The sequence below is a fragment of the Cervus canadensis genome, chromosome 6, assembly GCF_019320065.1.
Source record: "Cervus canadensis isolate Bull #8, Minnesota chromosome 6, ASM1932006v1, whole genome shotgun sequence".
In the NCBI taxonomy this organism is placed as follows: Eukaryota; Metazoa; Chordata; class Mammalia; order Artiodactyla; family Cervidae; genus Cervus; species Cervus canadensis.
Window position 1 is genome coordinate 37,029,696 of NC_057391.1, and position 264,445 is coordinate 37,294,140.

The following is a 264,445-nucleotide window of genomic DNA, read 5'->3' on the forward strand; positions in this document are numbered from 1 at the left end:
CTGGAGATCCCTTTAAGGAGGGGGTTTCGATCCCTTTAAGAGGGAGTGGGTCAGATAAAAAGGACTATAAAAGTCCAGCTTCCTTTATTTCCCAACACCCCCCCCCCAAGATGGGGGAGGGGGCAAGTGCTGCGGCCGCTTTTAAATGGTGTGCTGGTATCCCTGCCCTAAGGCACCTTGACCTCCAGTTTGTCCAATGGGGCTGAGGGACTAGGTAGCTCAGTTAGTGATCCTGACTCCTAAGAGTTCAGGCGTTCTTGGGCGGGGGATGCAAGGGAGCTGCTGCCCCACTCTCAGGAAAGATGGGACCAGGGCGTGGAATGGAGGGGGAAAGTGGTTACCGCCACCACTGCAAAGACTGCGCTGCCCCGGTGGGGTGCCTTGCCCGGTGCCAGGTGGTTGGAACCGAGGGCAGGCGGTCTGCAGGGACTGCGGCGGGCAGTGGGGGAGGTGCCTGGCTGCTGGACTAGAGATGACGGAGCAGCCAGTCTGTCCCGGCTGTCAGTCTGGTCGTACGTGGTGGGGGAGGGGTGTGCAGCGTGTTTTCTCTCAGCCCTGGATGTTTTCCCTCTCCGCATCTCCCTCTCACTGAGCAGTTCTCATCTCCCGTTCTGAGGCAGTTAACCCTTCGTGATGGGTCTGAAGGGGCAGGGAGAGTCCCTGCCTCCAGGCTCCAGGCTCCAGAGACCTGATGAATCCAGTCCTCTCTCCAGATGAAGCAGCAAATCCTTTTCAGTGGGGGACCCCCTGGGCTGCTGGGTGTGCCAGGGTGAGGAAAGGTTAGGGGTCCCCCTGGCCTAGGCACAGCCTTGGTGGAATGGGGTGGGGGCAGCATTCATTCAGGAAAGGTTTAGAGGAAGAGGTGGAGCCCTTCCACACCTGGGACTGGAAAGGAAGGAAGCCTAGGTGAAGAGGTCCCTGGAAGTGGGGTGAAGGAGAAGGAAGACCAAAAGTTCCCTTGAGGAACAGGCATGGTGTGCAGCCCCTGGCCTTTTGGCTGGCTTGTTGACCAGCGCTGACAAAGGGGATGCGGAACAGAGATAGATTGGGGGACTGGCATAGGAAGAACATCAAGTGCCTTTTGCCAGCCTGTCTCCAAACCATAGCTCATTCAGAGCCTCCTGGGGCAAAGGAGACAGCCACCCACATGGGGGAGGCTCTGAGAGTAGAATTCCTCCAGCTGCTGGGCAGGCTGGGCAGGCTGGGTAGGCTGGAATGGGCTCTCATGACCACTCTGCCTCCTCTCCAATCAGTGGTCCCTTTTATTCCTCCTACCAGGGCCCCAAATAAAGACAACTCTTTCCCCACTCCCCCAGCCCAGGGCCATTAGATCTTCACTCCTACATGCTGGGGGAAAGTCCAGTCCTCCATCTTCACCCTGCAACTACTTCTTAGGCCGAGCTCGGGCTTCGTGCCACTTGGGTCTCCTTCCCTGTGACTAGGTACATTTTTCTGAACCTCTTGGCCTCGATCTCTGCCCATTAGTGGGCATGAAGCCAAGGTCACCATAGGCTGAATTGCTGACGGGGGTCCCTTCCCCTCTTCTGCCTTGGCTCTAGGCTGCTAGAATGGCGTGGCTTAGCTCCAGCGGTCACTTCTGCTGTTACCCTCTACCATCGGGCTCTGATGAGGGATGGGGGGGTGTCATCCTAAGGGACAGACTGTGAAAGGGGGAGGATGTATTTTGTGATGTGGGGGTAGGGCTGGCCTGATGGTAATGGGGGTACCGCTAGGAATCTTTGTCCTGGGAGGCTCAGAGAGGGGGAAAATCCCTTAGTGATGTTCTACTTTTATAGTTTTAGAGACATTGCTTTCCATAAGGGTGTGAGGTAGGAGAAGTAGGGGATGGTTGTCTGAGAAGGACCTGGCCCTTTGAGAAGAGGTTGTGCTACTGTCTTAGCTTTCAGCTTCCATTCACACCTTGTTCAGTGGCCTTCTCCTTTAAACTTGTCCCCCGACACAGCAAAGACAGTCTGGGCCCCATTGACAGCTCTACAGGCAGACGACGAACCGTCTTTAGAGTTCTATTTCCCAGCCATAGGGGCTGGCCGCCCTGATCTTCATAGAGAGCTGAGTCTCAAGGTCTAGGAAAGCTAGGCATAATGTGTGGTGCAGGAGGAGAAACACGCCAAGGCTGGGTTTCTCCTCTTGCCTAGGAGCCCCAGCACTGGGGTCCTTCTCTCTGTCAGAGGTGTTCCTCCACCCAGTCTCTCCCTGGGCTACTCCCAGCCTCTGGTGACTCGATACTACCCTTTTTGCTGCGCCTCCTTTCACCTCCCAAAGCTCCCCTCCCCCGCCTGAATTGGGAATGAGGCTTTGTTCTAGGGTGGACTCGGCATTTCTCAAGAACCTACTATGTGCGCATCCAGTGCTTGCTGAAGTGAAGCCCTTTGCTGGCTCTGGCACTACAAGGTGCCCAAGACACAGCCCCTTCCCGCACCTCCCAGGGACTCCCACACCTCCGTGTGACCTCAGCCTGCTGTGCCCACCCACCCCGCTGACCCCGCGGAGCGTGCTCGGGCTTGGAAAGGCACGTCTGTGGGTGTGAGACGGAGCCACAGCATTCGGTGATGAAGGGGAAGCCAGGTAAGTGTCCACACTTGGTCCCATCCTCGCTTGGGGACGCGAGGGAGGGAGTCCAGCCTGGGCTGTCAGGCTGCCCGCCCCCACCTCCCTCCCCCGGAGAGCTCCGATGTTCCCCGCGGTGGTGGAAGAGGGTGTGTGGGTGTCAAGGACTCACAGACCAGGCTCTGCTGTCGGCTGCAAATGGATGAGGGTTCCACACTCTGCTTCTGAGGGTGAATTAGGAGTGGGGGGTGGTAGGTGAAGGGGAGAAAGAGGAAAAAGAGATGCGGGTGAGGGGTTACCAAGCCAGGACCGACCTTGCTTGAAAGGAAAGGAGACGTGGCAGGCAGGGAAGTCGGAAAGATGAGGCAAGGGCGGGAGGGGCTTCTCAGCAGTCGGGGCCCTTTCGTTGGAGTCTGGGGCCCTTTCTGCAGGAAAGGGGGGTTGTCCTCGCTTGATTTTCAGCTGGTCTTCCCGAAGCTTTGCCCTGGGGGCAGCAGCCGCTGGCGAGCGTGGGGGTGGTCCTCGGCCCGCAGTTTTCTCCAGAGGGTGTTGGAGAGGAGAAGGGGGACGAGGGATGTAGAGAGGTGACGGCCAGGGCGGGGGTGAGATTAGATTTCGGGGTGGGGGGTATCAGCTAGGGGACTGGGGCTCCAGGGTCGGGTCACCATGGGATACTGGCTCATGTTCCGGAGATGAGAAAATCCAAGAAGCCGGCAAAGAAAACCACCTTCCTCCACCACCCTTGGCACCGTACCCCTCCCCCCAGGCCCCACCACTCCCCGCACCGCCTCCCCCGGCCGCCTCGTGCTGCCCCCTGCGTTGGGACGACCGACCCACGGTTCTGATTGGTTGGAGACCGGGAGGGGGAGCCGAGGGCCGGATTGGCTGGCGGGGCCAGCGCAGGGCGGGGCGGCTGATTGGCGGAGCTGGCAGAGGGGCGCGCTGCTGATTGGTTGGGGACGAGGAAGCAGGAAGGAGGGCGGCGGAGGCTCAGCTCTCGGGGAGTTTGTGGGGGAACCGCGAGCGGCGTAGCGGATCCCGGAGCCCGGCCCCCGCCGCCCGCCCGTCCGGCTGCCTGCCCCGCCCGTCCGGCCCCCGCCGTCCGCCCGCCCCGGCCAGGCGCGCCCGCCCCCCCGACGGCCCCGCCCGGCTGCGGCCCCCGCTCCGCCCGCCCGGCCCCGGCCCCCAGGAGGAGGCGCTGACGCAGCAGCGTGGAGCCCGGGAATTGAGCGCCCCCGGGGGGTTCCAGCCGCCGGATTCCAGCCCGGCCGGGGCCTGCGGGCGCCTAGAGCCGCGCCGTCCGCGCCACCGTCCCGGTGAGCTAGGGGCCTCGGTCGAGGTGGGGGGAAGGGGCGAGCGGGCGGGCGGGAGTGAACGAGGGAGGCAGACGAGTGAAGGGGAGAGGACCGGTCGCCCGTCAGCGCGCCCCACCGAGCGCGCCGCGCCGCGCCGCCGCCCCCGCCAACCCGGGAAGGGACGGACGGACGGACGACGCGAAGCAGGTGCGGCCGCCCGCTCGCTCGCGCCGCCTCTCTCCCCCGGGTCCGGCGCCACGGTCCCGCCATCGGGGAGCGCGGAGCGCCTCGAGGTGACAGCCCCCGGGGGCCGCCCGCTTCGCAGGCCGGGGGCGGGGTGGGTGGCGGCCGCCGGGTGGCAGCTTGGCCGGGTGGCGGCGGCGCGGGCGTCCCGGGCCGCGGAGGGCGGGAGGACGCCGGTCGTTTCTTGGCCTCGGCAGAGCCGGCTCGCCTCCGAGTGCGCGGGCGGCGAGGCCCCCGCCCCCCCATGCCCCCTCCCCCCATCGCGGTCCCCGAGGCGAGGGGCCGCGGCCGGGGGCGGCGCCGCGGGATCTCCCGCACAGGGTGGGGGGCGCCCTCCCGCGCTGGGAGCTGACCGGTTATTGCTGGATGGGGGGCAGGGGATGGGGGCCACGCCGGGGCGGGGGATAGTGTAGACTCGACCTGATCGGACTGGGAGGAAGGGAGGCGCCGAAGAAGGAAAGGAACCGGTTCGAGGAGCGAGTGTGGGCCGCGGGAGGCCCGGTGAGGACCGTGCGAAGCGGCGGCCGAGTCCGAGGTGGGGCGGGGGGATCGAAGTTGTCAGACCGCCTCCAAGTGACAGCGGGACCCAGTGTTCGCGGCCGGGCCTGGCCCTGCCCTACCCGCCTCGCCGCCTCTTCTCCGGGGCCGGGGGCCGGGTCAGGTCGGGCCCGAGGGGCCCGCTTGGCGGCGAAGCGCCGGACAAAGGCGGCGCCGGAGCGGGCGCAGGTGGTGGCGTCGGGGAGGGGAGCGGGTCCGAGCCACCCACCCCGAGGGGCGGGCGACCGGGCCGGACTCTGCCCCGGGGATTGCGGGGGCCGGGGCGACCGCCGGGAGGAGCTGCGGCACTGGCTCACGACTCCAGTCTCGGATCGACTTGCTGTTCTGGAAAGAGTGGGGTCGAGCCAGTGGGGCAGAGGTGGGGGTGTGCACGCAGTGGGCTTGGCCAGTGGCGACCCGGTTGCTGGACTTGCCCAAGAGACAGTTCGGTGAGGAGCTCTAGAGCCTGCCAGGAATGAGGTGTTTCAGCGAGAAAAGTCTGCCCAAAAGGCTAATCCCACCTGGGACATCTCCCAGTCTCCTGTTGTCACTAGTCTTAAGAGGGCAGAAGACCAGTTGGACTGGGGACTAGGAGATACCTCCCAGAAGTGCTCCTGGACAACCGTCTTCAGCACTTTTCTTTAGCTAAAAAAGGTACTCAGAGAGAAAGGAGAAGCTGAGGAGAGGCAGGAATTTAATGATTAAGTTAAAAAGGTTTCCTATCCCCAGACTTTCCTCCCACCCTTTCCACGCCCGTGCCTTCTGAAAAAGAGAGAAAAGATCCCCAGAGAGACTGTGTGTTCTGGAGGAACACCACTGCCCTTGACCAACTAGAGGACATTTAGGAACCAGTGGCTTAAGCCGTCAGCCCCTCTGACCCCACCAGTGACCAAGCTGGGTGCCGTTTTTCCAGTTGTAAAAACCTACTCAGAGCTCCTGTGCTCTCTCCTGTGATCCCATGCTTAGTGGAAGAGTTGGGACCACAAAAACAGACTCAGGGTGTTTAGAGTGTAGACTTTTGTTAAAAATCCGGGTGCCACCCCGGGAAGGTTTTGATGATGAGCTGCTCCCAGCTGTGGTTGAGTGTAATCCCTCTTTGGGAAAGCAGCCTGTCACCCCTGCTTAGTCTGAGCATGGAGTTAATTCATGGCCACCCTCTGTCCCTCTCCCCAGGAGGGTCTAGACCCCAGCCTGGGTGGAGTTGAGGCTTGTGGGAAAGAAAGGGAGGTATTACCTCATACAGGAGACTTAAAGTTTTTTTCTGAGACAATTTAATTGTATGTCTTAAGATCCAGAGGATGATGAAGCATCTCAAGGTCTTTGTGTCTTCTTCGGGGCTACCCAGCGTGCATGTGATTTCTTTTGGGGGCATCAGAAGGGGGTGACCTGGTCTGGCCACCAGAACAGAAAGGAGAATGGCCAAAACAATGGTTCCCTCTTTGGCTCTCACCTGGCAGGAGACTCCTGCAAGTCAGATCGAGTAGTTAAGGGTTTGCTGTGTAGAGTTTAGCCAGTGAAGAGTTTCTCTCCTTTCTATCTCCCTGTCTTTCTTCCTTTCTGTTGCCCTGCTGTTCCCATGTCAGGCCTATGTTGTTGTCATGGCCTTCCTTTCCCTCCTGTTTGCACTGGCCCTTCTGATCCATTTCTGTGCACAGCTGCTAGGTCATTCATAAAGCACTCCTTCCCCTATGTCACTCCCCTACCCACAAACTTACAGTGACTCCCCGTTTCCTGCAGTCTCATCCTGGACAGTGTCCCTTAAGGCTTTCCCCTAGCCGTGATGTGCTGAGCAGGTTTATCACCCTGCATCTTTGCTCCTCTTGATTCCCCCAGTTGTCCCCAGTTAAGAGTCCCTTGCCGCCTCCTTCTCTTGCCTTGAACCCTACTCATTCTTCATTTCAGACCACTCCAGGCCAGCGTTGCTTGCCCGTGAGATTGTGACCCTGGGTTTTATAACATGGTGTCCTCTTGAGTGCTTTTGTCTGTTGGAAGTTTCTTAAGGATAAGGACAGTATGAGTATTAAACCTGTGTGTGTGTGTGAGTATTCCAGGATTTGTGATACAGTGCTGTGCACATCGTTTTTATTGAATGAATAAAAGCAGTTGACTGCTTAGTTGAGTGGGAGCAGAGGGGAAACCTTCCCTTCTGTTTCCCCAGAACTCCAGATAGTATGGAGTCCTTGGTGGTTTCCGACCTTTTTTGCCTAAGGCACATGCATAGGGCATGTTTGGGGTGCTTTAGCATGGGGAGCAAATGATTGCTTCTGATTTTCCAGCTCGTGAAGAGCCTGTCCTGTGGACTGCTCACATGACACCATATAGACATGAATTGGAAAAGGGCTGTAATCCTGTTTTCCTCCTACCTCACCAGGCCATTCTCCCCACCCGGCTTTGCTGCTCTTATGCAATTTTCCTTGTTGTCCATGCTAAATGAATCCATATGTTTTATCTCTTCTCAATCCTGGGTGTAAATAGGGGAGAAAACACCATTCTGAGAGCAGAAGAGAAAGATTCCTGGTCCGGCCTGTGAATGGGGCTTTGGGGACTGGTGTTGGAGGAGATGTTTATAGGGGCATTGCAGACATGGGAGGCATGATCAGCCCCACACTGGACCCATCAGAAAGGACAGCTTATGATCCCAGCTCTCTCGGAACTTCCATTTTTGTTTACTACCAACCCTGGACCATGGGGAGATGGGAGAAAGGACTGGTGACTGATGTGAGTCTAAACAGTGGAAAAAATAAATTCTGCATCCACCCCCTTTCCCCCAAACCTCCCTTTTGTGCCCCAGTTTGATGATTAATGGACCAGCATTTCCCTTCTAAGCGGGAAAGCCACCCCTCACAGTTGCCATGGCAATGCAGACCGCTCCCCCGTCAATTAAAAAAAAAAAAATCCGTACTAGTTCTCTCCTTGCTTCTACAGTAGCAGGAGACAGGCTACCTCCAAATGAATCTCCTGGCCTCTCCTCTCAGCTGCTAAGGCTGTTTGCTCTATGTGTCCTAAAACACAGCCCTTCCTCTTTTCTGAGGTTCGTCTGAGTTTCTTCACTCTGAGCAAATCTTGCCCCTCTTAGATCCAGCAGCCCATGGAACACTTTTATGAAGAAGCAGAGAAATATTCTGCCTTTTTATTCATCCACAATGCAAATTTAAAACGAGAAAGAGCCTTCTTCTCTCTTTTCCTTTGGGGTTAAAAAAAACAATTCCTCCACACCATCTCTGGTTTGTAGAGGCTTAAGTTCAGCAGCATTTTGACATCCTTAAAGGAAGTTCAGTAAACCTGGAAGGGATTCAGCCTTCAACATGAGTAGTTCACATTGGTGTTCTATGGGGATTTTCGATTTATTTATTTTCATTCCTCCCCACCTCTCTGTCCCAGCACTCAGGAGGACTTGTGTGTTTTCATTTTTATCTGTACTTACTCCTCTTGGCCTTGCTCCGGCAACATCTGGCCTGAGCGCCCTGTCGCAAGGTGAGTCATTAAAGAGGAAAAAAAAAATTTTAAGGGGAAAAAGTTGAGAGGCAGCCTGTGTCGAACTAAGGCTGCCAGTTGAAGCTGCTGGGTTTATGGAGCATTATACGAACAGCCCCAACATTAAAGGGCCTCCGTTTTATGAATGGGTTGTGAGGAATGTAAATAAAGCAGCATCTCTCAATGGGGAAGCATTTTACATAAGCAGTACTACCCTGGCCCAAGCATTTATGGGAATTTGCTAGCATAGTCTGGCAGGACTCACTTCCTTTGTGAACTTGCCATTGTGCTGGGGACTTTGGAGGGACAAGAAGAGTGCGCTTGGACACGGAGAGCAGCCCCAGTGCTCTGCTCTGCGGGTCCCCAGCCTTGATGGGCCAGCTCACCCTGAGAAGATGGAGTCAAAAACCTGTAGTGATTAGAAGCATAGGCTCCCCGGGCCTGGGGTCCTGAGATTCTGCAGTGCTTCCCCTTCAGGCTGCTTCGACCTCCAAGGAACAAGGGACAGGGAGGTCCTGGGTGATGAAATCCTGCCCGGTTTTATGGGAGGCACCTAACTGGAGTAAAATAGACTGGTTTGAATTTCAGCTCCTTTATGTTTCCCCTGCCCACCTCCTGGTTCTGCCGCTAATGAGCAGTAAACCAGCTAATAGGGAGAAGGGAGGAAGAGCAGCAGCAGTCGGGGGTGCTGCAGGCTGCCTGCTCAGGGCCAGACCAGTGCCCTTCACTCCACTGAGCTGTCTTTGCAGAGTGGCTGAGCACTAGCCTGGCCCTGGGGTTTCAGGGGAGGGATTGCTGTCCTGCCCTAGGCAACTTGGTTTAGAAGCTGAGGGTCTGAGGATTGTGGGTTTGGTGAGCAGGCCTCAGGGCAAAGTCATGTCCAGGACTTTGTGTCATGTCCTGGCAAGGATTTTCATCCAGATTCCATTTTTCCCAGTGAGAAACACCTGCAAAGTTGGGTGGTTATTAACCTGACTCAGCCTCCCACCAAATAATAATAATAAAAATAACACTACCCTTGAGATCCTCTACAAGCATCAGCAGTAAAAGAATGGCTTTTTCTCTCTGCCTCCCTGAGGTTTGAAACAGGAACTTATTTCTGAGGCACCATAATAACCAAGTTACCTGGACAAAAAAATGACAAGTAACTTGTCCTAGTTAACAGGATCAAGCCAGGCAGAAACTCAGGGTCTACATTTTTTGGTGTGTTGCTGCCTCTGGTGACCCCCAGGTCTCACCTGAGTGGTGCTGACCACCCTTATTTCCCTATCTTCAGTGCCTGTTTAGGCCTTCACCCTCCTTAGATGCAGCTCCTGCCTGAAGAGGAGAGGGGTGGCCCACACTTAAGCCCTTCTCCAATTGCAGCTGCATGTCTAAAAGTGTCTGGAGGAAATTCAGTTTGTTAATCACGTTTTCATCTGGTCAGATGGTTTAGAGGTGTATTGTTATTATTATTGGCCATGCCATGTGACTTGGAGGATCTTAGTCCTCCATCCAGAATTTGAATCCCAGGCCGGCAGTGAAAGCATCACGTCCTAACTGCTGGACTGCCGGGGAATGCCCTAGAGTTGAATTATCAGTTTTTAGAGGGTCTTTGTAGATATCACAGGAAAGGTATTAGGGTGCTGCTTGATGCCAGGATATTGTGATGTGTATGTCAGAATGGAAGATGGAGTCAGGTTTGGCAAGCCTATCTCAGTATTGGGGGCGGAGCTGTTCTGTGCCTTGAGGGGTTCACACAGTTTGGACAGAGTGTAGAAAAAATTGTAAAATAGATGAAATGACTGTAAGAGATGATCAGGGAGAATTGGAAAGACTTGAATTTATTCAGCCCAAAGAAGTAGCCAAGAGGTCAGGTAATATGTCTTTGAATATTAAGATGGCTGATTGGAGTGTGATGACCAGATTTCAGTCTTCATTGCAGTTTGTGCTGGAGATTTCATCTGATTCAAGAGACATGGTTAGATGTGTGGGGGGACTCTAGAGTCTTTTCCTCGATTTACTGTAAAATCAAGAAAACCTGTCTTTGCAGCCCCTACCCCTTTCAAGGATACAAAATGGGTTTGTTTTAGAAGTGCATCTAAGAACATATTGGGAACTTTGAGCAGACTCTTCTGTAGAAACAGTCTGTAAAATGATGTATATGTTCCCTAGCCAGTACATAAATGCCTTTTAATCGTAGTACATCTTCAATTCCTTTGTAGTGAAAAATCAAGAAAAACTAATAATGTGTTAATGCCAATAATTAAAACAGCTCAGAAAAGCAAAATTGCACATGCAGGCTTGCTGGCCTGTGACTCAGCAGCCATCCTGTGTTGCGGTTCAGGGCGTGGACTTGGGGACTGACACCAGCTGCCCTGCCTCCGCCCTCAATGGTGCGGGAGTGCGGGCAAGTTCTCTTACCCCTCTGCCTCTGTTTTCTCCTTGTTAGGATGAGATGATAACAGCCCCCAGGGCGTGGGGAGTGGCAAGGATGATTGAGAGTGATGGTGACTGTAAGATGTGGAATGAAAGAAATATTCCCCCGAGATAGCTGGCAGGTTGGGAGAGAGAAGGATGGTAGTGGAAGAAGGTTGTGCTGTGTAACATGAGAGAATTCCTACAGTAGCCCATTGAACTGTGGATTACACTGAAGAGGCATGGTGGACTCCTGGGGATGAGGGAGAGCTTTGAGGTCAGAGTTTCTTGTCCTAGGCTCCAAGTGGTGCCATCAGTCTAGGGTAGAAACGTTATATGAAGGGGAGCAGGTGGGCAGCCAGATCTTCATTTGTTCAACAAGCTCTTAATAAGCCCTGTGGATGAGATTTACTTGTAAGGAAGGCAGACCCCACCTGTCCCGGCAGAGCTTGCATAATGGGAGTGGCACTAAACACTTAGTTAATTAGTGAGATGTTCAGGTTAGGTGCCTGTAACTCTAGTAGGGGCTGCCTGTGGTTCTGTTCATGCTGGCGGAAGGTTGGGAAGGCCTGGTCTTGGGTCTTGTTCCCCAAAGCTGTTTCATTGAGGAGGTTAGCACTTCGCTGGGAACGCTGAGGGCAAAGCTCCCATGTTGGCCTGGCTGGCCAGTTTCTTCATTCAAGACACGAGATAGCACCTCTGGTCTTGGCAAGCCATCTTAGACATCTAAGTTATTGGTTCCTGGAGTGTCCTGGTGGTTAAACCAGCCACATATCCTTTGCCATTCCTGGGCAAGTGCCTGGAGCAGGCTGGTGAGCTGTTGTGTTTTTTGGAGGACAGGGCATCAGTCCTTGAGGTTTCCTCCTGGTGGGCCTGTTCCTGAGCCTTGAGGCTCCGTGGCCCTGTTCCTGCTGTATGTCTTCCGCACTTTCACTGCCAGGAACAAATAGGTCCTGCCCCAGGGGGAAATTTGCTTCTGGCATGGGCACTGTGGAGTCTGAGGGGGGAGAGTCTGCGGGAGACTTAGCCCAGAGCCCCACTGTCCCTCAGCCAGGAATAATCCTGTATGGAGCCAGCGGTGGGCAGTCTGGGGAAAGTTGCCTTTGTCTCCTGTCCTTTGAAATGTTTATGAAGCAAATTTTCCAGAGTGCTACCCATTTCCCATTGGGCTTGGTACACCTGGCATGAAGTAGACCCTCAGGAAGAAGCCGGAAGTCCCAGCTCAGGTGTGCCCTCTGGGAAGCTGCCTTGGAGCTGAGCTCTCTCCACCAGGTTCTGAGCACTCTGCCACTGCCCTCTCACACACTCTTGTCCTCTGTCTTCCTACCAGCTCAAGCTCCAGTTTCTCAGTCTGTTCTGCATTTTTCTTCAGCTCTTAGCCTGATAACTTGACATGTGGGGGGCAAGAATGAGCTTGTGTTGATCGCCTGCTGTATACCATTCTTATTTAACCGGATGCTCACAACTCTGCTGTGTTGATAAGGAAGCCAAGGTTCGAGAAGTTCAAGCTGTTCGTTGATCAAGCCCACTTGGGATTAGTGGCAGCATAAAGTGGCTTCCAGCCCTGTGTGGGTCTCACCTCGCTGAGTTGTGGCAGGGGGCCAGCAAATGTTGGCCGAATGAACAAAGGTCACAAGAGGTGCCATGTGCCTGGGGGTGAGTGGCGGGCGCTCTGGCTTAGCTAGACCGACACCTGCCCTGAGAGGTCTGCCTGGTGCACACTGGAGCAGGGCACCTGAAAGAAACCAGGGGAAGGCAAGGCCTTTGGCAAGGACATGTGCCTTTAAAAGAAAGCCTCTAAAGACTAGTTTTGTATTGCATGTGATTACCTTCTAATTTGTCAGATTTGAGTTTCTTACAGCAGAGCACTGTGACATGACTAAAATACAGTGCTCTCTGCCCACTGTCCCAGCTCAGGGGGCTGTGTGTATAGCTGCCCACTACCCCAGCTCTAGATCCAAGGGGTAGGTCTTGTCTGCCTTACTCTCAGCCCTCTCCCTGCAGGAGGGTGGCCTTGCCGTAAGACTAGGAACTGACTGTTTCCAGTGAGAAAGAGGAGATTCCACCTATTCTACTGTTACTGTATTCCTGTGTGTGCATGCTAAGTCTCTCAGTCATCTCTGACTCCTCTGCAACCCTATGGACTGTAGCCTGCCAGGCTTCTCTGCCCATGGGATTCTCCAGGCAAGAACACTGGAATGGGTTGCCATGCTCTCTTCCAGGGAAATCTTTCCAACCCATGGATTGAACCATCATCTCTTATGTATCCTGCATTGACAGGCGGGTTCTTTACCAGTCGGATACGACTGAAGGAACTTAGCACACATATGCATGACATCTGACTTTGTGTCCAGAGCCAGAAGTTCGTGGAGGTTCTGGACACCTCTGTGTCTGGGCGCTCCTGCAGGGAGGGTCAGAGTGGACAGGAGTAGCCAACGCTGGGGCTGTGGGACTAGGCTGGTTGCCACACTGGACCTTGTTTCGGGTAGGGGTAGACCTTCCCTGTACCACCTCTCTGGGCTGTTAGGAGTCCCCAGCGTGAAGTGTGAGGAGCAGGTGGTCTGACAGACCAGAGATAGGCTTGCTGCCTCCGGGGCAGGTGAACCCCGCTCCTCAGATGGCCACCAGGCCCCGGGGCGGCCTGTAAAACCGCCGCATCCAGACGGGTCAGGCCAGTTCCCTTTGGTCGGCCGTGGTGCTTCCTACCAAGGTGTTTGTAGGAGCCCAGCCTGACTGCAGAGTGAATCGAGTACCCACAGCAAGTGAGGCTGAATGTGGGCACCAGGGAGGCCTTCTCTCTTCAGGGGCGGAACCCTGGGGCTTGAACTCTGAGCTGCCAGAGCCAAGACTTCTGGCTTGCTCTCTCTGGGTGCCTGTGCTGAAGCCACCGGCAGATGATGGCAGCAGGCAGTGCATGCTCTCTGACCCCATCCCCCCGGTCTTCAGCATCTGAAGATCTCGCCTGTCTTGTTTCTTGGAGGCCTGGAGCTGTTCAGGGTCTGTGGGATAGTGTCTGCCCCTGCCCTCTCGCTGCGTTGTGAACTGAGCCCCTCACAGTTCGCCTCACACTGGGTCCCTCCTGGGAAAGCAGTGGCATTGCCCTGTTCCCTGGGGTGGGCTCTCGGGTGTCTTCAGTGGGACAGTTGCAGGGCGGGGTTCAGGTGCAGGTTGCGTTTCCAGATTTCTCACCACCCCCGCTGGCTCTGGACTCCTAGTGTGGGGATTTGAGGGCCACAGCTGGGCTGCCCTCCCCTGTCTGTGGATCCGAAAGTGGGGGATCCCCGGGATGTTGGCCTGCCCGGTTCCTACTCTGCTTGGCTCCTGCATGGTGACTAGTATCATTCTCACCACCACTCTTAAGTAAGGTTTCTTCTGATGTGTCTCTTTGGGATGAGGAATCTGAAGTTCAACAAAGTTAAGTAAGTTATTCATGATGGGCAGACTTGGCATTTAAATCCAGGTCTGCCTGACTTAGAGCTTTGGCTTTTACATTGTACCAGCTCTGGGGGCTTCAAGAGATACCAGCCGCATCTTTATCTGGCTTTATCACAAGAATTTCAGCAGCTTCACCTCTCTGTTTTTCCATGAAGTAACAGCAACTGAGTTTAAAAGAACAGTAGCTTGCCTTTGTGCTCTTGCTGCTTTTCTTCTCTGATAGAAGCTTCAAGAAACTGAGTGTCCATGAAAAAGTATTATTCCTTTGAGAGGTGGGGATTATTCCAAAAGAGATTGGAGAGGTGGGCAGTGCTTAGCTCGGTTCCAGCTGCGTGGCTTTAGGTGTAATTGTAGGGAGGTGGCTTGGGGCAGGGCCTTTCTTGACCCTCACCCAAGAGGCCACCTGGTCAGCTCTTGCCTAACTAAGACCACCCCCCCCCCCCGCCAGGTACTCAGTCCCATTAAGAATAAACCAAACTGAAAAGCCAGAATTTAAAGTGCAGTGGTAAGAGAAGTTTCAGGAAGAGCATCAGGGTGGCGGTGGGGCATGGGTCCTGAACCCCTAAGGGTGAGGTGGGGGTGTGGTCTAGAGCCGGGTAATTTAGGGAGACCCACTGGCAGGGCTGAGGGCCACTTTCCACCCCAGTGCAGCCTCTGCTTGCAGGAGTGAGCCGGACTGAGTCTGCTCATTCAGGCCCCCACCCTCCTCCTCCGTGCCCCTCAGGTGCCCATGGCCCATCTCCTCCAGGCCTTTGACCTGCTCTTGCACACAGTACCTTGGGGTGTGCTCCACCTGGCCTAGTGGGTGGTGGGGCTGGGTATAAGGTGCTGCTACAGTTTGAGGGCAAACTCACCCTTTTCTATTTCTGTGGAGATGACTTCACCCAGCCAGGCAGAATTGTGATTTTGGATTCCCTTGTGATTCAATGGGTCTTTGGCTCTGAGCACCACCAGCTAGCCATCGTGCTTCATGGCAGCTGTCAGACTGGTTTTCTTCAGTGAGAGCTTGCTTGACATGGTCTCAGCAAGCTGTAATATGCCCTGGGGAGTCTCTCCTAGGAACATTCTCCCAAGGGAGCCCAGACTACCTGTCCCTGGAGGACAGGGCTTCCCAAAGAAGAGGAAGGTAGTCCGAGAACCTAGGCACCCTGGTGGTGTGTTGGCAGTGGTAGGAAGTTCCTCGTTGAGCTAGTCTGTAAGTGGGAGAGACAGACAGCAGGGGGCTTGGCAGGGCTAAAAGGGAAACGAAGCTTTCCTGGTTCAATGGGATCTTCCCCCATTGAGCTCCCCCCCGACCCCCCGCAGGTTAGAGGGGCCCTGGCAGGCTGGGCGCCCCCTCCACCCAGCCCCACCCCAGGGAAAAGCTGCTGCCGAAGTTCTCACAAGTCCATGTGGCTTCAAAGCATGACTCACTGTCTTCAGCCTGGAGTGAGTGCGGTAGGCAGCAGAGACCCCAGCCTCTCCTGGGGGGTGTGGGGGAGTGCCATGGCTGCCTTAGGCACCACATGAGAGCTGGGAGTTCTGCGGGTGACGAGATTCGGCAGATTCAGGAGAGGCTCGCAGGAGGCCTTTATGCTTGATTTGGAAATGTGACTTGCGCCCTGTGATTTAGAGGCTTCCCTGGAGCATTAGCCTCAGGGACAGTGAGTGTCCCTGAGGGACTGGAGGGCTGAGAGGGAGATGCAAGAGTGAAATCCTCTGCAGGAAACAAGTTCTCAGGTTCTGGGGACAGCTCCAGAAAGTGGAAGGCTCCCCTCCTAATCTTTCATGTTGAGAGGGAAAGACTGAGTGGGACCAAGTATCCCAGAATCCCTGGGCCATGCATGTGGCCGGTCTACCAGCCAACTAGGGGTGGAGAACAGACCAAGTCCTTCCTCAGTCTGCTAAGAGTTCTCCATTGACCAGACTTGAAAACACCTCCCTCTGTTTGCTTTCCCTTTCCCATCTACCCCTCCTTATTCTGCACTTGGTGTCCATGTCCTTAAAGGCCAGGTGACCTCAGCCTTGGCCACCAGCCATTCCCAGGCTGATTGCTGTGGTAACTTGGGGCCTGTTGAGGGGCTTTGGCCCCTGCTCAGCTGTGTGGTCTGTTCACTGTTCTCCAGGCCTTTTGGGAGTGGAGGAGGCCTGGGTGCAGACTTCCCCAGGAAATACAGATGTCCTTCTCCTTGTTCTTGCTCCTTCACCTCCAGCACAGGGGTGCCCTGCCAGTGAGGGAAGGGCCTGGGGTTGTAAGCACCTGGGATGCTTTTGAAGGTGAAATGAGGCATTGCTAATAAGCGTGCTGAGCAATCAGGGATGGGTGGTCCCCCTGATGAGAAGCAAGAGTCTTAGGGAGCCTAGCAGATGCCTGGAATTTTTCAGGGGCACTGCAGTCTGTGCTTCAGGAATGAATGGATTTGCCTTCTGTGACTCTGTGTCCTGCCTGGGGCTTGGTCTCTGGGTATGCAGGTCCCCGCACGTGGCCAGAGCAATGCCTGGCATGCTGCCTCCCTTTTCCAGTTTTCCAAGTTCTTTCTCAGGGGTGAGGGAAACCCACGCTGCCCTCAGCCTGGTTTTCAAAGCACTGTTTCTCAGCTAGTCTGGCTTATCTCTGGAGAGAAGAGATCCAGTGATCCCAGACACTGGCCCAAGGCCACGGGAGCTACTGAAAGGGCTCTGGACTCCCTGGGAGCCCTCAGGCTTGGGACTTTCAGGGTTAAATCCTGGCCCTGCAGGGACTGCTCCCAGCTCCTCTGGTGGAGTGAGAGTGAATAACAATAGCAGTAGGGAAATTAAGCTGAAAAGCCGGTGGGGGGTCGCAGAATGCTGGCGAGGGCAGAGCCCAGTCTGACACCTTACTTGGCATCACCTTGCTTTGTTGGAGTATAGGTAGAGATTGAACAGACCACCACCCGGGGAAGGGCTGGGGATGCAGCCCCCCACCCCGCCCCTCAGTTCTTCATTGCCTATGCCATGCCAGCTTCCTGCACACAGCCTACTTTGGCCTTTTTCATTTAGGAGGAGACTCAGGGGGCCCCAGGTATGTTGGAGGTGGGGGTGTCTGCCGTGCACATTTAGGGGGTGATGCCTGGTCATGGGCATTGTCCTGGGGCTTTAGGTTTCCTATGATTCTCTCCTCCATCCTGCCCCTTTCTGACATCTTGCCTACCTGGAGGGAGTCCTGATAAAAAGGGCTGGACTAACATGGCTGAGCGGCTTTGTCCCCTGAGTCAATTCTTCCCTTTGATACTTTCTTTTCCCAGCTCTTGGTGGCTGGTGGACTTCTAGGGCTGTACCACAGGTCTAGAGTGTGGTCCGTGAGTCTCCTACCTGGGAATGCTGGCCCCAGCCTTACTGCCATCCCTCCCCCAGGTACTGGGCTGTTTGGAATCTGAAGTAAGGTGGGGCTGGCTCCAGGGGCTGGCTGATACCTCCCCTCCCAGGCTCCTCACAGCCAGGCCTTCACCCTTCAGGGGGCTTTGCAGCAATACCCAGGTTATGGCCATCCACTGTACTTGCCAGGCAGGTGTCCTCATAGACTGTACTTGGCCTTCTCCACAGCCCAGCAGGCAGGTTCCTCATCTCAGCTTCTCACTGTCCATCTCCTTATCCTCCTTGGCCAATCTCAGAGGCCTTGAGAAGGGGGAGGGGTTGATCATGTCTTTGAGGGACTAGATGAACTCTCACCACCCAAGCCCCTATCCTGGCTCAGTGTCCTCAGAGTCTCTTCCTGTCCTGTGATGAATATCCAGTGGGAGAAAAACAGGTGGAAACAGCTGCAAATTTTGTCCCCAGCCTTTTCTGTCTTCTGACTCTGGATTTGAATCACGCCCGTAGGCTCCCCAGGTGCTTGGTGCAGAGGAGAGTGGGGTAGCCAGTCCATGCACAGCTGCTGGTGGCCTGACCCCACTAGACTTTTGCACTCTGGGAGAGGGGTCCTAAGAAAATCCAGGCTGGAAATACAGTGAGGGTAGGCCAGAGTTATTGCAGCGGGTGCTGGAAGGGCTTCAGTGGGGGAGAACGCAGACCAGGGCAGGCTTCTCTCATTGCCTGCTTCTGTCCTGCAGGTTGGAGATACTCCATGACACACACTCGGAGGAAGTCTCTTCCCATGCTGAGTTCGGGCCCCACAGGCCGCCAGGAGCCCCTGCAAATGGAAGGCAGCAATGTGGAACAGCGGGCAGAGGGCGTGGAGCCAGGTCCTCCTGAGAGCCCAGAGCACCTTACAGGGCGCCGCAAGAACTACCCGCTGCGGAAGCGCCCGTTAGTTCCTGGGAAGCCCAAGACCTGCAAAGTGCTGCTGACCCGCCTGGAGAGTGTGGCTGGTCCACGGAGCGCAGATGAGGCCGATGAGCTGCCCCCCGACCTGCCCAAGCCCCCTAGCCCGGCCCCATCCAGCGAGGACACTGGCCTCTCACAGCCCCGCAAGCGGCGCCTGGCCTCCCTCAACGCCGAGGCCCTCAATAACCTGCTGCTGGAGCGGGAGGAGACTGGCAGCCTGGTGGGCACCCGCCGCAGCCGAGGAGGAGACCCCCACCGTAGCCGGGACCGTGACCGGGCCGCTGGAGGCTGGGCCTCTAAGAAGCGACCCCGGCTTGGGAACCTCGGAGAAGGAAGTCGGGACCTGTCTCCAGAGCTGGCACCGGATGAAGGGGCCCGCAGAGATGGTGATCCGACTCCCAAGAGACTGGCCAGCCTGAATGCAGCTGCTTTCCTGAAGCTGAGCCAGGAGCGGGAGCTCCCCCTGCGGCCACCTCGTGCCCACCCTGAAGCAGATGGGCACTCTGTGGAGCCACCAGCACCCAAGGGCCTGAGGCCTAAGTGGGCCAAGGTCAACGGCAAGAACTATCCCAAGGCCCGACAGGGGGCTGGCTCTGGGGAGGCTGCAGGCCCAGGTTGGCAAGGATGCCCTGAGGAGCCTTGGCCATCCGCCCCTCCTCGTGGGCCCGTCAGCCTGCCACCTTACCAGCCCCTGAGCAAGGCTCTGGAGAGCCCCTTGGGGCTGCGCCCACACCTGCCCCTGCTGATGGGGGGCCAGGCAGCCCTGAAGCCGGAGCCTGGGCGCCCAGGCGAGGAGTCACCTGCCCCCAAGCAGGAACTGCACCAGCCCTCGTTCCCCACACCACAACTCTCCCCACTCCCGATGCCTGGCAACCCTGCTGACTACAACGGCCTGTATGGTCGGCCTGAGCTCACCGCATTGGGCAACTTCTATCTGTACTGCAGCCAAGACGGGCTGCAGTGTGGGGGTTACTCTTCCTGCCCCATGCTCCCCGAGGGCAAGCTGTCCCCAGTGGCTGCACCTAACGAGGGGCTTCTCTTGGCTCCAAGCTCAGTGCCTGCAGGCACCCCTTTCCAGCACCCTCCGTGGGGTTCTCGCTATTGCTCCGACGAGGATACTGGAGCAAATGGCTACAGCATCTGTGAAATGTTGTCCACGTCTCTTACCCACATCGGCACTGCCTGTGGCGGCTGCCCCTACAAAATGCCTTTTGCAGCAGGTACGCCTACCTAGAGGTGGGGTATACCAGGGCATCTCTGAGATGTGGTGTCCCAGGAGGGTGGGCTGTGGACTGGGGTGGGGTGCCTTGGCATCTAGAACTGCATGAGAAAGCAAGGGGTTTTGAGAAGGGCAGATTTCCCTGATTTTGTGTGATGGGCCTAGGAAATTCCCAGGAAAGAGGCCCATGTTTAGTTCTCAGCAGCCCTGCTGTGTCCCCGCTGTCTATAGAGGTTTCTTGACTTGGCAGTTGGCAGCACTGTGGTGGTAGAAAGGGCAAGGACAGTCTCTCCTGCCTCCCCACTGGGATACCCATTCTTAGACTTTGAGTAGCAAGTTAGATGTTGAAATTAGCACTTTTGCCAGGTTGTTCCCATGTCCCTTTTGCCTACCTTGAGGAAAACTAGAATTCCTTACTTCCCAGGAACCCAGACCATCTGCTTCCCAACCAAGTGCATTATCCATGGGAGGGATGGTGGATACCAGGCCTGGTAGGTGGGGCCAGCTGTATTAGGATAGTCTCATCCTGGCATTAGAGGCCTTGAAAGAGAAGTAATGCTCAGACTTAGCATCGCCTTGCTAGGTGTGGACCAGGTGGGCACACCCGGAGAACAGACATGTTGCTGTTGGGGCCTGTGGCTTTGGTGTGTACCTTCTCGGCAAGATCAGACACCTGAGAGTCTCATGCTATAGCTGATGAGACAGCCCTAAGTGATCTCTCTGCCCCCAGACTGGCAGGAGGGTCCACACATGCCTCTCCAGGCTCCCTTCCGGGTGGAAATGACATGACCAGAGCCATGCTGGCCAGCACATCTGCCGTGCTGCTGGTGAAGTGAGGGGCCATGCCTTCTCAGGGCTTTCTGCCTTCTCCTCCACAGCCCTTCTCGAAGGGGTCTATAAAACAACTTAATAGACCGCTTGACTCTGGCCAGACTGGTTGTTTCAGGTTCTGGCGTGAGTAGGAGCTCTGAAGAAATGAGAACAGGCTGCTTCTTAGGCTTTTATTTCTCTTCTGTACCACTCCCTAAGTTTAGTCACCTAACCTGTGGGACCCAAGACCCTTAGCCCTTTGCCCTGGGACACCAGTAAGCACCATGTGCCAGGTGCTTGCTCTTGGTGCTTTATATATGGGAGGCCATATGGCATGTTAATTGAGCACAGACTCAGGCCAGACTGAAATGTTCTTCCCAACCACATGATTGATCATGTGACAAACCAATAACCGCTCTGTCTCAGTTTCCTTAATTGTAAAAGGAGAGTAGTGGTACCCACCTCATGGGCTTGTTGTAAGGATGAGATGAGTTGACAGAAAAATACCTAGGACACACTACATGATACTCGAAACTACTGCTTCTGTGGCAAGGCACTGAGAGGTAAAGTGACTTGCCTGAGGTCACACAGCTAGCGAGTGGCAGATCAGGGACTCACATCCTCATCTAGCTTCAGATTCCCTGCTCCCAAGCACTGGGGAGGCCTTTAGAAAAGGAATATTAAGTCAGAGCCAGAGATGCTGTTCCCATTCCACTCTTTCAGGCTAGAAGAGGAGATGGAGATGTCTATGGGCCAGTCTCCAAGGTCAAGGAAAACCCCTGGAAGTCACTGATCATCTACCTTAAGGGCCTCTGACCCCACTTGCCACCGCATTGGCCTTTGGGTTCACACTTAGAATTAAGATGGCAGCAGGCTTCCCTGATTATTCAGTTGGTAAAGAATACGCCTGCAATGCGGGAGACCTGGGTTCAATCCCTGGGTTGGGAAGATCCACTGGAGAAGGGAAAGGCTCTCCACTTCAGTATTCTAGCCTGGAGAATTCCACGGACTGTATAGTCCATGGGGTCGCAGAGTCAGACACAACTGAGCAACTTTGACTTTCAGGCTCTGCAAGCAGAGGTGCTGGGGATTCATTGCTTGTCCTTACCTGCCTTGATTCCCTCTCTCATTTTCCCAGAAGGCTGCAGATCCCTGGGCCAGCTGGAATTTCCTCTCCCGGCAGCCGGCCACCCTGCCTCACCTGCCCACCCCCTCCTGGGGTGCCCTGTGCCCAGCGTGCCACCTGCAGCAGAGCCCGTCCCCCATCTTCAGACACCCACCTCGGAGCCCCAGACAGTAGCCCGCGCGTGCCCTCAGAGCGCCAAGCCTCCCAGTGGCTCCAAGTCAGGTCTGCGCACGGGCTCCAGCTGTAGGCACACCGCGCGGAGCAAGGCTGCCCGCAGGCCCAGCCACCCCAAGCAGCCTCGTGTCCAGCGCCCACGCCCCCGCCGCCGCCGCCGCCGCCGCACTAATGGCTGGGTGCCCGTCGGGGCTGCCTGCGAGAAGGCCGTCTATGTCTTGGTGAGCGCCAGCTCCCAGCCAGTGGGGAGAAGGGAGGGTGGTGGCAGGGACACAGGATCTGCAGCAAGCTGAGTCCCAGGCACCCCTGTCTCTGGCCACTCTGAGAGGTGACAAGGGATTCCAGCTCAGTTTTACCCTGGGGAAGTGATCACGCTGGCCCAGCCTGCTCCCCCAGCCCCTCCTGATCCGGTGCCCTGTGCCCTGGGGAGTCGGGAACACACAGTCAGTCACAGCTGGTGGCTGCCATCTCCATCACTGACTCTCAGAGAGGCCTTCTGATGAGCCTTCACCTCTCATCCTGGATTGTAAAGTAGAGGACTTCCCTGGAGACTTTTTGGATAAGTATGTACAGGGGAAATGGGGATAGGCATAGGAAATTAGTGACACAGGAATGTCTGAGATGATGAGAAGAATGTCGGCTAAAATGTATTGAGCATTTCTGAGGGGCCAGAACTGAGTGAAGTTTTTGCATGCATTATCTGCTTTCATCCCCGCCACTGCCCTGTGAGGTACGCCGCGCCCTGTGGTCCTGTAACTACCCTCATTTCACAGATGAGAAGACAGGCTTAGCAGTAGATTAAGTAATTTACCCAAGGCTTCACCACTTACCGTGGTGGTTTAAGAGTCAAACTCAGACTGTCCATTAGGAAACTTGAGGACCGCCCATTGCTGGGGGCTTGGAGCGCGAAAGCCAGCTGTCAGGGGTGAGGCATTCAGACACAGCCCCAGAAGTTTCGAGTCACTCTCTCAGCTCTGCTCTCATTATCGTCCTTTCTCCCACTCTGCCCCGAAAGCCAGGCTCAGGGAGCGGGGGGCAGAGTGCTCACCGCTTTCGTAGTCTACCGTCCTCAGTGGTTTGACGGCTCTGAGGACACAGAGGGAAGCAACGTCACTCTCTCCCCATGCTGAGAGTGGCCCCACAAGCCTTGTTTGTGTCACTGGTTTGTTGCTCAGGATGAACCGGAACCAGCCATTCGAAAGAGCTACCAGGCAGTGGAGCGGCATGGAGAGACTATCCGAGTCCGGGACACTGTCCTGCTCAAGTCAGGCCCTCGAAAGACGTCCACACCTTATGTGGCCAAGATCTCTGCCCTCTGGGAGAACCCCGAATCAGGTACCCCCTGCCTAGAGTTCAGTTGGGCACTAGTGTCCTGCGTTCTTAGCAGAGTCTGCCTCCCTCTAAGCCAGCATCTGTCTGTTGCTCAGGGCTGCAGACAGCCTTGGGCTTGGCTTGGATCAGCTCATTAACCTTTCCGGCCATCAGGACTGGGCACCCATCACCCTGCCTCACCTGTCAGTGCCTTTTTCTCCTTCTTCCTCCACGCCTAACAGCATTTTCAGCCACTGAGTTACCAGACTTGGCCTAAGGTAGGGGATGGGGTGGCCGGAGCTCACAGGATTGGCCCAGGCTTTGAAGTTGGATGAGCCTCCAGGGCAGGTGGCCAGCCCGCCTGCCCATCTCAGTCATTCTGGAGTTGCCAGCTCAAGCCCCGATTGCTTCTGTTTCCCTCAGGAGAGCTGATGATGAGCCTCTTGTGGTATTACAGACCAGAGCACTTACAGGGTGGCCGTAGTCCCAGCATGCACGAGGTGAGCTGCCTGGCGGCGGGGAGGCAGGGGCATGGAGAACATGGTATGGGGCAGCAGCCTGGCTGGTCTGGTCCCTGGACTTGTCACCTTGGACACCAGAGAACCTGGGGAAGGGCCTGAGTTGTAGCCTCTTTTCCTAACACTGCCCAGTTTATGTTTCAGTGGGTCTTTTGTCCTGAAAGGTTGGGGGGCAGGAAGGGGGCCCCCAAGGCAGGGGGTGCCAGAATGAGAACAAGTATATACGTTCTGGTGACAGAAAGGGGGAGCGCACAACTTTAGTGTCTACAGCGTGAGAGGGAGGGGAGGAAAGACTCTCCTGACACACCTGGGTGTCTCCCAAGCCCTGCACTCGGAGAGGTGATGCCATCTGGGTGTGGCTGCTCCACCCCCAGACTGGACTCCCTTTTGCTGTTTTTTCCCTTGCTGGGACCTTTTTCCTCTAACCGGGAGGATGTGCACCAGTTCCTCTCTTCTCCTCTGGGCTGGGGTTGGGGTCAGGAGGCTGATGTCAGTCAGGGGCTGGAGCAGGCACCTGTCTACTCCTGAGAAGGACAGGACCTAGGAGGAATGCCCTGGGCTGTTTGATGAGAACAGTTAGGCTGAAATTCCAGGGAAGCTCCTTGGCTTCCTGGGTGCTAGCTGGAGTTAATCTATCTCGGGTCAGGAGTCCCAGCAGAGTTCATGTCCATCTTGCTCTTGGAGTTAGGTGCTTCCCACCCTGGTAGCCAACCTCCTTCTGTCTCCCCTTGAGCCTTTGCAGAATGAAGTGTTTGCATCGCGACATCAAGACCAGAATAGTGTGGCTTGCATTGAAGAGAAGTGCTACGTGCTGACCTTTGCCGAGTACTGCAGGTGGGTGGTGCCCTGTGCCTCTGGCTTGCCTCTCCCCTCAGACTCCCCAGACTATTCGTGGGTTGCCTGTGATCCCCAGGGGATTTGACTCATTGGACCTGACCTCCTAGAACTTTTTTCCAGTCTGCTTCCTTCATCTGATTTTTATAGGAAAAGAAATAAAATTGTTCCCCTTTTGAGGCAGAGTGAATTGGGACAGAGTTTCAGGGGTGGGGATGGTTACGGTACTGCTGTCAGAAGGAAATCAAGGAGAATTGGCAGGTGTTTGGTAGGGAGGTTCGGAAGATGTGGGTCCCCAGTGACCAAGAAGATGGCCTGGTGGTTGGCTGAGAGGGCATAAGCCCCAGGACAGGAATGGAGGCAGCAGCTGCCCTTGTGGAGGCGGGAGGGGATGTCCAGCTCTCTGGGCAGGGTGGGGAAGGAACTGGTCTTCCTGCTAAGACAGCTGTGAATGGTGTGTCACTGCAGATTCTGTGCCATGGCCAAGCGCCGGGGCGAGGGGCTCCCCAGCCGAAAGACCGCACTGGTGCCCCCATCTGCGGACTACTCCACCCCGCCACACCGCACAGTGCCCGAAGACACAGACCCTGAGCTGGTGTTTCTTTGCCGCCATGTTTATGACTTCCGCCATGGCCGCATCCTCAAGAACCCCCAGTAGCCTCCTCACACCCATGCTGGGGCTGCCCACGGGCAAATGGGGCTCAGGGCAGGGGGCACTGCTTGAAGCACAGCACTTGGTTAAGGGGCCACAGGAGCTCGAGGTGGCTGGCCTGTGGTTCTCTTGTGGGGGAGGGCAGGGGCCCCTGTGGGATTGGGCCCCATGGGAGGGAAGGGGAGGCCAGGGTATAAGAAAAGCATCAGAACCCTCAGCTTGGCCCAGTTTGCCTCTCTGGGGTCCATGGGTAGAGGCTCCTAAAGAGGCAGTCTTCCCTGAGGCTGGGCCAAGCCTGAGGTGCGTGGGCCCTGAAGGGACTGGGGGAAGGTCCTTCAGGAACCATGCCCTTCTTTATCCTCCCCTGGGCCCTTCAAGGGGGCATGGGAGCCAGCTTTACCTCACCCACTGTGACCCGCTGCCTCCCCATTAGCCTGGGACCAGGCTCTCCCAGATTCTAGCACAGCTCCGAGCCCATTCCTTTGAGGCCTGGAGAGCCAGCGTCTGGCTCCCAGAGCGTTGACTTTTTCTTCCTGGACTTGGGGCCTTTCTCTGGCATTCCTCCTTTGCCCTTGCAGTAGCCCTTGGTGCTGGGACAAGTTACCAGCCCTCACAGTCATGGGTGTGGCCCCCTCGTGGGAGTCAGCTTCCTGTCCACCTCCTGGTGAAGGCCACCCAGCAGGTCTGGCTTCCCAGAAGTTAACTGATTAACGCGGGCTTTGTCATGTCTGGGAGAGCAGAAGGGAGCTGGGCGGGGGTGGGGGCAGGGGGCAAGGAAAATTGCTACCTGATTTATTGAAGACTTCTCCTCTTGCCTTACACTTGGAGGTTCTAGGAAACCTCTTGCAGAACTTCACACATGACTCTTCAAGCCACACCCACCTGAAATCAAACCAAAGGAGTGCTGTGGCTCCCCTTGCCCCTGACACCCCTTTCCCTAGTCTTTTGTAGATTGCACTAATTTACATCCCAGCAAGAATCAACACTGTATCAGTCCACAGACCTGCTGAGCTGCAGCCACTCACTCTAGGAGCTAAGGACCTGCATTTTTAGTTTGTTCCTGTTGCCAAGGGGCCCTGTTCTCACCTCATGCTGCTCCCCAGAGTAGATTAGGAGGCTCACCCCCCTGCTGTCCTTGCCAGGACTAGGCCCTGGCCCTGGGGCACTCTGTGGGGGCTGGAGCAGCCTAGTTCTTTCCTATTTGTACCAAAGAGGAGCCTGACGGGGAGAGGGTACGTGGCTTGGGCCTGGCGCTGGGCGCATGCTCAGCAATTCTGCAGGGCACCACCTTGGGGACAGGAGCCAAGGAGGGCAGCACTGGGTCCTCCTCCCCTAGAGAGGGGCAGACATGGACCCCACAGGCTGAGGAGGTGGCACGGGGTGAGGACAGTTGGGCAGGAGGTGGAGGCAAACCCTGAGGGCACGCCCAGCAATCCCCCAGCCCTGCCCTGTCCCTGAGCAGAAGGCTCCTCCTGTTTTAGTCACTGGTCTCAGGTGAGGCCTGGACCATTCAGAGGTAAATTCACATATGGGAAGCCCAATCTCAAACCCCAAGGGAAGAAACTTGGGTCCCCTCTTACTGAATAAGCTGTTTGGAGGAAGAAAGACATCAGTCCAGGAGGGTGGGGCAGTAAGAGAGGGTGGCAGAGTCGGGGCTGCTAAGGAGCCCAGCCTCACCCAACAGGAGGAGATCAGGCCTCCTCCAGGGAGGCGAGGTCCACTGCCCAGAACTTAAATGCTTTTGAAATCTCTTAGATGTGGAAATATTTTTTCGAACCTGAAAATGCAGCTGGTAGAATTTCAGTGGAAGCATAATTCATGTAAAATATATTTTAGTTGATATTTTGTAAAATGCACTTTTTGTGTGTGTCGACCCTGGTTTCTCAGATCTGTATTTCAGTGTTTACAAGGGAGGGAGGACCTTTCCTCACCTCCCTTTGACAGAGATTAGAAGTACTTCTTTAAGAAAAAAATAAATTTGAGAAATTGTATTGATTTAGAAAAGGACCATTTTCTGCGTGTCCTGTCATCTTTTTGTGTGTGGGCTCACACAGAGGGGCTCACTCCTCTTTATATGGGGGGCTCCTTCTTAACCATTGCAGTGCAGGGGCTCACTGAGGCCAGTAAGCCAAGAGCAGAGGAAAGGAGGGGGCGTGGAGAGGACACAGGGAATGGCAGCTTGGAGTTGACTTCTTCACATCGTGGTAGCTGGAGCCAGCTGCCTGGGCTGAGGGAAGTCCATGGGTTGCCAGTTCTCACCTGGCTGGTGACCTGGGAACTCACCTCCAAGTGGTTGCATGGTGAAGATACTACCTCATCACCTTCGGTCATGCCCCTGGAGAACTGGTCAGCAGAAACTGTTTGGCCTTGGCCTCTTGCAACTGTCACTCGTGAGGAATTGAAGGCCACATCATGAGGCAAGGACTGAAACCTCCTGGACCATTGGTTCAGTCAATCCATCCCTTGCCCCAAAGCCTGTGTTGACTGTGTCCAAGGTGGGACAACTTCTAAGGCTAGGGGGTGTTCCTTGGAGGCAGTTAATGCTGCTCAGCCATCTCCTGCATTTTGTAAGCACGTCTGGGTAGGTGCATTTCCATAGAGGTTATTGGTGACACGAACACCACCGTGGATGTACTGTAGCACTGACCTCAGTATGCTACCCACAAGAGTCCCGTGAGATGGGCGTATCCTATCATTTTACAGACAGGAAACTGGTGTGGAGACAAGTATTTTGTCTAGGGACTCCTTTAGAGTAAGTGGCTATTCCTGTATTCAGACTGCCTCACTGTGACTGCTAACAGAAAACTGCTCAGAGAAATGAACACATGTGACCCATTTAGCAAAAACTTTCTCAAAGTTGTTTTTTCCTCTCCTGGTATAAAAGATGTTCAGTCACTTTAGTCGTGTCTGACTTTCGCGATCACATAGACTGTGGCCCACCAGGTTCCTCTGTCCATGGGATTTCCTAGACAAGGCTACCGGAGTGGGTTGCCATTTCCTTCTCCAGTGGATCTTCCCAACTCAGGGGTCGAACCTGCGTCTCCTGCATTGGCAGGTGGATTCTTTACCAGTGAGCCACATGGAAAGCCCATAAAAGATGTACTTATTGTTTTCTTTTCTTTTTTTTGTTAAAGGTTTCAGTAGAAATATTCCCACTACCAGAAATCTACCTTCAGTGCTCTTGGAAACAAGGAGCAGTTTAGTGAGGAGTGAACCCTGATGGCAAACTTCTAAATCAGTGAATGGTGCATCCAGAGATGCACTCTAGCATTCAGACTGGGAGTAGGGAGTTTGCTCTGAGGAGCTGAAGGCCTCTAGGCTTCCCATTCCTGAGGACTCCTCATCCTCTGAATTCCTCTCATCACTCACTAAACTCAGAGCCTCTGGCATCTTCTTTGCCATTGCCCCCTCAGTACAGTGTGTTCTGGGGTCAGCTGCTTTCTCCCTCCACATTTGTGCTCCATTAATCTCAGAAGGACTGTGATTGGGAATTTAGGTTTTAGAATCAGACCAATCATGTAGAGTCTCAGCTTCCCTGAGCCTGTCTTGTTTCTTGAGCTGCTCAGTGGGAATGCGCAGTGTGGCTGTGACAACTAGAGATAACACAAAACACTAATGACACCTGCCTCAACAACTGTGGACACTACTCTGTTTCAGAGCCTCACTGGCTGCTCACTTGTAAGAGTGAAGTGTGGATACAGTTCAGATCAGTAAAAACTGTCCACTGACATCCAAGTCTTTCCCTGTCTCTGCCTCTAGTCTACATGGCTAGCCTGGTGGGTTTGAGCACACAGTTTGGCTGCAGGCAAGGGAGTTGCTACTCAGTGGCCCCAGCTCCTCACCCTTCAAATGTGGGATGATCACACCAGTAGTCATGAGGTACCAACTTGTCACCGGCCCCTCACCAGAGAGTGTCCCAGCTCTTCATGCCTGGAGGAGGGAAGACAGGAGAGAAGATTCCATTTCAAGACATCTAAGCATTACCCAATGGATAAACACGACTAGGTGCTGTTTTAAATCTTAAGGGTCACCGTAGAACTGATCCATTGTCACTGCCTGACAGTCTAGTTGCTTTTTATTGGAGTAGCCAGGACACAGCAGATAGGGGAGCACACTGGGGCCTCCAGAAATGTGGGACTCGGAGAGAAAGGTGCAGCGGCCCCTGCCCTCCAGACCTGTTGGAGTAAGGGCTCGGCTGGGTCAGAGGGTGTGGCGGCCGAGCATTGAGTGCAGGTTCTGTCCGTCCAGCTTCCTGAGCACGCGCTGAGCGGGAGAGGGAACCGCAGCCTCGGTCTTTTCTGCCTTTGGGGCTTCGGCAGCTTTTGTGCCGGAAGGCTGGAGAACCAGAGCGACCCTGGCTCAGGCGCCCTTTCCAGGGTAGGGGTCCGCACGCGCCCTCCCAGCCCGCTCACTGCAGGGGGGCCCGCCCCTCTCCCCGCCCCTGGCCTGGGCCCGCCCCCGCGCCTGTGTCACCGCGGGGCAGGGGGAGGAGAGCGGCCGGGCGGGACATCCGGCCCAGGTCCCTCGCCGCGCCCGCGCGCTGCCCGCTGCCCGCCGACCGCTTCGGCGCCGCATCCCAGGAGTGGGCCACCCTGCGCGCGCCGGGGGCCTCCAGCCAGCGCTGCTCTCCCCGATCCCTTCCGGGCTCCGCGGGTCCAAGCCCTCGGCCCGCCCCCAGCCCGAGCCCGCCTCCCGGACAGCCCTCGGATCAGCAGGGCCCACTCAGGCCCCCGCCCCGGGAGCACGATGTTCCCCCGCCCGCTGACCCCGCTGGCGGCCCCAAATGGCGCCGAGCCCCTGGGCCGGGCGCTGAGGCGGGCGCCCCTGGGCAGGGCCCGGGCTGGGCTGGGCGGGCCGCCCCTGCTGCTGCCGTCCATGCTGATGTTCGCGGTGATCGTGGCTTCCAGCGGGCTGCTGCTCATGATCGAGCGGGGCATCCTGGCCGAGATGAAGCCCCTTCCCCTGCACCCTCCCAACCGCGAGGACGCGGTCGGGCGCGGGACGGTGCCCAGGCCTGGGAGGCTGTCCCTGGATGCGGGCGACTCGGACCTGCAGGTGAGGCAGGACGTCCGGAACCGGACCTTGCGGGCAGTGTGCGGACAACCGGGCATGCCCCGGGACCCCTGGGACTTGCCGGTGGGGCAGCGGCGCACCCTGCTGCGCCACATCCTCGTGAGTGACCGCTACCGCTTCCTCTACTGCTACGTGCCGAAGGTGGCCTGCTCCAACTGGAAGCGGGTTCTGAAGGTGCTGGCGGGCGTCCTGGACAACGTGGACGTCCGCCTCAAGATGGACCACCGCAGCGACCTGGTGTTCCTGGCCGACCTGCGGCCTGACGAGATTCGCTACCGCCTCCAGCACTACTTCAAGTTCCTGTTTGTGCGGGACCCCTTGGAGCGCCTTCTCTCTGCTTACCGCAACAAGTTTGGCGAGATCCCAGAGTACCAGCAGCGCTACGGCGTGGAGATCGTGAGGAGGTACAGGGCTGGAGCCGGGCCCAGCCCTGCGGGGGACGATGTCACCTTCCCTGAGTTCCTGAGATACCTGGCGGATGAGGACCCCGAGCGCATGAACGAGCATTGGATGCCCGTGTACCACCTGTGCCAGCCTTGCGCGGTGCGCTATGACTTTGTGGGCTCCTATGAGCGGCTGGAGGCAGATGCCAATCAGGTGCTGGAGTGGGTGCGGGCACCGCCCCATGTCCGATTCCCAGCTCGCCAGGCCTGGTACAGGCCAGCCAGCCCCGAAAGCCTGCACTACCACCTGTGCAGTGCCCCACGGGCCCTGCTGCAGGACGTCCTGCCCAAGTACATCCTGGACTTCTCCCTCTTCGCCTACCCACTGCCTAATGTCACCAGGGAGGCCTGTCACCAGTGACCATGGGTGTGGGCCAGCAGTTGTTGGGGACTGGTTTTGACAATGCCAGCGTCTGTGTTGCCATACAGTGAAACCTTGGCTCCAGCGTTTCTCTTTGTCTAAATGCCTAGCTGGAAAGGACTGCCCTTGGAAGTTTCTTGTCCAGGGCGGGTGCCCACAGTGGCTCAGACGACAAGGTTGGACGGGTGACCTGGTGCTCTCCATAGGGGCGTTTCTTGGGAGCCAGTGTGATCCTTCTTGCCCTGCCAGGGCAAGATACCAGTTTTTCTAGTGAAGCAATACATCTCTTCTCAAGACCAGCTCCATGGCCTGCCTGCAGGGATTTTACTGATCAAGTGATCAACCTTAATTTAACCTGTAGCCAAACCCAGAGGTGGTGCCAACCAGGAGCATGACCGGAACTGGGGGCCATATGGCTCTGATCTCCCATTCATCCACTTCATGTGCCTTAGGGCTGGAGTCAGTTGTGCCTTATAAATGACTTCTGTATCGTTCTGCTTCAGACTTAGAATTTCCTATACTTGCCAGGTTCTTTCCATTTTTTTCCAAGGAAAGGTAAACGGAAAGGGCCCCTACCTGGTAGCTCCAGTACCTGGCTCTGCAGCATCCAAAGACCCCTGTGCCCAGCCTCTTCTTGGGACTCTGGGCACTTTCTCCCATCCCCCAGGGTTGTGACTGTGGCTGGTGTATCTGGCTGCCACTTTTCTGATGCATTTATTTAAAATTTGTACTTTTTGATAGAACCTTTGAGAAGGCTTTGTTTTCCTAATAGCTGAATTTTTTAATAAAGCCATTTTGTGTACAAGGTCAGTATCTCTGATTCTCCCTCTGAGCTCCTGTGTGTCCACCAAGTCCCCCTGATGTCCCTCTCCCCAGGACAGGGGAGGGAGCTTGCAGTAGAGAAAGTTGTCACTTGCTAGGGCTTGTGCAGTGGGCCATCGTCATACCACGGAGCCTTTGAGAGCTTCCTATAAGCCATACCAATCACTGACTCAGCTTCTGGGGCGCCACCATTAAGAAAGGCCCCAGGCCTAGAGCACATCTACACGATTATTCCCTGAAGGTAAGTAAAGATATTCCTCCTCTTAGGCAGGCATACTTCTTGACTGAGGAGGCCCTCAGTTGAAAAGGGGGATCATTGCATGAGCTGGGGGAGGTTATTCCTGGCATTGAGAATTATAAGGAAGGCAAGGAGGTTGAGTGGAGGGGCCAGCTTTTGCTGACTTAGATTCAGAGGAAGTTGTGAGCAATGTGGGAGGAGTATGATCAGGGTAGTAGAAGACGGGCCTCAGTGTGACTCATTCACCTTCTGCTCTCCAGAGACCCCCAGACCCACCAGGGGATGGAGAACAGGAGGCAGGGCCTACCGAGCCCCTGGGAGAGATTCATGGTCAGAGTTGGCTCTAGTCCTAGTTCATACATCCCCCATGGGAACTGCTGTACTTCAGGGACCTGGGGCTGTGGTGAGAGGTGATGCCTGAGGGAGGGAGGGAAGGAGGGAGGTGGGAAGGGCCTCCTTGCAGATGTCACTTTTACCTGGCCTTGCTATTGGCCTGACTTTGGAGAAGTAGACTAACCACATTTGGGGGAAGGGGCTTCTTTGGGCACTCATGTTTCTTTGCCATGACTCAGCAGGAGGCCTTAACCGATCCCCTGTGTGGGATCCTCAGCTCCTGGAGGTTCTACCTCAGATAGCACCTACCACACTCACCATATCTGCCCAGTTACTTGTCAGTCTCTCCCACCGAGAATGTGAATTGCGTGAAGGTGAGACTGAATCTGTCCTGTTCACGTGACATTTCCAGGACCTAACCCAAGGGACCAGCAGGAGGTAGACGGCCTGGCAGAACCAAGGTGGACATCTTGATGCAGGACAGAGAGTACTGTGTTTGGAGTTATCTAGACTGATTGAGTCCCACCTCTGCTCCTCACCAGCTGCCCAACCATGTCTCTGACCCTCCATGTGCTCCTCTGTATCATGGGAATAATAATGCTTATCTTATGTAGATCTCACACGTAGATCACTGTGAGGAGTAACGAAGACAAAATGAGTCAAAGGGCCCAACCCAGCACCTGGTTCGATAGATGTTCTCTGAAATGCTAATTGAACACCTGATCCCTCGGAGGCCTATGGGGACAGGGAGAACCCAGGACACTGTGTCCACTCAGCACTGGAGATCAGAGCAGCCTCTGGGCAGGGCCCTTTGGCCCTTCTCTTCCTCTGCCAACCGGTCAGATCTTCTCTGAGCTTCCGGCCCTTCAGGACCTCCCACCCCTACCCCCACCCTCATCCCCACTCTGTCCCCAGTCTCTTCCTCCTTGGCTGGGAACTGCAGTCCCAAATCCAAGGCAGCTCCTTAGTCTCCCTCCCAAGGCCCTGCAGCATAGAGCCCAGCTGCAGTGTTTGCCTCATCTCCTTTCAACCCCACAACAGCTGGGTGCTACAGGTTTTAGCCTGTTCTACAGATGCAGAACCTGGCACAGAGAGAGTTAAGTATCCTGAGTGAAGTCCCTCTCAGGGATCTCCCAAATTGTAGGGGCATGGGTGTGCATAGTGACAAAGGGAGAGAGGGTGTAGAGAGAAGAGAGGATGGAAAGGTTAAGGAAGATGAAGGAGGGTTGGGGGTGGGGATGTGGGTGGATTTAGGGGCATTCACACACATTCTACCTCCGCAGTTCTTTCATTCCTTCATTTGCAGAGAACCCAATTCAGCCCAGCTGACATTTGCCAGTCCTTGCCCTGGAGGAGATGCCATCCTTGATGTGGTTAGCTTATTGGCTACTCTCTACTAGGCAGAGAAGGGTGCCAGGCCACAGAGCATCCTGACAGCCAGAACCAGAAACCTTGTGGTGTGGGGAGGAGGGTGTGAGGTAAAAGAGGGCCTGCTTAGATGAACTGCCACCTTCTGTCCTTCTTCTTCCTAGAATCAGCCCCTGATCTACCTTTCCTTTCAGAAAAATGGACTTCTTCAAAGAAGCTGCCACGGAGGTGGCAGAGTTGTGTGGGTGCGGCTAGTCCTAGTGGGGCTTGCCTTATACTGGGGACCCAGGCCAGAGCTGGGGGTATGTGGTGAGCTGTGGGTTGTCAGGGTTGGGCCGAGGGCATTCTCAGGACTAGACACCTGGGCTGTGTCTACTCAGGATTCCCCCTTTCACTGGGTCCACCCTCATCCCCACGTGGAACCAAGCTCTCCGCCACTTCCTGGTGACTCTGAAGACAAAGCCCCCTTTAAAACTCACTGCATCCCTACCACTGAGTCCTCTTGGGCACAGGAGCATGAGGCTGGCAGCTTAACTTCTCTCAGCTGAGGGTTATGAACAAAGGAAAGAGGAGGAACCCAAAGGGGCCTGGCCTTCTGGGTCTGGGTCCTGGCTTCACCTCCAGGATCCAGTTCTGATCCATCTTTCATCCATCTGAAGCTACTGCCTAGAAACCATGTCACCTTAAATTCTAAGGTCCTTTCTCCTCTGCTTCCCACCTCTGTCCCACCCATCACACAGACCCTCTGCAGGAAACACCCAAGTCCAAGTGGAACCACTGACCCTCCCCCTGGGTGCATACAGAGCCCTCACCTTTCCCAGGGACCAAAAGGAGAGCAAGCCTTCTGGCCCCCTCCCAGGGTGAACCCAGTGCTTTTATTTATTTATTGAACCAGTCCCTGCCTGGCCTCAAACAAGAGGAAAGACATTCTTTCTCTTCCTAAAGGGAAATAAGAATTCACAATGGCTACTCTGAACTGAGAGTACCTGTGCCAGCCGCACAGTGGAGTACTTTAACTCATCATCCGCTCCCTTCTTACAACAACCCTACAAGGTAAGTAAAAGTGTTCTCATTTTACATATGAAGAAAGTAGGACTAAACGACTTACCCAAAGAGGTGGTGGGGCTGAGATGAAAACCCAGATCCATCAAGTGTTTGGTCCTCCATAGATGAACATGCATCACAAGTTACCCAACTCATTGCGTTTGCTGCAAAGCATCGTGTTCGTTTTCTCTAATTTTTGAGCCCTTTTCCTCCAAAGCTCCTTCCAACACTCCCCAAGGAATTCTGTTTGCAGGCCTCTCCAGCTATTATAAAATTCTCCAGAATTGTCCACCCTGAGAATCCACTTTCCAGTAGATCCAGACTGTGAATATAGTAGACTTTCAGTTTGGGTCTTCTGAGAAGCAGATACCAAGACAGAATTAGATGTGCAAGAGATTAATAGGAGAAAACAGCTGTGAAGGGGGAAGGGCGCAGGAACAGGAGCAGAAATAGGCAGGCAGTGTCTCCTGACCCTTGAGAAAGGAGAGCAGGAAGGAAAAATTGGGTGGGAAGAGTCTCAGATTACAGTGCCCCTCTAAGAAAGTCTCAGCAAGGCTAGTGGGGAGTCCCAGGCCAAGACTGCTTTTTGGAAGAGCCCTCCACTGAGCAGAAATGGGGGAACATGAACATCATAGCTGATTGAAAGGTGCAGCAGCTGGGACCTATCAGTCAATTCCTCTTCTCACAGCAGGTTCTCTTGAAAGGAGATGTGAGCCGGGCACTTCCACGGCTGCCGCACAGACCTGGTTACTCCAATCTGTGGGCACTGGTCTCCATAGGTTCTGTTGACACAACGACCTTTTTCACAAATAGAAAACAGCTGCTGGCCTAGTAAGAGCCTCTAGGTGTCTGGGGCATCTTGAACTAAACTATTCCTCGTGGTCATTCCTTGGCTTTATAGCAGGACTACTGCCCCTGCTCTTTGTCTGGGTGTTGGAAGATGTGTGCTATCACTGTTCCCAAGTGCCCGTACTGTAATTTTCATGATGTTTTCTCTGAAATTTATCCAACTCACTGCAAGTTTTAGTTATCTTTGTTCTGCATCATTGTCATTGATTGGGTGGATATTGATGATTATCTTTGCTTAGCTTCCATGTCTCATAGGCTCACCCTTTCAGCTGAGAGCAGAATCACCCAGAGATTGAGGCTGGGTGATGGAGCCCTGGATCCCCAGGGCATACAGTCTAGACTTTCTCCCAATAGGCTCATCCAGATGGACTTAAGCCACAGGACAGCCTGAGAGGGAAGCAAAATTCTCCTAAAGAGAGCTTCTAGAGACCTGCGTGCCCAGGAGTACCAGGTACTCTGTAGATTCCCCTACCGAGCTCTTTGTACTGCCTGGGCCTGGACCCTTCTGCAGAAGAGTCCCCATGGAAACAAAGAGAATCACAGTGTTAGTCCTGATGGTGCCCTTATGCGGAGATCAGGAGGACCAAGTTTGGGCCTGGTCTTCCGCTCCTCAACCCTTCAGCAGGAAAACTTTGCCGGCCTCAGCCTTTGGGCTGGGCTTGGGAGACAGAAACACATGAGGGGCTTGAGGAACTTAGGAAGGAGGTGCCTGTTATGTTACTTCTTCCACTGGCCCTGCAGTGCCTGCCACCAGATCTGCTGGGCCACCACCTCAGGGACGATTTGCAGATGGAGGGAGCCATCCATCTCACAGCAGCCTAGGGGGCAGGAAGTCATGAAGCCTCCACTGGACCATTTCTCTGTCCTCAGCCCTGGAGAGCTGAGCTGCATCTGAAACCCCCACCAGAGCCCTAGCAGAGTCCCAAGAGTCCAAGCGCTGTGGTCAGAGGGACCATCAGAGCAGAAGAGTCCATGGGAGTCGAGTTTCAGGCTGGCCCCGAGCACAGTGATGCCGAGGTCCGCAGGCTGCCTGGAGGAGTGCACTGGAGGCAGGCCCAAGAACGCTGGTCTGGCTAGTTGAGGGGGATGGGGCAAAGCTTTCCGGATGAGGAGTTAAGCCAAAGTGGGGGTCAACTGATCCCTGGAAACGCAGACATGCCTCCATCATACACACACACACACACACACACACACACACAACGTCCCCCTCCCACCACCTGCCTAGTGAGAAGCCATAAGGAACCTCTTCCCCAGAAACTGCTGGGAAAGCAGCAGTGGTAGGCTGATTCTCTGAAGGTGGGGAGTAACTCCTGCTGCCTGAGTGCAAGTGTGTGCAAGTGTCCAGTGATAAAAAGAGAGCTCTTCTGATAGATGAAAGAGAAGGCTGGCCTAACTAAAGCAAGAAAGCCAGGAGGGAAAACCCAGCCCTTGTGAAACTTCTGGGGAGGAGTCTTTGCTTTCTGTCCACTGAGACTGCCCTCAGCCCAAGCACACAGATAACAGAATGAATGGATGGAGGACAGGGGGAACGATGGGTGCAGAGGAAGGATAGAGCAAAGAAGACTCAGAGTCAAAGCTCAGATACCTGGCTGTCCCTGAAGCTTTTCTCAACTACTGACCAATTAGCCCCTTCCTCCTCTGAAGTCCCATGGTCCCTATTACATACTTCTAGGAGAGCTTTCTACCCATGGTGTTACTTGTCTGCCCCTGCCCTATAGCCTGGGAGTTTCTCAAAGGCAAGAGTCAGACAGTTTCTCTTTGTATTTGTAGCACATAGTAGGCGCTCAATAAAGACTGAATAAGTGGGAGGTCAGCAGAATAAGTGGATGAATACATGAATAAACGGATGAATGGATAGATGAATGGATGGATAGGTGTGTGTGTGTACATTTTGAATGGAAGGATGAAGGGCTAAATGGATAAGTAATTGGATGGATGGCGGGATGAATGGATGGATGGGTAGGTGGATGGATGGATGGATAAACAGCAGCAAGGAGAAAAGAGGAAGAGGAACTTCTGTAGGAAGAGAAATCAGGAATCACAGTGAACATCTACCTGGTGGCTAGCATGCTGCTTCTTAAAAGGAGAGGACTAGAAGGAAGGAGAGAGATTCCACTAAGGAAGCAAAGGCAGAGCCTTGTGAGGTGGAGAAAGCAGCCCAGGATTAGGCCCTAGGCTTGCTGAGATGCAGGGTGGAAAGTAGTGCCAGCAGGATTGGCAGGAAAATAGATGAGAGACAGATGTCATGAAAAGTAAAACTGAGAGAAGTCTGGGAGTTGAAGTGTGACCATGTGAATTCCCCAAAGGGAGGAACTTTCAACAGTCGAATGGCTTCCCTAAAGCAGAGGTGAAAGCGGGCCCTGTTCATTTGTTCCTAATCCAGCCAAGCTTCCAGAAGAGGTGGGTAGGAGTCTCCAGGGGTTAATAGGGAGGGAGTCCCTTGGAGTACCCCTGGAGCTGGTAATGGCAACCCACTCCAGTGTTCTTGCCTAGGGAATTGCATGGACAGAGAAGACTGGCAAGCTACAGTCCATGGGGTTGCAAAGTGTCAGACATGACGGAGCATGCACGAGCACAGTTAGGGTATTAAGGACACAGAGTGACCCAATTCCTGAATTCCAGTCCACCCTTGGCCACACGCCTCTGATGATCTGGAGCAAGCCCTTCTCTCAGGCTCTCTTTCCTCACTTGTCATCTTCTCTACTTTGTGGAGTTATGGGGACTTGCAGACCACACCAGGAAAGGAGTTTGACACAGCATAAAACTCTGTACCAACAGAAGGCTGGCGAGTGGCCATCCGTGGGATGAGAGCTCAGGAGTCAGGCAGTCCTGGCTTCAGATGCTTGCTCTTTTGCTCAGACACTCACTAGCTAGGTCAATCAAACCAGCCTCTGAACTGTTTCCCCCACAAGTGAAATGAGCAAAATGATATCTGTCCTGAAGAGTTGTTGTGAGGTTTCAAAATAAGTCACAGAACATGCCTGGCATTCAATAAATGAAAGCTAACATTACATTGTCATTATTCAGTAGTTCAGTCATGTCTGATTCTTTGCGACTCCATGAACTGCAGCACACCAAGCTTCCCTGTCCTTTACCATCTCCTGGAGTTTTCTCAATGTCCACTGAGTCAGTGGACAAAATGTGCACTGACTGTCAGATGACAAACCATCTCATTCTCTGTCACCCCCTTCTCCTCCTGCCCTCAATCTTTCCCAGCATCAGGGTCTTTTCCAACAAGAAAGCTCTTTGCATCGGGTGGCCAAAGTGTTGGGGCTTCAGCTTCAGCATCAGTCCTTTCAATGAATATTCAGGGTTATATAGAAGGGATTAATCAGGGCTGCTGTGTGCAATTACATGGCTGGTGCCTGGACGCAGGCTGGATCTCCCAAAGAGCACCCGTTTTTCACTCTCACAAAAGTATCATCCACTCAACATCTAGGGGGCCGCAGCCGTCAAGCCTGGGATTAAGAGTGTTGTTTCCAGGTCTGATCTCTTATCCTGTCTAGAGGAGAAGTCTCAAGGCCAGGCTGTGAACACGGCCAATGGCCTGGGTTGGGCTGACTGGGACATCCTCCTCCCAGAGGTGAGAGAAGGAGCTCTCGCCTGTGTCAGGGACACTGTCCTCACACCTTGGGGGCTGGTACAGCGGGGAGGCCCCAGCACTCCGAGTCCCACCACCATCCAGCGCGAGAGCCTGTAATTCCATTTTCTATGGTCATTCTTTTGGTTTATGAAATCATCCCTTTGTAGGTGCAAAGGTCAATCATAATTTATTAATTACTTCCTTGTGCCAGGCCCTGTGTGAAGAGATGTCTGTACACCTCTTCTTCATTTTGAAAATGTACAAACCTACATAAAAGCTGTAAAAATAATACAGTTAACACCCATAGACCTAGATTCATCAGTTCACATTTTGCCACATTTATTTTATCTCTCTGTGTATGTTTTCCTGAACCATTTCAGGATGGATTACAGACATTGTAATGCTTCACTCTCAAAGTATTTCAGCATGTATCTCCTGAGGAAAAGGACATTCTGCTAGGTAACCCCATACTACAATCAAACCTGGGTCATTTTACATTTGTACAACAGTATTAAATCCGTATTCAAATTTTCCCATTAGACTGGATAACGTGTTTTGACTTTCTATTTCTTAAATCAAGGCTCACACCCTGTATTTAGTCATGTCATGACTTCTTAGTATGCTTTCATCTAAAACAGTCTCCTACTCCCCCACCCCACCCCCACCTTTTTGGTCTTTCATGCTGTTGACATTTTGAAGCATTCAAATCAGTTGTTCGCAGAATGTCCCTCAATTTAGATTTTCAGATAGGCTCCTCCTGGTTAGATTCAGGTGGGCAGGTCTGATGCTCCTGGTGACTCTCTGATGGATTTTGCCTCTTTATGTTACAGAAATGGAGGCTGAGGGTCAGAGAGGGCTGTCACACAGTTACTGAGAGGCTGACCCGGGGTTGAGGCAGAGAGCTTGTTTCTCAGTCTGAGCTTGTTCTCCACACTATTGGAAGCAGCTGGGAAGTCTTATCACTTGGATTCTTACAATGGATTTGTTTACTAGTCACTTTTAGCACCTTGACCGTGAATGGAGAGCAGATTTTGATAGGATGTCAAAATAGTGTGGGAAGGAGAGGGACACCCCAAAGGGATGAGGGAAGGGGTGCCTTCAACATACTACGGTGAAGCCTAGCCTTCATTGTCAGCCTTGCTGAACCCCAAATTCCCCTTTGAGTTCTTTTAGAAATTTGATTTTTTTCTGCCCCTTTCTAGACCTCCAGGGAAGGGATGAGTCACATCATACACACATACCACATGCCAGACTACCAAGGGTGTAACAGATTTCTGGGTACCATCATCAGAGAATTCTATCCTGTTGCCTAGCAATCCTAGGGCATTTCAGCCCTTCCCAGCCAGTGGGTGGGTAGAGAGGACAATCAGGTGACTGGGTGTCTCTTGCTCTGGAGGTCTTCTGGCCCCTACTTCCTCATGACCCGTTGCCTAACAACCAGGAGGTCCCTGAAGTTTTACCCCCTCCCTCACAGGAAATGAGCAGAATCTCTTTAGGGCCTTTCTTCCTGACTTGGGATCCATACAAGTGCAGTGTAAAATGCGGGGCTCCTCCCAGGGAGGAGCCTACATACCACATACCTCACCCTGCAGTGAATCTTTGAAGAGAAAAAGGTAAAGAAGAAGATCGAAGTAAGAGCGTTCTCATGCCAGGAGAGCTCAGCTCTTCATGGTGTGTTGCCACAGGGCTCAGTGATCTGCTGGCCAGGAGTGCTGGGTTTGGGTCCGGGCCAGGGCAGCTCCTTAATCATCCAAGCTTGCCTTTAATCTTGTATACATGTATATAATTTTAACCATTTTATTTGGGTAAGATTTAGACCAAGGATCTTTGTCTAGGGTCCTTGGGACCCCTTAGAGGTCTGAGGACAGATTTCAAGAGGTTGGTAATCTTGGGGAAAGTTGTATCTTTATTTTCTTTAACCTCTTCTGAAATATATGAGATATTATAAATTCATAGTTTTATGAAATATTAGTAAAATTAGTGACTTTGACATTTAGAGACATCACAGATATTTTTAATATCACTTTACCATCATTGAAGATATCACAAACTATCAATTATACTCATTACTACTTAGAAATTATGTTATCAGACCTGCCACTAGATCCTGTGAATAATATATTCGTAAAGAAGCATGCATTAATACCATAATTTCATTTTTTAATATATTGGTAGCTAAATTTCAATATAATTGGTTTCCTTTGCAATCCTATGATTTTTTTATGCAACGTGCAATTCTGAGGCTTCACCAGACCACCAAAGGGAGCTGTGGCACAGAAAAGGTACCTCAGGTTTGGGCTTTGGAAATTTTTGTTAGACTATGACCTAAAGACGTATTCTGGGGAGTCTTATAATTTTGAATGTTCTTTGATGGTGACCTAAGCAAATTATCATATAATATTCCTGATGGTTTGAAGCACTGCCTTTTAATCCAGTGCTTCTGTGTCATCTCAGCTTCCAAGTTTGCATTTACAACAGAGGTGGTGATGATAGTACAAAAAAATGGTGTGGAAATTGACGGAAGCAAGCAAGCTGAACTCAGAGAACCTGCATCTTTGCAGTTGGCACCACAGTCGGGTGGACAGAATTCAGTGCAGCAACAGCTCGTTTATCACATAAAATGAATGATTTTAATTTGAATGGTTTTTAGCTGTGATTTTCTTTGAACCTGTAATTTTGTTTTGTTTTGTTTTACAGTAGTATAATAAATATTCCCATAAATCTGCTTAATTTTATACTTACTTGAGTAACAAGTGGATGCCAGAGAGCTGGGCAATTTTTTTTCTCTTTTAATGGGGTGTATGTTCCTCAAGAGTGCGAAATGCTGGGCCCTGGCACTTACCGGTAACTCTTCACATTTCCCTCTCTAACTCAACACTTTTTCTTTTGAAGCATAACTGAGTTAGGGTCTCAAGCATTAGAGTGACTCGATTTCAAAGGCTCCCCAGATACAGGATTAAACAGCAAATTGCCTAGTAATTTCTGGAAATGTCAAATGTGTGATTCCTTGATTGGTCCAAAATGACTACATTGTGAGGACTGAAGTGTAAAGGTGCATTTATTCCGGGGAATGCTTTGGATTGTTTTGACTTTCCCATGATATGGCTTCCTCGTGATGTAAGCAGTAATCACTGGGGGGCGGGCGGGGTGGGGGGGGGGCGCGGCGCAGGGAAGGGGCAGGGAGAGCGTGGGAGATGCCTTATGTCATAAAGTCAAGGACACAGGCCAGGCTAAGCATATGGTATATGTGAAATATCCCTTCTTTCCTAATCTACTTTGCAAGGCATTTAAGTTATGTTTTCTATAGTTCCATAGTTTCAAAATTATATATATATATATATATAATTGGGCTTCCCAGGTGGCTCAGGGATGAAGAACCCACCTGCCAAGCAGGAGACGCTGGTTCAGTCCCTGGGTCAGAAAGATCCCCTGGAGGAGGAAATGACAACCCACTCCAGGATTCTTGCCTGGAGGATCACATCTCAGAGGAGCCTGGCAGGGTACAGTCCTTGGAGCTGCAAGAGTTGGACACAACTTAGCAGCTAAACAACAATATACATTATTATATATATATATATATGTGTGTGTGTGTGTGCTACAGAAAAAAAATATATATAAGTATAAATATATAAAAGTATATATATATATATATATATTTTTTTTTTTTCCTATAGTAGGACCTAAAAACTTGAAAACCTAAAAAAGTATGAGTTCAACTTTAAAGTCTGCCTCGAAGGAATAAAAAAATGGTGATTAACTTTGACCCTCTTGAGGATTAAATATCGAGCAATTGACCAGTGTTGGCTTTTTGAAATAATATGTAGCCCTTGTTGGATTCCGAGTCTCATTCATTCTGGCAGTGTCATTCCCAGAACTAAAGGTTCCCTCTCTGAGAGTCCGAGTTGCTCACGTTGCCCTTCCACTCTTATGGGGGCTTTTCCAGTTGTCCTGGTGGCCTTCCTCTGTCTCCAGGCTGCACACCAGCCTGTAGAGTGGCTCTTGGCCCCAGATCCGCCCCTCCTCAGGGCAGCTTTCTCTGGCATCACCTCCTCCCTACCCCACCCGTGTTACTCTGGGCTGTCATGTCCTTACTTGCAAATACAGCTCCCTGAACTGTCCTGCCTGACTCCTTGAGGTCAGGATGGTTTCTCTTCCATCATTCTAGCTCTTGAAGTACCCAGAAAAGTCAGTTTTATATTTCTTTTCTAGAAGGAACTTGGAAAATAAGTCTCCCAGGCTCTGACTGGAAGGTACTGCTTGAGGAACATCACTCAAAGCAGAATCTGAGGAGGTTACTGGACAAGGCATTTTTTTGGCGTGTGGTAACAGACACGTAACATAAACTTGCCCTCTTAATTTTTAGGTGTACGATATGATAGTGTCAACTAAGTGCACATTGTTGTACCGTGATCTCTACAGCCTTTTCATCTTGCATGACTGAAATCTGCTCATTAAACTACTCCCAGTTTCCCTTCCCCCTAACCCCTGATAACCACCATTCTACTTTCTGTTTCTATGAATTTGACTATGTTAGATACCTCATATAAGTAGAATCATGTAGCATTTGTGTTTTGTGTTTGGCTTATTTACCTAACATAATATCCTCAAGGTTCTTCTGTGTTTTGGCAAATGACAGGACTTCCTTCTCTTTTAAATGGAATAAAATTCCATTGTATATATATCCATTCATCTGTTGATGCTGGAGAAGGCAATGGCACCCCACTCCAGTGCTCTTGCCTGGAAAATCCCATGGACAGAGGAGCCTGGTAGGCTGCAGTCCATGGGGTCTCGAAAAGTCAGACATGACTGAGCGACTTCACTTTCACTTTTCACTTTCTTGCATTGGAGAAGGAAATGGCAGCCCACTCCAGTGTTCTTGCCTGGAGAATCCCAGGGACGGGGGAGCCTGGTGGGCTGCTATCTATGGGGTCGCACAGAGTCGGACACGACTGAAGCGACTTAGCAGCAGCAGCAGCATCTGTTGATGCATGCAAATTTGCACTGGATATGGGTGTGCAAATAGCTCTTCAAGATGATTTTAAATTATTTTGGATATATACCGAGAAGTGGGATTGCTGAATCAGGTGGTAGTTCTATTTTTATTCTTTTGAGGAAACTCCATACTGTGTCGTAGTGCAGCTACACCATTTTACAATCCCATCAACAGTATGCAGATGTTCTAATGTCTCCAGGTCCTTGCCAATGCTTGCTATTTTCTGTTTTTTTGCTTGCCTTTTCTTTTTGATAGTGGCCATCCTAAAGGGTGTGAGGTGATATCTCATTGTGATTTTTATTTGCTTTCTCTGATGATTAGTGATGTTGAGCACCTTTTTATATTTTCTTGGTCATTTTTACATCTTCTTTGGAGAAATATCTGTTAAAGTCCTTTCCTCATTTTAAAACTGGGTCTTTTGTGGGTGTTTTTGTTGTTGTTACTGAGTTGTATGAATTATTTATATATTCTAGATATTAATCCCTAATCAGATATATGCTTTGTAAATATTTTCTCACATTTTGTGTGTTGCCTTTTACTCTCCTGATTGCATCCTTTGCTGCACAGAAGTTTTTAAGTTTGGTGTAGTCCCATTTGTCTATTTTTGCTTTCACTTTTGTTGCCTGTACTTTTGATACCATATTCAAGAAATCATTGCCCATTCCAATATCATGAAGATTTCCTCTATGCTTTCTTTTTTTTTTTTTCCTCTATGCTTTCTTCTAAGTCATTTTATAGTTTCAGGTCTTACATTTAGATCTTTAATCCAATTTGAGTTAATTTTTGTAGACGGTGTAAGAGAAGGGTCCATGTTCAGATGCTGATTGGGGGCAGCTTCACAATGCTTTGACACATTTTGCTTAGCAGCTTGTATTCTTAAACATAATAGGACAACAATATTTTGTACAATAATTATTCAGGCAATCATTGTTAATGAAACTGCTGTGGACTGAATATTTATGCCCCCTCAAAATTCGTATGTAGAAGCCCTAATCCCCAGTGTAATAGTACTTGGAAGTGGGGCCTTTGGGAGGTAGTTAGGTTTAGATGAGTTCATTAGGATGAAGCCCCTATGATGTGACTAGTGTCCTTCCAAGAAGAGGGGGAGACTGGAGTTTTCTCTCTCTTCATGTGAGCGCACAGTGAGAAGGTGGCCATCTGCAAGCAAGGAAAAGAGCCCTCAGCAGACACCAAATCTTCCAGGATGTGGACTTCCTGACCTCCAGAACTGTGAGCAATGAAAGTTTGTTGTTTAAGCCTCCAGTCTGTGGCTTTCTGTTACAGTAGCCTGAACTAAGAGACTCCAACTGGTTAAAACACAAACCAAGTAACAGGCTCTTATGCTTTATTTTTCATGGTTTCCTCCTGGAACCCACCACCCAAGTTGCACAGCTGAAGGTGGTATTGCCTTGGAGCAGCAAAGCAAACTTCTAATTTTGTGTTGGCTCTCACCTCTGCCCACCTCCTTGACTAGACTCCTCTGACTATCCCTATTGCCCCCAACCTCCTGAATCTGTACTTTTCTCAGCAATCCAGAGGTTTGATCATTCAGACTGTGCTCCATCAGCATCACTGGTCAGGAAAGCTTCCATTTATGCCCTGGTCATCAGCAGGTGCCTGTGCTGGCGTTTCCCCAGAGGAAGACAAGTTGCACTCAGGTTGAAACAGGCCACGTGAAAGTTTTTGATGGTCAAATATGTTGGGGGAAATCCAAAGTTTCTCAGAATTTACAAGATTTTAAAAGAATTACAAGAATTTAAAAGATTCCTGCACATTTAAAACATTCCTGATATGTCAATATATCCCTTCCAGATTTGAGTGGAAGGTGGAGATGGAATATGCACTGTTCTTCCAAACTTATTTGACTATAGAATCCCTTTTTTCACAGATCTGGGGTTCCTCTGAATCTATTTTGGAAAAGACAAGACTCTAAGAGGCTCAAACCAGCTCTTAAATCAGCTTTGCACTTTTGACTGTCTCCTATAGATTCCCTGGCGGCTCAGATGGTAGTGTGCCTGCAATGTGTGAATCCCAAGTTCGATCCCTGGAGAAGGAAATGGCAACCCACTCCAGTATTCTTGCCTGGAAAATCCCATGGACAGAGGAGCCTGGGGATCTACAGTTCATAGGGTCGCAAAGAGTCAGACACAACTGAGCAACTTCACTTTCACTTTCATAGATAAGCACATGTACAAAATGTTTCCATCTACTTCTAATTTCCAAAAGTAGTAGAAATTAGTAGAAACAATTCACGTAGAAAGACGGGTCCATGAGTGTTTATTTTATTACTCTATGAACTGTACATATATTTTATGTATGCTGTTTTATATGTATATTTTGTCCCAAAATTATTTTTCTCTTTTAATTCTAAGTATCATAGCTTTCATAACCCACAAAGCACTATTTGTGGACTCTAGAAATGGAGAAATGAGCTTCCTGAAGTTTTACATTACAGTAAGCAAATCTAAAAATTGGTCATGGGGAACTCCCTGGTGGTCCAGCGGTTAGGACTTGGCACCTTCAGTGCCAAGGGCCTGGGTTCAATCCTTGGTAGGGAAACTAAGGTCCCACAAGCTGCACAGCATGGCTAAAAAAAAAAATTGGTGATGAAGAGGTTTATTCGTTTCTCACTTATCTGCTATTTTATTTTTTTTTTTTTTTTTAGTTCTACCACTTTATTGCTACCAACCCATTTCCCTCCACCCTTGTGCACACATGCTCAGTCATGTAATCCCATGGACTTCAGCCCGCCAGACTCCTCTGTCCATGGACTTTTCCAGGCAAGAATACTGGAGTGGGTTGCCATTTCCTTCTCCATTATCTGCTATTTTAAATCTGTTTTTTTTTTTCAAAGTATACATAAAGAGATTGTGAGGCTTGGAGCACATGTAATTATCACTTAGTTGAACTGTGTACCACAGAATAGAAAGTGTCACCTTCTATCCTCATAAGCCTGTGTTTTCTCCAGGATATCTAGAATAGTGGTTAAGAGCAAAGTGTTGGAAATCAAGGAGATCTTTATTCAAATCCCCACTTCCTTACTTACCTCTATGACATTGGATAAATTGCTTTACTTCTCAAAGCCTCAGTTTCTGGATACATGGACTGTGGTTTGTTTGGAGATGGGATAATACATGTAATGCTCTTTAAAATTGCAGCCTTTCATATAATACCGGCACCATTACTAGGTCTGGCCTTGTGAATGAGCCAGCAGAATGAATGACTTCTTGTTGATGTTAGGGGTAGCAAAAAGTATTCCTGCCCTCTGCTTCTGCGATGGGTAATTTTGTATATCAACTTACATGGACCACAGATATTTGGTCAGACATGAGATTAACAGTTAAATCAGTAGACTGATTAAAGCAGATTGTGGTCCCTAATGTGGGTGGGCCACATCCAATCAGTTGAAGGTCTGAATGAAAAAATGGCTGACCCTCCTGGGAGTAGCTGGGACATTGGTTTTTTCTCCCACCTTCAAACTTGAAGAGAAACATTGATTTTTCTTGAGAATTGAGCCTGCTGGCTTTGGACTGGAACTAATGCCATCAGCTCTCCTAGGTCTCCAGCTTACTAACTGCAGATCTTAGGACTTTTCAGCTTTCATAATTGCCTGGATTAATTCCTTATAATAAATACACATACATGCACATAAACATGCACACACATGCACAATACTCTATTGGTTTTGTTTCTTTGGAGAACTCTACTAATATAATTTTGATGGATATTCTTAAAACGTCACAACTGGGGACTTCCCTGGTGGTCCAGTGGTTCATCTTCCAAAGCAGGGGGTGAAGGTTCGGTCCCTGGTTGGGGAGCTAGGATCCCACATGCCTCATGGTCAGAAAACCAGAACATAAAACAGCAGTAATACTGTAACAAATTCAATAAAGACTTTTTTTAAAAAGTTATAGTTAAGGAAATTGGTTATGAGAATTTCCTGGTGGTCCAGTGGTTAGGACTCCACACTTTCATTGACAAGGTTGCGGGTTTGATCCCTGGTCAGGGAACTAATATCTCACAAGCTGTATGGTGCAACAAAAATTTTTTTTTAATTCACAATTAAGATAATCAAAATGACTAGAAAAATATCAACATAAGGACTGGTGTGAACATTAAATACAGGGTTACTCATAGAACTAAGACTGTGGTGTGCATGCTAAGTTGCTTCAGTTGTGTCCAACTAAGACAGAGTGAGAGGTAAAACAGAAAATACAGGGCACGAAGGCCATATACTTGTATAATGTAGCTATGTTGTTGTTTAGTTGGTAAGTTGTGTCAGACTCTTTGCGACCTCACAGACTGTAGCCCCCGAGGCTCCTCTGTGCATGGGATTTCCCAGGCAAGAATAACTGGAGTGGGTAGCCATTTCCTTCTCAGGGGGATCTTCCTGACCCAGGGATCAAACCTACGTCTCCTGCATTGGCAGGTGGATTCTCTACCACTGAGCCACCAGGGAAGCCCCAGTGTAGCTATAGACAACTATTACAATGGGGCAATGCAGAGAACATATGTAAAAACCCAGTTTTAACTGTTCTCAGTAATTACATTGATAGTGGTAGTATTAATGTTACTTTGAGACTACTGTGTGTGTGAAGTGGGATAAAGTAGGTTATTAATTATGTGATATTCTAATTTTATCCTGCCCTGTGTCCTTGAGAACTGGGCTTCTTGGAGCAGAAGACTAAGATAAAGATGTGATACAGAAAAGATTAAGTGAAAACCCAGTAGTCCTGCATTCTTTCACAAGCTACAATCTTCCCTTGTGCCCACAGCCTTTATGTTCTCATACCCCTCATGACATGGACTCCATGTGACTGAGATTCCCTCTTCCCTGGGAACGGCCCTTCCTTTTCCATCCCCAGTCTCCACCCCCAATACCCATGTTTGTAACACAGGAAAATGCTCACTGCCTGGAAGTGTTTGGACACCTTTTACCAAGCACGTGGATGATGAAGTGGAGAAAGTAGATCAGATGAAAGAAAAGCAAGAAGCTTCCCATAGAGAAGGGCTGCCCTGATCTCTGATAGTTTTCTTGTCCCTGGTTCTACCACCTTCCCGAGGCCTGGCTGCATTTGCGTCTTTGAGCTCTATGTATCCTTATACTAAATTTCCCTTTTCTGCATAAGCTTGCTTGAGAACTTATTCTCATCTTTCAGGGTCTAGCTAATTCTTGGGGGCTTCCCTGATAGCTCAGTTGGTAAAGAATCTGCCTGCAATGCAGGAGACCCCAGTTTGATTCTTGGGTTGGGAAGATCCCCTGAAAAAGGGATAGGCTACCCACTCTGGTATTTTTGGTCTTCCCTTGTGGCTCAGCTGGTAAAGAATCTGCCTGCAGTGTGGGAGACCTGGGATCAATCTCTGGGTTGGGAAGATCCCCTGGAGAAGGGAAAGGCTATAAACTTTGGTATTCTGACCTGGAGAATTCCATGGACTGTTTAGTCCATGGGGTTGCAAAGAGTTGGACACGACTGAGAGACTTTCACCTTCACTAGCTAATTCTTACTGAAGTATGCATGACTAATAAAACTCCCTAAGATTAAAAACACAAAAAGCAGGGAAGTTCTCTGGCTGCCTAGTGGTTAGGACTCTTGGCTTTCATTGCTTGGCCCAGATTCAATCCCTGGTCAGGGAACTGAGACCCTGCAAGCTGCAACCAAAACAAAAACAAACAAACAGAAAATATTTTAGTCCTGAGTCTGAATGGGAAGTATCAGTAGGAACTCATGATATAGTTTATATTTATCTATTGATCTATCACTTGATCTATCCATCCTAGCTCTATCAGCTGAAGAGGCCTAGGAACAATGACCCATCCAGGGGCAATAAATATCTATAGTACCCAGACTGTAGTCTTGAAATGCCATTTTCTACTAAAAATAAAAACAACAACAAGAACAACAAAATAGAGTTTGTTGGAGAAATGGTTGGTTCCAGTTCTGGAATAGGAGATATAAAAGACCAGCCTGGACATCATGTTTTATTGGATAGCAAGGGAGTGATCAAAGACTTGTCATGATAGTCAACTTAGAAAGACTCCCACAGCCAAAGATGGAACAGGAGCCGACTTGGAAAGATTCCCACAGCCAAAGATGGGACAACTGTAACTTCAGAAAAGATCATTGTAACCAATTGAAATAATCAGCTATGTCCAAATTTGAGTTCGTACTGCTATTTTAAAAGTCATCTTCAGAAAATGATAGCCCTTATCTTTAAAAACTAGTAAATTAAAAAGAATCAAGCATTTATTTTGCCTTTCTATTGAGTTTTACCACTTGGTAACCAAGCAGTAAGGGCCTCTCTGGAGAAGGAAATGGTCACACACTCCAGTAGTCTTGCCTGGAAAATCCTATAGACAGAGGAGCCAGATGGGCTACAGTCTGTGGGGTTGCAAAAGTCGGACACAACTTAGCAACTAAACAACAACCAAGTGGTAGATGAAGGGAAGCATTTTTAAGATAAAGTACCCTAATTAATAAATAAAAAAATAAGTGATAGAATATCACCATTTTGCAATCCCCAATGAATTAAAGAATCTACGCCCTCAGCAACAGCAGCCACTAACACCACAAAACCTGAAATAACCAGCTGCCAATTTGCAGAAGTACAGAAGACAGAGGAACGTCTTGAACTGTGGCTTAGGGAACTGGAAGGATAGGAAACAAAACCTTAAACCACCAACAGAAGTGGCTGACATTTATTAGGTGCTACTACATGCTAGATATTGGCCTGACTTTCCAAGTATGATTTCACTTCATCTTCATAACAACCCCAGGAAGCAGGTACAATTGTCATGTCTAATTTACAGATAAGGAAAGTAAGGCACAGAGAGGTTTAGTAATTTTCTCAGGGTCACACAGCTAGCAGACAGGTGAACTGGAATTTAAACTCTGGCCATCTGGCTCCAGGACCTACTCCCTTAAACACTAGGTTATATTGTCTCTCACACACCAAAAAAGTGGGTTTTTGTGTGTTTTTTTTTTTTTAAATAAAAGTCTTAAGCTAATCGTGGTAAGTTTGTGTATACCCAGACACATACAAACTCTTAAGATCCAAATGTTATTTAAGAATATATGTGCAAATGCTAAAACCATATTATTAAACTAGAGATAGAAGAATTCAGCAGGGTCCTTCCCCTAAATCTGGTTTGGTACCCACCAACTATCACTTTGATTTTCTCAGAAAGTGAAGGTGATGGACAGGATTGATTCTTCTGAACATATCCGAAAACCATGTCTTGCAGCAAATTTTAAGGTCCTGTGCCGACGTGGCAGTTATCAAGATGGATGAAAAGACACTGGAGGCATCCTTGTGAACCAAGTGCCTGAGGCTTGCAGAGAAGGCAGCCAAAGGGTGGTATCTTTTTGAAATGCCCGCTCTCTGACAAGCCCACCATCCTGCTCCCAAGAGTACAAAGAACCCACTCCCATCTCTCACACTTTCTCTCCTTGCCTCCCTCCCAGTCAGACCCGAAGTGAAGTTCCCTCAGTCGTGTCTGACTCTTTGCTCACCCATGTACTACACAGTCCATGGAATTCTCCAGGCCAGAATACTAGAGCGGGTAGCCTTTCCCTTCTCCAGGGGCTCTTCCCAACCCAAGGGTCAAACCCAGGTCTCCTATACTGCAGACTGATTCTTTACCAGTCAGACCGAGTTCTGAACCAAAGCCAGAATGTGGCTCCTGTCAGCCTTCCTTCACACCTCAGTCCCTGAAGCAGCCCTTGCCTTCTTGCCTGGTCTTTCTCCCACGCTCCTTCCTTCAGGATCAACCGGTTTTCTGGAAGCATCATTTCCACCTGAGGGTGAATTAAAATCTCTGAGTTATCTCCTGTAGAGCCATATGCATCTACATTTTATCTCTAGCTCCTGTTAGAGGGATTCCTGACTTACACAGTGGGGGAGTTTTATGGTTGTAATTCATCATTATTCCCACCCACCTTCCTGAGGGTCCTTTCCAGGCACTCTAAAATCACCCCAGGCAAGAGGTTGTCTCCTCTCCCTGGTTATAAGGAGACCCCAGGGGTCCTCTGACACTGCCCACACAGTCCTCCACCCACCTGCCTTGTTCTCCTCCTCCGAAGACTTGGAGACAGCAGTATTTATTAAAGTGAATTGTGGCGCGAAAGAGATATTTTGGCAGTGTTGGCATCTTTCTTAAACCCAACGAGGAGCTCAGGCTTGAGAGACAAGCACCAGATGTCTGAACATAGATAACTGTCACCGTCAGATAACTGTTTTTGAAAACCCTTCCCTTTAATTTATGCATGCTCTATGAATAAGTACGTTTCAAGTGTGCCCGAAGCCGTTTTTAAGTGAGTAGCAGTGTTCTCACTGTATGGTATGTCTGCTGTCAATATGATGTGCTGTCAAGATACTTGCCTTAATGAACACCGATTTGAAAGTTTCAAACATTCTCTCTTTTCCTGACATGTATTTCAACTTTCCAGGATCTGCTTCTTTCCAGGTAAAAAGGATAAAATATAAAAACAAGTATCTGCCTCTAAATTAGAGCCTTTGGGTATCAGAATTTAGAGTTAGGAGTTTTGAGGCACATGTACACAGATCAAAAAAAAAAAATGCTGATTTTGAACCAAGTGAGTCTTGTCAGTGTCTTCAAATGAGTCAAAATGTCTGAAGTATTGGGATCCAAAATGACTGAAATAATCTTCTGCCTTTGACTTTAGGCATCAAAGCTGTGCATTCTAGTAAATGTTTCAGTTTCCAAAAATTTGGTCCCACATTCTCGCTTGCCCTTATAGTTCACATTCGTCAGAGTTGAATGAATGCCACATGCCTGCGTTTCCATTGCAGACCCCCTCTCCCCCGCCTTGGCTTTAAGATGGCCTTGATGCTGTTTGAAGTGTCATAGGCAGTGGTGCTAAGACCCGGCTGCTGATGCATGCTGTGAGTCAGGAATTCTGATGCACACATCCATCACTGTGATTAGTCTCTTTTCCTGTCACTTCCTGTTCCTAGTAGATCAATGGGCTAAAAACACCTCCCCCCATCAGTAATTGTTTACAAAACCATCTGCATGTACAGATCATGCTGTTGAGGTTTACAGGTGCATACCCCAAATGAAAACATTTGTCTTGATGCCACGATATATGGAGCAATCCCACCAGAATCCATGCTCCACATATTCATTAAGGAGGGCACTAGTGCTGTTAGTATGTGGATTTCCCATTGACCAAGGAGGGCTCTCTTTCCGCTGAAATATGATACTCGCTTTAGTGAGTCCTGATGCACAGGATTCAAGTTCACATTTGCAAGCTCTAACAGAATAATCAAGCTTCTGGAAAGAGTTGTTTATATCTGTTGTCTCCATTTCCCAACTTACTATTTACTTCCAACCTCTAGCCCCTATCACTCCATAGAAACATCTTCCGCCAAGATCAAAAATGACCTATGACCCACTAGATCCAGTGGTCATCTTCAGGCTCCATTTTTTACTTCCTAGGAACATTCAACCCTGGGGAGCCACACTCTCTTTCCTACACCCTCCCTTAGCTTTCTGGACAACATCCTCTATGTGTGTCTCTCCTCACTGTCTGACCCTACTGCTCTGCCTGTCTTGTGGACTCATTTTCATTCAGCTGTTGCATGTTGAGGCTCTTCAAGGTCTTTCCTGGACCCCTTTCTCTCTTGCTTTCTCCCCCAACCTTGCATTCATGCCCAGTGTTTCAAGTACTATGTATGTCGATGAGCTCACACACAGATCTCTAACCCAGGTCTCCCCCTCTAAGTTGCAAACTAGTTACCTGTCCAGCCACTAATTTACATTTGGATGTTACAAAGGCACTTGCAACTCGATGTGTCCAAAACTCATGGTTTTTCCCCAAGAAAAAGAAGGAGGAGGAAGAAAAGAGAAGGGAAGGGAAAGGAAGAGAAGAGGAAGAGAGAAGAGGGGAGAAGAGGGACACAGCTCCCAAGTCTAGACATTCTTTTGACGGCAGGGGCGGAGGGTGGTGGGCCATGAAGCATGGCTTGTGGGATCTTAGTTCCCAGATCAGGGCTTGAACCTGGTCACTCTGCAGTGGAACTGTGGAGTCCCAACCACTGGGCCACCAGGGAAGTCCCAAATCTGGACATTTTTTGAGCTTTATGTTCTCACAATCTGACAACCTGGAGGCCAGACATGGGCATTAAAAAATGCAGTAGTCTCTAGTGACAAGCCCCCAATACACTGAAGTCACTGGGTGAGATCCCAGCACCCCAATCCACCCTCTCCACTCCCTCACACTCAGTGGAAGATGCCCTTGCTGTCCTTGCCTTTGCCACCCCTACCACATTCTATATCTGCTATTTCCTTATTGCTCCAGCCACTTGTTGACAAAAGAGACCAGAGCCACCTCCCTGCCCCTCATGACATTCAACTCTTGCTGCCATCAATGCAAGGGTGGGAAGATGGTTCCTCCATTGTTACCAAGTTCAGTTTTCTCAAGTCTGGACAAACCTGAAAGATCTGGTTTGTGAGCAGGACATCAGTCACTGCCCCCGGATGGTGTCCAAGTAGCCCAACCCTCACCTACCTGCCCATCTAGCTTGCTTCTCTCAGAAGTTTGGGACAGCATTTTTCTCTTTCTTATTTAGGAGAGTTGAATTTTTTTTTTTTTTTTTTGCGTGGCCACAATAATCAGCTTGCGGGATCTTAGTTCCCTGACCAGGGATCAAATGGGATCCCCTACAGTGGAAGTGCTGAGTCCAGCCGTTAAACTGCCAGGAATTCCCTTGGAGAGTTGATTTTGGAAACTCCAGAGCCCAACCTTGAATCCCAAAATCCCTTTGCCATTTCTGTAGGACACACAGTGGACCTTTGTTTAATAGAGAGTCTTGATACCCAGTCTGTTATCCTAGACCTGAGATGACCCCAGCATAATCCTTGCTACACTTTCCCTTCTGCCAAGACACCTCATCTATCCCTCGAGGCCTTCACTTACTCTAAACCTCCTCAGCCCAGACCTTACTTTCTCAGGGCAGCCTCCTCTGACCTGCAGACCAGATCAGATCTCTCTGTGGTTTGCTCCCTCTCATCTGTAGCTCTTACTACAGTTGGTTACTCTATATTTGATTTCTATCTACATCCCCCTCTAAAGATAAGGTCATTGGAGGCAGCAGTTCTTTTCTGCCCACCATAGCTTCCCCAGCACCCTGCACAACACCTGGTCCGTGGTAGGGGCTCAGTGAATATCTGTTGCATGGGTGAATGAACTATGATTCACTTCATTATGTGTCAATCTTTTGAGAGCCTGTGTTCAGTAAAGCCATTCCCGTTGATGACCAAGAAAACACTTTGGAGGGCAGCCACTAACCAGCATGCATTTCATGTGTGAGCACCACAATATTATTACTTGTGAGTTCAATACTCCACCTCATATTTTATTAAGGTATTTCGTTCAGGGTGGTAAAAAAACACTGTTACTGGCTTGTGGGCAGTTAAACCTGGCTCTGGGGGAAGGGGTCATGTTACAACACTGCAGATAAGTGGGGATACCAGTGCCAGGTGGGGAGGAGACTGTGTGAACACCCCAGCATCTGCTTGGGGACATTCTACCTCCTGCCTTCAGCTGTGCAGATTGCAAACGGCATGAAGAAGGGATGGGACAGTCCCTAACCAAGTGACAGGTACTCCTGCAATCCCTGCAGTCATGAGGGGGTTTTTGGAGGGGTCTCAGAATGAGACTGTGTGGCTGGCTTCCAACATTGCTGGGTTTATTAAGCCATCTCACTCTGTGCTGTTGGAAGATGACAACAGCAAAAATGACAGCAAAGCAGCTGTGATGTATTGGGATGAGGCTGGTAGTAGAGTCAGAACCAACATCTAGCACCTTGGTTCCTGGTAGAAGTCACACATTGAGAATCAACCCTCGGTGAATGGAAGGTGAGGCTCCAGGAAGCAGTGTGGGAAGGAGAGAGGAGCACTGGGCTTGTTTTCAAGGTGATAACCATGAACTTCCATGGAGCCCTTGCCATGGGTGGGTGCTGCGTTGAGCATTTTGCAGGCATCATCTTATTTAATCCCACAATAGCCTGTAAGTGTTCTTATTATCACCAGGTTTCAGCTAATGAAATAAAATGTCAGAGTGAAAAAAATGTGCCTGAAGTAACACAGCTGAGCAAATGTCAGAGCCAGGATCTGAAGCCAGTCCATCTGACTCCATGTCGACCCACTTAGCCCAAGATACGTTGCCCATCAGGAAGTGGGTTCCAGCCCTGACTCTTCCATTATGTCTGGGTGTCTTGGAGTAATTACTTATTTTCTGTGAAAGTTTTAAATCTGTAAAATGTGAATAATAATACCTTTGGCAGAGGGTTTCTATGAAGATTAAATGAGACAATGATATCTTTCGAACAGTGCTCATGCAGCAACCCCTAGCCACGTGGGGCTACTAATACTTGGAATGTGTCTGGTGAACTGAGATGGGCTGCTAGTGTAACATACACACTGGATTTTGAATATTTGGTATGAAAAAAGAATAAAGTATCTCATTAATAACTTTGCATATGGAATATATGTTGAGGTGACCATGAGACATTAAATAATGTCTATTACTAAAATTAATTTCACCTGCTTCTTTTTTCTTTTTAATGTGGCTGCTAAAAAATTAAAAGTACATATGTGACTCACTTTATATTTCCAGCAGACAGAACTGCTCTAGAGCACTATAAAGATGAGTGATTATTGTTATGGTAATTTCATACAGAACTCTTATTTCCCCGCTGAGGTCAGCACCTAGATAGACAGAGTCTGACATAGAATGAGTTCCCCTTTTTTCTGTAAACATGAGTTCTAATGAACTTTTGGGCTTCCCTTGTGGCTCAGCTGGTAAAGAATCCGCCTGCAATGCGGGAGACCTGGGTTCGATCCCTGGGTTGGGATGATCCCCTGGAGAAGGGAAAGGCTACCCACTCCAGTATTCTGGCTTGGAGAATTCCATGGACTGTTAGCTCATTTGGTAAAGAATCTGCCTGCAATGCAGGAGACCTAGGTTTGATTCCTAGATCAAGAAGATACCCTGGAGAAGGAAATAGCAACCCACTCCAGTATTCTTGCCTGGAGAATCCCATGGACAGAGGAGCCTGACAGACGCGTCTCTTAGAGTCGGACATGACTTAGAGACTGAACTACCACCACAATGAATTTTTAAAATTGTAGGTTTTAATCTTTAAATCCAGTCTTTCTGATGTGTGCTTTATTGTTGTTTTCAAGTAAGCAAGGTTTTCCAAGTGAAGGGAGCTCTCTATGTCTGAGCCATATACACTTAAAGTATATAGATGGCAATTTAACACCTTCTGCCTCAGATATTTTATTCAGATAACTGGAGAGTAAACTGCATCGCTCAGAGCATAAGAATCACTTTTCCCTTACACATTCCTTTTTTCTTCCATTACTAATCAAACATTGCCTATCCCAATTCATAATAATGTCTGAATCATTACAATTGTTTCAAACCGCTGTCTATGAAAGTGTATCATTTTAATGCATGCCTAAATTTCATCTTGTTCCTTTTGACCAATTCAGATAAATTCTGGATCTTGAGTATCTCAAAGAACATCATGCTATCCCTTTCAGCTTTGTCTGCAAGTTTTTTTCTAGATGCTCTATTGTTCATTCAGGTCACTAAATGAGAACGTGGCTAAAGACAGAACAGTTCACTAAATTATAACCTCCATAAGGACAGAGGGACCAAGCTTACATAGCTGAAACAGAGGAGTGAGCTACAGTCCATATATTACAAAAAGATGAAACATAATGAAAGGTTTTTGTTTTTTTTTTAATTAGGGTAACACTACCTGCTATAACACATAAACCCCAACATCTCAGAGATTTAAAGACAACAGAAGTGTATTTCTTCCTCATATAACAACCTGGTGTTACTGTTCCTGCTCAGTGGGTATCTGTCTTCCCTTTGGTGATTCAGATCCAGGGGATTCCTCCCCTCCCATGGCTCTGCCATCTCCCAGGACCTTGTCACTCTCTGCAGCCAATCAGCAAAGAGAGAACTTGGAGATGGCACCCACATTTCTTAAACCTGACCTGAAAGTGGTATACAACAGCTTCTGTTCATATTCCACCAATGCAAATTCAGCACACGGTCCCTCCCATAAGGGGAGCTGGAAATACAGATCCAGGATGGGAAGGCCCTTCCTAAAAATATATTACACTATGAACGAGGATCTTGAAGTCAGGCCTACAGCTCCCTATCTTTTAATTTATTTATTTGGCTATATCAGGTCGTAGTTGTGGCACATGGGATATTTGCTGCGTCGTCTGAGGTCTTCGTCATGGCTCATGGGCTCTTCAGTTGCGGGACGTGGGCTTCAGAGTTGCTGTGCACAGACTTAGGTCCTCCACAGCATGTGGGGTCTTAGTTCCCCAACTGGGGATCCAAGCCTTGTCCCCTGCATTACAACGCTGACTCTTAGCCACTGGACCACCAGGGAAGTACCCAATCTCTGCTATCTTCTAAATGGTACTTACTTCCATAAGGCTGCAAAAATGCTTGCAAAATAATCTAGATGTATTTTCAGACTTCACAACCTTTATGTATTATCACTGTCCCCCAAACACATTAGATGTCACTTAAAATGCGTGGCATAAAATAATAGAAATAACAAAAGACTGCAGAACCATTTTACATTTACATTTTACATTTTATAGGGATACTATTAATATACTAGTGCACCAAAGGCAATGATCATAAAACTGTATTCCTAAGATGGAAAGAGTTAGGCATAGAGTGGCAAGATGACCAAACTTTACCTCTCTTCACTGTGGAGCACTGTGGGAACAGTTGCAGAGAAAGCGCAAAATAAATCAATTGAAGGGAGGCTACAGTTGGTCTCATTCTCATGCCCTTCAAGTTTGTGAAGAAGTGAAATGTCAACCGTCTTCTTTTTTTAATTTTAGTAACAAAAATCTCATGGTTACTCATATTTGCTCTCTCTTGGCCAAAGTTTCTGGATGACTTGCCAGCTAAATACCTTAGAAATATACCTTAATACCTAAATGATCACATAAATATGTGAAAAATAATGTGAAATGTTGAAGAGTAAACATGAACAATGACCCCTCAACTTCTTTATATTCCCCACAGTGCCTAGCAGTGCGATGCCACAGCAGGCATCTGCTAAATATGTATTGATTTTTGATGGATTAAGGTGGATCCAGAGTTTGTTATGACTGCCTTACCTGAGTATTCAGTTCTGAAATATTTAATACTTATATATATATTATAGGCATCAATCCCCTTCATGGAAATTCTCCCTTTGATGTGAAAATGTAACCCATTTAAAATTTTTTTAGTTTTTTTTTTTTCCTTGCCATGCTGTGTGGCTTTTGTGATCTTAATTCCCTGACCAGAGATTGAACTTGAGCCCTCAGCAATGAGAATGCAGAGTCCTAACCACTGGACCACTAGGGAATTCCCTTGCTGCTGCTGCTGCTACGCCACTTCAGTCGTGTCCGACTCTGTGCGACCCCTTAGACGACAGCCCACCAGACTCCCCTGTCCCTGGGATTCTCCAGGCAAGAACACTGGAGTGGGGTGCCATTTCCTTCTCCAATGCATGAAAGTGAAAAGTGAAAGTGAAGTCGCTCAGTTGTGTCCGACTCTTAGCGACCCCGTGGACTGCAGCCCACCAGGCTCTTCTGTCCATGGGATTTTCCAGGCAAGAGTACTGGAGTGGGGTGCCACTGCCTTCTCCGAGGGAATTCCCTTATTTGTGCTTTAATTTAATTTTTTGAGGGGGGCACTATACTCTAAATTGAGATCTTTTCACTGGAAATAAACTGCCATATGACCTAGCAATCCCACTCCTGGGCATACACACCGAGGAAACCAGATCTGAAAGAGACACGTGTACCCCAATGTTCATCGCAGCACTGTGTATAATAGCCAGGACATGAAAGCAACCTAGATACCCATCAGCAGATGAATGGATAAGAAAGTTGTGGTACATATACACAATGGAATATTACTCAGCCATTAAAAAGAATTCATTTGAATCAGTTCTAATGAGGTGGATGAAACTGGAGCCCATTAAACAGAGTGAAGTAAGCCAGAAAGAAAAACACCAATACAGTATACTAACGCATATATATGAAATTTAGAAAGATGGTAATGATAACCCTATATGCAAGACAGGAAAAAAGACATAGATATATAGAACAGACTTTTGGACTCTATGGGAGAAGGCGAGGGTGGGATGATCTGAGAGAACAACATCGAATCATGTATATTATCAAGTGTGAAACAGATCGCCAGTCCAGGTTGGATGCATGAGACAAGTGCTCGGGGCTGGTGCATTGGGATGACCCAGAGGGATGGGATGGGGAGGGAGGTGGGAGGGGGGTTCAGGATGGGGAACACATGTAAATCCATGGCTGATTCATGTCAATGTATGGCAAAAACCACTACAATATTGTAAAGTAATTAGCCTCCAACTAATAAAAATAATTGGGGGAAAAAAAACATCAAAAGTTAAAAGAAATAAAATAAATTAAGATCTTTTCATGTCTTTGGGCTTCCCTGATAGCTAGTTGGTAAAGAATCCACCTGGGTTTGACCCCTGGGTTGGGAAGATCCCCTGGAGAAGGGAAAGGCTACCCATTCCAGTATTCTGGCCTGGAGAAATCCATGGACTGTATAGTCCATGGGGGTCACAAAAAGTTGGACACGACTGAGTGACTTTCACTTTCATGTCTTTAGTTTTGAACCTGCTATCTAGCTTCAAATGTGACAGTTAAGGTTTTCTGTTCTATATATGACTAGAATATAATAAATTTAAATGTCTAAAAATATCTGGATAGGGACATTTTTCTGTTTAAAAGAGTAGTCACAGGACTTTCCTGGTGGTCCAGTGGCTAAGGCTCCATGCTCCCAATGCACGGTGCCCGGGGTTCAATCCCCAGTCAGAGAACTAGATCCCACATGCTGCAACCAAGACGTGGCAGAGTCAAATAAATAAAGTAAGTAAATCAATAAAAACAAACATTTTTTAAAAAGAGTAGTCACTTTTGTTCATATCATGCTTATCTAATGTACTAATGTGTGGCAAGGGAGGAGATCAATTTATCCAGTAAATGTCTTGTTGTAAATAATCATAAAAATATAATATGTTGAGCTGTTTTAATAAGCTCCTCTCTCAAAGTGGGAAAATATTTTTAACTATGAGTAAATTCCAACAGCCATACATACCAAAAAGACTGATCTATTTAGCAACATTAAAAAGAAAATATTCCCACATGGCAAAAATACTATAAACAAAGTCAAAAGACAATGTAAACTTTGAGGAAATATTTGCAACTTGTATAACTAGAAGCTAATTTTCCTATTATATAAAGAACTCAGAAATAAAAACAAAAAGAAAAATCCACTAATAACCCAGTATAAAAATGAGCAAAGAAAAAAAAATAAAAATGAGCAAAGAATATAAAAGACCACCCAGAGAAAAGAAACACAATGGCCCTTAAATATATGAAAAGATATTCAACCTCATTCATAAAATAAGTGTAAATTAAAACTACACTGAAAACATATTTCACTAAGGGTTTTCAACTTACAATAACACACTCTGTAGGCAAGGGCCTGGGGAAAATTAGGAGGATAATATGGGACAACATCTGCAGAGAGCAGCTTGACAGTATCTCTCAAAACTGAAAATGCACTTACCTTCCCACCCAGCAATTCTACTTCTAGAAGTCTACCTGAAAGATATCATTTATGCATACAGTGACATGTATACTGTCACTATGCATTCATTCCATTATTATTTGTAATAGCAAAAGTATTGGAAACAACCTAAATGTTCACGATAAGAGGACTGGATAATTAATTTATGGCTCAACACTATCATATTTTGGGGAAAAAATTTTAATGAGGAAGCTCTCTGTGAGCAGATACAGAAAGATCCTCAAGTTATATATTAAGAGGAAAAAGTCAGATGTAGACCAGTGTGAACAGCATGCTACACTGTGTAAAAGAGAGATTATTCCTGAATGCTTATTGGCATGTAAAGAAACTCAGACTAATAACAGTGGAGGAGAATGGATGGGAACTGAAGACTAAGAGAAGCCACAGAAGGGAGACTTTTGTGAAAATGCTTCAGATATCTTCTGATGTTTTAGCCTTGTTAATGTATTATCTATTCAAGAAGTTAAATTTTTAGAAGTAAAAGATCTCAGTGAACTTTTAATTCAGCTTTGGTGGGATGATGGTGGTCTAAGGAAAATGCGAATTTTCATGACTAGTGACATAACTGTATGATACAGATGGTCTTGTATGGCTCACTGACTTCTTCCACTCAAGTCTTGTCTCCCCATTGTGACTAATGGTCCTCACCTCTTGAGAGTCTACAGTATCTAACCGAGGTATCCCTTCAGGATCTGAGGAAACGTGCTAGTTGACTAGATCCCTGGCTTTCATTTCTTTTCGTCATAAGCATCTGTTGTGTGTCTCCATTTCTTCCTTTCAAGTAAATCAAAATATTAGAGCAAAAGGACAAGTAGGAAGTTGCCAGGTAAATTAGGCCTCCCGAGAGTGTATCTTCAGGTTTAAAAAACGGCAGTCTCCATCTCACTGACGAAAATGTGTTTGCTTTCTAGTCAGTCAATTACCTATTGTATGTTGGATGGCATTTTTCTGGTTCAAATGGCTGTCTGTATCAAATGCCAACATTTAAAAATCTTATTTTCTCACTATAATAAAAAGTCTATTTCCTCCACTCCTGTTTCAATGTCGACAACTCTATTGTTAGAATCTGCAAGTTGGTGTCTTTCCAGCCAGAAGATAATTCAGCTGAGATGTTTGATTGTTACAATGTAAATGTGATCTCATTTCTCCATGTGAGCTGCTTCCTGAAAAATCACTTAGTGGAACAAAGAGAAAAAGACATGAAGAGTCCAGAGCATGCTGTGCTGACTGCTGGGGTTGGCAGCGGCAGGGGCAAACCAAGTTTGAAAGGCTCCCGCCACTAGCTAAGGGGCCTCCTGGGATCCGGGTCCCACCCACAGGATCCACAGAGAATTGTCCTGGGCAAAGCATTCCAGCCCATGCTTCCCAAGAACTGAGAGAGCTGGTGTAAATAGCAGTTTACTGCCCTGCCTGCCCGCTGCTTCCTGGTGGGGGAGTCTGGCCAAGCAGTGCAGGCCAGCGGGGCTGAGAAGCACGGTGAGGAAGGTGTCATCTGACACCCCCCAGACTGGACCCCCAGAGCCCAGCCTGGACAGCACTGCCCCTGACTGTACACGGCCCCTCCACCAGGGCAGAGAGACTGTGCTTTGGGCTGGATCCCCAGGGTTTAGCATTCTGTTTCCTCGCAGCCTCAGCGTTCCCTTTCTTCAATTCATTCCCCATGGGAGAAACTCTAGAACACATATGCTTGGGCAAGCTATTCCGGGACAATTGATTAATCTGGTTGGGCCTCAGTTTCCTCTTTTTTTTACAGTAATACCAAACTTTACAGCCTTTAGAAAACTATTCGGTAGTTTCCTATAAAGTTAAATATACACTCTATTTAACTCCTAAGTATTTGCTCAAGAGAAACTAAAATCTGCATTCACTGAAACGCTTGTCTACAAATATTCATAGCAGCTTAATTCACAATAGCCAAAGACTAGAAACAACTCGAATGTCCATTGACAAGGAAACTGAAAACACATTGTAATGTATTCATAAAACAGAATACCACTCAGCAATAAAAGGAACAACTCCTGACACATGCTTCAGCATGAGCGAATTTCAGAAGGGTTATACTAAATAAGCAAGACTCTATGATTCCATTTATAGGAAGTTTCTCGAAAAAACAAAGTGGATTTATGGTCTGAGAAATCAGAACAGTGTTTTCTTTGGATGGTAAAGATGGAGAAGGGCAGAAGGAAGTTTCTGAAGTGATGGAAATGTTCTATATTTTGATTAAGGTGAAGGTTATATGAGTATATATATTAATAAAAAATCATACAATTGTACTTTAAATTTTGTATGTTTTATTTTATGTAAATTAAACTTCAATTTTAATATCTTTGAAAAAATAATAGGACCTACCTTACAAGATTGTTTTAATTATTAAATGAGTATGTAAAGTGTTTAGAGTAATGCCTGGTATATAGATATTGCCATATGAGTATTTATGTAGCATTTGTAGTAGTATATACATGTAGTATTTTTATAACATTTACTTTGGCCGCCTGATGCAAAGAGCTGACTCATTGGAAAAGACCCTGATGCTGGGAAAGATTGAGGGCAGGGGGAAAAGAGGGTGACAGAGGATGAGATGGTTGGATAGCATCATCAACTCAATGGACATGAGTTTGAGCAAACTCCAGGAGATAGTGACGGACAGGGAAGCCTGGCGTGCTGCAGTCCATGGGGTCACAAAGAGTTGTACACAACTGAGTGACTGAACAACAACAGATAGTGTTTATAATTAACCTGATATCTGTGGCATTATGGGAAAGACATTTTAAAGCACTACATGTCATATATATACTACTGTGTGTAAACAGATACCTAGTGGGACGCTGTTACACAACACAGGCGGCCCAGCCTGGCACTCTGTGATGACCTACAGATGTGGAATTGGGGGCTGGATGTGGGAGGGAAGTTCAAGAGGGAGGGGACATATATACAGTTTTGACTGATTCGCTTTGTTATAGGACAGAAATCAACACAACATTCTAAAGCAATTATCCTCCAATTTTAAAAAGTAAGGTGCTATATGTCAGAATTTTCTTTTCTTCCTTTATTAATATATTTTATTTAACCCAACATATCCAAAACATCTTCATTTCAATATGTAATCAATATTAACTTATTAACAAGCTTTTTATATTCTTTTTTATGTCTTAAATTCTGTGTATATTTTGCCATTACATTATCTCAATTTGGATGATAAATTTCCATTACAAATATTTGATCTGTATTTAGATTTTAAAAAACGTACAGCCGAAAAAGTAGATTCACATATCTAAATTTCTCCAAAGAAGCTTTAAAGTTTTCCAAGAGGGACTTCCAAGGTGGTAAAGTAGTTAAGAATCTGCCTGCTGGCGCAGGGGATATCAGTTCAATCCCTGGTCTGGGAAGATCCCACATGTGACACAGCAACCCTACCCATGCATCACAACTAACTGAGCTGGTGCTCTAGAGCCTTCGAGCCGCAACCAATGAAGCCTGAGTGCCTAGAGCCATTCTCTGCAAGCCACAGCAGTGAAAAGCCCTTGCACTGCAGTAAAGAGTAGCTCCTGCTCGCTGCAACTGGAGAAAGCCCAAGTGCAGCAAAGACGACCCAGCACAGCAAAAGTTTATAAATAAAACAAACCAAAAAACCCTTTGAAAAAAGTTTTCCAAGGAATGCATCCAAATCGCATTGCCTGTAAATTGAATAAGATAAAATGGAATTTAAAATGTGGTTCTTCAGTCACACCAGCCATGTTACAAGGGCTGGACAGCCAAACATGGGTAATGGCTACTGTATAGGACATCTAGTTCATTCAGGTATTCATCCTTAGCACCAGAAGAGACTGTTGCATTTGGAGGCAACAGAATTCGCTATAAAGGAATTCACACTGGAGGAGGTAGAATCACTTTACCACTGTCCCTACCTTGTAGGGAGTTGTGAGGATTAAACGGGCTGTGCTGCCCAGCTACATTTGTATGTGATTCATAATAATATAAATGTGGATAGTTAAGTCATCCAATTGAACTTTCTGACATAATTTCTATATCTCAGAAACAATGCTTCAAGTCCTCATATCAAAGAACCACAGAATGACGCAAGGGACACACATACGCAACAGTTCCAAAAAATACGTGTGTGCATGCTAAGTCACTTCAGTCATGTCTGACTGTTTGCAACCCTGTGGACCATAGTCTATCAGGCTCCTCTGTCCATGGGATTCGCCAGGCAAGAATACTGGAATGGGTTGCTATGCCCTCCTCCAGGGGATCTTCCTGACCCAGGGATCAAATCCCCATGTCTTACATCTCCTGCATTGGCAGGCAGATTCTTTACCACTAGTGCCACCTCAGATAGATGCCCCAAAAGATGTCACATCAGCTGTAGCTATTTAAACTGCCCCTTTAAGAGGCTGCTTGTGGCAAGAGAAAAAGCTTGACTGCCTAGGTTTGAATGCTGGCTCAGCTCCTATTACATGTGATACTGAGGAAGTTACTTAATCTTCCTAAGCCTCAGTTTCCTTATCTGTAAAATGGGAAAAATACCAACCCCATGTGGATTTTTGGATGAAGAAGCCATATGTTTCAGAGATAAAAATTGTTGCTGATTTCTGCAGAGAATGAATGCTGGTGATGAGAGGGTCTTTGTTGAGCAGGCTGTCTGGTCTGGGTGAGAGCATGTGTTCCCATGAGCAGTTTAGGGAAGGCATGACCCAGCTGTTCTCTGCCTGAGGAAGGAGAAAAGATGCAGAAGCCCAGAGGAAGACCCTGGAGGGAGTGCCTGGGGCTGGGCAAGATTAAGAGGCCTCTCAGAGAAAGAGTTGGCAGGAAATGGCAACCCACTCCAGTATTCTTGCCTGGAGAATCCCATGGACAGAGGAGCCTGGTAGGCTACAGTCCACCGGGTCGCAAAGAGTCGGACACGACTGAGCGACTTCATTCATTCATTCAGAGAAAGAGTGGATGAGGAACAGTCAAAAAGGCAAATAAGGGAAGAGATGTCTAACAGTGAAACTCTACACCTGTGCTGTATGTGTAAAACCCCCTCTTTCCTTGGTCTGCCATATAAATCGTCAAACAACAACAGAAAAACACTACAAGATTTACTAAAGGTCTTGTGTAAGTGGATTTTTTTTTCTTTTTTTTTTTTTTTTTTGAGAGAACTTAAGAGTAATTGCTAAGTCCTGCTTCAAGGGTGGCACAGGGAGGAAAGATAGCCTGCAAATACTCAGACCTGGGTTACCCTCTTAAAAAATGACACACGTTTTCTGCGTGTATACTCATCTGGTGAAGAACGTGCCCGATTCCACGCAGTGGGGTCGCGTAAGCGCTCCAGCCCAAATGTTTCCGTTAACAATAAAGGTGTCTTTGAGCCTTCGGGTGGGCACGCGAATGTGGGGCTGTGGCTAGAGCGGACACCTGTTTTGCTCGGCCAGTGGACAAGCAAAACCTCCCTCTTTGGGGTGCAAATTACTCTCTGCTGTTTAGCTTCAGGCTGGTGGGAGGCGCTAGGCAGTGAGCCCGGAGCAGTCTCCCAGCTGTCGCGCCCCGCAGCGGCCTGGTGTGACTCGCGTGCGTTCTCCCTGGCCCCCGCGCAGCTCCAGGTCCCGCTCTGGGATCTGGCGGGTGGCCCGGCCCCTGTGCGCTCCGCGAGCTTTCCGCGCTTCGGCCTCTTGCTCCTGACTCTGGCCTCACGCCCGCCAGCCGCCCAGACTCCGCACCGGGCGAGGCCGAGAGTGCGCCCAGACACGTTCCCCGGCCCCGCGCGCTTCTCCCCCGGGGCCGCGCCAGGGTCAAGGTCTCGGCCCTGTCCGCTCGCAGCGCCGCCTTCTGGCGCTGAGCCGGCGGGAACTTTCTGGCAGCTCCAGCGCGGATCTCGCACTGTCGGTTCCATCGCCGACAACAGGGCGGAGACTGGGCGCCCCTCTGGACCCGGAGGCCGGGAGGGGCGGGGCCGCCTGCTGGGTGGCCACCCGGGTCTACGTTGGGGCCTGCGCTTTGCGGGGTTGGAACAGAGTGTTTTAGATCGGAGGTTTGAGACGACGCTCCGGCTGTTGCTTGGATTGGACAGGAGTGTGTAAGACAGGGTCAGCAGCCGTAGTGAGCTCAGCTGGTGACGAGGGGAAAGCCTTTTTGCCGGCTGGTCCCAGGAAAGCAGCTCTCCACCCACCGAGGAGGTCAGGCGTTCTTGACCTCTCCCCGTGGTCGCAACCCGCCCGCCTTTGGCCCCGCCCCTCTACTCCCCTCTATTTTGGGACTAAGTAAAGAACCTGCCTGCCGATGCAGGAGGCGGAAGAGACAAGGGTTCGATCCCTGGGTGGAGAAAATCCCCTGGAAGAGGGCATGGTAACCCACTCCAGTATTCTTGCTTGAAGAATCCCATGGACAGAGGAGCCTGGCGGGTTACAGCCCATGGGGTCACAAAGAGTCGGACACGACTGAAGTGACTTAGCAACGCATAGCACCGTGAACTCGCCTGGCTCTGACACCCTCTCCTGTGGAGTGTGCATCTGTAGGGACCGGGGTTGTGCCCTCTTTGTCCTCCAACCCTGCCCTGCCCCTCCCCCCTCCCCCCCTTCACCTTGTCTTCCCCAGTGACCCAGTCTCCCCAAGATCCTTCCTCACCCCGACCCTTATCACAGCTCAAGCTCACTCACTCAGCAGCTTCAGCAATAACCCTAGTAGGTAGTCAACTCCCATCCCCATTCTCATTCCTGTTTCCCAGTTTTTACAACCCTGTGGCTATTTCTGGCTCCCTATTCCACCCCCCTCACTAATCTCCATCCTTAACATGTGCCCCAAACTGTGCCCTCCCCCAGCCATCATCATGGTCCCTGACTCGGGCCTCCACCACACCTCCCTTGAATCTGGAATCACTGTCCAAGTTCAGCACAGGAACTTATGACCCAGCTTGATGGAATGTATGTGACCCATTGGTGTCCCCACGGGAGACGTCAGCTCTTGTTCTGCCCTGGGTTCCATTCCCAGCTGTACCCTCACTTCTGCTCACAGAGCTATTGGTGGAGCCCAGAGGCCTGGCAGGATCTTCTCTTCTTGTCCAACAGGCCTGCTAGGATCCACAGAGCACATTCAGGATCCTGCTCTTTGTGTCCAAAAGTTTGAAACCCCATTTCTTTTTTTTCTTTCTTAATTTTATTGAAGTATAGTTAATTTACAGTGTTGTGGTAACTTCTGCTGTACAACGAAGTGACTCAGAACATATACATATATATCCTTTTTTATATTATTTTCCATTATTTATCACATATTGAATATGATATTGAACATAGGCCCTGCTATACAGGAGGACCTTGTTTATCCTTCCTATATATACTAGTTTGCATCTGTTAATCCCCAATTCCCAACCCTTCCCTCCCCCATCTGCCATCCGCCTTGGCAAGCACAAGTTTGTTCTCTATGTCTGTGAGTCTGTTTCTTCTTTGTAGAAGTGTTCATTTGTTTTGTATTTTGGTGGTGGTTTAGTGGCTAAGTCATGTCCAACTCTTGTGACCCCATGGACTGTAGCCTGTCAGGCTCCTCTGTCCATGGGATTTTCCAGGCAAGAATACTGGAGTGGGTTGCCATTTCCTTCGCCGGGGGATCTTCCCAATCCAGGAATCGAACCCGGTCTCCTGCATTGGTGGCAGAGTCTTTACCAACTGAGCTATGAGGGAAGCCCTTGTTTTATATTTTAGACTCCACATAGAAGTGATATCATAGGGCATATGACTTCCTCTGAGTTATTTCACTAAGTATGACAATCTCTTGGTCCACCCATGTTCCTGCAAATCAAATGGCATTACTTCATTCTTTTTTAAGGCTGGATAATATTCCATTTCATATATATACATATATATATGCATATATATATCTCACATCTTCTTTATCCAGTCATCTGTTGATGGACATAAAGGTTGTTTCTATGATCGTAAATAGTGCCATGTGTATGAGCATAGGTATGTGTATTTTTTGAAATGCAAAAACTTATAATTTTGTTTGGTTGTGTGCTCAGGAATAGGATTAGTGGATCATATGGCAACTCTATTTTTAGTTTTTTGAGGAACCTCCATACTGTTTTCCATAATGGCTGCACCAATTTACATTCCCACCAACAGTGTAAGAAGGTCCCTTTTTCTCCACACCCTCTTTAACATTTATTATTTGTATACTTTCTAAAAATTTATTTATTTATTTTATTGGCTGCACCATGTGACATGTGGGATCTTAGTTCCTCAACCAGGGATTAAATCTGTACCCCCTGCATAAGAAGTAGAGTCTTAACCACTGGACTGCCAGGGAAAATTCATTTGTAGACTTTTTAACGATTACCATTCTGACTGGTGTGAGGTGGTACCTCATTGTAGTTTTGATTTGCATTTCTCTAATAATTAACAATCCAGTGCTAAGTCACGTGAGTCGTAATTCTTTACGACCCCATGGACTATAGCTCACCAAGTTCCTCTGTCCATAGATTTTCCAGGCAAGAACACTGGAATGGGTTGCCATGCCCTCCTCCAGGGGATCTTCCCAACCCAGAATCAAACCCAGGTCTCTTATGTCTCCTGCATTGGCAGGTGGGTTCTTTACCTCTAGTGCCACCTGCTAAGCATAATTAGCAAAAATGAGCATCTTTTCATGTACTTATTGACCATCTGTATGTCTTCTTTGGAGAAATGTCTATTTTGGTTTGCTGCCTATTTTTCAATTGGGTTGTTTATTTTTTTGTAATTGAGTTGTATAAGTAGTTTGTATATTTTGGAAGTTAGACCCTTGTTGGTTGCATCATTTGCAAATATTTTCTCCCAGTCCATAAGCTGTCTTTTAATTCTGTTTATGGTTTCCCTAGCTGTACAGAAACTTTTAAGTTTGCTTATGTCCCATTTGTTTATTTTTGTTTTTATTTCTATTGCCTTAGGAACTGAGCTAAGAAAACATTGGTATGACTTAGGTCAGAGAATGTTCTGCCCATGTTCTCTTCTAGCAGTTTTATAGTGTCATGTCTTGTATTTGTCTTTAAACTATTTTGAGTTTGTTTTTGTGTATGGTGTGGTTGTGTGTTCTAACTTCATGGATTTACATGAGGCTGTCCAGCTTTCCCAACACCACTTGGTAAAGAGACTGTCTTTTCTCTTTATACAAGACTATATATTCTTGCCTCCTCTGTTGAATATTCGCTGTACATAGGTGTGTGGGTTTATTTCTGGGCTCTCTATTCTATTCCATTGATTCATATGTCTGCTTTTGTGCCAAAATACACTGTTTTGATTACTGTAGCTTTGTAGTATTGTCTAAAATCTGGGAGGGTTATGCCTCCTGTTTTGTTCTATTCCCTAAAGATTGCTTTGGCAATTCTGAGTCTTTTATGGATCCATATGAATTTTAGCATTATTTGTTCTAATTCTGTGAAAAATGTCATGAGTAATTTGATAGGGATTGCATTAAATTGCTTTGAGTAGTATGGCCATTTTAGCAATATTAATTCTTCCCATCTAAGAGCATGGAATATCTTTCCATTTCTTTGAGTCATCTTCACTTTCACTCATTAATGTTTTGTAGTTCTCAGTATATAAGTCTTTCATGTCCTTGGTGAGGTTTACTCCTAAGTATTTTAATTTTTTGCTGCAACTTTAAAAGGGATTGTTTGCATTTCCTTTCTGATACTTCATTGTTGGTGTAAAGAAATGCAACTGATTTCTGTATGTTAATCTTGTATCCTGCTACCTTACTGAATTTATCAGTTCTAGTAGTTTCTGTGTGGAGTCTTTAGGGTTTTCTATATATAGTATCGTGTCATCTGCATATTTGGAACACTGTTTCTTAATCTCACCTGCCATTGAGGGTCATGCATCCTTCAAGAACCTCCTGGGATGATGAAAGTGGAGGGGAGCTTGCTTACCATCCCAGCACATCAAGGGATCCTCTTTGGTCAGCTAAACATTTCCACTGAGAATTGGTAAAGGAAGCAAGTTTGGTTTGATCCAGAGTCTCAGCTGGCCCGTTTCCTGAAGTTGATGATGGCAACATAGCCACTTTCTGAGCACCTGCTGAGTGTAGTAAGGGAAGATCAGCACCCTCTCCCCTGGCTTGGCTAAATCCTACCCGTTTCATCAAGGTCCAAGCTCCGTGCGGCTGAGGGCTTAATTAAGAACCCTTATAACTTGCCATGTTTTTCTTGCTCTGTCTTTGCTATCTCCAGAAAGAGCCAGTAATGTTAACTCTGTCCCTTTGGTCAACTTTGGAGCACCCCATCACACCTTAGGCTGGACAGCCAGGGACATGCCAAGAGAGTCAGGACTTCCATTTCCAGAGACACTCAGGATATGTGTGGCTATGGATGAGTGCTCAAGACGTGTGTGTGCAGGTCTCTTACGCCCCGTGTGGCCTCACAGAGCTCTTCTTGGCTCATACTGAAGACACAGGGTATCCTGCCCCTGGATGAAGGCAGGAGTCCGTTCTTTCAGGGATACACACTAAAATAGTGCTTCTCACATTTTAGGACTTTTTTTTTGTACCAGGAAAGACGCTGGAGAAGGGGCCAACAGGAAGTGGCTAACTTTTTAGTGTTCCAAGAAGTTCACTGATAAGAATTACTATCTACCATCACTATCATTTCATTCATAAACAAATTTTTTTTAATTCTAAAAATATGGGGATGACATCATTGAAGGATTACTAATAGATTTTGCTTTTTATACTTTTTATTTTGAAATGATTTCAAACTTACAAAAAAGTTGCAAGAACAGTACAATGAACTTTTCACTGAGATTTGCCAGTTACCAAATATTTTGCCCTATTTGGTTTGTCATTTAATACACTCACACGCACACACACAGACACACATACACAGAGAGAAAATAGTGTAGCTATTAATACACAAATTTCTTAACTGAACTGTTTGAGAATAAGCTGTAGATATAGTACCTCTTAACCATGAAATACCACAATACTCTTATCAAAATCAGGAAGTTTGACATCTTTGGTACAATGCTATTATCTAATCTACATACCTTCAGTTTGCACCAGCTGTCCCAGTAATATCTCCTCCCCTCCCTGCTTCTGCTGCCCCTCCCCCTCCTCCTCCTCCTCTTTCTTTCCTCTGTCTCCTTCCTCTCTTCCTCCTCTTTCGTCCCCCTCTCCCCCTCGGTCTCATCCTTCCTCTCCTCCTCCTCCTTCTAAGAGCTGATGTTTTTTTCTGGTCTAGGATCCAGCCCAGGATCACATGTTGCACGTAGTTGTCATGTCTGTTCAGTCTCCTATGGTCTGGAACAGCACCTCAGCCTTTCTTTGTCTTTCATGACACTGTGTTTTGTTTTTTCTTTAAAATACAGGCCAGTCATTGTGTAGACTGTCCCTCCGTTGGACTTTGTCTGATGTTTCCTCATGATTATATTCAAGTAATGCATTTTTGCGAAAAATACCACAGAAATGATGTGTCCCTCCTCCGTATATCACAGCAGGAAGTATGTGACATTGGTTTGTCCTATTTTGAGAAATGTTAACTTTAATCACATGGTTAGAATGGTGGCAACTATGTTTCTCCACTGTTATGTTACTCTTTTCTCCTTTGGAATTGTTAAGTAATTTGTAAGGTGAATTAGCAAGTTTTTTTATATGAAATATAATTGTCTTTTTGGAAATCTCTCTCTAGAGTCCTTAGTGGCCTTATTTGCTCTTGTCTAGTGAAAGTATCTTCAAGGTCATCAACGATCCATATACAGGCTCTTGAAAATCACTGTACAAGGATACAAGCAAATCATTCATTTATTGAACAAATACTTGAGTACTGTATAGGCCAGGCACCTCAGAGGAAAGGATGGAATATAATCAGAACCAATAAATAATATAATCAAGTATAGTCCACCTCTATTGTAGAGGGGTCTGGAAAACACGGGGAGTAGAGGAACAAGTTGAACAACACCTAGAGGAAACAATCATTAAATTCAGTGAGTGGGACATTTTGTAAGAAAGCTGGCCTGCAGTCTTGAAAAGGACAATGTCTTGGAAAAGAAAAGAGTAGCTAACCTAGATCAAATGATACAACAGTTCTAAATGAAAAAAAAACAAAATAAAAAAAAACAGTTCAGAAGCTTGGATTCAATCTGATTTTTTTCCCTAAAGCTATAATTGGGGACAATTGGGGAAACTTCCATATAGACTTGTATTAGCTGTATTATGGAATTATTCTTAGTTTTCTTAGATGTGACAGTGGTTTGTAGTTATGAAAGGAAATGCCCTTATTTTAGGAGATGCATGCTAATGTATTTAGGAGTGAAGTGGTGTGATGTTTGCAATTTATTTTCAAAAGGTTCAGCAAAAAAATGTGTTTATATATATATATATAGAGAGAGAGAGAGAGAGCAAAATGATCAAATATTAACCTTTGTTAAAGCTTGGTAGAAAGTGTAGGGGTGCTCATAGTACTTTTTTTTCAACTTTTCTGTGGTTTTGGATTTTTTTAAATAAAAAATTCACAGGAAAACTATGTAGGTGTGATTGTGATGAATACAAATAAAACTCCCTTTTAAACACTGCTGAACTTGTAGTAGATTCTTTTTATTATTGTAAATCTCCTCTACCAATTTCTCTTCACTATCATATGAGGGAAAATGTCCTCAGTTTTTTCATATTTAAAAAAGTTCCCAATTCAGCCTCTCTGGAAAGTATCTGGGTAATATAAGAAACACCTTAAAAACTTCATATCATCTTTGACTTGGGAATTTAATCAAGAAAATAACCATGCATTTCTGTAAAGACTTAGCAATAAAGATGTTCATCCCAGTATAACAGTATGCCAGTGTAAAACTGGATATAATTTAAATGCTCACCAATAAAAAGTTGGTTAAATAAATCATTATTTATTTAAACAAGGGCTTCCCTGGTGGCTCAGATGGTAAAGAAACTGCCGCAATGTGGGAGACCCAGGTTTGATCCCCTGAAGAAGGGAATGGCTATCCACTCCAGTATTCTTGCCTGAAGAATTCCATGGACAGGTGGGCTACATTCCATGGGATTGCAAAGAGTTGGACACGACTGAGCAACTAACACTGTACTGTACTATAAATAAACTATGGCCCAGCCAGCCAAAGAAAGGAATATAATGCAGCCATCAAAAGTATTGTGGGGTCAGCTATGTGATGACAGTAGCTGAAGCTGAGTAATATGTACATAGAAACCCATTATACTAGGCTCTCTGCTTTCCTACATTTTTGGAATTTTCCTTAATTGAAAAAAAATGTTCCAGAACAATATTTAACAATGAGTGAAAAGATATTTGGACAACATATTTACTTCATGAAAAAAAAATGTGTGTACTGTATAATGCCATTTTTGCTTAAAAAACAAGATTAGAAGAAAAATGAAAAATATACACCCAAGTGGCCTTATCTTGCTCATCTCTGGGAGTTGGGCTTACAGATAATTTTTATTATTTTCTTTTACTTTATTTCCACTTTCTAAAATGTATAAGGTGAATGTGAATTACTTTTATACTAAGAAAGCAGTAAAAATGAAATTTGAAGGAATGCTGCTGAGTTACTGAGTGTGTTCCTTTGAGGAGTCTAAAGGAGCCCCACTGAGGGTCCGGGGGCCACCTCCAGAAGTGGGACCATCCCCAGCCACAAGGTGGCAGTGCTGCTCCTGAGGCCACCCTCCTGGCCCCGAGCACCCCGCCACACCCCTGAGTGTCCTCTTACCCCTGAAAACCCAGGGACACGCCTGAAAGGAGAAAGACAAACTGGTGAGCATGGAGGTTCCTCCCCTCTCTGCACCTAGGTTAGGGATGCAGATGGTATGGGGGAGTGGAGGAAATGTTCCTTTCCTTGGGGAAAATGGAAAGCCTTCCCCACTAGAGTTTGTCTAGTTGTCTTCAGCAGCTGCCAGATTGAGTGTGTGTGTGCATGTTTAAGAACATCTTCTGCATGTTTTATTGATTGTGTCATTCTCCTTGTTTGTGTGCATGTGTTTTAATGTTTAAGAACCTGTTCTTTATTTCAGAACAATATGGATAGAATGTTGACAAAAACACATTTACTTAGTAACCAATTCCATGTATATTTTCTTCTGTTTCAATTCACATATTGTTCATCATTTTGGGAATCTTTTCTATACCTGCCTCTGAAGTAGAGTCATTTTACTATACTGATATAATTTCCGCAAATAACTTAACAACCAATATGCAATGTATTGAGTAATGGCATCATTTTGCATTATGCTCTGTGAACTTGGTCCATTGGTAAAGAATCTGCCTGCCATGCAGGAGACCCAGGTTTGATCCCTGGGTTGGGAAGATGCTCTGGAGGAGAGCATGGCAACCCACTCCAATACTCTTGGCTGAAGAATCCCATGGACAGAGGAGCCTGGCAGGCTACAGTCCATATTGTGGCACAGTCAGGCATGACTGAAGCAATTAAGCAGGAGCAGCTGTGAACTTATCTTAAAAGTACTTTATCTACAGAACAACAATGTAAGTATATAAAATCATTTCCCAATTAATAATTTATAAAAGTTGACATTTTCACAGTGTTTTTTTAAATACAACTCACCTAATTGTTTATAAAGTGAGTGTGAATGAATGCTCAGTCATTCAGTCATCTGTCTCTGCAACCCTATGGATTATAGCCTGCCAGGCTCCTCTGTCCATTGGATTATCCTGGCAGCAATACTGGAGTGGGTTGCCATTTCCTACTCCAGGGGACCTTCCTGACCCAGGGATTGAACCAGTGGTTCCTGTAGCTCCTGCAATGATATGAGGATCCTTAACCCCTTAGCCACCTGGGAAGCCTGAAGTGTAAAATTTAATGTTTTCTTAGTATATTCACAGAGTTCTTCACTCATCACTGCAATCAATTTTAGAATATTTTTGTCATCCCCAAAAGAAGTCTTTATCCATTAGTAGTCATTCCCCATTTCCCTCCCAGTTTCCTCCCTAAACAAGCACTAATCTGCTGTCTCTATATATTTGCCTGTTCTGAACATTTCATACAAATGGAATCATGCAATATATGGTCTTTTGTGACTGATTTGGCATGTTTTCAACATTCATGTATATTGTCACATATATCAGTAATTAAGTCCTTTTCATTGCTAAATAATATACCATTGTATGGAATTTTACTTATCCATTCATCAGTTGATAGATATTTGAGTTGCTTCCACTTTTTGGTTATTATGAATAAAGCTGTATAAACATTCCTGTACATGTTTTGTATGGATATGTGTTTTCATTTCTCCTGGGTATATACCTTGGTAACTCTGTGTTCATCTTTTGAGGAAATAGCAGGCTGTTTTCCAATAGCAATGTATGTGGGTTCCAATTTCTCCACATCCTAGACAATGATTGTTATCTGTCTTTTTTGTCATAGGCCTGGTAGGTATGAAGTGGTATCTCATTGTGGTTTTGATTTGCATTTCCCTGTTTGCTAGTGGCCATTTGCATATCTTCTTTGGAGAAACGTCTGTTCAGATCCTTTGCTCATTTCTTAGTTGGATCATTTATCATTTTATTATTGTAAGAGTTCTTTGTGTATACTATATACAAGCACCTTATAAGATATCTGATTTGCAAATATTTTTGCAATACTTTATCTCATTTGTCTTTTTACTTTCCTGATGGTGTTTATTCTCTGAAGCACAAAAGTTTTTAATTTTGATGAAGTTCAGTTTATCTATTTTCTCTTCTGTTACTTGTGTTTTGCCCAGCCCAGGGTTACAAGGATGTAAGCTTGCATTTTCTTCCTGTATTTCTTCTAAGAATTATAGGGTGCTTATGGTCTCAGGTAGGAGGCCAACTTTGGATATCCAGTTGTCCCAGCACCGTTTGTTGAAGACTGTTTTCTCCCCCGTCACTGAATTGTCTTGGCATACTTATTGAAAATCAGTTGATCATAAGTGTAAAGGTTTATTTCTAGACTCCTAACTATATCCTATTGCTCTATACCTATCCTTATGCCAGCATCACACTGTCTTGATTACTGTGAATCTGTATTAAATTTTGAAACTGGGAATCACGAATCTTTCAGCTTTGTTCTTTTTCAAGAATGTTTTGGTAACTCTGGGTCCCTGGGATCTCCATATGAATCTTGAGTCAGCTTGTGAATTTCTACCAAAGAATCCAGTTAGGAATTTGAGGTGAATTATGTTGAATCTGTAGATCAATTTTAGGAGCATTGGCCTTAACCATATTAAGTCTTCAGATCCATGAATGTAGTATATCTGTTAATTAGTTGCACATATGATATTTTACTTTATTTTTACTCGGCAGGAAGCTAAACTATCAGATGGTCCTGGTTCACTCTTAAACATCTGGTTACCTTGAACAAAGTCTACTAAGCAGGTAGGTGTCTTTCACAACAGCTTGAGGTTAACAGCCTCTTCTTTGCAGACAGTTGCTCAGAATAATTTAGACATACTGCCACAAACAGCTGGGTTTGGACTATAGGAAACTTCGGGTAAGTCTTCTCTGGACTTACTTTCCTTGCCTGTAAAAAAAAGCAAGGTAATCATGATTACCTCAATCACATTAGTAAAAATTTGCTAAATGAAAAATTTTTTACCATATTTATTTAATTATTCTTGGCTGCACTGGGTCTTCACTGCTGCGTTTAGGCTTTCTCTAGCTGTGGTGAGTGGGGGCTCCCCTCTAGTTGCAGTGCACGGGCTTCTCACTGCAGTGGCTTCCCTTGTGGACCGCAGGCTCTAGGGGATGTGGGCTTCAGTAGTTGTGGCACATGGGCTTAGCTGTCTTGGAGCACGTGGAATTGTTCTGGACCAGGGAGTGAACCTGTGTCCCCTGCATCGACAGGCAGATTCTTAAGCGCCAGATCACCAGGGAAGTACAAAACAAATTTTTTTTAATTATTAATATTCAATGGACAAAAGTTTGAACAGACATTTCATTAAAGAAGATATGCAAATGACCAATAAACAAATGAAAATATGCTCAGTATCTTTAGCCAACATTTGAATAAAGACTGTGTTGAGATACATACCCACCAGAATGACTAAAATTTAAAAGACCAATAAGGCCATTTATTGGTGAGAATACAGAACAATTGGAACTCTCATTCACTGTTGGTGGGAGTGTTAAATGGTACGACCACTTTGGAAAACAGATTGGCCATTTTCTGTAACGTTAATATGCATAAGAGTATGTGATATTTACCCAAGAGAAATGAAAATATACATCTATAGAAAGATTTGTATATGAATAGTCAGAGCAGTTTTATTCACAGTAACCGAAAATCAGAAACAATCCAATATCCATTGACAGGTGAATAGATAAATAAATTGTGATATATTTAATACAGTTAAAGATAAGTCAGGGACTTCCATGGTGATGCAGTGGTTAAGAGTTTGCCTTCCAACACAGGATTCAATCCCTGGTTGGGGAGCTAAGAACCTACATGCCTTGTGGTCAAAAAACCAAAATATTGTAAAGACTTTAAAGATGGTCCATATTAAAAAAAAATCTTAAAAAAATAAAGACAAATCAATAATTCAGTAATTTAAAAGAACATATAATGGATACACACAACAGGCATGAATCTTAAAAATATTATGCTGAATGTAGAAGCCAAACACAATGATTTTAGTTGTCAGAAATTCTGGAGCAGACAAAACTAGGCTATAGTAACAGCAGGTCTGTCTGTGGTTTCCTGTGGACAATTTGGATGGGGGGAATGACGGCAAAGAAGTTTAGGGAAACCTTCTGAGGTGATGTAAGTGCTCTGTCTTCATTGGAGGGGTAGTTATATGAGTTTATAGCCTTGGAAAAACTCATCAAGTTGCTTTTTGTGCACTTGATGTATGTTAAAATTAATATACCTAAAATGGATACATTCCTGATAAAATAAAATTAATATACTTAAAATGGAGTACATTTTATTATATGTAAATTATACCTCAAAAAATTGATTTGAAAATAAATCTACACTCCAGAATTAGCTATTACAAGTGCTCCAGCTATCTTTCTTATCCGTATCAGGTGCTCACTAATAATCAGAATTAATGTTAGAAATGGGTTTTCCAAAAAAAAAAAGAAATGGGTTTTCCTTGGTGAAAATACTTAGTGATCTATAAATTAATAAGTACCTCCCTCAGAAATTCCTTGGCAGTCCAGTGTTTAGAACTCTGAACTTTCACTGCCAAAGTCCTGAATTCAATCTCTGGTCAGAGAACTAAGATCCCACAAGCCATGCAGTGCAGCCAATAAGTAAATAAATAAATAGATGAATAAATAAATAAATGCCTCCCTCAGTATTATCACGAGGATCAAATGTGATAACATGTGCAAATACATCTTTGATGGGCTATACAAGCAAGTCTTGGCTTATAAATCAGAGATTCTCCCCAGACTTTAAGCTTTTCCAGCCTCCCCACAATCCTGACCTAAATGCCTGAGAGGTCCCCCTAGCTGTCCCCTGCCAGGGTCTAGGCTTGTTTACAGTCACTTCCAGGTCACACGCCCACAACATCTGGGCCCACCCAGTACCCAGGACCCTGGTAGTTCTCTGTCTGGTGTCTCTCCTTAGGTATAAATAAAGCAATGTCCTGAATAATTGCACATCCTGTCCTTGGCTTTTTTCTCCCTGACCCTGCCAGTTACCCTGAGTAGTGGTTGGAAGTAGTTGGGCTTTACTGTTCTTTCCCACTAAGACAGCAGGTCTGAAGACCCTTCCAACAAAGACTCCTCTGAGCTGCTGGTGTACACGTGGGCTGCCCACTGCAGCCTCATTTACCACGATGCTGGCTCTGTAGACCAGAGCCAGGGAAAGTTAAAGTTGCTCATACCCCAGGGGTAAACATGGTTGACAGTGTTCACTGTCCTTCCAGAACTTTCTTTAGGCACATGAAGATATCTTGGCTTGTTTATAAGTGTGTGTTGGGTAGTAATTTGAAGGAAAAAAGACAAAACAGACCGGGATCATAGTCTTTCAATTCAACAAGTATTTGCTAACTATATGCTATATGCTAGACATTTCTGAATTACTGAAAATAATTCTGCATCTTGCAAATTTTGTTTAAAAGTATAAAAATCTTTTATGCCAATACATAATGATCTGTCATTATTTTTTCATTATTGTAAAACACTACACTTATCACTTCAATGTATTTCATGCTCTGATAAATATGAAATTGATAGAGGTGCCTGTAGCTATTTCTATCACCAGCATTAGATGGGATGCAATGAGCAGATTTCCTAAGATTAAGGAATCAGGCAATAGCATGGGTGAAATGATCACCACAGTAAGTTTAGGTAACCTCCATCAGCTCGTATAGTTATAATTTTTTTCTCGTGATGAGAGTTCTTAGGAGCTAGTCTCTCGGCAACTTTCAAATATTCAATTCGGTTCTATTAATATAGTCACCATGCTGTGCATAACATCCCCAGAACTTACTTATCTTGTAACTGGAAATTTGTACCTTTTGACAATTCTTACCCATTTCTCTCAATCCTACCCTCTACACCCTGGCCCTGGCAACCACCAATCTGCTCTCTGTTTCTATGAGTTGGGTTTTTTGTTTGTTTTTATTTAGTTAGTTTTGGCTGCGCTGGGTCTTTGTTGCTGCGCACGGTCTTCCTCTAGTTCTGGAAAGCGAGTGCTACTCTCTAGTTGGAGTGCTCTGGCTTCTCATTGCGGTGGCTTCTCTTATTGAAGAGCACAGGCTCTAGGGCACAAGGGCTTCAGTCGTTGTGGCTCGAAGGCCCTAGAGGATGGGCTCAATAGTTACGGTGTACAGGCTTAGCTGCCCCGTGGCATGTGGGATCTTCCAGGACCAAGGATGGAACCCATGTCTGCTGCATTGGCAGACAGATTCTTAACTACCAGGGAAGTCCAAGTTGGGTTTTTTAGATTCAATATGTAAGTGAAATGATACAGCATTTGTCTTTCTCTGACTTATTTTGCTTAGCATAATGCCCTCAAGGCCCATCCATGTTTTCGCAAATGGCAGGATTTTCTTCTTTTTTGTGGCTGGATAATATACCATCACACACACACACCATATTTTCTTTCTTTATACCGTCCATCTTTTCACCGCCTTTCTTTATACTGTCCATCAGCAGACACTTAAGTTGTTTCCATGTCTTGAATATTGTAAATAATGCAGCAGTGAACATGGGAGTCTAGACATCTTTCTGAGATAGTGATTTCATTTCCTTTGGCTGTATATCCAGAAGTGGAATTGCTGGATCACATGGTAGTTCTATTTTTAATTTTTTGAGGAACTCTTTTCCACAGTGGCTACACCCATTTATATTCCCACCAGCAGTTCACAAGGGTTCTGTTTTCTCCACATCCTCCTCAACACTTATTTCTTGTCTTTTTAATAATACTCATTCTGACAGGTATGAGAAGATATCTTATTGTGGTTTTGATTTGCCTTTCCCTGATGATTAGTGATGTTGAGCATCTTTTCATGTGCTTATTGACTCTCTGCATGTCTTCAACTCAGACCCTCTACCTATTTTTAAAACCAGATTTTTTTTCTATTGAATTGTATGAATTTTTTATATATTTTGGATATTAACCATTTATTAGACATATAATTTGCAAATATTTTCTCCCAATACATAGGTTGCTGTTTCATTTTGTGGATGGTTTTCTTTGCTGTGCAGAAGTTTTGGATGTAGTCCCACTTGGTCTTTGCTTTTGTTCCTTTTGAAATCCCCACTTTCAATGCCAAGGAGCTTTTCTTCTATAAGTTTTACGGTTTTAGGTCTTATGTTCAAGTTTCAGTTCACTTTGAGTGGATTTTATGTGTGGTATTAGTTAATGGCCCAGTTTCTTTTGCATGTGGCTCTCCAGTTTTCCCAACACCACTTTTTTTTTTTTTAAGTTTTTAAAATGTAATTTTTAAGCAGAGGATAATTGCTTTACAATGTTGTGTTGGTTTCTGCCATAAACAGTGAAAATCAGCCATAATCCCCTCCCTCATGAGCCTCCCCCCCTCCTCCCATTCCATCCCCAACATCATTTATTGAAGAGGCTATCTTTTTCCCATTTTACATTCTTGGCTCTTCTGTCATGAATCAGTTGGCCATATATGCATGGGTTTATCTCTGGGCTCTCTATTCTGTCCCATTGATCTATATGCATGTTTTTATACCAATACCTTACTGCTTTGATCACTATAGTTTTGTAATAAAGTGTGAAATCAAGTGTTATGCCTCCAGCTATGCTCTTTCTCAAGATTGCTTTGGCTCTTTGGGGTCTTTTGTGATTCCATACAAATTTTAGAAGTATTTTTTATATTTCTGTGAAAAAGGCCATTTGAATTTTGATAGGGATTACATTGAATCTGTAGATTGCTTTGGGAACCTGTCTTTATTTTTGACAGCTGCATGGTACCCCACAATGTGGCAGCATCACAACTCCACGATTTTTTAAACTATTTCCCTAATTTTAGACATTCAGATTGTCTCCATGTATTTTTCTATTACAAACAAGGCTTTAGTGAATGCCTGTATCCTATGATCTTGTGCACATTTATGAATATTTCTGATACTTCTATGAGGTGAATAGCTTAATTAAAGGGAATGTACAGAATATTCCTAATTGTTGTTTCCAGGTATCGAAATGGTACCCATTTATTCCCCTACTACTAGTGTATGAGAGGATCCTGCTCCCTGTGGTCTGTGAGTACTTTTGTCAATCTGCAAGGTGACATTGGGCAAAACCTTTTCAATAGGAATCAGCCTCAGCCATCAATATTAACTGAGCAGTTTATGACCTTTAGCACAGGGCACTTCTAGACTATAAATTAAGAGAGGTCAAGCTCTGGATGCTCCCATGGGGGAGCTTCAGATTTGACTAACACTGGCTCAGGTTAGTCGTGCACTTTTACAAGTAAGGTTTCTTTTTTCCCTTCCTGCCGCCCTCCAAGATAAATGTCATTATCTCATTTACAGATGAAGAAACAAGTCCAGAGAGGTTGACGCCTCCAAATCACAAAGTTAACAAGTAACAGAGCCAGGGAGGAAGGAGCATCTGAGGGTGAAGGCAAGAGTAGCAAGGGCAAGGCCATTATTAACCCTGGGGCTTGCAGGGACCAGGCTTGGGCCTCAAGGCCAGACCAGTGGGGTGAGGGCTGGAAGTGAGACAATTCCTTCCCAGGCTGCAGTATGTGGGATCTGTTCTGCCTGGGTTTGTCCTGGTGGGGCAGGAGGCAGAGGCTGTGAATGTGGAGAGAAGGCCCTGGGTCTCCTAAGTCAGAAAGACTGAGGGAGGAGTGGGGAGGACTGTTGCCCTGATGATGGTGGAGGTGTGTACAAGTTGATTACTTGTGTGCAGGCCTTGTCTAGATGCTAATGGGAGACCTCACCCCTCTGCCCAGCTGACTGCTGCTAAGTTGCTGCCCAGAGCCCTCTGTAGAGACCTCTTTCCTCCAAATAAAAGCATCTCCTTAAACAATCCTTGCATGACTGTGGTTGTAAGCCTAGGATTGCAAGGACAGACTCTTGTTTGACCATTTCTGATTCTAGCACTTGTAGATTGGTCCCAGAACTCAGTGCTCTGAAGAAACGTTCTCAGAAGTTTCTGGCAGACAGCTGAGTGCCTTTCCCCTGAGAGTCCATTCATTCCCCAGGGAAGCTCAGCTCCAGTGGACAAGCTCACAGGATTGCAAAAACTTCTATGGCTCTATACCTGCAGAGTTTCAGTCTCAAAACAGGAGCCTCCCCACAGGCAGTACCAAAACCTAGGGGAAGGCACAAGATACCTTCCCCTCTGCCAGGTGTGTTAAGGGGGCCCTGCCCACTGGCAGCATGATTGACCTGTTAGTTTTCTGCTGTTTTCAGATCTGAGGGGCCCAACGGCTACAGAGAAGAGCCTTGTTTCCTAATGAGAATGCGGCCTAGGATCTCAGGAAGGTACAGTCGAAGGTACAGTCGACTTTCTTATTTGTAAAATTAGTAGAAACTTATCCATGGTGTGGTGATGCAAGGGAATGTCTTTATTCTTAGAAAATTCTATTTTTATATAGGGAGGGTGGGAGTGGAGAAAGCAAATATGCAAATAATTGGTGAATCTGAGTAAGAGGTACTTGGAAATTCCTTGTACTGTGCAGCTTTTCTGTTAGTTTGAAATGACATCAAAATTAAATGGTGACAGAGAAATAGAATTACAAAAATCAATAAAATTACAAAAATCAATTCTTTGTAAATCAAAGAATTACAAAATCAAATTTAGGTATATACCCAACTAGCCCAGGAAAAGTCCTAATTTTGTGTAAATTTGAATTATTTTTATCCAATTGTAATCATGAACAATTTTATACTCTTTTTTTTGTGTGTGTGAACATAGGTCATAAACTGTTTTACATGCTGGTACACATTCCTGGCAACCATCATTTTAATGACTTATGATATTCCATTAGATGTCATAACTTCTGCTCTCTTATTGATGGACATGCAAGAGGAAGAAGAGGATTGACATCAGTTCACCATGACTTGGTACCAGGTGCCATCCACCACAGGCTATGCATTATCTTTTTAAAAAAATGTTCTTGAAGTCTAGTTGATTTACAATGTTGTGTTAATTTCTGCTGTGCAGCAAAGTGAATGTGTGATACACATACATATATATTCTCTTTCATATTCTTTTCCATTGTGGTTTATCACAGGATGTTGAGTATAGTCCTGTGCTGTACAGTAGGACCTTGTTATTTATCCGTCCTATATATATGCATTATCTTATTTGACCCTCACAATCCTACTATGATAAATATTTTTTACCCATAATGTGTGGATAAGGAGCTTATAACAAGCCAATCTTATCCCACTAGGGCAGATTCAGGATTCAGTTCCAGTCTCTCTGACCCTTCAGCCCATCCTCCTCTGCTCATGCCATCACTCTGTTTTTTTCATAACTGAAAGCTTTCTTTTCTTCCTCCTCTAACTTCACAGCTCTTTTTCTGTCCTGCAGTTTATGTCTTGTATTGTGATTAGCTCAGTGTCTCAACTCAAAGCTAGACTATGGGTTCTTTGAGTGTAGAGTCAACAGCAGAGTCATCTCTGGAATAGACTCACCTCAACAGGCTTGGTCCAGCATCTTACACACAGCAGGAGTTCACACTGCTTATTCTCTCAACAAATTCTGTCTTTATGGAAGGCCCACTATGCCCTGGATAGTGTTCCAGATTCTTGGGACATATCAGCAATTCAGTACACAATGGAGCTTACATTCTAGGGGAAGCAGATATACAATAAAGAATATATACGACAAATAAGAAAAGTAATGCAGAAGGTGCCAAGTAATGTGGAAAAATAGAACAGAGTAAAGGGAATAAGCTGGTAAAGAATCCACTTGCAGTGCGGGAGACCTGGGTTCGATCCCTGGGTCGGGAAGATCCCCTGGAGAAGGAAATGGCAACCCACTCCAGTACTCTTGCCGGGAGAATTCCATGGACAGAGGAGCGGGACAGTCTGCAGTCCATGGAAACGCAAAGAGATGGACACAACTGTGGGACCAACTTTAATTTTCACTTTTCAAGGGGAATAAAGAAGGAGGGGATGATTCAATTTTAAATAGAATAATCAGGGTAGGCCACATTGAGAAGGTAACATTTGAGCAAAGACTTAGAAGAGATAAGACTGACTCGTGTATACCACGTGAATGAGCAAGTGAGTGAATAAAATGACTCATGATACATTCTAACTATGCAATTAGAAAGCAGGCATTAGAAGGGCTATGACTCTAAACTGGGAAAGGTAAATTCCAAGGAGAGATAAGATCAAAGTTTAGAAGATCATACCAAGCACAGATGGGGTGGACAATGACTCATTCCCCAAATAAAGCACCAATTTGCTATTTCAAAATAATTTTGGAGCTTAGAAAACTGCTTTCCATAGCAGGGAATAAACACGTGAGACTCACTCCCCAAAGATGGTATAGGCTGAAAGCACAGGACAGTTTTTATTATACCAACAGATGTGGGCCCTGAGGTCAGTGACTGAAAGAAGTTGGGGATGTTTTCAGGGTATGGAAAACAATAGAATGCGAAAGACTAGAGATCTCTTCAAGAAAATTAGAGATACCAAGGGAACATTTCATACAAAGATGAGCTCAATAAAGGACAGAAATGGTATGGACCTAACAGAAGGAGAAGATATTAAGAAGAGGTGGCAAGAATACACAGAAGAACTGTACAAAAAAGATCTTCACAACCCAGATTATCACAATGGTGTGATCACTCACACTCACCCAGAGCCAGACATCCTGGAATTCGAAGTCAAGTGGGCCTTAGGAAGCATCACTACAAGCAAAGCTAGTGGAGGTGATGGAATTCCAGTTGAGCTATTTCAAATCCTGAAAGATGATGCTGTGAAAGTGCTGCACTCAATATGTCAGCAAATTTGGAAAATTCAGCAGTGGTCACAGGACTGGAAAAGTTCAGTTTTCATTCCAATCCCAAAGAAAGGCAATGCCAAAGAATGCTCAAACTACTGCACAATTGCACTCATCTCACATGCTAGTAAAGTAATGCTCAAAATTCTCCAAGCCAGGCTTCAGCAATACATGAACCGTAAACTTCCAGATGTTCAAGCTGGTTTTAGAAAAGGCAGAGGAACCAGAGATCAAATTGCCAACATCCACTGGATCATCGAAAAAGCAAGAGAGTTCCAGAAAAACATCTATTTTGGCTTTATTGACTATGTCAAAGCCTTTGACTGTGTGGATCACAATAAACTGTGGAAAATTCTGAAAGAGATGGGAATACCAGACCACCTGACCTGCCTCTTGAGAAACCTGTATGCAGGTCAGGAAGCAACAGTTGGAACTGGACATGGAACAACAGACTGGTTCCAAATAGGAAAAGGAGTATGTCAAGGCTCTATGTTGTCACCCTGCTTATTTAACTTATATGCAGAGTACATCATGAGAAATGCTGGGCTGGAAGAAGCACAAGCTAGAATCAAGATTGCCGGGAGAAATATCAATAACCTCAGATATGCAGATGACACCACCCTTATGGCAGAAAGTAAAGAGGAACTAAAGAGCCTCTTGATGAAAGTGAAAGAGGAGAGTGAAAAAGTTGGCTTGAAGCTCAACATTCAGAAAAATAAGATCACGGCATCTGGTCCCATCACTTTATGCCAAACAGATGGGGAAACAGTGGAAACAGTGGCTGACTTTATTTTGGGGGGCTCCAAAATCACTGCAGATGGTGATTGCAGCCATGAAATTAAAAGACGCTTACTCCTTGGAAAGAAAATTATGACCAACCTAGACAGCATGTTAAAAAGCAGAGACATTACTTTGTCAACAAAGGTCCATTTAGTTAAGGCTATGGTTTTTCCAGCAGTCGTGTATGGATGTGAGAGCTGGACTATAAAGAAAGCTGAGAGCTGAAGAATTGGTGTTTATGAACTGTGGTGTTGGAGAAGACTCTTGACAGTCCCTTGGACTGCAAGGAGATTCAACCAGTCCATCCTAAACGAAATCAGTCCTGAGTGTTCATTGGAAGGACTGATGTTGAAGCTGAAACTCCAATACTTTGGCCACCTGATGCAAAGAACTGACTCATTTGAAAAGACCCTGATGCTGGGAGGGACTGGGGGCAGGAGGAGAAGGGGACGACAGAGGATGAGATGGCTGGATGGCATCATCGACTCGATGGACATGGGTTTGGGTGAACTCCGGGAGTTGGTGATGGACAGGGAGGCCTGGTGTGCTGCGGTTCATGGGGTTGCAGAGTCGGACATGACTGAACGACTGAACTGAACTGATGCCCAAACTCTTCGTTGGGATCCCGGGTAAAAATCTAGCCTCATGCCATGTTAGAACTTAGAATCTTGGTAGGTTGAACCCTGGACTGTGTATCCTACATCAACAAACATTGAAAGTCCTTTCTTTTACACTTCACATCTTTGATGTTTGTTAAACGAATTACAAGCTGGACAGGCAGAATTATTACATTTGTGACTTTTTTTAAAAGTACAGGAACTACATAACATCAGTTTTTTCAAACATATGATCATGGTTTCTGACCAGATCAGGATATGTCACCTTGTATAATCCTTAACAATTGATTTGCTTAATAATTTCAAAATTAAATGGCTTCTGTTCTTTACAGAATGTTTCTATTAGAAATTGTTGTTGTCATTTATTCGCCAAGTCATGTCTGACTCTTGTGCGACCCCGTGGACTGTAGCCTGCCAGACTCTTCTGTCTATGGGACTTCCCAGGCAAGAATACTGGAGTAGGTTGCCATTTCCTTCTCCAGGGGGTCTTCTTGACCCAGGGATTGAACCCGCGTCTCCTGTTTGGCAGGTGGATTCATTATCACTGAGCCACCAGAGAAGACCTTTTATAGAAACGTATAAACTTAATTTTGATGAAATGAATCATAGCTGAAATGTATGAAGTTGGCTTAATAGATGATTTCTGGACAATAGAGGCTCGCTTGTGAAGCAAGTACCTCCTGAAAATTTTCTCTGTGTATATACATTTTTGTTTATAGAGAACACCCATTTGACATTACAGTTTTTAAAAAAGACTTAAACTTTTTATATACTGATATGGAATGTAAAGACTGGCATGTATTTGATGCTATTATTTCTATTAAAAATATACACCTACAGCCTCATTTATGTATAGAATATCCCTGGAAGGATGCACCAGGAATTGGGGATAGCATCTGTCTCCAGGGTAGGAAACAGGGTGATTAGAAAACAAGGGAAAGTGGCAGAGGTAATTTTTAACTCTATATCCTTTTATATCTTTGACCTTAGTGCCATGTGTATGTATTATTTAGTAAAAAACTAAAATAGTTTTAAACACAACATAAAAATAAATAATTTATGTTCTAGGGTAATTATATAGTCACCAAAATGACTCAGAAATTAAATAATGAATGTTAGTGTTATGACACATTGACAAGGTCAGGGCAAGTATTGTCTGAGTCCAGGAAACGCCTTTTCCTAATTCTCCCTTTAAATGTAGACAAGTATTTTAAGCTAGTTGACCTCAATTTTGATTTAACAATTTACTCAAAATACAACTTATTTCTCTTTATCAGATAAGGACCTCTGCTCCGATTTCACAGCATCCACCATATCTGCTCTTCAGGATTGCCTTTTCTTTTTTAAATTGCAGCTTCTGAAATATGAAGGCTTTAATAATTATATGAGCAACAGATATAAACACACAACTTGCACAAGATAAAATACAAGTAGTAAACCTAAGCATGGAAAATAGTCCATCTCACGGATCAAAGAAATTCAAACTAAAAGAAAGAAATACTGTATTCAATAAGCAATTTATTCAAAGGTTTATCCCAGTGGAAAGAAGGGTCTGGTAGAATCTGTATCTATTGATATCACTGGCTAAAATATAAATCAGCTCAGCCCTTTTACAAAGTGTAGCCATAAAAATATTAATGTTGAGCCTGCATCTGCCAGGGTGGAAGGAGGGAAATCAGGCTGGGAAAGTTGGGTAGAACCAGATTATGGAGGATCCTGGCTGCTAAGCCAAGGTCTCCAGGCCCTATACTGTCAGACAGAGGAAGCATTGCAAATACTGGATTGGAGCTCTGCATCAGGGAAATTAACCCAGCAGTGGGTTATAAGATGAACAGAACAAGCAAGAAGGTGGAGTGGGGAAGCCACTTAGAAGGCTTCTGCAGTAGTCTCTATGAGAGGCAATGATTAATTAAATGAAACAGCCTAAGATGTGTGAGTACCTTGTGGGTGATGAGCCATTATCATAAATCTCCAGCCTCCCCAAGCATCTGGTTTACAGTCTGCCCTGAGCAGAAATATTTCATAATAACACCTTATACTTCTATAGCCCTTTAAAGTTTTCCTTTTTTAAAGTGCTTTCATGTGTGTTACCTCATTTGATTTTCTAGGGTGTTTACAAGTTAATATTTGTAAAGTTTTCCCATGTAACAGACCTAGGTCTATGGGTTTATAATTTCTGGGGTCCACCCCGCCTCTCCTCCTTCCTTCAAGCTTCCCTTTTTTGTTCAGTGTTCAGGCGCTCCATAGTTCTTTATTACATTTCACTGCAAAAAAAACAAAACAAAACAAACGAGTGACTGAACAATGCATAGGCTCCTGGTTTAAGTACCCCCCTGCCCCACACACACCACCCCAACAAGGCAGGTAAGTCATCAGTGTGCTGGATTTGAGCGCATTTGGCTCATTTAATCATTTGTTCATCTTTCTTGAATTGCAGTGGCATTTCACATGTTCCACTGTATGCTGTCCCCCGATGCTCTGCATACACGAGTGAGCCCACAAGGGGACCTAGCCTTCCCTCACCTCCCTCCAGCTCCAACCCTACTCCCATCCCAAGGAGGAACATCTCCCACAGGAGGCCCCCAAAGGGAGCCCAAGTCAGACAGACCCAATCCACAAGAAGTGGGTCTAGTGATCACCCAGGAAACCTGGGGCCTGGGCCTGCACTGTGCTGGAGACTTCGTAACTCGGGGCTTCTCTGGCTTTCAGAGGCACTAATGAGCAGGGCTGAGCGGTAATTAAGTCTGTGCTGAGCTCCACATCAGGCAACACAGCTGCAGCCAGCCAGGAGGAGGGAGAGGGAGGAAGACAGGAAGGAGGCCCCAGCCCTCTCTTTCCACTCCGAGCCCGCTCTCGGGGGCTCTATCAAGAGGAGGCCGTAAAGCCATAGGTTGAGGGAACAGCTATAGGAAACAGCTGCTCAGGGCTGGAGGGAAGGCACCCGGATGCCAGCCAGGTGTTGCCGTCCAGCCCATGGGCTGCCAGCGGGCCAAGCTGCAGGTGTGTCAGACGCGACTTTTACTCTGTCTTGCAACCAGCTTGGCACTGCAGGACCTGCAGCAGGGTGGGGCTGAGGCCTGGCAGGAAAGAAGAGGGATGACACATACTACCCACTACTCATTGCCATGCAGGTACACCATTGTCTCTGGGGAGCCTGGGACCTCCTCCGGCTCTCACCCAGACCAAGCAGCTCTGGGTGAAAACTATCATCAATGTCAATTACTCAGGGAGTGATCCTCTGAAAGTCGCCGGATCGATTGGACCCCCTCCGTGCCCTCCAGCGGGAAGGCTGATGTGAAAACAGAGACATGCCTTTATTTGGGTGTCTTTCTTTGGACGTTTGCATTTTTCATTTTCTATTTCTATTTTTGAAAGAATCATTTGGCGTTTCTTTATGTTTCAGCATATGTCTCTTGGAGCCATAAAGGAGTTTGCAGTGTGGAAAAAGTGACATTTGATCTGAAGGAGTCTGGAGGGGATCTCTGAGTGTGGGGAGCTGACCTTTTGTAACCACCCACCCAGAGCACAGGCTGCGAAGTGTGAGCTGAGCCTCCAGGAAGGTTGTCTGGTGCCCTCCACAGGTCAAGTCACCACGGGAGCCTTGGTGACAGCCGCGAGAGCGTGTGCGTGCTGTCCTCTGGTGCCTCTCCCCCATGGTCTCTCTAGATGGCTGTGGCTAACCTTTTGTCCCCCTCTCACTCTGTGGCCAGCTGTCCCAGTTCTCCGTCTCTCCCTCTCTCCTTTCCGCCCAGCCCGGATGCCTGAGGGCTGGGCCGAAGGGAAGCAGTTGTTGCTGTTTTTCCCCAGCTCCCGCTCAAACCTGACACCCACAGAAAGGTCAAGCCCACGTGGTTCAGTACATCCCTGCCTGGCCCGCCCCAGCTGTTGCCATGACGACTGCTGGGCTGGAAATGTCCTTAGCCACCTCTACTCAGCACGTTGGGTGGCTGTCCCAGGCTCCGTTCTCAGAAAAGCCATTCCTGCCAGGCATTCCAGAGTTACAGGGCTTCCGGGAATACGGACAGACAGAAAAACAGACCAGGTCAGAGGCACACACTCTGACCTAGACAAAGAGAAGCAAGCAGACTTAGGGACCCAGAGACTCTGAAGATGCAAGAGAGATGGTGACAGAACCTTGGCAACGCAGGACAGAGGGGAAAATAAAGTGAAACACAGTCAGAGATGGAAATAAGAAAAAGAAAGAGAGGCACAGGGACCCCTGATGACATAAGCAGAGAGAACCCCAGGCTAAAAGGATACAGGAGAGGGTCTGAGGGAGGGAGGGGAGAGGAAGCGGGCAAAGGTGTGAGAGAAGTCAGTTTTCACACCCTCTTGCTCCCATCCCAGTAAATTACCTTGTTATGTGCAGGGCTCGGATCCAATATTTCTCTTTGTCTCATCCTCTCCAAGGGCTCAGGTGGAGTCTGAGAGGATTTGCTGGCCAGGCTCTTCCTCTGGCTGGATAACATTTGCCACCTTAGGGGAGTGATCTTGTCCTAAGCTAATAATGATAAACTTGAACCCCACTCTGCACCAGCACATAAACACACACACACACCCCTCTTCCTGCCCTAGGGAAGTCCTTGGTTCATCTCACCCCTAACTCATCATAAATACCCATTCTCAGCCTCACCTCTCCAAGGTGGTAAAATGGGCATTGGAACACTGATCGAGGATGAAAAGAAAAGAGGGAAAATTAAAGACTTATGGATGTGGACATCAGAGATGACGAAGAAGCCCTGGAAGGTAATTAACATGGAAGAGGAGAGAAGAGATGGTCTGGAAAGACTGAGTACCAGACAGGAGTGTGGGAGTAAGAAGATAAGAGGAACCAAGAGAGGAAGAGAGAGAGGTGTTCAAGCTCTGACCAAAGCAGGCCAGAGAAGTTAGAGGAGTAGTGAGCCAACTTGGATTGGTCCTCTGGGTCTGGCCAGGAACCCTGCCTCCAGTGTTGGTGTTCTGATTTCCCATCTTTGAAGTGTCTCTGTGGCCTTGAGTGAGGTTTCTCGGGGTCTTTGAGTTCCTGGTTGTGCTTAGCCTTTTCTTTTTAAGAGATAGTGAGAGGAAACTCGGAGCCCATCCAGCCTTCGGCCTTCCCTGACCTTGAACACAGTGTAGGACAAAGGAGCCAATGTCCCTGATGTCACTGTTTCCAGCTCACATGTGGATGGAGAAGAGAACAGGTGCCAGCTTAGAGGGCCCAGCCTGATGACCCCAGCCCAGAGAGCCCAGCGAGGGAGTCAAGCCCAGAAGGGAGACTTGAGCCCAGTAGAGCTGTGGGTGGACATTCAGACAGGGCTGCGCTGAACTAGCCAACTGGGAATGTGCTATCAAAGGTCCCACACTGGAATGTGCACCATGGAGGCTAGAATGTGCAAATCAAAGGTCCCACGCTGCCCTGGAAGATAAGTCTGGTCCTGGGTGGGAAAGGGGCTGTAGCAGATGTTGTTGTTAGTACCCGATGTCCTTCCAGCCCACTTTTGTGTCCAGCTGCCGCTGCAGTAGATGGTTCTGACACATTCTCTCTTATGCCAGAGGCTCTCCTCAGCCCCTGCCCAGCAGCTTGGAAGTCTCAAGAGCTTAACTCTCCCAAAGGGCAAACCTCAATCAACAAGGGATGGCACTGGTGGAATTACTTTATCACTCGGGGAGGAATTCTGATCGGTGATCTGTATGGCTCCTCAGAGTGGTCCCAGGAGGACTGAGCTGTAAGTAGCCGAAGTGGGCCCCTCAATTCAATTTCCCCATCTCATTGCTCCCTCACTCCTACTCAGCCCCTAAAATAATGCCTACATCCAAGTCCTTGTCTCATGATATGTATTCAGAGAGCATAAATAGCACGAGTGCTGTCTTTCTGTGACCTTCAGAGCCAAAGTCAGTCACCTTAAGGCTGAGCTAAGATAAGAAGTGTTGGAAAGGGACTTCCCTGGTGGTCCAGTGGCTAAGACTCCCAATGCTGGGGGACCTGCGTTTGATCCCTGGTCAGGGAACTATATCCTACATGCCGCAACTAAGAATCTACATATTGCAACTAAAAATCCTGAGTGTCACAACTAAGACCCGGTGCAGCCAGCCAAATAAATAAATATTAATTTTTTAAAAACGTGTTGGAAGGCTCCATTCCTGACTGCTGGTTGGTAGGTCTGATTCTGCTGATCAGAAACACCTGATCAGGTGTTTCTTGGAAGGGGTCATTATCATCTAGGGAAGGAAAAGCGATCAGCAACTCTACCTGCCAGATGTTGGGGAGGCCAGGGCAGACTTGTTAACAGCAAGCTTACATAGGTCTCCAACAGACAACCATGAACTGTTGTAACTGGGAAGGAACCTCAGGGGGTTACCTGATCCAACTTTCCAGTAATTTGGGAATTCCCTTTACAACCTCTCCGACACTTGCTTAAACACCTCTAGTGACAGGGAACTCACTACCTTTACAAGTAAGCATTGTCCATTCTTGGATAGCTATTAGAAAGTTCTTACCCTAAATGGTCACTGGCCTCCTTGAGACTTCTCCACACTGGACCTAGTTGTCCTTTGTACTTCGCTGTCTCATCTTTCTATCCAAGGCTGCTCCAAATATTCTAAGGCCAAGCGTGTCTACTACATCTTCTCTTGTCTAGGCCAAAAACTCTTATTGCCTTGATGGTTCTTCAAATGACTCAATCTTCTGAGCCTCCTCATCCTGGACCCCTCCTCCAGGGGGCACTGTGACTTGTCAACATTCCTCTTTCAGTGTGGTGCCCCAATGATGCTTCGGAGCAGTATGACCAGCGCAGAATGTATTTTTCACTACTATGGCCCTAAGTACGTTTCCACTATTGATTTCTAGAATTATAATTTTTTGGCAGGTACACAGCACTGTTCACTCAACTGAAGACACTGAATGTCTGTGCTTTTGGCTTCTCTGCATCCCTTTTGATTTTTTTTTAAGATTTATTTATTTATTTTTGGCTGTGCTGGGTCTTTGTTGATGTGTGGGGGCTTTCTCTAGATGCAGGAACAGGGGCTACTCTTCATTGCTGTGTGTGGGCTTCTCATTGTGGTGGCTTCTCTTGTTGCAGAGAACAGGCTCTAGGCATGCACGCTTCAGTAGTTGCAGCTCTAGAGTGCTGGCTTGTTAATTGTGGCACATGAGCTTAGTTCTGCAGCATGTGGGATCTTCCCGGACCAGGGATTGAACTCATGTCCCCTGCATTGGTAGGCAGATTTTTTAACCCCTGGATCACCAGGGAAGCCCTTTTTGCTCTTTTTTTCAGGTAACCGTAACTCTTCCCCCACTTGCCATTCTCAAATGGGTCTGGTGTAATTGCCAACTCCCAAACCCTGTACCCATTCCCAGGGGTTTGGACCCATGACCTAGGCTCAGCCAAGAAATGAGTATTCTTTCCCTGGTCCCAGTAACTGTTTCAATGAGCATGTGACCCAAGCCAGACCAATCAGATTCCTTCTCTGGGATTTATTATATAGAGCTAGAAGGGAGAGCTCCACCTTTGGATTTGCTAAACTGGGCTGATGTGCTGAACTCTCTGTGCGACACCAACACACACATCAAAGATAAAAGTGAAAAAAAGACTGAAGATACTGTTTTAGTCCTTAGATCTAGCTGGCCTTGAGGCCAGTTCCACTTCTGTTCTTCCCCATCAGTGTCCCTTTATAGCTTAATCTAGTTTGAGTCTGCTGCTACTGCTGCTAAGTGACTTCAGTCGTGTCCAACTCTGTGTGACCCCGTGGACTTCAGTCCACCAGGCTCCTCCATCCATAGGATTTTCCAGGCAAGAGTACTGGAGTGGGTTGCCATTGCCTTCTCTGAGTTTGAGTCTAGCTTCTGTTAATTCCTTTCTCAAATTCATGGATTCTTTCCACAGCTGTGCTACCTATTGACAAGCCCATTGAAGGAATTCATCTTTGATATCATGTGTTTTTTATTTCTAGCATTTCCTTTTCACTTTCTTTTTATTTTTTATTTGGCTGCACCAGGTCTTAGCCGCAGCACACAGAATCTTTGATCTTCATTGTGGCATCAGAATCTTTAGTTGCAGCATGTGGGATCTAGTTCCCTGACCAGAAATTGAACCCGGGCCCCCTGCATTGGGACCATGGAGTCAGCCAGGGAAATCCCTCCATTTGGCCTTCTTATAGTTTCTGTGTTTGTGCCAAAATTCCCCCTTTGTTCGTGGAAGCTGCCAACTTTTTTCCAACAGGCTGTTTAACATAACTAAGTTGTTTCTATTTTTAAAGTTCCTGTCTGATGGTTTCAATGTCTGTGTCATTTGTGAGTCTAGTTCTGTTGATGTATCTTTTTTTTTTTTTTTAATTTTTTTTTTTTCCAGTGGGTTTTGTCATAATGTTGATGTATCTTTTGACAATGGATTGGATTTTTTTCTTTGTTGACTTTTTGTATGTTTTGTAAATTCTTATTGAGTGCCTATCGTGTGTAGAACAGCAGAGACTGAGGTCAGCAGTATTTGTGCCTGGAAATGGTCACACCTCTTCTGTCTGCAAGTTGGTCTGAGGGGTGGGTGCAAGATGGAATTAATCTAGTTAGGAGTCAGGCAGGGTTTGGATTTTGTTGTTGCTGTCTTTATCTCAGTGCATCACAGACAAATCCTTCTAGTGATGGCTGCTTAGAGTGGAGACCACGTGTCAGAGGGTTTTTCTGTATTCCTGCTCCACCCCCACCTTTTCAGCCATCCCAGCGTGCCAGCCCCTCTACCCGGAGGAGATGCCCATCACTTGCTCTTTAATGCTAGGCTCAGGGGGGTTAAAGCGGGGTCTCTGACATCCTGCTTCCGCTTCAGTCTTAGGCAGGTCCTATGTGAGTTTCAGGAGTGGGGCTTTCTCAGTATTTCTGATCCTGCTCCCAGTGATGGCCAAACTCCACCTCCTACCTGTGGTTGGTTTTGGGTCAATCTTTCTCCCCTTTCCCCCAACAGAGCAGACATTGGCTTGAATTTTCAGCCTGAGATAGTTCCCTGCTTCTCCCCTTGGAGTAGACGGCTTTTGCTTCTGTTTTTCCCCCAAAATCAATGGGTTTTCAAGAGTCAGAGAAGGACAAGAAGGTTTTTTACCCCTCACCTAGAAGTAGATGAGGGCTTCCCTGGTCACTCAGTGGTAAAGAATCCACATGCCAATGCAGGAGACATGGGTTTGATCCCTGGGTCAGGAAGATCCCCTGGAGGAGGAAATGGCAACCCACTCCAGTATTCTTGCTTTGGAATTCCCATGGATAGAGCAGCTTGGTGGGCTACAGTCCATGGGGTTGCAAAGAGTTGGACAAGACTTAGCACTAAATGAAAACAGTAACAACTTAAGCAAAACTCTGTTGCCCCTCCCTCAGTAACTTAAGGCTGTTGCTTATTAGAGAAAAGGATTGTGGGAGCAGCTGAGGCCTTTTGCCTTCCCCCAGCAGCTGCCTTATTCAATATATGCTTGCACTAACCAAAGAGGAAAGCTCTCTCTCATTTCCTGCCCTGCTCTCACTTTTTCTCAGGAACCTCAGGGGGAGTCAGTAGAATAAAGCGTGCCTGTGAGTATATAAACTCCCCTGTGTCTGGAATGGTCTCCAGCTACCCTAAACTGACATGCTAGCCCATGACACCCTAGCTTTTAAACATTTGTTAAAATTTTTTTGGTTTCATCTTACCTGCTTATAAGATAGCCACCCGTTTCCTGTGCTCTGCTAAAGTTGAAACAGTTCGTGTGTCTGTCTCTCTCTCTTGAAGAGGCTTTACTTGGTTGCCTGGTGACCTCAGCTTTCTGAGGGCTCAAGAAAAGCTGTGATTTTGTAGATTATCTGGCTATTCCTCATTGTTAAGGTGACAGTGATGTTTTCTTGAAGCATTGTTCATCCTCAGCAGAAATACAAGTCCTCAAGTCACTGTCACCTCTTAGGGAACTGCAACCACCTCACAGCTGATGCCTGCACCCAATTTTGTTCCCCTCCGTGCTACACCCAGCATAAATATTTAAATTTTGTAACCATCAGAAACTAAAAGGGGCTACAAATTAGCTATAAAATCTGAAACCTAGGTTATGGTGTAAACACGTACTCAGTCGTGTCCAACTCTTTGCGCACCCTACGTGCTGTAGCCCGCCAGGTTCCTCTGCCCTTCAGATTTTTCAAGAAAGAATACTGAAGTGGGTTGCCATTTCCTCCTCCAGGGGATTTTCCCAAGCCAGGGATCAAACCCACATCTCCTGTGTCTCCTGCATTGGCAGGCGGATTCTTTACCACTGAGCCACCAGAGATGCCCAGGTTATGGTGTACCAGTTATCTATTGCTGAGTAACAATCCAACCCAAACCGTAGTGGCTTAAACCATGACATTTACTCTGTTCATGAATCTATAGGGTTTGCAGGGACAGCTTGTCTCTGTTCCACTTGGAGTCAGCTGGGGTGGTTTGAAGGCTGAGCCTAAACTTGTTTGAATCACTGGGGTGGGAACACTCAAACAACTGGGGGCTAACCTGTGGGAGCCTCTCTGGCTCTCTGCCGGGCCTCTCTTGTATGGAGGCTTTGAGGTTGCCAGGCTTCTCACGTGCTGGCTCAGAACTACCAAGGAACATTTTGAGAGAGAAAGAGAGAGATCCCAGGTGAAATGTGTTTATGACCTCGTCTCAGAAGTTACATTATTTGTGCTGTGCTGTATTAGCAGGGCAGTTACATAGGTCTAACCAGGCTCCAGGGGAGGGAATATTGACCCCACATCTCAGCGGAAGAGTGTCCACACCACTGTAAGATGAACATGTGGGATGTGATATATTGATATGGCCATCTTTGGAAAATACAAGCTGCAGTACATGATTCTATTTGTTCTAGAGTAGTGAAAAAATAACTTCAAAGAAACCAAGCTAGAAAATAAAAACACAGAAAAACCACAAAGCCATCTGATTGCATTATTTCATGTCGACAGATCATTGCCAAGTGTGAATTTGTGGTCCCCTCATCAATTTAGGCTTCCCTGGTGGCTCAGACGGTAAAGCGTCTGTCTGCAATGCAGGAAACCCGGGTTCAATCCCTGGGTTGGGAAGATCCCCTGGAGAAGGAAATGGCAGCCCACTCCAGTATTCTTGCCTGGAAAATCCCATGGACGGCGGAGCCTGGTAGGCTACCTTCCATGGGGTCACAAAGAGTCGGACGTGACTGAGCGAGACCTCTATCAATTTAAACATGTCAAACCCATGGCAGCTATAACCATCTTTCTAGATGCAATTCTGATCCTGTCACTGCCCCTCTTCAAATGACCCTTTAGATCCCTGTTACTCCCCAAATAAATTCCAAACTCCTGAACATGGCTTATAAGCCCTTCACACCTGGCCTTGTTTATTAATTTCCAACCTCACCTTTGATGCTGCCTCCCTTGTCCTTTATACGCCAGCTACCCTGAACCACTAGCCAGTATCCAAACTTTCTTTGGCCTTTTGTACTTGCTGTTTTCCTCTTCTGGGACTTTTCTCCGCCACCAGGCTCTTACGCCTCTCATCGCTCCAGCTGCTATTCTTTTTCCTGGACTCAGCTTCCCTAACTTGCTCTTCCTCCTACCTCCCACCTAACTGGCCTAGGGCTCTCATCTCTCCTTCCCATATGCTCTCAAAGTATTCTGTGCCTATGCTGAGGCCCTCCAGCACCAGTTAACCAGGCTGCATCACCCCCTCCATCGACTCACGTGGGAAGATAGTTTTATTTTATTCCCCACTGTGCGCAGTGCTTGAAGCATGGCAGGGGCTCAACAAATATTGGTTAGAGAAATGAATCTGTGCCTTAAATAGCCCACTAGGTACAAGTAAACAGCCCTCCCACAAGCCTGAGCTAGCTACGGCAGGGTCCTGTCTTGAATGTTATAACTGAGGTAGGGCCAAAGCTGGTTGGGAGAGTTTGGAATTTTCAGGAAAATATCAGCCGCTTTATGTGGTTGGAGCTGTTCCTAACTTTGGGGGACTCATTCCAAGGCAAGGCCAGGGAGTAGCTCCAGGACATCTTTCCTCTTCCCACAACAGTCCTGGTGGGCAGGGCTGCCTGACAGGAACACACCTCGGCAACAGCTGGTAAGATGTTTGTTTACTTGCTATGCTCCATCCAGAGCCTATTTCTGGAGCAGGTACTGGACGCAAGCCTGTGCCATTCCAGCACTGATCTTGCCAAGCCCTGAGCCAGGAGAGACAGCGGCAGTCACTTACCTTATCTCTCTGGCTCCAACCCAACCTTCTCTGGATATACCCAGTCATGACCTTTTTGCCCTGTTGGGAATTGCCCTTCTCTGCCACTAATGTTTAGCAGTAAATATTGCTCTTTCTGTTTCATTAAGGACAAGAGGAAGGAAGAAAGTTAAGGGTGATAAGAAAGGTTCTCTCAACTCATAAATTTTACTGATTTGAGGAAGTCTTAACTGGAGTTCCTTGGGAGTTCCCAGGGTCAAAGGAAACAGATCAGCATTTTTGGCCAATAGAATTTTTGCTATGGTTAGTCTCATTTCTGAAAGGGAACTGGAATACTAAGAGGTCATTTGACTAATTTAAGTAAGCCACAGCATGGATAAAGATAGCACCCAAGACTCTTGGTTTCAAATTTAGGACTGATACATCCATTGCCTAAGTTAAATTTATATTAAAAAGGTAGCTTTGGAAACTAATACCAAATTTTTTTTTTGGTAAATAGTTTCACCTTGTTTTTAGACCAATCACTTAAGTTGTCAGCTCTAAACCAATTAAGAAACCATAGTTAAAAAAAAAAAAAGAAACCATAGTTACAAACCGCTGAACTCCCTTCTGTGGAAGCCTGTCTATGCTGAAGAGTGAAGTAAAAGGGCAGTCAGAGATCCAGGGCCTTCCCCTCACACCAGCCCCCGGTTTTCAGCCTGGGCTAGACACCTTTTAGTCCTACAGTTCCTTCTCAGTTCCTATAAATCAACTCCACCTTTTTTAACAGTAAGATTCCTGTTACTTAGGTCGAAAATGGGAGGAAGGGAAAAGGCAAAGTTGGAATCCTGCCTGAATGAGAGTTACACTGTTTTCTGGTTCAGAAGCGTTCTCTAACCATCGATGAGCAGCTGCTCTTTGGGAGAATATTTCAGACCTCACTGCTTTTCTTCTTAAATTGTTGTTACTGATGAATAATTTTGTTTATCATGCAAGGAGAAGGAAAAAAAATTTTTTTTTTCCTTTCCTTTTTAAACTTATCCATCCATCTGAAAGCCATCAATCAGATGGCTCTGTAGGAAGAGTGAGGGCTGGCACCTGAACCAGGCAGAATCCTTTGCACGCTTAGTTCAGGACCAGATGATTGTCAGTGTCTAGCTTCCTCCAAGTGTCTGGGGAACAGAGGGTCACTCACTTTGTCAAAGACATCCTACTAATAAAAGGCAGTAGGACTAAAGTTAACACCAGTAGTCAATGGCAGGAAAAAAAAAAGGAAAATCAATCAGGAAATTATGACAAAACTATTCATACAACCTGGTTGGTTCCCATCCTTCTGGGCAAGGCAAAACTTCTAAATCTATCTGATTTAGAAATGAGCAAATGTTCGCTGGAGATTTTTGTGGCTACCTGTTTATCATTAGGGATTTGGAACCTATTATCCAAAACGAAGCTCCATTGGAGCCATAACCCCAGAGCTCCTACCCTCACAGCGCTGAAGTTTGGCTTGTCAGAGGGCACGTGTTAGGAAAGGAAACTGGCAGGGCTTCCCTGGTGGTCCAGTGGTTGAGAATCCACCTGCCAATGCAGGGGACACCAGTTCAATCCCCACTGTGGGAAAATCCTACATTCTATGGGAAGATCCTACATGCCCAGGGGCAACTAAGCCCATGTGCCACAACTACTGAAGCCCACATGACCTAGAGCCTGTGCCCCCCCAAGAAAAGCCACCGCAAAGAGAAGCCCACGCACTGAAACTAGAGAGTAGACCTCTTCTCTGCAACCAGAGAAAGACTGCTCACAGCAACAAAGACGCAGCACAGCCATAAATAAATAAATAAACAAATCTTTTTTAAAAAAAAATAAAACAGTAATCTGGCAGAGGTTATCAGCTCTCCTGCACTGACGTGCGTTTGTCTTTAACTCCTCACTGCCTGGAAGCATTTCTCTGGCAGGAATCAGGTTAATAACACCACAGACACGGCTAGTCTGATGAGAAGAGTTTTATGTGGGCGATACAAACTGAACAAGAACACCATAAACAAGGAAGGAAGCACAGGCTCAGCCAGGAAAGTGGCCACAAGGAGCAGGCGTGGAATTATTCAGGAGTGGTTTCAAATACCAACACCATATTTACATGTCTAATTTGGAACCTGGCTCTTTTTAAGCATCAGAGGAAGTCAGGGGAGAAACCATGCATGAGATTAAATATATATATATACATGTATACACAGAGACACCAACATTTTCACACTTCTTTTGTTCATTTTCCCCACAAGAAACAATCAGACGAAGGAAAAGCCCAGCCTCTTTTTCCTAAAGTCCCTATATTTATTATGGAGTTGGCAGAGAAGCCCCAGCTGAGGCTTGGATTCAAGGAGACAGACTTCACTCTCTTTGACCCTACACACCCCTGACAGTTTACCAATGGAACACTTGGAACATGGGTGGGAACGTTCAGAAGAGGCAAGAAAAAGTACAGCTCATTTAACTTATGCATTATACACAAGGGCATCAGTTTTTCCAAATACCTTCACACTTCGTCCTTTACTAGGTTCTCAGCAGACTTCTCACCTGCAGCAACAGAGCTCAGACAAGCTGTGAGACAGAGTAAGGTGGTACTTTGATCTGGTGAACACTGCTTTACTCAAGACAGTCACACATGCCAGGCCCTGGCAAATCCTCAGGGGGCTGTGGCTTCGTGCTTGGTGGAGTGGAAGGCTGGGCTTTTCCCCTCCCTAGATACCTCCTTGCTGCCGCCGTCGCCGCCAATGAGTGCTCCGCTGTTCCCTCCGGACCCAAGACAGCTGCTGGGCGTGTATGTGTGTAATTTATTGTTCTGCTGCTGTTGGCTCATCCCCGGGCGCTGGCTTCTCAACCTGTGACTCTGGAGGAATCAGATACTGGATCTCCTCTGTACTGATGGCTACCTTATCTGGCTGGAGCCACCTCTTGAAATGTTCCAAGGTGCTAGGAAAGAAGAGGAGGGAAGTGTGACTGCATCAGACTTCACTGACTAATTACTTAATGATTATCTCAGATACTCCAAGACTGCCTTCCCACCCACCACCAATTTCTTCCTAGAGTTGTTTTTCACTGCTAACACGGGGTGGGGGGCACAAATACTCCTCTGACAGCTGTGCATCCTGGCAGCTCCATGGTATAATTTACCCCCTAGTGGGCACTTGGGCGACACGCAGCACTAGGCCCCCCCTTCAAATGCAGTTTCTGAAGACTTGATGAGAACAGCTGAAGAGCCTATGCCTGTCTGGTCTTTCTTCCTCCAAACTGGAGAGAAGAGAAATTTTCAAGGGGAGGAAACATTTCAAATGAATACCAAATTATTGCATGTTAAGTTGCTTCAGTTGTGTCTGACTCTTTGTGACCCATGGACTGTAGCCCGCCAGGCTCCTCTGTCCATGGGGATTTTCCAGGCAAGAATACTGGAGTGGGTTGCCATGCCCTTCTCCAGGGGAATCTTCCCACCCAGGGATTAAACCCACGTCTCTTATGCCTTCTGTATTAGTAAGGCAGAAACCTGAGCATCTTGGTATCTCTGATACCTGAAGTAGTCTGAGGCTCAATTATATTTACAGCACTTAGTTGCACTAAGTATGGTTTTTCGGGTGTTTTTGTTTATTTAGTTCATTCTATAGCAAGATGCCAAGATGGAAACATCTGAATAGCAATGTCCCCCACAAAGGAATGGACACTACGCCAGGGGGCTCTTTTTTATTTGGATCTGTGGGAAGGAGGAGGGCTTCCCTGGTAGCTCAGCTGGTAAAGAATCCACCTGCAATGCGGGAGACCCCAGTTCGATTCCTGGGTCAAGAAGATCCCCTGGGGAAGCGGTAGGCTACCCACTCCAGTATTCTTGGGCTTCTCTGGGGGCTCAGATGGTAAAAAATCCACCTGCAATGCAGGAGACCTGGGTTTGATCCCTGGGTTGGGAAGATGCTGTGGAGAAGGGCACGGCAACCCACTGCAGTATTGTTGCCTGGAGAACCAATCCCATGGACAGAGGAGCCTGCCAAGCTATAGTTCATGGGGCTGCAAAGAGTCGGACATGACTGAGCGACCAAGCACAGCACAGTGGAGAGGGGGAAGTATCCCTGCCTACCTTCCTTGAGCATCCAGAATCCTTCCCTAAAGGTATTAGACATTCACAGTAAAATACAAATGACTAGAAATAATGTAAAGCTCATTCTATGCTCTTCAACAGCAAAAAGTCATAAGCTAAGAAATAAGGCCATAACCAGCAGATTTCAGACACCTACAATGGGGGAATCATGTTGTGGACAGTATAATTTCCCAGCCCATTGCTCCCTTGCCAAAAGCATATGATGAGGAGGGGTCTTCACATACATGAAGAAACACACAATTCCACTACAAAATGGTCTGTGCTTAAAACATACACTTTTAGGTTTAAAACCAAATGCATATCTGTTTCCTGTGCTTGTTCTGAACAGAAAGAAGCATTCCCACAGATGTAGGCTCGGGACCATACTATGTGGGTATTTAATCTTCATCTACTACACGTTTCATAAAATAGTTCCAATTATTTCTACAAGGATTATTTTAGGTATTAATAAATACACAGAAACATGAACTTGAGTTGGTGCTGATCTGATTTCAGAGAAAAAGAATTCCTATTTGAGAATTATGCAACAGAAAATTGTCATTGTTTCTCAGAACTAGAGAGGAAGGACATATTAATATTAGAGGGGAGAGAATATAATACCAAATTATTAGTGGCTCAGGAACCTGTGCATCTTCATCTTTTGTGTTTGAGTCAGTTTACTGGGAAAAGAAAAGAGTAAATTTTATATTATTTTCTGAACCCTTGGATGGAGCTGGCCTGACCTTAGATGCCATCCTGATTTCTGAAGGATCTGGGGCCACCTTGAGTATTTGAGATAATGTAAGTGAAAATACTTTGCAAGTTAAAAAATAAAATGTAACTATGAAGTTCTATTTACATACTGTCCATGATTTCAGCAGCTGTATTCATCTGATACCATGGGACTCTGAAAATCAATGTTAATGATAGGTTGTAAACTTAGGTTAAGTCATAGTCCCCTAAAACCTTGCGTTAAAATTCAGGTTTTTATTTCCCTCATTGACTTTCATGTTGAATAATTTCTTAGAGAATTTTAAAATTCTGTTAGGAAGAATAATATTAGGAATAACTAACACTTTGTACTGACCCTGTGCCAGGCACAAGTTCTAAGTGCTTTATACACAGTAACTCATTTAAGGCTCATAACAACCTTATGAGGTAAGAGCTACTACTCCTGCTTCACAGAGCAGGAAGCTGAGACACACATGGGTTACTCACCCAGTAAGTGGCAGAGCGCCTGTGCCCGGTGGCAAACACCATCCTGCTCTTTGTGACAGAATGCCCTCTCCTCCTTTCTGCATCTGGCCCACCTGCAGACAACTGTTTCCCTTTGATACAAAACCAGAGCCCAGAGGGAGCTCAATGGTCTTTCAACTCTTAAAGCACATTGTCTCTTCTGCTCATCTGGCTCTTATGCTGCCTCATTTTGTTAGGTATGTCTTCATATATATTCTTCTCACCCCAAACTAGTTCTGAGGACCAAAAGAAGGGTCTAGAACATCGTTACATCTCCCCCTTCATGCCCATGACGTCGAGCTCAGTGCCTTTACACCAGAGATGCTTAAGAAATTCACTCATTTATGCTACACAAATTTGAGTGTCTACAATATGACAGAAACTCTGTAAGGCAGTGGAGATTCACAGGTAAGACGACTTGGTTCCAGCTGCTGACTGATGACTAGTTTCTCAGGTGCAGTGTGTACGTAAAAATGAAGACGATGGTCAACTCTGTTGAACCTATGATCAAGATGTAGGGGGGGAATTTGCTTTTTGGCAAAAATATCCTTTCTCAAAAATTTGCCTCTGGACTAAGAGCAAATAAGGCAACCTTAAAAAGGATGATATTTAGCTCAGAAAAGCTGCTGTTGATATCAAATTATATCTGGACTCAGATGTCACTCTCCCTGACTTCTTTAGAGGAAGAGAAATGCTTTCGGTGAAACAGACTATCACCTGGAGGAGGACTAGGAATCAATTACCTCTCATCAGAATCAAGTCCATCCACAAAGAACTCAGATGCTAACTTCTCCTGGAGGAACCGGTCCCAGCATTCCTTCTTTGCTTGGGCCAGGGTTCGAAGCATGTCCTTGGAAGTCACTTCCTGATTTAAACCTTTGATTCTTCTCAGTTTCTTCTCTAAAGAGAGAGGAAGTTGAGCTTAACAAGGAAATTGAATATGAAACAGAAGTAATCTAAAATGCAAAATGCCAACTGAAAAATTCTTATTGATGAATACAAGCACATTGCTCTCATTTTTTTAAGGACAAATGTACATTTTTCTTTTTTCTTCACAACATCTTCACTCTACATTGTATCAAACAAATGTTTAACTCCAGAAAAGGGAAAACCATAGCTTCTCATAAATAAATTGATGGCATATTTTCTTTGAAATCACAGAAGCCCAGCAGGTATCTCTCCAAGGAAAGCTTGTTTTCCCTGGCATGTGATGTGTATACTGTTGTCTTTTTCCAACTCCTGAAAATAGTTTCTCTGAGGAGTAAATGGTTGGGTTGTTGTTTTTTTTTTTGGTCACAGTGTCATAAAGTGGTTTTCAAACCTCATGAGAAAGAATCAGAGAAATGGAGAGAGATTCAACGGTTCATTAGACACTAAAATTAACTTGATGAGAACACGATAATAAGAGACGTTTAAGATCACGATGTGTGATTAAATTCTTGATTAAAGAAAAGGAATCTCCTAACAGTTTTTTCTGAAAGTTGTTCTACTTGTGGCCTGAATGTTGGAGCCTTAATAAAAACAAACATCTTATAATCCCTGTGAGAGCAGTCCATATGGCTTCCTGACAATACATGTTTAGTTACTCTTTGCAGTTTAAGTAAGAACACAAGAAAGAGGGACTTCTCTGGTGGTCCGGTGGCTAAGGATCCAAGCTCCCAATGTGGGCGGCCCAGGCTGAATCTTTAGTCAGAGAACGAGATCCTACATGGTGCAACTAAGATCAAAGATCCTGGGTGCCTCACTTAGACCTGGTGCAGTGAAATAAATAAATATTTAAGAATAAAGAATCCAAGAAAGGGTATCACCATTTGTTTTCTGCCTTAATTTAGTCTTGCCTCCAACTATAATAAATGGGTAAATGATGGCTTTTTGGAGGGGATAGGTGGACATCAAACCCAGGACCAATAGAAACTTTATGATTCACAATCTGGTTTTCATTTCTAAGCAAGCCGCATCAACTAGAACCCACTTATCAAAACAAACACCTTTTGTTGCTACAAGTTACCACCAAAAGCTCACCATGTGAAAAAAAAGAAAAAAAACCAACCTACAGTTGATAAATGTTAAATATTTGAGGATTTTTTTCTCTCCAGGAGGATGTAAAAAGGATTATGTATATCTCACGTTGAATTGGTTAAAAGTTTTTAATTGTTGCTTTTAGTGGATTCTCTGATATAAGTTTATTTGGCAATAAAAACAATCTTTATATTGTCAGACCTTGTCAAGGTGGGAAGGAATCTTTGAGGCTGGAAAAAGTCTTCCCCTTTCCATGGGCTGAGTCCCTAGTTAGGTGTGATCAGGCAGAAACAGGCACCTTGCATCCTCCAAACCTGTCCTCCATTGTTACCCAGGCTCTGCCACAGGTAAAAGGACATTTTAATCATCATGTTAACTGATTTTAGAAAAGATAAGTGGAATTTTAACTTTCTGAACCAGTCTTCACCAATCAAAGACATGACTGATTCCATGAAAGATTCTTCTTTTCCCAGGACACAGAGCACCAACAAGCCAGAGGATCTGGTTCCCCAGCTTCCTCAGACTGTTGCTTCTTCTCCCTACCATCACTGAAGACAGATTCTGACTGCCATAACACAACTGTTAACGTCTTTGGCCATTGCTGCATGGATGACTATCCTATTTCTGGTGTCTTCCCAACAAATTTCACATTACACCCTCATCTTTTTCACTAGCCATCATTCCACATGTGTTTTTCTCATATCTTTTTTTTTTTTCTTGCATATCATTAACCAAATGCCTTTTGTTTTTCCAAGACATTTCTTAGCAATATGTAAACTCTATTCTGACTCTTCTTTCTGTCCTTCCTCAAAAGCTTCTTCCAGAACTGTCTTTTCTTCTTCAAATAATTATTCCCAGGTTTGGCTTTGTGACATGTTGTGATGGGTCTCATGTTTAATAAAACAGGATATCACAATTCTGAAATTTGGCGATCCTGTCCAAGACTGGATATTTGTCTTTCCCCTATCAAGGGACAATCTGAATCTCTTTCCTGAGTTAGGAGTCTCTCTAAATACTTACGGCCATAAAGATAAGTTGTGGTCAGGAAATATTTTTAAAGTGAAATGGCTAACAAGAGGAAGAATGAACTTTATGTCAATATGTTGTTGTTTAGTCGGGAAGTTGTATCCAACTCTTGGAACCCCATGGACGGTAGCCCACCAGGCTCCTCTATCCATGGGATTTCCCAGGCCAGAATACTATAGTGGGTTGTCATTTCCTTTTCCAGGGGATGTTCCCAATCCAGGGATCAAACCCGAGCGTCCTGCATTAGTAGGCAGATTCTTTACCACTGAGCCACCAGGGAAGCCCATTATATCAACATACTCCCATCCCAACAATCATTCTATTAAATATAACAGTTTCTCAAACTGTAGCATCAGAAATAAAAATGGAGCTCTGGGGCCATGACCTTTTTCTTTCAGGAAGGCATAAGCTTTGACACTTTTAGGTAACCTGAATACATGAGCCACTAAGAGTAGGTAAGAGTGGTCTATAGAATGCCAACAAATAAGCAAAATTGAGATGAAACAGAGGCCAGAGATGACAAAGACTGTTTTAAGGGATGTACTGGGAAAAGGGGGCTCCTTCCCAAAAACCGAAACCCCCTGTAGAATTACATCTGACAGATACATGTGGTAAGGACAAAAAGAAAAATTAAGAATAGAAAACCAGATTTGATGTAATAGAACTTCAACATGCTTCCTTAAAACCTCCAGCTTCGGATTTAAACCAACAAACAAAAAAACCATCTAACTTACCTAAAGATGCTAAATACACTTCTGAATCCTGCAAGGGAGCCCAAGGCTTTACAGCTGGCTGTGGTGCGAAGTGTGGGGCCTCCCTCTGGCCTGTGCCTGCAGGGTAAGAATCCATAAAGGAGTCTGAGAAGGCATTGCTGGCACTGTCCTCTTGGTCAGGATGTGGCAGGCAGGAACAGATTTCAGCCCAAAGATCTGGGCCAGATCTTGTGGTTGTAGAGTCAATGCTTTCAAACATTTTCATTTGGAATCTGAGCTGAAAAACAGAACCTCAAGTGAATAAGAACTGACTTGGGAAGAAGGTTATACCCTTTAATTAGTTTCTCCTAACAAAATTTAAAATGTCTTCTATTACATTCTTATGTTATAGATAAAAAGATGACAAAAGGGTAACTGGGTTTCTCTTCTGGCTTTGCACTCGGGTTGTTTTCATAATGAAGTTTGTCTTTTAAAATAGAATTTCTATAAGCCAGACACAAAAGACTGAATGATTGAACGATTCCATTTTCATGAGGTCTCTGCAGTCAAACTCACAGAGACAGAAAATAAAGTGGTGGTTGGGATGGGGATGGTAATGGGAGTTATTGTTTAATGGCCACAGAGTTTTAGTTTGGGAAATTCTAGAAATGGATGGTGGTGATGGCTGTGTAATAATGTTAATGCCACTGAACAATACATCTAAAAATGGTTAAAATGGTAAATGCACATTATGGATGTTTTACACATATGCGAGCACACACACAGAGGTATTTCTACAACATTTCCAGTGAGGACGACCGTCCTGCACTTTCCTCCAAAGATCTCCAAGATGCAACCACTTTGTCCTCAACCAATTAAATTTTGTTTTCAATAGGACACAGACTAAAGGTCCTGCACAGTTCCATGTACAGTACAACAGGATAATAAAAATGCTGCTGGGTGAAACCTGTCTGTCAGAGTGCTGGCCCATGGGCTCATTATATGGAGAAGCTGAGCTATATGCCTCATGTTCTTATTTAAAAAAACAAAACAGAAAGACATTTTCATCATTTTACAGATGAAAAAAATGAGGATCCAGAAGCATAACTTGCCAAAGATACATTACTGGTATAAAGTGAAACCCCTGATTGGAAACCAGACCCCCGCCGCTCCAAAAGCCATGTTTTTACCCAATAAAACTCAGCCTCTTTGTGACTATACTGAAAATAACATGAGCAGAGCTAAGAGGGAACAGCGACGCACAAAACCTGGGGGCTTTCATAACTATCTAGTCTAGGAGGATGAACTGACACCTCCTTTCAGGAGGGACCTTTGAGATTAGGAAGGCTGCTTAGTAAAAGATCTGAATAATTCCAGGAGCGAGAACCCAGGAAGCTCAGGGCCCGGAAGTAAAAGGCCCGATGTCACGGAGGCCCAGTATGAACTGATGCCAAGGGTCACAGTGAGGCTCCACTCCCATTCCGAAGTCGTTTGAACCCACCCACACCAAAACTTTGCTAGCATCAGAGCCCCGGTCCCCCGGTCCCTACTAGGAAGTACCGTCCAGAGCGGAGAAAGAACCCTCGTGTCCAGATCCGGGGCCTCAATCACTTCAGCCTCAAGGACTGGCTAGGCGGGACGACTCAGGCCTCGAGGCACCTCTGTGGTATCTCGGAATGCGGCCGGAGCCAGGGATAGAAAACGTTGCGCAGCCCTGCGCCTCTTCCCCTTACCACGACCGCCTGCCAGCAGCCAGCAAACGCTCAGCTCAGTTTCTTTGCAGGCAGCAGGGAAGAAGTAGGGAGGCGGAGTCTCCAGGTGACGGATCCCGGGAGTCCTCCAACCAACGCCCAACCTAGAGATGTTCTGTGCGTCGATTGGTCAAGAGGAGCTCAGCTGGGTAAGGAAGTGAGCCACATAGTGCTTCGGAAACGATGGGCGGGACTGTTGTTGCCTGGATACGATAGAGAACACACCCACCGCCCCTGTTTTCCTGGGGGCCAGGTTGATTCCACCTATATCAGGGCGTTCCAGCCGCGCGGACACCGCTTTCCACGTTTTTCCTGCTCGGATAGGGAAGCCCAGTTTCCAAGCCCTGACTTTTCTTGGTTCCCTGAGCAAGTTAGTCTCCTCAGCAGTTCTCTGGACTGGTGTTGGTCCCCTAAAATTTCAGACCTTCGACACGTAAATTAGAGAACTTATGTATGCACCTTGAATGGGGGACGGAGGCGATTACTTTCCTTACTCCCACAGGAGATCCATGTCCTTTTCACCAGTTATGACGCTGTCCCACATTAATTTAGTCAATAAGCATCAAGCTCTGCTGTGTTCTAGGCATTGTGTTAAGCGGGAATTCAAGACAGGTAAGACTTGGTATGGGTCCCAGCTTTATGGCTTAGGAGGAAGCGCCATGGAGACAGACACGTTTACAAATCACAGCAAAGAGTTAGATATGACGGAAATGTGGCCAGAGTACATAAAGGAGCCAGTGGTCATGGGAGGTGCGTGTCAGAAAGGCCTTTTTTTTTTTTTTTTTGAGAAGATGACCTTTGATATCCTTCAGGGGTTCGCTGAGACATAACTTTCCCAACCTGATCTCCAATTTCCAGGGCCGATTACTCTCTCACAAAGATATATGTGAGAAAAGACAGTAGCCACCCATCTGTAGAAGTAGCTTGGCTGAGGGTATAGTCTCTAGATGTGTCTGAAGCTACTCAGTGTGGCTTTGGTGGTGATAACTACCACTATGTGAAAGGGAACTACAAGGTACTCTTTTACTTACATTTATGACCATTCTTAGAATATGCAAACAGTAGGAAGTGGAAAGCAAGAAAGTTAGAAAACAAAGGAGCAAATAATAGGCAAGATTTTGCCAGTGCTTATTCATAGAGAATATATGAGGATGGGCAGTTTCCCAGAGTCCTCCAACTGCTGCCTGACCTGCGGACATGAATCTTGTAGCATCTGATTCATGGAAAGGATGGCTGTCATAGATTTATGGGTGCTTCATTGAACTGCTGCATAGCCTTTCAACTCACTTATGAAGTTTTATCTAATTTCCCGCTCACCAAAGAATACCCTCTTGATTTCAAATTTGGCCACCCGTATCTTACATATCTTGATACCAGTATGAGGGTTCCTTTAACATTAGGCACAAACAGTGGCTGATGTAAAATTGAATACACCTTTCAACTTAAAGTGACAGTTGTAAATTAACAAATGGTCACCTTTTCTGATAGGGCTGCCCAGGTGGTGCAGTGGTAAGCAGTGTACCTGCCAATGCAGGAGACGAAGTTTCAATCCCTGGCTTGGGAAGATCCCCTGGAGAAGGAAATGGTAACCCACTCCAGTATTCTTGCCTGAAAAATTCCATCGACAGAGGAACCTGACAGTGTACAGTCCATGGAGTTGCAGAGTTGGACACCACTGAGCACAGCACACCCTTACTGATTCATCCATGTCGTTTAAGTTTAATTAGTGTGTGTGCTGAATAAATCCAAACCAGATCCTGGACTTGCAAAGCTGAAACTATAAGCCTGATGATCTTCCTCTTCCCAAGGACTGCTCACACTTGGAAGCCACATGACAGCAGTCAACATCCTTCTATCTTAGGTATCTGTTTTCCCACAGTGTGATTAGTACAAATATGTTTTTTATTTGTATTCTCAACCAGTCTAGGCCTTCACTAAGGTCAGGAACCATGTCTTTCTTACCTTTGTATCTCTGAAGCCAAGTAATGCTTGGCAAATGTTAAAAATTTATTTGATGTCTGAATGTTTAAATTAGAAACCTTTTGGTAAAAGACTACACTGAACTGGAGCTAGACCTTCTGATTCACTCTTCAGTCTCTTCTCCAAGTGGCAACCAGGGTAATCTTTCTGGAATGAAAATTGGATCATCTCTCACACACACACACAAATTGGATCATCACACACACAAACAAACACAAACACACACGCCAGAAACTCTTTGATAATTCCCCATTGCTCTTAAAGGCTTAAATTCTTATAGTAAGTTAGGTAGAGTTCTTAGTTCAAACAATAGAGCTTATTCTAGCCAGTTTAAGCAGTAAAAGGGATTAATTAAAGCTGCTCTGTACAATATAAATTCTGTAATGATAGAAATGTTCTGTATCTGAGTTGTCCAATAAGGTATCCACTAGTTTTATGTGATTCTTGAGCACATGAGATGCAGCTTCTGTAACTGAATAACTGAATTTTAAATTTTCTTTCACTTTAATTAATTTAAATAGCCACATATGGCTAATGACTATTCTGTTGACCACAGGATTAAAGTATATTAAACAGTAAACAGAATCTCAAGAGGGGCCAGAGTCAGACTTGGGGTCTGTATAGCCAGGAGTTTCTAAACCTCAGTCAAGGACTTCTCAGGGAGCACCCAGTGCCACTCAATGTAGATACTGCAGCTGGGCACTGGACACAGGAACTTCCCCCATGTTAGTCCCCAATATAACTCCATATAGCAATATACAAATCCCTCCAATGCTATCTTGTTGGACATGAATTCCACACTGCCTGCTTCCTCTGCTATTATGCCTCTGAACCAAAGGCCCTGCCTGATCAAAGGAGCCCAGGTGATGGATGCCCAAGTTGCTAGGGAGTCTGGGAAGGCCAGTTTCTAGATCCTACCTCTTGGAAACAGTACTTCATGTGGGAAATTACCCACACAAAGAAGAGTGTTGAGAACACGCTAGATGTCCAAAGGGTATGAGAACAGTCTACTTTGCTTGGTTTATGTCAGTGCTTTCCAAACTTTAATATGCAGTCAGATCATCTGAGGATCTTGTTAAAATGGAGATTCTCACTCAGGGGCTGTGAAGGGAAGAGGAAAAAGATTTTGCAGTTCCAACAAGTTGCTGGATGTTTCCCACGTTGCTAATCCACAGACCACATTTTGAGCAGCAAGGCTTTATACAATTCCACAAGGACTCCCTCTCTAGACCTCTCTTATAGCTTTCTTCTTGTCTGTGTTTCAGACACATTCTGAAAGACACTCTTTCCAAAAACAAACACAAAAAACTTTATTGAAATATAATTCACACTCCATAAGATTCACCCTTTTGTCATGTGGCTGGTTCTCAGAGGTCTTGGCTTATCTTGATTTGGCTGTTTCTGAGCCTGTTCTGCAGCTCTCTTATGAATCCTTTGAGGCACCAATATCCGTTCAATAATTCCATCTCTTATGAAGTTAACTGGAGTTAGTTTCAGTATTTTGCATTTAAGAATTCTGACAAATACATCTTCTGATCCACTTGGAGTTTTAATCTCAGGACAGGACCATGTGCGAAGGCAAATGGGAGATCTCTAGTCCTCATGCTGTTAAGGAGAAGGACAAATGTAAAAATATTTTTTCTGGGGTGTGTGTGCTTAATTACATATATGACAGCTTTATTGAGTTACAAAAAGTGAAAGTCACTCAGTAGTGTCCGACTCTTTGGGCGATCCCATGAACTGTATAATGTAGCCTGCCAGGCTTTTCTGTCCATGGAATTCTCCAAATGAGAGTACTGGAGTGAGTTGCCAATTTCTTCTCCAGGGGATCTTCCCAACCCAGGGATTGAACCCGGGTCTCCTGCATTGCAGGCAGATTCTTTACCGTTTGAGCCACCAGGCAAGCCCTTATTGAGTTTTAAGTCACAAAATATGCTTACCCTTTAAAGTATACAACGCAGTGCTTCTTAGTACATTCAGAGTTTAGCAATCTTCATTTTGTTTTGTTTTGAAATATTAATAACTCTTTCAAGAGTTTTTCCAGAGTAAAGGAACTTCGAGCATATCGACAAGGAATCTACACTTTTAATGAGTCATTCTTACAGCTCTCAACTCATTCAGCTACCTCCTTCACGCCTGTTCTCAACGCGGTCCCGCCTCGGCACTAGGTCTCACTGATTGGTTGGTGCTGAGTGACGCCCTCAGATCGCGACCCAGAGGCCGCGGCCGCTGGGTCATGTGGCTGGGAGGCCGGTCGTGGCTCCTGGTTTTTGGGCAAGTGTGCTCCAGTCTCCGGTGCCTCGCATTTGCCAGGACTTGGGGTGCCTGTAGGGGACCCATGGCGGAAAGACTCTCGACCGGGGCTGAGGCAGCGAGCGGGCTGGGGGCTCCAGCTCAGCAAAACGGAGATGCGGGCGGCGACGCGAGGGGTGAGCAGCCCCCTGGGCACCCGGAGCCGGCGTGTTCAGAAGTGGAGCCGGTTTCGGGGGACGCGAAGCAGCCCTCAGGAAACGGGGAGCGGGCCCCGGCTGCAGCCCCGGGCCCTGGCAAGCGGAAGAAGCGGCGGGGCGCGGTTGGAGAGCGCGTTGTGCCGCCCCCGAAGAAGCGGCGGGCAGGGGTTAGCTTCGGCGATGAACACTTTGCTGAGACCAGCTACTACTTTGAAGGCGGCTTGCGCAAAGTGCGGCCCTATTACTTTGACTTCCGGACTTATTGCAAAGGCCGCTGGGTGGGCCACAGCTTGCTGCACGTCTTTGGCACGGAGTTCAGAGCCCAGCCCCTGGCCTACTACGAGGCCGCTGTCCGGGCGGGACGCCTGCACCTCAACGAGGAGCCGGTACAGGACCTCAGCATTGTGCTCAAGGTGGAGTCCTGATGGGGCCTGCCCGAAAGGGGGCATGGTTTTTTCGGTTACTTGGGCATAGGTACCGGAGTAAATTCGGGGTCATTCTGAAGCGTTCTTGTTTTAACTTGTAACACTCTTTTACCGCTCCATTTCCGCAGGTAGACTGCCCATATGTTTCAGACCTCAGACCCCTTATCCCTTCCATCAAAGCGACTTTGCTGTTTCCAAGGCACAGAAGTTGGAATTCTTGTGAAAGTGAAAGTTAGTCGCTCAGTCGTGTCTGACTCTGCGATCCCATGAACTGCCAGGCCTCTCTGTCCATGGAATTCTCCAGGCAAGAGTACTGGAGTGGGTTGCCAATTCCTTCTCCAGGGGATCTTCCCAACTCAGGGACTGAATCCTGGTCTCCTGCATTGCAGGCATTCTTTACCGTTTGAGCCACCAGGGAAGCACCAGGAATTCTTACAGCTCCTTTTATGCAGTCTTGTGGCACTGGCACTGATGGCTTTCTGCCTTGCATTGTAGACCTCTGTACAAATAGTAATAATAGAGACTATCATTTATATCTCCTGACTGTGTGCTGGGCACAGCATTAAGCTTTTTATGTACTTTAACATTTAATTCTAATGACAACCCTGTGGAGTAGATACTGTCACCTCATTTTACCTGTGAGGAAGTCGAGGAAACTAAGATCAACCTCATAGAGGTAAGACACACTGCCACCTCCAACACCTGTGTTCTTATAAGTGAAGTGAAGTGAAAGTCGGTCAGTCATGTCCGACTCTTTGCAACCCTATGGACTATACAGTCCATGGAATTCTCCAGGCCAGAATACTGGAGTGGATAGCCTTTCCCTTCTCCAGGTGATCTTCCCAACCCAGGGATCCAACCCAGCTGTCCCACCTTGCAGGAGGATTCTTTATCAGCTGAGCCACAAGGGAAGCCCGTGTTCTTATAACTTCCACTTGAATTATTTGTCCTAGAGCCTGATAGGATAGAACTGTGAAATGACAGAGATTGAAACTAGAATTGTGTAGCCCAGTGCTTTGACCCTACTTTAAATTTCTATCACAGCTAAGAGGTACCAGACAATGTCATTAACTGCCTGACCATGGTTGTGAAGGGATGCAAGGCATTTGGAGAATGAGTGGTTTGAATCAGTCACAGTTTTGAAGCACAGGTCTGGACTGATGCTCACATTTTACAGATAAGGGAACTGAGGCCTAGAGAAGTTAAGTGACTTCCCTAAGAGCATGCAGTAAGCCTGTAGCAAATCCAGGTCTACAGCCCAAATCTCTGGACTTACAGCTTGGTGTTTGTTCAAGGTCACAATGAGTGATGGTGTATGGAGGATTTTCCCCTTCATTTTAAAAGAATATATTGTTAAATATAACTTTCTTATAGAGAAAATATGAATAATCAGTACAGCAAAATCCATAATCACACTATCCAGAGATATATGACATTTTAGGTGTATCCTTCTAGCTCTTTCTCAATGCCTGCTTTGCCTGTGTGTCTGTGTGTTTACAAAATAAGAATACACTGTGTATACTGCCTTTTCTGCTTAAGGATGTACTGTGACCATTCTTTCATCCAGTAAGGAAGATGGGGGGGAAGTTGTGTGTGAAGTTGACTGATCATAGGTGGCTGGACCCTGGGCTGACCAGTTGCCTGTGTCATTGGCAGGACAATGACTTCTTACGGAACACAGTGCATAGGCATGAGCCACCAGTTACAGCAGAACCCATCCGCCTGCTAGCGGAGAACGAAGATGTGGTGGTTGTAGACAAGCCTTCTTCCATTCCTGTCCATCCCTGTGGCCGCTTCCGACACAACACGGTCATCTTCATCCTGGGCAAGGAGCACCAACTAAAGGAGCTACACCCATTGCATCGGCTTGATCGCCTTACCTCCGGGGTCCTCATGTTTGCCAAAACAGCAGCCGTCTCAGAGAGAATTCATGAACAGGTTCGGGACCGGCAGGTGAGCCAAACTGAGTTTGCCTCTTGCAGGCCACTTCTGGGCTCACAAATGCTCTGCATCGAAAGGGTGTCACCGAGTTCTAGATCTGAAGTGAGCCTCTGTGTTTATCTGCTCAAGCTTCCCATCTTCAGGAAGGTCAGCACCTAAAGTGCCAGAGACACGTTATTTTCTCTTAAGTTTCAAAAGATCCTTAGAGATAACATATACTACCTGTCTTGGTAATTTGCTGTTTTGAAAATTTTAAATGCTGACAGGCTGAGCAAGGTTTTTAAGACTGTGGAGAGAGTCTCCTTGGTGGAAAAATTCTGGATAGAGTTGGAAGAGGTTTGGGTAGAAGAGTTAAATAGTGGTGATTGTGGTCTTGAGACTTGTAATTCTGGATCTGATTATAATATATTTATTGTTTACTGTTTACCAGGCTCAATACCAAGTATGTTAGAGCCCAGCTGACTAAATCCTTGGAATAGCCCTGTTAAGATAAATGCTTTTCTAAGCAAACATTTTCTAGACAAGTTAAGGGGTTTTAAAGAAGCTGAGTACTGTAACGTACCTAGGATTGTGCAACTGGCAAATGGTGGAGCTGGGGTTTGAGCCCTCTTCTGTCTGATACGGGTGCATTTGTCATCACTGAAAAGGGTTTGGGCTTCACGCAATGACTTTCTCCCTCTTCCCCCCTGTGTAGCTGGAGAAGGAATACGTGTGCCGGGTGGCGGGGGAGTTCCCTGCCGAGGAGGTAACCTGCAAGGAGCCTATCTTGGTGGTGTCTTACAAGGTAGGGGTGTGCCGTGTAGATCCTCAGGGCAAGGCCTGTGAGTCAGTGTTCCAGAGACTGAGCTACAACGGCCACTCCAGTGTGGTACGATGCCGGCCACTTACAGGCCGCACCCACCAGATCCGAGTCCACCTCCAGTTCCTGGGCCACCCCATCCTCAATGACCCCATCTACAACTCAGCCGCCTGGGGCCCCTCACGAGGCCGAGGCGGCCACATCCCAAAGACAGATGAGGAACTACTGCGGGACCTTGTGGCCGAGCACCAGGCCAAACAGAGTCTGGATGTGCTAGATCTCTGTGGGGGGGACCTGTGCCCTGGACCCCCAGACCCTACAGCACCTTCCTCAGAGCTCAGCAAGGACTGCCTAGAAGAGATGGCTGCATCTGCCCAGAAGATGGATGGAGCAGTTGAGGCAGCCCCTCAGGATCTGGACGGAGTGCCTGTGGCGTCAGGGAAGGCAACCAAAACAGATGTTGTGAATCAAGAGACAGACCCACTCTGTTCAGAGTGCCGGAGAGTGCCACAAGATCCCTCACCCCAGGACCTTGTGATGTTCCTGCATGCCCTGCGCTATAAAGGGCCAGACTTTGAGTACCATTCACCAATGCCTGCCTGGGCACGAGATGACTGGCAAGAACACTGAGGGCTATGGCCAATGGAGGGATTATTTATTGGATTGGAACACGTATGGGCCATGAAGTAGGAGCTGACTACATGGGCTGGTACTCAAGAGTTTCCCCGGGGTGAAGTTGGGCTCTTAAAGGACCTGCTCATACTTGCTAACTTCTTCCTTCCTCTCCCTCCAGCTAGAGTTTGTGAACTTTCTGCTTTGTAAATAGAGCTCTTTTTCTAATACCTTGTGTGTCTAGTTTTCTCACTACTTGTTTCTTTTTTTCTTTTTTTTAATTGAAGTAAAATTCACAACACAGTTGCCATTCTAAAACACAACTTAAATTCACAATGATGTGCAGCCCTCACCTCTTAATTAGTTCCAAAACATCTCATCACTCAAAAGGAAACCCATACTCATTAAACAGGCAATCCCCATTTCCTCTTCCACCTAGCTCCTGATTCCATTAGCCAATCTTCTGTCTTTAGAGTTTTGCCTATTCTGGACATTTCATACAAATGGAATCATACAACAGGTGACCTTTTGTGTCTGTCGTCTTTTGTTTAGCATAATGTTTTCAGGCTTCATCCAATTTATAGCATGCATCAGTACTTCATTCCTGTTTAAGGCTGAATAATATTTCATTGCATGGATATACCACATTTTGTTATATCCATTCATTGGGCATCTGGGTTGTTCCCACTTTTTGGCTATTGTGAATAGTGCTACTATGCACATTTGTGTACAGATTTCTGTTTGAAGACATGTTTTCTGTTCTTTCAAGTATATACCAAGGAGTGGAATTGCTGGGTCATATGGTAATTCTTCGTTTAATTTTTAGGGGAATCACTAAACTTTTCCACAGTAGCTGAACCATTTTACATTCCCATAGGAAATGCACAAGGGTTCCAATTTATCTCCATCCTCACCAACACTTGTTATTTTCCATTGTTTTGATTATAGTCATCTTAGTGGGATTGAAGTATTATTGTGGTTTTGATTTGCATTTCTCTTGGGACTAATAATGTTAAACATCTTCTCATATGTTTGTTGGACATTTGTGTGCCTTCTTTGGAGTAATGTCTATTCAAATTTTTTGCCCATTTTTAATTTGGATTGGCTTATTGTTGAATTATAAGAATATATATTCTGGATATAAGACCTTTAAGAGATATGTAATTTGCAAATATTTTCTCCCATTCTGTAGGTTGTCTTTTCACCTTATTGGCAGTGTCCTGTGACTCACAAAAGTTTTATTTTTTTTATTATGGTGAAAACACTTAATGTGAGATCAGCCCCTTAACAAATCAGTGTGTACAATATGATACTGTTAACTATAGGCACAGAACAGCATCTCTGGAACTTAATCATCATGCATAACTGGAACCTTATACTTGTTGAATAGCAGTTCCTTATTTCCCCCTGCCCCCAACTCCTGACATCACCATTCTACTCTCTGCTTCTGTGTTTATTTTAAATACTGGAAAAGAAAAACTCCCTTTTCTTTATTCACAGAATACTCTGTACTTTTAAAATATGTGGTGGTTTCCCCACATCAAGCAATTCTCTAACACAGGCTGGGTATCCTACAATCTGACTCACCTCTGACACCATCTACCCAGAGATAGGGTCAGATCCCACAAATTAAGGACTCAGTCCCACAAAACTTGTCCCCACTTCAAATGACAATGGCAGGTCCAGATTGTTACCTGTGAATCAAAGATTCCCACAACCCCCTCCTCGGGTTCAACCACTTATTAGAATAACTCACAGAATTCAGGAAAAGTTTCCTTTCTTGATTTGTGGTTTATTACAAAGGATATTAAAGGCTAGGAAAGACCAGCAAGATGAAGAGACATGTAGGGCAAGGTTTGGAAGGGTCTGAGCACAGGAGCTTCTGACTCCATAGAGTTCAGGTGGGTCACTCCCCGGCATGTGGATGCCTTCTTGTCACTGACCCAGACGCTCTCTGAACCTAGTCATTAGGGGTTTTCAGGGCCAATGACCTTTTATTTAGCCCAAAGAGAAATATGAAAAACTTTATACTCCACAGTACCACAATCAGCAAAGGAATTACTGCTTCTGTTTCTAACTCTCTGGATTACCAGTCATGTCCTCAGGTCTTGCCATCATCCATTAATTTCACCCTATTGAAGTTGAGTTTGACCCAGTTTTACTTCATTCTGAAGATCTCAAATGAAAATTATGAAATTTGAAATCTCGGGCATTGTTCATTCTCACTATGATGAGGAAAAGTGTAACTGTTGCTTGCTGTCTATTCATAGCTATCTTTGCAGAAGTTACGAAGCATGGGCTATAGAAAGTGTTATTCCCCATTTCCCCAATTCTATTGGCATTTATTCATTTTGTCTTCCCCAAGCAAGTTTACTATAAGCTAGATTTCAATCTTTGCTCTATTGATCTTCAATATGACATACTGTTTAGTTTTCAGCTTATTAGGCATTCCCAGAAGTTATTTTGGCAAGGTAGATGTTTTCATATGATAGCATGAATCTAAGGGAATGATTTGAGAAAAAAGTTTTGAGTTGGTGTTGCAGACTCAGAGATTTCCTGGATTCATTCTTGAACCTCTTCAGGCCTTGCTGGAGCTTCCCTCATAGCTCAGTCAGTAAAGAATCTGCCTGCAGTGCAGGAGACCCAGGTTCAATCTCTGGATTGGGAAGATTCCCCTGTAGAAGGAAATGACAACCCACTCCAGTATCCTTGCCAGAAAATCCCATGGACAGAGGAGCCTGGTGGGCTACAGTCCATGGGGTTGCGAAGAGTCGGGCCCGACTGAGCGACTAACGCATCACATCACAGACCTTGTCAGGACTGTCTTCCCAGAGATGGTTCCCAGTGGGACTATACTTCCTAATGGTAAGGAATAGAAGGATTTAACTTATATCATTGCCTACCTCTCAAAACCAACCTTTGCAAGTCTTACAGCCCTGGGTCTGGGTTTTTCTTGTAAGAGTTTAAGAAATGAACTGGAGGCACGCATGTGCACACACACACACATACACATTTCACTTCTTCCTTCAGAACTTTGTCCGTGAGGGCTCACACACACACACATTTCACTTCAGAGCTTTGTCTGTGAGGGAGGCCGACACATAAGGGCCTGCCCAGGCAGCAGACCATCACCAACTAAACACTGGACAATTTTTTCCAGAGCACCTCATTCTCCATTGAGAATGGGTCTTGAAGCTGAACTCTGAAGATTCATTCCCTGGCACTGAAATAATAAAGAGATCTGGAATATCTTGGTAATGCAATTTGGCTGTACAATAGTTCTTTCTTTTCTGGTCTTCCAGAGGTTGAAGGGTCCTGCAACAGTTCAGGATAGGACTTATGAAGAACTGGTGCTGATGGAGAATGATTTCCTTGATCTGTGGCTTGTGACAAATTTGAGGTGGTAGTGGGAATCTTTCAAAATGTATTAGCGTATCAGGCATAACTATCTTGTCCAAGTCTTCAGTTGAAGCTCCTCCAGTAGATGGCGCCTCTAACTCTTACTGCCTTCATTTATTATAAATTTCTTTTTCTATTACTAATCCAAGTCCCCACACCACCACCCCTGGGCTTTTAAATAATCTGGCATGTTGTTAATCCTTTTTTTTTTTTTTTCCAGCTGTGACTCCAGACAGAATCCAAGAGGAGATTTACAATCTTTTCTCTGGATTTTAGAGCTTACTCTACCTTTTTGTGTTAGCCTTAAACCTTTGGGTCTTGTAGAAAGAGGTAAAATAAGCACAACTCTTATACATCAAAAGATCACAGAAATGCAAAAAAACTAGGACCATCATAGCAAGACTTACTGCAATTTCATATGAACGAAACCACAAATGAACTAAGCATGAAAACAGGTAAAGAAATGAGGAATAGAAAAGTGAACTTCCACTCATGATTTCTTCTTCTTTTTAATCTCAAGACACTTCCAGTGCTTTATAGTTTCAGAATTTTTACAACTGAAGATCTTCCTTTGAGAAAACAACCCACTCACTTTTTATTTATAGAGACTGGACACATTGATAGACCTTATCAATTTTCCATAGGATGTCATCACTGTGAGAAGCAGGCAAACCTCAGAAAAATGATGCAGACTTGCCACTCTTTGGAGAGGTCAAAGTACCAATGAACCATTTAAATACCGTCTGGCAAATGCTGAGGAAGACACACGGAGCTCCAGGAACATCTAGGAGGGGTACAAAGACCCAGAAGCAGAAGAGCATGAACTAGGTGAGAGAAATCTAAGAAGGAGCTGCAGGTTGCAGGCCTAGGAAAGTCTTCCTGATGGGGAATTACGTCAAAGCTGAGATCTGAAGGAGGAGCAGGAGCCAGCCAGGACGGGGTTGATGGGAAGGAGGTGTTGGGCAGCAGGAGCATAATCCAGGGAGAGGAGTAAGTAATCTGCAAAGGTGTCCGGGAGACAGAACAAGGCCTAATTTAGGGGAGGGATTTTAAGACTGATGTGTTGAGGACACTTCAGAAAATCCCTCAGGAGCTCTTAACCTTTTCTTGTGACACAGATCTTGGGCAGTCTGGTGAAGCCTATGGGTCCCTTCTCAGAATATTGGTTTTAAATGCATAAGATTAAAAAAAAATAATAAAAAAATAAATGCATGATTAAATTTGTTGTAATATAAAGTCAACCAATTATGTTGGAATACAGTTATCAAAATAGTTTTAAAATCTGTGATTTAATTCCAAATGAAGTCAGAAAGAAAGAGAAATACCATATGATATCACTTACATGTAGAATCTAACATATGTGTGGAATCTATGACACAAATAAATTTATCTACAAAACAAACAGGCTCACAGACATAGAGAACAGAGTTGTGGTTGCCAAGAGGGAGGAGAGGAGGGGAAGGATGGATTGGGAGTTTGGGATTAGCAAATGCAAACTATTATATATAGAATGAATAAACAACAAGGTCCTACTGTATAGCACAGGGAACTACATCAATATCCTGTAATAAACCATAATAGAAAAGAATATGAAAATGTATGTGTATATATATATATATGAATTATTTTGCTATACAGCAGAAATTAATAAATTATAAATCAACTATAATAAAATTAAAAATAAAAAAATTGGTGACCTAATAATACAATGCATACACTTCCTTCTGAATGCTTAAGTTTACAAGATCTAATGGTAGGTCCAATAACTACCAGTATCTTGAAGTACTATAGCAGTAATGAGCATAAAACAATAGAAGTAGAGCATATTGCTAATATGATACAACAATATCTGTTATTTCAGTTGGTGACAAAAATCACAGGTAAGGTTAATATTACTGTATTTTGTTGCTTACCTTTATTAATAGAAGGACATGCTTTCAATTAGAGATTAATGAAGATAAAGCTGCAATTTTTTTTCTCCCAACCAAATAACCAATTCAGTTCTATCCATGGACCCCTTCGGAGTGTGTGGAACCCAGGTTGAAACCCTTTCAAACGACAGGGTGGTAAATGGATTAGAAAGCAAAGTGCTTGGGTGACCCTCAGCCCTCAGCTCTGGGAGGTATCTACATTTCTAAGGGATTTGGATTGATGTGGGAGGAGTCACTGGAGCCTGATTTCCACTCTCAGGGCTGAAAATATCTGCCCAGTGTCAGGTTCTGGGATACCTTTTAATGCAGAGAGAGTGTGTAAACCATGACCGCAAAGGATTGATGAGCGCTTTTTACTAATTTCCAGCACCATATAGGGTGGTGGTTAAGGGCCACCAGAGTTTGATAGACTTAAGTTAAATGCCTTTTCTGGAATTACAAAAGCTGTATAACCTTGGACAAGTTTATCTTTCAGTGTCCTCATCTGTAAAATGGAGTAATAAACATGTCTATCGTGATCACAGGGTTATTGTGAATTAAAGTGCTATAATTCATTGTGGTGCCTGTAGATAAATACTGGATAAATGACGGTTGTTAAATGTGAGTTGAAAGACTCTGCCTGATGACCATTCAGGAGAATCTCTATTCTTTTTCTATTCCCTCTCTGCTTAAATCCAAGAGAAGAATTAAAACTTTCTTCTCTGGGAAGGCAGCTATGTCTTCACCTCTCTGTCTTCTAGATAACTACCAAGTTTCCAAGTGCTGTCAACATCTTTTTTTAACGTTGAGTACTTTTCTTGAGCACCTGCAGCCTGCTGGGGACTGAAAGAGAACTCACGGTAGCTTTTGAAGTAAAATCTGATATTTCATAGTAACGACAGGTATGAAAAACGCTGGGGTCAGAGTCCACAATAACGGAAGTTCCTCAATCAGGAGCTGGGTTAATTAATACTGAGCAGACCACCACTGGAACATATATAAATAGCTATAATCGTGGAATTCTATGCACTGTTTTTTGCTACATTAAAAATACACTAAATGCATTATTTAATTAAACTCTGATTCCCAGAAAATGTCTCTTTCCCTCCTTTTTCTACGTGAGGTAAGAATGTTCCAAAAGCCGTCTTTCAAGAGTCAAACCGGAGGTTTCAAAGTCGACTAGTAAATCACACATGCAATGAATAATCAACTCTTTCCATTCCGCAAGGAAATTTACCGTCATCGGTTCAAATCAGTGGCCAAAAAAAAAAAAACAATAAAAACCTACACTCGACGAGGATGGGATTCGAACCCACGCGTGCAGAGCACAATGGATTAGCAGTCCATCGCCTTAACCACTCGGCCACCTCGTCCCAGAAGCCTGTTCCTTCCTGGTAGCTATAGGGAGTAAAACTAGGGTGATGTGACGCAATGCTATGGAAGCCGCCATTTTGTACGGAAGCAAAGCTCCGATCTTTTTACAGCAAGAAATAAAAAGAAGATGGCCGCTCCCATGCAGTGAGGAATCTGCAGTGGGGAGAAATAAAGGAAAATTCCGTATAAAATGAGATAACCTTGAAAGAAATAAAATTGGCATACAAACTGGGAAAAAACTTTGATTGAAGAAATCTTAGGGAGGGTCTGCAGCCTAAGGGGCGGGGCCGACGCGTTGAGCGGCTTTGCGCCTGCGCTTCAGCTAGGCGGTTAGATTTGAATGCTTTACTGAGGTCCTCTAGGCGTTAAGAGCAGACGTGAAGGGGTGGGGGTGAGCTATCTGAGAAGCGTGCGGACCACAAACAAGTCTGAAGAGATTTTGTGAAGCCGTTGGGACTTCACAAATGAAGCGGCGGGTAACTTTCTTCCTGGTCTTCGCCCGCGGGATTTAGGTTTTGTTAGAGCGGATTGAAGGCCTCACGCTGGGAGGAGAGGGACGCGCCTACAGCCAGACTGCCTCGGAACTCTCTGGGCTCAGGTACGGACGCTTCTCTCCTGGTTCTGGACTCGCTCTTTTTTCACCTCGGCCTACACTTGGGCCACCTCTCGCCCCCCTAGCAGTCTCCATCCACACCTGGACCCCACGAGCGGCCCTGGGTCGCTGGCCCGCGGCTCTCTCCGCGTCCCGCCCCGCCATCTTCTGTCAGGGTTCCAGGACTGTCCCTAGCACCTACCTCCTTTTCCCTTCTTTGGGGAACTCACGGGTGTTTGCATTTCTTCTTACTCAGTCTTTTCTTAGCTATAAATGAAGTGACAGAAATGTGATTTTGAACTCTCGGTTTATGGTTTATTTACAGTGTCTGATCCGAATGCTAGCGGCACTGAGCAGATTTTGAGTTTTCTGCGGATGTAATACCATAAATAAAGCCAGTATTGGTACGCCACAAAGAAGTTTTTTAAAAATCCTCGGTGCATTATTAAGCCAGAGTTAAGGAATCTTTTCTTGCTGTTTGTCTCAATAGTAGAGTGTAAGAAAAAAGTTCTAAAAATATATGTTTTGTCGATTGGAATCTTAAAGATAGTTTTATAGAGATATGACAGAGAAGACCAAAGCAGAGCTTACTTTAGGTATTAAGATTGAAGTTTTCAGTTGAATTGGATCAGTCGAATTCCTCAGATCTGTGTTGGATTCCTTGTTGTCTTGTGCGCGGGTTGGGAGAAGATGATTCAGTCCCTCATCTAGAATTTACAGTCCAGAACGGGAAGGAATTAATATACACAGATAACTGTAAAGCAAAACACTGTAAAGGATTACAGGACATTCTAAAGGAATGTGGGAACCAGACCAGCTTATTTGGCGCTTTTCGGCAATGGAGACAGAGGAGGCTTCTTGGAGAAAGTGGTATTTGAGGTGGAACTTGAAGGAAAGAATGATTTGAGATGAGAAGTTAATGTACCGTAAAGGTTGGATTCCAAGTGATATGATTTTTCTTGACAATGTGAATGGCTGGAAATGTTTACAAGGTGACAAATAGATGTAAACTGAGTGAAAAATACTTGGATTGGTAATATTAATGATGTGTTCGATGCTAAGTAAGAGACAGTAAAAGATACCCTAGATATTGGTAGTAGGTCAGTGCTGTCCAATAAAACGTCCAGTGTTAAAGGTAATGTTTAATTTCTGCATTGCCCAGCATGGTACTCATTAATTTCATATGACTATTGAGCACCTATTAGCATCAGGGTGGCTAATTGTGACAAGAACGGTATTTTAAATTTTATTGCATTTTAATTAAATTTAAATGATATAGACTTCAGATCTGTACTATCTGATATAGCACAGGTCTAGAGTCTATATCATTGGACACTATGAAATATATTAACTGTTGTTCAGTGGCTTAGTCGTGTCTGACTCTTGGAGACCCCATGGACTGCAGCAAGCCAGGCTTCCCTGTCTTGCACCATCTCCCGGAGCTTGCTCAGAGTTATGTCCATTGAATCGGTGATGCCATCCAATCATGTTTCTCAGTGTCAGAGTCTTTTCCAATGAGTGGGCTCTTTGCATCAGGTGGCCAAAGTATTGGAATTTCAGCCTCAGCACCAGTCCTTCCAATGAATATTCAAGGTTGATTTCCTTTAGGATTGACTGGTTGGATCTCCTTGCTTTCCAAAGGATTCTCAAGAGTCTTCTCCAACACCACAGTTCAAAAGCATCAATTCTTCGGTGCTCAACTTTCTTTATAGTCCAACTCTCACATCCATACATGACTACTGGAAAAACCATAGCTTTGACCATGTGGACCTTTGTCGGCAAAGTAATGTCTCTGCTTTTTATTACACTGTCTAAGTTTGTCATAGCTTTTCTTCCAAGGAGCAATCGTCTTAATTTCATGGCTGCAGTCACTGTCCACAATGAATTTGGAGCCCAAGGAAATAAAATCTGTCACTATTGCCATTGTTTCTCCATCTATTTGCCATGAAGTGATGGGACCAGATGCCATAATCTTAGTTTTTTGGATGTTGAGTTTTAAGCCAGCTTTTTCACTCTCCTCTTTCACTTTCATCCAGAGGCTCTTTAGCTCCTCTTTGCTTTCTGCCATAAGGGTGTTGTCATCTGAATATCTGAGATTATTGATATATACGTAAATTGAACAAAAAGATATTTTATTCTTAAATAATCACAATTATTTGATTAGATATATGCACCTGTTATAACTGAAAATGGGGTCCAACTGCTTACCGCTCAAAAGTCAATAAAGAGGCAAGGTTGGTGGAAAGGAAAGTTTGCTTCTTTTTGGATGCTGGCACCTGGCAAGGAGGGCAGACTTCTGTTCAAACCCCAACTTTCCCCCACTGATGATCAGTGGGCAACAACTTTTATAGATATACGGAGAGGCTACATGCAGAAATAGCACAGTCAGCTCTGACAGTCATCTTGAAATTGATCATGTGGCAGTCTGACCAGCATCATCTTGATTGTTTTAAATACAATTGAGCTTAAATTCTAGGATGGGCTTGTTCCCGTTTCTTTGAGGCTAATTCTCTGAACAGTGGCAGCTTAGGTCACGGCTATAGTCTAGTCATCGTGTAGTTCACTTCTTCCACCTGGTGGGGGTTTCAGTATCTATAAGAGCTCACAGGATATGGCCCAGAATAGTATCTGTAGCCCTTGAGAAGGAACTAAAGGACCTTTACTATGCTTGAGGACTAAACTATTATTATGTGGTCTCTTTTGCTGTTTTCCTTTGTTTCTGCATTTTCTCACTTCTCTGATTATGCTTATTCTTTGGGTAAAGTTTTTCCGTAGACATAGGCAGGTGGAGAACACGGGGAACAAGGTCCATAGTATCCTTCTCCATTTCACGTTGAACACTACACAACTTTCAGATCTTAGAATTGGATACGGCCATGCTCATTTCAGGGACCACATTGATCAAAAGTACTTGCTTTATATCACAGCAACTGCCAAAAATCCAGCTTTGTGATAATATGTAACCAAAACTAGTGTAAGGTCAATGAGTACTCTTTTGAACTAGCAGGAGGTAGATGTTGAGAATTGTTTCTCTCAGAAATTTAAAATATTTCAGAACCCCTTTGTGAGTATGCTGTAGCACCCCTCCTTACGTGGCAGGTGCACAGTTTTGGAACCAATTAATAATCAATGAATGTGATGATGATCAAAAGTTCAACCATAACAGCATTTTACACATGAAGCTTAATGTGAGAGTCTGGAGTCTCCTATTTCTGTTGGAAGTGGAACTTACAGATATGTAATAAATAGAGCATTTTTAAAAGAGGACATCAGTAAGCTTTGACTCTTATCACTTAAGTGCTAACTAAGTCTGGCAGAGAGACAGGGGTTATGCACAGTGACTCTTCAAACAATGAAGATGTTTAAATGATTCAAGGCTATGGTTTTTCTAGTAGTCATGTACAAATGTAGAGCTGCACAGTGAAGAAGGCAGAGTGCCAAATAATTGATGCTTTTGAACTGTGGCACTCTTGACAGTCCCTTGGAAAGCAAGGAGATCAAACTAGTTGATCTTTAAGGAAATCAACCCTGAATACTCTGGAAGGACTGATGCTGAAGCTTCGATACTTTGACTACCTGATGCAAAGAGGTGATTCATTAGAAAAGACCCGGATGCTGGGAAAGATTGAAGGCAAAAGGGGAAGAGGCTGACAGGGGGTGAGATGGTTGAATGGCATCACTGATTCACTGGACATGAACTTGGGCAAACTCCGGGAGGTGGTGAGGGACAGGGAAGCCTTGTGTGCTGCAGTTCCTGGTGTGAAGAGTTGGACACAACTTGGTGACTGAGCAACAAGAGTTTGGTAGTACTTTAAGTTTTATCTGTGAATTTTGAATATGGACTTGAAAATATTTCCAAAAGGAGAAAAAAATATGGAAGGCATTGATCATAAAGGTAACTTTAAAGCATTATTAATATTTATTGAGCTCGTATTATTTACTAAGCACTGTGCCAAATTCTCAAAATGTGACAGTAAATGTAAGAGACACCAGCCCTATTCTCATGGAGTTTACTGTTCAGGCAAGGATATGTTGATGCAAATAATAGTCAATCTATAAATAAGAACAGAAGAGAGTTTTATTTGAGCCAAACAAAGAACTATAGCCTGGGAGACAGCCTCTCAGTTCGGAGGAACTGTTCTGGACAAGCATGATTTTCAGTGCAGCTTTATATCATGTCAGAACAAAGAACATCAAATATAACAAGGGTACCTTCTTTCAGTGTTGCTTAAAGAAAGATTAACAGATACACAGCCAGTCAATATGATCTTAGAGCCTGGGAAGGGAGACTTATCGTCAAAGGAGTACTAGCACTGATGTCCCAGAAAGGGAGGCTTTTATGTCTATCTTCAAAACAGACATTCTTTACTTTTGGACAGTGTACCCTCTTCTTTAATGGCTAAAACACATGTATAGTGTATGTTAGATAAGCTATAACACTGGCTGTTCTAATTAGAATAAAGTTCAAGCCAAATCATGTGTAATCTGGCTTGATTACAATGGCTTCACCATACTTCAATATGTGAAAATTTCTTCCATCAGTTAATTTGGGAAGATAAAAGGAATAATTAATTTACATAACAGACTTAAATTACAGTTGTGGTACTGCTACAAAGGAGATACATACAGTGATACAAAGAGTACTTTTCTTGGCTTTCTTGCCAAGAAATAATAGCAAATAAAAATTTGATGACTTGGGAAAGAGCTTTGTTTGTGTGGGAATAGAAATGCCAATGTATCTGGCATAGAGCAAGACACAGTGGTATGAGATTTAAGTATGAAGTCTGAGAGGCAAGCAGGATCCAGATCTTGTAAAGCTTTGTAGGTCCTGGTAAAGAGTTTATTTTCAGTACAATGGTAAGCTTTTAAGGGGTTTTACATAGGGAATATCTTAAAGGTGACTTATGTTTAAGAAGATAACTGCCTAGTATGTGGAGAAAGGACTTCAGGGGGATAAGAGTGAAAGTAGGAAGACCAATGAGATGGAAATTGTAATATTCTACTTGAGAGATGAGGGCAGCTTGAATTATGGTGGTGGTGCTGAAGATACAAGGGAATGAATTTGGAATATATATTGGAAATAGAACTACTAAGACTTAGTGCTAGATTGAATAGAAGTGGAAACATTTATCATACTTGGTTGATCTTGAAAAGTTTTCAGTTTTACTGTTAAGTTGATGTTTGCTGTTTTTAAAATAGATACTGTTTGTTAGATTAAGGAATTTACTTCCTATTCCTACTTTGCTAATTTTTTTTATTTGAAAGGATGTTAAAATTGTCAAACTTTTTTTAATCTGTTGCGATAATTTATGATTTTTCCCTTTTAATCTGTTAGGATAGTAAATTGTAAAATTGATTTTCTAATGTTGAACCAATTTTGCATTTCTGGAATATAACCAACGTTTCCATGATACATTCTTCTTTTCACAAATTGCTTCTTTTTGCTATTTTTGTTTTTTTTAGGACCTTATATTTATTGTAGTAAAAGTAGCATGTAATCATTACTTTGTTGTACTATATATATCTGGATATATAGTGTCTGTGTATGAGATGGAGATGGTTGCAGGTAAGAGAGTTTTCTTTAAAACAAAATAATTAAAGTAGTGGAGCTAGTTGCTTCTGGGAAAGAGGATAGCATGTACTATCTTAAAACTTTAAATTAAAAATATTATTTTAAGTACATATGGCTATAATCTGTGAACAAGAGATAAGTAAAACCTGAAAAATGGATAAACAGGCTGAGAAAGTGATGGAAGACAAAAGGAGAGAGTCAGAGATCAAATCCTAGGTGATTCCCATTGCCTTATATACCTATATTAACAGCTAATTAAATAAATTGATACTGAAAAATAAGCAGACTTTTACTTCAGGTTCAGGTTCATTATGGAGTTTTGTTCTTTATTTATTTTTTTTTAAAATATATTTATTTATTTTATTTATTTATTTGGCTGTTCCCGGCCTTAGCTGCAGCATGTGGGATCAAGTTCCCTGACCAGGGATTGAACCCTGGCCCCCTGCATTGGGAGCACAGAGTCTTAGCCACTGGACCACCAGGGAAGTCCTGAGTTTTGTTCTTTAATTTGGCTTCTGTTATATATGATGAAAGCATGTAAAATAAGATATCTTTTAAGCATCTGTTTGGTTTTTTGTTTCAGTTTTTTATGTATTGACAAAAGTGTACAAACTTGATCCTGAAAGTTTATGTATATGATATTAATTTAGTATTATGGTTGTTGTTGCTGTTCAGTCGCCAAGTCATGTCCAACTCTTTTCTACCCCATGGACTGCAGCCACCAGGCTCTTCCATCCCCCACTACCTCCCAGAGTTTGCTCAGATTCATGTCCGTTGAATAGGTGATGCTATCTAACCATCTCATCCTTCTCCACCTCCTTCTCCTTTTGCCTTCAGTCTTTCCCAGCCTCAGGATATTTTCCAATGAGTCAACTCTTTGCATCCCAAACTTCAGCTTCAGCGTCAGTCCTTCCAGTGAATATTCAGGATTGATTTCCTTTAGGATTGACTCATTTGATCTCCTTGCTTTCCAAGGGACTCTCCAGAGTCTTCTCCAGCAGCACAATTCAGAAGCATCAGCTCTTCAGCACTCAGCTTTCTTTATGGTCCACCTCTCACATCTGTTCATGACTACAGGCAAAATTATAGCTTTGACTGTATGAACCTTTGTCAGCAAAGTGATGTCTCTGCTTTTTAATATGTAGTCTAGGTTTGTCATGGCTTTTCTTCCAAGAAGCAAGCATCTTTTAATTTCGTGGCTGCAGTCACCATCTGCATTGATTTTGGAACCCAAGAAAATAAAATCTGTCACTGTTTCTATTTTTTCCCCTTCTATTTACCATGAAGTGATGAAACTGGATGCCATGATCTTTGTTTTTTGAATGTTGAGTTTTAAGCCAGCCTTCTCACTCTCCTCTTTCACTTTCATCAAGAGGCTGTTTAGTTCCTCTTTCTGCCATTAGAGTGGTATCATCTACATATCTGAGGTTGTTGGTATTTCTCCCAAAAATATTGATTCCAGCTTGTGATTCATCCATCCTAGGGTTTTTCATGAATTACTCTGCATATAAGTTAAATAAGCAGGGTGATAATATATAGCCTTGTTGTATTCTTTTCTCAATTTTGAACCAGTCAGTTGTTCCATGTTTGGTTCTGTTGCTTCTTGACCCACATACAGGTTTCTCAGGAGACAGATAAGATGGGTTGGTAGTCCCATCTCTTTCAGAATTTTCCACAGTTTGTTGTGATGGATCATCGAAAAAGCAAGAGAGTTCCAGAAAAACACCTATTTCTGCTTTATTGACTATGCCAAAGCCTTTGACTGTGTGGATCACAATAAACTGTGGAAAATTCTGAAAGAGATGGGAATACCAGACCACCTGACCTGCCTCCTGATAAATCTGTATGCAGGTCAGGAAGCAACAGTTAGAACTGGACATGGAACAACAGACTGGTTCCAAATCAGGAAAGGAGTACATCAAGGCTGTATATTGTCACCCTGCTTATTTAACTTATATGCAGAGTACATCATGAAAAACGCTGGGCTGGAAGAAGCACAAGCTGGAATCAAGATTGCCAGGAGAAATATCAATAACCTCAGATATGCAGATGACACCACCCTTACGGCAGAAAGTGAAGAGGAACTAAAAAGCGTCTTGATGAAAGTGAAAGAGGAGAGTGAAAAAGTTGGCTTGAAGCTCAACATTCAGAAAACTAAGATCCTGGCATCTGGTCCCATCACTTCATGTGAAATAGATGGGGAAACAGTGGAAACAGCGGCAGACTTTATTTTTGGGGGCTCCAGAATCACTGCAGATGGTGATTGCAGCCATGAAATTAAAAGACGCCTACTCCTTGGAAGGAAAGTTATGACCAACCTAGATAGCATATTAAAAAAGCAGAGACATTACTTTGACAACAAAGGCCCGTCTAGTCAAGGCTATGGTTTTTCCAGTGGTCATGTATGGATGTGAGAGTTGGACTGTGAAGAAAGCTGAGCTCCGAAAAATTGATGCTTTTGAACTGTGGTGTTGGAGAAGACTCTTGACAGTCCCTTGGACTGCAAGGAGATCCAACCAGTCCATCCTAAAGGAGATCAGTCCTGGGTGTTTATTGGAAGGACTGATCCTGAAGCTGAAACTCAAATACTTTGGCCACCAGATGCGAAGAGTTGACTCATTTGAAAAGACCCTGATGCTGGAAGGGATTGGGGGTAGGAGGAGAAGGGGACAACAGAGGATGAGATGGCTGGATGGCATCACTGACTCAATGGACATGAGTTTGAGTAAACTCCGGGAGTTGGTGATGGACAGGGAGGCCTGGTGTGCTGCGATTCATGGGGTCGCAGAGTCGGACACGACTGAGCAACTGAACTGAACTGATACAGTCATAGGCTTTAGTGTAGTCAGTGAAGCAGAAGTAGACGTTTTTCTGGAATTCATGGTAGAAATGCTAATAATGTTGAATCAGATTCTCTAGATACTCTGTTTTTTGAAATCTGCAATGGAATTTTTTCTTACCCAGGAGTACAGTTCTAAAGTTAAAATGCATAAAGTGATAATATAGTTACAGATAGGTAGGAGCTAAGGCCAATTAAAGAAACTTCAGGTTATGCATCTTTTTCACACTCTTTCCAAGACAGATAGATACTCAGTGGGATTTTAAGCATAATCAAATACAGTTTATTTTTTTATATAATTTTATCGATTGATTTTTTTGGCTACACTGGTTTTAGTTGCTTTGCGAGGTGAATGGGAGCTTTTCTTCATTATGGTGCATGGGCTTCCCATTGCGATGGCTTCTTTTGCAGAGCACAGGCTGTAAGCTCACAGGCTTCAGTAGTTGCAGCTTGCAAGCCCTAGAGTGCCTGGGCTTCAGTGTTTGTGGCACATGTGCTTAGCTGCTCAGCGGCATGTGCAATTTTCCTGGACCAGAGATTAAACCCGTGACCCTTGCATTGGCAGGCAGATCTTATTCACCCACCACTAGGGAAGTCCCAATTACAGTGTTTACAGTGTGATTTTTATGTTTTTTTTTTTTTTTGCTGAGTAAAGTTAAATTTTCATAAGATTAATATGCATTTTGTGCAGATTTTATTAAGCTGATTTTGATGGCTGATTGACTACATTTTGAGATTGAATTATTATGTAATCCATAAACTCCTATAAACTAGGACAGATTTTTATTTGAAGCATTAAAGTCCATATCATCCCAATCAGTATTAGTCACTGATTTCATCTTGAATATGAGAATTTTCCAAGAGTGGTAATTATAACAGAGTAGGGTAAAGTCCTCAAAATTTTTCACATTTCATATTCCTATAATGAAAATTTTTCCTTCTTTCCTTCTTTTTTTGGCCCTCTCACAGAAAGTAATCCTAAAATCACAATTCTGTTCTTAATCTCTTCCTTCATTACAGTTTCTCTTCCTTTTTTCTCACCCTTTCTCTTATTGTGTATTTGTTACAGGAAAATTTTTCTTCAAAAATGGATGGGATGTCTTCAGAGGCTAATGAGGAAAAGTAAGTTCTTGAAATGCAGCTAAAAACATTAACTCCTTTTCAGAGAAAGATATTTTTCCAATTGGTAAGACATATTGATAACTTCTGAAATGTTTTCCCAGTCTGCTCCAAGGAAAAGAAGTAAATGTTACAGAATCACAGCACTTCTTGTCATATCTTTGTATAAACTCTAGTCTAGAGTCAAAATTGAGTTGGATTTATAGACTACCTCCCATCTCTTCAGTTTAGGGATGAGAAAATTGAGGCCCAAGGAAATGATTTGTCTAAAGTTGGCATCACAAACTAGCGGCTGTTTACAGCCTATAAGCATATGTATATATGACAAAGAAAAATATTGTTTAAACATTGTTTTTTAATTTTTGAATTAGTTGCCAAAATTTCATACAACAGTTAGATTTTCAGTTTTTTTCTGAAAAATCAAGTGTTACGACACTGGGCTCATATTCTTGCTTGGCAACAACTAACCTAGTGGAGTACATAGTAGCTGTAATGCTCAAACCAGGCAGGAAGGAACTCTCTATAGTCTCAACACCACTTACTTTTCTTAACATCTGCTAAATTATCTGTTTGGCTTTTTCAGTATTCAAAACCTGGTCTAAAAATCACACAGCAGTAAAACCAGAGCTAGAGGCTTTTGATTTATGATCCATTTATCTTTTGGGTTTTTTTTTTTTTAGCCCATACTGCTTCTTATAGACTCTTAGTTCCCTGACCAGGGATTGAACCCATGCCCCCTGCAGTGGAAGCTCAGAGCCCTGACCACTGGACCACCAGAGAATTACCTTTCTTTTTTTTTTTTTTAAAGTCCATTTATCTTATAATCGTACTTATATTTATATGGTAAACTATGTTGTACTGATTGTTTTTCAGGAAATAGTTGTATGATATACCGTATATATTTTAAAATGCTGACTTCCTAAATACTGAATTTAAGTCTTGTAATATAAATTTTATTAAGTGAAAGTGATAACTGATTTATAAGCATGGAAGGGATATTGTAATGATGGGTTTTAGAATTCAATCTTTTACCACTGTGTGTGTAAATTTTTTTCCCTTTTTCAGTGGCAATGTGGAGAGACCTGTTGGAAGACGACATTCTTCAGTAAGAAACACTTATTTGAGCTATTGTTACCTTTTATTGATTGATGACTATATATGACAGTAGTTTTGTTGTTGTTTTTTTTCTGTGACTTTATTTATTTTATTTATTTTTTTTTAGTGGTTTTTGCCATACATTGACATGAATCAGCCATGGATTTACATGTGTTCCCCATCCCGATCCCCCCTCCCGCCTCCCTATACGACAGTAATTTTGAATGGCATTATCATCCCAACCCTCCTGGCTTCTATTACTCTCTGGATAAAGACTCAAATATTTTACCTGATTACACAATTCTGTAGATATACTAAAATTCCTATTTTATGGATTTCATGGTAATTTAATACATTGTGTTCTATGTAAATTATTCTTTAATAAAGCTGTTCAAAAAATATATAAAAACTACTGTACAGAGCTGCAGCAAAACACAAAATAATCCAGCTAAAATCTATTTAAGCACAAAACTTTTTGAGTTATGAAATTGAAAAAAATCCAAAGATAGGGATGTTATTAGGCACAAGTTAACTGACAAGGGGTTCCAACAATAGCACCAGTGGTTCTGTGGTGCTTTCGCCATAAGTCTCTGCCACAGGCACTCTTGCTGCATTACTAACTGGCAGCAGTTTTATCATCGTGGAAGGGTTTTATAACACAATACAAAGCACAGTTACAAATATGTATCCTAGTGTTTGAAAACTGATAACCTATCTTAGTAGAAGAAACTTTAGTGAAAAACTACGATGCCAAATGAAAAGAATGAATCAATAAATTTTTTTAAAAATGTATTAAATATACTATGAGCAAAAGATAAAAGGCAAGTGCTTAGGTATAACCCACAAAATAAAATCAGTTATTTATGCAGTATTGCCATGAATTTACACACATTTTAAATGTATTCAAGTATTCTGTATTTTGCAATAAAGTCTTTAACTTTGTTGTTCATTTTTCATGTTTCATTATGTCCTTTTTAATGTCCCTCTTTTATCTTTTATAGCAAAATTGCCTTCTGGTCAATTAGTTATACAGCAGAAGTGTTTGTAGGACAGATGTCTGTGCAAGGACACTTATGGTGAAAATACTGGACCCAATTAGTACTTGATTTCCTTTCATTTTTATACTCTAATCTCTTCCTCTGGGTAATGAACAGCTCTCTCTCTATTATTACCACAGTACAGCTAGCTCTCCCAACTTCCAGGTTCAAGTTCTACATAAAAAATAGTGTCTGTTTTCTCAGGATTAAAAAAATAAATAAATAAACCCAGAATACTCAGGGTTGAATCATGTTGGCTCTATTATTTTGATATGCGTCAAGTCCTCATTCCTAAACCAGCCACTATTGATGAAAGAATGTTTGTGCAGATTGATCTTGGCCCCGGGTTACCTGTTGATCCCTGGAGCTGAAGTAGAGTTTTACACAGACCACATGGGATGAGAGTAAGCAAAATAACTGGGAAATGTAGGCAAGGAGAAGGGAATGGAGCCAAATATTTAAAACAGCCACAAAGTACAAAGCAGTATGAATTTGTGGTGTTTTAGAGGTTTCTATAGGAAGTTTATCATCTCTTCCTTTCTGCTCATGATATAACTTGAAGAGATTTCAAGTTATATCATGAAATAATAATAGATAATAGCAGACTTTCTTGAATATTTCTCTTCTAGATTTTGAAACCCCCAAGGAGTCCTCTTCAGGACCTCAGAGGTGGAAATGGTAATGAAACTATTCAGGTAAGTTTCTGGTACAAAACGCATCATAGATGATTATTTTCAGTGATACTTTCAATAAGTAGAAAATTTGCTAGCTATTGAAGGGAGAGCACCATAAATGATTCTCAGTTGAATATGTACAAGTAAGCATTCCATGGCCCTCAGGTTATAACATTTGAGCAAGCTGGCACTCTTGATTTTTAACCCCTATTTACTTTTCCAGACTTCTTGCCACTCTCATACATGTATCTCACCCTTCAGAATTGCTTACCAATCCCCAAACAGACATGAACTGTCAAGGCTGCAGGTATTTATATGTGATATTACCTCTGTTAAGATGGCTAGTCCCTCATCCTTCATTTACCTGCCAGTATTTTATTAAAAATTTTTCCAAACACACTGAAAAGTAGAAAGAATTTTGTAGTGAATGTTAATATAGTCATTACCTAGATTCTACAATTAATGTTTTATCATACTTGGTTTATCATATATTTGTAGTCCTCTTTACCCCATGATTCCCGTTTGATCTCTAAGACTCAGTTTTGGTGTCACTTCTCTCAGAAAATCATCCCTTAACATATTCTGTTGCAGTTGTTTACTAATGTCTGTTATAAATTAAGAACTCTCTTGAGATTAACTTTGTTGTGTGTTTTTTTAGTGTATTATATGTGGCATATAATTCACTTTCAGTGTATTTTGTTGAATGATGAAATGTGGATAGCTTTGGAGACCATTTAATTCTGAGCGCTTATCCTACTTTAGCCTCTATAAATAAATTTTTCTATTTCTCAAATATATCAAGCCTTTGCACATGATCTGAATCAAATGCTTTCCTCCTGTTCAATTCTTCATCTGACTACTAACTAATCCTTTAGATCTCAACTTAAATGTACTTCCTCACAGAAATCTTCCATAACTCTCAGGCTAAATTATTATTTTTTAATGTAGTTTTTATTCATATCACTTATTACATTTTTATTTTGTATTTGTGTAGATTTTTGTTTTAATGTCTGTGTTACCGTTAATCCCCAGTAGAGTAGGGACTGTATTGTTTCCTTTACCTTTCTTTTGCTGTCACTCAGCATGGGATTTGGTGTGTGTTGTTGTTGTTTTTTTTTTTTTTTTCAGTTTAATGAATGTTTGAATGAGTAAATAACAGATCCATAGATTCATAGAGCTTTAAAACCAACAGGACCTCAATAGTAATCTTGAATCTTATTCCTTAATTTTATAAATAAGAAATAGGAGGTCCAGAGAGGTTAAATGTTTTGTCTAACCCCACACAGTTAGTGGCAGACTTCAGATTGGAGCTGTAATCTCTTTAGTGCTCTTTCTAATATACCACACAAATTTGAGGGTTTTTTAAAAGGTAAGAAATACATTAGTATTTATTATGTCCGTATTGTTGTTATTATTAAGTTCAAGGCCACCTGTGGTGTCTGCCAGGATCTTAACAGAGAGGATGAACATTCTTGATTCTTTGTAAAAAGATTTATGCTCAGGTATCCAGAGCATTAGGAAATCCAGAATTAGGAAAGTAAAATTCTGTATGAATTTCATTTGGTTTTGTGTTTGGTATCTATATGAGTAAAAATGTTCATCCTTGTTAAGGAAGATGAAGGAAAATAAAAACACTATAATGAAAATATATTCAGCATCACTAATCATTAGGGAAATGCAAGTCAAAACCACAGTAAGATATCAATTCATATCTGTTAGGATGGCTACTATCAAAAAAACAAAAAATAACAACAGTTGGCTAGGATGTAGAGTAATTGGAACCCTTATGTACTATTGGTGGGAATGTAAAATGGTGCAGCTGCTATAGAAAATAATGATTCCTCCAAAAACTAAAATAGATTTACCATATGATCCAGCAGTTCCACTTCTGGGTATATACCCCAAAGAATTAAAAACAGAGTCTTGAAGAGATGTACACCACTGTTCATAGCAGTGTTATTCACAGTAGCCAAAAGGTGGAAGCAAACCCAGAATCCATTGACAGATGAATAGATAAACAAAAGGTGGTATTAATGGAATATTATTCAGCCTTAAGAAGGTAATTCTGATACATACTACAATGTGGATGAACTCTGAGAACATGATGTTGAAAGAAAGGGGAAAAAAAGCCACAAAAGACAAATACTTTTATGAATTACCTGGAGTAGTCAGATTCATAGAAACAGGAAGTAAAATTGTGGTTGTGGGGAGGTTGGAGCATATGAGGGAGTTGTTTGTTGAGTATAGTTTCAGTTTTGCAAGATGAAAAGATTTCTGGGGATTGGTTACACAACCATATAGATAGATGTATGTATGTAACAGTACTGAAGCATACACTTAAAAACAGTTAAAAGAGGCTTGAGTATGTTAAGTAAAATACTCACAGAAGGACAAAAACTCCATGATTCCACTTATATGCAATGTCCAAAATAGTCACATTCATAGAATCAGAGAGGAGAGGAGTGGTTGTCAGGGACTGGAAGGAGAGGGAAATGGAGAGTTGCCAATCAATGGGTATAAAGTTATACATGATGAATGAATTCTAGAAATTTACTGTATAACACTATGTCTATAGTTAACAACATTGTATTATACACTTAAAAATCTGTTAAGAGAGTAGATTGCATCAAGTGTTCTTACCATAATAAAATTAAAAAATTTTAAAGTGATTTTATGTTAATTGTATATTACCACAATTTAAAAAATTCTTTTAATCTTAAAAATAGTATAGTAAGGTTACCATGATAGGCAATATACCACTTGTTTTGTTTCCAGTCTTTCTTCTACTGGATAGCAAAATTATCATTTATTTAAAGGAGAGAGAAAAGGTTAAGGACAGTAATCACCTTCCTTAAATATATTTTGTTTGTGTCAGCGAGCTTATTATCATTCACATTAAAAATCATATTCATGTTAAGTGCTTCTGTATTGGAATTTTTTGAAGGATCAAATTATCAAAATTAATAATATCACATTAATTTAAAATAAGACCTGCTGTCTGTCTTATCATACTCTTGGAGACATACTTCTTAGTGGTTTCGTTAAGAACTTACCATACATTCTCTGCCCTTAGGAATCCAATGCTTTGAGAAATAAGAAAAACTCTCGTCGAGTCAGCTTTGCAGATACTATAAAGTAAGTTGAAAAAAATAAATGTTACAGGTAATACTTTTTTGTGTGTTAACACCAAATATGTTGGTACTAACTGATTTGGATAATAGGTGTGTCAATTAGATAGATGTTAGAAAATTGTTATTTAAAAGTCTGTTATGCTTAAAAGAAACACTGAAAGCATCCCCTCTTAAAGTCCAGAAGGAAAACAACTACGTTTCATTGCTGTTATTTAACATTTTTTTTTGAGGTGCTAAACAACAAAAATAAAGAAAAAAAATGGAGTTATAAAAATTTTAATATATTTCCTACATAATAATAATCAGAAGATAAATGTCTTTTTTTCTTTATATTACATTTTGTTGCTGTAAATTTAATAATAATAGCATATAAAGAATGAAACATCACTGAAGGACACTAAGTGAAGAACTGTACAGGGCATTCCCTGGTGTGGCCAGGAAACAAAAGAAGAAGGATTGAACAAATGCAGACGGGTCCCTAAACAAAAAGGTGTAATGTCATAAAGATGCCACTTCTCCCTAAGTTATTAATTTAATGTAATTCTTGCATGTAGTATTTTTATGATTATTTTCTTGATGCTCATCAATATGTTTGTATTTCCTCACTGAAGAGTTATTTGAGAGTTTTAAAATTCATATCTAGTAAAGGCATTTTGTGGTCATTTTCAGTTATATTGTAGTGAGAAAATGCTAATCTGTATTATTTTGATTTTTATTGACATTGTCTGTGTGATCTTATATATGATCAACTTTTGTGAATGATCCATAAGTACTTGGAAAAGAAGATAATATTTTGAATATTAGGGTGTAGAATTTGGCATATCAATTCTATCCATTCTCTACCTTTTATTATTTGGGTCTTCTTTAATCTTATATAGTTTCAGTCACTCTAATTTCCATGAATTATGACAGGTAAATTAGTCTCTAATTGATAGTGCATCCCACTCTAACTCTCTTTATCCAGTAGTTTTTCTCTGTAAATGTTTATTCTATGTTCATTGGTGCATATTATCATTGTTAATCTTCATTTAAGATTGTACTTTCTGGCATTACAAACTAATCATCTTTGCTTTGTTTATTGCTTTTTGATTCAAATTCTACCTAGACTGCTGTTAAGATTCTGTCTCTGCTAGATTTTTGCTCTCACATTTGTGGTACACCTTTTTATATTGTCTGACCATGTATGAGCAATTGTAAAGTTAGTCTGTTCCCTCCCTTCCTTGTACTATTTATTTAGTATGCTTAAACTTCAGTTAAAACTTCATTGTTTTATATGATATCCTTTGGCATTTATAAAGGATGAGGTAGTTAGCCTACTTCTTCCTCTCATTTTTCCCCCATCCTCATTCCTTTCTTAATTTTTTTTTTGAAACGTTTATCCTGTCTCTTTTTCCTCTTCCCTCTCTCATATCTCTCTCTCTCTCTCTGGGTATTTGACATTAGGGAATCTGTCAGATTTGCGTATCAGTTCTATTATATATATTTAATTGTTCATGTCAGTTCTGTCACTATAGTTGCCCTAATTATCTCTTGGTTGGTTGAAGCTTTTTCCCTTAATGTTTGAGGGCTCATTGGAACAATATTCTCTGAGTTCTTAGGTACTCAAACTGTTAGTTACAGTCATTATACTTGACAATTTAGCTGAATAGAAAATCTTCAATTCACTTTCTCTTTAAAGAACTTGTTAATGTGGTTCTGTTCTTTAGCATTGAATGTTTCTATGAACAAGTCAGAGGAGAGTCTTTTCTTATCTTTGACGTTTATTGACTTTACTACAATGCATCTTCATTTTGACTGCTTTGGGTCTTGAATCTTGAATCAACCTTTTAATATTTTTCCTATTCCATTATGTAAATTTCATTCAGTTCACTTCAGTCGCTCAGTTGTGTACGACCCTTTGTGACCCCATGGACTGCAGCACGCCATGCCTCCCTGTCCATCACCAACTCCTGAAGCTTGCTCAAACTCATGTCCATCCAGTTGGTGATGCCATACAACCATCTCATCCTCTGTTGTCCCCTTCTCCTTTTGCTTTCAATCTTTCTCAGCATCAGGGTCTTTTCAAATGAGTCAGTTCTTCACATTAGGTGGCCAAAGTGGTGAATCTTAAGTTTCAGCATCAGTCATTTCAGTGAATATTGAGGACTGATTTCCTTTATTTATTTATTTATTTTTTATTTTTTCATTTATTTTTATTAGTTGGAGGCTAATTACTTTACAGTCTTGTAGTGGTTTTTGCCATACATTGACATGAATCAGCCATGGATTTACATGTGTTCCCCATCCTGATCCTCCCTCCCACCTCCCTTCCCATCCCATTCCTTTGGGTCTTCTCAGTGCACCAGCCCCGAGCACTTGTCTCGTGCATCCAACCTGGGCTGGCAATCTGTTTCACACTTGATAATATACATTTTCAATGCTATTCTCTCAGATCATCCCACCCTCACCTTCTCCCACAGAGTCCAAAAGTCTGTTCTATACATCTGTGTCTCTTTTTCTGTCCTGCATATAGGGTTATCATTACCATCTTTTTAAATTCCATATGTATGCATTAGTATACAGTATTGGTGTTTATCTTTCTGGCTTACTTCACTCTGTATAATGGGCTCCAGTTTCATCCATCTCATTAGAACTGATTCGAATGTATTGATTTCCTTTAGGATGAACTGGTTGGATCTCCTTGAGAGTCCAAGGGGCTCTCAAGAATCTTCTCCAACACCACAGTTCAAAAGCATCAATTCTTTGGCACTCGGCTTTCTTTGTAGTCCATTTCTCACATCCATACATGACTACTGGAAAAACCGTAGCTTTGACCAGACAGACCTTTGTTGGCAACGTAATATCTCTGCTTTTTAATATACTATCTAGGTTGGTCATAGCTTTTCTTCCAAGGAGCAAGTGTCCTTTAATTTCATGGCTCCAGTCACCATCAGTGATTTTGGAGCCCCCCAAAATAAAGTCTGTCACTGTTTCCACTGTTTCCCTATCTATTTGCCATGAAGTGGTGGGACCAGATGCCATGATCTTCGTTTTCTGAATGTTGAATTTTCAGCCAACTTTTTCACTCTCCTCTTTCACTTTCATCAAGAGGCTCTTTAGTTCTTCTTTACTTTCTGCCATAAGGGTGGTGTCATCTGTATATCTGAGGTTATTGATGTTTCTCCCAGCAATTTTGATTCCAGCTTGTGCTTCATCCAGCCTGCACTTCTCATGATATACTCTATATATAAGTTAAATAAGTAAGGTGACAATATACAGCCTTGACATACTCCTTTCCCAATTTGGAACCAGTCTGTTATTCCATTACCAGTTCTAACTGTTGCTTCTTGACCTGCATACAGATTGCTCAGGAGGCAGGTAAGGTGGTTTGGTATTTCCATCTCTTTAAGAATTTCCCACAGTTTGTTGTGGTCCACACAGTCAAAGGCTTTGGTGTAGTCAATAAAGTAGAAGTAGATGTTTTCCTGGAACTCTCTTGCTTTTTCTGTGATTCAACAGATGTTGGCAATTTGATCTCTGGTTTTTCTGCCTTTTTAAAATCCAGCTTGAACATTTCGAAGTTCTCTTTCACATACTGTTGAAGCCTCACTTGGAGAATTTTGAGCATTACTTTGCTAGCTTGTGAGATGAGTGCAGTTGTGCAGTAGTTTGAACATTCTTTGGCATTGCCGTTCTTTGGGGATTAGAATGAAAACAGACCTTTTCCAGTCCTGTGGCCACTGCTGAGTTTTCCAAGTTAGCTGGCACATTGAATGCAGCACTTTCACAGCATCATCTTGTAGGACTTGAAATAGCTCAGCTGGAATTCCATCACCTCTACTAGCTTTGTTCGTAGTGATGCTTCCTAAGGCCCACTTGACTTCACATTCCAGGATATCTGGCTCTAGGTGAGTGATCACACCATCGTGGTTTTCTGGGTCACGAAGATCTTTTTTGTACAGTTCTTCTGTGTATTCTTGCCACCTCTTCTTAATATCTTCTGCTTCTGTTAGGTCCGTACCATTTCTGTCCTTTATTGAGCCCATCTTTGTATGAAATGTATCTCTTAGTACATTAGTATCTCTGATTTTCTTGAAGAGATCTTTAGTCTTTCCCTTTCTATTGTTTTCCTCTATTTCTTTGCATTGATCACTGAGGAAGGCTTTCTTATCTCTCTTTGCTATTCTTTGGAACTCTGCATTCGGATGGGTATATCTTTCCTTTTCTCCTTTGCCTTTCGCTTCTCTTCTTTTCTCAGCTGTTTGTAAGACCTCCTCAGACAACCATTTTGCCTTTTTGCATTTTTTTTCTTGGGGATGGCCTTGATCACCGCCTCCTGTACAGTGTCACGAACTTGCGTCCATAGTTCCTCAGGTACTGTATCAAATCTAATTCCTTGAATCTGTTTGTCACTTCCACTCTATAATCATAAAGAATTTGATTTAGGTCATACCTGAATAGCCTAGTGGTTTTCCCTACTTTCTTCAATTTAAGTCTGAATTTTGCAAGAAGGAGTTCATGATCTGAGCCATAGTTATCTCCTGGTCTTGTTTTTGCTGACTGTATAGAGCGTCTTCATCTTCTGCCACAAAGAGTATAAGCGATCTGATTTTGGTATTGACCGTCTGGTGATGTCCATGTGTAGAGTCTTCTCTTGTGTTGTTGGAAGAGGGTGTTTGCTATGACCAGTGTGTTTTCTTGGCAAAACTTTGTTAGCCTTTGCCCTGCTTCATTTTGTACTCCAAGCCCAAACTTTCTTATTACACCAGGTATCTCTTGACTTCCTACTTTTGCATTCCAGTCCCCTATGATGAAAAGGACATCTTTTTTTGGTGTTAGTTCTAGAAGGTCTTGTAGGTCGTCGTAGAACTATTCAGCTTCTTCAGCATTAGTGGTTGGGGCATAGGCTTGGATTACTGTGATATTGAATGGTTTGCCTTCAAACAGAGATGATTCTATCATTTTTGATATTGCACCCAAGTACCGCATTTTGGACTCTCTTGTTGACTATGAGAACTATTCCATTTCTTCTAGGGGATTCCTGCCCACAGTAGTAGATATAATGGTCATCTGAATTAAACTCGCCTAAATTAAATTCACCTTCCGGTGAATTTTAGTTCACTGATTCCTAAAATGTCAATGTTCACTCTTGCCATCTCCTGTTTGACCACTTCCAATTTACCTTGATTCATGGGCCTAACATTCCAGGTTCCTATGCAATATTGTTCTTTACAGCATCAGACTTTACTTCCATCACCATTCATATCCACAACTGGGCATTGTTTTCGCTTTGGCTCCATCTCTTCTTTCTTTCTGGAGTTATTTCTCCATTCTTCTCCAGTACCATATTGGGAACCTGTCAACCTGGGGAGTTCATCTTTCAGTGTCATTATCTTTTTGCCTTTTCACTAGGGACTCAATAATTTATAAATACAAATAATGTTTATAATCTTTGCTTTTCTTCTGTGTTATAGTCTCTCTTAATTCCTTTTATTTTCTTTTACTTTGTTTAGTTAAATATTTCTGTCCTTTATCATATTTTCCAAAGTAGTTACTCACTCTGTGTCTCTTCCAGTTTCACCTTCTTTCTGCTGATGATTGTATTTTTTCTTCTGCTTCTTTCATTAATTTCATCTCTTTGTGTGTCATTTTCTGTCTTCTTATCTTTTCCTTGAGTTCTTGCATTTCTGCCTTTCAGAGAGATGATTGCTTTGTTATGCTTTTTAAATCCATAGCAAACTGTGCATACAGTTTTCATCATCTTTGGGACATTTTTCTGAGGTTTTTTTTTTTTTTACATTTATAAAGTATATTATGCTTTGCTTTCTTTTAATCTTTGGTGTCTTTATGGATTGTATGCTTTTTCCTCATCATTGAATATGTTGGGTATTCCTGAGCCAGTTATTTTTAAGACATTTCTGTGGAGGAGGAGGGGATGTAGTGGTATTCCAGGGTAGCTATTTTTCTATAAATAGGCTCTCTTTTTAGCTATCATAAAGATAAACTGTCTATTTTTTTTTTTTTTTTAGATTAGCTAGTGTTTTTTTTTTTTTTTTTTTTTTTTTTTTTTTTCAGTGGGTTTTCTCATACATTGACACGAGCCAGCAATAGATTTACACGTATTCCCCATCCCGATCCCCCCTCCCACCCCCCTCTCCACCCGACTCCTCTGGGTCTTCCCAGTGCACCAGGCCCGAGCACTTGTCTCATGCATCCCACCTGGGCTGGTGACCTGTTTCACCATAGATAATATACATGCTGTTCTTTTGCAACATCCCACCCTCATCTTCTCCCACAGAGTTCAAAAGTCTGTTCTGTACTTCTGTGTCTCTTTTTCTGTTTTGCATATAGGGTTGTCGTTACCATCTTTCTAAATTCCATATATATGTGTTAGTATGCTGTAATGTTCTTTATCTTTCTGGCTTACTTCACTCTGTATAAAACTGTCTATTTTATTTTCTGTATAACTTAGACTGCTTTAACTTGGCCTATAGTGAGATGAGCTCCTAGATCAATTTAACCTTGTATTTAAACAGTTTTGGATGAGACTTGATTGTTTCATGTCCAGAAATCTAGGAAAGTCCTGGGCTTTAATCTGCATTGTTTCCCATTCTTCATTTGTTCCTCTGTCTCCTCCGAATTCTTTACCTTAACAAACCTTTAGGATCAGGCAGATTAAAGAAATTCCGTTCTGCAGTTGCACATAAAACATGATTTTGCACTAGGATGCCCAGGCCCAGATTTTGCACTAGGATGCACTAGGATGCCAGTTGTGGGGCTGTTGGGAAAATGTTTTCTTCTTTTCCTTAGAGGAAGTAGATATTGGTAAGGGGTGAAGTGGGGAGTTCCCTCTTAGCAGACACTGTGTGACATCTTTCTGTTAACTGAGTAGTTCCAAACAGTAGGTGCCTTCTGAAATATAAATTTGTTGTTGTTGACTGATAGTAATTTTAATTGTTTTATTGCTCTTTTCTGTTCATCTTTTATCTGTAAGTCAATTAATGCCTTTCTGGATAAACATGTGTTGTCAATATTTTATATGTATTGAATTCCAAGGGTGGGGCATGGGAGAGACATTATAAGATTTGATATTACCGGGGAAGGCTAGCTATTGCCTGCCAGTAGGTTTCCCTTGGTGGTATATTCCTTGGTGAAGTTGCCACTATCTTCCTAGATCCTGCACTTGGTTTTGCAGACTCCGATTTTTTTTTCCCCTGTACCAAAACTGGGTGGATCTTTTAGAAATGGGCTTGTATTAAACAGATTCACTAGAGATTTGTTTATAAATAAGAATGCTACTACTAAATATGGGCTTCCCTGATAGATCAGATGGTATAGAATCTGCCTCCATTACAGGAGACCTGGGTTCAATCCCTGGGTCAGGAATATCCCCTGGAGAAGGGAATGGCTACCCACTCCAGTATTCTTGCAGAGAATTCCGTGAATAGAGAAGCCTGGCAGGCTACAGTCCATGGGACTGCAAAGAGTCGGACACGAGTGAGTGACTAACCATTTCTTCACTTCACTACTAAATATATCGTGAGAAACAAATCAAATGAACCAGAAGTGTTATATGAGTACATCAATACATTCCTCAAAGGCATTCTACCTAAGAAAGTAAATTATACTGTAAATATGGCTTGCTGATCATGGAATCTGAACTATTAGTTATGAATCTGAACTATTAGTTATGATTCAGAATGTTTAAAGGCACCAGGCTATGAAACCTAATGAATCTACCTCCACAGTAGATACATACACACCTATTATTGCATGTCTTAAAAGAGTCTATTTGTATACTCCCTGAATAACTGCAGCCTGGGTTTGATTTAATAACTCATTTTCTCCACTTTGTTTCAGACTGACTTTTCCTTCACATGTTGTTGCTGCTCTTGTTGTTGTTGTTTTGTTGGCTTGCAAGATCTTACTTAGTTCTCTGAGGAGAGATCGGACACGGGTAATTTCACTTAGCTGCGTGCTAAGTCACTTCAGTCGTGTCCAGCTTTTTGCAACCCTATGGACTGTAGCTCACCAGGCTCCCCTGTCCATGGGATTCTCCAGGCAAGAATACTGGAGTGGGTTGCCATGCCCTTCTCCAGAGGATCTTTCTGACTCAGAGATTGAACCCTCATCTTTTAATGTCTCCTGAATTGGCAGGGGGGTTCTTTACCACTAGAACTGAATATTAATGTAAAAATAACTATTTTAAGTTTTCTGTTAAGCATTTGTACTGTGTTAGATATTTTTGTGTAAATTAACCTTTTTTCTTTTGAGTTACTTCCTTGGGATTATATTCCTCAAATTAGAATTCCCAGGTTTAAAAGAAGCAGCAATTACATAGTCATTACATTTTTGTTACTGGTTTTAGTAACATTAGTAATGTACCTATTTTTCCTCAGGCACTATAAAGATTATATTTTAACACTTAATTTTAGCTGACTTGATTGATTTTATTATCTTAGTTATTTTAATTTGGTTTTTATTTGTCAGTACTATTTTTTCTATACTTTGTTCATTTGTGCTTTTTTCTTCTCATTTTGAAATGTTTTATTTTTCATTTCCTTATCTACCTAGACAATATTAAAGAAAATATTTTAAAGTTTTTGTGTGATTGAACTTTTTAAATTTTGTTATTAAACCATGTGTCTTTCTTGGTTCATAAATAATTTTTGTAACATATTGTACCTTTGAAAGCTTTCCCTATATCATAGATACTATATAGGTTGAAAAAAATGAGAGAGCAAGGGATAATATAATTAAGATAAATTTACAGGAAAATGGAGGAAAGAACTGTTTTGCAATTTCAGTTAAGTGTCTCCATATGTTTGCTAAATATGCTTTATTTAGTAAATATGTTTTATACATTTACAACTTACTCTTTACCTACTTAATATGTGGTATTCCAAGATTTGGATCTTATATATAAAATAGATAACTAATAATAATGTGCTGTATAGCACAAGGAACTCTACTCAATACTCTATAATGGCCTATATGGGAAAAGAATCTTAAAAGAAAGAAGTAGGTATGTATATAGGTGTATATATATACTTGATTCACGTTGCTGTGCGCCTGACACTGACACAGCATTGGAAATCAACTGTACTTCAGTAAAAAATAAAAATTTGGGTCTTGAGGTGTCTAAATATGTTTCTGCATTTTCTTGTTTATATTTCTTTCATTTTTTTTCCTCTGACTTTTTACATGTAAATTGGGTTATTCATTGTAAGTTTTTATTGATAACTTTCCTTTTAGTGTATAATAGCAACCTGTTTAGTTCTAATACTTTTTTGCTATGAAACTTAATGTGTTGAATTACTTCATAGTTATCTTCACTTTTCTGTTGTTCATAGATAATTTTTTAGCTGTGGAATATTTTAATTTGTAACTTGCAGGTTGTAGACTGAGTTTAAAATTTTTAAAAATTTAGTCAATAGCCATTTTTAATAGGGTAGTTCAACCTGTTTACATTTGTTAAAATTAGTATGCCTATTCTCTATGTATTATTGGGTATATCTAACTTTATTGTTGCAGATTTTTGGTTTTGTTTTTTGATTTTTATTGGAATATAGTTGATTCACAATATTGAGGGTTTTGTTTTTAAACAAGAATGGGAATTGTAAACGCTTTTAGAGCAATTATTGAAATAAGAGTTTTTAGTAGTTTAATCTTTATAAATTTTTGGATGTTGCATTATCTCTGCATTCCTGGGATAAATCCAGTTTAATCATAAAAATAACTTTGCTAGAGTTAGTTTGCTAATATTTTGGGTTTTCTGCACTAATATTCATATATGAGATTGGCCTATAGATTTTGTTATGTGGTATTCTTACTTGGTTTTACTGCTGATGTTCTGTGAAGTTTTATAAATCAATCAGAAAGATTTATCTTACTTATCTCAAAACATATTGTAAATTAACATCATAGTGTTCTAATTAGAATTTGAAGATTTGGGGGAGTTCCCTGGTTGCCTAGGGATTAGGATTCCAGGCTGTCACTGCTGTGGCCTGAGTTCAACCCCTGGTGGGCGAACTGAGATCCCACAAGCCATGCAGTTCAGTCAAAAAAAAACAAAACTTGCAGATTTTCAGTAATCTTTATTTTCTTTTCTAGAATATTCCAGGCAGAGTCTCATATGAAAATAGTGAAAAAGTCAGAAATTTCAGGTAAATTTGTTCTGCAACCCCTACTAAGTCTGTTTTCTATGCTGTGGTTATGTAACCAGATAACTGGTATAACTTAATATCTATCTTATTGCTTAAAAAGTGTAACTTGAGCTGTGAGGGGCCGAATGTAAGGTGCGGCATTAGTATTTTTTTATTGTTGTTAATGTCCTTATGTAATTTTTCTAATACTTTATTACTGTATTTTTGAAAAACTTTAATAACCTTTTCTATATTTATAGAAACAGAAGCAGGAGAAAATATCCTATTTATACAGTAAGTAAGAAAAATGTGATGCAAATTATACTTTAAATGTTGTTTATTCCTATTATTTAAAAGTGTTTTTAAAGTTAATATTCTTTTTGTTTTTTATTTTAATTCCCTTTTGTGTAATAGTTAGGATTAATTCTCAAAACATGTTATTAACATAATAATTTAATATACTGCTGTGGGTGTTCAGTATAGCTTATCCTCTTATGAGGGATGAAACATTCTACTTTCATATGTAAATCCTTAAAATACATCCGCTAGTGGAAAACAATAAATACCAGGTCTTCAGATTTTTTTCATTAAATGTTTTTCTTATTATAATATTATTTCAAAAATTAAATAGCCATAGAACTTGAACAGATGGAAAGATGTTTATCTTCCTCATTAGAGAACTATAACTTAGGCTATATTGAGATATAATGTTTACCTAATCAATTAAGAATCTAGGTAAAAAGTCACTCATTGCTAGTAGGTAAATATTATAGAGGGCTTCCCAGGTGGCACTACTGGTAAAGAATCTGCTTGCCAGTGCAGGAGACACAAAAGACTTGAGTTTGATCCCTGGGTCGGGAAGATCCTCTGGAGAATGAAATGCTACCCCACTTCAGTATTCTCACCTGTAGAATCCCTGTTGGATTACAGTCCATGGAGTCACAAAGAGTCAGACATGACTAAGCATCTGAGCATATACTGTAGAAGACAATTGGCAGTGTTATTCCAAATTTTAACTTCACATGCTCTTTGGCACAGAGATTTCATGTAAGATATGAAAGATTCTAAAGGTCTATCACTAAGAGGTTGGTTAAATAAATACCAGTTTTTCCATGTAATTGACTAGAGTTGAGCTGGAAGGAAAAGATTCTCTGTATATACTTATACAGAAAAATCTCTAGGCCATATTGCTCAGGCTTCTCACAGATAAACACTATTGATAATTTTGGATGTCCTTGCAGAAACTATATATATATATATCTAACTACATGTTAATCTTTAGCTTTTTAAAAAAAAAAAAAAGACAAAAATGGGATCACTTAATGTCTTGTAGCACTTTCCATGTTGTTACATATAGATCTACCTCAGTCTTTTATAATATGCTGTATGTCAGCACCAGTGTTTAGTCAGCTCCCCATTGATGGACATTTGGGTTGTTTCATTTTACTTATCTTTTTTTCCTAGAAAATGAGCTGCTTTAAAGGTCATTCTTTTCCCAAAAAAAGGGAATTCCCTGATGTTCAGTGGTTAGGACTCCATGCTTCCACTGCAGGGGGCATGAGTTCAATCCTTGGTTGAGGAGCTAAGATCCTGCAAGCCACGAGGCACAGCCAAAAAAATTAAGAAAAAAAAAGGAAAGAAAAAGCAAGCGCATATGTTAAGCATATTTTTATGGTGTTCTTGATATTTAAATTTCTGAAAAAAATTAATGGTAAGTTCTTTAATTGCCTTGTAATTTTTTTGCCAGATTAGCTGTGCTCAGTTGCTAAGTCATGTCCAATTCTTTGCGTCCCTGTGGACTATAGCATGCCAGGCTTCTGTGTCCATTAGAGTTTTGAGGCAAGAATAATGAAGTGGGTTGCTATTTCCTTCTTCAGGGGATCTTCCTGACCCAGGGATCAAACCCACATCTCCAGGGGCATCTCCTGCATTGGCAGGCGTATTCTTTACCACTGATCTACCTGGGAAGCCCACTTATTAGAAGAGTCTTTTTTAAAAGATGTCTTTGAAGTTTTCTGCCAGTCATCCTATGAAAACATTTCACCTTCCCTCCTCTTTCAACTGTTGGGATTCTTGGTAATTGTCTGGAGTATAGATTTTTTAATTACTTATTAATTTTTAGGAATAAGAATCCAGAAGATAACTACTGTGAGATAACTGGTGAGTATGATCAGAATACTTTTCTTCTTATCATGTGTTTTTCTCTTCGTCTAGATTCCTTAAAAAGTAATATTTAAGAGTACCATGAACAAAAAATGTAGAGGAAGTATTCATCTTTACACAAGCTCTTTAATTTAGAATTTAACAAACTTACTAATATTTCTCTCAAACCTGCTATTCCTCATTTCTATGTTGAACTCCCACTCAGTCACTCACTCAAGTCAGGAATTCAGTCGTTTTTTAACTTTTCCTTCTTTCCATATATCCTTTTGGACCTATCCTCTTTCAGTTCTGTCTTTGAAGTATCTTGCCTATCTGTTACTTATTCTCTGTACCTTCTGCCAGTATTTGAATTCAAATCCTCACTTGAATTCTTTCTTGGACTATTGTATTTAGTTTCTTATCCTTCTAATTCATTCTGTGTATATTTTGAAATCTTATTGTATTACTGCCCATCCTAAAATTGTTCAAAAGACACTATTTTGCTTACAGGATAAAACCCATACTCCTTAGCATAAACTTAGAAAGCCTTTTATAATTTCACTTGTCTTTTTCTCCAACTTTATCTCCAGCCCTTTACAGGCATATTTTGCTCTGGCCCATAAATAACTACTTGCATTTTCCCATGTGGTCTTTTTTCTGACTGTGTCCATTTGTAAATGCTATTTCCTTTACCTAAAGAGATCTTCCTAATCCAATTTGTCTAACAGTCTTCTCATCTTTCACTTAACTTAGCTTTTCCCTTAGCTTAACTTAAGTGCCATTCAAAGTAGCCAGTCCACAAACTGTTACAGTCCATGATAAGAAAGGAACTTGCACTATGGTAGTAAGCTACTGTTTAGTTAGTGACTTTTTTTCTTAGTAAAGCTTTACTGATGAGAGGAATTTTACAGTGGCTGCAAGCTCCTTATATTAAATTAATTTATATTAAGCAGTTCACAGACTGACACCATACATTAAGTGGTACTGGCTTAAATTGAGCCTTCTCTATCAAAACCAAGCAGTTAGTTACTCTGATGTGTGCTCTCAAAATACCCTTTTTATTTTTCAGTCTACTGTAGAATTTATCATATTGTATTTTAGGTATTTCTTTTTGGCTCTTTTATTAATCTAGAAATTCTTTGAGTCCAGAAACTTTGTCTTGTTTTTTTGTGCTTTGGCATATAGTTGAGTTTTGAGGCACATATATGTTCTGAATCAATATTTGTTAAATAAATGACAAGAATGCAAGCTTGATATGTAAATAAGGTTTTAATAAAAAGCACATAATTACTTCATTTTATTCAGTCAGTGTTGCCATAAACTATTGAAAATACTCTAAAGATTTGTCTTCAACGTAAGTATTTTTAGATATATTTCTTATTTTATTATAGCATCTTCAATCACTTCCTTGTTTCCAATTTGTCCTGCAAAACTTTATATTTCAGTTCTAAAGTGTCTTGAATCTAATCTCTTGTTTCTGTTCTTACTGTTGCCCCAACACAAGTTCAACTCTACAGTGTTACATCTGAACTATTAGAGTAGCTTCCTCGTTGGTTCATCTTCTCTTGAATCTATTTTCTTCCCTTGAATTATTTTTATAAATGTACATCTCATCTGGGAACATCTAGATTCCTTAGCATAAAATAAGAGATGCTCAAAAAAAAAAAAAGAGAGATGCTCAAAATCTTACCCTAACAGGGACTTCCGTGGTGCTCCAGGGGCTAAGACTCCATGTTCCCAATGCAGGAGGCCCAGGTTTGATCGCTAGTCAGGAAATCAGGTCCCGCATGCTGCAACAAAGATCATGTGTGCCATAACTAAGACCCAGTGGAGCCAAATAAATACATTTTTTTTAAATAAAAATCTTACCCTAACATTTCAGTCTTAGCAGTTGGTACTCTTTAGTGTGTAACGTCTACTATCCAGGAAATAAAAATGGAGACATGAAGGAGGAAAAAAATTAATCCATACTTTCCATCTTTGGAATCCCACCCTTAAAAATTTCTACCATGTTCTAAAAATATTTCAGTATGCAGAGAATACAGTAATCACTGGTCTGTCTGTTTCTAAAGTGGGACAATTTGAAAGTATCAGTAAAATTTAATACCTAAGTCTTTAGGAAGGACTTAGTAACTGAAACAACTTTAGTAAATACTTGTAACTGATGAAACTCCTACAAATAGAAAAATTAGGCTCTTGGTGATAAATACTTTTGTCATGACTATAGTTTTTCTTTTTACTCAATAGGAATGAACACATTGCTTTGTGCTCCCATTCAGACCCAGATGCCCCAGAGAGAGGTATGAGTTCATTCAAATGCCTTCATATTTTAATTTTGTTTGATAGTTGAAACTTTTAAAACACAAAAAATTTAATGTTAATGACATGATTTAGAAATTACTTACCAGAATGGACCAACATAGACTGGAAAAGCTACCTACCTTTCCAGTTAACTTGCTGTTCAGTCGCTAAGTCGCATCCAACACTTTGCAACCCCATGAACTGCAGCACACCAGGCTTCCCTGTCCTTCACTATCTCCCAGTTAACTAAGTATAGTTAAATCACTTCCAGTTTAAATAATACAGAAATATGTTAATTATATCAGGAATTCTCAAACTTTATGAGGCATATGGATAATCTCAGAATTTGGTTAAAATATAGATTCTTATCCCCTAGGTCTGGGATAGGTCCTGAACTTCTATACTTCTCTCCCGGGTGATAGTAATGCACTGGTCCACAGACCATATTTTGAGTAGCAAAGTTAGACCATGTCTTTACAAGTAAAACCACTGCATTCAAAGAGAACTCAACCCCCAAGAACTTAGAGTGTACTATAATTTAGCCATCAGGCACTTACTCCTTCTAAGTTTTTTTTTTACTTAGAATGAGAATGACCTATCTAATATAATTTTCACTTCAGTTACATTTGGTATTGTCAGTCTTTTCATTTTTTAGTCATTCTAGATGGTGTATAATTAACCTTATAATTAATGGTTAATTATAATTAACCTTCAAAAACTGCAAGTATTCATAGACTTTAGAAAAAAAATTAATAATAAATTACATGCTACTCACCACACCATTGATTCACACAAACCAATGTATCATGAAACCATCATTTAGGATTGCTTGTATAATCTTTCTGTATAGTACATGTTATAAAATACCCTTTCAGAAGTTTGCACTTTATCTGATCTCTTATATTTTGCTTTTGCTGTAGATTTCAATTACAGAATACAGCCATGAAAGGAAACATGCAAATGACCAAACAGTCATCTTTTCAGATGAAAACCAGATGGACCTGACAGCAAGTCACACTGTGATGATTTCCAAAGGCCATTTAGATTGTACCAAAAGTGAAAAGTCCACCAAGATAGATACTACATCATTTCTGGCTAACTTAAAGCTCCACACTGAAGATTCAAGAATGAAGAAAGAATTACATTTTTCCGTAGATCAAAACACTTCTTCAGAAAAGAAGATAAATTTCAATGACTTCATAAAAAGATTGAAAATAGGAAAATCAAATGCTTCTCCTTTTACAGGACCTGATAAAGAAAATTCTGAGATGCCTATTCATTCCAAAGAAGCAAATAAGACCACTTCTGTCCATCAAATGCATGTATCTCTTGGTGTAGATGAAAATACCAGTAATATGACTAGACTCCTTAGAGAACAAGATGATGGAATGAATTTTACCCAGTGTCATACAACCAATATTCAGACTTTTGTTCCCACATCCAATGAGGCCAGCTTAAGGGAATTTAAAGGTGATGATATTACAGTTTATGGCAATGACTTCATGGACTTGACAATTAGCCACACTGTACAGAAGTTACCTTCAGCAGATAATCTGTCTGAAATAGAAAATCAAACTCAGGATGTTATGATGGATGTTTCAACATGTTATGAAACTAAAGCACTAGAACAGAAGACAGTCTTTAACGATAAACCGAATGACGCTTTCCAAGACCTTTCCTTAAATCCTGAAGGTAACATACATATGATCAGAAGTCATATTACAGGGACAGAAATTCAAACAGTCACACAGGCTACCAACCAGGATATCAGACCATTGGCCATGATCCCAGAATCTAAATGTTCTGGTCCAACTATTCAAGATGATAAGACATTTTTCTATTCTAGTTGTAATGATGCCATGGAACTGACCAAGTGTCACTCAAGTATGAGAGAGGAGAAGAGTTTGGTAAAGCATGACAGTAATTATTCTAAAATGTATCCCAATCCAGATGGCAATTCTCTTCTCAGAGAAAAAACTGTTTATTCAGGAGAAGATAGCATGGACATTACCAAGAGTCACACAGTTAAAATAGATAATCAAATTTTTAAACAAGTTCAGACAAATGTACAGAAAGCAACTGCACCAGTATCTGAAAAAGAAATGATGATCCAAAATCACATAATTGTGTCAGAGAATTGGGACATAAATGTAAATTGTCGTTCCATTCCTCTTCTATCTAAGGAAAGATTACAGCAGAGCCCGGAAAATCCTTTATTTATTTCATTGACTGACAAAAGGACTGAAATCTTCATAGATGAAAATATGGATTTGACTAAAAGTCACACAGTTAATTTAGGAAGTCAGTTTCCTCTTGCATCTTGCAATCTAACATCTGAGAATACCAGTAAATCTCACTGTCACAGCAAAAGCCTTTCAAATGAATGGGAAAAAATGACCAAAGATCATATTGACCTATCCCAACAACAAAACATAATATCTAAGAACATCCCAGCTAATACCTGGGACAAAGAAAAAAGTCAAGTTTTGAAGATTTCACCCTATCTTGATAAAGATTCTCCTCAGTCACCTGATATTAACCAGGACATAGCAACAAAACATAATATAGTATACTTTTGTGAAGATCTTCACAAACAGGTACCACTGGGAAATAACAGAAATACAATTTCATGTGAGCAAGCTTTGTTTCCTACTACAAAGCCATTATTTTCATCAAGAGGACAGCCTGCCATCAGAAATCATAATGTTGTTAACAGTCAAACAGTAAAATCTGTACTAGGCCAGAATTCTAAACTGCCTGAGCCACTAAGGAAAAGTTTAGGTAATCCCATTCCTGACTGTTCTGACAAGACAGTTATTTGTTCAGAGAAGGAAGAAAATATGGATCTAACCAAGAGTCACACTGTTATTACTAGATTTGGTCCTTCTGAAGTACTAGAACTAAGTAAGACTAATTTAGAAAACACTAACAGCCAGTTATCAACAGTAAACAGACAGAAAGCTCTGAAAGTTGAAAAATGTAATGGAAGTCCTATAGAAAAAATGGGAGTGTTTATTTCTAATGGTATCATGGATGTGTTGGAGGACAAAAATGTGCAGAAATCCGGAATTCTGAATGAAAAACAAGATGTCAAAATTTGTGGAAGAAAAAGTCTTGGCAGACTAAAAGTTGATAAGACTGTTGTATTTTCAGAGGGAAATGAGAATGATATGGATATCACCAAGAGTTGTACAGTGGAAATAAGTCATAGACCTTTACTAGATGAACATGATTCTCATTTGGTGCCTTTGGCAGGAAATTCTAACACTGTTTTGTATGCATGTGGGCAAGATGACATGGAGGTCACCAGAAGTCACACAACTGCTATAGAATGTAAAACTGTCTCACCAGATAAAACAACTACTAGGCCTGTGGACAAAACTGTAATGTTTGTAGATGATCATGATGAACTAGAAATGACAAAGTCCCATACTGTTTTCATTGACTGCCAAGCAAAGGAGAGAACTGTGCTTCCAGACAGACCGAACTTTGAACTATCCAAAATAAAAAGCCTAGAAAAATCAAAAGTGACCCCTACTTCTACTGAGGAGAGTGTTTTTTCCCCGCAAAATGTTGAAAGGGATCATTCAGTCGCAAAAGTCAGCCAGCTAACACTACCAGGGAAATGGTCTAATCATGGTCCTTTAGAGAAAGCTGAAGCATTTATAGCTGATGATAACATGGAAGTGTCTAAATCAACCATTTGGAAAAATGACAGAAATGTACAAAAGCCTGTATTTCTGAATGAACCTCTGTCATGCAAAAATCAGAGAAGGAAAAGCCTTAGACTAAAAAATGACACGACCATTGCATTTTCAAAGAATGATAAAAATGATATGGATGTCATCCAGTGTTGTACAGTGGAAATAAATAACAAAAGTGTCCTGGAAGATAAAGAGGACTCCCATTTGGTGCCTTTGGAAGGAACTTCTAATACTGTTTTGTATACATGTGGACAGGATGACATGGAGATCACCAGAAGTCATACAACTGCCTTAGAATATAAACCTCTCTCACCAGATAAAATAACCACTAGGACTATAGACAAAACTGTTATGTTTGTAGATAATCACAGTGATCTGGAAGTTACTAAGTCCCACACTGTTTTCATTGATTGTCAAGCCACGGAGAAAATACTTCAAGAGTGCTCTGCATTTGGAATAGCAAAAGAAAAAACCTTGGGTGTTTCTTTTCCACAGGATGGTAATTCTATTCAAGAAGTCACTAAAAAACAAGCACTGGCTGTAGAAAACAAAATCATTCTTCATAGTGAGCAAAAGCATAATGTGATACCCTTTGTTCCTACTAATACATTGTCTGGCAGTCAAGGTGAGACAGATGTCAAATTCCATAGCACTTCTGTGGATGAAGAAGTCATGAAAGTTGTAGGCCAGGCCTATACATTGGAAAAAGCCAAAATTGAAAGCTGTCAGTTAAATAGTACAGATAGAAGAAATGTGGATTTTACAAGCAGAACTGCAACTGCTGTTTGTGGATCTGGTGATAATTATTCCTGTTTACCTAATGTTACTTCGTTTTTTGGTAATTTGGAGAAGAATGTCATGTCCTTATGTGATAAAGATGAAGATTTAAAAGCCAGTCATTGCCCAGTGCAAAATGATCTTCCTTATGCAAACAGTTCAGCCAGTGATGATGACTTGAAATCTGAGGGACTGCCTCTTTCTGCTCCTTGCTTGTTAGAGAAGGAGAAAGTTGTTCAAACCAATACCCAAGGACAGTTACATTGTGTCCCCAAAATGCTAAAAGATCAAGATCTGATTAAGGAGCCCCCAAGTCTAATATCAAATGAAACTTTAGTATATGGTGAAGATTTGGGGGAGATGACTAAACTTAACTTAAAGCCAGTGTCTTTTAAACTTCCAAGGGATCAAGTGGAGCCCTCTGTTGATAAGGCAGAACACAATTTAAAGAAGACTTTTGTTGATGATGTTTGTGTTGCTTCTCAGCATCATCTATTAACCCAACTACCTCCATTACCTCAACAAGGACAGAATATTGTCAATAAAGATGAAGCAATATTGTCTAAAGCTGGAAATAATTTAAATATTGTTGGAGGAAATTCCTCTGAACCCACATGTGAAAACAATTCCACAATGCTCTATAATGGGAAACAGTTTACTGCGGCCTGTAAAAAAGAACCAAAGAAAAATATTCAAACAGCTGAATGTAATACAGCTATAGATTTCCACAGTAACTCAGCCTTGACTAAGCAAGTTATTCAGACTCTTATCAATCCTCGAGAAGCATCAGATCCTGTAATTGCATCCAGTGTTGCAACTTGTAGTGTCAAACCAAATCTGAATAACTTAAATGGAAAAACTGAAGAATTTTTAGATTTCCAACCAGTTCGTTTACCACCTTCTCCAGAACAGTTACTTAAATTAGTAAATAAGGCACACAGTGATATGAGTATAGTGCAAGCTACAGAAATACATAATGTTAACATAGTGTCTAGCAATATTAAAGATGATAGAGATGAAGAAAATAAAGTTCCACATAATGGAGCTGAAACCACCTCTGTACCATTAATGACAACTGTAAAAGATAAAATGAGGAGATGTTCTTTGGGAATATTTTTGCCCAGATTGCCAAACAAAAGAAATTGTAGTGTCACTGGTATTGATGATCTGAAGCAGGTTCCAGCAGACACAACTGATTTAAATCACTTAGAAACTCAGCCGGTTTCCAGTAAGGATTCAGGCATTGGAATTGTTACAACTAAACTGAACTTAAGTCCATCTCAATATATAAATGAGGAAAATCTCCCTATATGTCCTGGTGAGATTAATTCCTCAGACTCTATCAGCATAGATACTGAGGAAAAGGCTTCGACTGAGACATACCAAAAAGAGACTTCACCCTCTGAAAATAAAATGGAAGAAACCTGCAATAGCCAAAAAAGAACCTGGGTACAAGAAGGTGATGATGATATTCAGAATGAGAAAAAAATCAGAAAGAATGAAATTGGGTTTAGTGATACTGCCCAATATCAGGAGGTAAGCCCTGTCTTGAACTAAGAAATGTTCTTGATTTGTCTTTTTTTAAATTATGAGTATTCTTGAATTTTAATTTTAGTGTTAGGTAAGCAGGAATTGATTATTTCCAGTTATAGGCCTGGAGAAATATTCCTGTATAAAATCTTAAAGAAATTAACTGACTAGCAGGTAGACTTAAACACAATGACAAACGGTCACAAAAAATGAAATGGGAAGTAGAAAAAATTAATATTGATTGTGTAATTATACATATTCTGTCACTTCTAGGGACTTACCTGGCAGTCCATTGGTTAAGACTTCACCTTCCAATGCAAAGGATGCAGGTTCAATCCCTGGCCTGGGAGCTGGGATCCCATATACCTTGCGACCAGAAAACCAAAACATAAAACAGAAACAATATTCTAACAAATTCAATAAAGACTTTAAAAATGGCCCACATAAAAAAAAATTTTTTTAATAAATAAATATTCTGTCACTTCTAGTGATTTGTCATTGTGACTTTGCATATAAAAATCTCTAGGCAGGGTACATGGAGTTTGATAAGTCATCTTTAATGTTAAAATGTTTGGAGGGTAAAAAGATTTATTATGCAGATTGCATAAAGAAAAGATGGACTGAATTTTCTTGACTAATGAAAATAAGTAGAAGCTGAGAGTCCATTTCTTTCGAGGATGGGAGAATGCCTAGATCAAACCCAGTACCTCAAGGTGAAGTAAGATTTTGTGTTTATTTAAAAACACTGATTTGGATAACTTGGGGAGAATACAGGCTTCCCTGGTAGCTCAGCTGGTAAAGAATCCTGCTTGCAATGCAGCAGACCCCTATTTGATTCCTGAGTCAGGATTCCCTGGAGGAGGGATAGGCTACCCACTCCAGTATTCATGGGCTTGTAATTTAAACTGAGTGGAGAAATAAAGATTAGAAAGTATCATAAATTCATAGAAACAAAGTTTAAATTCTGTTAAGAAGTTTGTAAGTAAGCTTAGAAGATGATTTCAGTTAGATGAAAATGGCAGATAGAAGATGGTTTCAGATAGATGAAAATGACACTTAAGTCTGTAAAGTAAAATAGTTAAAATGGTAAAACCAGGACCATGTGACTTATTTGACTTCAACCAAAGGAGTCTTGGTCATCTGGGGAAGGAAATACTAAAGCCTAGAAATAATTTTTTTCTCTGTACTCTAGATAGGGCCTATCTTGTATAGTCAGTATCCTCTTCTGTTTTATACAGTGTGGTAGCCCTGACCCTCATGTCTAGTAGATGAATAACTGGATAGGTCAACATTTGGTAGTTCATGGGATCTGGTTATAACCTGGATACCGCTGAGAAACAGTTTTCTTATATAGTATAATGCATGATGTTATTCCATTATATTTTTAAATAAAATTACTTTGAACTCTAAAAGCCTACTAAACTGCTTGTTACTTATTCTAATTCTTTACTAAAGTATTTTATATGATTACAGATAAATTTAATGTTAGAAGTATTTCTCTTAGCACTCAGCATTTAGTCATTATAATTAATAGTGTCATAACTTTACTTTTATGATGTTCCTTTATTGATGATTTCAGATTTCTGATCTCCATGCTGAAGGAGATATGGATAAAAATGCTAACAGTGTATTGATAAAAAGCCTGAGCAGAACCCCATCTAGTTGTAGCAGTTCTCTGGATTCAATCAAGGCTGATGGGACCTCTCTGGACTTAAGCAGTAAGATTTTAATGAAGGCTAAATAAGATAAATCATCTGTTACTTGACTAATAATACATGTATTTCAGTTCAGGAGATATTTGAAATTTGTATAAGCTTTTTGGGAGTTATAAATAGTTGATAAGTAAAATAATATTTAGCTTATTTTTAATTCTTAGTTGTTTTAATAAATTGAGAAGTGTTATATTACAAGAGTGATTTTGTTAAGAAGCTTAAAATTAGTAGAAAAACATATATGGAGCCTTAAAACTAATATACTTTACCCTACAAATGACTGTCTTCCCAGAAGGATCCTAGGAGATAGCTTTAAGAGCATGAACCACATGAACCTGAACAATAATTAAAATTAAGTTTACAATTTAACTTGTTCATCACTTGAATTTGCTTTACTTTTAGCACACCTTGGTAGTCAAATAGAATCACAGTTTCTCAGAGATACCGTTTGTGAAGAGAGCTTGAAGGAGGTATGAAAGTATTTCTCTTTTTTTAAAAAATAATTTCATTTATTTATTATTTTGGCTGTGCTGGGTCATCTTTGCTTTGTGCAGGCTTTTTTCCAGTTTTGGCAAGCAGGGGCTACTCTCTGGCTGTGCACAGGCTTCTCATTACGGCAGTCTCTCTTGTTGAGGAGCACAGGCTCGAGGATGCACAGGCTTCAGTAGTTGTGGCTTGTGCGCTTAGTTGCTTCGCAGCATGAGGGGCTGTCTCGGATCTGGGATAGAACCTGTGTCTCCTGCATTAGTAGGAGGATTCTTTACCACTGAGCCACCAGGGAAGTCCCTATTTCTCAAATGCAACTGATTTTCTCATTTTGTTTTCTCTTGTTTAATTTTTTTGAATTATGAAATATTTCAAATATACAGAAGACTAGTTTTCTTTTTTTTTGTTAAGGACAGGACATGGCAATTATGTGGAGTAGAATCACAATTGGAAGGCCTACATTTTGTTGTTTTTCCCCCAATTTTACTATTACTGAATAAACTTAAGAAATAATATTAGATGAAATCTGCTTGTGTATAGGCTACATCAGAATAATATTTACACAAATATGCAAAGTACTTTAAGCTATATAGAAACAAAGGAGGTGGTTCTAGTCAAAATTGCTCGTACAAACTTTGAGCAGTGGTCAAAGTTTGAGCAATGGTCAAGTTTTACCTTGAATGGTCATCCTTTATTGATGATTTTTTTCTTTTTTTTTCTTTTTTCTTTTTCTTTTCTTTTTCTTCTTTTTTCTTTCCTCAGAAACTCAAAGATGGAAGAATAACAATAAAGGAGTTCTTTATACTTCTTCAGGTCCACATTCTGATACAGAAACCCCGACAGAGCAATCTTCCAGCCAAAGTAAGTACAATTCCTTGGCAAGATAGTCATCTCAGTTAAAATATATTGTAATTGTTTACTAAACTGTATCAAAGCAAGTGTTTATTAAAAAACAAAAAAAGAATCTAAGGAAGCAAATTTTCCTACAGAAAATTTTGCTTTAGAAGGTACATTTGGGGTTAGCATAAAAATTGATTTTTAAAAATATGAATTTTGAAAAGGTGGAGGTTTTTTTTTCCTTTCTTGCCATCTGTTTTGTTTTTTATACTTTTTCCTGAACATATGCTTTCCCCCATTATTATAAAAACCCAAGTATAGCAGAGGTTTTAATAAACATTTTTCAATATAAAAAATATTTAAAATCATAGAATACTTAAATAATGCAACCAAGAAACTTAGTTTAAAAGATTAATAGAAAACTCATATCATTTACATATAAAATTACATAGTTTTTTTTTAACTTAAGTCTGTTGAACATTTACAAAAATTAGGTATGCCCTTGATCACAAAGAAAAACTTGAGAAATTAAAAATGGAGATTTCCTGGACATCATCTGATCTTAATCCGATAAAATTAGAACTATTAAAAACACAAACATCTTGGAAATTAAGAAACACATTTCTAGATAATTCATATCAAAGAGGAAAGCAAAACTATTTAGAAAGCAAAGGAGAACAATCTATGGGATATACAACAAAACATACACTTAGCAGGAAATTAAAAGCCTCAGATACCATTGTTATAGAAGAGAATCTAAAAATAAAGGACTATTTAATACTTTAAGAAATTGGAAAATGAACAATAAAATGACATCTGTAAAAAAGATAGGAAGACAGAATTCAGGTAAATAGTAAATTAATAAAATAGAAAACAAAAACTAGTAGAAAAGATAACAGATCTAAAAATTGGTACTTTGGGGGAATTCCCTGGTAGTCCAGTGGTTAGGACTCTGTGTGCTCTCTGCCAAGGGTTAGGGTTCCATCTCTTGTCAGAAAGCTAAAATGAAGCATTTAGTGCTTCATTTATTAGTGCAATGCAGCTAATAAAATAAAAACTGGTACTTTGAAAAGACAATTTAAAAAACTCTTGAAGAGCTTAATTAAGTCAAAGGAAGGCTTCTCCCTGTGGTCCAGTGTATAAGAATCCCCCTTGCAATGTAATGGACACCGGTTCAATCCCTGGTCTGGGAAGATCCCATGTGCCTCAGGGCAACAGAGCCCCTGTGATGCAACTACTCTGTGATGTACTACTCTAGCCAGTGCTCTAGAGTCCATGAACCAGAACTGCTGAGCCCATGTGCTACAACTACTGAAGCCCATTAACCTTGAGCCCATGCTTCCCAACAAGAGAAGGAAGCCACTGCAATGAGAAGTCCATTCTCGACAACTAGAGAAAGCCTGTGTGCAGCAGCAAAAACACAACTCAGCCAAAAATAAATCTAAAAAAAGGGGGGGAGAGAGAAAGCTAAAATACATATGATTGAGAAAGACGCATCCACAGATTAAAGGAAAGATTAAAAGAATTTTTTTAATCCTTCAACTGTGATGACAACTTTTAAGACCTAGATGATTTTTTTAGAAAAATACAAATTACCAAAATTAACCCAAGAACTGAATAACTCTCATTAACTACCATTGAATATTTATTTTGGCTATACCACCTGACTTGCAGGATCTTAGTTCCCTGACCAGGGATTGAACTCACCCCCTTTGCCATGAAAGTGAGGAGTCCTAACCACTGGACCACCAGGAAATTCCCACCATTGGAATTTTTAGTTTGCAGTTTACCATTAAAATTGTCACTAGGACCAGATGACTTCTAACTTTTAAAGAATAGACCCACACATTTATGACAAAGATACCCCTGTAGAATAGTGGCCTTTCCTATAAATGGTGTTGAATCAGTTGGCTATCTACAGGAAAAAAATGAACCTTGATCCATACTTCACATTATATATAAAAAAAAAATCAATCCTATATAACACCAAAGCACAAATGCCAAAATTAAAAATTGGACTTCATCAAAATTTAAAAATTGTGTGCTGCAAATGATACCATCAAGAAAGGGCATACACAACCCACAGAACAGGAGAAAACATTTGCAAATCACACATCTTAGCCATGTATCCAGAATATTTAAAGAACTCTTACAACTCAAAAAAATAACCCAACTGGGGACTTCCCTGGTGGTCCAGTGACTAAGGCTCAGCACTCCCAACTCAGGGGGCCTGGGTTAAATTCCTGTTCAGGGAACTAAAACCCATGTGCTGCAACTAAGACCCAGTGTAGCCAAATAAATAAAAATAATTAAAAAAAAAAAGATAACCCTATTAAAAAATATCAAAGGATCAAAATAGACATTTCCAAAGAAGATATGCAAATGGAAAAACAGTGATAAAGGAAGTACAAATTAAAATAAGTTACCACTTCACACCCACTAGGATGCCTATAGCTGAAAAGACAAAATAACAAGTGCTGGCAAGGATGTGAAGAGGCTGGAATTTTCATACATTGCTGGTAGATGTGTAAAATGGTGTAGCCACTTTGGAAGAGCTGGATATTTCCTCAAAAAGTTAAACAGAACTTTTATATGATCCACCAATTTCAATTCTAGATATTTACCTAAGATAATTGAATATGTACCTCTGCACAAAAACTGATACATGAACATTATTCATAATAGCCAAAAAGTGAACTGATTAGTGGTTACTTGAGGCTAAGGTAGGGGTGGAGGAGAAAGGAATGACAGCTAATGGTTACAGGGTTTCTTTTAGAGGAATGAAAGTGCTCTAAAATTAGCTGGTGATGATGTTGCACAACCTTGTGAATATATTTTAAAAATAATTTAATCGCATACTTAGTGAATTATATAGTGTGTAAATTGAATCTCAATAAAGCTGTTTAGAAAGAAATCAATTACAGGAGGATTTTATATCTAAAGGTGAAAAGTAAATCAAAGAAAGGAGAAAGATACTCAAGCATCTTTTGGGTCCCCAACCTCATTATTCTCATCACCATAATAGTGTCCCTTCCCTGTAGAATCCCCTCGCCTCAGCTGCAGATGGGAAATAGAAAGGTGTCTAGGTATGTATCTAGAGTCTTGGGAAATGCAGAAACAGTGCCAGGGGCCAGAGAAAGCAAAGGGGAAGTGTAGGAACAGAAAGGTTGCTGGCAGGGTAGAAGAGTGGAAGATATCTAGGAAGCTAATCTTTGAGGGATGAATCAAGGGAATATTAGTATGAATTAGTATGACTCTTCCCCTTTGGTCTCAGGCTTTGTAGAGGTCAGGAAAGGCAGTGTTAGGGAAATATATCTGGGAAAGAACCATCAAGAGGGTAGGACAAATCAACTATACTTCAGTAAAATTTAAAAAAAAAAAGATGATAAGAAGAGTTCATACTATCTCAGGAAAGAAATTTAAAAATCCCAAAGTAGGGACTTCCCTGGCAGTCCAGTATTTAAGACTTCATGCTTCCAGTGCAGGAGGCACAAGTTCCATCTCTGGTTGGGGAACTAAGACCACACACCTGCTGTGTGGTGCAGCGAAAAGAAGTATTTAAAAAAAAATCCCAAAGTAGGGAAGGGCCAAAGAAATGGGTATTGTATGGGCTGTGGAAAAGGAAGTTCACAACTATGGGCATCTGTTACAGGATTTAGATGACCATGAATCTCCTTTAATGTGGAACTGGGGAGGCATTCTTGAGGCAGACAGGGAGGTGTGTGTTTGGCACCCATGTGTGTGTGCAGTTGCAGGAGTTCAGCTGGTAGCACCAGCTAAAGATACTATGTAGAGATACCATATCGCTATATTGTGTAAGAAGAACTAATAACGTAGTATTATAGGTCAGTTAGGTTTCAAAAACAAACAAACTCATAAAAAATGAGATCAGATTTGTGGTTTACCAGAGGTGGGGATGAGGAGAGGGGGAATTGAATCAAGGCAGTTAAAAGGTACAAACTTCCAATTATAAAATAAATAAGCACTAGGGATGTAAAGTACAACATGATAAATATAATTAACACAGTTGTATGTTGTATATGAAAGTTGTTAAGAGAGAAAATCCTAAGAGTTGTCATCACAAGGAAAATTGTTTTCTATTTCTTTAGTTTTGTATCTGTATGAGGTGATCATTCAGTCAGTTCAGTCACTCAGTTGTGTCCGACTCTTTGCAATCCAGGGACTGCAGCACACCATACTTCCCTGTCCATCACCAACTCCCAGAGCTTACTCAAACTCATGTCCATCTAGTTGGTGATGCCATTCAACCATCTCATCCTCTGTCGTCCCCTTCTCCTCCTGCCTTCAATCTTTCACAGCATCAGGGTCTTTTCCAATGAGTCAGTTCTTCGCCTCAGGTGGCCAAAGTATTGGAGTTTCAGCTTCAGCATCAGTCCTTCCAATGAATATTCAGGACTGATTTCCTTTAGGATGGACTGGTTGGATCTGCTTACAGTCCAAGGGATTCTCAAGAGTCTTCTCCAACACCATAGTTGAAAAGCATCAATTCTTCTGCGTTCAGCTTTCTTTATAGTCCAGCTCTCACATCCATACATTACTACTGGAAAAACCATAGCTTTGACTAGACAGACTTTTGTTGGCAAAGTAATGTCTCTGCTTTTTAATATGCTGTCTAGGTTGGTCATAGCTTTTCTTCCAAGAAGCAAGCATCTTTTAATTTCATGGCTGTAGTCACCATCTACAGTGATTTTGGAGCACACCTCCCCCCCCCCCCCCCCCCCGCCAAAAATCTCTCACTGTTTCCATTATTTCCCCATCTATTTGCCATGAAGTGATGGGACCAGATGCCATGATCTTAGGTTTCTGAATGTTGAGTTCTAAGCCTTTTTCACTGTCCTTTTTCACCTTCATCAAGAGGCTCTTTAGTTCTTCTTCACTTTCTGCCATACAGATGGTTATCTGCATATGAGGTTATTGGTATTTCTCCCTTCAATCTTAATTCCAGCTTGTGCTTCATCCAGCCTGGCATTTTGCATGATGTACTCTGCATATAAGTTAAATAAACTGGGTGACAGTATACAGCCTTGATGTACTGGTTCCTGATTTGGATGGTTCCATGTCTATTGTTCCATGTGATAGATGTTCATTAAACTTGTGGTAATCATTTCATGATGTATGTAAGTCAAATCATTATGCTGTAAATCTTAAACTTACACAGTGCTATATGTCAATTATATCTCAATAAAACTGAGAGAAAAAAAGGTTCTATGTTAGTGTCCCATGATCTCCTGCATGCCCAAGGAGTGTTTCATACCAAAATACTCCCTTTCAGTGCAGCTGTGAAACTACTGCAGGTACCCTTACCAGGCCTGAAATACCTAAGAACTGATAGTGCATAAATTGGGCACTTAATCAAAATAGATGAGGCGAGGGAAGGGAGTGACTTGTGCATGTAGGCCTGGACACAGGGAGCAGCAGTTTAACCCATGTGTTGCATTCCAGCATCGGCAGTTGCATTCAGCTGTATCCACAGTGCACAAGCCTGATATCCTCTGCATTTGACCTTCCTGGTGAATCTCTGGGAACATAGTCCTGTGTTTCACTTTGTGGTTATGAAGGTTCAAGAGAAACCTTACTCTTTAAAGAAAAAAACTTAGCTGTTATAGGAATTTTCAAACATGTACAAAAGTAGATAATAGTTTAATGAACTTCTCATGTATCTATCACCCAACTTCAAAAATTATCAACTTCTGGGACTTCCCTGGCAGTCCAGTGGTTAAGACTTCGCCTTCCAATGCAGGGAGTGCAAGTTTGTTCCCTGGTTGGGGAGCTAAGATCCCACATGCCTCCGGGCCAAAAAACAAAAACATAAAACAGAAGCAATGTTGTAACAAATTCAATAAAGACTTGAAAAAAAATTAACAACCCTTGTCTCTATATTTCCCTACCTCCCCATCCTGTTGTTTTGAAGGAAATCCCAGGTATCATCAATTTATCTGTATTTCAGTGTGTATCCCTGAAAAGATGAGGACTCTTTAAACTATGTCCGAATATGATAATCTTATCTTTAAGTGATTAATTATTCAGTCAGTATTATATTTCCCTGATTGTCTGCATTATTTTCCAGTTTGTTAAACTGCAACCCAAATGAGATTGATAGCTCTTTCTTAATTATCTTTTTTTTTTTTTTAAATGTAATACTCTCCTTCTTACTTTATTTCACAGACCAAACATTAAGTCATATCTTTTACACTAGTACAGACAACTTTATAGATTGAAAAGAAAGAGAAAGGGATGTGTGTGTGTATGTGTGTTAGTCTCCTGAAGTGAAGTGAAGTGAAGTCACTCAGTCGTATCCGACTCTTTGCGACCCCATGGACTGTAGCCTGCCAGGCTCCTCTGTCCATGGGATTCTCCAGGCAAGAATACTGGAGTGGGTTGCCATTTCCTTCTCCTCTTAATTATCTTTTAAAGTATAAGGTCCCCTTCCATAACCCTCTCTTCCCCCATCCCCCTTCTCTCTCCCTCTTTTTTTTTTTTGAAGGAAACCAGATATTTCCATACTCTGCTAAGTATGTGTTTTGCCCATTATGCATACCCTAACTTTCATTTTAATGTGTCCTGTCCTTTGTATTTTCTGTAAATTGGCAGAGGCTTTATCAGATGACATGTTTTTGTTTTCCAAGTTTACTTTGTACTTGTCCTTCCATCAGGCATTAATGTCTGGTGATGATCACCATTAAGTTATCGTTATCTAGATCTAGCAATTTATTAGGAGTTGTAAAGTAGTGATATCGTAATTTTGTTCATTTTTTCATATTACGTCCAAATACTTATGTAAAAAAAAGTTCCTTTATCAAGTATTTGGCTCCTATATGAAAGTCAGCCATTTTCCCAAGGAGGCCTGATTTCTTTGAGAAGTATAGAGCTTTGATTTTTTTTTTTTTTAATAAATTTAGCCTTAAAACTACTTTTTAAGAAAGAGAGTCATCATCAGTAATCATTGCCTTTAGCACCTTTTTACACTTTGACAACATGTTAGAAAACGAGTTACAGATAGAGAAATGAAATTAAAACCTCATTTGTATTACCTTTTAATTTATCAACTGAAAGGAGAGAATGAGAGGAAACTAAAGTTTGTTAGATTATTTAGCAGGCCCTGAGCTTTGGTACCTTTTTAAAAAAACTTTTACTTTGATCTTAAGAGGTTGGTCAATATTGTGCCTATTTTATAGATGAGGCCAAAACCTAGAATGCTAAAATGGCTTATTCTGTGCCACACTGCCTAGGAATACTGGACATTTGTAGGGTTTTCTTTGGATTTTATATGTAATAGGCTAACTTGGTTTTTCCAACACTGCATTAGGGACATCAGAAAGTCATTGGGTTAGAGCAATAAGACATTTTTAAAATGTCCAAAAGACATTTTAAGACATTTTAAAAAATAACCAGATTTTTACCGCTTCATTTTATGTATGCCAGAAAAGTCTGAGTTCAACCTGGGATAAAAGTAAGGATCAGGGCTAGTGAATGAGAATAGAAAAGAATAATCTTGGAAACTGGCATCTTTTATTTTTTTCTTTCAATAAAGAGGTTTTTTATAAGTTCGAATGTTCAGATATTGATAGTTTTAAAACAATGTGTAAAACTCAAGCAGGTCTCTGTATCAATCTAGAGGGGTGGGATAGGGCAGGAGATAGAAGAGAGGTTCAAAAGGGAGGGGATATATGTATACCTATGGCTGATTCATGTTGAGGTTTGACAAAAAACAACAAAATTCTGCAAAGTGATTATGCTTCAATTAAAAAATGAATTAAAAAAAAAAACAAAGCCAATGTATAGCCATTTCTCTCTCCCACCCAGGTTTATTGAGGTGTTTATGCAAATAATGCATAAACATTTTCAAATCATTTTTAAGCCTATGTGTGGAACTTCCACAGTTCTCTAAACATCTGTGGGAAATGGACTTTGATTTCAGAGACTATTTCAAATTCCAACTGTAGCTTACTAGGTAGATGAATTTAAAGTTTTCCATTTTTCCTTTGTAGGAGTTGTAAAAGTAAGCACTCACGTTTCAAGCATTGTTTGAGACTCTTAACAGTCCTTGCACATGGTTTGGTCCTCACAATAGCAGTTTTAAGGGATTTTTTTTTTTTTCCCCCAGTTTACTATAAACACATCACCTACTCTGGAAGACCTGATGTTAAGTCAATATGTTTACCGACCCAAGATACAGATTTATAAAGAAGATTGTGAAGCTCTTCGCCAGAAGATTGAAGAGTATGAAAGTTTCCATTTTTGTGTGTGTTTTGTTGGATGGGTGAATAATCTGTGTGACAAGATTTTGATTAGAATAACACTGGCATAGGAAAAGCTGACCACATTAATTGGCAGTGTAATATAGTATATGGGAAAGAATTTCAGGTTTGTAGTCAGATGGAAGTTCAATTCTTGGCTACTTATGTAAGTTATTTAACCTTCATTTTCACATTCATCAATTGAGGATAATAATACCTACTTAGTAGTGTAGAAGTAGTGTATATAATGAGCAGTAGAAGTAGTATATATAAGAAGTTTGCATGCCATTCTTAGCAAAGAGTGTGTCCTTAATAGGGATTCCCAGGTGACTTAGTGGTAAAGAATCCACCTACCAAGCAGGAGATTCAGGTTTAATCCCTGGGTGGGGAAGGTCCCCTGGAGAAGGAAATGGCAACCCTCTCCAGCATTCTTTCCTGGAAAATTCCATGGACAAAGGAGCCTGGCAGGCTGTAGTCCTTGGATTCACAAAAGAGTTGAACATGACTTGGTGACTATACAACAACAACAAAGGTCCTTATAAGCAGTAATTATTAGATTATGATATCATAAATTCCAAAAGAACATGTTTAAAGGAAGATAGTACCCTTTAGAGATTTATATAGTGCCTAAAGGTAAGATTGCCTTTGGGTTTATAGTTTTATCACATTTGCTCTTAATTTGCATTTATAAAAGAACATGGTTTTAATCAAGACTGTTGCTCAGTGGTTTGGTGTAAGTAGATGCAGCAGACTAATTTAAAAATTAGGTATATCTAGATTTTCACAGGTAAACCAAAACTTGCAACTCAAGGCAGTGTTTATATCATACTTATCTAGAACTGTCAAATTGAATTTGAACCAGTCTAACAAACAGAAAAGAAATGAAGTAATCTTTTAAGAATCATGTAGTTTTAAAACTTTTGGTGGTAAACACATTGTAGTGTACATAGATGTCAAAATATAATGTACACATGAAACATATAACCAGTGTTTTAAACCAGTGTCTTAAACCAATGTTACCTCAATAAATAAAAATAAATTAAAGGGAATAATAGTTTTAAAGGGCTTCCCTTGTGGCTCAGCTGGTAAAGAATCCACCTGCAATGCAGGAGACCTGGGTTCGATCCCTGAGTTGGGAAGATCCCCTGGAGAAGGGAAAGGCTACCCACTCCAGTATTGTGGCCTGGAGAATTCCATGGACTGTATATTCCATGGGGTTGCTAAGAGTCGGACACGACTGAGCGACTTTTACTTTCACTTTTCATAGTTTTAAAACTAGAAAGTTAAGATGTATTAAATTATAGTACTGCAAATTTGCCTGTTTCTGGCTTGTTCATTGAACAAACGTATTGAGCACCTCCTGAGTGCCAGGCGCAGGACTAAATCCTGGGGTTCATCCCTGAACAAGACAGGTTTCTTACCTTCATGTTATTTAAAAGAGTTGGGTGTCTCAGGATTTGTCTAAGAATGTTTTATTTTGAATAAAATAGATTCATTGCATAGAATGAAAAGTTTGTTTAGATGTGCTCTACTGTTTGATTTTGTACCTATGTGCCTGTTTATAATATCTTCTAACTCTGATAAAATTTTATTCCCTATACTTATTAACAAGGTAACTTTGCTACTTTTATTAATGCTATTCTATAAAGGTGAGGTAAGACTGAACTGAATTGGAAACTTTAACTTAATAGTTACAACTTTCCAACAATTATGCATTCACAAGCCCTTAAAGGATTCTTTATAAGCAACATATTGAGTTGACCAAAAAGTTTGTTTGGTTTTAAGTAAAAATAAAAGACATATTTTTCATTTCACCAAGAACTTTATTGAACAGTGTATTCATTAACCAAATAAGCTTCTTGACCAAAACAGTATTTTCATTTTGGAACAAGTTGATGCATTGAGATGAGAGTTCTATTTGGGAGGGAAATTTTTTTGGATCATAACATTCTTGAACTCTTCTACAAGTGTTGAAATAGACTGGCCACTATTCCTGAGTGAATTCCGTCTTTATGTAGAAAAGAACTAGGAAAAATTAAGTATGCCTGTAGATCTAAATTGAATCATTCGGGTTGACTTTTGAACTCTGTGCTAATTAACTTTTCTCTATTTAGATTAAAGCTTTCTACGCTGAACCAAGATAAACTGTTGACTGATATAAATAGAAACCTGTGGGAAAAAATGAAACACTGCTCTGATGAGGAGGTACTTTTGTCTCATTTTCTGAATGGGAATCAGTATAGACATTACAATGTTTATTGTGAAATTAGTACCTGTTACTTGATAATTCGACTTCACTGGTAGCTCAGCTGGTAAAGAATCCATTTGCCATACAGGAGACCTCGCTTCAGTTCCTGGGTCGGGAAGATCCCCTGGAGGAGGGCATGGCAACCCATTCTAGTATTCTTGCCTGGAGAATCTCCATGGGCAGAGGAGCCTGGAGGGCTACAGTCCGTGGGGTCTCAAAGAGTAGGACACAACTGAGTGACTAAGCGCTCACACACACACACACACATACACACACTCACACTTGATAATTAGTGGTGAGTTCTTTAGTTTACTTCTCAGGTATAATATGTCAGTAAGATTTTATTATACATCAATGATTGTTAGTATAGAACCTTACATTTCTTACATGATCAATTTAATATATGAAATACATTTGAAATTTAGAGTTCCCTTCTTGTTTGCTTTTCACTTAGATTTAGATAGGGAAGAGATAGACTTTAATTGATTAAATGAGCAACTCATTTTATATTTGCCCTGATTGAAGTTTTATTAACTAAGAACCTGTCTATTTTCTAATTTGTAGTATAAATGAATTTTGTACTGGAATTATTCAACTGGAATCAAAGTTGAAATCTTTGGTTCTGGACTTAAGCTATTAAGTGAAATTAAATTTGCAAATAAGAAGCCCTAGGAATCCTAGTCTAGGATGGGCAAATCTTAGCACGTAGCAGCCTTCCCAGACCATTTGCCTTTTCTAACTCGTTTGTTTTAATGCAGTGTAATCTTTGACTTTACAGCTGAAGGCCTTTGGAATTTACTTGAACAAAATAAAGTCACGTTTTACCAAGATGACTAAAGTCTTCACTCACCAAGGAAAAGTGGCTCTATACAGCAAGCTGGTGCAGTCAGCTCAGGTAATTTGAGACCGTTAAGAGCTTAGAAAGATCTATTAAAGTTACTTTATAGTGATTGTGGAATATGAAGAATGTTCCTTAGGAGACATGTGAATGAGATTTGGGCAAAAACTTAAAATTGTTCATAAGAAGTGAGGTTCAGTTTAACAAAAGTTGTAAATCCTGGCATCTTGAGTAATTCTAGAATATATTTACTAATATGGGTATATGTCTCATCTCAAATTATACATATTGAAATAAAACAATATAGAATTATGATCTTCCTTTGCTAAGGACTGTGCTCTGGTATTATCTTCCTCGTAGTCCATACTCAGCTATGTATGTGTATGCATGTATTTTTAAAAAATGGCATTTTCCAAAATGATCATCCTTGAAGAAAGGTCCTACATAAAAAAACTTTTCATTGGCAAATAAGTCTGGGAAGTGTTACATACAGTGTCCCCCTTTTGGAGAAATATAATAGCTAACATATTAAAGTCTAAGATCAGAAATCTTTTTTTTTTTTTTTTTTGTCTAAAAAGAAAAAATGCTATATTTATATTTGATCAGTGTTTCCCAAATTTATTTGACCATAGATCATTTTTATAAACTCTAAGTTATATATATTAACATCTTATATTACATAGAAATCTAAAATAAAGTATAAAATATGAATTAATATTAATCTGTTATGTATGCTTAAAAAAACTTTTTTTAAGACAAGACTTGAAGCTTCGATCTTTTAGATTTGCCTGTTCATGGGACTTCCCTGGTGGTCCAGTGGTTAAGACTCTGCACTTCCACTGCACAGGGCATGATTCAATCCATGGTCGGAAACCAAGATCCCGCATGCTGCACTGCACACCCAAAACAAAAATAACAAACAAACAAAAAGATTTGCTTGATCATAAATTAGACGTAGCAGTTATGTTAGCAGTTTGAACCGTTTATAATGTTCTAATGTTTTGTTTTGAGGTTTAACTTGACAGTCTTATGATATTGTGTGTTTAGAGTGAGAGAGAGAAACTTCATAAAAGGATAAATGAGATGGACGACATACTTAAGAAGATTGATAACTGTCTCACCGAGGTGGAAATAGGTAAAATATCTTGAATACGTTTCCAAAAGAAAATTCAATTGTATCTAAATCCTTCCCTACTTTGCTAGTAGCACTATGCTGAAGCCTGGTATTTAGCAGCTTGAGACATTAAATTAGAGCAACTCTTTTACTGTGGTCATTCATAACATAATCAAGAAATACCCAAAATAATAAGTCTCTTTGGAAAACTCTTCATAACCTAGACTGTAATCTTGTGTTGTTTTTTAATAAATGAACTTGTTTATCCTTTCAGTTTGGTCTCTCATTATCCTGACTTGTTAGTTTTGTCTTGAAACTGCTTTTACAAAGATCACAAAATTTCGCATAATCATCAAATTTGGTCGCTCTCAGTCCTTAGCCATCTAGATCTCTTTCAGTATTTGACACTGCTGATTATTCTTTTCTTCCTGAAACGTTCTTCTCCCTGAACTCTATGATATTGCTCTATCTTGATACTGTTCTTTTCTCCTGACTGTTCCTTTTAGCTCCTCTGTTGTCCCTTATCTAACTAACTCCTTGTGTAGCATTCATCTATTCATTTCTATATTTTCTCCCCTAATACTTTCATCTGCCTTAACAATTATGTTTATATGAGTGATTCCCAAATTCAGTTAAATTCATCCAGCATTTGTTCAGCACCTACTACCTGCCAGATACTGCACTTAGTGTCAGAAAAAATATATACACAGATTTTTGCCCATTTTTAAATATTTATTTATTTAGGCTGCTATGGGTCTTCACTGCAGTGTGCAGGCTTCTTTAGTTGTGGCATGGGACATCTTAGTTCCCCAAACAGGGATGGAACCCGAGCCCCGTGCATTGAAAGCTTGGAGTCTTATCCACTCGACCACCCGGAATGTCCCAGATTTTTGCATTCAAGTGACTTGTAATCATTTTGCATGAGGGCATCTTTCTCTTTCTCTTGAGTTCCAGACTTAACATTTCCAGCTTCTTACTGAACCTTTCAACAAAGGGGTCCTTTAAGCACCTTAAACATTTTGTGAAAAAATGGAAGTTATTGTCTTCCATTTTCAAAATAATATCTGAAAATTTGTTGTCTATGATACTTCTCATTTGTATTAACAGTGTCATCATTCTTATAAATTGTAAAAGGCTCATAACTTTTATTGTCTTTGAGTTTCTCTTATCAAATCCTGTTATATCTGCTTCAGTATCTTCTGTGTTCTTCCCCATTCCCATTAACACTATCATTAATTCTGACATGTGCTATTTCAGATCTTCTAACTAATCTTTCTACACTCTTAATTTCATTCTATCTCTTTCCAGTCCAACCTGTACATTGCTGCAGGTTTAATAATTATAAAGGACAGTATTCATTATGTTCAGTTCAGTTCAGTCACTGTCATGTCCCTCTTTGCAACCCAGGGACTATAGCACACCAGGCTTCCCTGTCCATCCCCAGCTCCTGGAGCCCTCTCAAATTCATGTCCATTGAGTTGGTGATGTCATCTAAACATCTCTGTTGTCCCCTTTTCCTCCTGCCTTCAATCTTTCCCAGCATCAGGGTCTTTTCCAATGTGTCAGTTCTTCTAATCAGGTGGCCAAAGTATTGGGAATTTCAGCATCAGTCCTTCCAATGAATATTCAGGACTGATTTCCTTTAGAATTGACTGGTTGGATCTCCTTGCAGTCCAAGGGACTCTCAAGAGTCTTCTCCAACACCACGGTTCAAAAGCATCAATTATTTGGCACTCAGCTTTCTTTATAGTCCAACTCTCACATCCATACATGACTACCTGAAAAACCATAGCTTTGACTAGACAGATCTTTGTTGGCAAAGTATTGTCTCTGCTTTTTAATATGCTGTCTAGGTTGGTCATAGCTTTTTTTCCAAGGAGCAAGCATCTTTTAATTTCATGCATGCAGTCATCATCTGCAGTGATTTTGGAGGCCCCAAAAATAAAGTCTGTCACTGTTTCCATGGTTTCCCCATCTATTTGCCATGAGGTGATGGGACTGGATGGAACCCATGATGGGACCAGATACCATAATCTTCATTTTCTGACTGTTGAGTTCTAAGCCAGCTTTTTCACTCTCCTCTTTCACTTTCATCAAGAGGCTCCTCAGTTTCTCTTCAATTTCAGCCATAAGCATGGTATCATATGCATATCTGAGGTTATTGATATTTTTCTTGGCAATCTTGATTCCAGCTTGTGCTTCATCTAGCCCAGCATTTCACATGATGTACTCTGCATATAAGTTAAATAAGTAGGGTGACAATATACAGCTTTGACGTACTCTTTTCTCAACTTGGAGCCTGTCTGTTCCGTGTCCAGTTTTAACTGTTGCTTCTTGACCTGCCTACAGATTTCTCAGGAGGCAGGTAAGGTGGTCTGGTATTTCCATCTCTTTAAGGATTTTCCACAGTTTGTTGTGATCCACACAGTCAAAGGCTTTGGTGTAGTCAATAAAGCAGAAGCGGATATTTTCCTGGAACTCTCTTTTTCTATGATCCAACGGATGTTGGCAGTTTGATCTCTGGTTCCTCTGCCTTTTCTAAATACAGGTTGAACTTCGGGAAGTTCTTGTTCAATACTGTTGAGGCCTCACTTGGAGAATTTTGAGCATTACTTTGCTAGCTTGTGAGATGAGTGCAATTGTGCAGTAGTTTGAACATTCTGTGGCATTGCCTTTCTTTGGGATTGGAATGAAAACAGACCTTTTCCAGTCCTGTGGCCACTGCTGAGTTTTCCAAATTTGCTGGCATATGGAGTGCAGCACTTTAACAGTATCATCGTCTAGGACTTGAAATAGCTCACCTGGAATTCCATCACCTCCACTAGCTTTGTTCATAGTGATGCTTCCTTAGGCCCACTTGACTTCAGACTCAGGGTGTCTGACTCTAGGTGAGTGATCACACCATCGTGGTTATCTGGGTCATGAAGATCTGTTCTGTATAGTTCTTCTATGAATTCTTGCTACCTTTTCTTTTATGTTACTACCCTGAAAAACTTCTGCCTTTCCATTTATTACAAAATAAAGTCCAAACTTCTGAGCTTGACATTTAGTGTTCTCAACCATCATTTTCAGATATTCCCTTCTTACATGATTTTTACTATTATTCCCTTACACATCCTAAATTCCAACCAAATCTTGTCATTTCTATGCAGTTCTGCCACTTTGTGTTTGCCTAATACATTCTCCTTATATTTTTTACCAAGGGATAGTGTTCTCTCTCTTGAGCTGCTTTGTCTATTTTATTGTACCTATCATGTCAAATTGTAATTATAGTTACTTCTATATAGTTTACTTTCCTAATTAATTTGTAAGCTCCATGGAGGCAAAGATCAGCTTTTATTTTTCCCCATATCCTTCAAAATTCTTAGCACTATGCTTTGCACAGAAAAAGTGCCTGGTGTATATTTTCTGCATTGAACGGGTAATAAATATGTGAAGTCCATAGTTAGACTATCACACCCCTTTGTTCATTACCTTGCTTTTTCACTTCATGGAAAAAAAATGGAAGCCATTAAGGCCAGAATTTCTAAACTTTCTGCTACAAAAGAAATGAAACTTTTATATATCTGTATCCATTCTTTCATCCTTCCTTTCTTTTCCCTAAGATCAATCTCTCCACCTAAACTTTGAATTGCAGCCTCTCTTGTCTTCTCAGGAATCTTACTGCACTGACTTCCACTTATCTCTTGTATTTACAACCTCTCTGCCTCCTCCACTGAATATATTCACTTCTCACCTTTAAAAGTACCAACAATCATACTCTTTCTCTAGCTGCCACTGAGTGGCTCTCTCTTTCTGTCTTCTTTCTTCATTATTCCTTGAGCAAATTATGAAGTACCTATCATGTGCCTTGTATAGTGCTTGGTGCTAAGACTACTGTAGTGATTAAAAACAGAACTTTATGCCCTTGTGGAGTATTTTTTTATATTTGTCAATCCTCCCATTACTATCTTTTAATTCAAACATTCATACATTAAGAAAGTCTTCCATACTTTAATTTTTTACAGTACTATACAGAGCTCCAATACTATTTCAGTTTCAAATTATAGGAGATTACATTCAAATATGTTTGGATTTGACAATTTGCTTTTACAATATTGAGGAAAGATTATAAGCATTAAATAGTTTTATGGTAACTGCTATGGAAGAGTGGTTCCATGGTGCTGTAAGTTCCTGAAGTAGAAATATAACTGTCGGGTCAGGAGAGGCTTCCCTTTGAGGAAGTGGCATTTAAGCCAAGATCTGAAGAATAAGTCGGGGCTAAAGTGAGAAGGGAGGGAAAAGCAGACTGTTCAATATCAATAACACAGACAGAAGCCTTTCTTTGGAAAAGAATATACCAAGTAAAAGGATCTAAAATAAGGCAAATGTGGCTAGAATAGAAAGAATGAAAGGGAACATAGTCTGAGATAAAGCTGGAGATGCCAGCTTTAGGGACCAGGTCAGGGAGGGCCTCTTAAGGAGTTTTGACTTTTTCTGAAATCAGTGAATAGCTATTTGAAGGGTGTTAAGCATTGGCTGTAAATTAAGAAGTTAAGCAGTTATTGGATGGTATGGTTAATAAAGGACAATAGCTTATATAAATGGAACTTGGTAGTGGTGAAGGAAAAAAGTAGATTCAGAAAATATTTCTGAGGTAAAAGTCTAAACTTGATTTGGATGTGGAGAGAGAGAAGCCTTTTAGGGATGATTCCAAGGTATCAGAAATAAATTTAAGTATGTGTGTGTCCATTTATATATGTGTATGTGTTCCTGCTTAGTCCATGGGGTTGCCTAACAATAATTTTGATGTATGCAAATTATGTATAAACAATTTACATCTGCCACTAGAAGCAAGTCTTCTTATGAAATTATTATTGTATCTCAATGCTTTTTTGTCAAGGAAAAGGTGGGTTAAGATAAATGGGACTTCCCTGGTGGTCCAGTGGTTAAGACTCTGAGCTTCCAATGCAGGGGGCCCAGGTTCAATCCTCGATCAGGGAGCTAAGATCCCACATGCCACACAGCGTGGCCAAAAAAATAAATTAATTAATTAAATAAAACATGGTGTAGAAGAATTTAAAAAAAAAAAGATAAATGCTTGTGAAATATTCTTAACACGACATTTTAGGACCATCTCTTCTTTTCATCTCTGGTTGTTTAATTATTTTTGACTGAGTTATTTTAATCCATGGTCTACTTTAGAAACTAAGAATTTGGAGGATGAACAGAAAGACAGTCCTATGGAAGAACTGAATTCTGAAGTGAGAGCTGCAGAGAAAGGTAACTGATTTAATTAGGGAGATAAATGGGGAAAAAGTCTTCTATTCTGAGTTTTTTATTTAAATGAGATTAATGAGATAGACTTTTCAATAAAACAGATGATTTTTATACCAGTATTTTAATGTGTAGATTCTGATAGATTTGTTTTTGTTTTTCTTTTCAAAGAACTGGAACAGCTGAAAACTGAGGAAGAAAAGCTTCAAAGGTTAGCCTTCAGTTTGAGTGTTAGAAAATATGCTTAAAATATTAAATATATTAAAATATGGTTAAGTGATTTACAACCTCCAGAAACTGACAAGATTGAGAACATGAATATTGACTAAGGTTGAGCCAGGGCTTCTACTCCACTTTGAACTTGACCTTGGAAGCCATCTTAGCAGTATACTCTAAGCATTTATTGCTTACAAAGCATTAATCCAAGGTAGTAGTCCTCAAGCTTGTGTAGTATCAGGATCCTGTTAAAGAAGATCTAGCATTAAACTGCTTTTATATGACACTTAAGTGTAAATAAATATAAAATAAGGTATGTGTTTCTTATACTCTGGATCTTATTTAACTATAAGACTCAAAGAAATCAAATACAAATAATGACAAAACCAGTAAAATTCCAACTGGAAACATTAACTTGATAGGTGATAATAATTTAGCTAAAATTAAATTGATGCTAGCAAAATGACTAACAAAATATAAATTCTGTTTAGCTCTAATAAGCTAAACAAAACCAAATGCATGCACCAAAATTATGGCATGTTTCATTTTTAAGGTGGGCATTCTTATGGTCTACATTATGCTTACATTTTTAACATCAAAATGAAAAGTAAATTTTTTTGAGGTTAGTTTTTGTTAATTTATTTTTAATTGGAGGATAATTGCTTTACAATATTGTGTTAGCTTCTGCCATACAACAATGTGAATCAGCCATAAGGATATATGTTCTAGTGAGGTGGATGAACCTAGAGCTTGTTAGAAAGAGTGAATTAAGTCAGAAAGAGAAAAACAAATACCGTATATTAAAGCATGTATATGGGATCTAGAGAAATGGTACTGACGAACCTATTTGTAGTGTAGGAATAGAGACATAGAGAATGGACTTTAAACACAGCAGACGAAGGAGAGGATAGGATGAATTGTGAGACTAGAATGAAACATGTACATTACCATATGTAAAATAGATCTATAATGGAAGTGTTGTATAACACAGGGAGCTCAGTGTTTTGTAACAACCTAGAGGGGTGGGATGGGGTGGGGGGAAAATGTAAATTTTAATAATAATAGACCCACACTTCTAGTTTAATGTTTACTTAAAAAAAACTAAAAATGCAAAAATATATGTCATTCACCTCACTGGGGAGCCATTTAGCACATGGCTTGTTGTCATAAACTTTGATTTTAATGATGTCTGAATTCTCTAGCAGTGACCTTATCTTTCTGTGAATACGTGGTTTGATTTGCAGAGATTTTTTAGAGCTGGAGATACAGAAAGAGCAGATCCTTGCTCAATTAGACTTTGTGCAAAAACAAACAAAGAGAACTGAAGAGCTACTGGATCAGTTGAGGTAAGGGAAAACAGATAGCATTAATTTGTGTTTTATCCTGTACCTTTGTGGTTGTCTCAATCCACAAGTGCAGTTGACATGTGTTTATAATGTCTATCACTGTTTTTAATCTATAATGCAATGTATTCTCAGAAAGAAGAATTAATATACTCAACGGTAAGCTGAAAGTATACAAGGTGGGAGAGCTATGAAATTTGTAATGTTAAAATATTTAATATTTTATATTGCCTAGACTTGGCTTTTCTCTGATATATAACTCAGAATTGAGTCAGTTTTTATTTCTTTCAAAAGCATAAGTTTGTACATTCACAGTATTGAAATTAAAATAATGACTATCTCCCAAACCAGTAGAAAACTCCAGTAGTTGCTGATGGTACTATTCAGATGGTAGAAGTTAACTCTCTTCTTTTATCTTAAAAAATGTTTTTTTGTCTTTTCTTTTTCTTTAGCTTGTCTGAATGGGATGTCATTGAGTGGAGTGATAATCAAGCTGTATTCACCTTTCTTTATGACACAATAGAACTCATCATTACCTTTGGAGAGCCAGTAGGTAAGTAGCAAGAATAAGATAATTCCTCTGTAGGTAAATGTATGGTTAAACTTACTAAAGATTCATATCTTTGTTTTAATACAATATTAACATGTATTGACATGATGAAAGTACTGCTGAAAATCTTAAAAGAGGCAATCACTTTAATTAGTGATAATAGAATTTTATTTTATTAAATAAAAAGTTAAAAAATTCAGCTAGTGAAAGTTGCCCTTTGTTAAATTACATTAGATAATAGAAATTTTGCCTATCCAGAAAAATGGATCAACATGCTCTTCACATCTATCTACTCTGATTTCTTTTTTTCCATCTCTCTGTCTGTTATGATAGAGGATTTGCTCTAATGCTGATGATTCTTGACTGGGTTTTTGATGTACATAAGTTAACCCAAAAAAGTAATTGGAAATCCTCTGTGTATTGATTGGTAGGTTTATCAAAATAGGTAAACATCACTAGATGGTAACTTGATAGTGTCCTAGCTATTTTGTTATAATCTCCTGTCAGTATCTTTAGGTCTCTTCTCTTGAAACAGCTTCAGCATGGCCAGCCCTGGGTGAACATGGCCAAATTGAAACTTTGAATCTTTATAATTTCTCAGCCTCCAAGCTCAATTCTCCTTAAAAGTTCCTGGGAATTCCTTGTCTGTCCAGTGATTAGGACTTGCACTTTTACTACCATGGCCCCAGGTTCAGTACCTGGTTGAGAAACTAAAATCCTGTAAATCGTGTGGAACAACCCCCCCAAAAAAAGTTCCTTTTCTAAATGAATACTATCAACTTCTGTTCAGGTCCAAAATTAAAAGTTAGGAATCACTCTATACCTCTTTCTTCTTTACCTGGCATATCTAAATTATGAGTAAGACTTACTGATTCAGATTTAACATTCATCTACTTTTTTGTGTCTCTTCTGCCAAAAGACACCTCCAGTCTATACAATAACACTATAGGTAGTCTTTCTGGAACTTTTTCTTTTCCCCTCTATTTCTTTCTCCTTCCTGTAGCTGTAGTAATTGTTGAAAATTTTATCATGTACCTCCTACTCTTAGACTGATGATCAAAATGTTTATAACCTGTAAAGCCCTGAATGAATTGAACTTTTCCTTCTTTTTCTGCCTCATCGTACACTGTTCTCTACACATTGGCCACAGTGAATTTCTTTCGTTTCTTTAAAAGATCATGGTCTTTCCATTTCTCCAAAGAAGACAGACAGATGGCTAACAAACACATGAAAAGATGCTCAACATCACTCATTATCAGAGAAATGCAAATCAAAACCACAATGAGGTACCATTACACGCCAGTCAGGATGGCTGCTATCCAAAAGTCTACAAGCAATAAATGCTGGAGAGGGTGTGGAGAAAAAGGGAACCCTCTTACACTGTTGGTGGGAATGCAAACTAGTACAGCCACTATGGAAAACAGTGTGGAGATTCCTTAAAAAACTGTAAATAGAACTGCCATATGACCCAGCAATCCCACTTCTGGGCATACACACTGAGGAAACCAGATCTGAAAGAGACACGTGCACCCCAATGTTCATCGCAGCACTGTTTATAATAGCCAGGACATGGAAGCAACCTAGATGCCCATCAGCAGATGAATGGATAAGGAAGCTGTGGTACATATACACCATGGAATATTACTCAGCCGTTAAAAAGAATTCATTTGAATCAGTTCTAATGAGATGGATGAAACTGGAGCCCATTATACAGAGTGAAGTAAGCCAGAAAGATAAAGATCATTACAGCATACTAACACATATATATGGAATTTAGAAAGATGGTAATGATAACCCTATATGCAAAACAGAAAAAGAGACACAGATGTACAGAACAGACTTTTGGACTCTGTGGGAGAAGGTGAGGGTGGGATGTTTCGAGAGAACAGCATGTATATTATCTATAGTGAAACAGATCACCAGCCCAGGTGGGATGCATGAGACAAGTGCTCGGGCCTGGTGCACTGGGAAGACCCAGAGGAATCGGGTGGAGAGGGAGGTGAGAGGGGGGATCGGGATGGGGAACACATGTAACTCCATGGCTGATTCATGTCAATGTATGACAAAACCCACTGAAATGTTGTGAAGTAATTAGCCTCCAACTAGTAAAAATAAATGAAAAAAAAAAATAACGGATAGTTGAAACATCTAAAATAAATTAAAAAAAAAAAGAAAAGATCATAGTCTTTCATGCTCAGTCATATTCCATCCTACCTCAGGACATTCATCCCGATGTTTCTTATGCCTGGAAACTTTTGCCCTGTCTTAGTCCTCTGGGTTGCCATTTTAAAAATACCGTAAACTGGGACTTTCCCTGGTGGTCCAGTGGTAAAGAATCCGCCTTCCAGTGCAAGGGACATGGGTTCAATCCCTGGCTGGGGAACTCAGATCCCACACGCCTTGAGACAGCTAAGTCCATGCACCAAAACTACTGAGCCACCAGCTCATTCTAGAAGCTATGTTCCACAAGAGAGGCCTGCGTGCTGCAACTAGAGAAAACTTTTACATACCATACACTGAGTAGCTTATAAACAACAGAAATTTATTTCTCACAGTTCTGGAGGCTGGAAGCTCAAGATATGGGTGCCAGTATGGTCAGGCAAGGGCCCTCTTTCAGGCTTCAGACTCTTCATTGTATCCTCACGTAACTAGCTAGTTCTTCAAGGTCTCTGTTTTAAGAGCACTGATCGCATTCATAAGGGCTCCATCCTTATGATCTAAGCACCTCCCAAAGGTGCTTACACCTCCTACAACTATCACAGTGGGCATTAGGTTTTCAGCCTTTGAATTTTCAGACCATAGCACCTCCTCGTCACTAAGTAAATGTCTACTAATAGTCCTTAAGAGCTCAACTAAGTTATCACTTTCTCAGGAAAGTTTTCCTTGACTCTTCTTTTACTCACTCCCTCTGCTATTTGCCCTGCTGGTATATGTTCTCATTGCTTCATGCAGTTTTCTTAATTGTGCTTATTACAGTTTGTAGTTCTTGGTGTGTTTATTAGTGCAATTATCTGTGTGTCCCCCTGAGCTGTAATTCTTTAGAGCATAGGTTGATCATGTTTGTTTGTCTCACTAGCATATCCTCAGTGCCTAACACATAGAAAATATTCAGTAGAGTGAAAAGAATCAGAATCTTAGAGACAAGAGATAACTCTGGTGTATGGAAGAACAATCAGCTCTCCTAGCTACCTAAAATTTATTGCTGTTATTTAGTCGCTAAGTCACATCCAACACTTATGTGACCCTATTCGCTATAGCCCGCCAGACTCCTCTGTCTATGGGATTTCCCAGGCAAGAATACTGGAGTGGCTAAAATTACTGTGACGCTAAAAGCATAAATTGTTTTCACTGTATTTGTGCAAAGATACTAGGTGTGGGGAGGTTGTAGTCATCTTCTTTATATGATTCCTAAAAAGAATATTATTTTTGCACAGAAGTTAGGGTTCAAAGGAGGAGGCCCTGATAAATTTACAAAAATGTCCCACATCTTACATTTCCTTAAAGGCCTGACAGTTAATATAGTTCAGTGTTCTCAGGGGAAACTTTACATACACAGAGAATAGTATGATTCAGGGATAAAGTTTCAACTGTTTATGAAAAAACCCTGCTACCCAGAAAGAATAGGATTCTAAAGTACTGAGTTGTATGTGACTTTAAATCAGATGATAAAAAGAAATACTGTTCTTATGCTGGTTTTTCCTAGTTGGTCTCCCTTTCCTGGACAAGGCTTATAGGAAGATTGTTGATCTGAATTTTCAATCTCTGTTAGATGGTAAGTTCAGAACATTTAATCCAACAAAACTTTGTTGGAAATTTATTTAATATTCATTAAATTATTTAATAAGTGTAAATTGTTCCTTGAGAACTCTTTTACATACTAACTTAAATATAAACAAGGATAACAATTAGAAATGTGTTGTGGACCAAAACCTGCTTGAGAATTGTTCCAAATATTGTGTGGGCTTTAAAAGAAATTTTAAAAAATTATTACTAAATCTTGAGTAATAGCTATTTCCATAATTTAAAAATTACCATTATGGGTACTTACTTTGTATCAGACATGTGTATTAATTACATCAACACTATTCTCCATTTTGCAGTTAGAGAACTATAGCTCAAAAGCAGTAAGTATACAGAGTGAAGTAAGCCAGAAAGATAAAGAACATTACAGCATACTAACACATATATATGGAATTTAGAAAGATGGTAACAACAACCCTATATGCAAAACAGAAAAAGAGACACAGAAGTACAGAACAGACTTTTGAACTCTGTGGGAGAAGGTGAGGGTGGGATGTTTTGAAAGAACAGCATGTATACTATCTATGGTGAAACAGATCACCAGCCCAGGTGGGATGCATGAGACAAGTGCTCGGGCCTGGTGCACTGGGAAGACCCAGAGGAATCGGGTGGAGAGGGAGGTGGGAGGGGGGATCGGGATGGGGAATACGTGTAAATCTATTGCTGATTCATGTCAATGTATGACAAAACCCACTGAAAAAATAAATAAATAAATTTTTTAAAAAAAAGGCAGTAAGTATTGTGCTTAGGATCACTCAGGTAGTAAGGAAAGCCAGAATTTAAACTCAGGGTTATATTACATTTAAACCTACACGTTTATCTCAGTTTTATTCTGTATGTGATAAAGGTTTGAGTTTATATCACAGTATCTTATGTTCACTATATATGATGATTTATGTGTTTGAGAATAAAATGGAGATGATAGTTAGATACCTAGATGTTTGAAGGTACTTCTAGTTAATATTTCATATGTGTGTGTGTGTGTGTGTGTACATATATAAAATACATGAATAATAAGTAATACTCTGCTTTTAATTTTTTTTTTTTTTTTTTTTTTGCTTCCTCAGAAGATAAAGCTCCTCCTTCCTCCCTTTTAGTTCATAACCTTATTTTCCAGTACATTGAGCAACAGGAATCCTGGAAGAAGACATGCACAACACAGCATCAGCTACCCAAGGTAAATTCCCACTGAAATAATTTAAAGGAAAATTATGTCAACTGTCCCAACTGTGAAATTTTATGTATGTAATAGTGAATCCTGAAATGATAAATGTACTAAGATATACTAAACTGTTTAACTTTGGGGGATTCTTTATAAAAGAGTCACTAAACCCTGAAATGTTTTTATACTTCCATCTTTTCTTTTTCTGTTTTTCCCAGATGCTTCAAGAAATCTCACTGGTAGTGAGCCATTGCAAACTCCTTGGAGAGGAGATTGAGTTTTTAAAGCGATGGGGACCAAATTATAACCTAATAAGCATAAATGTGAACAATACTGAGTAAGTGTATTAGTTTCTGTAGAGCTGCCATGACAGAGTACTACAAACTAGATGGCTTACACAACAGAAATTCGTAGTCTCACAGTTCTGGAGGCTGGAAGTCTGAGGTCAGAGTGTCAGCAGGACCAGTTCCTTCTGATGGCTATGAAAGAGAATCTATTCCATGCCTCTCCTAATTTCTGGTGATTTCCTGGCAGTCTTTTGGCATTCCTTGTTAGTAAATATGTAATCCCAGTAGCATCTTTTATCTTCACATGACATTCTTCCTGTGTGTATGTCTGTGTCCAAATGTTCCCTCTTTGTTAGGACACCAGTCATTTTGGATTAAGGGCCCACCCTACTCTGGGATGATCTCATCTTAACTAATTAATTCTGCAATGATCCTCCTTACAAATTAGGTCACATTCTGATGTACTAGGGGTTAGGGCTTTAATACATGAATTTTAGGGGACACAACCCATGACAGTAAGTAGTTAGTCGAAAACTTATTAAAATAATGTAATTAATAGTTTCATGACTAATGATGAAAATACAACCATAAGGTTGCTTTGTTCCAGATGTTTTACCCTCCGTTCATTTGATAAGCAATGATGTATACCAAAGGTTCAGTATAAAAAGAAAATGTATTTGTGTTTCATTCTATTTTTGTTTTGTATGTTTAATTGAGGATCTTGTCTCTTACAGATTGAAGCTTTTATTCTCCAGCTCAGCAGCATTTGCAAAGTTTGAGATAACTTTGTCTCTCTCAGCCCACTACCCATCAGTCCCGTTACCTTTTTCTATTCAAAATCACCTTGGAAACATTGGGTGAGTAAAGAGCAAGCAAGAAAGGGCTCCCAACTACTTTTTTACCTTTGTTCTTTCTTTTGAAAGATTTCTCAAAGTGGTCAGAAAATGGATAGACCATAGTGAAAGCCAGAAGTCACCTCTCTCTCTGATTTCATTTTGAAGAATTTGTTCTTTTAAAATCAGTGAACTTCATTGCTATCTCCAGTGAATACTGGAGACCATTGGTCTATTTTTTTATACTTGCTACATTTTATGGTCACTCCTTCATAAAACAGGAATTGAGAAGGAAAAAAAATCCTGCTTAAGTTTAGCCCAGATCATATCTGAACAACTTTTATGGCCTTAAAAACAGACTAATCACTTTAAAAATTGTGTAGTCATAGTGCTTTTCTCAGTTAGTTTGTGGAACAGACTTAAAAGTACTTCGTTTCTACTGTATGTTTTGTGATTTTTTGTATACACTGTGGACAGATTGCAAGGTGATAGAGTTTAGAATATGCACACCCCAAATCTGTCAGCAAACACCAGTAGTTTAAATTTTTAAAGCCAGAGAAAGCAGCTAAGTCACAATACCTCACAATTACATACATAATTGGTAATTAGACCTTATTTTTAGAATCTCAGTTCAAATTGGACAGTCTGATTATTTCCAGAAATGCCTGTTTGTGCTTCCTAGTAGATTCAGAAACCCTAACTCAAAAATATGAATTTCACTGAAATGAAGACAAGTTTCCAGAAAAATTAATTAACCTTTTGTTCTTTCCAGCCAAGATGAAGTCACTGCCATTCTATCTAAAGTGCCACTGGAGGACAACTACCTAAAGAATGTAGTCAAACAAATTTACCGAGATCTGCTTCAGGACTGACTGCCATTTCTACCACTAGAATCATGGATTGCAGTTATAACAGTCAAGCACAGTACACTTAATAATAATACTGTGTCAGCATTTCAATTACTGTTTAATATTCATCTTTAGGTCATAGAAGTCTAGTAAAGTTTCTTCTGATGGAAATTTCTCCCACTAAAGTTGTGCTGTCTGCTTTAGTACAAACTCTTTAAGAACTAACTTTTAAGTATAAGAGGAGGGGTCACCACAAACAAAGATATTAGCCATTTTCCCATATCTAGGGCTGTGATTTTTAGGTTTCTGGCTTCTGCCTACCAGATATTTCCAGGGTAGTCATGTCTATTTACAAACCACTCATCCTCCGTTTTTCTCTATTCCAGAGATGTTATTAAGAGAAAGCAATAGCACTCAGCTATTGGGGTGGTTGCCATCTTCTCTTAAACACCTTGTGTTCTTTTATATAGTGTCTACTAGCATTTTCCTAATAAATATAATTTTGTAGGGAAAAATTAATTTTTGGTCTGATATATATCTGTAAATATATTAATACTGTTTTTGTGTTTGTGATATAGTAAAGAGATGTATATAGAAATACATGGAGATGTATAGAGAGACATCCCTCTACCTGGGCAGTTTCGAAACATCTTCCTGAAGGATGCTTTACAACAAGATTCTCAGTCTCCTTCATTTAATAACAGCTTCAAACAATATCACACCCAAAACACAGGTTTGTCAAGTTTTGGTAATGGTAATGAACTTTTAAGTATTGGTTTCTGAAGCCAAACACTTTCTTATACACAAAAATAGGCACGTCCACTGATATTGAATAATCAACATTATCTGTAAGATAGACAAATGTGAAAAAACTTCATCCAATCTTTAGTCAAATCCTAATCATGATAATTTTTGTTTCCCTTATATATTTCTCAAATATATTTACATTTTTAAACTAATTTGTCTTAATATTTTGCTTTATATTTTGGGATCAGTTTAAAGTTTTATGGGTCCCATGAATGTTATTTGCCCTCTTGATTGGCTTTTACTCCTGAACTACTAGTCAAAATAGTAAATGGTCTTTTAAGCTTCAAAAGTCAATGTAAAACTCACTTGCCATAAAAATCAATATTTAAATGTTCCCTGTTTCTGTAAACTCCTTGAAAAAATTTTAAGGTCATCAATATGGTGTTTCCCTGAAACTTCCCATGAAATTTGTGTTCTTACTGGAGTTGTTTTATTTCTTTCTTTAAACCTAAAAAGTAGAAGTTTTGTTTTATGTATTTTGGCAACCTGGAATGACCAGTTCCAAGGATGATTTGGCTTGTAATGATAATCTCTGCTTTCTTGGGTTTGGAGTACATAATTGTATTATTTATCTAGTTATTTGCTTTTCTATTTGTTCAAAGTATTGGCTATTTTTATAAAATTCTTTGGAAGTTTCTTCACTAGTGATTGGAAGCAGATTATTTTTTGCACTATTAAAGTAAGTTTATTATGTAAATATTTTTAAAGCAGTATCTCTTTATGAAGTTTTTTTTTTTTTTTACCCTATATCCAATATATCCTTGAAGATATGCCTAAGCAAGCTCCCTTTAGGAATACTCACCTATTTGAAAACTCAGATAAGATTAAAGTATGTCAGGACCTTAATAAAAGGACCAGGTACAAACCGTAGTTATCCCTGTGTGTCTAAGGCACAGTAAAAGAAAACTATTTTGAAGTCCCTTAGGAAACTATCATTTCTTAAGAATTAATGTAGTGGTTCTCAAAGTATAGTCCCTAGACCAGCAGTCCCCAACCTTTTTGGCACCAGGGACCAGTTTCATGGAAGAAAATTTTTCAACAGATCGGGGGCCAGGGGAGGGGTATGGTTTAGGCAGTAATGTGAGCTATGGGGAGCAGCAGATGAAGCTTGCCCACCACTCACCTCCTGCTGTGCAACCTAGTTCCTAACATGCTGCAGACTGATAACCAGTCTGTGGCCTGGGGGTTTGGGACCCTTGTTTTAGACAACCTCCCTTAGCTCTTCACAAGTATCCATGTTGTTGACCTAAAGTCTAGACTGCCAGATATTTCTCCAACAAAAATGGATTCAGGATCAGAAGAAAACTGCAATTCATGGTCTGCAACCATGGTGGGCCACATGCAATTTCCCGCTCTACAAGGAAAGAAAAACACTTATAGAGAGGAAGGGAAAGCCAGGAGGCTACAGGAAACAAAGGCTTTTCATTGGCTGAACCCTTCCCAGAAAAGGAGTCTCTTCTTTTTGTTGGACTCTGCCAACAGTACAGGCCATGAGAATTCCCCTTTCTGCTCTTCTTCCTCTACTTAATCGAGGTTTTTGATTACTAATTTTTTAAAATATGAAATCAAAATGAAACAGAAAGGCAGGGAAACGCTGCTAGATTGCAGGAGACTAAAGGACTTTTGAAAAGCAGGAGAATGCTCTTATTAGGAAACACATGTCTGCAATTTACTTTCAAAAGATTTTTTAATATATATAATTTTATTTATTTATTTTTGGCTGTGCTGGGTCTTCGTTGCTGAACAGGCTTTTCTCTGGTTGCAGCAAGCGGAGGCTACTCTAGTTGCAGTGCATTGGCTTCACTGTGGTGGCTTCTCTTGTTGGGCAGCGTGGCTCTGGGGTGTTTGGGCTGCAGTAGTTGCAGTGTACAGGCGCGATAGTTGTGGCTCAGGGTTCTAGAACACAGGCTTAGCAGCTGTGGTGCATGGGCTTAGTTGTTCCATGGCACATGGGATCTTCCCAGTTCAGGGATCGATCAAACGCGTGTGTCCTCCATTGGCAAGAGGATTCTTTACCACTGAACCACCAGGTAAACCCTCAAATATTTTTTTTAAAGTATGTGTGCGTATGTGCATATATGCATGTGTGTTAGAGATGCAGGAAAAATGAGAGAAAACAAATACAACAACATGTACATAGGTGTTTAAATGCACTGTTTAATTCCACATGCTACACAGTGTGGCCAAAAAAAAAAAGAGAGAAGAAAAAAAGGTTTTCTTGGTGGCCAGGCATGAGAGGTAGTACAATTCTAAGATTTCACTGAGGCTCTAGTAAAGACTGATGAATTGCTTTTGTTCCGTAAGGAAGTATATCTTCCTAGAGCTGTTTCTGATGCCAAATTTTATTTCTTTCCTCCCTAGACTATGCCAAATTCTTTCTGGTGATGTTTCCCCATCCTTTAACAATTTTCCAAAATGAAAAATTGTATTGTGTTCTTTTTAAAAATTGTGCTTAAATCACAAGGAAAGTAAACATTTCTCTCTTATTCTGTCCCTAGACACTCAATTTCCCTTTTTAGAGACAACCAGTGTTACCTGTTTCTTATCTGTTGTTCCAAAGCTGTCTGTATACAAAAGTAAACATGTATGCAAGTAGGTATGAGTGTGTAAATATATATTTTTTCTCTCCTTTTTTACACAAATAGCCCATCAATACACACTGTCCTTCACTTTACCTTTTTCACTTAAGGACATATCTTGATAGGTTCAGATCAATACATAAAGAACTTCCAACACATATTTTTGCTTTTAGTTAAATCGTAGACCACCGGATGGATGTACTATATCTATTGATAAGCATGTAGGTTGTTTATCACCTTCTGCTACTGTAAGTTATGCTGAAATTTTGCATATGTGTAAGTTTATCTATAGGATAGCTTCCTAGAAATGGAGCTGTTAAGTCAAAGGCTAGTTGCATTTGTAACTTTAATAGATGTCAGCAAACTGCCCTTTAAAATAGTCAAATCAATCCTACTAGAAATGAGTACCACAAACTTGCTAATACAGTGTGTCCCAAGCTTTTTGATGGTAATCTCATATGTGCTTTAGAGCAATTTGTATGTCCTTTTCTGTGAACTGTCTGTTGATAATATTTGCCCATTTTTCTGAGTTATCTTTCTCATTGACTTGTAGAATATGTTTATAAAAGAATTCTTTTTGATATAGGTTGCCAAATTTCCCCCATTTGTTGGTTTACTTGACATTATTTATGATGGGTTTTGCCATTTAGAATCTTAAAGATATATATATAATGATGAAATGAAATTAACATTTTAAGGCAAGACAAGAAAAATTTTTCACTGCCCTTTCAGGCCTCCTCCCTTCCCTCTAGTGTGCAGTGTGCATCTGCATTATGCATTAACCAAACCTCCCCAACCGCAGAAATACCTGTTCAAACATAGAGACAAGTTTTTCTTCTGGCACCAGCCATGTAGTCCTTAGAAAAAAACATTCTTTTCTCATTCCTGTAAGAGATCTCAATGAACTACCACCTACCTTGTATATGTGGACATCTTTGGTGAACTTATGCATAAAGATTATGACTGATATGACTGGTACAGAACAGACTTGGTCAGGTGACCTGGACAACACCTAATGGAAGAAAGTTCTTTTCTTAACTACTTAACAACTCTATTAATGTTACTAGCCATGTTACTTGTATTCTGCCTATTTTATAAGATTACTGGGTTGGTTAGTTGGTTTGTTTTTTGTGTGTATGCTTTTTTTTTTTTTTTACATTACAAAATGTGTGACTGAGCCTCCAGTAAAATAATAATGACTAAGGGACTTGAAATGATTGACCAAATATATAGTTGGTGGCTCAGGCAGTAAAGAATCTGCCTGTAATACAGGAAACCCAGGTTTGATACCTAGGACAGGAAGATCCCCTGGAGAAGGGAGTGGCAACCCACTCTGGTATTCTTGCCTGGAGAATTCCATGGACAGAGGAGCCTGGCAGTCTACAACCCATGGAGTCACAGAGTTGGACATGACTGAGCCACTAACACTTTCACTTTTCAGGGGACTTGAAATGATTGACCAAATGTATAGTTCAATAAAATCAATGTTTATAATAGTGTAGGTATGGGAATAAGCCATTTCCTGGGCCATAAGAGACAAGTAAGACAGGCAATCCAGAGGCTTTGGGCAACTATTAATAGGCCCGAGTCCAGTAATAGCACAGTGAGTGGCATATCAATGAACTCCTCGCCTGACCTGGGAATGAATATTCCTAATGCTGTGGGACAAATTGGTCATGAAATGCCTCCCAAATCTTTGTCAAAATTAAGACACAAAAGGAGGGTTTTGTAAAAGAAAAAATGTTGGCCACCATCCAGTTCTATAAGATGCGAGTCATTATCAGTGTAGGATGACACACAGTACATCCCAGAAAGGAATTCAGGGCGAAGAGCAGGATGAGGCATTTCATGCTCTGGCAAAACTGGCAGAACTGGCCCTCAGATATTTTCTGGAGAAAATTTTATGAATCCAGTTTCTTGCATCTTCCCATACTTAGAAAAGTACTAACACCATTAACTAAGATATCTATTCTTTTTGAATAGTAGTCAGCTACCAAGATGCGTGCTTGGTTGCACATATCCCTTTGTCAAAAGTCACGTGTATACCTGGCTTTCCCCTTTATTTCTTTGGAACCTGTAAAGCCCATGGTTTCTCTTAGAATTTTTATGGTTTAACACTTTACATTTATATCTTTGATCCATTTAGAAATTTATCCTAACACAGAGTATGAGATAAGGATCAAAATTAATTTTTTTCAGATGGCTATGTGGTTATCTCAGCCCCATTTAATGAACACCGTTTTTTTCCCAGTGGTTCATAATTTCTCTCTTCTCATATACTAAATTTCTCTATATATTCATATTTATAGCTGAGTATGGTAGACGGAATAATAGCCCCCCAGAGATGTCCACATCTTAATTCCTGAAACCTATGGATGTAACCTTACATCACAGTAGGGACTTTGCAAATGTTCTGAAACATATTGACATGTGGAACGATCCTGGATTAGTTGGGTGGGTCCAGTGTAATCACAAGCGTCCTTATATGAGGGAGTCAGGATGTCAAGAGTCAGAGAAGGAGATGTGATGATGGAAACTGAGATCAGAATGATTGTTGGCTTTGAAGATGGAGGAAGAGTCTACGGCCATACCACCCTGAATGCGCCCGATCTCGTCTGAAGATGGAGGAAGGGACCTCAAACCAGAGAAGGCAAATGCCTCTGAAAATTGGAAAAGGCAAGGAAACAGACTCTTCTAGGACCTCCAGAAGGAACATAATCCTGCCAACACCTTGATTTTAGTTCATTGAAACCCAGAATTTAGGAATTCTGACGTCTAGAATTATAAGACGTCTGTTGTTTTAAGCCACTAAATTTGTGGTAATTTGTTACCAGCAGCAATAGGGAACTACAACTCTGGGATAACTAGTCTGTGCCATTGACCTATTTTTGTGTACAAGTACATTTTAATTATTATAGTTTTATAATTTAGTTTATTGGCTGGTTGGTTCAGACCCTTTTATTTCAGGGTGTCCCTGGCTCTTCCTGCTTTTTATTTTACCATATAAAAGTGAGAATTTTAAAAAAAAAAAAAGTGAGAATTAGCTTGTTCGGTTCCAAAAAATTCTTGTTGACATTTTTACTGAGATCATGTCGTATTAAATTTAAAGATCAACTAATGGAGGACTGCTATCTTAAAGATGCTGAGTCTTCCATTACAAGTAGATAGTATGCTTTTCTGTTTTGTGTCCTTCATTATCTTAAAGTTCCTATTAATGTGTACTTTTCTTGTTAAGTTTATTCCAAGACATTTTATATTTTGTTACAATTTAAAACTATCATTGTAAAGTCAAATTTGTACAAAAAATTCAAACCATACACAAAAGAATATGGATGAAGACAAACTCATTCATATCTTACTAGAGAGCATCCTTCCAAATACTAGGGTTTTTTAGCCATAAAGAAGGGAATGACTATTGGATAGGCAACTGCCAGTGATTGACACAAATCCCACTGGGATTCCTATCGGAAATTCTGCCATAAAGGTGGTGTCATCTGCATATCTGAGATTACTGATATTTCCCCCCCAGCAGTCTTGATTCCAGCTTGTGCTTCATCCAGCCCGGTGTTTCACATGATGTACTCTACATGTAAGTTGAATAAGCAGGGTGAAAATATAGAGCCTTGATGTACTCCTTTCCCGATTTGGAACCAGTCCATTGTTCCATGTCTGGTTCTAACGTGCTTCCTAACCTGCATAAAGGTTTCTCGGGAGGCAGATAAGGTGATCTGGTAATCCCAGCTTTTTAAGAATTTTCTGGTTTGATGTGATCCACACAGTCAATGACTTTAACGTAGTCAATGAAGCAGAAGTAGATGTTTTTCTGGAATTCTCTAGCTTTTTCTCTGATACAGTGGATGTTTGCAATTTGATCTCTGGTCCTCTACCTTCTCTAATTCAGCTTGAACATCTGGAAGTTAAAGATGTTCACGTACTGTTGAAACCTAGTTTTCAGTTTACATACTGTTGAAACTTAGCTTGGAGAATTTTGAGCATTACTTTGCTAGCATGTGAAATGAATGTACTTACATGCAGAGTACATTATGCGAAATGCCAGGCTGGATGAAGCACAAGCTGGAATCAAGATTGCTGGGAGAAATATCAATAATCTCAGATATGCAGATAACACCACCCTTATGGCACAAAACAAAGAGGAACTAAAGAGCCTCTTGATGAAGGTGAAACAGGAGAGTGGAAAAGCTGGCTTAAAACTCAACATTCAAAAAACTAAGATCATGGCATCTGGTCCCATCACTTCATGGCAAATAGATGGGGAAACAATGGAAACAGGGACAAACTTTATTTTCTTGGGCTCCAAAATCACTGCAGATGGTGATTGCAGCCATGAAATTAAAAGACACTTGCTCCTTGGAAGAAAAGCTTTGACAAACCTAGACAGCAAATTAAAAAGCAGAGACATTACTTTGCCAACAAAGGTCCATCTAGTCAAAGCTATGGTTTTTCCAGTAGTCATGTATGGATGTGAGAGTTGGACCATAAAGAAAGCTGAGCGTGGAAGAATTGATGCTTTTGAACTGTGGTGTTAGAGAAGACTCTTGAGAGTCCCTTGGACTGCAAAGAGATCTAACCAGTCCATCCTAAAGGAAATCAGTCCTGAATATTCATTGGAAGGACTGATGCTGAAGCTGAAACTCCAATATTGGCCACCTGAGGCAAAGAACTGACTCACTGGGGAAGACCCTGATCCTAGGAAAGACTGAAGGTGGGAGAAGAGGACAACAGAGGATGAGATGGTTGGATGGCATCACCTACTCAATGGACATGATGAATTTGAGCTCGCCCTGGGAGATAGTGAAGGACAGGGAAGCCTGTCATGCTGCAGTCCATGGCAAAGAGTCGGACATGACTGAGCGACTGAACAACAACAATTAGAAATTCACTGAATTTGGAGAATTTTCAACTGAATAATATTAAGCTCTCTGGAAACATAAAGATTTCTCCATACAGGTTCTGAACATTTCTTAAAAGTTCATTCCTAGATATTTATGGGTTTTATTGTTACTGTGATCTTTTTTCTATTACATTATCTAATTAGATATTGTTAGCACTTAATAAAGCTCTCATCTTTTTATATTTTGTGATTACTATATTCTCTTATTGTCCCTTAAAACATTCAGGTATATAATCGTATCTATAAATCTTTCCAACATTTACATCTTTATTTTATCTTTTATGATTTCATTCTTTTGTTACTACACTTAGTAGCACTTTCTGCACAATAGTAATAGTGGCAATAGATAACTTTCTTCTTGATTTTTTTTTTTTTTTTGGTGGAATCTTAGTTCCCCAACCAGGAATCGAACCTGGGCCCTTGGTGGTGAAAGCATGGAGTTTAGGAATCCACTAGATCACCAAGGAATTTCCTTGTCCTTGATTTTAATGTAAGTATTTCTAATGTTTCATTAGCAATGAGATGATGGCAGCTCTCTGGGATATCTATATCTATGTATTATTGATCATGTTAAGCAAACACCTAATACCTTTTTACCTTTTTGTCCCCTTAATGAGGGATTTATGTTGACATAGATGGGAATACCAGGCCACCTAACCTGCCTCTTGAGAAATCTGTATGCAGGTCAGGAAGCAACAGTTAGAAGTGGACATGGAACAACAGACTGGTTCCAAATAGGAAAAGGAGTACATGAAGGCTGTATATTGTCACCGTGCTTATTTAACTTATATGCAGAGTACATCATGAAAAACACTGGGGTGGAGGAAGCACAAGCTGGAATCAAGATTGCCAGGAGAAATATCAGTAACCTCAGATATGCAGATGACACCACCCTTACGGCAGAAAGTGAAGAACTGAAGAGCCTCTTAATGAAAGTGAAAGAAGGGAGTGAAAAAGTTGGCTTAAAGCTCAACATTCAGAAAACTAAGATCATGGCATCTGGTCCCATCACTTCATGGCAAATAGAGAAACAGTGGGAACAGTGGCAGACATTATTTTGGGGGGGCTGGCTCCAAAATCACTGCAGATGGTGACTGCAGCCATGAAATAAAAAGACGCTTACTCCTTGGAAGAAAAGTTATGACCAATATGACAGCATACTAAAAAGCAGAGACATTACTTTGCCGACAAAGGTCCGTCTAGTCAAGGCTATGGTTTTTCCAGTAGTCATGTATGGATGTGAGAGTTGGACTATAAAGAAAGCTGAGCACTGAAGAATTGATGCTTTTGAACTGTGGTGTTGGAGAAGACTCTTGAGAGTGCCTTGGACTACAAGGAGGTCCATCCTAAAGGAAATCAGTCCTGAATATTCATTGGAAGGACTGATGTTGAAGCTGAAACTCCAATACTTTGGCCACCTGATGTGAAGAGCTGACTCATTTGAAAAGACTCTGATGCTGGGAAAGATTAAAGGCGGGAGGAGAAGGGGACGACAGAGGATGAGATGGTTGGATGGCATCACCGACTCAATGGACATGAATTTGAGTAAACTCCGAGAGTTGGTGATGGATAGGGATGCCTGGCGTGTTGCATGCAGTCCATGGGGTCTCAAAGAGTCAGACATGACTGAGCAACTGAACCGAACTGAACTGATGTTGAATTTTATTGGATATATAGAACAGAACTTAGCACTCCGAAATATCTCTTGGTTTGTGGGTTATTTCAAATTGAAAACAATGAAGACCTGATCAAGATCAGAAAGTAACTTTGACCTTTCCCCTGATTGCCTAAAAAAAATTCAGAGGGTTTGTTCCTGGACCAGAGGTATCACAAGTCTACTCTGTGTTCCATTGTTTCTGCATGACCCAACAAATATTTATTTGCCAGACATTTGCCTTTCCATCTGCCTTCCTCTCCTTTAAAGTCCTAAGTCACTATCCCCAACATCCTGTTTTGTCTTTAGCTAAAGATGGTTTTTAAAGTGAGGGTTTCTGCTCTTCTGCAGAATTACTCAGATTTCCTGGGTCACTCCCAGGTATACATATTACTAAACTTTTGATTTTTCTCCTTTTGTCTTAATGTCAATTTCTCAGATCAGCCAGAAGAACCTATGAGAGTAGAGGAAAATTTCTTCCTGACAAATGCTTTCCAAAGTGATAAAATTAGTCATTTGATTTTTCCCCTTGACCTCTTAATATAGCCAATTATAACTTATTTTTTCTAATATTGATCACTCTTGCACTACTCAAATAGATGATTTGAACATGACATGGGATTTCCTTTTCTAGATTTCCTTTTTTGTGCTCCAGGTTGATTATGCTGATGAGATCATATTCTTGAACAAATGATCTGATTTCTGCTGATTAAGTTTTGGTTTTATTAGAAGTTGCCTCCTTGAGATTTCAGATTGGTCACTTGTAATTTAGGATATATATATTCAAAACTTCAATTACACATTAATAGATATTTTCATGAATTGCTAATTGAACTGTTAGTAAGAAATCTACTTTGTCTTACCTCCAGCTTAGTTGGTTGTCTTGGAGGAAAGGAACATAAAACTACTCAAATTTGTTTAAACTGAAAAAAAAAAAAAAGATGATTGGAATGTAGGGAGATTATTGGAATGTAGAGCTATCTCATGGACCTCAAGAACATTAAGTGCTGCTGGGCCCCTTAGACATTGGAAAGATCTGGGAAGCAGTCAGATTTCAAAACAGTTTCTTTCTGTTTGACTCTCTCCCACTTCCTTATCTCTCAATTTCTTAACCTTTCTGCAAATGGGTTTTCTCTGGTTTGGTCCACACAGCCACAGGAATTGTATTTTAATGAAAGGTCAAAGTCATGTATCATTACACAGCCAAGATGGGCTGTGGGTTTGCAGGTGTTCTAAGGAAAGTATGTGAAGAATAGGCATGAAGGTGTGTATCTCTGGTATGGATGGCAGTTCACTATTATCCCCAATTACTACCTACAATCACTAGTTAAGTTAATTCTACCTCCAGAATGCTTCCTGAATCTGTTCTGTTATTGGTCTAATGCAAACCTTCATCTTGAGAAATGGAGTTATTTCCTGCCATGTCAATTAACAAGGATCTCACCAAACTCTTGCATCTTCCCAGACATGGAAAATCACCAAATTTCTTAACTTGGGATATCTGGTTTCCTTTAACAATAATCTCTGATATTCAGCCTGCCTGCCCTTTGTTGTAGAACTTCTATATAACTTGGCTCCTCCCCTTGCCTCCTCTGAGCAGTTCTCTCAAGGCTACTTGAGATGCTGCCTCCTGGGGTTAAGTCCTAAAAATTCCAGCCAAATAAAACAACTCTCAACCTTTAGGTTGTGACTGTTTTTTAAATCGACAATCTCTTGCTTGAAATATTTCAAGCACTGCCCAACAGTTTCTGTTGTTTTTACTCTATCCTGAAATCTGTTCTTCAATGCCACAGGGTAACCATGTGAGGATTAAATAAAAACTTCATGAATTTTAAAGCACTCCACAAATATAAAGTGGTGCAGAACAAAAAACAGGTCTAAAGCATGAGATTCATCGTATTAAAAACTTTCAGATGTACCCATTACCTAAAGAATAAAGATAAAAGTTCTATAATGGTCTTATGTCTCTTCATGCTGCTGCTGCTGCTGCTGCTAAGTTGCTTCAGTCGTGTCCGACTCTGTGCGACCCCATAGACGGCAGCCCACCTGGCTCCTCTGTCCCTGGGATTCTCCAGGCAAGAATACTGGCGTGGGTTGCCATTTCCTTCTCCCTACGTCTCTTCATAGAAATGACATAAACGTAAACTCTCAGCACCTGGTAAGACATTTTTCCTCCCTCATCAGACAGTATTCCTTAACCACACTGTTAATTTCCATACCCACACTGCGCTATTCGCTTTGTGTCTTCTATCTCATCTCCGCCCAGTAAACACTAATCACCCTTTAAAACTGGAATCAACTTTTAATAAACTACGAAAAGATTCACATTCCTTTCTTTCTCTCCATTAGCTCTTTGTTCCAGTTTCACCCATGTACTTCAGCGTCATCAGCTCCACCATCTACAAGAGCCTAGAAAGCGCCTGAACTCCGTAATTGGTCTGAGTTAGAGGCTCAGCGCAACCAGAAGAGCCAAATCCCCAGGTTAGACTCTTAAGAAACAAACTAAGAGCTCTCAGGGCTGTCCGACTCTTTGTCACCCCATGGGCTGTAGCCCGCCACTCTTTGTCCATGGGGATTCTCCAGGCAAGATTACTGGAGTGGGTTGCCGTGCCCGCCTCCAGGGGATCCTCCTGATCCACGGGATCTTCCTGACCCAGAGATACGAACCCAGGTCTCCCGCCCTGTAGGCGGATTCTTTACTGTCTAAGCCACCAGTTCCCAAGAGCCTGGCGGTTTCGGAGAGGGGCTGAGGAGCTACAGCTGAGTCGCCCGCCCGCGGTGCATACTGGGATATGTGGTCTCGGGCGGCCCACAACCTCTTGGGAGTTGTAGTCCTCGATCTGGTAAAGGGTGAGAAAAACGCAACTCTCAAGTTTTGGATTAGTCCTGAGGGAGAAAAAGAAGACGGGAACCCATAACATCCTGCAAACTAAAGTTCCTAGAGCCCAACTCTCGGTGTCACGAGTGGTCGAAGCGGCTGGAAGGCGGGCCCGAGAAGGGTGGGGAGACGTTACGTTGACGTGGGCGTGACCTTGTCCAGTAGGATTTGGCGGGATTTCCGAAGGCTGTAGGCAGAGCGCGCGCTGCGGCTTGAGACCGAGGCGTAGGAGGAGGCGAGTCGCGCCTTAGGAGCGCGGTTGGAAGCTGAGACTCGTCTGGGTTTCGTGCAGAAGGCCGAAGCAAGGGAGTAGAGAAGCGGGGCACAAGCGAGGGGACCTACAGTCCGTCGGGGATCGGGCGCGGGCGGGCCCAGCAGACGGTAGTCCGAGAGTGCAGCCTGCCCTAGCGAAGCACGGCAGGTCCAGGTGAGTGTGAGACGCAGCCCCGGCCCCTTCCCACCGCCCTGTTAGTCCCGGCATACGCCGAACCCAGGCTTAGACCCAGATTCGGGCCCCAACTCCGCCGCAGGCTTAGGGGCCCCTCCGTTTCTCCCAGTGAGAAACTCGGAAATGGCGGGGCCAAGCCGGGACGTGTCCGGGCTGCTTCGACCGTCGGAGTTCGCTGAGGGGAAAATAGAAGCGCACTCTAGCGTTTAGAGCTGGGAGGAACCTTGGGAGGCCTTCATTTCCAACACCTACTTAATGGGCGTCCGCGAGGAATCCAAGATCCAGAGACGTGTAGTGACAGAGTCACAGCTCTTAAGCCAGAGCCACGGTTTCCAGGTTTCGGGTCAGTGCGCTTTCCGTCACACAAAATTTTGCTTACCAGAGTACCCACCTCCAGTTGCCAGTAAGATAATTGGCTTTTTCTAATGCGGAAGACCGTTCACGTGATATCTAGGTAATGATCTGTAGTGACGGATGCTGTTTTTTCTTAAACTTGTAAGCCAAGTGTAGTATGCAAATAGAAAAATGCACAGATCAAAAGTGTATACAGCTTCATGAGTCATTACAAAATGAATATACCACTCAGGTCAAGAGAGAATGCTGTCATCACCCGGAAGCCTCCCTTGTGCCCCCTCCTCTAATACTCTCCCTTCTCGCCAGAGGTAACCACTGTGTTGACTACTAATACCATTGTTAATTTTGCCTGTTTCTGAATTTTATATAAAGAAAGACTATTTTTGTGTCTGGCTTTGCTCAACATTCTGTAGGTTCGTAAGTGTCTTTGCATTTAGCAATACTTTCTATTCATTTGTATTCCTATTCATTATACCCAGGATGGATATTTGGATTATTTCTAGTTTTTAGCTTTCAGGACAGAGGTGGCTGAGAAAATTCCCGCATACAGTTTAGTGCACACGTGTATGCTTTTCAGTGGGTTAATAATAGAGTGGCAAAATTCCTGGGTCAAAGCATTTGTCTGTCTTCACCTTCCATGTTTAATACAGTACCAGTACACTCAAACCAGCGGTGAATGAGTGTTCAGTTGTTCCACACGTTTGCTAATAGTTAATGTTGTTGATCTTTTAAAATTTTAGCTATTACCTTGTGGTTTTAATTTTAATTTTCCTGATTATTAATGAAGTTGAGCGTTTGTTGATACGTTCATTAGCCATCTGAGTATCTTCCCTTGTGAAGTGCTTGTTCAAATCTCTTTTGCCTATTTTTTCTTGGGTTGTCTTTCTTGCTGATTTGCAAAAATTCTTTATATATTCTCGTATCAGCTCTGAGTTATATTTGTGGTAAATATTTTCCCCCCTCACTATTGTTCGACTTTCCTTCTTGCAGTGGTGTCTTTTGATTAGATGTGCTCAGTCACTCAGTCATCTGGCTTTTTTTTTTTCCAATTTTATTTGTTTATTTAGCTGCACTTGGTCTCAGTTGCGGCATGTGGAATGTAGTTCCCCAACCAGGATCAAACTCGGGCCCTCTGCAAAGAGAGTGTGCAGAGTCTTAGCCACTGGACCACCAGGGAAGTCCCAGCCCTCTGACATTTTGTGCCGCCGTGGGCTGTAGCCCTCCAATCTCCTCTGTCCATGGAATTTTCCAGGTGCATTTTCTACTCCAAGGGATCTTCCCAACCCAGGGATTGAACCCACTTCTCTTGCATCTCCTGCATTAGCAGATAGATTCTTTACCACTGCACCACCTGGGAAGCCATAGCCTTTTTTTTTTTTTTAATTATTTATTTATTTGGTTGCACTGGGTATTAGTTCCTGTATGTGGGATCTAGCTCCCTGACCAGGGATGGAGCACCAGCCCCCTGCATTGGGAGCTTGGAGTCTTAGCCACTTGACGACCAGAGAAGTCCCAGCCATAGCTTTTTTTTTTTTTTTTTTCAGCCATAGCCTTTTAATGGATAGAATTTCTAAATTTAAATATAGTCCAGTTTTTCAGCCTGTTGCATTTTGGTTATTGCTTTATGTATACAGTTCAAGCCATCTTTTTCATAAATTATGAAGGAAGACACTTTAAGTTGCCTTCAGATGATTCTGATATTTGGAATTATAAACTCATATTATGCTAAGCATGCCATCTAAGAGAACTCCACCTGAACCAGTCAAGAACAAATGGTCACCTGTCAAGCCTCTAAGACTGGAGATTCCTTACCTGTTATTTTTTTTAGTTAAATTTATCTTGATTGTTAAATTGTCCAGATAATTTTGATATGACTTAAGCATATTTATCCTTGTAGACATCAAGACTTGTTTGCTTTTATTAACACCTCATGAAGATAATTACAATTTTTTGTTCTCCATTCTTTCAATCAGTGCAATCTTAACTGTTAAAATAATCTGACTTTTGGTATTGGCCTTATATGGAAGATTTCAAACTGAGCAGGATACTTCCATGACTACAAACTATGATCCTTGCCTAAGGTGGGAAGAACTCTCATCTCAGTCCACTGTTTCTGTATCAGGAGTGGAGATTTATGGCAATGATTCTGTACCTTCATTTCACTCCTTTGCCATCACCCCCAAACCCTGCTTGCTTGGAAGGGAACAGTGGAACTGAAACGGTTTAACCCTAAATCAGTTTTGGGGTTTTATTAAGTAGAGTCCTGGAAAATCTGCATTCAGTTGCCGAATATTTAATAAACACCTAACATTTATGATGTTATCATGAGTTATACACAAATAAGACTTGGCCCTTATCTATAAGAAATATGAAGCAGGAGAACTGGGGGACATAGTTCATCTAGTTAAGCTGTCTAGGTGGAAGGGAAAGCTGGTGAGGGATTTCTTCTTTTTCCTGCCATGGGTAAGTCAGTGATTAAACCAAAAGCCTAGTAGTCTTTTTTTTTCCTTAATATATATATTTTACTGAACTATAGTTGACTTACAATGTTTCAGGTGCACAGAAAGGTGATTCAGTTAGACATATACATATATATTATTTTTCACTTTATTTCCCATTGTAGTTTATTATAAGATATTGACTATAGTTCCCTGTGCTATACAGTAAACTTTTGTTGCTTATTGCGTATCTGTTTTTTTTAAATTAGAAATCTAGCATTCTGTTCATACTAAGTCAAACAAGTAGAATCAAAATGCCATAAATTTTTTAGCTAGGTATAAATTCATAAGTTTTCTAAAATATATTATGCATATTAAATATATATATATATATATATCTCTCCCCAGAGGAAAAACCTAGTGATTCTTTAAGAGATTTACTGTAAAACTATGTTTGCACGTCTGTACTTTCTCTAGTGTTCTTCCTGATGGCCATCTGTGTTTTTCAGTATTGCACACTGAGCAATGGCCATGGAGATGCAGCTTGAATCAAATGCAGATACTTCAGTGGAAGAAGAAAGCTTTGGTCCACAACCTATTTCTCGATTAGAGGTATGTGCTTGGTTGCTAATTTTAAAATTATAATGTTGGATAAGATTGTTCTACCTACTGGGAGGAATCACAACCTTTACATAAACTGAAATCCAAATTAGAGTTTTCAGGAGGGTCGTCAAGGATCCTATGGAAAGACTTAAGACAGTTGCTAAACATGTCTGCCAGGTCCCTTTTTTGTCAAGAATTTTTCCCCTACTTTTTCTTTCTTAGAACTGGATGTCAGAAACTAAGAAGCCCTGGGATCCCATGGTAGAACCTGTGCTGTTTGTACAAAGTATGAAATTACCGTCCAGGGAATTGCAGTGGCCTGGGCCAGCTATGCAGGAAGTGGAGAGGAGCAACATCTCTCCACCAGCCTGGATCTGTGATGAAGTTACTAAGAAGACAGCTGTCATAGACAGACTGGCTTGGGGTTAAGATGTGTGAGTTCAAGACTGCACAAGAACATCAAGCACCAAACCTGGGACCTTGCACTTTTTCTGCACATTGTACAGAGGTCCTAGAGTGAGTGCCGTTGACTTGGGCTGAAAGAATTAGGAGAGTATACTGAGAAGCCTTCATTCTTATCTCTTTATGCATATTCCTCCCATCCCCCACCTAAGCTTCAGCTTTTCAGAAGATACTTAAACGGATTTGTTAAACACATTGGAGAATTCAGAGTCATAACTTTTGGTTTCAGTGAGCATCCTTATAACCACACATGTGTATTGCTTATTGCTTAAATCTTTATAACAGACCCGGGTTCTAGGGGTAGGTACTATTTCTCTCCCCTCTCCCAAACCTTCCCTGACCCCAGATACATACATATCTCGCTAATAATGCATGCTTTCCCCAAGTCATGGTCTTGGTGGCTAATAAAACCAAAGCTGACTTTGTTTATAGGGAGAAGGAAGTGCCTTTGGGTGGTTTGTTTTTGAGAAGTGGCATGTAAATCCCTGACCAAAAATTGTTTTCCTCATTCTTAATATCAGTTGTTAAAGCAGAGCTTTCGAGTTATTGGGCAACAAAGAATGTATGCTAAGATATGCTCCCCTTAGCTCTGGGACAGTCTTATCTGTTTACCCAGCTTAGTGTAAAATTTATTTTTCTTTATGTGTGCTTGATGTAGAAAACTTTGGGAAGCACCAGTTTAAAGTAGCCTTTTAGGGCCCAGGTCTCAAAGTTCATTTAGAGTTCCAGTCAAAAGGTTACAGGTTTGATCCCAATTCATGAGAGTCTTTTAATATACATAGTGCTCGTTTAAAACTACTGGTTTTGATAATGAATGAAAAGTGAAAAAAAAATGCAAGTAAAGTCGCTCAGTCATGTCTGACTCTTTGCGACCCCGTGGACTGTAGCCTTCCAGGCTCCTCTGTCCTTGGGATTCTCCAGGCAAGAATACTGGAGTGGTTTGCCGTTTCCTTATACAGGGGATCTTCCCAACCCAGGGATCAAACCCAGATCTCCCGTGTTACAGGCAGACTCTTTACCATCTGAGCCACTAAGAGAATACCTTTGATGATGAATAGATTGGTAATTTGTTATGAGATGCATCATATGTAAGGCATACTTTTAAAAGCTTTTGCATATAATATCACAGTTAAAAACAGCCTTGTGAAATAAGTAGGGCCAATATCCACATTCAACAGATGAGGGAACTAAAGCTTAGATTTATCCGTAGTTTTCTTCACTTGCAGCAATGTGGTATAAATGCCAATGATGTGAAGAAATTGGAAGAAGCTGGATTTCATACCGTAGAGGCTGTTGCCTATGCACCAAAGAAGGAGCTAATAAATATTAAGGGGATTAGTGAAGCCAAAGCTGATAAAATTCTGGTAAGTACCGCTTGTGTGACTAAGAGAGGCAGCAGTGGGATTGGTAAAGAGTATACAGTGAAAGACTGCAGTCTTCCTTCTTCCATCCCCTGTTGTGTCACCCTCTTCCCCTTTCCAGAAGTGACTGTATTACCAGCTAGGTATCTTTCTCCTTGCATAAACTGGGATTTTTTCCTAGAGAACTGTAATATCATGGGGGTGTGACATAAATACTGCCAAATTGATACCAGTTTGCACTCCTGTCAGCTGTGAGTGATGTGTGCCTTATCATTTCTGGATGTTATAATTTCATGCCTTAGAAATATACTCATTAGTATGTAGCCACTGAAAATAGCTTTGAAGAACATTCATTGACATATGAAAATGTTCCTGATATAAGAAAGCAGGTTAAAAAATGTGTTTGTGTGCTTATGTCTTTATCTTTTTAAATGTGTGTATTTATATACATACAGCATATACACTGGGGATAACTACAGTAAAATACTAACACTGTTGTTTCTGGATGGTGAGAATGTGAACAGTTTATTTTTGCCTCAATTTTCTGAAGTTTCTATAATAGACTTGTATTACTTTTTTTTTTTTAATATTTATTTATTTGGCTGCACTGGATCTTAGTTGCAGCATGTATGATCTAGTTCCCTGAACAGGGATCAAAACCAGGCCGCTTGCATTGGGAGGATGGACTCTTAGCCACTGGACCACTAGGAAAGTCCCCTAAACATGTATTACTTTAAATAGAAAAGTTGTTTTTATTCCTTGAATATTAGAGTCATGTTAATTAGGCTGCCAGTGTGTACAGTCTATTAATTAACTAGTCATAAGCAAGATTCTTTAATCATAAGAAAGTGTGATTACAAATCATTAATGCTTAGTTTTTTTAACTTTAGTAAATGATGAAAAAGTGATTTTACAGGCTTAACCAAAATAAGATAATAATAATCCTTTATATTATATTGCACTTTAACTTTTTTAATTGAAATTTTATATTAGACTATAGTTGGTTTACCGTGTTATGTTTCAGGTGTATAGCTAAGTGGTTCATATGTCAATACATATACAATATTTGTTCTTTTTAGATTTTTTTTCCAGTACAGGTTATTATAGAATATTTAGTAGAGTTCCTTTATAGCACTTTAACTTTGAAATCCCATCCCTTTTGTATACACAGTATTCTCACTTGCCTTGGCACTGGGAGAGAGAGGTAGGACCAGTGTTAATCTCTGCCTTACAGATAAGGAAACTTAGGCCCAGTGGTTCAGTTATTTATCCAACGTTATGCAGTTGATCACAGAACTAAGACTAGAATCCAGTTATTTTCATCCTGATATACTGTGATACTTTCTTATTTCCCTCCAATGTCTTGCAGCTACTATTCATTTTTCTTACTTCATATATTCCTTTAGCACTCATAGTACCCTATGATTACATTTTATTTCATGTATTTTATCCTTTGGTATTTATAGGCTATACCTTGGAGATAATTGCAGGTTAAGTTCCAGACCACCACAACAAAGCAAATATTGCAGTAAAGCAAGTCACATGGGTTTTTTGGTTTTCCCGTTGCCTATAAAAATTGTTTACACTATTTTGTAGTCTGTTAACTATACAATAGTATTAGAGCTACAAAAGCAGTGTGTATACCTTAATTTAAAAATACTTCATTATTAAAAAATGCTAACCATCATCTGAGCCTTCAGCAATTTATATTCTTTTTGTTGGTGAGAGTCTTGCCTTGACATTTATGACTGCTGACTGATCAGGGTGGTGGTTGCTGAAGGTTGGGGTGGCTGCAGCAATTTCTTAAAATAAGACCACAGTGAAGTTTGCCACATAGACTGAATCTTCCTTTCAATTGTAATATGCAGTGCTATTTGATAGCATTTTAAATTTTTTGTTTAATGTTTTGGCTGCCCTGGGCATTTGTTGCTGCATGAGGGCTATTATGGTTGCAGTGCATGGACTTTTCATTGGCTTCTCTTGTTGCGGAACGTGGGCCCTAAGTGCGTGGGCTTAGTTGCCCCATGGCATGTAGAATGGTCCCAGACCAGGGATTGAACCCGTGTCCCCTGCATTGGCAGATGGATTCTTAACCACTGGACCACCAGGGAAGTCCTATTTTATAGCATTTTATCCCCAGCAGAAATTTTTCTAGATTGGCATCAGCCCTCTCAAACACTGCCACTGCTTTATCAACCAAGTTTATATCACATTCTAAATCTTTTGTTGTCATGTCACCAATCTTAACAGCATCTTCGCCAGTAGATTCTATTTCAAGAAACCACCCTTTGCTTATCCATAAGAAGAAACTCCTTATCCATGAAAGTTTTATCATGATATTGCAGTGTTTCAGCTGCAACTTCAGGCTCCAATTCTAGTTCTTTTGCTATTTCCACCACATCTGTATTTACTTCCTCTGCTAAAGTCTTGAATCTGTCAGAGTCATCCATGAGAGTGAAAATCAACTTCTTTCAGGCTCTTGTTAAATGACAGTTTGACCTTTTCCCATGAACCACAAATTTACTTTTTTTTTTTTTTTAATACTTTCTTTTTTAACAAATGTACTTAATGGCATCTAGGATGGTGAGTCCTTTCCAAAAGATTTTCAACTGATTTTTCCCAGATCAATCAGAGGAATCACTGTCTGTGACAACTGTGGTCTTACAAGATGCGTTTCTTAAATAATAAGATTTGAAAGGCAGAATTACTCCTTGATTCACAGGGTGCAGAATGGATGTTGTGTTAGCAGGCATGAAAACAACATTAAATCTCATTGTGCATCTCCAAAGCTCTTGAGTAACCAGGTATGTTGTCAGTGAGTAGTAACAGTTTGAAAGGATCTTTCCTAAAGTATTCAGTAAACTATGTTTTAAACAGTTGTGCCATCATCCAGACTTGTTGTATTTATAGAGCACAGGCAGAATAGATTGAGCATAATTCTTAAGGGCTCTAGGACTTTTAGGATGGTAAATGAACATTGGCTTCAACTTAAAGGCACCAGTGGCGTTAGCTGCTGAAAAGAGAGCCAGCTGATTCTTTGAAAACTGTTGAAGCCAGGCATTGACTTCTCTTCTGTAGCTCCTTGATGGCATCTTCTTCCAATATAATGTTATTTTGTCTACCTTGAAAATCTATTTAATGTAGCTACTTTCATTCTTTATCTTAGCTAGATCTTCTGGATAATTTGATGCAGCTTCTACATTAGCCCTGGCTGCTTCACCTTGCTCTTAAATATTATGGAGATGGCTTTTTTCCTTAAACCTCATGAACCAACCTCTGCTCGCTTCGGAGTTTTCTTCTGCAGCTTTCTCATCTCCCTTAGCCTTCCCTGAATTAAGAGAGTAGGACTTTGCTCTGCACTGGGCTTTGGCTAAAGGGAGTGTTATGGCTGCTTTGATCTTCTACCCAAACCACTAAAATTTTCTTCATATTAGCAATAAGGCTATTTCTTACTATTCATGTATTCACTGGGGTAGTGCTTTTAATTTCCTTCAAGAAGTTCCTTTACATTCACACCTTGGTTAACGGTTTGAGACAAGAGGCCTAGCTTTCAGCCTCTTTCAACCTTTGACTTGCCTTCCTCACTAAACCAAAGCATTTCTGGTTTTTTTCTTTAGAGTGACAGACGTGCAGGTTCACGCCTTTTACTCGAACACCTGAAGGCCATTGTGCTGGGCTGTGCTTAGGTGCTCAGTCATGTCTGACTCTTTGCAACCCCTTAGACTGCAGGCCGCCAGGCTCCTCTGTCCATGGGGATTCTCCAGGCAAGAATACAGGAGTGGATTGCCATGCTCTGCTCCAGGGAATCTTCCCAACCCAGGGATCGAACCCAGGTCTCCCGCGTTGCAGGTGGATTCTTTATCATCTGCGCCACCAAGGAAGCCCATTGTAGGGTTATTAATTGGCCTGATTTCAGTATGGTTGTGTCTTAAGGAACAGGGAGACCTGAGGGGAGAGAGAGATGGGGATATGGTCAGTGGGTAGAGCAGTCAGAACACACACATTTATCAGTTAAGTTCACTGTCTTCTATAGGTGTAGTTTGTGGGACCCCAAAACAATTATAGTAACATCAAAGATTGCTGCCCGCAGATCACCACTATGTAGTTACAGAGTTTGATTAACTTTGCTGTTGAAGTTTTCTATAATGTAAAGCAAGTATTTAATTTATTAAATTATATTTTGTAGTTTTATATTGATGGCTGTTATAGTTTCACAGAAATTTCCTCTGAAAAAAATCATCTTCAAAAGCTAAAGAATCTTCAAAAAATGCTTCCTGCAGCTTCAGTGCATGCAGTTCTACCACATAACCTAGTCTGATGGACAATATCTGACATTTAATATCTCATACAATATTATATATACAACCCAGTAAATTCTGTTTTATCAGGTATTATACTAAGAGCTATGAATTTTTAAGCACTAGTAAGGCTGTTATTTTATAGTATTAATTCATTCAGGGCTCAAATATCATAAGTAATTCTTAATTTAAATCCTTAGAGTAAAGATGTTGCCATCTATGGAAGTATGAAGTTGTCATTTATTGGATTGCTCAAATAAATAAATTTGTTGAAGTGGTGACATAATTGAATAAGTAAGAATTCTGAATACCTAATACCTCTTTGAAAGATTGTGATATTGTTAAGCTAGTAGGTGTCCCTAAAGTCTGTTTGTTGTTTCTTTCTGGGTATCTGTTTTTGTGACTCAGTGAATCCTGACCTTTGCTTATGCCTTGTCAGACATTTAAAAAAACTCTTTGTCAGACACTGAAAATTCTTAACAGGTATAAGACAGATGAAAGCAAGCTTATTATATAAACAAAAGAAGTCAAGTTCTGCCAGACTAGGCAGTTGGCATGGTTTTAACTTCCAATTTCATACTGGTTATAATATGTTCCTTTAAGAGCTCATAGACTAAAAAATGTAGGGGTTAAATGACAAGAAGGGGTAACATCTCCTTCTATGAGTTTGATATTTTCCTTCCACATGTTTGAGTAAAATTTTTGAACTTACTGTAAAGTTGAAAGAGCGTTACAATGAACACTCATTTACCCACCACCTGGACAGTACTATTAACATTTTAATATACTTGTGTTATCGTCTATCTGTTTATCTCTCTAGCCATCAGTACATCTTGACTCTTTGTGCTTTTTAAAGTTGCAGTATATTTCCCCCTAAATATTTTAGCATTTATTAAACTAGAGTTCCATATTGGCTTATAGTTTCTTCTCCCCTTTCTTTAGTGTTCTTATTTTCTAATTTTCATTGATCTTCATTCATCCTAAAGATTGGTAGAAGTTATGGGAAAAAGAAAGAAAGAAATTCTCAAAAAAATAATGTAAGATTTCCCAGAGCTAAAGGAAAACAGAAGTCTAAGGCCCCACAAAACATCAAAGACCCTCACCTGGACTCCTGAATGTGAAATTTTCAGTATACCAGTTATAAAGAGGAGACTGAAAGATTTCAGAGAAAAAAAAGTAAGTGACCTCTAAAGGAACAAAAATCAGAAAGATAGCACGTCTCTTATTAGAAATCTGGGTGGTAGAAGCTAGTAGAGCAATCCCTTCAAAATTCTGAGGGTAGATGATTTTAAACCTATAATTCTATTGGTAACAATATTACTCACCCAGTGTTAGGGCAGAATACAACAGTTTCAGAAATACTAGAATTCAGAACATTTTGCTCTTATCTATTCTTTCTTAGGAAATTATCAATACTTGAGGATATGCTTTACTAAAATCAGGGTAGGAAACATAGGATCTAGGTTGGAGTGGCTCTATGTCAGGTAGCCAGTGAAAGAGAGAGCAGAGAGCCCCGTTTGGAGAAGGAAAGGATGTCTTTAGGGGAAAGGAGTCAGTAGAATACACAGTAAGACTGGGAGACTGGAGATTTTGAGAAATGATAAAGTTAGAGAATACTAGAGAAAGATATGGCTCAGATATAAAAGCAAGGTAAAATGGAGCATGATTTTGAAACTAGTGGCATTTAAAAAATTTTATTTGAACTTGACAGATAACTTTGAGAGACATCAGTTGTTAACACTGGAACCTTAGTGAAAGAATTGTATTTCTAGTACACCATTTAGTTCTGCAATAACTATAATACAAACGTTATAATCAATTTTTTTTCTTTCTTTTTTTTTTTTTTAATTAGTTGGAGGCTAATTACTTCACAACATTTCAGTGGGTTTTGTCATACATTGACATGAATCAGCCATGGAGTTACATGTATTCCCCATCCCGATCCCCCCTCTCACCTCCCTCTCCACCCGATTCCTCTGGGTCTTCCCAGTGCACCAGGCCCGAGCACTTGTCTCATGCATCCCACATGGGCTGGTGATCTGTTTCACCATAGATAGTATACATGCTGTTCTTTTGAAATATCCCACCCTCACCTTCTCCCACAGAGTTCAAAAGTCTGTTCTGTATTTCTGTGTCTCTTTTTCCGTTTTGCATATAGGGTTATCGTTACCATCTTTCTAAATTCCATATATATGTGTTAGTGTGCTGTAATGTTCTTTATCTTTCTGGCTTACTTCACTCTGTATAATGGGCTCCAGTTTCATCCATCTCATTAGAACTGGTTCAAATGAATTCTTTTTAAGGGCTGAGTAATATTCCATGGTGTATATGTACCACAGCTTCCTTATCCATTCATCTGCTGATGGGCATCTAGGTTGCTTCCATGTCCTGGCTATTATAAACAGTCCTGCGATGAACATTGGGGTGCACGTGTCTCTTTCAGATCTGGTTTCCTCAGTGTGTATGCCCAGAAGTGGTATTGTGGGTCATATGGCAGTTCTATTTCCAGTTTTTTTAAGGAATCTCCACACTGTTCTCCATAGTGGCTGTACTAGTTTGCATTCCCACCAACAGTGTAAGAGGGTTCCCTTTTCTCCACACCCTCTCCAGCATTTATTGTTTGTAGACTTTTGGATAGCAGCCATCCTGACTGGCGTGTAATGGTGCCTCATTGTGGTTTTGATTTGCATTTCTCTGATAATGAGTGATGTTGAGCATCTTTTCATGTGTTTGTTAGCCATCTGTATGTCTTCTTTGGAGAAATGTCTGTTTAGTTCTTTGGCCCATTTTTTTATTGGGTCATTTATTTTTCTGGAATTGAGCTTCAGGAGTTGCTTGTATATTTTTGAGATTAATCCTTTGTTGCTTCATTTGCTATTATTTTCTCCCAATCTGAGGGCTGTCTTTTCACCTTGCTTATAGTTTCCTTTGTTATGCAAAAGCTTTTAAGTTTCATTAGGTCCCATTTGTTTAGTTTTGCTTTTATTTCCAATATTCTGGGAGGTGGGTCATAGAGGATCTTGCTGTGATTTATGTCGGAGAGTGTTTTGCCTATGTTCTCCTCTAGGAGTTTTATAGTTTCTGGTCTTACATTTAGATCTTTAATCCATTTTGAGTTTATTTTTGTGTATGGTGTTAGAAAGTGTTCTAGTTTCATTATTTTACAAGTGGTTGACCAGTTTTCCCAGCACCACTTGTTAAAGAGGTTGTCTTTTTTCCATTGTATATCCTTGCCTCCTTTGTCAAAGATAAGGTGTCCATAGGTTCGTGGATTTATCTCTGGGCTTTCTATTCTGTTCCACTGGTCTATATTTCTGTCTTTGTGCCAGTACCATACTGTCTTGATGACTGTGGCTTTGTAGTAGAGTCTGAAGTCAGGCAGGTTGATTCCTCCAGTTCCATTCTTCTTTCTCAAGATTACTTTGGCTATTCGAGGTTTTTTGTATTTCCATACAAATTGTGAAATTCTTTGGTCTAGTTCTGTGAAAAATACCGTTGGTAACTTGATAGGGATTGCATTGAATCTATAGATTGCTTTGGGTAGAATAGCCATTTTGACAATATTGATTCTTCCAATCCATGAACACAGTATGTTTCTCCATCTGTTTGTGTCCTCTTTGATTTCTTTCATCAGTGTTTTATAGTTTTCTGTGTATAGGTCTTTTGTTTCTTTAGGTAGATATACTCCTAAGTATTTTATTCTTTTTGTTGCAATGGTGAATGGTATTGTTTCCTTAATTTCTCTTTCTGTTTTTTCATTGTTAGTATATAGGAATGCAAGGGATTTCTGTGTGTTAATTTTATATCCTGCAACTTTACTATATTCATCGATTAGCTCTAGTAATTTTCTGGTGAAGTCTTTAGGGTTTTCTGTGTAGAGGATGATGTCATCTGCTAACAGTGAGAGTTTTGCTTCTTCATTTCCAATCTGGATTCCTTTTATTTCTTTTTTCTGCTCTGATTGCTGTGGCCAAAACTTCCAACACTATGTTGAATAGTAGTGGTGAGAGTGGGCACCCTTGTCTTGTTCCTGATTTCAGGGGAAATGCTTTCAATTTTTCACCATTGAGGGTGATGCTTGCTGTGGGTTTGTCATATATAGCTTGTATTATGTTGAGGTATGTTCCTTCTATTCCTGCTTTCTGGAGAGTTTTAATCATAAATGAGTGTTGAATTTTGTCAAAGGCTTTCTCTGCATCTATTGAGATAATCATATGGTTTTTATCTTTCAATTTGTTAATGTGGTATATTACATTGATTGATTTGTGGATATTAAAGAATCCTTGCATTCCTGGGATAAAGCCCACTTGGTCATGGTGTATGATTTTTTTAATATGTTGTTGGATTCTGTTTGCTAGAATTTTGTTAAGGATTTTTGCATCTATGTTCATCAGTGATATTGGCCTGTAGTTTTCTTTTTTTGTGGCATCTTTGTCTGGTTTTGGAATTAGGGTGATGGTGGCCTCATGGAATGAGTTTGGAAGTTTACCTTCTCTGCAATTTTCTGGAAGAGTTTGAGTAAGATAGGTGTTAGCTCTTCTCTAAATTTTTGGTAGAATTCAGCTGTGAAGCCATCTGGTCCTGGGCTTTTGTTTGCTGGAAGATTTTTGATTACAGTTTCGATTTCCTTGCTTGTGATGGGTCTGTTAAGATCTTCTATTTCTTCCTGGTTCAGTTTTGAAAAGTTATACTTTTCTAAGAATTTGTCCATTTCATCCAAGTTGTCCATTTTATTGGCATAGAGCTGCTGGTAGTAGTCTCTTATGATCCTTTGTATTTCAGTGTTGTCTGTTGTGATCTCTCCATTTTCATTTCTAATTTTGTTAATTTGGTTCTTCTCTCTTTGTTTCTTAGTGAGTCTTGCTAATGGTTTGTCAATTTTTGTTTATTTTTTCAAAAAACCAGCTTTTAGCTTTGTTGATTTTTGCTATGGTCTCTTTAGTTTCTTTTGCATTTATTTCTGCCCTAATTTTTAAGATTTCTTTCCTTCTGCTAACCCTGGGGTTCTTCATTTCTTCCTTCTCTAATTGCTTTAGGTGTAGAGTTAGGTTATTTATTTGACTTTTTTCTTGTTTCTTGAGGTAAGCCTGTAATGCTATGAACCTTCCCCTTAGCACTGCTTTTACAGTGTCCCATAGGTTTTGTTTGTTGTGTTTTCATTTTCATTCATTTCTATGCATATTTTGATTTCTTTTTTGATTTCTTCTATGATTTGTTGGTTATTCAGAAGCGTGTTATTTAGCCTCCATATGTTTGAATTTTTAACAATTTTTTTCCTGTAATTGAGATCTAATCTTACTGCACTGTGGTCAGAAAAGATGACTGGAATGATTTCAAAATTTTTTTGAATTTTCCAAGACCAGATTTATGGCCCAGGATGTGATCTATTCTGGAGAAGGTTCCGTGTGCACTTGAGAAGAAGGTGAAGTTGATTGTTTTGGGGTGAAATGTCCTATAGATATCAATTAGGTCTAGCTGGTCCATTGTGTCATTTAAGGTTTGTGTTTCCTTGTTAATTTTCTGTTTAGTTGATCTATTCCATAGGTGTGAGTGGGGTATTAAGTCTCCCACTATTATTGTGTTAATTTTCCTTTCATACTCGTTAGCATTTGCCTTACATATTGCGGTGCTCCTATGTTGGGTGCATATATATTTATAATTGTTATATCTTCTTCTTGGATTGATCCTTTGATCATTATGTAGTGTCCTTCTTTGTCTCTTTTCACAGCCTTTATTTGAAAGTCTATTTTATCTGATATGAGTATTGCGACTCCTGCTTTCTTTTGGTCTCCGTTTGCGTGAAATATTTTTTCCAGCCCTTCACTTTTAGTCTGTATGTGTCTCTTGTTTTGAGGTGGGTCTCTTGTAGACAGCATATATAGGGGTCTTGTTTTTGTATCCATTCAGCCAATCTTTGTCTTTTGGTTGGGGCATTCAACCCATTTACATTTAAGGTAATTATTGATAGGTGTGGTCCCATTGCCATTTACTTTGTTGTTTTGGGTTCACGTTTATACAGCCTTTCTGCATTTCCTGTCGAGAAGATCCTTTAGCATTTGTTGAAGAGCTGGTTTGGTGGTGCTGAATTCTCTCAGCTTTTGCTTGTCTGTAAAGCTTTTGAATTCTCCTTTATATCTGAATGAGATCCTTGCTGGGTACAGTAATCTAGGTTGTAGGTTATTCTCTTTCGTTACTTTAAGTATGTCCTGCCATTCCCTTCTGGCCTGGAGGGTTTCTATTGATAGATCAGCTGTTATCCTTATGGGAATCCCTTTGTGTGTTATTTGTTGTTTCTCCCTTGCTGCTTTTAATATTTGTTCTTTGTGTTTGATCTTTGTTAATTTGATTAATATGTGTCTTGGGGTGTTTCGCCTTGGGTTTATCCTGTTTGGGACTCTCTGGGTTTCTTGGAGTTGGGTGGCTATTTCCTTCCCCATTTTAGGGAAGTTTTCAGCTATTATCTCCTCGAGTATTTTCTCATGGCCTTTCTTTTTGTCTTCTTCTTCTGGGACTCCTATGATTCGAATGTTGGAGCGTTTCAGATTGTCCCAGAGGTCCCTGAGGTTGTCCTCATTTCTTTTGATTATTTTTTCTTTTTTCCTCTCTGCTTCATTTATTTCCTATAATCAATTTTTAAGTGAAGTATTAATATAGAGAAGTTTAGAGAATAAAGCAAGTCCAATATTCACCTTTTCATTATTTTTTTTCCCTTTGTGGAAAGTTTTTAAATTACAAGTTTAATCTCTACTTGCTGTATATGTATCCGGATTTTTCTCCTCCCTCCCTCTCTTTTTCTCTCTTCCTCTCCCACTTTCTTTCTCTTTCTCTTCCTGTTTCTCTTCCTTTCTTTTGATTTCCTTCCTTCCTTCCTCCCTCCCTCTTTTCTTTCTTTGTTTCATTAGACTCAGTTTATTTTACTGAATTTAGATTCAAGTTTGGCTAATTAGTTGGGGCCTGGACTTGGATTCTTTTTCTACTTCAGTGAGTTTTGATAGTTTGTGTCTTTCTAGGGATTTCTGTGTTTCTTGTAAGTTATTTAATCTGTTGGCATAGATTTGTTTTTGTAAGGGTTGTAGTAATGTCCCCTCTGTCATTTCTGATTTTAGTGATTTGACTCTTTTTAAATCAATTTTGTTGATTGTTTTCAAAGAAGCAACTTCTGGTTTTAATGATTTTTCTCTGTTGTATTTCTATTCTCTATTTCACCAGTTTCCACTCAAATTTTATCTTCTTCCTTCTGCTTGCTTTATGTTTAGTTTGCTCTTTTTTCAGTAACTTAAGGTGGGAAGATTAGGCTGTTGATTTAAGATCTTTCTAATACAGGTGTTTACAGCTATAAATCTCCCTTTAAGTACTGCTTTTGCTACATCCCATAAGTTTTGGTGTGTTTTGTCTTCATTTCACACATCTCAGTGAATCTTCTAAATTCCCTTGTGATTTCTTCTTTGGTTCATTGCTTATTTGGGACTATAATGTTTAATCTCCATGTATCTGAAAGCTTTTATTTTTAAATTTTGGAATCAACCTATAGACTGATCATTAATGGCTTATCAGTGACTACAAAGTAGTATTAAATGTTCTTAACCTGACAGGGTAAAAGAAAATGTACAGTTGACAGAGATGGAAAAGTAGATGAAGGAGCAAAGATCAAAGGACAAATGTCCTCATTTAACAAAGTAGAAAGTTAAGAGATACATTCTATGGTTGATGGAAAAGGAAACAAAAGTTTAAATACATTGAACTTTGTACCATATTGTCAGGCCAACTGTGTATGTGTTGGTTTATCAGTTTGTTGTTTTTAACTACATGAATGTATTATTTGAATTGACAATTAAACAATTGCCCATCTTCTTGGAGTCTCTAAATTAGTTTATCCTTTATTTGCCAGAGAGAAAATAATCCTAGAACTAGAACTTATGAGTGTTTTGATAACTTTTTAAAGAGAAATCATTCTGGAAATTTTGTTAGATATTATCTCTTCCCACTACATGCCTGATTCTTGTTTTACTAAGTGTATTTCATTAGTTTGACATTTCTTATTTTTCCCCAGACTGAGGCAGCTAAATTAGTTCCAATGGGTTTCACCACTGCAACTGAGTTCCACCAAAGGCGATCTGAGATCATACAGATTACTACTGGCTCCAAAGAACTTGACAAACTGCTTCAAGGTATCGTAATCTCTTATCCTATGTCGTGAACTACGATTAGGTTATAGAACATAACTGAAATATTTGGTTCATGTTTATGTGTTAGATAGAATTAAGAATAAAGGAAAGTATTCACATTGAAGAAGTAAGACTGAAGGGTGAGGCTTGACTTTAAAAATACTAAAATTATCTGCCGTTTCATTAATTTAATCTCCAATAATTGCATTCTTGAGAGTCAGCTCCCTCTGCCTAAAGAAATAATATAACCTTTTACTCTACCACAAGGTAGAAAATCTGATGGCTGGTTAAAAGACTACATTGTAGTATCAGTACATTGTGGTGCACACTAATTTTCAGGACTTGATGGAAAGCTGGAAAGTCTTTGAACTTTCGAAAGCATCGCTGCCCTAAATTTTAGTGTTAGATTTTGTTCTTGTTGCTTCCCCAAATATTTGATCATTTAAGTTTCTTTTTGGAGGGGGGCACAAAATAGCATGAGCTCAGGAATCACACTCAGATTTGAGCATTTGTTTTCCCTCCTGTTCTCCCTCTTAGCATTTACTGGCCATATTACATGGTGCAGATTACTTATTATATTCTATGCCTCAATTTTCTTATCTTATTGAAGAAGATAAGGGCTTATCTTTGATCTCATAATGAGGTCAAAAAAAGCTTCCTACCTTATATTATTGGAATTAAATGAATTGACAGCACAATGTCAGATACACAAAAGATATTTAGTAAACGTTAGATATTATCTGTAATTTATTTTTTAAATTACTGCTTATTGACTTGTGATGGTATTGTTCTGTATATTGGTTATGGTGATACTTACGTGAAGCTACAAATGTGATAAATTGCATAAACTACACACATACACAAATGAGTGCATATATAGCTGGAGAAATCTGAAGAAGCTCTGTGGATTGTATGGATGTCAATTTTCTGATATTTATATTATAATTATATAAAGCATTAACATTGGGGGAAGCTGGATGAAGAATTCATGGAACCTCTATATTTCTTTGCAGTGGTCTATGAATCTAGAATTATTTCCAAATGAAGTATTTTTTAAATTACTGCTTGTTGAAGATTGGGTCTCTAAATTATGTAAACATCTTTCTGATGAGCTACTGGGGTGTTTCTATGGTTATGTTTCTAACATTTGTATTGTGCTAACATGTTTCTTTTTTAGGAGGAATTGAGACTGGATCCATCACAGAGATGTTTGGAGAATTCCGAACTGGGAAGACCCAGATCTGTCATACATTGGCTGTAACATGCCAGGTGAGCTATTGGGACTCTGCCTAATCATATCAGCAAGAATGAGTTGATTCCTGTTACTGGCAAGCATCTGTTAGCATGGACAAAAAAAGCACTTTCTCTGTCTTCAAAAATGCTAGGGGGACTTTCCTGGCAGGTCCAGTGGTTAAGACTCTGAGCTTCTGCAGGGGGCACAGGTTCGATTCCTTGTTGGGTATTGAACCTGTGCATGCTGCATGACTCAGCCGAAAAAGAAAAAGAATGCTATAGCTAGTTAGAAGACAGATTGCTACTGTAAGACTTCCAGACAGCTTGGAAACTTTCAGATTATTAATTTCACATACTTTCTTGCTATCCACTAGGCCTCTCCTGGCTTTTTCTGCCCTCTTCACTAGTTTAGATTTATGATTCTTCATTAAAGTCATTCCTTTACAGATACCCTCATATTTACATTCCCCATCTGAAGAGATGCCATTCTTAGATGAACCCTATCTGTTTTCAGTGCCTGATTTCCCCAATAGCTGATCATACTAGAGAAAAATCTTAACATAAAGCTGACCTCACTTTAAGATGACAGACTTTAACATTCAATACTGCTTGGCAGATCTACTGAAAATTTTTCATTCAGGCAACGTTTTACCCCACTCAGTAAGAATCTCGTAATTTGTCCTTTTTCCTCAAAATTTCATGCTTCTCTTCAGCCTCACTCTTAGCCAAATAATCTAAACTGTTCTTCACATCAAAACTATAAACTCACATAGCTTTTATAAAAATTTTATTTTATGAAGTATAGTTGATTTACAATGTTATGTTAATTTCTGCTATCTAGTGAAGTGATTCAGTTATACTAATATATACATTCTTCTTCATATTCTTTTCCATTGTGGTTTTTCACAGGATTTTATTTATTTATTTATCTGGCTGCATTAGGTCTTAGTTGCAGCATGCGGGATCTTGTTTGTTGCATCATGTAGGATCTTTCACTGTGTCACACAGACTCTCTAGTTGTGGCACTCGGGCTAGGTAGGTAGTTGCATTTCGCAGGTTCCAGAGCATTCGGGCTCTAGTTGTGGCTCATGGGCTTAACTGCCTCACAGCATGTGGGATCTTAGTTCTCCAGTGAAGGATCAAACCCATGCCCTTTGCATTGCAGGGTGGATTCTTAAACCACTGGATCACCAGGGAAGTCCCTTGTCACTGAACATTGAATGTAGTTCCTTGTACTGTATAGTAGGACCTTGTTGTTTATCCATTCTGTATAATACTTTGCAACTGCTAATCCCAAACTCCCAATCTATCCATCCCCAACATCCCCCTCCCCTGTTCTTTATGTTCTGTCTGTTTTGTAGATAGGTCCATTTGTGTCACATTTTAGATTTCACTTGTAAGTGATATCATATGGTGTCTTTCTCTTTCTGACTTAGTTCACTTAGTATGATAATCTCTAGGTCCATCCATGTTACTGCAAATGGCAGTATTTCATTCATTTTTATGACTGAGTAGTATTTCATTGTATATATGTATGCTAATCCATGGAGTAGTATTCCATTGTATATATACACATCTTCTTTATCCATTCATCTGTCAGTGGACATTTAGGTTATTTTCATGTCTTAGCTATTATGATAGTGCTGCTGTGAACACAGGGGTGCATGTATCTTGTCTGGGTATATGCCCAAGAGTAGGATTGCTAGAGCATATGGTAACTCTATTTTTAGTTTTTTGAGGAACCTCCATACTATTTTCCATGGTGGCCACACCAATTTACATTCCCACCAATAGTGTAGGAGGGTTCCCTTTTCTCCACACCCTCCTCCACACCCAGCATTTGTTACTTGTAGGCTGTTAATTAGGGCCATTCTGACTGGTGTGAGGTAAATCCATGTATCTATAGCCACCCTTTCTTACCTTGGGTTACAATAGAGAGTGTCTCTTTTCCTCTCAAAGGCCGTACCAATGTGATCTGGTTACCATGCCTTGCCACTTTTCCAAGGACTCTGCTCCTTCTATTTTCTGGTCTGCCTCTCTATTAAATTATTTTCATTGTTATACAAGCATGCCTAGTATCTCCTACATTAGGGAAAAAACTTCCCTGGACCCCTTCTGTTTCTTCTTTGTTTGCTTTGCTTGGATAGATTTGGAAACAGACACAGTGAGTTAAACAATTCCTGAGATCATATCACATGTAAGTAGTAGCTACAGGAATCAAACCCAACTTCAGAGCCCATGCTCTTAAAACTCTTTAAAGTAGTACCTGGCTTGTAGTAACTGATTTGTTCTCTACTGTACTGCTAGTGCCTAAGTCAGTGCTCAGTAAATACTTGAATGAATGGAGATGATTGAATTAGATGTCCTAAGGCATACCTGATATATTGTGAAATAAAAAATACAGGGGAAGTAGCATAAGTATTTAAGGAAGAAACAGGATTCCATCACACTAGAGTAATCATTGAATACTTTATGGAAAAAAGAGATTAGACCAGGATCCTGAAGAATGCTAAATTTGACCAGGTAAATAAACTAAAAAGCATTTAATTATAGGGAATGGTATGAACAGAGCAGGGGAGCATAACATAAGACAAAATAAGCCCATTTACCTAACTCAAAAGTTGTATTTGGACAAATTGTAGGAGACAGACAGAACTTTGAAAAGGACACATCAAGACCATTTTACAAGGTCTTGACCAAAGTACAAGAAGTATAGACTTGATTCTATAGAGAGTGGGGATCATTCAGCATTTTTCAACGGAAGAGAAGCATGAGCAAATTTTCAGAAATATTCTGGTAGCAATTTAATGAACTGAAAGGAGAGGCAAGAGCTAAGGATAGCTGAGGTATAATTATTATAAGCACTAGCTGGTCAGGACTACACTAAAATAATGACACTGAAGGACTATAGACAGAAGATATAAAGTGTAGTGCTTAATGATTGACAATAAAAAATACCTTTCAGCCCAGCATATTACTTTGGTAAACTCTAAAAAGTATTTGGGAGAGAGAGACAGTTTTGATGGAAAGATGAGTTTCAAAATTAGGTGTGGTAGGTTTGAGGTGATGAGATGACCAAGTGAAATTTTCTAACAGTATTTAGAGATGTGGAACTAAGTTGTCTACAGAGAAGTAACACTGGATTTCTGAAAATAAAAGATCTGTGAGAGAGAGAAAAATAGAAGAGTAAACTTTTCACTGTTTCCCACCTCGAAGCCCTGTTTTGAGGAGCACTTTTTCCTCTTTCAGGGGGGGTCCCAATTTTTCCTCGCCTCAAGGGCGGGCTGCTTACCCTCAAAGCAGTGACTGGGTGGCCCACAAAGTACTCTGGAACCTGACCCATTCCCATGGGCCAACTCTTGTTTTAGTCTTTGGAGGTTTTATTATAGTTTTAGGTATTTTGAACCAAATGGCATTACAGATATTCCTTGACACATCATGGGGTAAACCCTGATAAACCCTGATATCATATCCGGATAAACCCATCAGAAGTTGAAAGTTTCACATGTCAGCTCAGTCGTGTCTGACTCTTTGCGCCCCAGGGACTGCAGCATGCCAGGCTTCCCTGTCCATCACCAACTCCTAGAGCTTACTCAAACTTGTGTCCATCGAGTTGGTAATGCCATCCAATCATCTCATCCTCTGTCGTCCTCTTCTCCTCCTGCCTTCAGTCTTTCCCAGCATCGGGGTCTTTTCCAAGGAGTCAGTTCTTCGCACTAGGTGGCCAAAGTATTGGAGTTTCAGCTTCAGCATCAGTCCTTCCAATGAATATTCAGGGTCGATTTCCTTTAGGATGGACTGGTTGGATCTCCTTGCAGTCCAAGGGACTCTCAAGAGTCTTCTCCAACACCACAGTTCAAAAGCATCGGTTCTTCGGCACTCAGCTTTCTTTATAGTCCAACTACTAGAAAAACCATAGCTTTGACTAGATGGACTTTTGTTGGCAAAGTAATGTCTCTGCTTTTTAATATGCTGTCTAGGTTGGTCATAATTTTTATTCCAAGGAACTTAATTTCATGGCTGCAGTCACCATCTACAGTGATTTTGGAGCCCCCCAAAATAAAGTCTGCCACTGTTTCCACTGTTTCGCCACCTGTTTGCTATGAAGTGATGGGGCCAGATGCCATGATCTTAGTTTTCTGAATGTTGAGTTTTAAGCCAACCTTTTCACTCTCCTCTTTCACTTTCATCAAGAGGCTCTTAGTTCTTTTTCACTTCCTGCTATAAGGGTGGTGTCATCTGCATATCTGAGGTTATTGATATTTCTCCCGGTAATCTTGATTCCAGCTTGTGCTTCATCCAGCCCAGCATTTCTCATGATGTACTCTTCATATAAGTTAAATAAGCAGGGTGACAATATACAGCCTTGACGTACTCTTTTCCCGATTTGGAACCAGTCTTTTGTTCCATGTCCAGTTCTAACTGTTGCTTCTTGACCTGCATACAGGTTTCTCAGGAGGCAGGTGAGGTGGTCTGGTATTCTCATCTCTTGAAGAATTTTCCACAGTTTGTTGTGATCCACACAGTCAAAGGCTTTGGTGTAGTCGATAAAGCAGAAGTAGATGTTTTTCTGGAACTCTCTTGTTTTTTTGATGATCCAACAGATTATGGCAATTTGATCACTGGTTCCTGTGCCTTTTCTAAATCCAGTGTGAACATCTGGAAGTTCACGGTTCATGTACTGTTGAAGCCTGGCTTGGAGAATTTTGAACATTACTTTGCTAGCGTGTGAGATGAGTGTAGTTGTGCGGTAGTTTCACAGGTCAAATATGCATTTACTGCACCTAGCCTACTGAACATCATAGCTTAGCCCAGCTTACCTTAAACATGCTCAGAACACTTACATTAGCCTGCAGTTGGGCAAAATCATCTAACACAAAGCCTATATTGTAATAAAGTGTTGAATTTCTCATATGTAGTTTATTGAATACTATACTGAAAGTGAGAACCAGAATGTTTATAAGTGTACCAGCTGTTTACCCTCCAGCTCAAGTGGCTGACTGGGAGCACAGCGTGGTTGCCCAGTACCATGAAAGTATTGTACAGCAAATGACTCACCTGGGAAAAGACTGAAATTCAGATTTTTGGTTTGTACTAAACTCGTATCACTTTCACACCATGGTAAAGTCGAAGGATTGTAAATCAAGCCATAGTTAAGTTGGAAACTGTCTAGATAGATTACACTCACTTCTCCCAAGGACGCAACTTACCAATGGAGTTAGAGAATAACTGAAAGGAAATCTGCCTTCTTCAGTCAGTATGACAGAGGGAACTTCGTGGTATCTTAACATCCAGTGTGAGTTCTTATCCTCTCAACAAAATAACATTCATTCTTGGAACTTACTTATAAATTTTAACATCAAATATAAATTGTTCTCTTTTGTGTATTTTCCCTTATGAAACAAATTATGAACTTTTATAATTTATTCTGTATTTAAGAGCACTTTATAATAATGTTTGTTACATCACTGTAGTGCTATGTTATAAAGATGCTATGTGCCATTAAAAAATAGGGATTTTTGTTAGGACTCTGTGTCTTGGATAGAGTTCACATTTAGTGAAACATACATATCTGCAGAGGCTTATGAGACTGATTCTTTCAAGTCACCCAAGAAAATCTGTCCTCCTTTGTCCCCCCCCCCCCCCCCATTTTACAGATAATGTCCATCAGTCAACACTGCTGTCTTGAAGTGGTCACTTTAGATAGGAAAATATTTTCATTCTGCATGAATAAAAGTTTATCTAATAACAAGAGACCCAACTTAATGGTCTCCTGTTTTTCTCATCATTTTCCTTTCTCATTTGTCATTTTGATTGTGTTTCTCTCCTCAGTAACTCTGCTGATCTTTCTCATTACAACCAAAATGTCACCACTTATAGCCACATTAGGATTCCAATATCAAGTAGACATAAGCTATGTTGACTCATCTCATAAATAACTCCAAGGAGAAAAGGGGGGATATAAGAACTTTTAGGATAGAGGGGAAGCATTGAGAAGAGGAACAGTGGTACAGTCGAGCTGCAGGAGCTACAGTTATTGCCCAAGCACCATTAGAAAATTTTAGCTAAAAGGAAATAGAACTGTTTAAAATATCACTCAGATATGGGTCATCTGATATGATATGTGACCTTTATAAATAGAAATGTTTTCCCTATGTTGTTTTGACAGGGATTCACATGGAATAAATATTTAGGGTACATTACACAGTATCTGTAGTTGCCATTGGCAACTCAGTGTAGCATGCTGATGCTCTTAAGTTGTACAGACAGACTCCTATCTCGGGAATGTTTATTAGTAGTCAGATAATGCCTGTTAACAATAAACTGAAGCTAAATTCTAAAACATACCCTCTCTATAAAAACAACTGAGCATTCACAGTTGGCTGAATAACTGGATCTTTGATATTTTTGTCAGAGAAAAAAAGTTTTAATTCATTAGTAATGGAAAGGATTACATGTCACTACCCTAAGAGCTGGAACCAGAGGTATAGAGAGGCTGTTAGATTAGTATTTAAATCTAAATATTATCACCTCTTATTTGTTCAGATTTTCTTGACTTAATGAAGTGAAACACTGTCATGTATCAGATCTGTCTAATAGTGAAGTTATATAAAGTTAAGAGTCATACTTAGGTTATAAAAATGAAGAGCCCGTGTTTGTTCACAGTACTAGAATAATTTTAAAATCCTGAAAGGACAGTATTAAGTACCAATTTTAAATGCATATGCCCTTGACAGAAAATGTCTTACAAAACTTTTTGCATACAATCAAGAATATATGTAGAAAGAACTTACACCATAGCATTATAAAATGGTGCAAGTTCGAAACAACTTGCATCATTACGAAATAAATTATGGTTGTTGTGGTTGTTCAGTCACTAAGTCATGTCTGACTCTTTGCAACCTCATGAACTGCAGCACGCCAGCCTTCTCTGTCCTTCACTATTTCTGTGAGTTTGCTCAAACTTACGTTCATTGAGTCAGTGATGCCATCCAACCATCTCATCCTCTGTCGTCCCCTTCTCCTCCTGCCTCCAATCCCTCCCAGCATCAGGGTCTTTTCCAGTGAGTCAGCTCTTGGCATCATGTGCCCAAAGTATTGGAGCTTCAGCATCAGTCCTTCCAATGAATATTCAGGGTTGATTTCCTTTAGGATTGACTGGTTTGATCTCATTGCTGTCCAAGGGACTCTCAAAAGTCTTCTCCAGCACCACAGTTCAAAAGCATCAGTTCTTCAGCACTGAGCCTTCTTTATGGTCCCACTCTCACATCCATACATGACTAATGGAAAAACCATAGCTTTGACTATATGAACCTCTGTCGGCAAAGTGATGTCTCTGCTTATGGTACTAAGCAGTTATTGCAAATAGCTACCTTGGTGGTCAGCCAAGCAACACGAGATGGCTGAGGGGACACTGAAAGGGTGAGGTGGGGGAGACAAAATGAGCAGGGGTGTACAGCACATAATCTTTCCCCCTGTGACTGGGCCAGCAGTCCACTTCTCTGCTGGGACCATGTCCATATCTGCTGTCAGTCTGCCAGACATTCATGGCCTACCTTCTGCCCAAGGAGGTCTATTTAGCTGGAAAAGAACTCCTCATGCTAGTACTAAAGATGCAAGAAAGTGAGAGAAGGGAGAACCTCATTCATTTTAATTCCTGTGTACTTAGCCCCCTGAATGTCAAGATTTTCTCCTCCCACAAAACCGAGGCAGTTTCTGCTTTCTGAAGACATTCTTCTGTTGTATATAAATATCCTTTGCTCTTTGCACAAGTTCCTATGGTTTGAAAAATTTTATCTGCCAACCTACCAAATGACAACATAATCATTTTCCCCTTTGCAAATTAATGAAGACTTCTGTGAGTATATGCCAAAGTCAGTGCCCTAGAGGTGGAGGATAGCTTGAGTCTTCCAGATGCCTTCTATATGTGAGGCACTGTGCTAAACACTTAGCATGAATTATCTAATCTTCAAAACAGTGCCATAGGTAGGTTTTATTACATTTTACACAAAATGTAAAAACAGAATAAATATTCTCAGGGTCACATAGCAAGTGGCAGAATCACATATATAAAAAGTGTTTGTATGAAAATGCACAGAAAATGATCTGGGAGATGACTCCTGGAAGATGGGAGTTTTTAAAGAAGAAATTTTCTTTTTTTTTTTTTTCACTCTACTTATTTCTGTATTGCTTGAATTTTTAATACGAGCATGTAGTACTTTTGTAATTTTGAAAAAAAAAAAATCCTTTTTCTCAGAAATAGGAAAAGACAGAATTTTGGCACTACCAGGCACTTAATGTAAACTGTTGTAAGGGATTGTCCTCAGAATTTAAAGGTTCCAAAGTAGATTTCAGGGGTGGAAACTACCATTTAGCAACATTCACTTAAAATTTGTAGAACTCAGTATCTGGTATGGGATAGGTAACCTAAAACGGATTTCCTTGAACAGCTCATGAGACAGTTTTCCTGGCACTCCTCCATTTTCTTTCCTTTTTTTTAAACTCTGATTATTTTTCCTTTTCTACATTTGTTTATTTTCAATATCTTATGTGTATTACTGGAGCAAACACCTAGTAAATGTGCTAGGGATACCCCTGGGGTATTTGCCAGTCTCCTTCAGCAACCCAAAGGAATGAACTCTGCTTGGTAAATATGAGCTCTGCTCATTTAAGTGTGGTCTGGATATGATAAAATGAATTGAGTATTGGATCAGAGTCTCTTGCTTATTAAAGCTAAGTAAATGATCTTCCAAATTGCCTTGAGAGACTTGATCAGTCTTTTGCTGGTATACAATGATAGAAGCTTTTCTTTAATTGGAAGAAGTGTATGTGTTTAAAAAAAGGAATTTTATCACCTACTTTGGTATGTATTTCCAAGCACTCTTCAACTCTGTCCAAACTCTAGCCTCACAATTAACTCTATACCTATTACTAGATGTACTTCTCTCAGAAGTGACTGTCTCCTCCCTAGATCTTATTGTCATTTTAAAGTATTTTTTGTTTTGCTTTACTGGGAGCGGAAGCAATTATAGGTCCATCAGGAGGAAGTTGTTCAGTTATATCAGAAGTACAGTGTCATTTCCACTGTTCTTTTTCTCTCTAGCTTCCCATTGACCGAGGTGGAGGTGAAGGAAAGGCCATGTACATTGACACCGAAGGTACCTTTAGGCCAGAACGGCTGCTAGCAGTGGCTGAGAGGTAGGTTACTGGATCAGACAAGAGAAATACGGCTCCATCTGTCACTGTAGTGATTGCCAGGGTTAGTCTGGCTGAAGAGTGTCTTTTCCTCTCTCTTATTGCTCCATATCCCAGAGTTGTTTGTGTGTTTCAAAAGAATAACCTTCCTTAGGAAAAAAACACACTTCTTTAGTCAAAAAACCCGTGAGTTGCTGTCAAACTGGATAAAAAACAAGGTCAACTATATGCTGCCTTCCAGAGAACCCGTTTAGATTCAAAGACACAAATAGACTGAAACTAAAAAGATGGAAAAAGATATTGCATGCAAATAGTAACCATAGAGGGCTGAAGTAGCTATACCAATACCAGACAAAACAGACTTTAAGACCAAAAAAAGCACTAATTGAGGCAAAGAGGAACATCTTATAACTAAAAGGTCAGTTCATCCAGACGATAAACAAATATATATGCACTTAATAGAGCCCCAAAATATGTGCATAATTATTGGGGACTAACACCTCACTCTCAGTAATGGATAGAGCATTTATCAGATGCCCTGATAAAGAGCATCTACCAGAACCTACAGCTGGCATTTTAATAGTGAAAATCTGAATGATTTCTCCTTAAGATTGGGAATAAGGCAAGGATCTCCACACTCACCACTTACATTTCCCATTGTACTGAAGGTCCCAGCCAGTGCAGTCAGGCAAGAAAATGAAATAAAAAGCATCCAGATTGGAATAGAAAATATAAACTATCTTCATTAATCAATGACATGATCCTATATGTAGAAAATCATTAAGAAGCTGCTGCTGCTGCTAAGTCACGTCAGTCGTGTCCGACTCTGTGTGACCCCATAGACAGCAGCCCAACAGGCTCCTCTGTCCCTGGGATTCACCAGGCAAGAACACTAGAGTGGGTTGCCATTTCCTTCTCCAGTGCATGAAAGTGAAAAGTGAAAGCGAAGTCGCTCAGTCATGTCCGACTCTTAGCAACCCCATGGACTGTAGCCTACCAGGCTCCTCTGTCCATGGGATTCTCCAGGCAAGAGTACTGGAGTGGGTATTAAGAAGCCACATACACAAAAAACTACTAGAACTAAATTAGTTGAAAGGATGCAATCTCAATATGCAAAAATCCATTGTATTTCTATATACTAGCAATGAATAATTCAAAAATTAAGAAAATAATTCCATTCACAGTAGTATCACAAAGAATGAAATAGTAATAAATTTAACAGAAGTCCAAGACTTGTACACCGATAGCTAACATTGCTGAAAGAAACTGAAGAAGATCTACATAGAGAAACATTTCACATTCATGGATTGGAAGATGTGATATTATTAAAATGGTAATTATCCCTCAAATTGACCTACAAATTCAATACAATGCCCATTGAAATTCCACCAACCTTTTTTCCAGATATTGACAAGCTGATTATAAAATTAATATGGAAATATCAAGAAAAGCCAAATATCAGAAAAGCCAAAACATTCTTGGAGGAGGAAAAAAGAACAAAATTGGAGGTCTCAGTTTTCCCAATTTTAAAACTTACTATAAACAATAGTAATCAAGACAGTGTGGTGCTGCCATAAGGATAGACATATGGATCAATGGAATAGAATTGAGAGTTGACAATAAAAACTGTGTGACATTTAAACATAAACTTGCCATATAACCCAGCAATTACACTCTGGTTATGTACCCAAGAGGTATGTAAACATGTCCACACAGAGACCTGTTTGTGGATGTTTATAAGTATTATTAAATAGCCAAAACGTAGAAACAACCCACTTGTCCATCCACTGATGAATGAATAGATAAAAGGTGGTTTATCCATACAATGGAATACTATTAAATAGCTAAAAGGAATGAAGTAATGATACATGTTATAACATGGATAAACCCCAACAACATGCTAAATGACAGAAGCTAGACAGAAAAGACCAAATATAATTCCATTTATATGAAATTTCCAGAAGGAAAATCTGTAGAGACTGTAGATTCATGGTTGCCTGGGGCAGGGAGTAGGAACAGAAAGTAACTGCAGATAGATTGGAGAAATCTTTCTGAGCAATGGAAATGTTCTAAAATTGAATTATTAAAGTCATTGAATTTTACACTTAAAGCACATCGATTTTATGGTATATAAATTATACCTCAGAAAAGCTGGTAAAGAATTTATACATTTTTTCGGACCTCCCTAGTGGTCCGGTAGCTAAGACTGCACTCCCAATGCAAGGGGGACTGGGTTCAGTCCCTTGTCAGGGAACTGTTAATAGATCCCACATTCTGCAACTAAGACCTGGTGTAGCCAAATAAGTAATAATTTATTTTAATTAAAAAAAAGAATTTGTAATTTTCCTACATCCCCTAATAGAGCTTTCAAATAAACTTTCAAAATTGTTTTCCTTAATTTTCCCTTGTCTAGGGTCAAATATGATAATTTGATCCCTACCACACATTTTACTGAAACCTAGTGATTAAATGGAATTTAATTGCATGTTGAGATGTTAGATTCACATTGGAACCTGCCATGCTAAGTTAAGGAGAATTCTCTAGTTTTATAATTATAACAGAATTCTCTTTCCCATTTTACAATTGGAGGAGTCCAAGTCATCAGATGTACACCACTGAGGCATAAAATTAGGTTGGAACAATAATTGTAGCCCTTTGCTTCTTACAAAACCCCTGTCAGGAAAAATTACTTTCTTGCAACCTGATTTCAGTTTACTAGAGATGAATATATCGAAATGTAGATTCCTTCCCAAAGTTGATTTTGGTGTTCTACAGAAAAGTATGCTATTTTATTAGTTGAAGAGTTCTTTTGGATTAAGTCACTAAGATTTTGTCCAGTAATATAAATGAGTGTTCAGATAGGATGTATGAGATAGTAGAATGTTATGAGGACTGGGACTTTGTTTTGACCATTCACTGTATGCCCAAGCCCTAGAACAGAGCATTCGATGTTTGTTAATGAACTAATATTTATTAGAGCCATGTTTATGGCTGTTTTGTCAACTAAAAGAAAAATGTTTAGAAATTTTATTCATTTTAATCACTTCTATCAGGAACATTTTTATAATTGAGTTTATACTTAAGTATATTGCATTTAAATTTATATTTCTGAGAAAGTTAAGGACAGGGCCTCCTAAGATAATTAATACCTAATTTCCTTCCACAAGAGAACAACTCTCATTGATAAATTTTTGCCATGCTCTGTTGAAGAATATTATTCAGGTGACTAGCTCAGAGGTTTCTAAGACTCTAGTCCTCCCTATAACTTCATTAGCATCACCTGGAAAATTGAAATGCAGATCCTCTGATTACACTACAGGTCTACGGAAATAGAGATGATCAAGAGACTCTGAGGATAGGGTCCACCAGTGGTGTGACAAGCTCCCCAGGTGATTGGGATGCTTGCTGAAGTTGGAGAACCATGGCCACAATTGCTTGCTAGAGTGTCCCTACCTTTTTGGAATGTATTTAAAATACTATGAAAGAGAGAATGACAGAACTCCCTTGAGGCAATACAGCCGAGTTTTTCAATCTTACATGTTAATCACCTGAGGTTTTTTGTTTTTACTATGAAAATTCCCATTTTTTTCTTCCAGTTTTATTGAGATATAATTGACATATAGCACTATATAAGTTTTTATGTGTGTATGGAATACTTGATATATAGTTGATTTTTTTATATTTGGTTGCATCTGGTCTTTTTTGTTTTTTATTTATTATTATTTTTAAAATATTTCATTATTTGGCTGTGCCAGGTCTTAGTTGCAGCATGTGGGATTTAGTCCCCTAGCCACTGGACCACCAGAAGTCCCTGCGTCTGGTCTTCGTTGTGGCACAGGGGCTCAGTAGCCCTGCGGCATGTGGGATCTTAGTTCTTCAACCAGGGATTGAACTTGTGTGCCCTGCATTGGAAGGTGGATTCTTAACCACTGGACCTCCAGGGAAGTCTCACATATAGTTGATTTACAATATTATATTAGTTCAGGTGTATAACACACTGATGCAATATTTTTATAGATTATACTCCATTTAAAGTTATTACAAAATATTGGCTATATTACCTGTGCTGTACAATATATCCTTGTGGCTTATTTAGTTAATATATATAATAGTTTGTACCTCTTAATCCTTTACCCCTATTTTGTCTCTCCCCCATTCTTCTCCCCACTGGTAACTACTTGCTCCCTATATCTTTGAGTCTGTTTCTGTTTTGTTATATTTATTTATTACATCCCACATATAAGTGATAACATACAGTATTTGTCTTTCTTTGTCTGACTTATTTCACTAAGCATAATGCTCTCCAGGTCTATCCATGTTGTTACAAATGACAAGATTTCATTCTTTGTTATGACTGAGTAATATTCTATTGAATATATATACCACATCTTTATCCATTCCTCTGTTGTTGGCAGGTTAGGTTGCTTCCTTATCTTGGCTGTTGTGAATAATGCTCTGAACATGGGGATGCATATATCTTTTTGAATTAGTCTTTTTTTCTTTAGATATATACCCAGCAGTGAAATTACTAGATCATATGATAATTTACTTTCCTGAGGAACCTCCACACTATTCTCCATAGTGACTGTACCTATTTATATTCCCACCAGCAGTGCATGAGGGTTCACTTTTCTCTACATCCTTGGCAGCACTTATTTTCTTTTGGAGAACAGCCATTCTGACAGGTGTCAGGTGATAAAATCATTGTGATTTTGATTTGTATTTCCCTAGTGATTAGTGATACTGATCATCTTTTCATGTGCCAGGTATTTGTTAAATATGCAAATTACCATGACTATTCCATGAACATTGTAATTCAAAGTTTGGTTTAGGTCTGGGAATTTAGTTTTTTTACAGGTGTTCCAGATTATTCTTACCCTTATGGAGGTTCTGGAAAAACTAAGAGAAGTTGCTTATTTCCAGCCAGCTTTTTCCAAGTTGTAGGAATTGAAAATTCTCTACTACTTCAAGAATATAAGCACAGAGATCCCCACAATCATCTTTATGAACTCTGCTGAAAGAAGGGCCAGGATGACTCTGTTTTTCTAGTAATGTCTGTATTCTGACAGCAGAAGGTAGTTTCCATTCCTGATAGTAGATTATATCAATGTTTCTTGAGGCAAGACTAGAAGGTTTATCTAGGATAGTACTTAGGCCTCTTCAGTCCTTTGTCTATCTTATAGTTATGATTTAAATACAGAAAATTTTATCTTTTTATTCCCATTTGGTCATGATCCTAAGGTAAAACTGTCTTCGCTTCATCTTCTTGTCTCCATGCCTAGACTCAACAAATTTATCATCATCAATCCACTTTAAAAAAGAAAAACAAAAAAACTAGCTAAACTTCCATTTGTATTGATAATGGCAAAGAATAACTGGTGAACTGTCCAAGAAAGTGCAAAGACTGGGTTTGCCAAATATGATGAATCCATTGTAAGATGTAGAAAATTCAGTTGGGTAGAGTGGCACCTCCTGATATCGAGGCTCAGCTTATTGCAGGGTTATTTCAAGTGCTAGAACATTCTTTTGTTTTTCTATTCTTTTGGGTAGGAAAACAGGAAAACTACTAAAGCTAAGTCTCAGAAGAGTAGGTTTGACACAGTGTATGCTTTTGTAATGATCAGAATCTTTACACAGAATAGATTGCTTCTCTTAAAAGATAAACTCTTAAGCATAGAAACTTTTGGATCTTAAGAAATTATAGCACATAGATTTTATTTCAACAGGCTGTCTTTTGAACTGTTACATAAGGGAGTCAGTATTATACTTTTGAACTATAATGATTTTAGGTAACATATAAAAATATTACTTGAGTTAAAGTGATGACATATGATTCTCTTTGTTTGGATTACGGTTAAAAACTTCGTATTCAGCAATATTTATTCAGAATTTACGGTATAAAACAAATGTGCTAGTTGGAAAGGCATAGTCTTTTCCCTCAAGGAATCTGCAGTCTAGTAAAAGAACAGCAGGCAGCTCCTCACAAGTGCCTAAAAAGGCCTAAGTCAAGTTTTCTCGAAGTGCAGAAGAGGGGGAATCACATCTATTCAAGACATGCAGGGAAGCTTTTATAAAAGTACTGGCATTTAGCTGAGTCTTGATAGATGAATAAATCAAACCACTTTTGAAGAAATGGGATCCTATTAGGATACATTTAATGAGAAGTTGTCTAAACTATCTTGAGTATTTATGTTTTAGGTAGCAGTTACAAAGGTAAGGAAATATAAATTGTTCTAAGAAAGGTATTTTTTAATGCAAAGGTGAAAAATCATTATTGAAATATAAGATGAATTAAGGTATTACTTCTTTAACCCTACTAGATCCGTGTCACAGATTCTATAACTTGTTACTAGCAAGAAAAAGGGGAGAATAGATGGAGTATACTTATTTCTCTTAAGTATAGGACTCTTACAGTTTTAAGTCCTGAATTTAGGAGGTTTTATTCCTATACAACAATAGTTTATATGATTTTGTTTAATTGATCTTTGAGTGATTCATTGTTTTTGTTTCAGTCCTAAATCTGTCTTGCTACCCTTTGTTTTTCCAGGAGAACGTTGATTGTTTCCTTCTATTTGGAAATTTCTCATTCTAGTTCAGGAGTCCTCAAAGAATAGATTTGGTTTATTCTGAAGTCCTGCCAGGTAGATCTACTCTAATGCAGTTGCTGTTCTCTCTTTCTCTGTAGTTTCGCTGGGCTTCCTAATAGAAAGGGAATTATATTCTTTAGCCTTCTTACTATCACTTCTTACCTACCCATTCAGGTAATTTCATTGCCTTAGTTTTGTATGCAGCCTCAAAATGCTCTCTCTTCTAGATATGGCCTCTCTGGCAGTGATGTCCTGGATAATGTAGCATATGCTCGAGGGTTCAACACAGACCACCAGACCCAGCTCCTTTATCAGGCATCGGCCATGATGGTAGAGTCCAGGTATGTGGGCAATAGAAGATACTGAGCATGTTTTCCTAGAGCCCTTGACTTGAATCTTGTACAGGCTGTGGCCAATTTGATAGTAGCTTGAATTAGAAATGGGGAGATTCAAGTTTTAGTTCCTATTTTGACACCCTTGCTTTGTGATTTAGGTCAAGTCACTGTTAAAATATGAAACTATAATTCACCTGAACTTGTTGGAAATTTTGCTATAGGTTAACTCAAGTGCATGTTGTATAAATAAGTGTAGCCATAAATATAAAATGTTAGGGTAGTGGGAAAGGGAGCAACATCTGACATAGGCTTCTAGAAACAGGCTTCAGAGAATCTGGGTTCCCTGTAGGTATGCACTGCTAATTGTAGACAGTGCCACCGCCCTCTACAGAACGGACTATTCGGGTCGAGGTGAGCTTTCAGCCAGACAGATGCACTTGGCCAGGTTTCTGCGGATGCTTTTGCGACTTGCTGATGAGGTAAGTTTTGGGGTAGGGACAGAGAATGCCTAATTTCAGGAGCTATGAATTCTAGTAGCCTTGCCAGGAGGCCAGGTTACTGGGGTCTGGTATCATCAAGGTATCAGTTAGATAAAGAGACTTTAGTCATTCATTGCTTTGGGGAGGGGGTGGCAGCAGTAAGGCTCTTGGAATGTCTGACCACAAACAATGACGTTTATGCTCTCCCTGTCAGTTTGGGGTAGCAGTGGTAATCACCAACCAGGTGGTGGCCCAGGTTGATGGAGCAGCCATGTTTGCCGCGGACCCTAAGAAGCCTATTGGAGGAAACATCATTGCTCACGCCTCAACAACAAGGTAAAGTCGACGGGACAGGCGCTTCACTATGCAGTGTCATAGTAACTGTGAAGCAGACAGGAACAACATTTCCATTTAAACCTTGTTAAAGCCGCTAGTCTGTAATTAGACACAGGAGCCTTGGCTTAACCTAATTGTCACGCTCTGGTTAAAACTAATGTTTGCTTTTAGTTCATAAAGGAATTAAAAGCTCAAGTGTGGAGGAATACATTTGAAGAATTGACAATGTCTCATTATTTTTTTAAAAAAGGTTTCAATATAGGAAATCCACTGGGGGCAGGGAGTGAGCAGAAATGGATTTCTCTGGATGGGAAGTACCCTAAGGAATACAGAAAGATCCCCCAAAATCCTTCTAGGAAACATATAAGTCTAAAAACCTTTTAGATCTACCATAAATAGATCAGGAATAGAATTTTTTAATTATAATTTTGGTGCTTTGGTCTGTCTTTGCCTCAGACTGTACCTGAGAAAAGGAAGAGGGGAAACCAGAATCTGCAAAATCTATGACTCTCCTTGTCTTCCTGAAGCTGAAGCTATGTTTGCCATCAATGCGGATGGAGTGGGAGATGCCAAAGACTGAATTGTTTTTCCTTTGTGATAAACCTTAAGCGCTGCAGACTAATGGAAAGGACTGCTCCCTGGAGTTTTTCACAGGCTTCTTCCTGTTGTGACTGCCAGCAAAAGGCTTTCAGGAAAACAGCTATTATATCGGCTTTTCTTACGGTGTAAACACGAGACAGGTCAGTGGTCACAAGCTGACCTGAATTGTTTATTCCTTCTGGAGTATATTAATCTCTATGTGATTTCTTTGGTTTGGGGGGTAGGTATGAAATACCTTTGACATCATAGTGCCTTGGGATTGACTCAGGACTAACTGCTATTGGCCACTCTTATGTCTCCAAGAGAACTAACTAAAGCTGGAGAGACCTGACTTCTCTGTCTTAATAATGTTAGGAAAAAATACCTGAGCTATGTAGCAAATGGAGTGGGTCGCCTCACAGGTTCTTTTCCATCAGTAAAAACTGTTAAATCAGAAGCAGGTTTTTAAGTTTGTGTGTCTGAATTAGCTTACGTAAGAATTTTGTTTTAATATTAAGAGCAATTCAAGATAATCATTTCAGAAGCTCTTTAGTAGATTCAATGTGGAGCTGCTAATAAAGTAGTTATTTGTAGGGAATGTGCTGTTTATAGGAGTTACTCTGGTACAAGCTGAATATTTCAACGTAGGGCCTTCATAATACTGTTTTGGCTCTGGAAAGGAATGATCAGTTTCTATTACTTTAAAACTGAAAATGTAAAGGGGAAGTCCCACCTTCAGGTGATTCACTTTATTCTCCTTTAAACTCATAGAAAGTATCACAAGATAGCTACTCCATAGCATTCCTGTGGCCTTTGTTTCTATTAAGGTTTGTATTGCATAAATCTGGTACTTGCCCAGATTATTCTGCTTTTTAGGGGTTTGAGATACTCCTTCCCCTTCACGTCTACTCAGCGTGAGTTTTAAGCAACTCTTCCAATTTCAAAGGGCCTCTTGGCTAGAATTGGGTGGAGAGGCAGTGCAAATCACAGGCTATTGCCTGTGTTGATCCTACTGTATGTAAGGAGATAGGAGGACAAAATTTAATGCAACTTTGTTTTAAAAACAGCTGTTCCCTGACCATAGACCAGAGTGCCTCCTAAGTCTTCTTCCTTTTTTTTCCATCACAAAACAAACCTGGAATGATGTAGTAAACCCACAGTGACAGACTCTGGAATGAAAGCTTGGTTCTTACATAAAAACATCTCAATCTTTTAGACCTATAAAGTATTTTAAGTGACCTTGACCTACAAACTTGTCTCAGTTTTTCTTTAACCAAAGAGCTTATTCTAAACTATTTGGTACTGTTTTTCTACTTGTCTGCAATTGCCTCACAGTAAGAAACAATTATTTAAGTGCCAAGAAAGAATTAGGAGCTGAAAACAAACATAGAAAGGGGATTATAATCACTTCTAGTTAAATTTAAATTTTGGATTTATTTCAAGTTTGTACCAAAATATATTCCAGGCAACTCTTCAGATCATCATTTTCAGTCATAAGCCTTATGCACGGCTGTTCCAAAAGCTGCCAGAACCCTGGGAGTCAGGTGGTCCAGCCCTCAGCCCAGGAGTACAGTTGCGATCCACATGATAGATTGAGCAGAGGCAACACCCACGGACTCCCTGACCTTCTACCCTGGTAGGTTGGGGTGTGTGATCTTAGGACTATACATACTTTGGTTCTGGATACTAATCAGTGAAAAAGATTAGGAGTACACATTCTGTGTTTTGTTCCTATAGCTCTCTGGAGTTCATCCAACTCACCAGCAGTTGAAAGGCAGCCTTCAGTGTTCTATCCACACTCTACCCTAGGGCAGGTGTATACTAGTCTTGATTTTTTTGAGAACTCACTTTATGGAAAAAGTAACAGAAACCTAGGTCTCAAGTACTTCCCCAATTTCAGATTAGGTAAGGGATTAGAATAAATTAACCAGTAGGAAGAAATTGGGGAATCGTAGCAAGCAGCAGTCAGACCTAGGAGTCAAGACACTCCCTTAAGCAGTCTTGCTCAGTTCCTGATCTAAGCAGGACCTAAGGGGAAAAGACTTAATTTTTTTCTTTCCTCAAGTCATGAAGCCCATTGAAATGTGATTATTCTCCTAAAATTACTTCCAATTCTTCCAGGTCCTTCTGGAAAGCTGAATCCTAGGAAAACAAGAGAATAAGACTAGGACTTTAAACCCAAGCAAACATTTCCTAAACCATTGGTACCTGAGAATAGGCCCTTTGCTTCCTTGCTATTACCAGTCTTTTTCCCACTTTCCCAGGACAACCTGGAACCTACTAACTCTGTCTCCTCCCCAGGTGAGATGTATAAGAAAAAACCCACATGCAAAGTGCAGACTCTCTTTGGAGGGAAATAAGAACCATGGGAAGATATTCTTTCCTGAAAAGTCACATAATGACTCAGTGAAAGAACCCTGTGTTAGAAAAACTTTTAAGTATTACCTCTTTAGTGACATTTGGCAGCTCCAGGGCCAACTTCATCCACTGTTTAGCTTCAGGGTTTTTCCCTAGTTCTTTGTAGCACTGAGAAGAGACAACAGTGAAAACCTGGGAGAAATACCACCAGGAGACTAGAAGGGAATGCGTGTATACTTTCAAGAAAAAATATCAACATACATATATTTCATCTATGTTGAAATGGGCAGATGAGTTTACCTTACAAATATATATCCTTCCTGCTTTGGAAAATCCTGGCTGTAGTTCTTCAGCCTGGAGAAGGGAGAAGGCATTTTTTCAGTAAGAGGTTCCGAAATCCAAGTCAGGCTAAAGTTTACTAGAGTTCCAGTATCCAACCTGGAGATTGATTCAGTGAGTCTACATTTTTTTAATAAGCCCTTCCAGTGGTTTCTCATTTTCCATAGAACAGGCACACATAAATTTGCCCTCTACCAGAAACCCCTCCCAATACACTAATGTCCTTAGGGAAAACAAGGTCACCCTGGCCTTTCTGGCTGCTGTCCACCCTTCCCTTCCCTTCCCTCCCTGATACCTTTAGGAAGCTTGAGAGGGCATCCTGCACAGTAGCACCAAGGGGGCTTTCACTCAAGGCTGTCGCGGTTTTTTTTTCTAGCCAGCTCAGGTGAGAGACCTGCCACCAAAAGATCAAGGTGTAACTAAAAACTTAAGTATCTTTAAGAACAATGAATGTTCTGTACTGAAAGAAAAAGGGGCCAAATAGGACTGCATCCAGTCACCACTACCATGACTGTTCGGAGGGAATGACACATAAGCCAGACCATGTTAAGGACCCTGATCTTCCCTGCAAGGTGATCAGTGTCTCAGGACGGTTTGGGCCCTTGTGTCAAGCCCTGAAATTTAGCTCACCTGGTAGCACCACCTGCCAAGGAGAAAGTGAGCCATGGGGTTTTCTGGCTTGAGAGCAATGGCTTTGTCCACATGCTCCTAGAGCGTAAATATAAACAAGGTAACATCAGAGAGCAGAATTACCAAGGGAAGAGAGGCAAGTCACAGAGCTGTCGGGTAGGAACACCTTTGCAAAGAGCTAGGTTGGAGCAGGTAATCTGCACTAGACCAGCACCAGGGAAGGAGGAGAAGCCTTTCTCACCTTGAAGCTAAAGCCACTCTGGATGCGCCTCTGGATGCCCTCATGCTCAGCCAGCTGACCACAAAGCACTGCGTACCTAGGGGGGAAGCAGCGGCACGCTCAGGCACAGGACTGAGGACCATCCCTGCCAGGAAGGGGCTTCCCACCCATGGCCAATGGCACAGCCCAATACTTCATCTGTACATAATTCCTCTTTTCACAGACCTGTGGTCCCAATTCATATTCTTTAGCAAATACAGTGGTAGGTTCACAATTCCCCAAAGTACAGTGGGTACAAAAAAGGTGGGCTCTTTTATACTTGCAAGGTCTCAATCCAAATGTCCCCTCATGATCAGTATAGCCATAACTGTCATAAAAACTTAAGCAGGTCTCTAAAAATCAGCATCAATATGTAAGAAACCTGAATACACTATGTCTGCTTAGCCTGGCAAGCATACTGGTACGTCACTGGGAAGCTGTTTGGGAAGGGGATACTCTAGAATTACCAACAGAAGCAGAGGAAGAAAAGGCCTCCAATTTCAGCCCTCTCCTCCACACCCTCCCAGGGGAACAAAGCCATCCAGCTTCCAATTTTCTGTCTTCAAAAATAAAGGTCTTATGACCCCAGGCCGCTAGGGTTGTTTCTGGAAGCAGAGTTAACGAGGCTCTAAAGGCCCAAATTGCTTTTTTGTGTACTCACTAAATATTGAGGGGTATTTGTATCCGATACTTCCAGAGGCTTATTTCCAGTTTAGTCCAAATAACGGTTTCCCAAGAAAAGCTAAGAAAGTATGAGGTCAGTTTCCATCCTTGTGACCCCAGAAGCCCCAAGAGTGCGCACAGGGAAGCAACACCTGTGACACCTAAGAGACAGTGACCTGGCATCTAAAAAGAGGCACTGCAAAGTTTCAGCAACAGATGGGGAAACATAGCCTCTCCAGCTCACAATCTGAGGACAGAGTTATGGAAAGCAGCAGGGAGGTGGAAAAGGAACACTTTTACTAAAACCGAGGTGCCTAGAACCAGGCCTCCAGGCCACAGTTTGGCCCTGACCCACACAAGGTGGCAGGACTTTGCCCACACGAGATCACAAACAGGGCTGATGCTTTTGAGGACTGATACTGACTGCCAAACTTCCTGGGGGTGAGCTCACATCTATGTTTCCTCATGCCAGCAAAGCGAAGAAGCCAAAGTCCACCACCAGCCAGGGATCACAGCTAGGGGAATGAAGAGCTTGTGTGGGAGAGGGGAACTGCCAATGTCCCAACCTCCCTGAGGAGCCAGGAGCCTCAAGTTTGAAGCCAAGGATGACTTGTAACAAAGCTCCTCATTTCTCCAGGTTTCAATAGGAAGCTGTACTACTCTCCATTATCTCACACCCAAGGCACTTTCCAAAGGAAACTCCCCGGGGTCCCTGGCTTGGGGAAGGATGGGACATACGGAAAAAAAGGCCAGAGCTTCCTCTTCTGGTGCCTCTGGCAAATGCCTGTTTGGCCAGGGCAGAGAAAAGAAAGGGCTGTGCCCCACTCTAACCCATGCTGGCTCTTTCTGGGCCCCTGCAGGGTGTTATTACCACTGATGACACTCCGCGTTCTCATTCCCCTTCTCCAGAGCGACCTCAGCTGCTTCTTTTCCTGTAAGACAGAGGTGATCCAGAGTTGACACGGGCTCCCGTGACCCTTCCACGGGAGAGGCTGTGGGAGGATGGACTGCTCTAGCTCTCACGGTTCCCACCCAAGCAGGACTTATAAATAGTTATGCACTTGAGCAGAGTGAAGAGCTGCAAATAGCTCTTCAAGGATAACTTCCACTTTGCCTTGCTTTCCCTATCTCTGTCATCAGCTGTCCCAGCTATATAACACCCACCCGATGTGCTCAAAGCATTTCAAATATAAAAGGACTCGAAAGCAATCAAAGTGTCCCTAGTAGATCATTACCTGGAGAGTTTTTGATTTGGGGTCTGTGGACAGGCCTTAGGGTGTCCATGAATCCCACTGAAGTTGTATATAATATTAGGCATATGTCCATTTTCTTGAGAGGGTCCACAGCTTTGATCGAATTCTCAAGAGGACCATGATCTAGGAACAGTAATCATGGCTCTGGGCCAGAACTCCTCACTAGAGCCAAATGACCTGGCATCTGACCAAGGATGACTTTCATGTAGTCCTTACCCAAGTTTTCCAGACACCAAAACTAACAGAAATCAAGGCCTAAACACATGCAGGCTCTTGACAAGGGTACCCTAGAACGTCAAGGAGCTGGAGCCCTCCAGATGAGACCATTACACCTACACACTGAAGAAAACAACACTGTGAAGTGGGTGATTAGAATCAAGAGGGCTTCCATAAAAGAGAATGAAATAATGCCATTTTTAGCAACATGGACAGACCTAGAGATTAACATACTAAGTGAAATAAGAGAGAGAAAGACAAATACCATACATCACTTACGTGTGAAATATTAAAAAAAAAAATACAAATGAACTTATTTACAAAACAGTTTAGAAAGCAAACTAGTTACCATAGGGGGTGGGATAAATTTGGAATTTGAGATGAACAGATATGAACTACTATATATTAAATAGATAAACAACAAGGACCTACTGTATAGCACAGAGAACTATATTGAATATCTTGTAATAACCTATAATGGAAAAGAATCTGCAAAGTATATCTATGTATAACTGAGTAACTTTGCTATACCTCTGAAATATTGTTAAGTCAACTATATAATAAAAATTTGAAATAAAAAGAATTTTTCAATGGTGAAGGCTTGAAAGGGAACACAGAATGGAACAAAAGTAATGTGTTGAGGTGATAGGCTGGCTAATCTGAAATGTTTCCTCATGTACAAGTGATCATGGTATAATTTTGTATATGCAACAAATACATTTAAAGAGAACAAGAACCCTACAGTTCCTCTATCCAAGCAGAAGAACCATACGGCTCTACCACTGAGGGACACTGTCTCTTAGGGGACTTCACTCTGCCCCCTTCAAAGCCCGCACTCACTAGGGAAAGAACGGTGAAGAATGAGGCAACCAGTTTCTGCAGCCTCCTGATGGTCCAGCTTCTAGAGGCAACACAAAATGAACTTTAGATCCACCAACAATGGTCCTAAAAAGTTAGAATTACAGAGCAGAGCCTTCAAAGACTCTCCATAGTCCCCTGACCTCCAGAAGGAACAGATCTGTCTGGGGGTGCAACAGGGAGCCAGACCAGTGTGGGCACAGCTGCTTCTCTAACCACTGCTCCATCTCCACCTTCAGGGTTCACACTGGCTGTTAGTACTGAGAGATGATCAAAAGGAAAAGGAAAGGTGGTTGTTGCCACCAAGAGTCCAGACACCAGCCCCAAATGCTGGTCAGAATCCTCACCTGAAACACAGGAAAAATAGCAGAAACTGTTTTGAAAAGAAGCAGACAGTAATTGAGCACCTTCAGTTACAACTTGCAGGGATTTTTCTGAAGATCAAACACTGAACTCAACTGACCTTTCTGTATTGGCACAATTCTACAACAGTTTATAGAATAACGACCTTGAGGTACTGTCAGACTCTACATTATCAAAAATTCAATGTCTGCAAGGCTGTACTTATAAAAGTGGGGAGGCAGATAGTTCAGTTAACTGGATAACTGAACTACAAGATGTGGAAGTCCACTGGCGGTGCCTCACTCAGAGGGTGTGTAGCTAGGCAGGACACATCACCTTCCCCGTAAAACCAGTCTTTAAAAATCTCAGGATTCTTAACAACTTCATGACAGTAGAAGACAGGCCATGATCATGGCACAAATTAGATGCACCCTACATGCCCCCGGGACAGATTTTGACAACAGAGTTGCTAAGTAGACCCCAGGGACTTCTAAGCTAGTGATATTCACCCCAACTACTCCTTCCCGGCACTCACCAAACGTACTCCACTCATTATATTCTTAAACACCTGCCCGACAGGCTCCATAACTGAAACTAGATTCCTAAGCAACAGCAAAAGAAACCCTCCTTAGGTTAAGAGAGGTTTTGCCCTTTGCAGTTAAGGAATTAGGACAAAGAATTGTGCTAATGAAACAACTACAATTGACCCTGAACAACGCAGGGGTTCCTGGTCCTCTGCCCAGTCAAAAATCCACGTGTAACTTATAGTCAGCCCTCTGGCTCAGCAGTAGAGAATCCGCCTGCCGATGCAGGAGAAAAGGGTTCAATCCCTGGGCCGGAAAGACTCCCTGGAGAAGAAAATGGCAACTCAGTGTTCTTGCCTGGGAAATCCCATGGACAGGAGCCATTGCAGAGTCGGACTCAATTTAGCAACTAAGCAACAACAAATCCTCAGGCCCAAGCAACCATGGACTGTGTGCGTGCTCGTGCTGCTCAAATCACTGATGTTCAAGGTCAACTGTACTACAGTCACCTACGCCTGTGTGACTCAAGCCCCATGCCATGCAGGAAAGCAGGGACTGCTCTCTGTCTCCAGGAGGAAATGGGTCTCCGGGAGCTAGTCTGTCCCCGGTGAGTACCTGAGCCCCAGCTGCCCTGATAGTCTGCGTCTTGGTGGGTCCCTTGGGCCCCAAGCTGCTGGGCTGGCTCCACCCTCAGAATCAGTCAGTTGCACCAGGAGGCTGTCAGCACTTACCACTTAGGGCATAGGACCTCTTCTCACTCGCCTCCTCAGCAAGCTCACACATGTCACTGTAGGCCCGGGCCAGGCGCCAGAGAAAGTCCTGTCGGCTTCCATGCTGCTACCCAAAGAGAGAGATGAGGCTCCCTTCTTTCAGTTACAGAGAACCAGGGCCCTGACGTTCTCCCCACATTCTACCTTTGAGTGTCTTGTAAACACTGATATCAGGCCATCTCACATGACCTCTCACCTGCAGTTAGCTGGTGACATTCTCTCTAGTCATTAGATTGCACAACCCACAGAGTGAGGGCATCCTGGCCTCCTAATCCTGTGAGGAGGAAAGGTCAACTCCAACATGGAATGAGTCACAGCAAGAGAGTGTGGAAATGCCCAAGAAAAGGGAAATTCTAACTTTGAGGGCATTTGTAGCTCAGTTCAGTCACTGAGTCGTGTCCGACACTACGACCACATGGACTGCAGCACGCCAGGCTTCCCTGTCCATCACCAACTTTCAGAGCCTACTCAAACTCATGTCCATTGAGTCGGTGATACCACCCAACCAAACCATCTCATCCTGTTGTCTCCTTCTCCTCCCGCCTTCAGTCTTTCCGCATAAATTCTGGCAGTGAACTTGAGAAGGGAACTGTGATTGAGTGACCCACACACTTGTCACTGGTGATGAAAACTTCAAATGGGGCAGGCAGCTGTGGGTCTGCCTCAGGGAAATAAAAGGGGAAAAGTTCCAGTTCTTTCCACATTTCTCGCAATGCCGAGAGGAGCTCTTGCAGTTGCTCTACCAGAGCCAACTACCCAGGGGGTGGTGGGGGAGGAAGCGCTGGGACAGGGAGTACACAGGCCCCTAGGGGCGACCTCGCCTCCCTGGAAAAGGGTGTAGGTCCCTGAGGGCAGATGCAGAAACTCGCTGAGGCACCCTCATCTCCCTTCCCATGTCACCTGGCAGGGTCACTGACAGACTCATGGGAGTGAGCGGGGGGAGGCAAGGCACAGAGGCCATCGGAGGCTTACCGCCAGCTTGTTGTTGAGCAGCAGCTGGAAGCCCTCCCGCTTGCCCTGCTCACTGCCCTGGTGCAGCTCGTCTGCCTGCTGCAGGAGGGGCAGCACATCTTCCTGGCCAGGGGAGCCCCCAGCCTCCAGGGCTTCAGGTTCCGGACCCAAAACCACTTCCACCTCCACCTCCAGGTCCAGGGAGTCCTTTCTCCCCATCTTCACGGTCTCGCAGCTCACTTCATCTTCCCCGTCACTCTCCCTTTCAGAGTCCCGCTCATAGTCAGACTCAGCGTTGGCTGTTGTGTAACTGTGGCAGGGAAACAAAGTGACAAGGTCAAGGGAGGGGATTACTTAACCTCAGATCACCAGGGGTCTAGCCTCCTCCACAAAGAGGGGCTCTCCACGGCACTGCGGTCATCAGCACTGACCGTGAGCCATGCCCCTCGCTGGGGGGGCACTCAGTCCTCAGAGAATGCTTCCTGGGGAACCGTGGGGAAATGATCTAGGAGGGGAAGAGTGACCAACTCGGAGCCCTGTGACAGTCAGAGGCCGATATGAGAATCCACTGCTTAGCTACCGCCACGTCTGCCAGAAAACAGAGAAAGCCTAGAAAGGTATCAACAAAATGTCAGCAGACCTCTCAGGGCAGAGGAATTAATATCCCCCCTATATTTTAGTATTAGATAGGATTGCTTAAGGGAGCGTATATTCTTACAAGTAAAGTTATAAAAGTTTAAGATAAAAACCTTAAGTAGGTGGAGCTCGATGGCTCATTAGGGGAAAGGTTTGTCAATCATTTTTGCTTTATCAGCCAAATGCACCTGCCAGAACCAACATGGGTGGATGCCAGCCTCTGTGGCTGTGGGTGGCCACAGATATACATATTTTCTTTCTCAATTCAATGTATATCTCTGTCCCAAGTCAGTAACCAAACCTCAACCACAACAGGAGTGGCCCTTGGAAACCTTGGGAGTTGGTGGGGGGAGTGGGGGAGGGCTGCAGCTGGAAGCAGGAAAGGCAAAAGATGCAAACAATCCCTTAGGAAGGTGTCTGTGGGGCCGCCATCCAGGTGTCTCCTGGGGAGCCCAACTCTGATTGCACCCACTGTTTCTCTTGGATCTCTGCCTCCATCAGCAGCTAATGATAGTGTTTTCCCCAACTGCCAACTGAGTCAGACAAAAAATGAGCAGAGCAGGAGATAAGGCTTCCAGGGGTCACAACCAGACACCAAAGAGCCCCCAGGTTAAAAGCAGGTTCTGTGTAAGCTAGCAGGTTCCAAGACACAGGGAAGATCCTTGAGTGACTTAAGGATAAGCCTTCCTCCGTCCTGAAATTAAAGAGAGGTAGGATCCCTGTGGCTGGAGCAAATCAGACCTGAAGGAGAGACACAAACAAAGTCACAACAAGACAGTCTAAGGTCAGGGGGGCTGACTACTGCAGGCCCAAGTGCTGTCCTCCTGATCTGGAAAACCAGAGAGGACAAGGGAGGAAGCAAGTAACCAGTCCATCCATCCTATTTCTTTATAGAGGAGCTTTCAGATGCATTTAACAAAGGTGCTCCAGAAACATCTATTACAACAAATTGTAAAGTATTTAAAACCTTCCTCACCTTGCTTTTTAAAGAGGTTATACAAGTATCTCCCCCCTCAAGCAATTTGCAGTAAAAACTTTAGAAATTAAAGGGACAAGAAAAAGTGGTATCAGATTTCACAACCAACCTGGGTGGTGATGAGCAAGACCACACAGGGGCAGCCTAGAGAAACTCTCCTAGGCTCCTAGGCTTAGACAATAACCTGTCCCATCCAGAAAGTCAAATCAGTGGCTACCAGATCCCCTATTCAGCCCAGCCAGGCCCAGAGGCAAAATGAGTAAATGGATTTTTGGCGGGTGCAAGCTTGAGTCTCATCACTTCACGTTGCAAAAAGGAGAGGAGACCCCACTCATTCCCTGCTCAGCCGAAGACTGCCTCGGCACATGGGGAGTGACCCCTGCTCTCATCCTGCCTGAGCTCAGTCTCCAGGGAATGGAGCCAGGAGGAAGGTCCTTCAGTGCTATGATCCCGCTGGGCCCTAAAGGCTGGAGAACTCAAATGGGCAAGGAAAAGGAGAGGTCAGGGGGACCTTGCTGCCACCCAGTGAGAGCTGGTGTCACAGCATTCTCCCACATTTCTTGGACCACGTACCCAGCCGCTGGTGAAATCCACCAGAGAAAAGGGGGCGGCCCCTTTGTTCAACATGCCTAGCAGCTTTTGAGATGAGTCACGGACTTCTGAAAAGGTCCTTTGGTCCTGTGCACTCAGGCTAGACACACAGTTTCCCCTGTCGAGCAAGGACTCAAGGCTCCCTTAAAGCAAGCAGGGCAACTCTGCTCCTTAAGGAGAGCCCCCAAGTCAGGGATCAAGGACTCATACACACAGCCCTCCCAGCAATTACATTTCTTTCCTCCAACTGCTAAGCCCCATCAGCGGTGCTGAGCTGAGGCAAAGACAAGCAGGCCTGGGCCCTGACCCTGCAGTGGTGGGGAAGATAAGACCAAGAGGAACGAGGTGATAAGCGAACGCCCAAGGAGGAGCGGCAGTGAGGCTGCAGGCAGTGGCTCTTGGCTGGAATGCCTGGACAGGTTTGCCAGGGGAGCTGGTATTAGGGCGAGCTGGGTTTTGCAAGGAGGGAACTAAAGCTGCGTTTGGAACAAGGCTCTGGGAACAAGCTCACGGACCCACCCAGTGATTCGGACTCTGGCACATTCAGCTGATCCCCTGGGAGCTGTTTTATTTGGAAGAGAGAGAGAACACAGCTTTCAATGGAGCAGAGCTGCCCATCAAATAGTCTTATTCTTTCATCCCTCAAAGCTCTCCTTCCCCAGGGCCCACATGTTTAAAGCCACTCCCAAGACTTGGTCTCCTCTCCCTTGACCATGACCCTGACCCTACGAATGACTCACCACGGCCACTGCTCCAGACAGGAGTCGGCCAACCCAGTCTTGCCCTGTGCACGACCATCGGCTTCCGCACGCCACAGGATCGGTCACGAGGCTGAGCCTGCTGGAGCTGTTACCCAGGAGCCACCCTCTCTCCAGCTGCTGGAGGCGGCTGGCAGCCCTGCCCTGCTGCCTGGCGGTGGGAGCCCCAGTGGGCACCCCAAGCTACGAAGCACCCATAAACTTCCCTGGTTAATCGCTCTGGCTCGTGCTGCTCCCAGAAGCTTGTACAATTTCTTAAAATTATCATGAAGGGGTTTGAGTTCTATTATCCTAGTCTTGGGCAGAGCTGTGACCTGTCCTTAGGTTCCACACTCATAAAGCTCAAATGTCAAGTAACTGGCTTCCTTGGGTTGCTCAGAGATGCTCCTTAAGTTTCAGGGCCCACTATCGACTATTTCATCCTTTCTTTTTAATCCAGATGTATCAAATATTAATTTCCTTTTTGCCCCCTCTAACACAGTCTTCTGGAAGCATGTCTCAGCTCACAGGTACTAGGTAAATCGAACAGAAAACGGCCATTTCTGTGAGCCCTTGAGATAATAGGGGTCAGACCATCCAGGCAACAGGACCAAAGCTCTTCCCCAAGACTTCACTGTTTCAAGAGGCATCTCAGCAATAATCAAATTCGGCACAGATGCCCAATGGCACTGACATGGAAAAGGACTAATACGTCTCTTACTTTTCTTAGAAAAGCAAATGAAGAAAGGTAGGAGAATATATTGTTTCAACAAGAACACAAAGCTGAGGGACTTCCCTGGCGGTTCAGTGGTTAAGACTTGAAGTTTCCAGCAGGGGCATGGTTCCATTCCCGGTTGGGGAACTAAGTGCAGAAATAAAGGCTGACACTTCTGAAGAAGATGTACTGAACAGACCACACTGCTCTGGGCAGGTCTCAGTCAACGGGAAGAACTGTCCTGGGCTGTGGGTGACATGTCTTCCCTGAAGGCCCTTCTGTGCTCTGATAACCAAACCAGGCCTCAGAAGGCAGATGAGCCTGGTTGAGCCTGTGCTTAGAAGCTCTGCAACCCTTGACCCACATGCATCAAACCTCACTAGGCCTCAGGTCTCCATCTGAGAAGCAGGGCAAAGAATATCACCTACTCCATAGGAACTTTGTGAGACTGAGGAAATACCTCTGAAGTGCTTTCCACCGTGTCTGTCACAAGGGAGGAATAAACTGTAGTTAATATTATGAAGCGTTTCAGCTGAAGAGGGACATGCTGCAAAGATTATCATGAATGACTAGTTTAGCTTCTAGTTTCCATGTGCACATTTGTAGCTACACCAGTCATTCTGCCCTGACAGGTCAGGCCTGACTGCTCACTTCACCAGTCTCTTCCCTTAGGAGGAAAAAAGGTCAGCAAAGGCCACAAAGAGAGACCAGTCTCTAGACCTCACATGAGCCACCTGGATGACTGGGCCTTGAAGCAGACAAGGGCAGATGCTGCTATTAACAGCATCAAGCACTGCAACAAAGATGTTCATTCAGACTCCATTCGTGGGACAGAAGTTTCAAAATGGCACCAGTGGTTTAAAACCAAAAAGCCCTCAGCCTGACCAACCTGGGGGTTCCACCAGACTCCTGCCTGCAGCCCTATCTCACAGTAAGGCCTATGGCCCGACCTGCTGGCCCACCAATTATTCAGCTGAGTCACCGCCCACCTGTGAAGAGGGCAGGGGCGCACAAGAAGATCTTCCCCTGTGGGAAGAGAACTTCCCGAGGGAGGGAGCATGCTCAGTGCTTAGACAGCTCTGTAGACCTGGCCCGGTCACTCAGTGAAGGGAATACAGTCATTAAGACAAAGCTTACAAAGTCCTCGTGATAACAGGAAACCACCCAACCAACGTTACAGTAAAACAAAAATAAAGGATCTAATAACTAGGTAAAAAGCAAACCTACTCTGAGAAAAATAACAGATGCAAACACTAACTGCTGTTAACATTTCCATTTGTCAGGATGACATATGGTGGATGGCTTTTCTTATTTCAACTGTTTTGTATTTCATTTGTTTATATCCTTACCTTGTTCTAAAGGTAAGGCAGCTTGGTGTGAATTTTTCATTCTAAACACTACTTTTACACAATGTAACCTGGCTGAAGCCACAGCTGTCTCCAGGAGAGAGGACTCACCCGCCTTCGCTCTCGGCATCCGTGAACGTGGCTCCGGAGGCGGCCGTGAAGTAGACAGAGCTGGAGCCGGTGGAGTCACTCCTCTCCCGGGCAAATGGGAACCTTCGCCGCCGAGCCACTTTCTGGTTCTCTTCCATATGCGATCTGAAATGCAAGCTTCTTTCCAGAGGGTGCCATTAGGCCCTTCCAGCCTGCCTTTCCCCTCACCATGAGGGAGCCTCTTACTACTGCTGCTCATTAAAGGGCCAAAAGCAGAGAAATTCTGGGGTCTCTGCCAGGAGAGCAAGAAGGGCAGATGGCGGGACCCAGCCTACAGAGCAGACCAGGTTAAACAGGACAAAGTATTTCAGCTGCTGCAACAGACCCCAAGGGCCCAAAGGCAAGAACTCAGGCAAGGCAAGGAATCAAGCACATGGCTTCCCTGCCAGTGAGGTGAGAAGCCAGAAAACTGGCTGTGTCCTTACAGACAGACAGCAAAGGCTGAGAAAGCTGCCGGGGCAGGGAAACGCTAGGGTGCAGGGGCCAAGGCAGGAAGCAAGGCTGTAATACTCACCGGACCTCCCCCACAATCTGCCCAGCAAGGCCCTGCAGACTGCTCCTCAGCTCTTCTACCTCCCGCCGCAGCGCCACCAGGCTGGTCAGCACAAACTCCAGGCGGTCCAGGACCTCCTCCTGTCCTCGTGGAAGGCTTGGCAGCACTGCAGCATCGCCAGCCTCACCTGGGACTGCCCGCAATGGCCTGACTGGATGAAGGAGGATAGGAGACAGTGAGGCCCCTGGGATAGAGGGACGAGAAGATCCTGCACCCAGAATTCAAGAACACTTGCTTCTCATTGGAGTTCAATTTACAAAGATCTTTGAGGCTCAGATATTCACAAGTCCCAGGTAACAAACCAGGGGGGAGAAAAAAAAAAAAATCAAGGTCCCAATCTTTAAACAAGAGCTCTCCAGGGAATTCTCTGGTGGTTCCGTGGCTAGGACTCCATGCTTTCACTACCAAGGGTCCACGTTCAATCCCTGGCTGGGGGACTAAGATCTTGCAAGCACGGCCAAAGGGGAAAAAAAGTCCACAAGAGCCCTCTGTTTCAAAAACGTTGCACCCAGGGCCCTTCATCAGCACTGTACACCTTGGCGGATAATGTAGAATGCTCACAAGAGTGCGATAACTAGAAGGCAGGATAGCTGCCCTGCTGCCCAAATCCCAGGCAGTCAATACTTACCACACAGCAAAACTGAAACTGAGCTTACTCAAATTCTGATTTTGCACTTCACAAAGAACAGCAAAGAACACTCTTTCTTCTCAAGAGCTTCATTTAGTATTATCAGAGAGTGGCAAGGTAAACAGAGGCAGTCACTGAGAGAAAAGGTACAGCGGGAAAAACCCACCCAAACCCCATTGGAAAAAAACATCATCGCCAAGCCCTGAATTGAGATCTAAGCAAATTCTAAAAGTAAACGCTAGAAAACTGATACCTAAGACAAGTGGACTGGGAAATGTAAAAACAGGAAAGAAACCAGAAAGGCAGGACCCACAGTCCAAGCAAGCATAAAGCTGTTAAAGGAAATCTAGTAACAATAAAGGCTGGATTACTGTACAGACCCAACAATGTTCCAGTATGTAAAGCAAGAAAGATCCCTGGGAGTGTGGCCACCGTCTCCCAACCTCAGTAGAAGAAAGACTACAGCTAAGAAATTACAAACCAACAAATCAAATAGGAAAAGAAAGGAAGGGTAAGCACATTTGCAGCACTAGGTTACCACCAGCTTATAAAATGCTGACAGACAATTGCAATCTAAGGTGAAAACTCTTAAGACTCTTCGAAAACTAACTTTTCCAAACCATCTGGCATTTGGTCATCAGAGGAAACATGTGTTCCCAATGAACATGAGGCAAGATGACTTGAATGCTCTTCTATCACACACACATGAGGGCAGTGGTTTGGCCGAGCCCTAGATGCTTTGCTCTGATGGGTTAACATTAAAGTTTTCCAAAACTGAAAGTACTAACCATTTGTGGCTGGCTCCCAGCCATATTCAGCTTCAACTGCAGTAAGTGCACTCCCGACCCCATGCTGTGGGAACTCCACTGGACCAGGTGACCAGGCCCAATCCTGCCACTTACTGTGACAGCCTCGGGAAAGTTACACAACTTTTTTCAATCTCAACTTACTCATAAGAAGGATTAAAAAAAAAAAAAAAAAACACAACTTGAACTATACAGTCTCCAAGGTGCCTTTGAATGTTAATGTTAACCTAATTTAATACATAAGCCTCAAGACATTTTAATTCCTCCAAGACTAGTTTCTCTTTTTACTTTCTTTTGGGCCTTTCCTCTACTTATTAAACACCTCAACCACACTAAGCAAGTAACTTTAATACATACACAGCACTTCTGCAGCCAGAACTAAAAGTGAAAGCTAAGCCTTTTCACTATATACTTTCCTGCGATTCCAGGAAAAAGACGACAGTAGAGGAAGACTGCTTTTCCTTATCGATAAACTTTCCCCAAACTTGAAAAGAAACTCTTGGGCCCCGCACCCAACCCCCCTAATTTCTCCTCTGTTGTCCTGCCCCGCAGGTTCTGCTACAAGCAGCCCCGACCCCAAGCCCACCCCTCAACAGTCCCTGAGGCCTCAATAGCCCCGCTCCTACCTTGGCGTCCAGGCTCTGAAGTCTGCGTGTAGTCCAGAGGGTTGGACCGACTCTGGCTCTGGCCGCGGCGCTGGGTCCGTTTCCACCGCTGGCTGTAAAGGGCACACAGGAATCCAAGGCCCGCGGCGGTGCCCAGCAACAGTCCGAGCCCGGCGCGTGCGCCACCCAAGGTCCCCAGACTAGACATGCTACACCTGCAGCCCGCGTGAGCCACCAGGAGCAAGCGGGCGAAAGAAAGGAGAGAGATTCGTTGAGTGTGGTCCACCCATCGCCAAAGCCGAACCCTTGAAGATAACCTCCCTGCCCAGACCCCAAGCATTCGCCACCCTCACCCTAGTCCCGACCTTAAGGTTTCTGCTAGCCCCCAGGCCTGACTACCACGCCGCCCACCCGGCCCTTCGCAGCCTACCCTCCAGCACGCCCCCTAACCCTGATACCGGAGTCAGGTCGACGGGCTTCCAAACTCCTCCTCCAGCTCACGACACTGCAGACCGCAAACCCGCCGCCCTGGCTACAAACCGCTGGCCTTCCCGCCGCGCCCTTTGAAGGCGCCCCAGTCTGTCTGGACCTCAACTCAGACTCTTGCCCTGCCGCTAGCTACTTTGGCGAAGGCCGCGGCTTCTCTGTCAATGACCGTGACGTCATCAAACGGTGCCAACTAGCTGCCTCGCGCGCCTATAAGAAGGCGGGGTGAGAGCAGACCTTCGAGACTCCACCTCGTGGCCAGGGTTTTCTCTAGGGGGCGGGGCCACAGGCACAAGTCAGAGGGGCGGAGCCAGCAGAGATCTCGAAAGGCGAACCGAGAATGGGTTAGAAGCCGAGTAAAGGGGGACCCGGCTTCCCAGCTGATGGTAAAAAACCTGCCTGCCAATGCAGGAGATGTAAGGAGAGGTTCGATCCTTGGGTCAGGAAGATCCCCTGGAGGAGTGCATGGCAATCCACTCCAGTATTCTTGCCTCGAGAATCCCATAGACAGAGGAGCCTGGAGGGCTACAGCCCATAGTGTCGCATAGAATCGACAACTGACAGAATTAGCACGCACAAACGGGGGAAAGCTGAGAGATTCCGTGGAGTGGATGCTCAGAGCAGTTACTCCATGGTCTGGCCAGCTGAGGTTCCATTTCCCTCCAGTCACACCAGGTTACAGCTGAGGTTCCATTTCCCCAATCACACCAGGTTACTTAGTGTTCCCGGAATGTGCTCCGCATACTCAACGTTTCTACCTTTTCTACTACTGCTCTTTCTGTCTTGAACCCCTACCTGGAAAACCCCTCTCCACCTTTCCTGAACCCTCAGTCAAAACTCAGACTTTATTTGATTTCAGCTCAATTTGTTTACGTATTTTTACTCAAATCATTTACTAAGCTCAACGCAATAGTGCCTTTGGCAATTCAATTTAAAACAGGTAAGTTGTTGGTTATCCACAACAGGCCCTGAGTCCCCAGGGCCAGCTTCTGCCAGTTGACATTTGAAAAACTTACATTGTAGATGCACACCCCATCATTTAAAAAAAAATCTTAAACCTTAAATTGTCGTTGTAACATTAAACAGGGACAGGCTTATAAAAACTGTTTTTAATATCCAGAATGAAAATTAAATTCATTAAATTAATTCCTCTAATGATAACATTTTAAATGTTTGCATGAGGCTGAAACTTGGGTTGATCTCTGATTGCTTAAATTGGTTGATAGCATTTCAGATTTTGTTTTTTCTACCACCTGTGACTTGTACTTTTATAAATCTATTTTACTCCTGTGGTTTTACGCAACTTGTAGTTTTAGAAACTAAAAAAAAGAGAATCACCTGCTGTCCAATTGTTATGACTCTGTGCTTCCACTGCTGGGGGCTCAGGTTCTACCCCTGGACGGGGAACTAAGATCGCACAAGCTCTGCAGTACAGGTCAAAAATTAATTAATTACTTAAAAAGTAAACAACACATAGGGACTTCCCCGGTGGTCCAGTGATTAAGAATCTGCCTTCCAATGTGGGAGACATAGGTTCCATCCCTGGCCAGGGAACATCTTAAGATCCAACATGCCAAGGGAACCCTCTTACACTGTTGGTGGGAATGCAAACTAGTACAGCCACTATGGAGAACAGTGTGGAGATTCCTTAAAAAACTGGAAATAGAACTGCCATATGACCCAGCAATCCCACTCCTGGGCATATACACCGAGGAAACCAGATCTGAAAGAGACACATGTACCCCAATGTTCATCGCAGCACTGTTTATAATAGCCAGGACATGGAAGCAACCTAGATGCCCATCGGCCGACGAATGGATAAGAAAGCTGTGGTACATATACACAATGGAATATTACTCAGCCATTAAAAAGAATTCATTTGAATCAGTTCTAATGAGGTGGATGAAACTGGAGCCCCTTATACAGAGTGAAGTAAGCCAGAAAGAAAAACACCAATACAGTATACTAACGCATCTATATGGAATATAGAAAGATGGTAATGATAACCCTATATGCAAGACAGAAAAAGAGACACAGATGTATAGACAGACTTTTGGACTTTATGGGAGAAGGCGAGGGTGGGATGATCTGAGAGAACAACATCGAATCATGTATATTATCAAGTGTGAAACAGATCGCCAGTCCAGGTTGGATGCATGAGACAAGTGCTTGGGGCTGGTGCACTGGGATGACCCAAAGGGATGGGATAGGGAGGGAGGTGGGAGGGGGGTTCAGGATGGGGAACACATGTAAATCCATGGCTGATTCATGTCAATGTATGGCAAAAACCACTACAATATTGTAAAGTAATTAGCCTCCAACTAATTAAAATAATTGGGGGAAAAAAAAGGCTTAATCACACACACAACACACACACAAAAAAGATCCCACATGCCTTCGGGGCAACTAAGCCTGCACACCAAAACTACAGAGACCATGCATCTTAAGGAAAGATCCCTTGTTAAGACAAAATGCAGCCAAAAATAATAAATGAATACATATTTGAAAAAAATTAAAGACAAGATTTTTTATGGATTATGGTTCTAATTTTATTGTCAGCATTTCTTAAAAGTTAAATTTTAGTTTAGTGGGAGTCAAAATATCTAAACCAGTCCTCCCAAATCCTTGACTAGATATTATATTTATTTACTTTTTAATTGTGAGATATTTTACACATAGAGCAGTACATTTGGGACTTCTCTAAGTGGGCCAGTGGTTAAGAATCCGCCTGCCGATGCAGGAGACATGGGTTCAATTCCTGGTCCAGGAAGATTCCACATGCCGCAGAGCAGCCAAGCCCTGTGTAACAACTACTGAGCCTGCACTAGAGAACAGCTCCTGCTCACCACAACTAGCGAAAGCCCTCACAATGCAATGAAGACCCAGTGCAGCCAAAAATAAATAAAATTAATAAAATTTAAAAAAATTCCAGAGGCTGTGGTGAAGGCCTTTAAATAAAAAACTTTACCAATATCTGCTACTGATTTTTTTTTTCCAGCTACTCATTTTTAAGGATTCAGTTTCATTAGTATTAGTACCTCTTGAGATACACTAAGAGATTAAGTATGTTGTCTTGGTGGTGAGAAAGGAATGCTTTTAATATCTTTTCCATATTTTTCCTCATTTTTCTGAAATAAGCATGTATTTCTTTTGTAATAAGAAAAAACTTAGTATTTTTACTTTGGAGGGAATAAAAACCTGTTTAATTAATTAATTCCTTAGTGGAATTAATCTTTTCTTTCTTTGCCTTTGAGGCTTGGTTATCTCTATTACAACTGGTTCCATAAATATTTGCTTTCTAGACTTTCTACCCACTGGACTGCTTACTCTTCCAGGATGGAGTTCAAGCCTGATCCATTCCCTATGCCTGCTGCTGCTAAGTCACTTCAGTCGTGTCCAACTCTGTGCGACCCCATAGACGGCAGCCCACCAGGCTCCACCGTCCCTGGGATTCCCCAGGCAAGAACACTGGAGTGGGTATTCCCTATGCCTAGTACAGCTCTAATGCAAAGACCATCCATAAAAGCTGCCTGGAGGAAGGAAGGAAATAAGGAATGACCAATATCCAGCCCCTGCCACATTGATAATGCTTTTGTTATCAAACCAGATTTGTTTGCCCAAAGCATGGCAAGTCAAATGCTAAGACACAGAGGTTTGCAGCAGAAAAAGAATTCATTAACAAGGCAGCCAAGCCAGGAGACAGGAGAACAAATCTCAGATCCACCTCTCTGAAGGCTTGAGATATAAAGAAGCAGGGTGGGGGACTTCCCTGGTAGTACAGTGTTAAGAATCCGCCTTCCAATGCTGGGGACATGGATTTAATCCTTGGTCGGTGAACTAAGATTCCACATGCCAGGGAGCAACTAAGCCCCTCTAACCACAACTGGAGAATCCCACCTGCCACAAGAGCTAGCACAGCCAAAGTTTTAAAAAAAAGAAACAGGGTGATCTTAGGCATGGGGGAAGGTGATTAGAGATAGGAAAAGGTAAGGTAAATGGTGTTCTGTGTGGCCACATCTCAGTTATACACTTCTGCATGTTGAAAAATGCAGGCGCTTAGCATGATCTGATGGTGGAATTTTGACCCTCTTACGTCAAGAGGCTGTTCACTGGACACCTGTGGGGGCCCGGTTTTAGGGTCAGTGGTCCCAACCAGTCTCAGCCAGCTTGAACAGAACATGAACTCATTCCAAGTTCCTAAGAAACAACTTGAGCTCCCGTTGCTATAGCGACCCACACTTCAAAGGTGTTATCTGTAGGGGTGGTTAAGGAGTCTTGTGATATATTACCCAGGCTATGTGATGCTTGCAGAGTATGAAATTAAAGAGAGAGAGAGAGAGGAAAAAAACACAAATTAAAGCTAGCTTTTAAAAATAAAGCTCACTTTATCAGTGAAGGGAGTTTACAAGCAGAGGGGGTTTTTAACAAGCTGTTTCTTATCTACTGTTCTGTAAAACAAGGTAATAATTTGCTAGTCATAAGCCTCTGTTAACCCTGTGGACACAGTTTCATTTTCATAATGAAAAGCTGAGTTGGAGAAGAACAATTTCTCCTCCTTTTATAGGGGAGGAAGATCTGCCAGATAAACTGATTGTGGCAAGAGGTGAGGCCAGATGGGAAGACCAAGTAGGGGAATTCATTTCCTCCTGGATATTAAAGATGTTATCTGGTGTGCATGCCT

The 264,445-nt window shown here is 42.2% G+C and overlaps 7 protein-coding genes, 2 long non-coding RNA genes and 2 other non-coding genes across 23 annotated transcripts; 6 read left to right on the plus strand and 5 right to left on the minus strand.

The window, feature by feature from the left end:
• The first annotated feature begins 2,447 nt into the window (after positions 1-2,447).
• BAHD1 (bromo adjacent homology domain containing 1) lies at positions 2,448-26,863 on the plus strand. 6 transcript variants are annotated; one of them, XM_043471480.1, is made up of 7 exons: positions 2,448-2,586; positions 17,999-19,432; positions 21,383-21,762; positions 22,717-22,876; positions 23,276-23,352; positions 24,104-24,204; positions 24,673-26,863. In XM_043471480.1, exons 1-7 carry the CDS (start codon positions 2,571-2,573, stop codon positions 24,860-24,862), a joined length of 2,358 nt encoding a protein of 785 aa, XP_043327415.1. In that variant the 5' UTR covers positions 2,448-2,570; the 3' UTR covers positions 24,863-26,863. The 6 variants fall into 6 exon arrangements, with proteins under 6 accessions (XP_043327415.1, XP_043327414.1, XP_043327416.1 ...); XM_043471479.1 differs by having other exon boundaries at positions 2,449-2,586; positions 21,380-21,762; XM_043471481.1 differs by having other exon boundaries at positions 2,450-2,586; positions 21,380-21,762; positions 24,113-24,204.
• Positions 26,864-29,323: 2,460 nt separating this feature from the next.
• On the plus strand, positions 29,324-31,538 carry CHST14 (carbohydrate sulfotransferase 14). Its single transcript, XM_043471485.1, has one exon. The coding sequence runs from the start codon at positions 29,603-29,605 to the stop codon at positions 30,731-30,733; it is 1,131 nt and encodes a 376-aa protein (XP_043327420.1). The 5' UTR covers positions 29,324-29,602; the 3' UTR covers positions 30,734-31,538.
• Positions 31,539-77,896: 46,358 nt separating this feature from the next.
• Positions 77,897-85,202, plus strand: LOC122443395. Its single transcript, XR_006270002.1, has 3 exons — positions 77,897-77,968; positions 84,434-84,517; positions 85,012-85,202. It is a non-coding gene; the product is annotated as an uncharacterized LOC122443395 (long non-coding RNA).
• Positions 77,949-99,421, minus strand: LOC122443394. 2 transcript variants are annotated; one of them, XR_006270001.1, is made up of 6 exons: positions 98,022-99,421; positions 92,734-92,836; positions 90,532-90,642; positions 89,664-89,735; positions 85,664-85,819; positions 77,949-78,113 (listed from the first exon to the last, which is right to left on the minus strand). It is a non-coding gene; the product is annotated as an uncharacterized LOC122443394 (long non-coding RNA). The 2 variants fall into 2 exon arrangements; XR_006270000.1 differs by lacking the exons at positions 77,949-78,113; positions 85,664-85,819; positions 89,664-89,735 and having other exon boundaries at positions 89,880-90,642.
• A 3,078-nt stretch (positions 99,422-102,499) lies between these two features.
• On the minus strand, positions 102,500-111,470 carry CCDC32 (coiled-coil domain containing 32). 4 transcript variants are annotated; one of them, XM_043471490.1, is made up of 5 exons: positions 111,163-111,412; positions 109,645-109,895; positions 106,609-106,765; positions 105,251-105,309; positions 103,343-103,479 (listed from the first exon to the last, which is right to left on the minus strand). In XM_043471490.1, exons 2-4 carry the CDS (start codon positions 109,886-109,888, stop codon positions 105,258-105,260), a joined length of 453 nt encoding a protein of 150 aa, XP_043327425.1. In that variant the 5' UTR covers positions 109,889-109,895; positions 111,163-111,412; the 3' UTR covers positions 103,343-103,479; positions 105,251-105,257. The 4 variants fall into 4 exon arrangements, with proteins under 4 accessions (XP_043327422.1, XP_043327421.1, XP_043327424.1 ...); XM_043471487.1 differs by lacking the exon at positions 105,251-105,309 and having other exon boundaries at positions 102,500-103,479; positions 109,645-109,900; positions 111,336-111,470; XM_043471486.1 differs by lacking the exon at positions 105,251-105,309 and having other exon boundaries at positions 102,500-103,479; positions 111,163-111,409.
• A 4,090-nt stretch (positions 111,471-115,560) lies between these two features.
• On the plus strand, positions 115,561-124,319 carry RPUSD2 (RNA pseudouridine synthase domain containing 2). 2 transcript variants are annotated; one of them, XR_006270003.1, is made up of 4 exons: positions 115,561-116,196; positions 117,865-118,161; positions 118,844-119,657; positions 123,180-124,319. XR_006270003.1 is itself a non-coding variant. In XM_043471491.1 (3 exons), exons 1-3 carry the CDS (start codon positions 115,570-115,572, stop codon positions 119,576-119,578), a joined length of 1,659 nt encoding a protein of 552 aa, XP_043327426.1. In that variant the 5' UTR covers positions 115,561-115,569; the 3' UTR covers positions 119,579-119,790. The 2 variants fall into 2 exon arrangements, 1 of the variants encoding a protein (XP_043327426.1); XM_043471491.1 differs by lacking the exon at positions 123,180-124,319 and having other exon boundaries at positions 118,844-119,790.
• Positions 123,178-123,293, minus strand: LOC122444466. Its single transcript, XR_006270295.1, has one exon. It is a non-coding gene; the product is annotated as a small nucleolar RNA SNORA26 (small nucleolar RNA).
• Positions 124,320-126,160: 1,841 nt separating the features above from the next.
• Positions 126,161-126,242, minus strand: TRNAS-GCU. Its single transcript has one exon. It is a non-coding gene; the product is annotated as a tRNA-Ser (tRNA).
• A 226-nt stretch (positions 126,243-126,468) lies between these two features.
• Positions 126,469-194,173, plus strand: KNL1 (kinetochore scaffold 1). Its single transcript, XM_043471492.1, is given in 27 exon segments — positions 126,469-126,841; positions 136,316-136,368; positions 137,431-137,470; positions 139,127-139,192; positions 142,245-142,306; positions 152,395-152,447; positions 152,687-152,720; positions 154,549-154,586; positions 156,816-156,868; positions 157,790-162,886; positions 164,460-164,598; positions 164,995-165,062; positions 165,841-165,939; positions 174,041-174,156; positions 176,288-176,378; positions 177,200-177,316; positions 178,307-178,394; positions 183,558-183,635; positions 183,801-183,840; positions 185,090-185,191; positions 185,641-185,741; positions 189,442-189,510; positions 190,607-190,716; positions 190,920-191,038; positions 191,723-191,845; positions 192,594-192,687; positions 192,689-194,173. Coding segments are annotated over 26 exon segments (7,056 nt in total). The 5' UTR covers positions 126,469-126,841; positions 136,316-136,333; the 3' UTR covers positions 192,713-194,173.
• An 11,293-nt stretch (positions 194,174-205,466) lies between these two features.
• Positions 205,467-243,620, plus strand: RAD51 (RAD51 recombinase). The gene is made up of 10 exons (XM_043471497.1): positions 205,467-205,926; positions 209,249-209,351; positions 211,031-211,168; positions 223,514-223,631; positions 224,806-224,897; positions 233,965-234,059; positions 240,871-240,984; positions 241,328-241,457; positions 241,672-241,793; positions 242,250-243,620. The coding sequence occupies exons 2-10, from the start codon at positions 209,265-209,267 to the stop codon at positions 242,371-242,373; spliced, it is 1,020 nt and encodes a 339-aa protein (XP_043327432.1). The 5' UTR covers positions 205,467-205,926; positions 209,249-209,264; the 3' UTR covers positions 242,374-243,620.
• A 166-nt stretch (positions 243,621-243,786) lies between these two features.
• On the minus strand, positions 243,787-260,016 carry RMDN3 (regulator of microtubule dynamics 3). 3 transcript variants are annotated; one of them, XM_043471495.1, is made up of 13 exons: positions 259,886-260,016; positions 259,300-259,493; positions 257,201-257,390; positions 256,648-256,791; positions 251,557-251,845; positions 250,546-250,651; positions 247,493-247,553; positions 245,941-246,016; positions 245,700-245,777; positions 245,365-245,463; positions 245,031-245,084; positions 244,818-244,898; positions 243,787-244,514 (listed from the first exon to the last, which is right to left on the minus strand). In XM_043471495.1, the coding sequence occupies exons 2-13, from the start codon at positions 259,484-259,486 to the stop codon at positions 244,461-244,463; spliced, it is 1,419 nt and encodes a 472-aa protein (XP_043327430.1). In that variant the 5' UTR covers positions 259,487-259,493; positions 259,886-260,016; the 3' UTR covers positions 243,787-244,460. The 3 variants fall into 3 exon arrangements, with proteins under 3 accessions (XP_043327430.1, XP_043327428.1, XP_043327431.1); XM_043471493.1 differs by having other exon boundaries at positions 259,737-259,933; XM_043471496.1 differs by having other exon boundaries at positions 250,546-250,648; positions 259,737-259,932.
• Between the last annotated feature and the right edge of the window lie 4,429 nt (positions 260,017-264,445).

Coding starts and splice junctions, on each gene's coding strand:
- BAHD1 (XM_043471479.1), top strand. Junction 23,353..24,103: donor GTAGTCCCAGCATGCACGAG/GTGAGCTGCCTG, acceptor TCTCCCCTTGAG/CCTTTGCAGAATGAAGTGTT. Junction 24,205..24,672: donor ACCTTTGCCGAGTACTGCAG/GTGGGTGGTGCC, acceptor GTGTCACTGCAG/ATTCTGTGCCATGGCCAAGC.
- CHST14 (XM_043471485.1), top strand. CDS start 29,603: ATGTTCCCCCGCCCGCTGACCCCGCTGGCGGCCCCAAATGGCGCCGAG.
- CCDC32 (XM_043471487.1), bottom strand. CDS start 109,888: ATGAAAATGTTTGAAAGCATTGACTCTACAACCACAAGATCTGGCCCA. Junction 106,766..109,644: donor AGTGTATTTAGCATCTTTAG/GTAAGTTAGATG, acceptor CTCTCTCTTTAG/AGAAGAAACTGAGAAGAATC. Junction 103,480..106,608: donor GGACTTGATTCTGATGAGAG/GTAATTGATTCC, acceptor CTTCTTTCCTAG/CACCTTGGAACATTTCAAGA.
- RPUSD2 (XM_043471491.1), top strand. CDS start 115,570: ATGTGGCTGGGAGGCCGGTCGTGGCTCCTGGTTTTTGGGCAAGTGTGC. Junction 116,197..117,864: donor ACCTCAGCATTGTGCTCAAG/GTGGAGTCCTGA, acceptor TGTCATTGGCAG/GACAATGACTTCTTACGGAA. Junction 118,162..118,843: donor AACAGGTTCGGGACCGGCAG/GTGAGCCAAACT, acceptor CCCCCTGTGTAG/CTGGAGAAGGAATACGTGTG.
- RAD51 (XM_043471497.1), top strand. CDS start 209,265: ATGGCCATGGAGATGCAGCTTGAATCAAATGCAGATACTTCAGTGGAA. Junction 209,352..211,030: donor AACCTATTTCTCGATTAGAG/GTATGTGCTTGG, acceptor CTTCACTTGCAG/CAATGTGGTATAAATGCCAA. Junction 240,985..241,327: donor GCCATGATGGTAGAGTCCAG/GTATGTGGGCAA, acceptor GGTTCCCTGTAG/GTATGCACTGCTAATTGTAG.
- RMDN3 (XM_043471495.1), bottom strand. CDS start 259,486: ATGTCTAGTCTGGGGACCTTGGGTGGCGCACGCGCCGGGCTCGGACTG. Junction 250,652..251,556: donor TGCTCAACAACAAGCTGGCG/GTAAGCCTCCGA, acceptor CTCTTTGGGTAG/CAGCATGGAAGCCGACAGGA. Junction 245,778..245,940: donor AGAGTGGCTTTAGCTTCAAG/GTGAGAAAGGCT, acceptor TTTACGCTCTAG/GAGCATGTGGACAAAGCCAT.